The sequence below is a fragment of the Dromiciops gliroides genome, chromosome 4, assembly GCF_019393635.1.
Source record: "Dromiciops gliroides isolate mDroGli1 chromosome 4, mDroGli1.pri, whole genome shotgun sequence".
NCBI classification, from domain to species: Eukaryota; Metazoa; Chordata; class Mammalia; order Microbiotheria; family Microbiotheriidae; genus Dromiciops; species Dromiciops gliroides.
This window is the reverse complement of record NC_057864.1, coordinates 102,056,084-102,344,441: the sequence shown is the minus strand read 5'-3', so window position 1 is coordinate 102,344,441 and position 288,358 is coordinate 102,056,084. Positions and strand designations below refer to the sequence as shown.

At 41.7% G+C, this 288,358-nt stretch overlaps 4 protein-coding genes across 9 annotated transcripts; all 4 read right to left on the bottom strand.

The window, feature by feature from the left end:
- Nucleotides 1-37,478: 37,478 nt before the first annotated feature.
- On the bottom strand, nucleotides 37,479-43,315 carry SNRPE (small nuclear ribonucleoprotein polypeptide E). Its single transcript, XM_044004799.1, has 5 exons — nucleotides 43,156-43,315; nucleotides 42,745-42,771; nucleotides 40,564-40,626; nucleotides 38,803-38,881; nucleotides 37,479-37,685 (listed from the first exon to the last, which is right to left on the bottom strand). Exons 1-5 carry the CDS (start codon nucleotides 43,207-43,209, stop codon nucleotides 37,630-37,632), a joined length of 279 nt encoding a protein of 92 aa, XP_043860734.1. The 5' UTR covers nucleotides 43,210-43,315; the 3' UTR covers nucleotides 37,479-37,629.
- A 10,553-nt stretch (nucleotides 43,316-53,868) lies between these two features.
- ZC3H11A (zinc finger CCCH-type containing 11A) lies at nucleotides 53,869-90,438 on the bottom strand. Of its 6 annotated transcripts, none has more exons than XM_044001417.1 (19): nucleotides 89,183-90,438; nucleotides 84,113-84,166; nucleotides 82,805-83,222; nucleotides 78,848-79,044; nucleotides 74,217-74,336; nucleotides 71,343-71,466; nucleotides 67,078-67,281; nucleotides 66,832-66,948; nucleotides 66,398-66,478; nucleotides 64,968-65,078; nucleotides 63,796-63,855; nucleotides 62,420-62,518; nucleotides 61,817-61,885; nucleotides 60,826-61,332; nucleotides 60,615-60,694; nucleotides 59,853-60,195; nucleotides 57,157-57,323; nucleotides 56,729-56,796; nucleotides 53,869-55,954 (listed from the first exon to the last, which is right to left on the bottom strand). In XM_044001417.1, the coding sequence occupies exons 4-19, from the start codon at nucleotides 78,899-78,901 to the stop codon at nucleotides 55,696-55,698; spliced, it is 2,463 nt and encodes an 820-aa protein (XP_043857352.1). In that variant the 5' UTR covers nucleotides 78,902-79,044; nucleotides 82,805-83,222; nucleotides 84,113-84,166; nucleotides 89,183-90,438; the 3' UTR covers nucleotides 53,869-55,695. The 6 variants fall into 6 exon arrangements, with proteins under 6 accessions (XP_043857352.1, XP_043857356.1, XP_043857353.1 ...); XM_044001421.1 differs by having other exon boundaries at nucleotides 82,805-82,862; XM_044001418.1 differs by having other exon boundaries at nucleotides 90,256-90,438.
- Nucleotides 90,439-142,127: 51,689 nt separating this feature from the next.
- Nucleotides 142,128-158,608, bottom strand: LAX1 (lymphocyte transmembrane adaptor 1). The gene is made up of 6 exons (XM_044005619.1): nucleotides 158,508-158,608; nucleotides 150,059-150,168; nucleotides 149,192-149,302; nucleotides 146,211-146,296; nucleotides 144,133-144,973; nucleotides 142,128-142,560 (listed from the first exon to the last, which is right to left on the bottom strand). The coding sequence occupies exons 1-6, from the start codon at nucleotides 158,594-158,596 to the stop codon at nucleotides 142,361-142,363; spliced, it is 1,437 nt and encodes a 478-aa protein (XP_043861554.1). The 5' UTR covers nucleotides 158,597-158,608; the 3' UTR covers nucleotides 142,128-142,360.
- Nucleotides 158,609-177,075: 18,467 nt separating this feature from the next.
- ATP2B4 (ATPase plasma membrane Ca2+ transporting 4) lies at nucleotides 177,076-284,527 on the bottom strand. The gene is made up of 22 exons (XM_044003864.1): nucleotides 284,097-284,527; nucleotides 231,060-231,701; nucleotides 218,696-218,893; nucleotides 217,644-217,898; nucleotides 216,482-216,607; nucleotides 215,459-215,581; nucleotides 213,749-213,784; nucleotides 211,845-211,997; nucleotides 208,566-208,780; nucleotides 207,939-208,181; nucleotides 207,084-207,325; nucleotides 203,387-203,615; nucleotides 202,246-202,425; nucleotides 201,907-201,994; nucleotides 201,367-201,473; nucleotides 194,918-195,109; nucleotides 193,472-193,685; nucleotides 193,109-193,320; nucleotides 191,608-191,715; nucleotides 188,510-188,692; nucleotides 184,607-184,714; nucleotides 177,076-179,658 (listed from the first exon to the last, which is right to left on the bottom strand). Exons 2-22 carry the CDS (start codon nucleotides 231,238-231,240, stop codon nucleotides 179,335-179,337), a joined length of 3,717 nt encoding a protein of 1,238 aa, XP_043859799.1. The 5' UTR covers nucleotides 231,241-231,701; nucleotides 284,097-284,527; the 3' UTR covers nucleotides 177,076-179,334.
- Between the last annotated feature and the right edge of the window lie 3,831 nt (nucleotides 284,528-288,358).

Below are 288,358 nucleotides of genomic sequence, written 5' to 3'. Positions count from 1 at the left end.
TTTAGCAAGAGGTCAAAGCACATGTGTCACCAACAGTGACCAAAGTGTATGCTCAGTTCCCTCCCTGTTACATGTACAAATTGAATAGTTATTTCTCTGTGTGCCTCTATCAGTCTCTTCTGACAACTCCCATTTGTCTTCCTCATCAGATTTGTTTTCCTTTGTTCTCAAAAGAATTGTTAACTATTAACATCCACATTAAGGATTGTTCCAAATAACTAATAAGAGAAATGCAAAGCAAAACAACTCAGGTTTCACTTCATGCTTATAAAGTTGGCAAGGATGACAAAAGATGGTAACTTGGTGGAACTATAAATTGATCCAACCACTCTGAAAAGCAATTTGGAATTAGGCTAAGAATATTCATTTCCTTTAACATAGAAATACCATTGCTAGACTACACCGCCACTCCCAAGGCTGTCAATGATAAAAAAGTAAGGTACCATATACTCCAAAAAAATTATAGCAGCACTTTTTGCAGTAGCAAAGAACTGGAAACAAAATAGATTCCTATGAATCAGAGAATAACTAAATAAGTAGTGGTATAGGAAGGTAATATTAATGTGATATATGAAATGATGACAGGAACACTATATTTTGCCTGATACTTGGAGCACCAAAGAGGTCTTCTTCAAGCCCCTTAACCACTTCTAGAATAGAGACCAGTCCAAACTTGGAATAGAGAGTATACTTGACTATAGTATACAAATACTGATTATATTGCATGGTCAATGCAAGTTAGTGCAAAAATGTCCTGTTCTCCATACTGATTGAAACTTTCAGGGGCAGCACCAAGATGGCAAAGGAAAGGCATTAACTTTTTGGAGCTCCCCATGATTTGTCCACATACCTCCAAATAATGCCATAAGATAATTCCTGGAGCAGAAGAACCCACAAAAGGACAGAATGAGATCATTTTCCAGCCAAAGATAGCTTAAAAGGGCAGCAGGGAAGGTCTGTTGTACCCAGGTGAGAGGGGAACACAGCCACACCATACAGATCTAGTCCCAGGCAGGCTGCACCTCCAGAACCTTGGAACCATCAGCGGCAGCAGCAACTTGTGGAACTCAGCTCACAGACCAGTGAGGGGGTCTAGCAGTTGGCCAGGGGGAGATAGCAGGGGTCTCTGCTGGAGCTGAGGAGGAGTGCTGTTGTGTTGCCTGTGTTCAAAACCGGGAAACAGACTTGAGTGGCAGCAGCCCAGTGGGGGAGGGGCACAGACACGCCAAGCTTGCAACCACAGTGAACCAGATTTCTGTTTCCGGGTTAAAGAGCAAACAGGCCCATGGTTACTTACAGGCCATGCTAGCTGAGAATGAGCCTCTCCATAAATCATGCAACCTGGGACCCCCTGAATCTTGGGACAGTGTGCCCCACTTTAATAAGGAGTTAAAAGCCAAGGAATAGGCTAGGATAATGAGCAGGCAGAAAAAGATACAGATCATAGAAAATTTCTTTGGTGACAAAGTAGATCAAAATATACCCTCAGAAGAAGATAACAAAGTCAAAGCTCCTACATCCAAAGCTTCCAAGAAAAATATCAATTGGTCTCAAGTCATAGAAGCACTTAAAAAGGACTATGAAGATAAAGTAAGAGAAGTAGAGGAAAAAATGGAAGGAGAAATGACAATGATGCAGGGGAGTCATGAAAAAAAAGTCAACAGCTTGAAAAGAAAAATTGACCAAATGAAAAAGGAGGTACAAAAGCTCTCTGAAGAAAATCATTGCTTAAAAATTAGGATTGAGCAAATAGAAGCTAATGACTTTATGAGAAATCAAGACAAAATAAAGCAAATCCAAATGAATGAAAAAATTGAGGACAATATGAAATATCTCTTTGGAAAAACAGCTGACCTGGAAAATAGATCCAGGAGTTATAATATGAAAATTATTGGACTACCTGGAAACCATGATCAAAAAAAGAGCTTAGACATCATCTTCCAAGAAATTGTCTGGGGAAATTGCCCTGATATTCTAGAAGCAGAAGGTAAAATAGAAATTGAAACATCCACTGATCACTTCCTGAAAGAGATCCAAAGGTCAAAACTTCCAGGAATATTATAGCCACATTCCAGAGATGCCAGGTCAAGGAGAAAATATTGCAAGCAACTAGAAAGAAACAATTCAAGTACTGTGAAGCCACAGTCAGGATAACACAAGATCTAGCAGCTTCTACATTAAAGGACCGGAAGGCATGGAATATAATATTCCAGAGGGCAAAGGAACTGGGATTACAACTAAAAATCACCTACCCAGCAAAACTGAGTATAATATTTGAGGGGAAAAATAGGATTTCAATGAAAAAGAGGACTTTCATGCATTTGTGATGAAAAGACCTGAACTGAATTGACTTTCAAATACAAGACTTTAGAGAAGAATAAAAAGGTAAACAGGAAAAAGAAAGCATGAGGGATGTTAAAAGGTTAAACTGTTTACTTTCCTACATGGGAAGATGATACTTCTAACTCATAAGAACTTTCTCAGTATTAGGGCAGCTGAAGGGAATATACTTAGACAGAGGTTTGTAGGGGCCAAATTGTAATTGGAAAGTGTTAGTTAGGTGGCTCGCCACAATGTTAGGGCAAGGAAGGAAATTAACAGCTTCTTTCAAAAAATAGAATAGGGTTTATTAACAAGAATGAACTTAAAAACACAAGTAAGATTAGTAGAATTAAGGGAAAGGGGGAAAAAAGGAATGGGGGAAGGAAAACAATACAACCTGAATCATACCACCACCCAGGGCTCAGCAGAAAACATGGCTGCATCCTGTCTCTTTCCAGCTCCAAGGCCAGAATGGCGAAACTCCTCCTTTCTCCTTACCAGCAATCCCTGGGGCTCCCAGGAAACAGGATGGACAGACACACAGCCCCAAGCTAATTGGCCCTGATTGAAAGAATTAACAAGCCACTCTACAACTGCCAGCCCCCCTTCAGCTTCCAGATGCTGGAGGTCACCTGACTGCTCTCACCCGGCTTCTAGTCATGGCGGGGCTGCCCTCATTATTATTTGGCCAGGCCCATGCAGGTGCATGGGTGTGCACCAGAGAGAGGTCAGGGTGCACGGGGTTTCTAATTTTAGGTAAAGATGGGGTCATAGAAACCTCAAATCACAATTAATTCTTTACAAGTTACAGGTGTGAATTGAATATGAAGGGATGATATCTGTAAAGCATTTATTTTTTGTTTATCCTTTTTTTGTGTGGGGGGCAGTCAGGGTTGGGTGGCTTATATCTGGGGCCAGATTTGGGCTCAGGGTCTCCTGGGTCCAGGGCTGGTGCTTTGTCCATTGTGACACCTAGCTGTGTCACCATGATGACATCTTTAAAATAAAATTAAGGGGAGGGAGGAATGCACTGAAAAGAAGGGAAAAGGAGAGGTGGAATGGGGTAAAGTGGCTCACATAAAAGAAACAAGAAAATGCTTATGGAGTGGAGGTCAAGATGGGGAAGGAGCCAAGGAGTGAGTGAGCCTTACTCTCTTCAGAATTGGCTCAAAGAGGGAATAACATGCACAATCAAGTGGTTATAGTAATATATCTTTCCCTGCAGGGAGGTGGGAAGGGAGGGCAAATTGGGGGAGGGGGAAGTAAGAAACAAAACGCTTTTGAGGAGGGATAAGGTGAAAGAAGATAGAAAATAGAGTAAATATCAAGAAGAGGGAATAGGATGGAGGGTAATACAATTAGCAATAGTAACTGTGAAAGAAATGATGAGCAGGATGCTATTGGAAGGACTTATGAAAAATGCAATCCATCTAAAGAGAAAGAATTGATGGTATTAGAACACAGATTGAAGTATAATTTTTTTGCTAGTTCCTCTTTCTGAAGTTATTTTGTCTGTTTTCTTTTACAACCTGACCAATGTCAAGGTGTTTTGCATGATGGCACATGTATAACTTATATTGAATTGTTTGATTTCTTAGGGAGATGTGGGGAGGGAGGGAGGAAGAAAATTTGGAACACAAAGTTTTTAAAAATCATTGTGAAAATTTGTTTTTACATGCAAGTTGGGGAAAATTCTAAATAAATAAATGTATTATTAAAAAAAGAAACTTTCAGCCTTATTTATTTTTTTAAATTGTCTTCATATATTTTATTAATGTTACTTTGTTTTTACATCACAGTCATTTGCCACCCTCTCCCCAGATTGAAGTCTCTCTTGAGACAAAGAAAATAAACAAACACATCTGATGCACAGAACTGTGTCTGACAATGTCTAATACTTTGCCCCAGTAGTCTTCCCCACCTCTCTGCCATTAGGAAGGAAGTATGCTTCATTTTATATTTTTATTTAAAGTTCTGAGTTCCAAACTGATCCCTCCCTCCTCTCCCCCTCCCCAAGGCAGTAAGCCATCAGATATAGGTTATATATGTGCAATTATGTAAAACATCACCATATGAGTTATAAGAGGTACAATTCTGTTGACAAAGGGCTGAACAAATTATGGCATATGAATGTAAAATATGAATGAGCCAAAAGGTTAGGGTTAGGGTTAGGGTTAGGGAAGGGAACAGAACAATATAGTAGTAGGCCTCCACCAGTCACAGATGACTATGGATCAGTGCCTTAAAGAGCCACAGGCCACAGTGTGGCTGTGCAGTCCAATACGGGAGCCGCAGCTCCTGAGTGACTTATAACCGGTAACTGCCCCATCCCATGTTGTATCTACCCCATGAGGAGTAGCTGGTGTGTCCTCTACAGGGCGCTGGCCTGGGCAGATCAATACAGAAAACAAGCTGTTGCCCATGCAGCATGTTTTCCCTCTCCATGACATTGGTGGATCCAAAGGAGAGGCAGAGCCAATACAGTTTGGCACCAGTGCCATCGCAGGAGTTTCCAGAGGGATGTGATGTCCAACATCCAACTGCCTAAGGGACTCCGACTCCTGATTTTTCCTCGGGGTTAACTCCTGAAGCCTTTCCTATATATGGGTATAGCCACAAAACAGCGGAGGTTTAAAATCAGGGTTTCCTTCCCTTACGTGGCTTGCCTGCCAAGGCTAAGGAGCTCCACCTGCCCGAAGCGATTTGTTTTAAGGCACCAGTGACTCACCTTTGCCCCTTCTCCTGTTAGTGGAAACAGTTCCACCACGAGAAGGCCAGGAGTTGGGCTTCGGTTGTCAGAGGCTATTTGAGACTCACGCTATTGGAGCATTTTATAGAGAGTGGGAGAACAGAACAATATATACAATGACAAAACATTGTAAAGACAAATAACTTTGAAAGACTTTAGAATTCTGATTGATGTAATGAGCAATTATGACTCTAGAGGACTAAGGATGATGCATGTCACCCATATCCTGACTAAGAGGGGATGGATTCAAGACATAGAATAAGACTTACACTTTTGGACTTCACCATTGTAGACCTTGTTTTGGTGACTATGTATCTTTGCCATCAATGTTCTATATATATATTTTTTTCCCAATTGTGGGGCTTAGAGATACAGATCTAGTATCTGCAAATTATGGGAAGAATTAAGGAAAGGGCTCATGTGTCTGACCCTTTTCAGGGTAAGGGACTCATACCAAATGGAAAGTTAAAGAAGCATGGTATAAAAGGACTGGGGCAGCTAGGTGGCACAGTGGATAGAGCACTGGCCCTGGAGTCAGGAGTACCTGAGTTCAAATCCGGCCTCAGACACTTAACACTTACTAGCTGTGTGACCCTGGGCAAGTCACTTAACCCCAATTGCCTCACTAAAAAAAAAAAAAAAAAAAAAGGGCTGTTTTTCCTGCTGCTCACCAGCCCAGTGAGAGTTATAGTAGCTGAGTAGAGGGAGAAGGAAGAGAAAGGGTTATTTAAAAAACGGGTAACAGAAATATGTTTTAAATGCTTAGAAGAGAACATAAGGAAGACCAGAAGGAATCCTAGACCAGCATGACAGCTTTGAAAGTTACACATTGAATTGGTTATATGCTTAAAAAGAAAAACAAGCTGTTACATAATAGAGACTCACAGCATGTTCATGTACAATCCTCTTTTTCTGTTCGACCATGTGTAACATGGAACTGCTCGTTTTATTTGGCATTTGTTAAGTTCAGAATTCTAGAAAGAGAGGGTCACAGCAGTTACCAGCTTTGCCAACCCTAGTCTCTTGACCACTTGAGTCTCTGGACACAGGCTCCATCTGGGTCACTTTTGAATAGATGGACTCAGGAGAAGCTAGGTGGCGCAGTGGATAAAATACTGGCTCTGGATTCAGGAGGACCTGAGTCAAATCTCAGACACTTGACACTTACTATCTGTGTGACCCTGGGCAAGTCACTTAACCCTCATTTCCCTGCAAAAATTTTAAAAATAAATAAATAAATGAATGAATGAATAGATGGACTCAAGTCATCTCAGTCCCAGGCAGATAGAGTCTCAGACAGTTCCACAATCTCAACGGGATAACAGTATCCACCATCATCTCCCTATTGGTGGCATGGGAGCCAAGGAGTTTAATTTTGAAAATTAACTGCAAAGTGGGCAGAAAAACTCCAGTCAGGGGGCACTGGCTCTGTTTCCTATGCCTTGGAGGACTACCAGAAACTATCTCTAGAAGACAGAGATTCTTCATTTGGACCCATAAACTTGTCTTTTAAAATTGTATTTTGACAACTATATTTCAATACAACTGGTTTCTTTAAAATCCTGTGTATTTTATTTTATATATTTAGAAGCATTATTCTGAGAAGAGGACCATAGGCTTCCAAAAGGGGCTGTGATACACACACACAAAAAAAAAAAACCATGAGAGACACCAGCAGGAAGAGGAAAAGGCCAATTCTAGATGGGAATGACTAGATCTTATTGTACTGTCCCAGGGCATGTGATCACTACTAGGAGGTACTATTTCCATTCAATCAAATTGATCAATCCTTTATAGGACACACAATGGTTTATAAAGTGCTTTATGTGCATCATTTCATTTGATGGCCAAAACAACCCTATGAGGTAAGGTTGTTATTGTTACAGGCATTGTCAAGATTTTGCAGATGAAGAAACTAAGGCTGAGGAAAGCTAAGTGACTTGCCCAAGGTCATACAGTGAGAGTCTGAGGTTAAAAAGAAAGGAGAGTAAAAGGAAGATACTAGTGTAGAAAGGAAGATGAAGGGGGTGGGACTTATTATTTCTCATTATTGGGGCCTGTGAGAAGAAAAATATACACACATGAGCAAGTGATGGGAGGAGCTGACATCAGATGGAATCCACTCTTCTCTGAAGTGGACAAAGAAGAGCAGAATACACACATTTTGGTATAGAAATATAGCAAACTCAGTGGGAAACAAGCAGGGGTGGGGGGCATTGAGAGGATAATAATGGGGAGGGAATAATTAAAAACAACAAAATTTCTGATCCTGAAGAGGAGAATAAAAATGAAAAATAAAGAAAAACAAAGAACTAGAATCTAAGGGGTTGTTCATCAATTAGTAAAGGGATGAACAAATTGTAGTATATGAATGTAGCATAATATTATTGTTCCATAAGAAATGAAGATAGGAACAGTTCAGAGAAACCTGGGAAGACCTGTATCAGATGATGCAGAGTGATGTGAGCAGAACCAGAACAACTTCTAGAATAACAACATTGTAAAGAAAAATGTTTTAAAGAGTTAAGAATTCTGATGAATGCAACAGCCCACTATCATCTCCAGAGGGTGGATAATAAAATGTTAAGCATTGCCTTACAGAGGTGTGATAGACTCAAGATGCAGAAAGAGACATTCATTTTATGGACATAACCACTGTACAGATTCATTTTGCTTAACTGTTCTCAGTGGTTTCAAGGGTCCCTTCCCCCCCTTCCTTCTCTCAGTTCTTCAATGGAAGGGTTGTTGAGGGGGAGAGGGAAAGTCAGATATTGATGCCCCCCAAAAAAGGATCATTAAAATAATTTTCAAAGTGTGCAAAAGAAAATAGAAGTCAGAAGAAAGCACAAACAGATCAGCTTTGAAACTAACATATAAAATTCATTATAAACCTTTTAGAAAAGGAGACCACAATGGAGATTTCATGGTTCCAAATAATACAATACTTTTTTTGTGTTCCACAGTACATATGCAAATGTTCCCTTTTTGGGTGTTTAAATATAAAATAAAAAAGATAATTTTTAAAAATAGGAAAGATAGGGAATCATAAAATCATAAACTTAGAGCTGGAAGGAACCTTAGATCTCCCCTAGTCCAAAACTCTCACTCTAGACATGAAAAAACTGAGGCCCAGAGAGAGAAAGTACTTGTCCAAGGTTATAAAGTTAGTAAATTTAAACTCAAGTCCTTGGAATCCAGATCCTGGAGTCTGGACAAGATAGTGGGCGGGTTTTGTTGTTTGTTTGTTTGTTTGTTTGGTTTTTTTGGTGAGGCAATTGGGGTTAAGTGACTTGCCCAGGGTCACACAGCTAGTAAGTGTTAAGTGTCTGAGGCTGGATTTGAACTCAGGTCCTCCTGACTCCAGGGCCAGTGCTCTATCCACTGCGCCACCTAGCTGCCCCACATACAAAGTGTTCTGCAAAACTTAAAAGCATTATACAAATGTCAGGTGTCAGTTATTACAGATTCTGAGGGTGTGGTATAATGAAATGAATGGACGAAGTGGTAGGCAGTTAAACTAAGGAAAATTTCTTGGAAAAGGTTAGACTGTTATGAGGAAGAAAAGATTTAGGAAACATAAAAATATCTTGAAACTTTTAAATATGCAAAGTATTATTGTCATTACTTCTCTGTATGCCTTAGAGCTTCATGGATGAATGAATGAAAAAGGATTTATTTTATTTTTTTCCTCAATTACATGTAAAACAATTTTAATATTCTTTTTTTTTTTTTTTTTGGTGAGGCAATTGGGGTTAAGTGACTTGCCCAGGGTCACACAGCTAGTAAGTGTTAAGTGTCTGAGGTCAGATTTGAACTCAGGTACTCCTGACTCCAGGGCCGGTGTTCTATCCACTGCGCCATCTATCTGCCCCTTAACATTCATTTTTCTTTTTCTTTTTTTTTTCTTTCTTTTTTTTTTTTTAGTGAGGCAATTGGGGTTAAGTGACTTGCCCAAGGTCACACAGCTAGTAAGTGTTAAGTGTCTGAGGCCGGATTTGAACTCAGGTACTCCTGAATCCAGGGCCGGTGCTCTATCCACTGAGCCACCTAGCTGCCCCTTAACATTCATTTTTAATTTTTTGTGTGTGTTTATTTTTTTTTGGTGGGGCAATGAGGGTTAAGTGACTTGCCCAGGGTCACACAGCTAGTAAGTGTCAAGTGTCTGAGGCTAGATTTGAACTCAGGTCCTCCTGAATCCAGGGCCAGTGCTTTATCCACTGCGCCACCTAGCTGCCCCCCTTTTGGAAATTTTTAAGGCCCAGCCTCCCTAGCCAGAAAAGTGGGCATCTGATAGTCTCTGAACTACATTTCCAAGAGTCTTTGTCTTTTCTCAGCAGCTTTTAGCAGGCCCAGCTTGAAAGCAGGAAAGGACTATCACAACCAGGGGAGAAGTGGGCTGGAGGCCTGGGTGGCCTAGGCAGAGACAAAGGGCAGAAGATAATGGGAGCTGAATTTCACTCATGTGAGTGGTACTGCATAGGGCATGGCCTCTCAGCTTTGTCTAACTTACACTAATACTAGCAATCTAATTAGATGAAGTGAGAGAAGGGGCTTCCATAACCCTCTGTCTAACTCCTTCTAGAAGGACTCAGGAATCTTTGCAGAGTTTCAGTATTCAATGTTCATTTGGAGAGAAGCATCATCTTCCAGGTATTGAGGCTTTAGCATTCACAGGAGGGAAAGTCATTTAATATTCTTTCTAGTTCCCCAAACTGCTGGGCCATGGTAAGAAGCAGCTCAAGGGATGGAAAGGAATAGACTTTCCATCTTCAGTCTCTGGAAATTTGGAAGGTAGTGGCTTTGAGAAATGGGTGGTGGGAACATTATTTTATTTTATATTTTTTCCAGTTACACATAAAGATGGTTTTCAATGTTTGTTTTCAACAGATTTTTAGTTCCAAATTTTTCTCCCTCCCTCCCTCCCTTCCCTCCCCACCTCCCCAAGACAGAAAACAATCTGATATAGGTTATATATGTACAATCACATTAAACATATTTCCACATTAGTCATGTTGTGAAAGAAGAATCAGAACAAAGGGGGGAAACCTCGAGAAAGAAAAAACAACAACACAAAAGTAGAAAGAGTATGGTTCAATCTGCATTCAGAATTCACACTTCTTTTTTCTGGATGTGGAGAACATTTTACATCATGAGTTCTTTGGAATTGTCTTAGATCATTGTATTGTTGAGAAGAGCTAATTCTATCACAGTTGATCACTGCCCAATGTTGCTGTTACTATGTACAATGTTCTCTTGGTTCTGCTCACTTCACTCAGCATCAGTCCACTTAAGTATTTCCAGGTTTTTCTGAAATCTGCCTGCTCATTATTTCTTACAGCACAATAGTGTTCCATTACATTTATATAACACAACTTGTTCATTGTAATTGGAACCCAATTCTGAAATGAGGAACTGGGAGATAATCCAAATCTGCAACATCAACATCCCGCAGGAGAACCATATACAAGCAGTGAATTGAAAGGAGAGAGAGAGAGAGAGAGAGAGAGAGAGAGAGAGAGAGAGAGAGAGAGAGAGAGAGAGAGAGAGAGAGAGATTCTGCTATTGTCTCAACTCCAGTCAGTAGTGCTGAGAATGGAAGTATCCAACAGGGTACAGGTAAAATTCACAAAATGGCTTGTATTCCCCTACTGAGGATGTACCTCCAAAGCTGTTGTCATGGCAAAAGCCCTTCAGTCTGTGTACAGAAACTGTACTACACTCACATCACTGCTGGGACAATTCTGATCAGCCTTAGTGGCTGCCACAGAAGCAATTGAATAGCTTTATTGGAGCCACAGGTTTAGTGGCTTGTTGCTTGTAACTAGACCCTCAGCTGGGTACAAAGAAATTTCTAGTAGCTCTCTTTGTGGTGGCAAAGAATTGGAAATCCAGGGGATGCCCATCAATTGGGGAATAGATAAACAAGCTGTTGTACATGATGGTGATGGGATATTATTGTGATATAAGAAATGACAAGCAGGATGATTTCAGAAAGGCCTGAAAAAATTTGTATGAACTGATGTATAGTGAAGTGAGCAGAACCAAGAGAACATTGTGCACAGAGACAGCAATATTGTTTGATTAACTGTGAATGACAATTTTTCTCAGCAATACGATGATCCAAGACAATCCCAAAGGACTACTGATGAAACATACTGTCCATCTCCAAAGAAAGAACTGATATTGATGGAACACAGACTGAAGCACGCTATTTTTCATTTTCTTTCATTTTTTTAATTCAAGTTTTCTTATACAAAATTACTAATATGGTAATGTTTTACATAATCTTACATGCATAACCCGTATCTGCTTACTGCTTCAGGGAGGGGGAAGGGGGGAAGGAAGGGATAAAAATTGAACTCAAAATTATAAATAAAAATGTTTATTACTTTAAAAATGGGGGGATGGGGGCAGCTAGGTGGTACAGTGGATAAGGCACTGCCCTTGGATTCCGGAGGACCTGAGTTCAAATCCAGCCTTAGACACTTGACACTTAACTAGCTGTGTGACCCTGGGCAAGTCACTTAACCCTCATTGCCCTGCAAAAAAACAAAAACAAAAACAAAAAAAATGGGGGGGGGACATGCTTTGGTGGAGAGGTAGGGGGAACATAGGGTTTAAATGAGGAAGAAGATGCTTGGAGCCAGCTGTTGTGTATCATCTTCAAAGCCTTCTCAGACACTGGAGTACTCTCGCCTCCTATTTCCTAGTAGGACATGGGGAAACTAGTGCCGTTGGCCAAGCACCCATCACCCAACTCTTCAGATCAGGATAGCAGAGGACAGGACACTATATCAGGGTTCGCCGTTATTATAGCGGTTATTTCTGTGCTGTCTTACACAGAGGCTTGATAGGAGAACCTCTTTCACCATATGTACAGGGACACTACAAACCAACCCAAGCAGCTGCCTGTGGTAGGAAGCAAGCCTTCCTTCCTACCAGAACTGGCCCTGTCCCCCTTCCTCAGTCACAGCCTGCCTGCACCTCGTGAGCTCAGCAGGAACTGCCCCTGATGGTATCTGCTTTCCTAGATTAGCGAGAACTCTCTCAACTGTAGATCCATGATAAATCAACTAAACTTCAAAGAGGCCCAGTTTGCATGTGGGGAGTGGGTAGCAGGAAGAGGTGAAGGGAGGGGTCTGGGCATCCTGAGAATAAGCAGCCACCATCTCCTGTAATAGTCTCCCCATAACCTCCCCTCCCAGTAGCTTAACCATCCCCCCATCCTCCAAACACACCAGGTGCTGCTGTGATTTCCCAGAGTGAAGCCTGCAGGTGTTTAATTAACAATCTTCCTTCCTACTTCCTTGCTCCCAATTTTCACTCCCATCCCTACCCCCTCAGGCTCTTGCTCTCCCAAAATAAGGAGGGGTCCTTCCCTAGCCAGATAGAGATGGGAGGAGAGAAAGGAGGAAGTAATTTCATTCGAACAGTTCCTGGCTGACACCCCCATCTAGGAAGCCTGCCCCTTTTTTTTAATCAGCTGACCTTCCCCCTTTCCCTTCCCCTTCCCCCCAGAAATGGCTCTGCCCTTCTTCCTGCCTTCTCATCCCTAAAATATACATAGTCCTGACCCATATGTGATACTGCTTGTTGTCACATGTTCATGTATAAGACATGCATGAACATATTGTCATATGTATAAGACATACACGAACATGTGACAACAAGCAGTATCACTTAGACTATAACCAAATAGAAGGCAGAAAACTGGTTACTGAATCATAGTTCTGGACGGGACCTTAGCAATTACCCTCATTTTACAGATGAGGAAACTGAGACCAACGGTGTTAAATAATTTGTTCAAGGTCATACAGTTAGAATGAGAGGCAGGATTTGAACCTAGATCCAAAGCCAGTGTTCTTTCCATTCAACCATGCTTTTTACTTTTTTCCCCCTCTCTTAATAGTATTTTTTTACAATTATATATAAAGATAGTTTTCAACATTCATTTTGTAAGATTTTGAGTTCTAAATTTTTCTCCCTCTCTCTTCCAAGACAGCAACAAATCTGATATAGGTTATACATGTACAGTGATGTTAAACATATTTCCACATTAGTCATGTTGTGAAAGAAGAACCAGAACAAAAGGGGGAAACCTTGAGAAAGAAAAAACAATAACAAAACCAAGTGAAAATAGCATGCTTCAATCTGCATTTAGATTCCACAGTTCTTTTTCTGGATGTGGAGAGCATTTTCCATCATGAGTCTTTTGGAATTGTCTTGAATCATTGTATTGCTGAGAAGAGCTAAGTCTATCATAGTTGATCAGCACACAATGTTGCTGTTACTATGTACAATGTTCTCCTGGTTCTGCTCCTCTCAGTCAGCATCAGTTCATGTAAATCTTTGCAGGGTTTTTTTTTTTTAATCTGCCTGCTCATCATTTCTTATAGCACTATGTTATTTGTTTTGGTTTTTTTTGGTTGGGCAATGAGGGTTAAGTGACTTGCCCAAGGTCACACAGCTAGTAAGTGTTAAGTGTCTGAAGCTGGATTTGAACTCAGGTCCTCCTGACTCCAGGGCTGGTGCTCTATCCACTGCAACACCTAGCTGCCCAGCACTATATTATTCCATTAAATTCATATACCACAACTTGTTCAGCCATTCCCCAATTGATGGGCATCCCCTCGATTTCTAATTCTTTTTCACCACAAAAAAAGCAGCTATAAATATTTTTGTACATGTGAGTCCTTTTCCCTTTTTTATGATCTCTTTGGGATACAGACCTAGGAGCAGTATTGCTGGGTCAAAGGGTATGCACAGTTTTATACATGCTGTTTACTTTTTTTTTTTTTTTTTTGCGGGGCAATGGGGGTTAAGTGACTTGCCCAGGGTCACACAGCCAGTAAGTGTCAAGTGTCTGAGGCTGGATTTGAACTCAGGAACTCCTGAATCCAGGGCCGGTGCTCTATCCACTGCGCCACCTAGCCGCCCCTCTGTTTACTTTTAAAGAAAGTTTTACTGATGCTTTTTACTCTTTACTGGGTCATTTTCCAACATACTCTGCTTCACCCCCAACTATATCCTCCCTTTTTTTTCTTTTAAATAGTACTCTTTCTAATGACATATAAAGACAATTTTTTTAAAACCCTCTCCTGTTAACAAAGGAAAACAGTACATCAAAAGTGATCAAGATAGCAAACTCATCTGATAGTACCTTTCTCCAGAGAGGAGGGAAGTGTGTTTAATGATCTATTTCCCAGAACAAAGGGTGGTCACTGAAATTAATCTGAGCTCCACCATTATTAGCATTGTTTTTATTTGAATCATTATAGTCATTGTGCTAATTGTTCTTCTCAATTTACATCCAGTTTCATTTCATACATGTGTTTCCATGTCCAAATCCTCGTATTTGTAATTTCTTACTGGGTAATGATATGTCATGTAACTCTATACAGTGACCAAATTCTTCTTGTTCATGAATCCATTTCACAAACAGGAAAACAAGGACTACAGTGGGAAAGTTTCTAATTATCAGACACCCTCTACTGTAAATTTCTCCTATGAGCCATCAGTTACTGGAGATGTTTGCGGGAGATGACAGTGGGGGAGTGGGGCGTCACCTTATTTTCCTCTTAGGGTTTGCTTCCTAAAATTAGTATTGGTTGGAATTAAGAAAATCCCAGCATTGCCCCCAACTCCCTGTGCTCAGGGCTGGGCAGTTCTTGAAAAGCTCTGAGCTCATGGTTCCAAAACAAAGAATTATTCTAATACAACACTTTGCTTTTCATGCTTTCCCTATATCCAAACATTAAAAAGGCCCCACCAACCCCTGGGCTTTCATACCCACCTCCCCCTTTCCCAGTTGGCATCCAGTCCTTCCACCCCTCTGGGTCAGCTTGGGCTGGCCCTGCCTGGAAAAAATTCTTGGCTGGGTTTCTCTGGCCTTTTCCTTGTCCATATCATTGGGGCTCAAGGTCCCTGGCAGCTTCATTCCTTAGTGTCTATGTTAGGCTGATCACCGACCAGGGAATTTATCTCTCAAAGCTGGGAAATAAAGGGCAGCCCTGGGGAAATCTTCCTTGTCCTTCCCAGAGGAAGGGAGTTGGGGGTGGGGGAAGACTGAAGCTGAACCTCACGTGCCTTTAAGCCCTCAAACAAAGGCAGTAGTCTGGGCAACTATCTCACAATACAACTCTACTGGAAACCTCAGAAATAACTCCTGTGCCAAGGGAGCCCATCACTGGCAGGAAGGGGGAGTTTTCCAACCAATCCTCTTTTCCCCAGGATACCAGGCAAATTCTCGAATGACTTCTGTGTGACAGCTAGGGTGGGAGAGTTGGGGGAGGAGAGAAAGGGATATGGTGGGCACCACCTGGCTTAGCCAGACACAGAGAGAAGAAGGCCCTTAGTGACACAAGCAGGGAGAGAAGCCCTGCTAATGACAATTTTGGAATGCAGCAGGTTGTAACCAAGACTCTGAATTGTTGGATTTAATTGTTGATCTAGTTCACACCTTCCCATCACAAATGAGACAGGAGAGCAAGCACAGACCTAAGTCCTCTGTGGCCGAAGCAATATACCAGGAGACCCTGAGGATTCCAACCTTCTTCCAATTCCTTAATAATAAGAGCTAACAAAATTTTTTAAATAAATAATAATAATAATAGCTAACATTTATGTAGTGCTTATGTGCCAGGCACTGTGCTAATAAGCACTTTACAATTATTATCTCATTTGATCCTCAAAACAACCCTGGGAGGTTGATGCTATTATCATCATCCTCACTTTACAGATGAGGAAACTGAGGCAAACAGTGGTTAAGTGACTTACATAGCTAGTATTTGAAGCCAGATTGAACCTAGGTTTTCCCGACTTCAAGTCTGGTCCTCTGTCCACTATATCACCCAGCTGCCCCTTATGCAAGATGACTTGATTTTCTGGTCTTTTATTTTCATCTAGGCTCAGTCTCCTATAAAGACAAGTGAGCAAGGGACTAGGAGACTTGCCTCCTGTGTGCCAGACAAGTTGTTTAATTGGGACATGCATCAACAGAATCACAGAGGAGTGGAAGGAATCTCAAAATTCATCTAATCCATTCTCTACCTGAAATATGACTATCTGCTACACAATCCTTGATAAAGCGATCATTCAGCATCCATCTGAAGGCTATCCGAGAGAAGTCACCGCCTCCAGAAGCAGCCCATTCTACTGTTACGAAGGTTATCCTAATACTGAGATGAAATAAAGGGAAGAACTTCCCAAGGCAATCTCTCCCAGTTCTACAACTGAAGAAGATAAATGCCTCAAGGGATCTGCTCTGAGCAACTTGGGAAGGGGCTACAAAGTCCATGGTGGGTGTCACTCTAAGAATCCCAGTTTTATAAGGCTGGAGAAGTATCCAAATCATAAAGGCAGAAACGTTGCTGAGTGAAAGTGTTACAGAGCAATAAATAGAACCATTCATGAATAGTGTGTGACTTCTCACTGCACAGCTCAAAGGGCTTTCCCATCAGTGAGCTGGCTCAGTGGTCCGCTCGGATTTTTGTTTAATTTTTTTTTTCTGAGACAGAAGGAAATTTTTAAAAATTCCCTAAAATGCTCAAATAATCTCCATTCTTACCTTTCAGTATCATTACTTTTTTTTTTAGTTTATTTTTTGCGGGGCAATGAGGGTTAAATTATTTGCCCAGGGTCACACAGCTAGTAAGTGTCAAATGTCTGAGGCTGGATTTGAACTCAAGTACCCCTGAATCCAGGGCTGGGTGCTTTATCTACTGCGCCACCTAGCCGCCCCAGTATCATTACCTCTTTTTTTTTTTTGCAGGGCAGTGAGGGTTAAGTGACTTGCCCAGGGTCACACAGCTAGTGTCAATTGTCTGAGGCTGGATTTGAACTCAGGTACTCCTGAATCCAGGGCCGGTGCTTTATCCACTGTGCCACCTAGCTGCCCCCATCATTACCTTTAAAAAAAAAAAATAAACATTTTTATTTATAGTTTTGAGTTCCAATTTTTATCCCTCCATTCCTCTCTCCCCTTTCCCCTGAGGGGATATGGGTTATGTATGTATGATTATATAAAACATTACCATATTAGTCATTTTGTACACAAAAACTCAAATAACAGAAAAAAATAAAAGAAAGTGAAAAATAGCATGCTTCGGTCTGTGTTCCATTAATATCAGTTCTTTCTTTGGAGGTGGATAGTATGTTTTCATCAATAGCCCTTTGGGATCAGGGGCAGCTAGGTGGCCCAATAGAGCACAGGACCTGGATTCAGAAGGAGCTGAGTTCAAATTCGACCTCAGACACTTGACACTTACTAGCTGTGTGACCCTGGGCAAGCCACTTAACCCCCACTGCCCAGCCCCACAAAAAACAAACAAACAAACAAATAGTCCTTGGGATTGTCTTGGATCATTGTATTGCTGAGAATAGTTGTCATTCACAGTTCTTCATCAAACAACATTGCTGTCACTGTGCACAGTGTTCTCTTGGTTCTGCTCACTTCACTATCAGTATCATTACCTTGAGCACATCTCCTCTTTGACTGAGTCAACAGGGTAGAGGAAAGAACTGAACTGAAAGGAGACCTGGGTTTTGGTTTGTTTGTTTGTTTGTTTTTATTTAGTGAGGCAAGTGGGGTTAAGTGACTTGCCCAGGGTCACACAGCTAGTAAGTGTTAAGTGTCTGAGGCCGGATTTGAACTCAGGTATTCCTGACTCCAGGGCCGGTGCTCTATCCACTGCGCCACCTAGCTGCCCCTTGGTTTGGTTTTGAAGCTCTACATCTCCCCCTATACTCACTCTGTGAGAGATCTGCTGGAGAAGACAGGTCTTCTCTGAACCCCAGTTTTATCAACTGTAAATAATCTTCATAACATTATGTGACTTTAGAGTAACAATATAAATGGAAGAGCTACAGGTAGGATAATAAATCTAAGGCTAGAAGGGACTCAGAGGACATCTATCCCAATGCTGCTACTTTTACAATTGAGGAAACAAGCCCAGGGAAGTGTATGATTTTTCTAAGGTCACCCAGGCACTGACTTGAAGAGGTAGCATTTGAACTCAAGTCCTCTGAATCCAAAGTCTGTATTCATTTCCACTGTACCATAACTAGAAACCCTTTCCTAGCTCTCATCTTTATAAGCCAAAGGAGTTTGCACTTACCTGGGATAGTGCAGAAGGCTTCCTAAATCTCAGGGGTTGAGTTGATTTTTGAACAAACACAGGGGTTTTGTTCAGTGGATAGGAAGAGGGAGAGCATTATGGGATGAGGAAGCAGTTTTGGCAGAAGTTCACAGGCATGTATGTTTAGGGGACAGAATGCAAACCGTATTGACTGATGAACAATAGAGAATAAAGGTCAAGGATATAAGAAGGAAATATTAGGGTCTTGAATGACAGGCTCAAATATTTAGATGAACTACCAAGGAAGAAGGTTACACTGTTTTTGAGGAGTGGCTATTGCCCACAGAGGAATAGTTTAGTCTGGTAGCAGTGTGTAGAATTGATTTGAGTGGGAAGAGAATGGGGGTGGGAGTCTAGACAAGTTCAGGTTTGAACAAGGGGACACCCCAGACTAGATCAGTAATGGTGAGTGTAAAAAAGGGGTGAATTAAGAAAATATGATAGAGTATCAAAAGGATTTAGAATCATATAATCTTCTAATTTAAAGGGAATCCTCAAAGCCACCTAATCTAAACTACCTAGAGCAATAGTCCTTTCTTTAATATCTCTGTCATCCAGCCTCCATTTGACCATTTTCAGTGATAGAAAACTTATCACTTCGTGAGCCAGTCCTATGCTGTTATTGGGATGTGAAGATAGAACAAGTCAAAAAAAGGGGGGAGCAGCTAGATGGCGCAGTGGATAAAGCACCAGCCCTAGAATCAAGTGGACCTGTGTTCAAATCTGGCCTCAGACACTTGACACTTACTAGCTGGTGACCCTGGGCAAGTCATTTAACCCTCATTGCCCCACCAAAATTAAAAAAAAAAAAAAAGATTCTGTAGCTTCAAGCCTAGGAGATTTGGGAGAACCAAGTTGTCATTAACAGATATAGGGAAGTGTGGAAGAAGACGCTGGATTGGGTAATAGTGGGACGCCAGAGTGAAAATGTCTAGTAGGTAGCTCAGCAGATTAGAGGTAATGGTGGAAATCTTTTGAATGGATGAGCTCTTTGAAGGAGACAATGTAGAGAAAAAAGAGTGGAGGACAGAGGATTAAGCCTTAGGACAAATTCCCATTTGAAAGCAGAAAAATAAAATTGAGCCAAAGAAGAAGGAGAGCCAGAGAGGTAAGGCAAAAAGAGGAGACAATTGAGAAAAAAACTAACATAATGATCTCACAAGAGGTTGGCATGCAATATTCCACATCTGTAACATTCTCCCAACCTCTTTATTTAATTTTTTAAAAAAGTCTATTTTGTCTTTCTCCTATCCCCCATCTCACTGAAAAAAAAAAAAAGAGAAAACCAAATTTTTTGTAGCAAATATTCGTAGTCAAGCAAAACAGATTTCCACATTGGCTGTATACAAAATGTGTGTGTGTGTGTGTGTGTGTGTGCGCGCACAAATGTGTGTATGTATGTCACATTCTGCACCCTAAATCTATCACTTCTCTCTCTGGAGGCAGAGAATATGTTTCATGATCAGTCCTTTGGAATCACTGGTGGTTATTATATCAATTACAGTTCTTATGCCTTTCAAAGTTGTTCGCCTTTACAGGGTTGTCGCATCACTTGTTCTTCTGATTCTGATCATTTCATTCTTCATCAGTTTATAAGTCTTCGAAATTATTCATTTTGATTTTATTGGATACATTCTTTTTCTGCTAATTTCTTTCTGTATCAGTTCACATCTTTCCATGTCTCTTTGAAACCGTCTATTTCCTCATTTCTTACAGCACAAGAGGATTCCTTCACATTTATCTACCACAACTCATTCAGCCATCTCTAAAAGATGCAAAAGCATTTTTTCCCCTGACCTTAAATCAGCAAAATCTATGCTAATGGATCATCTTCTTGCCCCTCCTCCTTAAGAAATCACAGGATCACAGAATTAGAGCCTTCTTAGCCCAGCTTTGCAGCTTAGAGACATCACAAACACCTTGTTGGAAGAGAGCCTTAAAGGTGACATTTTCCCCTCCCAAATCAAAGACGTTTTTAAAAATAGTTAATTCACGATAAGTACAATGACGCTCTATATCATTCAGTCCATTGCATAACGGTAAGGATGTGGTCAACTGTGGAATGTCACTTGTGAAAGTTTGCCTATTCTCTTCTAATACTGTCATCATGAAAACTCTTGATGCATGCATAGATTATTCTCATAAATGGGAAAGCAGATCTCTAGGTAAGTTGTTATTGATGTTCTTGGTCATTTTTTAAAAATAAAAAAGTTTTAGATTATTTCCATGTGTTTGGAGTTTTCCCATCCTTAATATACCTTTGAGACTCAATCTCTCAATGCCTTCAAAACCGTGTTGACTTCAGCACAGACATCTTCCATTTATGATATGATTATGAGTACTTTTGCCCCCTCTTCTGCCACTGCTACCATCTAAAGCTAAAGAGAACCACATAGGACTGAGCATCATTTGTATTTTACTTCATTTCATGGTCTGCCCTGGCAGAAGAATTCATCAACACATGTCCAGGCTGTTTGTTAATAAAAGAAAAAAGAGGAAGAAAAACATAGGAAGGCTTTGTGGCCTGGGTTGAGTCTCGAAGAAAGACAACAATTCTAAAAACAGAGATAAAGAGGAAATGCTTTCTAAGGATAGAGGAGGGCTGGTAGCAATGCAAAGAGAGGGAAAGAGAGTATTGTGTTTGGCAACAGCTAAAAGCCAAGTTAGGCTAGAATGTAGAATTCACAAAGAGTAGCATGAAATAAAGCTAGAAAGGTAGATCAGAGCCTGATTATGAAAGGCCTTAAATGCTAAGCTAAGGAGTTTGCATTGCTTGCTCAGAGGCAGCAGAGAGCCAATGACATTGTTTTTTAAAGCAAGGGAGTGACACTGTTAGACCTATGCCTTAGGAAAATTATTTTGGCAACTGCATGAAAGATGGATTACAGATGGGAGAGTCTAAAAGCAGGGAGACAAATTAGAAAGCCATTCTAGTCATCCAGGTGAGAGGTGATGAGGGCCTGAACTGGGGTTATAAATAAATGAGTGGAGAGATAGGGAAGAAATGAAGAACTGTGGAGGTAGAATTGACATGATTTAGTAGCTGACTGGATGTGGGAGATGAGAGAGAGGAAAGAGTCAGGGATCACAAAGACAGAAGGGAATTTTTCTCTCAATTAATATAAACTCCTTGACAGGCATTCTCTGCTAAATGCTTCTAGTGAGGGGGAGTTCACTTTTTTTATGATGAAGTCATATTTTATTGTTATAAAGTTATAAAGTTCCTCCTTATATTAAGGTGAAATTTGCCTCCCTATAACTTGTATTGATCAGTCCTGGTCCTGTTCTCTGAAGCAAGAGTGAACAATTCTATACCTTTTTCCACATGGAAGCCCTATAAAATATTTAAAGACAGGGATCATATCCTCGTTAAATATTCTCTTAACAGACTAACAATCTCTGGCTCCTTCAACCATTTAATTGGAGTAGTAACAACAGTGGTAAGAATTGTTTTTTTAAAAATCTGGGTTGGAGTCTCAGCTCTGACTCTCACTAGCTGTGTAATCCTGGGCAAATTACTTATACCCTCTCGGGCCCTAATCTGTTTGGGCCAATTTCCTCACCCATAAAATGGGGATGTTAAACCTTTACTTACTCCTCCTGGGAAAGTAGATCTCTAGGTCAGTTGTTATTGATGTTTTCTTGGTAATTTTTTTTTTTTTGGTGGGGCAATTGGGGTTAAGTGACTTGCCCAGGGTCACACAGCTAGTAAGTGTTAAGTGTCTGAGGTCGTATTTGAATGCAGGTCCTCCTGAATCCAGGGCCGGTGCTCTATCCACCGCACCACCTAAGTGCCCTGTCATTTTTTTTTTTAAATAAAGATTTAGATTATTTCCATGTGTTTGGAGTTTTCCCATCCTTAATATGCTTTTGAGACTCAATCTCAAAGGAATATTAAGTATAACATACTTTATTATTAAGTATGTTAATACTTAATATACTCCCTCCCTTCCTGAAGGATGAAGCTGAGGAAAACACTTTATAAACCTTTAGGCACCTACAGATGGAAGTTGTAATAATGTGACAGTATCTTGAGACCCCTCCCTGTACTTGGTTGCTGTTTTTTGGACCCATGCCATGCATGTCAACATCCCTTTTAAGTTGTAGGGTTCAGAACTGAACATGAGACTTCAGATATGAGTTGACCAGCAAAGTTCAATTTAATTATTACTTCCTTTGACCTAGACACTATACGTATAATCTAGGAAGTCTAGGCTATTTGGTACCTATATCACACCACTGCCTCCTCATACTTTAGTTTGCAGTTAACCAAAGCTTTGGACATTTTCACTCAAACAGCTGTTGAATAGTTGTTTTTCCATCCCATTTTTTTAAACTGTGTAGGACTTGATATTTATGATTGTTAAAATTAATCTCATTTTGATTCATCACTTTAGCCTGTAAAGATAGCTTTGAACCTTGATCTTTTTCATTTAGTAATATTTATATGTTCCTTTTAGATTTTTTTTTTAAGTGAGGCAATGCGGGTTAAGTGACTTATCCAGAGTCACACAGCTGGTGTCAAGTTTCTGAGGCCGTATTTGAACTCAGGTCCTCCTGAATCCAGGGCCAGTGCTTTATCCACTGCACCACCTAGCTGCCCCCTACTTTTAGATTTATAAAAGAATATATATGCATAAATCATGTGTATATATGCATATATATATAATTTGAGTCTCACAACAACCCTGTGAAGTAGGTTCCACTTTATTATTCCCATTTTACAGATAAGGAAAGTAAGGTTCAGAAATACATGCCTTCTTGACACTTACTAGCTGTGTGACCTTGGGCAAGTCACTAAACCCTCATTGCCCACCAAAACAAACAACACCAAAAAAATACATGCCTTGTGCATAGACATATCTTTTTTTAAACTTCATTGCTAACCCAAATTTATTTACTTATTTGTTTATTTATTTAACCAGAATATTGCATATCTTTATTTTATTTTTAAAATAATAAACATTTTTATTTAAAGTTTTGAGTTCCAAATTCCATCCTTCCTTCTCTCCCTCCCCTTCCTTCTCCCTGAGACAGTAAGCAACCATATATAGGTTATACATTTGCAATTATGTAAAACATTACCATATTAGTAATTTTTGTACAAGAAAACTTGAATAAAAGAAAAACAATGAAAGAAAGTGAAAAATAGCATGCTTCAGTCTGTATCAATATCAGTCTTCAATGTCAGTTCTTTCTTTGGAAGTGGCTAGTATGCTTCATTATTAGTCCTTTGGGATTGCATAGACACATATCTAATAAGTGTTAGAAGCAGAATTTTACCTCAGGTCTTCCTGACTACAAGTTCAAATATAAAAACTGAGGACCAGAAACATCATTGAAATCATAAAACATGACAAAAGTGGGAGTGAGACTAAATTCTCATGAATTCTAGCCTAGTAGTTTTAACCATCAGACTACACTGCTTAAATGCAAATAAAAATGCACAGCCCTGAGATGAAACAGGATACAAGAAGGTAGTGACAGCTAGGTGGTTCAGTGGATGGAGCACCAGGCCTGGAGTCAAGAAGATCTGAGTTAAAATCTGGCCTCAGACACTTACTACCTGTGTGACCCTGGGCAAGTCACCTAACCCCTATTTGCCTCAGTTCTGCATGTGTGAAATGGGGACACATTGGAGAAGGAAATGGCAAACCACTCCAGTATCTTTGCCAAGAAAATCCCATGGACCCTATCCATGGGGTCATGAAGAGTCAGACACAACTGAATGACTGGAGAACAAACAACAATAACAAGAAGGTAGGCCTTGAAGGTCTTTTTTGTTTTTCCCCCACTAGGAAAACAGAAACAAGAGGGAGGGAAAAAACCCAGCCTTTCCTGCTACTTAGTTTCTGGACACTGAATTCCACCCAAGGCTTTACCAAAACCAATTCAGGATAAAAGCTATGCAGGTAGGTTTTCTTTAGAGAACAGAATTATGATAGAACTCAGGGAGAGAGTTAAGATGACAAAAATACCTTCTTCCCCATACAGTGCATCCTAGGGAATAACCTCAGAACCAAGGGTTTATTGTATTAAAATATAAATGTGGCAACCTAAGTACTTTAAAATTTGTTAGTGTAAAATGATGGGACCTTTGTCATAAAGAGTACTGATCTGATAGTTAGAAAATATGGGTTCAAGGCTGTGCTCAATTATTGTGTGACTTTTCCTCACCAATAAAATGAAGAAAGCATCTTCCCAAACTACGTCATGCTGTTGATGTGAGGATCAGATGAGTTCTTTGCCAATTGTAAAGCATTATAGAAATGCAACTATTATTGCTTTTAATGTACTTGTCTGGTAGTACCCCCTTATGACAGAGACAATTTTATTGATTGAAAGGGGACAGAAACAAAGTCAGTTGAAAAAGCAATCCCTCAGAGTAAAAGTGCTTACTCGAGGCAAAGATGATCAGTGTCCTATTTCCTAGAATCTAAGTATGTATGACAAATATGAAGACTTTCTGGTTTATAACTAGAAAATCCTAGTACCTAGAACTTTTTGGTGACAAAAGGACACTTGTATATTGCCTGTCTGTGGCTTGGCTGACAGAAATGTGGATTTTAGTTTTTCCCCATAAAACAGAGGTGTCATTTCCCATAAGGGACTCTTGCTTTGGAGTAGTAGTGTCAAGAAAAGATCTAGCAGATTCTGAAAAAATTCAATTGGATCACAGCAAGATTTCAGGGCCTTCCTGTGTGACCCTGGGCAAGTCACTTAACCCCCATTGCTTCGCACCCCCCCCCCCAAAAAAAAAGATCTTAGGGCCTTCATTTGTCTGCTGTTTGAATAAAAACTTGAGAGCTTGGAAGACCTGACTAGATGGGAAATGTTCTGTTTTTACTTTTTCCTGCACTGCTATCTACTGCCTAAGAAGTAGAAACCCCTCAGATCCCACCATAGGAGTAGACCTGGAAAAGCTCTGTTGGTTCCCGAGCTTAGGGTTTCTCTTTTGGCCAAAAGAGCTCAACACTATCTTGTAAGCCCAGAAGTGGCCCCATCCAGCAGAAAATTAAAGGGGCCGAGAGGAAGAGCTGAGTCCATTAGAGACTCACTGTGTTCAAGAACATCATCTGATAGTCTAGAGTTGTGAGCTGCTCCAGGTCCCCATGTCTCCTGTTAATGTGCCTCTGTGCTATAGTTTTCCCTATGGACACTATAGACAATGGCAGGAAAATCTGTCCCAGGTTGGTGGACAGAATGTTCTACTTTAATTATTCTTGCTTTGCTTTCTGTTTAGTAAATATTCCTAATTAAGAGGGGCAGCTAGGTGGCGCAGTGGATAAAGCACTGGCCTTGGATTCAAGAGGACCTGAGTTCTAATCCAGCCTCAGACACTTGACACTTAACTAGCTGTGTGACCCTGGGCAAGTCACTTAACCTTCGTTGGCCTGCAAAAAACAAACAAACAAAAAAACAACCAAATATTCCTAATTAAGAGTTGAAGATGTCATTTTGGCTAATTTGTTAAATAGAAAGCACACCAGTGGAGGCTCGGGAAGTAGTTTGAGTATGAGTGTGTTCACCTTAGCATGATTGTCCCAGAACCCTGAGGGTGAGCTGTAGCAGTATGTCTGCCCCTCTAGGAATCCTGTTATCATGAATGGAATTTAGGTAAGTCAGCCAACCACAGCCTAGGGTGGGAAAAGACAATAAGAGAAAAGAGGAGGTAAGGGGGAAAGGGAGAGGGGAGAAAAGAGAGGCAAGAGAGGGGAGAGGGAAGAGAAAAAGAAAGAGGAAGGAAGGAAGGAAGGAAGGAAGGAAGGAAGGAAGGAAGGAAGGAAGGAAGGAAGGAAGGAAGGAAGGAAGGAAGGAAGGAAGGAAGGAAGGAAGGAAGGAGGGAAGGAAGTTCCTTGGATTGGATGCTATATAACCTTTTCTACATACAAATATACTATACAGATCACCCACCCCCAAAACCTCTTTTAAAAGAAAGACCATAGGCATAAAAGTAAAAATTATCGCCTAACTTTATTGTATTAAAATATCTATTTGAAGAAATATTTTTTCCAAAACCAAATATTCCTTATTTAAAATAATGACAACTCTGGTTAGCCATTATTTTGCAGTTCACATTTTCTAGCTTTGTCTACAGCCTCTAATACTTCTGTTCCTTCTCTCTGTTGGATTCCAAATATAACAGTGGTGAAACACTTTCCCACCTCCATCCCGTTCTTCCATTGCTTCAGCATTTCTTTAGCATCCTCCCAACCTGCTCTGCCAGTTTGCAACTCGCCATTTCTACCAAGGCTGACCAAATACCATATTGCCTGGGAATAAGTGTAAATTTGTTCTGTCCCCAGTTTTTCTGGCAGTGACACTAAGTTTCATAGACCCATCTCTGTAGATGACATAGAAATAATCTACAAATGCCTGAGAGGCAAGTTCAACTCAATACATTTAATCAAAGAAATATCAAGTGAAAACAAATATAATCTTTTTTAGGGGGTAGCCTCAACAACCCCCTCCCATCACCTCTCCAACCTTGCGGAAGCAGGGAGGTGATTGATGGGTTAAAATTCTGTCTCTAAAGTACTTGAGCAGGAATACAAGCAATGGCATCAAATCAATGATTAAGCACTTTTTATGTTCAAGGTACTATGCTAGGGGATAGATTTATCGATAAAAAGTAAAAGCAATCAATCCTTCCCTCAAGAAACTTACATCGAATGGGGGAGACAACATGTATATAAATAGTTGTCATTATGATGCTATTAAGTGGAAGTGAAGGAATTTGTCCTTATTTCTAAGTCTAGTGATCTTTCCAGTATATTACATGTTTTTTTAAAAAAATGTTAAGAACATCTCTTCTCAAAAATAAGCATGGCCTTGTAGATAGAGATGAACTTGGAGTCAGGAAGCTCTGGGTTCAAGTCTCATATCCAATTGTGTGACCCTGGGCAAGCAGCTTAACCTCACTGCTCCAAGTAACTGTCTAATGTAAAGAAGCTGTCTGCAACGCAGAGGAAGTTCCTCACCTGACCTTTCAACACTGATGATGAAATCACAGGATGGTTTTTTTTAAAAAGCAACATAGAATTTAGAAACAAAAAGTACCCATTGTTCAACACATTTTATCACATGGAAATTTCTTGTTGTTGTAGATGTATTTTTTATGCTGAATTTTAAATTTTCTATTTGCATTTTTGTCACCCACCATTATTGAGTGACATGTGAAGTGTGAGTGTGTGAGATATATAGCACTAATAAAATGTGTTATGGCTGAGAGGAGGTGGTTGTGAGAAGTCACTAGTCAGCTTGTCCTTACACTTGATGTGAACCCCAGCTAATGTGATATGGAGTGGGGTATGTTCATGTGAATTCAGTCATGCAGTGAAACTCCCTATCTCCATATATGTGTATCAGACTGTTTTGTCAGTTGTATGCCAGGCCTCATTTGATAAACATCATTATTGTTTCTAGTCCTGTTTTCTGGAGTGTTTGTATTTGGTAGATGTGGTGGGCATTACTTTAAATTCTTGTTGTAGTTGGTATGTATATCAGGTATCCTAATATTTTTGTTATGAGTACAGTGAGTTAGCTCAGAAACAAAATTTTATCCCCTAAGAAAACTTATATTGTTTTTGTTGCAAAATAAGTGATTAAAATAAGGATTTGGGCCTTCAACTGTGCTAAATCACCTGTTAAACTACTAACTGGTTAGATATATGGCTCTTGTCACATGCTATTGCAGTTCATAACATTGGACACCATTGAACAGATTTTGATTTTTGCTAAACAAACATATCAGTGATTATCTCCAAGTCTCAGTAGAGAGTGCAATATCCAAATCTATCATCAACTGTAAAATTGGTTTTACATATTAAGGAACCACATGTACCAAAGCAATAAAAAGGAATGTAGATGCCGATGAATCTGATGAGTCAGATTGTAATGAAGCTCAGCAGTAGAGTAGGTCGGCAAGGTGGTGATCACTTATTTGAAGTAATCTATCTTGGGATCCTCATTTAATAACTCAAGGAGAACTAAATGACCTTGTTAACTTATCCAAAAATATTAAAATTATTTTTTTACCTGCTAGGTTAAAAGGATGGAAAATAAATGCAAAACATTAAATTTTTCCTAGGAAGCATTATGACAAGTATCGTCAGTAGAGTATTCTTTTTTTTTTTTTTTTTAGTGAGGCAATTGGGGTTAAGTGACTTGCCCGAGGTCACACAGCTATTAAGTGTCAAGTGTCTGAGGCCGGATTTGAACTCAGGTCCTCCTGACTCCAGGGTTGGTGCTCTACCCACTGCGCCACCTAGCTGCCCCCCAGAGTATTCTTTTTACTAATATTACAGCTAGATACCGGTATACAAAATGCTGTTGCTTTGTTTGTGAATGGAATAGCAAAGAAAGAAAAAGACCAACATATTACAAAATATGGCTTCAAATGGAAAAACTGATTCCAGGAAAGAAAAATTCATTATATCAACTACTAGTTCGAGGGCTTTTCTCCTTTGTTGTATCATGGACTTCCTTTGGCAGTCTGGTGAAATCTAAGCACCTCTTCTCCAAATGATGGTTTTAAATAATTAAGATATATAGGATTACAGAGAAAACCAATTTTATAGAAATAGTTATCAAAATATATTGGACCCCAGGGCAGCTAGGTGGCACAGTGGATAGAGCACCAGCCCTGGAGTCAGGAGTACCTGAGTTCAAATCCGGCTGTGTGACCTTGGGCAAGTCACTTAACCCCAATTGCCTCACTTAAAAAAAAAAAGAAAGAAAAAAAATATATTGGACCCCAGCTTAACATGTGCACTAGTGGATTCTGAAAAGGGTTTTTTTTTTTAGATTCTACTTGATTTAATGAAAAAAATCTGTGAAGACAATGGATTGAAATAGTTCAGGTTTTATCTGAAAAATAAATTTCTAAGAATCAGTAGGACTAAAATCAAAGAAGGTATATTTGTGGGTCTTCAAATAAGTGATAGAAGACAAATAATTCAGCTGAATGAAGTGGAAGGAACTAAACTTTTTGGGAAAATACAAGGCAAAAAAAAAAAGCACAAACCAAGAAACTAGTAACACTCTCAAAGTCAATAGTGTGGTTTGGATATAGCATTCTTGTATTAACATTTGGACAACTTCTGGGAAAACCTAGGTTTTCACAGTGATGAGAACAAGGATTACTTCCACCAAGAAATCTGTTATTCAGTAAATATTAAGCAACCAGAAAACTAAGTACTGATGACTGAAAATGTGCTTGAGGAAGAAAATGAACTTTGCAAAGTAGGTCCTGTTCTGGAGATACAAAGGGAGAGAGAGAGAGGAGAGAGAGGAGGGAGATAGGAGAAAGAGACAGAGACAGAGAGAGAGACACACACACACACACACACAGAGGAAAGAGAAGAGAAGAGAGAGAATGAGAATAAGAACACCTAAGTTATGAAGGGCTTTGAAGAGCAGAGAGGATTTTATATTTGATCCTGGAGGCAGTTAGGGAGTCAGCAGAGTTTACTGAGAGGTGACGTGTTTGGATCTGTGTTTCAGGAAAATCACATCGGCAGCTGAGAGAGGAAGATAGACTGGAGTGGAAAGGATCGTGTGGCAGGCAGACCAACCAGGTCTATTCCAATAGTCCAGGAGTAAGGTAATAAGGGCCTGCACCAGGGTGGCGATGGTTATTGGAGGACAGAAGGGGGTAAGAGATGTTACAAAGGTAAAATTGAGAAGCCTTAGAAATAAATCTCAATGGGAAAGCTATACAAGTAGAATCCAAGTATGCTGACTACTGATAAATACTGAATAGAGCAAAAGGCAATGGGAAAAAATTGGCTGGTGTCATCTGCTACCTTCCTTTCTTCTAGAAATACAATTATCTTCCTTGCAGTGCCAGAATTTCCCTGCCTGGTGTCAAACATTTCTATTCCTTTGTGATGGCCATCTCCTTGGGCTACTGTTTCTGAGACTGGGTCAGGTTGGAGCCAGGGCCTCTCTATGTGTTTGAACGCTTTCATTTATTCATTAACAGGGACGTATTTCTGACTTTTGTAGCTTCGTGGTCTGGCCTTCAGCAACCTCTTATCTACAGGGTTCTTAGCTTCTTCACTGCTCACATAATTTGCTCCTATAAGACCATCAAGCAATACAAATGTGAAGGGGAGGCCCTGGGGAGGCAGCTTCAGGCTGACACAGTTCATTGTTAGTACAGACTCATCACAGGGACTACTTGAAGGAACATACATTATAGTCAACTTAAATGAGTGCAATTTTGTTTACTAAAACATTTTTTTTAAAGACTAAAACCATGAATTCCATGAAAAGGGTATGTGACACACAAAATCAGAAGCCGTATTTAAGTGTGTGCATTTGTGCTTTGTTTTTCAGAGGGTCTCAGAGATCATCTAGCCTAGCCCCCTTATTTGAAAACAAGTACTGAGGGCCAGAGAGATGAAGCCATGACAGACCTCCAGATAGTCAGACAAGAGTGATCTAAGATCGGGACTCTTGCTATTCTGAGTTCTTCCTATCATTGTTTCAAAGAGTATGCAAATAAAGGACTATCTCTGAATGTTGACTTAATAGTTATTCAGAAAAGAAGTGGTCCCTGCTCATATTCTAAAGTGGCAGAAAACCTTAGTGGCCTGGAGAGTCCTTATTTCTAGATACTTCAATGGATTTCTGATCTCATTCATGTGAGTAAACCCTTCCAAAAAAAGACAACCCATCCCTATCTACCTCCTCATCCTGTTCTCTTTATTCATATTCTCCTATAAATTCTCTCAGCATTTTAGGAACATACCTTGAAATCTCTTGACGCAGAATGGTTACCAATGAAGAACACGGGCTGTTCATGCATTATCATCAGTACCACCCGACAGGTCCGCCTTAATCATGCATCTGATGACACCCTTGATTATACTTCTCTTAATTCTTGATTGATAGTGTGTTTCGACCTACATACAGCAACACCAGAAGATGCTATAGCTAAAAAAATGGGCCTCTATTCCAAGAACAACTCTAGTTTCTCTTGATTTTTAATAACATTTCACCTTTTACCAATAAAAAACCAAAATTAAGTCCTCCACCTCTTCTGAACTTTCACTTGCTGTTACAGACCACCATCCTGCCTGCCATCCAGAATTTACCAACTCAGTGTTATCCTTGATTCTTTTCTCATGTATCTAGTTAGTTCTTAAACCTTGTAATTTCTTCTTCCACATCTTTCATTAGTATCTACTCTTTATTCACACAGCCACCACCCTAGTAGAGGTCCTTATCACCTCTTGTCTCCTAATTGGTCCCCTTCTTTTTTTTTGGTGGGGCAATGAGGGTTAAGTGACTTACCCATGGTCACACAGCTAGGAAGTGACGTGTCTGAATTCAGTTTTGAACTCAGGTCCTCCTGAATCCAGGGTCAGTGCTTTATCCACTGTGCCACCTAGCTGCCCCCAGTCCCCTTACTTTTAGTCTTTTCCAACTCTAATCCATCTAGCTGACAAAATGATTGTCCTGTACACCAATTTCAATGGTATCCCCACCTTCCTCATTCATTATACTCCAGTGTCCAAGATCAAATATTATCATGTTTGACATTTAATGTTCTTCACAACCTGACTCCTTCCTACGTTGGCAGTTTTTTTACATTCTGCTCCTCTTCCTACACTCTACAACCCAATTGCTATTTCTTGCACATAAAACTCCATTTCCCTTCTCTTCTGCCTTTGCACTGGCTTCCCACACCTGGAATGTTCTTCCATCCAACCTTATAACCCTTGGCTTCCTTTAGGATCAGTTCAAGCGCCATCTCCTGCAGGAAGGACCTGACTGGTCTCCCCCAGTGGCCAATCCTCTCTAAACTTCTCTTATGTGCTATGACTTAAATGCCATCTCCCCTGTTGGAATATAGACAGCTAGAAGATGGAGTTTTTTTCTTTGTATTCCCAGAGATTAGCACAGTGCCTGGCAAACTTTTTTTTTTGGGGGGGGGGGGGGGGTGAGACAATTGGGGTTAAGTGACTTGCCCAGGGTCACACAGCTATTAAGTGTCAAGTGTCTGAGGCTGGATTTGAACTCGGGTCCTCCTGAATCCAAGGCCAGTGCTTTATCCACTGCACCACCTAGCTGCCCTGCAAATATTTTTTTTTAAAAAAAGAGTGCTTAACTAATGCTTGCTGATTGAGAACCTGGCAGTTACTAAAGGCACAACCCCATTTCCCCAAAGCATTCCAGCTTACTCTCCACACACATCCCAATAAGATATTTGTACCAATGGACCAACTCTATGGTATGCAGTTGGAAGAATATCCAGTCTAGAAAAGAAGTATTTTTCATCCATTTGGCTTTTTCAGTTTGGATAATTAGGGCAAATGCTTAATTGATCACGGATTTCATTCAAGAGGTTCAGCAATGTTTCAGTACTTATAATCAGTGCACGGAGCAAAGGGAGCACCTTACTATCAAATTCCTTGTTTTGACTCTGCAGTAGATATCCACTATAGGAATGGCAAAAACAACTGTGACAAGCATGTTCATTTTATATCTTACTTGATATCAGCATATCAGAGATAATCAATTTTAAAGGGAATCTTGATTCTGACACATACATGGAAGATCTCTTGTTGGAGAAGTCTTTAAGGTGACTTTTCCCTACTTTATCTGATTGTTTTGTAAAAATAGTCCAACAACAGGGCAGCTAGGTGGCACAGTGGATAAAGCACCGGCCCTGGATTCAGGAGGACCTGAGTTCAAATCCAGCCTGAGACACTTGACACTTACTAACTGTGTGACCCTGGGCAAGTCACTTAATCCTCATTGTCCCACAAAAAACAAAACAAAAATAGGCCAACAACAAAAAAATAGGCCAACAAAATAACTTACAGTAGGATCTTTTATTTACCATAGCTTTTAGTGGCTCAATTGGGTGACTATAAAGATATACACTGTAGAATTTAAGTTTGTGAATGCCAGGTCCCTCCTCATACCTTTATCTAGGATTTCTTTAATGCATGTGTATATATGTGCTCAAAAAAGGTTGTGGAGATACTTTTTTTTTCTTGGGAGGGAAAGGAGTGCAACAATAATGTCTGAAATTTCTTCCAAGCCCTGGGCACATCTCCCTCTTCACATACCTTGAGAATTGATTCTTTAATGTCCTTAATATTGTCCATAGAGTCCTTTTGTATATGCTAGTCCAGCTACCCAAACATTTGTTTCATTCAGTACATCTACTTCCTTGTGCTCTTCATTGGGGCCTGTGAGGTTAAGATTAAATGAGGTGGCCCCACTGTCCTAACAGGACAAAGAATTTATTACAAAAATCTTATAGATCTTTTACATTTGATGTTCTTTGTTTTTCTCCTAGCTTCGTCTTTAAATGCCCTTGAGATGATTAAACTTAGCCGACTGTCCTGCCAAGCTTTCTATAAACTTATTTTCCCCCTCTATTGCTTTTTTGCTGTTTTATAAGGTGCTACTACTCCATCTTCTATAATCCTTTGAGCTCTCTAAAATGACTTTATATAAGCCAATGTTGATCTTGGCTACATTTTTCATCTTAGCAGAGAGACAAAGTGCACACTGGCTGAGTAGCTGCTATGCTGTTTTGGTCTCATTGTGCTAAGTGATTTACATCAGTTAAACAGCCTTAGGAAATGGTGGCAGTCTATGATAGTATCTGTTCTTTTATTCATTTCCCACTTCTCAAGACCAACAGCTTGTTTAAATTTTTCAGGCTGGAGTTTTTTTTCATTTTTGCTCTTTAGCCTAGTTTGATATTGATTTTTACCTTTAACAAGGTGGTGGTCATATTCTACAGACAGCTGACTCACAAATGATTCCCACATGGATAATAAGTCATTTTCTATTATTTTCAAATTTTTGTAATGTCATGTTGCTCACTATGTCCGAAGTTTCCCAAGTCTCTCCTTAACAAAAGTAGTATGTGCTAATAAATAGTTAAATGTATGCACAACATAATTTTATGTTAAACCTGCATTAACATTTCCCCCCATCATTTTCTTAGGTCTAGACAATCATCAAAACAATGAATCATACCCTAATTTATGTTGTTTGCCAATTTCCAAAGTGTAACTGGTCACACTGAAAATTTAACAATCGGCTGGTGAGCTGACACACCCCTAGAAAGGATTTAAGATTTATAGATGTGAGGCTTCTGGGTGGCCTATAAGCCTTCAAACTCTCATTTCTCACTCTGAATATCTTTGCCATCCTCTCCTATTCTCAACTTCATACTTGACTAAATGTTCCATGAAAGCGTTTTTTGTTATCCTTGGGCACAAAATAATACTAGCTCTGCCAGTCTCTGTTTGCTTCTCCAAAGAGATCCTGTGAGCTATTCCTTCATGTAACTACAACTTTCTTTGGTCTTCTTTCATTTGTGTTGAGAATTGTTAAGATGAACATAATTCAGTTTCCAGTAGCACATATATATGTTCACGGGTCACTGAATATGGATCTCAAATTTAAGAACCAAAAGCTAAATTAAAGTTTATGGATAGTTTAAATATCATGTGATCCGTAGCACCCTCAGCCCTCTTTTCCATCATTATCATTACTACAGAAGCAAGAGATTGCTTCTTTGTCCAAAAGAATTCATCACTGAGTGGTCAGTCTCTTAATAGCAAAATTTTATTTAGCTAAGGTTGTCCTAGAAAAGCAGTTTTTTCTAGAGAGTAGCTTGTGCTTCATTGATATAATTTTTAAAAACCCAGGATAATCTCTATGACATGGGGCAGCAGAGCATGACTTTGTGAAGGTTGCATTTAGCAATCATTCAGTAAATGTTGGACAATGGGTAACACTGAGCAAATAGTGACAACAAAAAATAAGCTTCCACATAAGTGCTCATGTCCAAAGGAGCTGGTTCAATTCAGTAGAAAGTCAGGCATTTGGTGTCTTGGTTGCAGTTGTCACTTTGATGTTCTGTGGGATCTTTTTAGGTTTCGGTTTCTCTGCCCTACCTGAAAAGTGGCATTTTGCAAATGCATGAGAATATAGGCATGCTGTTATATAGAGGTCTTGCTAGGGTGGTCTTAAATTGACAAGAACTTCTAAATGACACACGTAAAAAGATGCTGCTAAAGTAGCTTTCTAAGTGTCTAAAGCCATTTGTCTTCCAGAGTACGCCAAATATTCACTTTGAAACAGTTCTATCTAATTATTATATGCCATGCTAAAGTCTTTCATGTACTAAAAAGAAAAATTTCAGCCCCAATCATACCACATTACAAAGAACTTTAATTCCCCCCCCCCCACCCAGTTTAAAAGCACTGCAACAATGTCTTATGAGGTAGGTAGGGCAGTTATTACCTTTATATAAGTGAGAAAACAGAGGCACAAAGAGGTGAGTTAGTTTGCCCAAAGCTGGCAAATCAGTGACAGAGCTATGGCTAGACACCAAGAACACCAAATCACCATTCAGTTCTCTTGGGGATCCTCAATTTGTAGGATCTGAAAATTTGTTAAGGAATACAAGTGAGTTGTGCTGGGGTTTTAACATTGAGCCAAACCCTATTATCAATTTAGTTAGGAAGGATTCATGGAAAAGTGGCCATTCAGTTTCTGTGCCATCCATTAACCCTGTTAGCTGCAAAGCTGCCTATTATATCTGAGATTGCCCAAGGTCCCTTTTTCCTTCTCCTCAACCACAATCAAAAAACAGACTACAGCTCTGTTCACTTTTCCTTTTTGTCTGGGAGCACCACAAACATAACAGGTGGGTGGTTAAAAGAAAAGCATTTAGAAAGCAAGTGCAAAATAATTGTTCTTGTACCAGGGCTGAGCCCTACTTTCCCAGCAGCAAGTTTTAGTAACCTTAACACAGCCAAAGGCAACACCCCCTCCTACTGCATCTTCTGCTTGGGAGAAAAGAAAATCTACACGTTTGTGGAAAAGTACAACTTAGAAAGCAAACACAACAGGCTCCAGTGGAGCAGAAAAGCAAGCAAGGCGCTTTCTAAATACAGAGCCCAATTGTAAGCGTTCACTGTACCTTATTCCTCACTATCGTCATTTGCGCTGTCAAAAATAGAACCTTCTGTTCCTTGATCTATTCAGAATAAGCCACAGCAGGCACAGCTCTGCTTACAGAGGGCAGCTGGGTCAGTGAGGACGTAGGGGGAAGTAGAGAGCGCAGCCAGCAGGTTTTCTTAGGGATTATATTGCTTTAGCTTGTTATCATTCTTCCCAGCTATTTTGATGCCAAAAAAGCAGCAGGGAGGTCTGTGCTCTCAACAGAAAGAAGTTCAGTTCCTTTCACAACTAGGGGCTGGAGCTCAATCTAGGACAGCAGTGCCCTCTGCTGGCCAATGTCTCTGCACACCAACTAGTTCAGTGAGTCACAAACTTGAATGTAAAAGTTTCAGGAATAAAGAAAACCTTTACTTCCGACTAGATTGGATGGGCAGGTATGGAAGGGGCAAGAGACACAGAAGTCAACACAGTGAGGTGAGGGCTAGACAGACATCACCTGCTTCTATGAAGACATCTGTTGGAATCACAGGGTGATTTCATGTGCTATGTCTACAGCAAGGTTGTTTTTACCCTCCAAGCAGGTAGAGAAGGCTAGACTCTTTTTTCCTCCTTCATCTGGCCACAGAGCAAGGTTACACTGGAGTACAGAAAAGTAAGTGTCCAGTGTTAGGTTTGAATTAGGACACAAACAGTAACTAAGGATGGCAACAGAAGTACCTAAGAGTTAAGAGGTCTTGCTCTGACACTGGATTCTGTCTCATGTCTACCCACCTATGTGTAGTGTTCTGGAAAAGTTCCCAACTTTTGCCTCCAACATAATATGCTTTGGGTCTCCATTTCCTTTCCCCCATTCACCCCACTGGCTAACAAACCTGGTGATAAAAATCACATTAACATTAATGACCAGAAAATGAAATCATTTCTGACCATGTTACAGAGATACCTATGGGTCAAGCCTAATGCAGCCTCCATCTCTTCTTCACAAAGCTTTTAGATTTAGGGAAATAATGTCCAAGTTAGTAACAATGCCATGGGAATACTTGATTGTCAAGAGACTAGCTTCACTATATTGGCTTCAATGTTCCACTGTATGTTTGCAATATATTGCCCTTTGGTGGTTAAGGACACTGCCTCACTACATACACAAATCTCACCACTCCCACAAAATCTCTACCCTCTTTCTGCATCCCTCGAAAAGCAATACCTGGACAGCTACTGCTCTTCAGAAAGCTCTAAGGCCAGCACCGACAGCGCAGTCTCCAGGCTCTTACCAGGCATAATGGCACCACCACACGAAAAGTTCTTTCATGAACAAAAAACACAATGCAGAATATTTTTTAATAAAAACAATCCTTTGTACAGTCCATTTATTGCCATAATGCCATAAAAGACTGAAATAATATGGAAAAAGATGCACCAAAAACCAATCCAACAACACCAATTCCTGCGTATCCTCTAATTGACCACAGACTTCTAGTTAGAGACACTTTGTAGCAGAGTGATATTGTCTCCTTTTAGCATGATCCGACCTGCAACACAGATAAAAAAACCATTAGAAGCCATGAACCTTTACCACAAAACTGCCTTATACTTAATCAAAATTTCAAATCTATAGCAGGAGAGGCCCTGAAAATGCCCCCCCCGCCCAAGAAAAACCTAATTTCTCTTCCTCTCCCAAGACAAAACCCTTGTAACAAACATGCATAGTCAAGCAAAACAAATTCCCATAGTGGTAATGTGCAAAATCTATGCTTCATTCTGTAGCCAGAGACTATCACTTCTTTTACTAAAGTTTCTTATTTCTTCTTTATTTTTTAGCTTTCAATAATTTGGAAACATGATAGCACTCACATGAGCTAAAGGATTTTTAAGAAGTAATTTCAAATATGCGAGTAGATATTCCTTTATAAAAACAAATGGGGGCAGCTAGGTGGTGTCGTGGATAGAACACTGGCCTTGGAGTCAGGACCTGAGTTCAAATCCAGCATCAGACACCTGACAATTACCTCACCAAAAACAAACAACCCCCCAAAAAACCCAAATGCACCAGGTACTAACTGAATTGCTTGGTCCACTCCTAACTGCTTGAAAATTTTACATTTATAATATATAAAATTTAGTTTTAACTTAAATAAACTCAAGGATCCAAGGAAAACAAAGCAAGCAGTGAGAAGCATAGTTAAATCATCCTACTGCTTCTCAGAAACAATTCCTACACAACTGATGTATGCTGAAACCTAAAACATGAAATTCAAAGATGGGGGGGGGGGGAGGGCAATGAGGGTTAAGTGACTTGCCCAGAGTCACAAAGCTAGTATCAGGTGTCTGAGGCTGGATCTGAACTCAGGGCTGGTACTCTATCCACTGTGCCACCTAGCTACCCCTAAAGATTCATTTTTAGCAATGGACCATTTAATAAGAGATAAAATAGACATGAAACATTTGACAGGAGGGGAGGCCTGGATAATACTTAAAGGGGGATAACAACTCCGTGATTTAACTACACTTTATCAGTGGCTAAAATAAGATCATGAATCCTTATGGTTATTATTAAATGGGCTAAAGAATGGCTTAAAAAAGAAAAAAGGTACATTCTGCAGAATGGTCAAATCATCTGAAATTTAATAAGGCTGTGTATGATCTTACCAAGTTGTTTCCTTGACTTTGATTTAGAGTGAATCTCCTCTGCATCATCCAATACAAGATTCATATACTCATCGAAACCCTAGATAATAAAATTGTCATTTTAAAATTAATAGTTTTATTCAAATAAAACTTTTAAAATAATCTTCTTTAAGCAGAATTATACTCAAATCATCCCAGGTATATGAAACTATGTTATTTTGGGGGGGGAGGGTGGTGGTGGTGAGGCAATTGGGGTTAAGTGACTTGCCCAGGATCACACAGCTAATAAGTGTCAAGTGTCTAAGGTCAGATTTGAACTCAGGTCCTCCTGAATCCAGGACTGGATGCTTTATCCACTGTGCCACCTAGCTGCCCCAGAAACTATGTTATTTTTAAGACACCCAGTTACAACCCAACATAGTAACCCATCCCACCAATGGTTTTTAAAATGAAATAGGGAAGACCTAGAAACTTCAGTGACTGCTCTTCAGAAATCCAATCTAACTGTTACTCTTCCATATAAATTATCTTATGTTCTTTTCTCTAACTCAAGGATTCTTAACCTTTTTGTGTGTGTAATAGACCCTTTTTGGCAGTGTAACGATTGGAATGACGCCACCTGCTGGAGACTTACTGTAGAAGAGTTCCGCCCATGAAACGAAGGTCTTTGAGGGCAAGACCAGGAGTCTTTTCTTTGGCGTCAGAAGTGACGCGGACTAGTGGGAGGAGGAAGGAAGAGACTGGCGCTCGCTCTCGGGCGCTTTCCTTTGGACTCTGGTGGAGAGCAGAGCTAGAAATGTGCTCTCCCTTTAATAGATAGGAATCTAGGCCTTTCTCTCTCTCTTTACCAAATTCTTGTTTTCCTTAATAAATGCTTAAAAGCCTAACTCTTGCTAAAGTTTATAATTTATTGGCGACCACTCATTAGATATTTTAGACAGTTTAGCTAGAATTTTAGCCCTTAACAGCAGTCTGGTGAAGTCCATGGAATGCTTCTCAGAATTAATTTAGAAATTTTTCAGAAGTCTTTAAATATTTAAAATAAATAGGCTTGCAAAATCAGTTATATCAAAATAGCTATTTCTTAAAGCTTATGGATCCCAGGTTAAGAATACTTGTTCCCAACTAGTGTTTCCCAGTCTTTTTCAGACCTGCAAGTCTTCAGGATCCACCAGGAACACATTTTATCCCCTAACTTATCCATAATCTTCCCACCTCTAAAAGAATCTAGTGTGTATACATATACCAGTTACCCTACAGTCTTTCGCTACTCTCATCAAAGACTGGCAAACAGAAGTGGGGTTATTCAGGACATCAGAAAACCTCAAGGGTATATTTGTGGCACAGGAAAGAGTGTGTAACAGTAGAAAAACACCATTAAAAATATTATCACTTCTTTAAGGATGATCCATGGTCCACATTCATCAGGAGGCTTTCCTTATTAACTTTATCCAGTTCTGATCACTTAGTATTATTTCCATATCTCGTACTTAAATATTTTTTCTCCCCATATTTCTTCTGTACTCATTCTTCCCTACTAACTCCATATTTATATGCTCAAGGAAATCAAGGATGATGACATTTTCTTTCTTGTACACTCTATTCCCCATTCCACACCTCCCAAAAAAGCTAGGACAGTGCTATATAGACAGCTTGTCCTCAGCTTATGAACTTAAACACACCTCTCTCAAAGACACTTCCCTATGGTCTGACTTCTGATTCTTCTCAAGTCTTTTCCCATTATACACTGCTGAAAAAAGAGCATAAATCTCAGATACTTACAATTATGCAGCCCTCTATTCGCATATTTACTTGCTCATATAGCCACACTTGGATTCGGGACCGCTGCAATAAAGAGACAAATTTTTTAAAAACAGGAAAAGACACCAAAACCCATCACTACCATTTACACGTCTAGACTTGTGAAATATATGTAAGTGCATATGTATCCACACACATATATACATGCAAATGTGATTCACTGAAATATAACTTCCCCAAAGTAATTTTGTAAAATTATAAAAAAATAAATAAATAATTTAGTTGATACCAAGATGTAAGGCTAAAATTATTTCCAAAGAAATTTTCCATTTGACAAACACAATGTTGGGATTATATATGCTATTATAATTTCCTATGATCTTGGATCTTTGAGTCACAGCATTTTTTCATAATGCTTATAACATTTTAGGTATGGCATAACCTATTGTTCTGCCTTGTAAAGTATAAACAGTTATCTCAGAATTCTCTGGTATCTTGGAAAAACTCAGGTACCACACCACAGGGCATCATCAGGCCTATTGAGCAAAGAGACCAACAGCCTGAAACAAGTAAGTTTTCCCCAACACTATTAAAAAAAAAAAAGACAATAAAGGACTTACAACCTCAGACCAATGATCTTAGTTCAGTTACATCAAAGGGCTTAATAAAACTTTCCGAATCAATACAAAGTTTTATTGTTTATTGTGAGGAAACAAATCCAATAAAGCCATTAAATAGGGAAGTTCTTAATATGGGGTGTGTATGAATATTTTGATAAATTTCTTTCAATATGTCTGGTTTCCTCTGCAATCCTATTTTATGCATTCAACACTAGAATCTGGACCAGATGTGTCACCTGACACAAAAGTATTATGATTCTTGTTTATTGCTGTTCAGTCATTTTAATTGTGCCTGATTCTTTGTGACCCCATTTGGAATTGTGAGAAATCTTAGCTAATCTCTCCCCCACACTGGGTCAGGTCAGGCGACCACAAATTATATTTTAAACATCACAGAATTGTCTTCACAAAGATACTGAAGAGGTTTGCCATTTCCTTCTTCAACTCATTTTAAGGATGAGAAAACTGAGGCAAACAGGGTGAAGTGACTTGCCCAGGGCCAGACATCATGATGCTAAGTGTCTGAGGCTAGATTCCAGCTCATAAAGACCAGTCTTCCTGATTCTAAGTCCAGTATTCTATTTACCGCACCACCTATTTTGAAATAAAAATTTTCATCCTACTATTTTTTCCTTGCTTAGTTTTTTTTTAAAGGCATTTTGTCAATCGACACAGCTTGCTCTTTCAAAGAGTTCTTAAATTCCACTTCTCTTAGTGTTAAAACCAGTTAAAACAGTACAAAGTCGGGACACAGCAAAAGAGTAATGGGGTCATTAAAATGGGTGTCCTGCTTATTAGCTGAAACGGTTTTGTTCTAAAAAATAAGAAATAAGAAATTTTTTTGAAAAATAAAATAAAAGGTTTTGTTCTAAATATAAACTGAAAATAGTTTTACTAATGGTTAAAATGTTAAAGTTCGCAATCACGGCGTTATTTGAGGGTATACATTTGTAGTATGATTTGGATAGAAGAGTGAGTTTTCTATTCAAAATCGTTTACCTTTTGCACAGGGCAGTGGAAGCCTGAACTGAGGGTGGAATCCTCACCCCGATGGCACGATGACCACAGCACGGGATCCCTGTCCACGTTCCCTCCCTACCCCGCCTCTCCACCTGCCACCATGACCCACTGTGCTTACAAAGGAGCAAGGAGGCTTCGGTTCTTCTATCCCAGACAGTACAGCTTAGACTTGCTCCAAAGATGTATAAAGACCTGGTGTCGGCCCCTTCCTCTCTCCCTACTTAGCTTTATGTTTATGACATTTTTAATCATAAAAGTATTTTACTTTTTTCCAGTTACAGCTAAAGATAGTTTTGAACATACATTTTCATAAGATTTCTAGTTCCAAATTTTTCTCCCACGCTCCCTCCCTTCCCTCTCCCCTCCCCAAGACAGAAAACAATCGGATGTTATAGATGTTACGTTTAGGACTTTAGAGAAGCAGCCCCGCAAAGTCCGAAGGCAAGTTAGTGACCAAAATAGCCAGGCCCATCCACCCAGAGTCTCATTTCTTGGTCCCGTTAGGAAAGGAAACAAGCCGCTAAAGGACAAATGAAAGAAAGCGTCCAGGTGTTTCACTTACGTTTTGGAGATACCTGAAGATGAGGTTCTGTCCAGAATTCGTTAAGGGAAAACCTACTGAACCAACATTGCTTCGGCAAAGCCCCGGTGGCTTCTCTGGGAGGGGTCAGTAAGCGCACCACGGGCCCCTGGGCTCTCCCAAGGCTCGGCCAGGTGGGCGCGAGCGCAAGACGACCCATGCCCGCCCTCCACGCCCACGTTCTCCCCAGCCTCCCACCTGCACCCCGCCCACCCCCCACTCTCCACGGATCCCCGGCTCCCAGCCCAAGCAGGTGGCTCCTCACACCTGGCCGAGGTGCCTCATTGGAAGAGCCAGGGCCGGGGGGGAGGCTCCTCGCGTTCCCCGCCCCCGTGCCGGGCTCTCCGGCCTCCACCCTTCAGCTGCCCCGACCCCAACTCCAGCAGAGGATACGATGGGTTGCACCATCACCTTCTGCACCTTCTGGCCCTGGCCGCGGTACGCCATGGCGGGAACGTACAATGAGACCGCTAGCCGCACCGCGCCTCGGGGAAATCACGAACGGAACCGGAAATGTTGCCGCGCTGCACGCCGGGAGCCTCCTCTCCGCACCCATGATTTCCGCCTCCGCCTTCTCCTGGAGGAACGACTGCTCTAGGCCCTCGCTCAACTTCCCTTCCACATTTCAGGAAGCGGAAAGGGGAAGGGTAGGGGAAGGAGGAGGAGCCAAAGCGCCAAAGCGTCCTCACTGTGCCAACAGCGCCCCCTGCGGGTAAGGAGGAGAAAACAAGGCTCGGGCCCCTTCTCAACTCCCACTAGAAAGGCCTCGCCCCCCCCCTTCTCTAGTTTAACCTATCAGAACACTAGCCTGGCAGTCTAGCCTATCATGGGGCAAGGAAAGCAATTACCCTCCCCTTCTCATGCTTCATCCTAAAAATTGGGTAATCGATTGGTCGGCTCCTTTGCCAGTAGGTTACCCAGAGAGAATATTAATTTAAATTTATCTTGCCAGATTTACAATCAATTACTTAAGTACATGTGAGCGAGGTAAAAAGCAAGTGCCCATCTTGCAACTAAAGCTCAGATAGGTCAATCAATAAACATTTATTAAGCCCCGACTAAGGATCGGCCCAGGATCGCACAGCTTTTTAAATGTCAAGAACAGGGTTCAATTTCGGGTTGCCCTCACGCTTTCCAGTACACAATGATGCCTCTACACAAGACAGGAGAGGAGAAAAGGAGAACCCCAAGTTTTACCTCCATAAGAAACACATAGCCAAGTAGCAAAACAAAAACCAAACCAAACAAACAACCAAAAAAAAAAAAACCCGCTGGGTTTTTGAGCACAATAATTATTGGAGAATTGCAATATTTGTTTCTCAATCTCTATGAGGTTGGCCAATAAGATGTTTAGGATTTAAATTATATCAGATGCAGTAGGACTGTTGGGTCCCAATTGAAAACTATTCTATGAAGTTGTAATTGGTGAAATGGAGAGACCTTGTCTGATTTTGGAAGTGAAAGCAGAAGAGAGCAAGAAACAATTAAAACTACATAGAAGAGACAAAATAAAATGCTTGGGAGTCTACCTGCTAAGACAAATCAAGGAACTTTAAGAACACAATTACAAAATACTTTTCACACCAAAAAAGACAGATCTAAACAACTGAAGGAATATTAATTGCTCAAGGGTAGGCAGAGCCAACATAATAAAAATGACAATTCTACCTAAATTAATTTACTTATTCCATGACATACCAATCAAACCACCAAATAATTATCTTGTAGATTTAGAAAAAATAATTCATCTGGAAGAACAAAAGGTTAAGAATATCAAGGGAATTGATGTGGGATGGAATTTGAGGTCAAATTGATCTTGAGTCATCCCAAAAGAATTACAAGACTCAGTGACTCAGTTTCCCAAGTTTTATTGCAATGTTGTGAGTGATCACAGGGAGAGAACCAGAATAGTGGAAAGGTATCTCTCGAATAGTGAAAGAAAAGACAGTTATATTTATAGTACAGATAAATTGATTATCAGTCTCATTATAAGAATCTCCACCTTTGGGAGATACAGGGGAGGGCTTATCCTAATTTGGAGTTCCTGGGGTCCTAAGCCAACCCCTGAGGCCTGTACCTTTTTCAGTGGAAGTGTGTTTTTGGGGTTTATACATCATAAAGTGAATCTGGGGTCAAATTTGGCCTTTTCTGCACATGTCTCTTTCTGATTCCCATGGCTAGTTTCAAAATATCTCCATTTTTCATTAGAATTTCTATGCCTGGGGCAGCTAGGTGGTGCAGTGATTAAAGCACCTCCCCTGGATTCAGGAGGACCTGAGTTCAAATCCAGCCTCAGACATGACACTTACTAGCTGTGTGACCCTGGGCAAGTCACTTAACCCTCATTGCCCTGACCTCCCCCGTCAAAAAACCACCAATACCCTTGTCATTTTGTCTAAGGTCATCATGGCTTCTCTCCCTCTGTTCCTGTTATGGGTACTGATCACTGTGGGTACGATAACTTAGCATAAGTTATCCATTAATTGGGGTCTAATTCCCTTTTAGAGCTAATTTCTGAATTAGAGCTTGGATCTTAGGTTTTTCTATTAACCCCTTTTTGCCTTCTATATCAAACCTAGCATCCTGACTTGTAAGTTATCCATTAACTGGGGTCTGAATCCCTTTTAGAGCTAATATTTGAATTAGAGCTTGGGTCTTAGGTTTTTCTGTTAGCACCTTTTTGCCTCCTACATCAGGAATCAATAGGGGAAAAATGTGAAGAAAGGCAGCCTAGTAGTTCTAGATTTAAAAATTATATTACAAACCTAATCTATTCCACTAGATCAGTCTGATACTGACTAAGAAATAGAGTGGTGAATCAGGAATAGGTTAGGTATACAATATATAGTAGTAAATGGTGATACTAATCTAGTGTTTAATAAACTCAAAGAGCCAAGCTTTGGGGACAAGAACTCACTATATGACAAAAACTGATGGGAAAGCTGGAAAGCAAATTGGCAAAAAATAAAACATGGACCAACATTTCACACTGCATACTAACATAAATTCAAAATAGAAACATTATTTAAACATAAAATGTGATCTCATAAGCAAATTAGGGGAGCATAGGGGAAGACTTTATCATCAAACAAGAACTATCACAGGAAATATAGTGAATAATTTTGATTACATGAAATTAAAATGTTTTTGAACAAAGTCAATGCATCTAAAATTAGAAAGAAAGCAGGAAACTAGGAAAGAATTTTTACAGCAAGTTTCTCTGATAAAGGTCTCATTTCTCAAATAGATAGAGAACTGAGGCAAATTTGTAAAAAAATAAGAGAGTCATTCCTCAACTGAGAATGATCAAAGGTTATAAAGAGGCACTTTTCAGAAGAAGAAATCAAAGCTTTTTATAGTCATGTGGAAAAACTGCTCTAAATCATTATTAAAACAACTCTGAGGAACCTCAGATTAGCTAACATGAAGAGAAAAGGAAAGGAAGATGGCAAATGCTGGAGGGGATTTGGAAAAGTAAGGATACTAATGCACTGTTGGTGGAGTTGTGAACTGGTCCAACCATTCTGGAGAAAGATTTGGAACTATGCCCAAAGGGATATAAAACTATGCATACCTCTGAATCCAGCAATACCACTACTAGGTCTGTATCCTAAAGAGATCTAAGAAAAGGGAAAAGGACCTATATATACAAAAATATTTATAGCAGCTCCTTTTGTGATAGCAATATGATTAATATGGAAATATCTCTTGCATGATTTCAAATGTCTAATTGATATATTACTTGCCTTCTCAATGAATGGGGGAGGGGCTGAAGAGGGAGAAGATCTGGAATTTTAGGGGGCAGCTAGGTGGCACAGTGGATAGATAAGGCACCAGCCCTGGATTCAGGAGGACCCGAGTTCAAATCTAGCCTCACACACTTGACACCCACTAGCTCTGTGACCCTGGGCAAGTCACTTAATCCTCATTGCCCCACCAAAAAAAAAAAAATCTAAAAAGAAAGGAATTTTTTAAAAGATAATGTAAAAAATAATAATGAAAAAATTAAACTACATAGGTATACAGCATAATAGCCAATTAATATGGATGTATGTCTTTCAAGGGAGTCTAAATTGATTAGCCACTGCCAGGATTACTTTGGATTGGTCTCTCAAGTAAGAATCAAAGTCTTCTGATATTAACCTATAAGAGTCTATCAATGATGTGGGAATAAACTTCCAATATACAATGAGCTCTAACATGAGGGAAATTATGAATTGTAGATATAGCTCAATTATGATTATAGCTGTGTATATCCACATTTACATATATGTGTATATATTTGTGTGTACACACACATATACGTGCATATATAAGTATGTCTGTATATTAAAAAAATTTTTTTTAGTGAGGCAATTGGGGTTAAGTGACTTGCCCAGGGACACACAGCTAGTAAGTGTTAAGTGTCTGAGGCCGGATTTGAACTCAGGTACTCCTGACTCCAGGGCCAGTGCTCTATCCACTGTGCCACCTAGCTGCCCCTGTATATGTATTGTTAACCTGGAAATTAAGGAAACAATGAATATAGGAGAAATAAGGTCTTTAATCGGGGCAGAGGAACTATAGCTCCTGGTATCCAAAGCTCTGAAGCTAGGAATACCCAAAGATGGGAACTAAGGACAGGGGTTTTTATGGGGTAACAGAACAGAAGGGAACCAATGTAACAATGTAAATGAACCTTTCACAAAAGAAACAATAGAACTCCTCCTGAGTTAAGTATAGACTCTAATAACTCTAAATAGAAACTACTTAATGTAGGTGGACCTTTTACATAATAACATAAAGTCCAGGGAGCAAGGCAGGGATCATTTTGTTTGAGGTAAGGTCCATAAGTCCATCAAGAGTCTGGATTTGACAACCAGGCAATTCATTTGTCTGGGAAGGGGTGGGTGGGGATCAGTCAGTTCTCAGTAAATTTGTAGTTATCAGTATGTATGTATGTGTATAAACATACGCACATATAATTCCTCCCTCCCAGCAAGCAATATAAATTCATTTGCATTACCCAGATGTATGGCCCTTTAAGAAGGAAACATTTTTATACATAAGGCTCATAAAAACCACACTCCAGACACTATGAAATTAATTACAATACTCATACCAAGAGGGTGTGCATACATAAACACATTCCCTTGGTTGTATTTTGCTTTTTGTTTGTTTGTTTTTGTTTGGTTTGGTTTTGGTTTTTGGTTGGGCAATGAGGGTTAAGTGACTTGCCCATGGTCACACAGCTAGTAAGTGTTAAGTGTCTGAGGCCAGATTTGAACTCAGGTACTCCTGACTCCAGGGCTGGTGCTCTATCCACTGCACCACCTAGCTGCCCGAGTTGTATTTTGCTTTGCTTAATAAAAATATTCCAGAAAAGTTGCATAACCCGAATTTTAAATTTTGTTTTAAATTTAATTTTTTTCCCTCAGATTAATAAATTCTACTCAAAACGAACACATCCATATATATGTATATATACATACATATATACACACACACACATATATATGGATTATATATGAAACTGAATCTCTATTCCATACCTCTTGCTTTAAAAAATAAAAAAAACTATAATAAATTGGGCAGGGCAATGAGGGTTAAGTGACTTACCTAGGGTCACACAGCTGGTGTCAAGTGTTTGAGGCTGGATTTGAACTCTGGTCCTCCTGACTTCAGGGCTGGTGCTTTATCCACTGCGCACCTAGCTGCCCCCAATATGTTACTTTTAAAACTTATTTGTGCTTCCTTCCAAACTTCCTTCAGTTCCTTCTGTTAATCTTTGAAATAATTTCAAAGACTACTCCTTTTTCTTTTATTCTTTTTTGGTATTACTACTGCAACCCCCTTTGCCCTGCCTCTTTTTCACCTTCCTCCCACTTAAACACTGGAAAAATAAATCCTTGTAACAAATAAAGATGATCAAACAAAAATAAATCCATACAGTGGTAATTTCTAAAGATGTATGTTTCTTTCTAGGCCTGGGATCCATCACCTCCCTAGAAGGAAGTAAGTAACATGCTTCATCTTAGGTCCTCTAGACCAGGGTTTCTTAAATTTTTTCCAGTCATGACCCCTTTTCACCCAAGAAATTTTTACATGACCCCAGGTATGTAGGTATATAAACTAGTGTGAGGAAAAAAATCCATCCTCTTCTCAATAATTCTCAGGAACTCAGCAGCGAGGTGACAAAGGCTTTATTTTCTTCTCATGAGAAGGAGGCAACCTAGTGTGCAGCTAGTGGGTGCCCCGAAATGGGGCTCGCATGCCCTGTTTTATACCCTAGTCCCTAACGCGAATGGACCTTTCCCTTTTTCATCACTGGTCGGGGTTACAATCTACGTGCAAAAAACTAGCTAATTGGAATGCAGTATTTCCTCCCACCTTCCTTGTATGGGCATAACTCAGGAGTGGACCTTATACTTCCTTATATGGACAGAACTCTGGAGAGGACCTAATTGAGACCAGGGCTCCTTGAACCATGTGACCTTGCTAACCTGAGGGGGAGGAGGGGATCTGAGACCTTTGTCCTACAAACAGGTCAGGGGAGTATGACTGACTGTTATATCCACATTGAGAGGAGACAATTACCTATTTCTCACAACTAGGTATACATAATCTTTGTTGCCATTTTTTTGCAACACCCCCCCCCCCATATTCAGTTATATAACGGTACAAAAATTTCTTAGACAAAAAAGGGGTGGTGAGTGGAAAAAGTTTAAGAAGCCCTGCTCTAGATGTATAACTGGTGATTGCTTAAATCAGAGTTCTTAAGTCTTGCAAAGTTGTTTTACATGACAATGTTGCCTGTTTTACAATTTGTTCTCCTGGTTTTCCTTACATCACTACATGAGTTCCATACTTCCAGGTTTCTTTGAAATGGTCTTTCCTTATTTCTTGTGGAGCAAAAATTTTCTGTTACATTCATATGCCACAGTTGTTTAAAAATTCCACAACTGATATTTTGTCTTTTAATTGCCCCCTTCTGAATCAAAATATTTATTTTGCTTGAAATTACTCTTTCATCAGAGGTAGCTGGTGACTCAGTGGATAGAGCACTGGGCTAAGAGTAAGGAAGACTTGAGTTCAAATTCAGCCTCAGACACTTCCTACCTGTGTGGCCCTGGGCAAGTCACCTAATCCTGTTTGCTTCAATTTCCTCATCTGTAAAATGAGCTGGAGAAGGAAGTGGCAAACCACTCTAATATCTTTGCCAAGAAAACCCCAAATTGGGTCATGAAGAGTCAGACATGACTGAACAATAATTATCTCTTTCTTCTTAAACCCCCACATGAGGTCACAAAGAATCAGACATAACTGAACAACAAAAATTCTTTGACCATAATTATCTTATTACCACTTACTTCCCTGTTCTGTTTATGTATTTCTGCATCAAACTGTTCAAATGTTCTTAGATAACAATAAGGCTCATTTGATACTTGCTCCCCTCCTAGTACACCTCTCAAATACCTCTATTATGTGAAATAGTTGAGTTGCACCTCCTTTTTTATACTAATATATTCCTCTTACCCTCTTAAAAATCTCAGCACAGAACCCATCCCTTCATCAGCATCCCTTCCAATTGCTCAAATAAATTTTTCTTTAGCTTTCTCTTGACTCATGTTTGAAATTTGGAATTCCTACTCATCTTTGGTATTTTCGTTTGGAATGTTTAAAAGTCCTTTATATCATTAAAGATCCAATCCCCCCACCCCCCAGGATTGTATTTACTTTTATAGAATAAGTTACTCTCCCCCCCCTCCCCCCCCGCGGGGCAATGGGGGGTCAAGTGACTTGCCCAGGGTCACACAGCTAGTAAGTGTCAAGTGTCTGAGGCCGGATCTTTTTTTGCTTTTTGGATTACTGTATTATAAGATCTCTTGTTTAAAGGAGAAATTGCCGTGTCTTTTATGATCTTGCTCTGGTTCCTTTCTGACTGCTTGAAATATTTTTTCCTTTAATGCAGAAGCACTGGATTTTGGTTATAACATTACCAGAACTTTTTCTTTTAGTTTCAGGAAGCAATAAGCAGATTCTTTCTATTTTCACTTTGTCCTTTGGTTCATTTATGATTTTAAAAAGTGTCTGGCTTTTTTTTAAACATGATTTTAAGGAAGTCAAATGATTCTAAAATGATCTCTCCTCTATTTTCTAGGTAATTTTTTTTTTTTTTTAGTGAGGCAATTGGGGTTAAGTGACTTGCCCAGGGTCACACAGCTAGTAAGTGTTAAGTGTCTGAGGCTGGATTTGAACTCAGGTCCTCCTGACTCCAGGGCCGGTGCTCTATCCACTGCACCACCTAGCTGCCCTAGGTAATTTTTTTTGTGAGGCAATTGGGGTTAAGTGACTTGCCCAGGGTCACACAGCTAGTTAAGTATTAAGTGTCTGAGGCCAGATTTGAACTCAGGTACTCCTGACTCCAGGGCCGGTGCTCTATCCACTGCGCCATCTAGTTGCCCAGGTAATTTTTTTTAAAGCAGATACCTTCTATTTTTTCAATCTTTTAATTTTGTTCTATTTCTTGCTGTCTTGTGGAGTCCTTCGATTCTGTTTAGTCTATTCTACTGGTTCAAGAAAGTTAAGGTTTGACATGTTATAGGCTATTTATTTTCCTTCAAATTCTTTCCTCCAAAACTTTTATTTTTTTAAACTCTCGCTTCATTTCTTCTAGGAATTCATATAGTTCTTGTGAAAATCCATTTATTTCTCTGCTTATAATTCTCATGAAGCTACTCTTTAGTGTTGAAATTTGGGGTGTATCTGGATCTACAAAAATTCTTTATAGTGACTGATATTTTTCGTTTATTCAATCTCCAGCCTGAGTTCTTGAACTGGGGCATGTTCCAGGGCCAGGTTGCCCACTGTTGGTTGTACTTTTGGTTGGGCTAGTCAGCCTTGATTGGTTTTGAAGTTGTTGGGGCTGACCTCCATCTTCCTGGAATGTGAGCACAGGTAGGTTTCAGGCACTGCTGGATTTTGGGATGCTCAGAGCACTGGATCTTCAAGGGCCTTCTATAGCATCTCAGGATAGAGTGCTAAGGACCTCAGAGCCCCTGGTTTGAGGTATTCCAGTCTTAGACCCAGAGTGGTCACTGCCATACTGATACAATAGCTATCTTCATCAGACTGCATCTTTGTTAAATAACTTTTAATGCATAAGGAAAACTTTTTTAAAAAGAATCCTATATATACATGTATTTTTTAAAAATTTGTTTTGGCAGGGCAATGAGGGCTAAGTGACTTGCCCAGGGTCACACAACTAGTAAGTGTTAAGTGTCTGAGGCCAGACTTGAACTCAGGTCCTCCTGAATCCAGGGCCAGTGCTCTATTCACTGCACTACTTAGCTGTCCTATACTTCTTTAAAGCAAATAATTGCCCCCCCCCCACTTAGTTTTGTAAATCCTGATTTTGTTATACTATCTTTAAAATGAGGTACTATATGTGATATGTATATGTATATATGTATACATACACACATATATCTCTATACAAACATAAATAGTATATGTATACTATAGATATATAGTCAAGGTAAAGCACAAAGGGAGCTTAGAATTTAAAGTAGTGAAGCAAAACCCAATAAATTCATATTAAAAGTTCTGCCTAAGTTCTCTTGCAGAGAATAAGCTTTCCTTTGCCTTCAATTTAAATTCATTCAACATCCTATCTACTACAGTACAATAGTAGTACAGTCCTCACACAGGATCTCCTCTTCAAAGGCTTTACATTCTAATGGAGGTAAGACATATGGACATAACAATAGATAAAATTAGATGTGGTTACAAATTTCAATTGTGCAAAAGGAATTGAGAATCAGGCATTTGAGAAATATCAGTGTGGACTAGTCCTTTACATGCTACCTTTTCTCTTACCTGCTACATGTGAACCTATCATATGGCTCTGTCGTTAGCTTGTGCTTTTTAGGGGTCCAGATCTGTGATTTTATTCATGTAAGGAAATGCCAGTAAAGACACTCCCTCTCCACTAAAGTAGATCAGCAGTTGTTCTACAACTTATGTCAGAGCTGCTTGAGCATATTGAAAGACTGATTTGGCCAGAATCATAAAACCAGTACATCAGGAGGGACTTATATGTTGCCTCACTAGTTTTGTGCTATTGCAAAATTTTAAAGCTCATTTGGATCTTAAAGATCTTACAGTCGTTCATTCAACAAATAGACAAAACACCTACTATGTACAAGTCACTGTGTTAGGTGCTGTAGTAGATATAAAAATGATATAGCACAATCTTTCTTCTCAAGCTTATGGCAACTTTAAAGTGAGGGGGTTGAACTAAATGAACTCTAAGGTGTCTGACAGCTCTCTATATTAGAGAAAATAAGTACATATAACTATAATAAAAAGCAGTATGTAAGAAATGCTATAATTGAGGGAAAAACAAAGTAATGAAGCAGTTGAAAGGTTACTTTAGGCTAAAGGTATTGGGAAGACCTGAAATAGCATTTGAACCAGGACTCTAAAATTGGCTAGGATTTTGATATATAGAGATGGGGCAGATTTTCTGAGAAGTTAACAGGTGTTAGCCTAATCATTGAAAATATAATTCTTACTAGACATAGGATCTAGGCATCATTCAACCTGCTTCAGTTTCCTCATTGGTAAAATGGGGCTAACAGCTAGTATCTCCCAAGGTTGTTGGGAAGATAAAATGAGATATTTGCAAAGTGTTTTGCACATCTTAAAGAACTATATAAATGCCAGCTAACTATTAAGGAACTAGAGTTCATCTTTTTGTACAACAAATAATCTCTTCCTTATTTAGCTGCTTTTAAAGTTATGCTTTCTAAAGGTGCAGCACACCGACATTCATCCTAATGGCCATTCCTAACATATTATAATGGAAAAGCAGATGACATGCATATTATAATGATCAAGTCCCTTAAGTAATGCAGCTAAATTATAGCCATATTTGGACATTTAGTCATTTGCTTACGTGAAATCATTAAAAGATATTAGAGAACAAAATCAGGAAGTGAAAAATCAAGGTATTTAGAGTTATATAAAGAGAACAATAATTTGACTGGGGCATCTACCATATCAGATGCACTGATGTGATGTTAACCGGCTACATACAAGTCACACTGCCAAGAATTTCCTACACCAGTTTTATTTAAAACACAAATATGTCTTTCTCTGTAATGACTAATGGTTCAAATGATGCTGAACATGAATGATTCAGACACAGATTAATAATACAAGTGCTTTAAATAGGATACAAACAAAATCATAAAAAATGAAAAGAATAAAATGGTTATTTACAAAGGGCATGAGAGATCTCTGTGCAGATCTCAAGAATGAAATGGGGAAGGAGGAGGAGGCAATCAGTAATGGAGCCAGAACATTCCACGCTTGGCCTTGGGGAGGGGTCCTCATATGACAAATACTTTCAATTGCAGAGGGAGGGGTGGGGATTGTGTTTATTTTTTTTTTATGTCTGGATTTCTCAAGTCACTTTTGTTTGTGCATAACCATTCAGACCTCAACAAGGCCAAATGGGTAGTCCTGTGGCATTCTCCACCCTCCCATGAGATTACATGAAGTTCTCCTTTTGATGAGCCGCCTACAACAGCAGTTCCTTAGGAGCCAATATGACAGGTGGGTCAATTTTCCCTAGGGAACCAAGATACCACCTACAAGGAATTATAAAAATGGACAAGTTTTTTTTTCTTTCTTCAAAATACCATATGAACACAAATATTTACAATGCAATATATCTCATTCTGAGAACACAAGCCTGAAGAGGCTCATTCTAGCACAAGTCTAAAACCCTTGAGAGAATGTGGAGAGGACATCAAGAACAACGAAAAAAATCATTTCAGAAGTAGTAGGAAAAATCATCTACAAAAATGGAAGGTACACAATACACCTCCAAAGCATCTCAACATCCCTGTTACAGCGGGCTTCAGTGTATTGCTAGAGTTCACATATGAAAATCAGCAGCTGATTCGGTTTCCTTTCTAGGTGGTTAAGGGTAGAGCAATCCTGGGCAAGAGAATGTGCTGGAACTGCAGCAGTACATATTTAAAAAACAAAAAACCATAACCCTTCACACAACTCCTGGTGATTCAATGCCAGTGGTGGTGGAAAAGTACTGGGGAGGAATAGTTGGGGGAGGGGAAGAGAGAAACTTTCACGCTGAGAAGAGGGGTCTTCTAATCATGTCACTTCTTGTGAAGAAACCAGGGGATCCCAGCAACACCATAGTTCTTGGGACCACCGAGGCACTTTCAAGCAAAAAAGAAAAGTCCTTTTAAAATTACAGTAGTCATAAATAAGCTGTTGCTAGTTATAAACCTTCAGAGTAGCAGAAGCACCACGACTCGGGCCTAGAAGAATTGTCCATGTTATTCTGGTTTACTCCCTGTAGCTGCTTAGCCCTCTGTAAAGCTATGTTAACAGTTTAAATACATTATAAAAGGACAGACAATGTAACAATGGCTGAGTGTATGCTCAGTGGCAGCATGAAATTTGGTCCTTAAGAGTAGTAGCAGCTGTCTTCATCTTTTTCAAACTCCAAAACCTTTCATGTATCCATTCATACACACAACAAAGAAGACCCAAAGAAAAAAGCCAGAATTAAAACATAGACCTTAAAGCTCTAGGTTCCTTTATGCCCCACCAACTCAATCTCATCTCTACTCTCTCTCTCTTTTATTAAGTAGGAGAAGGAGGGGACTGGAGGTGGAGGGGTGAGACAAGGAACTTTATCTCAAAGCTAAACAATAATAGACAGGATGGCTGCCCAAAGGCCTTCTCTTTAATTTGACCCACAGGAGGCCCAAACAAGTGTAAATACTTTTGAGGTATGCTTCTGATTGGGGCAAATCCTGGTCTAGAGAAATAGTCACCTCAGGCAAATGTTATAATAGATGAAACAAAATCCAGGTTTTTTTGTGAGGTTTTTTTTAAGCGAACTCATCACCACTTTCAGCTATCAATCATTTCTGATAGCTCAAGTAGAAGGTCATCTTCATCCTTTCCAGGATCCAGATCAATTTCTGCTTCCAATTTGCCTCCTGAGATCTCCCAGATCAGTTTCTCAAAGTCATCCTCCACAGAAAGGGGGGTTTTCCCTGAAGAGGCAGAGCTGAGCCGGCGGCTTTTTGTTGCCACTTGGGATGAAGAAGGACTAGATATTTCTGGTGGTGGGGGTTCAGAAGAAGCTTGGTTTGGAGGCAGATTAAAACTATGAGAAGGAAAGAAAATTCATTATTACAAAGCTGTCTTTTCCCATCGGTTGCCTGAAATCACTCAGTACCTAGGATACCATATTAACAAGGGAATGTTTCTGAATCTGATAAATAGTTCATTAACAGGGAGCCAAACATCTTCTTATTTAGGACAATCAGGTGCTATCTTCTGAATACCATTGTAAGGGGCTAAAATTCTAGCTAGTCTGTCTAAAATATCTAATGAGTGGTCTCCAATAAATTATAAGATTTAGCAAGAGTTAGACTTTTAGGCATTTATTAAGGAGAATAAGAATTTGGTGAAGAGAGACCTAGATTCATCCATCTATCTCGGGGAAGCTACAGTTTACTCTACTCTCCATAGAGTACTGACAAAAGAGAGTGTGAGAGCCAGCCTTGCCCCCTCTTCCTCCCACAAGCAAACGTGATGCCAAAGAAAAGCCACATGTCTTGCCCTCAGGAACCTTCTCCTCATGGTGGAGCCCTCCTACAGTAAGTCTCCAGCAGGGGGCATCATTCCAATCGTTAACCATGAAGTGTAGAAAAAGCAATGTGTGAATACATACTATGACAATGAAACCTCAATCCTGTCTTTTACATTTTCTCACAATATTTTGGGGCTTACTAAGTAGTCTCATTCATAAATTATCTGAATTTGGAGTATCTGTAAGAATTGTTTGGTGACTAGGTTCTCCAGAGCTAAGAAGTAATGGGAGCACAGGTATTTACAGTGACAAAGTTTGACTAAAAGGAATAAAGAGAGGTTTTACCTGTTTGGGGGTCTTTCTGTCTCTGACACAGTGACTGGTTTGTCCTCAGAGAGAACTGGAACAGCAGCCTGCAAAAGTACATTGTATGTAAATGTCCACTTGCCTTTTCTGGAAAGATTAGCAGCCCTCTGATACCAGCCTCTACTCAATGCATGGGTCTTAAGGATAGGGGATAAAATCTTCCAATTCTGGGAAGATAACTAGCATCTGCTAACACAATCTTGTTCCTGCCATGGAACAAATCTTTGTTTTAAATGTTACTTCTTTTTATGAAAGTAAATAATTTATAATATAAACACCCAAAGTATTAAGAAATAGCAGGATATACTATGAAAGTTACAGATACAGTTACAGAGAAAGTTACTGAGACTTTCATCTATTCTGAAAGACAAAAAGCTCCCACAATGGATCAAAAACGATTTTCTTACCACAGCTGCTTTTTTGCTTGGGCTTTCCTGAAGAATGTTGCTGGAACTGAGCGGCTTTATAGCTGCAATGACAGCAGGGTGGACTTCAGCTGCCTTGCGTTTGGTGATCAATTTAGGGGTTGAAATGATTCTAACCACAGATGGCTTGGCATTAACCTTAGGCTTGGCTATAGGGTGAAGATGAGAGTTGGTTAGTATCTAAAGACTGTGCATACAGGAATTTAGTAGAAGACACTAGGGTAATGGTATTGAAAAACAGAGGGATGAACCATGTATAATCACACAATTGACATAATGCATGGATACTTACTTATCTCCTTAAATGACCTGTTTGGCATAAAGTTGTTGTTTTGGCATGGTTTTGTTTGGTGTTTTTTTTGGGGGGGGGATGGGCAGGGCAATGAGGGTTAAGTGACTTCCACAGGGTCACACAGCTAGCAAGTGTCAAGTGTCTGAAGCCAGATTTGAACTCAGGTCCTCCTGAATCCAGGGCTGGTGCTTTATCTACTGTGCCACCTAGCTGCCTCTTGGCATAGGGTTTTGATAAAGAAATTGCCACAAACTCCACAGATAACCCTCAATTTTATACACAACCATCACCTGCTACTAACTCCTAGTATTTACATTATTAGGCCTGTTGATCACTATCCACCTCTAATGATTCAAATGAAAAAGAGTGGAAAGAACACGAGTCAGAAGACCCGATTTCAAGGACCACTTCTACTACTATACTATCTATGGGACTTTGGCCAAGTTATTAAATTTGTATGAATCTCAGTTTCTTGGACTATAAAAAGGGGATAAACAACAATTTTAACTATTTTTACCTTCATGACTTGTGAAGATCAAAAGTAATACTGTATGTGAATTTACTCTATAAATGTAAACTACGTATGCTCAACATGTGGGTATGAATGATGGAAGAAGTCTAGAAAGACAGGTAGCAGAGTGGATAAAGTGCTGGACTTGTAATTACAAAGACCTGAGTTTGAATCCTGCCTCAGACACTTATTAGCTGTGTGGCCCTAGATAAGCAACTTAACCAGTGACTGTTTTCAAGACAGAATCAGTGTCCTCAGTTTTAAAATGATGATGATAGTAGCACCTACAAAGCAGGGTTGCTGTGAAGACACACACACAGACACACACAGACACACACAGACACACAGACACACACACACACACAGAGTTTACAAACCTCAAAATGACATATAAATCCTAACTATTATTATATTTAAATTCTATATAGAAGACTAAAAAATTTAATGGCAAAGAAGAGATTTTCTTTTTTTTCTTATAAAGGTTAGCACTTTTGAAGGTAAAAAAGAATATTGGAAGGAAATGGCCACCCGGACAGATGAAGTTAGACTACAATTTAGTTTTTGGCTGAAGATATTGAAATGATTGACTATTGGCTAGGAATAAAATGTATGGCATTAGGATTTAGAAGATCATGTTCACCTGAGCATTAATGACTTACTTGGAGGGTTTAAGGATTTGTTCAAGAAGACTAAACAGAAAATGAAGAGGGGCGGAGAAAAACATCTAAACTCTGATACCCAACTCATATGAAAACTGTTGCAAGAAAGAAAGAGCAGGGGCAGCTAGATGGCGCGGTGGATAAAGCACCGGCCCTGGAGTCAGGAGGACCTGAGTTCAAATCTGGCCTCAGACACTTAACACTTACTAGCTGTGTGACCCTGGGCAAGTCACTTAACCCCAATTGCCTCACTAAAAAAACAAAACAAAAAAACAAAGAAAGAAAGAGCAACAGTAGAGGTGACACTAAGTGGGGTGAGAACAATACTCATAGCCTTAGTTTAAATCATAACTAGAAAACAACATGAGTTCTGGCCCTGGACTAGAGGACTTGGCTTTATTTCTGCTCTGGTACTTATTTTCCTGGGTGACTTTTGGATAAGTCACATAATCTCCCTGGGTCTGATTTCTCATTTGTTTAAGAGGAAGTTGGAACATATGGTCTCTAAGGTTCCTTCCAATTATAAGTCTCAGATTCTATGAATTTGAGATTATAGGGCAAGGAGTTAAATATCATCTCCAGTTATCACCAAGACTTGGTGTAGGAGAAAAAATCCTGAACTTGGCCTAAGACCTGAGTGTCCGGCTGCTGTGAACTATCTGTATTACTCAGGTGAAGCTGCTTTCCCTCCATTTTCTCATCTATAAAACGAAGGGGTCTGTATTATATGTTCTCTAAGGTGCTTTTCCACTTCAAATGCTATGATCTGTATAGGTCATTGGGTGCCCAATAGATTTGTGGCTGACCCTGAAAGTGTGGACAAATATGGAGGGTCTAGGATACTATGATGTGTAATTCTATAGAAAAAAATAATTTTTCATTTTTTTCTTGAATTTCCTTTTTTTCTTTTTAAAAAATTTTAATTTTTTTGGTGAGGCAATTGGGGTTAAGTGACTTGCCTGAAGTCACACAGCTAGTAAGTGTTAAGTGTCTGAGGTCAGATTTGAACTCAGGTCCTCCTGAATCCAGGGCTGGTGCTCTATCCACTGCACCACCTAGCTGCCCCTTTTTCTTGAATTTCAAAACAGTTTTTCCTTCTTTCCACTGAGTTCAGAGAACAAATTAAATGCAACCTGTCAACTATTATTCCAAGTGAGCCAGTGATTCACTGTATGAAGAATCCCACTTGTCAGGACGTACTAAATAAAACACTCACCTTTACCCCTTTTTTCCAAGGGCTGTGCTGCACATTTCACATTCAGTATTGAATCCCCAATTCCTGAAGTTTCTACCTCTACTTGCTGGGCTTTTATTGGCATGCGCTTTGTTAGCTGCCGGGTGATTCCTGGCACAATATTCAGTTCTGATTTCTCTGCCACTTGGATGTTACTAGGTGCTGCTTCTTCCTGAAGGGGTGTCAAAACATTTTTCTCCTTCTGTAGAGTTTCCACCTCTTGCTGTTTCTGCATGCGCTTCTCTCTCATGATATCCTCAAATTTCTTGACTTGAATTTTGGAAATGCCATCTCCTGGAGTCTCATCAGAAGGCTGTGAGGAAACCTACAAAAGATCCAACAAATTTAACTCTAGCATTTTTAAACAAGACCACGGCCAAAAGAACTTCAATCAAGGACTGACTGATAGTATTGCTTCCAAAAAGCATGGAGAGCAAGGAGAATTCTGTAAGGACCACCATGGAATGCATGTTTATTTTTCTTCCTCAGCTTGATTGATATTTATACTCAAAAGCTTGGTGTATCTCCTAAAAAGACGATTAAAGGAGCTTAAAAACATCTCTCTAAATCCTACATTACCCAGAAGAAAAAAGTGTCCTTTTAAAAATGGAAAAAGGAGGTAGAAAAATGTGCACTTCTAATCACCAACAAGCAAAATACCACAGGGAGTAGTTATGCTACGAGAAGAAAAAGGCATTTACTAGGAAAGTAACTATTTGTAAATCATGTTGATAATGTTCTCACCTCAACAGCCTCTGTTCGGGTAACACCAATTCGAGATGTGGTTTCACCTACTTCACTAAGTTTCTTCTCTTCTTTTATACCTGTATTCAAATCAAATTCCAAATCATTAACCTTTAAATTCAGGCCAGTTTGTGCTGAATTAAATCTTTAGCTGAATGGATACCTTAGTAGCATAGCACAGACTAATTTGCAAACAAAATAATTTTGCTACCTGTTCTTTTGGTGATGCGGAGCAGTCGTCTTATGACTGGAATATTCTCAGGCTGCTGCTGGGAATTGGTGCTGTTCTCAGCACTCTGTTGTACCCTTAATGCCTTTTCCTGTTTGATCTCCTCCAAGGTTTTTATGTGTACTTCCTGCATGGGCTTTATTTTACTTGTAGGCTCTTCCAGTTGTCCTTTGCTGGCAGTGGTGGGAGGCAAGATTACTGGTTTCTTAAACTCACTGTCCATTCTAAGCTTAACAGAAGGGTTTTCCTTCTCTGCTTTCTGTCTCTCTTCTTCCTGCTGCCGGTGTTTCTTTTCAGCCAGGACTTCAGAAAATGTTTTGATTCGGATAGCAGAAGAGCTCCTCATCCCTAAACTGGAATCTTCAGTCTTATGGGTTCCTTCATTCTTGATTTTGGGTTGCAAGTCTCCTCGTTTTTGGCTAGCTCTCTCAAGACGGATTTCTTCTAATGTCTTCACATGGATTTCTCCGCCTTTAGCAGATCGTTCTGCTAACACAAGAATAATAACTTTGGACTTTATTATGCACTTTTGTGCTACCTGAGAGCTGTTTTCTAAATGGTACAATAGTACCACATTTGATATTATGAATCCTGTATTCAAAATAGTAGTAGTTATCTGCTACAGAATCTATAGATTAGCTGTACTTGCTGAAATAACAATAAATTCATGCTCATACCAAAGAACAATCATTTTTGGTAAAAACATAAAGAAATTAGATGCCTATGTACTAGAAATGAGATAGTAAGTGAAAAGTGTCTAACAAAGTGAAAGCAATAACTGGAAATGGGAGGGTGGGGGAATAGAGAAAAGGGAAAGAAAAACTGAATTATTTATTTATTAGTGAGTAAGGATGACTGTTGCTTCAAAATCTAACCTCTAACCTGGCTTGAGTGGCCAAATCAGAGAAAATATTTATGTGTTACTATTAGAAGTAGGAAATAATTATGGGAAACTGGTTTTAGGAGTAATTACCTGTTGTCTCCATACTGTTTAGATCAGCTGGCATTCCTAATCTCTCCTTTAGAGACTTAGAAACTTGAACTGAAAAATGAAAAGAATAAAACAATAAAAGACAAATCTGCTGGCAGTAGTACACAGAATCATTAAACTAAGAATTCTCTTTGGTATCTAACTGAATTTCATGTGTTCCTTTTCAATTTTCATAATGAAATGGACACTTTTCTCTTCCTGGCAGTACTCTTTAATTTCCCTTGGGCTTCGCTTTTTCCATTTATACATCTACTTCTTTTCTCTCAAATCTCTCCTTTCTAATCCTTGACCCTAAAAACCTGGTTCTGACAAAATGATTTCCACATCAATCACATGCCTCTAGAGTATTCTGGAAAATAAATTGGAAAAACTATTTCTGCACAACTGACAAAGCAAATAAACTGATGGGCTTTGAGAAATTCTTTTGTCATATTAAAAATCATGGAAAAGGAATGACATGGCCCTAAAAATCCATCATCTAGTTTGTTTGAACAGATAAAGAATCACAGAGAGCCTTAACTGTCAACAAAGCAAGTAGCAAATGTAAAGATGTGTAGTAATTTAAAAAATTTATGAAACTAGTACCTTTCTTTGGTGTTTTGTCAGTATTCATTTCTGGAGACTCAATTTTCTTCCCAAGCCTTTGAGCAAGGCTTCGTTTCAGTGGAGGGTCACTGTCAACACCTTTTAAATCAAAGGAATGACATGATTTAGTTGAAAGTTTTTGTTTTTGTTTTTTTTTAAAGAAAAAACATGAATAGGAATAAACAAACAAATGTATGGAGATTAGCGTCTTTTTTTCTGTTTATATGATAAATAGTCAAGTTTCCTTGGAACCTGACAACTCCCCCTCAGAGAAGGTAATGAAATATTCACAGAATAAGATGGTGAGACTGGGAAGAAAACAAGATATGAATAACCTTCAATATGGGAATCATAACAAGTGAACTAAAGTCAAGACTAAGAATGTGCAAAAAGTTCTAACTGGCTAACAGGTGAATTCCAGTAACCAAAGTAACACCACAAACAACCAAGAAGCTTATAGAATTTCAGAACTGGAATGAACTTTAAAAATTATCTGATATAAACCCTCTCCTTTTACAACCCAGGAAGAAAAGGCTCAGAGAAATAATGTGGTTTACCAAAGTTTAAAGAACTGGGAGGAGAAAGTCAGAACAAAAATGTAGGCCTTCTGATTCCTAGTCAGTATACTATGTTGCCTGGTGTAAGCTATTTAAATAGCAATTTCTAATATTTAAATTGTTTTCCAGATTGTCAAAGACCAAACTTTCCCAAAGATATGCTTGTAAGACTAAAGCTAGTAAAAGATAATGTAGATACTATAAACCCCTAAGAGCTTATATTAATTTCTGTTCTCTAGTTCTAGGCAGTATTTAGGTTGCAAAAGCATTTTATATACAGTTTGATATTTCTAATAGGAACTGGAAAACTTCAGTAAAATTACAATTATCTTTTCTTATCCTTTGGGAACTTGGCAGCTAAATATGTAATTTTAAATGGTAAAGGATTTTAGTAAAGATTTGGCCATAAAAATGCTACCACTACCACTCACACAGGCACTGTTAAATTGCCATGTCAACACTATTTAAAATGGTGTGAAGCGAACCTCTGAAATCAGGAGAGCTTTTTCAGAATTAGGTGTGTATCACCTTCACAGTAAGGTAGCTATAGAAAATATGTTCATGGTCTTTTTTTTTTTTTCAAAAAAGACAGGAAAAAAATACTTTAGTCTTATCCTTTAAATGAAAAACACAATGCTAAGAAAGTGAATTTACTCATTAATAAATGAGAAGTTGAAATTTTAAAACGTACTGTCTAAATTTTATCCTTTTTTTTTTGTTAGGGAAGTTCTGGGAAAGGTACACTGCTTGAGGTTTTTCTAATATATCACAGCTTGTTACATAAGCAAACAAAAGAATGTTTGCACAAAATGTGCTTACCTGAGAGCTTCCGCTTCCCTAGCCTTTCTGTAAGACTCAGTCGTACAAAGGGTTCTTCTCCTAAAATGGCAAACAATAAATAGCTTAAAGTTTATTATCCTTATTAACCACCATTAGTGCACCAAGTGCAGGGCACTTGGCAATAAACCAGAAAATACTAAGAATAGTGGTCTAATACCCAAAATGATAACAAAAGCTGACATTTATGTGGCCCTTGAAGGTTTTTTGAAGTGCTGACACAATTTCTCACTTAATATGCTCAAATCTGAGTTAGGCATTACAGTTATTATTAGTCTAATTTTCAGAGGAGAGAAACAGAAACTCAAGTTACATGAATAACCCATGGTCACACAGCTAATAAGTGCTAGAATAAGGAGTTGCACCTAAGTCTTTTCTGATTCCAAGTCTGGTATTCAATACTACTCTACAAGACAGATTTTTGTTATGTCTTTTGTTTTTATGTCATCTAGATTTCTCCCTGTACCTCTCCTTACCCTATTTCCCAGAGCTATCTCCTATAACAAAATAATTTCTAAAAGAAAAAGAAAAAAAAATCAGAAATCCAACAAACATATTGGGAAAAAAAATGACATCATATGCAATGTTCTTCCTCTTTGGATTCCCCACTTTTGCAAAGGGATAGGGGTAGGAGTTCAAGACAGAAGTATTTTGGCAGGCTCAAGTAAACAAAAACAATTCAGCAAATTAAATAACATGACATTAGAGGTCAACAAGTGGAAGACATGAAACAATACAGAAGTGTATTCTACAAAATACAGCATTAAGAGTCAAGTAATCCACCATCAGTTCATTTATGTCCTCTCCTCCACTGCAGCAAACCTGTCTTCAATTCAATAAATATTTATGGGAAGAATTCTATACTAGGTACTGGAAGAGATAGAAATTTATAGAAAATTTAGAAAAGGCATGTCCCTCAAGTGTGGCCCGGAAGAAGAGATGAGAAAACACATCCCCCTAACTACTTTGTAGAGGTGAAGGACAATGAGCATGTAACATACAAAGCTCAAAAAATACCAATATACTCAAAATCATCAACATCATTCTATCCGCAGACCCTTCAACATAGACAAAGGCGATAAATACCCATTATCTTTGCCCCACCAGTTGTATAAACAGGGCAGTGACAAACCCAAACCTTACTTATGCCTCACCTTGTTTGTTGGACAGGGTCACAGTCCTCACCACAGTTCTGACATTCTCTTTCTCAGGACCTGGAATTGGTTGAGGTTGAAGTAGGTGAGCAGATGCTCCTGAAGGCCCTTCTGAATACAACAAAAAACAAACAAACAAAACCCACCATTTATGGAAAACAATGAAACCATTTTTAAGATTTTAGACTTTAAGTATCTCCCAGTAGATCTTCAATTAAACAGTAATTCACTCTTGGGTTCCCAAAATGACTGGTTTTGTCTACAAAATCAAGTGTCTACAGAATTAAGAGAGTTATTTAGCAACGTATGATAAAAGGAAAATGGTGCAGTCTTTGGAATCAGAAGATCTGGATTTGAGTTCTATCCTATCACTTACTAGTTGTGTTACCCTGAGCAATTTATTTAAACTTTCAGGACCTCAGTTTTCTTATCTGCAAAGTGAGAGGGTTGAACTAGATAATCTATAAGGTCCCTTTCAGTGCTAAATCAACATTTCTATAATCCTACTAAAAAGTGTTATTTTTGCTAGTATAGGACAATTTGAAATTTACTGTTTATTTTCCTAAATTAAAAATCTAAATGTTTTCTGGGAGGACATATTGCTTACACAGAACCAACAATGGACTAAGATTTGGAAAATATGGGTTTTATTCCATAGCTGACGTCAACCTATCCTATGACAATGGACAGATTAATTCCCTTTCTATACTTTAATATTCCCTACGCAGTCAAATGAAGATAATTATCACAGCTTTCTTTTCCCAGGGATACTGTGAAAATAACTGAAAGAATATACAGTGTAAAAGACATTGATAAAATTCATAGTGTTACTGTAAAACTGATACACTATGGAAATAGGAAGAGGACCAAGTCTAAAGGCACTCCAATACTTACCTTTTTTTTTGGGGGGGTAGGGGGGAGGAGGGCAGGGCAATGGAGGTTAAGTGACTTGCCCAGGGTCACACAGCTAGTAAGTGTCAAGTGTCTGAGGCTGGATTTGAACTCAGGTCCTTCTGAATCCAGGACTGGTGCTTTATCCACTGCACCACCTACCTGCCCCCTTCTAATACTTACTTGACAAACAGTATAAACTCTACAGATAATCTCAGTTTTTCTTTGCTACCATGCTCATTCCTATATAGCTGAGTCTTCCTTATCTTCATACATGTATCAAATAAATTCTGCATATGAGTAGATCCATAAATGGTGAACAGGCTTTCTATTTAATCTTAGTTCCTATTATTTAGGGATTAATATAGAGCCAGAATAAATGTATGAGGCAATCCTTAACTTTAAAACAAACCTGACCTTTCCAGGAAAAAAAAAATGTCAAAAAAACAACTTATTCAGTTTAGTTCTTATGTTCAGAAAAATATTATTCTCCAAGATCAAGACAACTTTCTCTGTTAAAAAATTCTCACAAACTTTACCTCCTTGCTTCTTGGATTTTTCCTTCATTTTCTTTGACTTGATTTCTTCAAGAGTTTTTATTCCAAAATTCAAACTATCACCTACAAATCCAAAAGAGTATTTATGATGAGGAAATGAAAAAGAGGCATGGTCTATTGTCTAGGACATTTTTGCCAGGGTTTTTTTCCCACTGAGCCAATAACATATGCCAATGGGAACTTTATAAAAAGTGGTCAGGAATTAGTGAATATATCTGAAAGACTTATGGCTAATCAGAAGTTCATAACCAGAGGTCTAAGAACTTGATAACTGTATTTTAATAGGTGTTTCCCTTAATAATTGTATATATTATATTTTATCTACTTTAAAACATTATTTTGACAAGGGGTTCATAAAAGAAAAAAAGATTAAGAACCTCTGGGGTAAAGGATCATCATTTAAAACATATTCTTACCTTGCTTTAAGCTGACCCCAGGTTTCCGGGCACCAGTTATTCGTAATCCATTATGAACTTCAGGAGCTGGTTGAAGAATAGGTGTTTTAGTTTCATCTCCTTCCTCAGAAAACTGATCTAGAGGACAAAGTAAAACAAAATTTAAAATGATGAAGACAGTTTCTTTCCTGGTTCTACCTCTAATTCACTGAGTGACTTTTAGTTGAGTTCCTTTTTCTGAATCTCCAAAATAAGGTTGACACTTACCATCATCATCTTCATCATCATCTGCCGCATTAATTACAACTGGAGGATGTGTGGGACTGGGAACATTTTCTGAACTTTCCACTTTCATTACACCCCGAAGCTGGGGAGAGGGGTTGGACTGGACAGAAAGTTTGTTCTGCTGCATTGAGAGCTGACTAGCTTTCACCTCTTCATCTGGTGACTCAGGCACAATGGGTAAAATAGCTAAAAGTGAAAAGGTAGCAGTAAGTCAATAACAACTGAAAAATAGAGCTCCAAATCACCTTGTCTACACATACTAGATTCAGTAGTTTTAATAAAACTTTCTTATGTCCTTTTTAGTCTCTTGTTAGAACATATGCTCCTCAGGTGAATTAACTGTCTGCTATTTTGTAATTGCCATATTTTATAAGAAGAATAACAAATTTTGAGACATATAAAAGTCTCAATAATTATCTTTATTAATTCTTGTTTTTTTTGTGTGTGGGGGGGGCAATGAGGGTTAAGTGACTTGCCCAGGGTCACACAGCTAGTAAGTGTCAAGTGTCCGAGGCCGGATTTGAACTCAGGTCCTCCTGAATCCAGGGCCGGTGCTTTATCCACTGCGCCACCTAGCTGCCCCTATTAATTCTTAATAATCAAATTTATTAGTTCTAAAAATCAGAACCTTTATTAAGTAAGGAAACAGCAGGAAAATGTTAGATAACACTTCAAAATCTATATTACATTTAACTGCTAAGCAACAGATTCTTATTTACTTAATTTTTATTAAATAGATGGAAAATTCAAGTCAAATCACTTCAACAAATGTTTAATAAGTGCTTACTAATTAGTAGAACACACTGCTAAATGCTGGAAGAAATACATAACTTAGATAAAACATCATCCTAGTTTTTAGGGAGCTTATAGTCTAGGTAGGAAATCACTCACACAAATAATTATTTAAAAAATATGTTAGTACATAAATGAAGAAGCAAACAAGTGAAAGTGTTATGCTAAGTTGGGAGAGAGAGGAGAAAAGTAGCATAGAAAGGGGGAAATTGGGGAAGGTTTCATGGATGATGTAGCATCTGATTGAATTTTTTAAAAATTTTAATAAACATTTTGATTTAAAGTTTTGAGTTCCAAATTCTATCCCTCCTTCCCTCTCTCCCTGAAGCAGTAAACAATCAGATATTGGTTATACATGTGCATTACCATATTAGTCATTTTGTATAAGAAAACTCAAATAAAAGAAAAAAATAAAAGAAAGTGAAAAATAGCATGCTTCAGTCTGTGTTCTATCAATATCAGTTCTTTCTTTGGAGGTGGATAGTATGTTTCATCAATAGTCCTTTGGTATTGTCTTGGCTCACTGTATTGCTGAGAATAGTTAAGTCATTCACAGTTCTTCATCAAACAATATTGCTGTCTCTGTGCACAACGTTTTCTTGGTTCTGCTCACTTCACTATACATCAGTTCATACAAGTCTTTCCAGGCCTTTCTGAAATCATCCTGCTTGTCATTTCTTAAAGCACAATAATATTCCATCACCATCCTATACCACAGTTTGTTTAGCCATTGCTCAATTGATAGGCCTTCCTTTGATTTCCAATTCTTAGCCACCACAAAAAGAACTGCTAGAAATATTTTTGTACAAATAGGTCTTTTTCTCTTTTTTGGAATGTCTTTGGTATATAAACCTAGCAGTGGTATTGCTGGATCAAAGGGTATGCATAGTTTTTTATCCGTTTGGGCCTGACTGAATTTTTAAAGGTTAGGTGGATGGAAGGAAAGGGCATTATAAGAACAGAGAACAACACAAGTAAAAGCTTGGAGCATAGGACCTATATAGAGATAGTGAACAGTCCAGTTTTGGCTAGAGTATCATACATATAGAAGGGGCAGTTGAATGAGATAAGGGGATATGTGGGGTTGTGCCAGACCATGGAAAGTCTTGAAAATCAAGTTAAGGACTTTTAATTTGACAGGCAATAGGGAACAATTAATGGGGGTCTGAGGAGAGAAGGGACATGACCTGATATATGTACTAATAAGATAAATCTGACTGTGAGATAAAAGGATTGGCAGAAGACAGTGAAAATGAGGTCTATTAGGAGTCCAGCTGGGTGGCAATAAAGGTTCATATTAGACAAATCCTCCCTCAGAGTTCTCAAACCTGATGATCACTTGGTTGACTAATTCTGGTAGTATTTGACTAAATCTCACAGTATAAGAAGCATTTACAAAAAACGACTATGTGCCAGGTACTGTGCTAAGTATTGGGAATAAATCCTTGATCTAAGAAGCTTAGTTTTATTAGGAGGGCCAATGTGTACACATATAATTACATATGAAATGTGTACAAAATAAATGCAAGGTGATTTGGGGAGGAGGGAGTAAGCAGCTGGGGAGATCAGAAAAGGCCTCATGTAGGAGTTGGCATTTGAGCTGACCTTTGAAGGAAAGCTCTACTAAGGATTATGAAAATCCAAGTTAGGAAGTATTTTAATCCCTGTTGCAGAATGAAGATGGATCTTCGGAAAAGAAAGGCAGATAATGGAATGAAAAAGTTAATTAAGAAAGTAGTGATCTAAGAAAACAATTTGGATTTGGGAAAATAGCTTAAAATAAAGGAATGATAAATGCTTAGCCATAAATGGAATATATCATGTGAAGACTGATAAAAATATTTTTGCTTGGAGTTTTCTAAATCTCACCAAAAGGATTTTAAATGGAAAAGAGAGAAGGGTGAAAACTGCCTACACATATCTGCTGAATCACATGGAGTAGGAGCTCCAAAATAGGAAAAATTGTAGTAGACAAACCCAGAAACTCATAGGAAACAAAATGCGAAATTCAGTAGACAGCAAAGTAAACAACAAAACAAAAAAGCTGAGGTCTCAGATCCTTCATAAAATATGGGCAATAGAGTAAACTAAAGCAAGGAAACAAGTCACCTCAACGGTAACACCAAGATTTGGCAGGACAGGATCCATGACCATATTATGCATATGGAAGGTTAAATCTTATTTAAAAGGAAAAGAGAGCAAAGTGGAAACAAAATTACATTTGTAGATTAAGAGGTTATATTTGACAAAAAAAATGGCTCCATACACACCAAAGTATTTACAGCAGCACTTTTTGAAATTTAAAGGACTATAAAATGAAAATGCCCATCAACTGGGTAATGGCTGAACAAACTATGGTATATAAATGTAATAGCATATTACTGTGCATAATGAATCTGCTGAAGACAAGCAAGGAAAGACTTATGTGAGCTGATGCAAAGTGAAATAAGCAGAATTAAAAAAACAAACTATACAATGATTACAATGGAAATGGAAAGAACAATCACAAACCAATCACCACTGAGTTTTTCTAAATTATAAAAATCAAGTATGGCCCCAAGGTATAAAACGATACCCCATGTTCCTGCAGAGTAGGATATCAATGGTTGTGGCAGCTTCCTCCCACCCTCCCCAATATGATTAACTGGTTTTGATGAATTCATTTTCTCTTTTAAAAGAATTCTTTTGATCTATAAGGGATATTTTTGTGGAAGGGAAGAGGAAGAAGGATACAGGAGAAATTGTAGTTGATATCAAAACAAAAATTATCTATAAAATTTTTTTTTTAAAAAGATGTTCATTTGAGAAAATCCAGAAACTGGATAAGGAAACATGAATGCAAGTATTTGTATGAAGATCAATGGATGGAGAAGCAGAAATAACATTGGCATTGGTGTACTACAGACTTCCTAGAAAGAGCAAAGAGAAGGGGAGTTCAGATATGATATGTGAGGAGGGATTTCAAGGATCTTGACAACTGCTAGAGCTCTCTACTCAAAGCAGAGAAGTTGATAAATTTTTGGTTTGCTTAATTATAGTATTATTTTTTAAGAGACTGAACGAAGAAGGGAGGAATGAGAGAAATATAACTAGGTATGCAGGTGATATAAAAATGAACAATATTAATAACATTTTATTTTAAAAAAGAAGGTTGAGGAAGCTACACCTAGAATGGCTATTCTAAATCTAATTCTTCTCCTTTTTCCCCATGTTAGAATGTAAGTTTTTTATGGGAAGGGATTTCTTACTTTTGTCTTTGTGTCCCCAACACCTAGTATTGTGACTTGCATATAGCTGGTGTTTACTAAGTTTTTATTGGCTTGGCTTGGATTTAGGTTGGAACTGATAAATTCAAGTTTTTGAAGGTTTTTGTGGGTGTGATGAGAAATCAAGAACAGAAAACATCAGAATGACTAAAAATGTGTCAAATTATTTAAAATAAAAATAGAACTTACTTTTGCTTGGAGGTAGGAAAAGGCCTTCAACATAGCGTCCCCTGTTGTGATGAAATGCACAATTTAATTTTTGACATCCCATTGGTTGGTTTTCCCAGTAGCATGGAATCTCACTCCGTTTTTTCTGTAGAGAGGAAAAAAATTAAGAGATAAACCTAAATATGAAATGTGATTATTCTATCTTGCAAGGACAATTAAATACAGCTTTTTACCTGAAGACCTCCAAAGAAGGGGAACCTATCACCTTTCAAGGCAGTTAATTCCACTCTTAGGAAGCTCTAATTGTTCGTTTTTCCTGACACACAGCCTAAAATAGTCTTTGTAAAATTTCTACCAATTTCTCCTGGTTTTCACCCAAGGGGCCAAAGAGAACAAAGCTAATCCCTCCTCCATACAACTTCTCTTCAAATACTTCAAGCCAGCAAACATGTTCCCCTGAGTTTTCTCTTTTCCAGGCCAAACATCTCCAATTCCTTCAAATGATCTTCATGCAACATGGAGATAGGGGCCTTAACCATTCTGGTTATCATCCTTTGAACATTGTCCAGCTTATCAACATCTTTCTTAAACTATGACAGCCAGAACTGAATACAATAGTGCAGATGTAGTCTGACAAGGACAGCGTACAGGGGGCTCTCACCACCCTGTTTCTGGAAACTGTGCTTCTCTTAATGCAGCCCAAGGTCACAATAACTTTTTTAAGTGCCATATTAGACTGCTAGCTTCAGTAGCCTTGAAATCTACTAAAATCAGCAGATTTTTTCAGAACTGCTAGCTAACCATTCTCCCTCATCTTATATTTGTGAATTGTTTTTTTGTATCCAAGTGGATAAATTTATATTTTCATTCAATTCAGGCCAATGTTCTGGCCTGACAAGATCCTTCTGCATCCTGACTCTATCATGCAGTGTGTTAGCTACTCTTCTCCCAGATTCGTGTCATCTGTACATTTGATGAGAATGCTATCTATAGCTTTATCCATTTAGACACAGCAAAGGCATAGGACATAACATACATTCTTAGAGTACCCTGCTGGAGAATTCCTGCCATGTTAACATTGAATCCTTTACAACTACTCTGAGTTTGGCCATCAGACCAGTTCTGAATCCATCTGATTGGATTATGGTTTAATCCATAACATTCTATCTTCTCCCCAAGTCTATCCACAACATTCTCCATATCTAGTCTTCCTTCCCCTGAGTGAGGAAAGGCTGCATAGTGTATGTGAAAATAGTTTTACAACGAAGAAAGGCTGAACATGCTGTGGTATGTGAATGTGACAGAATGCTATTGTGATATAAAAAGGAAGATGGTTTCAGAACTGGGAAGAAACGTATTCACCAATACAAAGAGAAGCAAGGAGAACTGGGAGAATAACTTATAAAATAGCAAAAATATTGTAAAGATAATCAACCTTGAAAGACTAAGGAACTCTGATCAACACAATGACCCAACAGAGTACAAATGGTTCTTTTCCTTCTTCTTTTCTTTTTCTTTCTCTCTCTCTAGCTAATGCTGAGATATGTTTTGCATGACTATCCTTATCTGTAATGGGTTTTATTTTTCTTTCTCTTTTTTCCTCTTTCTTTTTTTTGGTGGGACAATAGGGGTTAAATGACTCGCCCAGGGTCACACAGCTAGTGTCAAGTGTCTGAGGCTGGGTTTGAACTCAGGTCTTCCTGAATCCAGGGAGAAAAGAGAAGAGAGATGTTGGAACTGAAAACAAAATTAAATTTTAAAAATAGTACTGAATTTGAAACTAAAGGATTGGGATTCAAATTCCAGTTCTGCCACTTGCTAGCTATATGGCCCTGGGCCATATTTAAGCTCTTAATTTTTAAGTTCTTAATGTAGTGGTCATCTCCCTAAAACTGTAAGTTTCAAGAGTTGTTGTTCTGCACTGATAGAAGAAAATTCTTCACTGGGTTTTCCCACAATGATACAATCACAGGTCTAGACAAAACAAATAAAAATAAAAAGTCCAAGATCTAAGTTTCTAAGAAATTATAGCAGTAGGAAAAACATTATCAGTAATAGTAATATGTATAATGTTAAAGGGGGAAAGAAAATTATGAAATACTGACTGGTATTTTTATGAAGAACCTCAGGGGCATTAAAAGGAGTATAGAGGGGCAGCTAGGTGGTGCAGTGGATAAAGCACCAGCCCTGGATTCAGGAGGACCTGAGTTCAAATCCAGCCTCAGACACCTGACACTTACTAGCTGTGTGACCCTGGGCAAGTCACTTAACCCTCATTGCACCCCCCCCCCCCAAAAGAGTATAGAATTTAGAGTATTTCAGAGCTTTTAATAAAGGTTCCCCTTCCCCTTCCCCTCCAAAACACACACACACACACACACACACACACACACACACACATCAAATATTTTTACCTGCAAAAGTCTGTAAAGACAATGAGCAATTATTCTTCTGAAATTCCCAAATGGGACTTATAATCATTGTTATTTCATAGATGATGATAATAGGAATTATTTAATTGCCTCTTTCTTCAAGGCAACAGAATTTCAGTGTCCCAATTCAGGGTCTGATGTTTATTTTCTTTGCTCCTGAGGTGTCTCTTTTAAGAGATTTTACCTCTCTCTTGGAAGTAAACTTTTACAACACAGGTTGACTCACTGTAGTGAATCCTGCTTTATGTTCTACAATTGTGACATTTAACTTGTTCAACCTTAGAAATAAGTACAGAAAGTTTACCTGCTCATAAAAAGGTATGCCAGTTTGTTCTAATCCCTCTCCTAATCCTCAAACTACACAAAGCAAAGAAATTAAAATTTTTAATTGTCCTACCACACAGTGTTTCTGGTCTCAGGCTGCTGATCATCAAATATCACTAAACTTAGACTAACTACTTACATCAATTTCCATGTGTCGGAACCTGCAGACCTGTCGAAAACAGCGCCCTTCCTGCCACAGTGTGCAGACAGTCTCATTTCCTAGGGCAGCTTCACAGTGCCGGAACGGGCAGCTATCCCCCTGTAACCAACGGGAAAGAAAGAAAATAATTATGATCTGAAAGATTCACATACATCCACAAACAAAACTATGCCACTCAGTGATAAGTACTTAATAAGGAAAAGAGACAAGTTAAAAACAGAAAAAATAAAAGTTCAAAGAAAGTAGAATTAATCTAAGGGAAATAAGTTCTACTTTGCAAAGATTTCTTACAGGTATTTCTTGCATGTATTACTATTTATTTTATCTGAGGCCAGAACATCTAATTATAGATTCAGAGTCAAAGAAAACGTTAGTAGTGAGAGTGTTGAAACCTGAAAAATAGGGGAAGCTAGATGATGCATTGGGTAGAACAGCAACCCTGAAATCAGGAGGACCTGAGTTCAAATCTGGCCTCCAATATTTGACACTTACTAGCCCTGTGACCCTGGGCAAGTCACTTAACCGCAGGCGTGTTGCCAAAAAACCCAACCTCAAAACAACCCCCACCAAAACCAACAACCTCAAAAAAATATATAATCTGTGGGTTAATTTCAATACATATCTTGAGTTCTACAAATAAAGCTATTTCCACATATAAAATAAAAACAACAAGGTGCTAGACAAGTAGGTAGGCCCAGTCAAGTATTCTGTAACAGAAAGCACACATTGTTATACTTTGAAATCAAGAACCATTTTGGTACAATTGGTTGGGTATATGTACTTAGAATCAACAAAATTGCCAAGGCTTTGCTCAAAACAGAAAACTACACACCTATTTGGGTGTTCTAAGCATGATATCACTAAAGGAACTCAGAGAAGTCTTTCATATGAAGACGCGTGTAAATTACAAGAGACAAGAAGTACATATATCCAAATGAAGGAGGCTAGAAAAGCTGTGTGTGTGTGTGCGCACGCGCGCGCGCATGTGCGCACGTATAGAATTGTCAGCAGGGAATTTCGACTCAGATTTTTTTTTTTCTGTTTTGCAGGGCAATGAGGATTAAGTGACTTGCCCAGGGTCACACAGCTAGTAAGTGTCAAGTGTCTGAGGCTGGATTTGAACTCAGGTACTCCTGAATCCAGGGCCGGTGCTTTATCCACTTCACCACCTAGCCACCCTTCCTTATCTCTTTTAATGCGATTTATTTTTGCCTGCGCTTTGTCTGAGATAAGGATTGCTACCCCTGCTTTTTTTACTTTAGCTGAAGCATAATATATTCTGCTCCAGCCTTTTACCTTTACTCTGTGTGTATCTCTCTGCTTCAAATGTGTTTCTTGTAAACAGCATATTGTAGGATTCTGGTTTTTAATCCACTCTGCAATTCGCTTCCGTTTTATAGCAGAGTTCATCCCATTCACATTCACAGTTATTATTACTGCCTATTCCCCTCCATTTTATTTACCCCCTTTGTACTTTCCCCCCTCTTCTTTCACCCTATTCCTCCTCACCAATGTTTTGCTTCTTACCCCTACCTCCCGCAATCTGCCCTCCCTTTTTATCACTCCCCTCCCTTTCCTCCCTTGTTTTTGCCCTCCCTTCTATCAGTTCCCCCCCTTCCCCTTTTACTTCCCTAAAGAATAAGCTAAGTTTCTTTACCCAAATGAATGTATATGTTATTCCCTTTGAATCAAATCTAATGAGAGTAGGGTTGAAACAATGTTCACCCCTCCCTTCTTTCCCTCTATTGTAATAGATTTTTTTTTGACCTCTTCATATGATGTAATTCACCCCATTCCACCTCCCCTTTCCTCTTCTCCCCATAGACTCCCTTTTTAACCCCTTAATTTTCTTTATATCATCACATCAAAGACAATTTATATTTATACCCTCTGTGTATAATCCTTCTGTCTGCCCAAATACATATACAGTTCTCAAAAGTTATAAGTATTATCTTCCTGTGTAGGGATGTAAAGTTTAACCTAATTGAGTAACTTTTTTTTCTCCTGTTTACCTTTTTAGACTTTCCTTGAGTCTTGTATGTTAAGATTGAATTTTCTATTCAGTTCTGGTCTTTTCATAAGGAAACATTGAAAGTCCCCAATGTCATTGAATGTCCATCTTTTCCCCTGAAAGAGAATGCTCAGTTTTGTTGGGTAATAGATTCTTGGCTGCAATCCAAGCTCCTTTGCCTTCTGGAATATCATATTCCAAGACTTGTGATCCTTTAATGTTGAAGCTGCCAGGTCCTGAGCAATCCTGACTGTAGCTCCATGATATTTAAATTGCTTCTTTCTGTCTGCTTGGAGTATTTTCTCCGTCACCTGATAATTCTGGAATTTGGCTACAATATTCCTTGGGGTTTTCCTTTTAGGGTCTCTCTCAGGAGGTGATCGGTGGATTCGTTCAATGAAAATTTTATCTTCTAATTCTATAATATCAGGGCAGTTCTTAATAATTTCCCATGTGAGGACCAATTTTTAATTGGGGAGTGTTAGCTAAGCGGCTCACCACAACATTGGGGCAAGGAAGGAGACAGACAGCCTCCCTCAAAACAGAGCAGGATTTATTTAATAAGAACGAACTTAAAAAAACACAAACAGGATCAGTAGGATCAAGGGAAAGGAGATAAAATGGGGAAAGGGAAATCATACAACCTGAACAACACCACTGCCCAGGAATCAGCTGAGAACACACAGCAGCATCCTGTCACCTTCCAGCTTCAAGTTAGAATGATGAAAAAAACTCCCTTCTTCCCAGCAGACCCCAGGCTGACCACACATAGCCCCCAGCCAATTGGGGGCCGCTCTGACAGTCACATGACTGCTCTCACTGGGCTTCCAATCATTATAATTTTGCCAGGCCCATCCCAGGCATCAGCGAGTGGTGATGACATGAGGTGCCAGTGCCATGTCGATGGCTACAACCAGTGGGTGGAGCACTATGCCATTTGCGGAGCCCCAGAGGCCAGTGCGCATACCAAGGTTTTTTTGGTTTTTGGTTTTTTTTTTTGGTGAGGCAACTGGGGTTAAGTGACTTGCCCAGGGGCACACAGCTAGTAAGTGTTAAGTGTCTTAGGCCAGATTTGAACTCAGGTCCTCCTGAATCGAGGGCTGGTGTTCTATCCACTGCGCCACCTAGCTGCCCCGCCGAAGTTTTTTAACAAAATTCTAGCCAAAATATGGGGTCATAAAAACCTCAAATAAGAATTAATTCTTTACACCTGGAATATGGCATATAGACTCTTTTTCTGATCATGGCTTTCAGGCAGTCCAATAATTTTCAAATCATCTTTCCTGGATCTGTTTTCCAGGTCAGTTGTCTTTCCAATGAAGTATTTCACATTTTCTTCTATTTTTTCATTTTTTTTTTTTTGGATTCTGTTTTGACTGATTCTTGGTGTCTCATGGAGACATTATCTTCCAGCTGTCCAATTTTAATATTTAAGGCATTGTTTTCTTCAGTGAGATTCCGCACCATTTTTTCCATTTGGCCAGATGACTTTTTTTAGGAATTGTTTTCTTCAGTCAATCTTTGTGTTTCCTTTTCCAAGCTGCTGATTCTTTTTTCATAATTTTCTTGTTTTGCTTTCATTTCTCTCCCCATTTTTTTTTCTACCTCTCTCAAGTGACTTTGGAAATCCTTTTTGAGCTCTTCTAAGAAGGCTTTTTGTTCTTGAGACCAATTCATCTTTCTCTCTTGAGGCTTCACATGTAGGCAATTGGGGAGTATTGTCCTCATCTGAGTTTGTGTTTGCCTCTTGCCTGTAGATACAGAAGCTCTCAATGGTGAGGGCTCTTTTTTGTTTCTTACTCATACTGCAGTTCGTTTATTTATTTATTTATTTTAAATCGAGGTCTGCTCTGGGGGCACCAGGGTCCTTGTTTCAAGCTTCTTGTGTTGGGGTATAAGGGCTGTGTTGCTGGCTTTCTACACTGAGGCCTATATGGCTTGTGGATTTTTCCTCACCCTAGACTTCCTGTCAGAGCACACTGGGATCAGTAGGCCTGGTTGCACCTGACCTGTGCGTGGCCCTCCAGCTGGCAACCTGCCCTCTCGGCTGGTGCAGGTGGGTTTTGCCACTGTCCTGCTGTGCCACCAGATTTTTGAGCCAGGTTCCAGGGGCCTCAGTTGCTTGGCTGTGGCCCACAGCTTCCTGCTGACTTGCCTGACCCTCTCAGCACTGTGCTGCCTCCCTGCGCTCTGCCTCCCTTTTGCCTGAGTCAGACCGACCTTTCCTGAAGTCTTCTAAATTATCTCTAGTTGGAAGACTGTCTCTCCTTCTCTTTGCAGGTTCTATAGTTTCAGAATCCGTCCAAAGCCTTGATTTAATGTTCTTTTTGAGGGAACAAAGGAAGAGCTCAGGCACTTTGCTGACTCCTCTCTGCCACGTTGGCCCCGTCACACATGCCTTTTAAAAGATCACCTTGGTAAAACTTTAAAAAAATGACAACTACAAAACTACCAGAAGAAGAAAAGGATTATAAAGAATGAACAAATTCCCCTATTGTGCACAAAAGACCTGATAAACAAACATTAAAATGATTAGAGTATTAAGGAAATCTCATCCAATGTATAAAATAAATTATAGGAAAGAGCTTTTAAGTTTTACCTTGGTACATGTAGAATAGAAATAAAAGTAGCAATCTTCTCCTTGATTAGACATGCTGGCCAGATCCTTAGATCAAATGCTGGGGCTTGAAAATAAGCCCCTACTTCTTTAGAAGAGAACCAGGTTCCAACTCTTTCTCAAATGGTCTCAATCTTCCACAGGCAATTCAACCACTGAAATCTTCTTTAATATGTTACCTTAGATAAAAGGGAATAAAAATCAAAGTATATGAGGTACATCTCCTATTTCCCAACTTCTAACCCTAAATGATTTTTATCACCTATGAGATGATTTATGAGATCATCTATGTTGGTATCTCATCCTTCCATTAGAGAATGACCTCAAAAATAGGAACGGCACCACATTTGGTATCCCCTCTCTGGTGCCTAGCACAATAGTTTGGACATGCTAGGGTTTCCATAAAAGTTTGTTACATTATTTCTCTATTTGTATTGGACCAATGATTTCATTAGTATAGGGAATTCCCTCTACTGATGCATACTGGCACCTTCACTGCAATCTATAGTCTTATGAGTCTCCTGTGTCAGTATGAAATTAAGGGATTTGCCCAGTCACAAAGTCAATATGTAATAGGGTTGGGACTTGAACCCAGGTTTTCCTGACACTAAGGCTTGCTCTCTATCCATGAAACTAAACCACACTGCTTCTCTATTCTAGTTGGATCCTAATATCCAAAGATGTGAATCTACTCTTTCCATTTATGTTGTTTTGTAAACATACTTTCATTTCATTTCTATGTGGATACATTGTATACAAGCATATTCTATACTTGTGATATTTCACTTGGACTATAAAATCTTTGCAAATAATAACCATACCTTTATTCTTTTCTTTCCTATTTCCTATGAGATCTAATATATTCCTCAGAAGAGTGTGAATGCCCAGTAAATGCTGCTAACTAAATGAGTGATCCAAATAATTTTTCTAATGCTTAGATGATTCCTCTGTTATCTATATGCTAGACTTGGCCAGGGCAGAAATAATCTAGATTTTGTTTTCACTTGAAAACTGCTACATAAGGATTCATAGGATCATGGACCTAGAAGAGGCCTTAGAGATTATCTAGTCCAGTGATTCATTCCACAGCTGAGGAAACTTGAGGATCAAAAAGCTTGTGACTTGCTTAAGATCAAAAAGCTAGTAAGTAGAAGAACTAAGATTCAAACAGATTGAATAATTCCAAATTCACCCTTTCCATTGTATCACACTACCTTCAATATTACATAAGCATCTGGTTCTAATTTCAAAATCAAATGCACAAGTGGATAGAGCACTGGCCCTGGATACAGGAGGACCTGAGTTCAAATCCAGCCTCAGACACTTAACACTTAACTAGCTATGTGACCCTGGGCAAATTACTTAACCCCAACTGCCTCACCAAAAAAAAAAAAAAAAAGCAAATGCACCTGATTTGGAAAAGTACAAATTATTTTACTGGAATAAAGTTAAAATCATTTGCCTTTGAATTTCCTTATACCAGATACATGCTTATATAATAATGAAAACGGCTACATTTCCATCCACATTCATTATGGGGGTGGGGGGTGGGGGAATGACATATTACAATCTAATATATTTTAAATTTAAATTGTCCTGTGAACTAAAAAGGCAGAATTCTTCTCACTGGGGGCCTTCTAGAGACAAAGCTCTGCCTTCTGTTGTCTGCTTTCTTCCTGCTCTACTGACTGAGGACAGATATACTGTCAGTCTGAAAGCAAGAAAGGGCCGCTTTTCACAGCCAAAACTGCTTCTTCAGAGGACAAATGAAAATAGCCGACATCTATGTACACAGTGCTTTAAGGTTTGCCAAATACTTCATATACATTCTTGTTTATCTTTCATTATATCACACTTTTATTATTACAAACTACTCTATCTATTTGTATTTGTTCACTTTATCCATATGCTGTATAGATTTTGTGTATTTGTCTCCACCATTAAAACGCAAGCTCCTTGCAAGTAAAGACTGTTTTTGTCATTGTTCTTTTGTACTTGTATCCCCAGCAACTGGCATAGCGCTGGACAGAGTATGTGCTTAATCAATACTTGTGATTGATGACTTCATCTTTCCAATAATCCTGGGAGATAACTACTACAAGTTTTATCACACCCACATCACCAATAAGGAAGCTGAGGTTTAAGAATATCTTGTGCTCTACACATTTTTCTCACAACAAATAACCTTTCTGTTTGAAACATAAAAAGATAGTGCAGGGAATGCTAGGTGACACAATGGATAAAGCACCAGCCCTGGATTCTGGAGGATCTGAGTTCAAATCCAGCCTCAGACACAACACTTACTAGCTGTGTGACCCTGGGCAAGTCACTTAACCCTCACTGCCCTGAAAAAAAAAAGTGCAGCTGTGTGCACACACATGTGGAAAGCATGATTTAGTGTGTATATGTAGACTCTGGTAAACTACCCATTAGAGTATTTTTTTGGTCATTTAAAAATATTTCTAAAAGTACTAAAACTCTTCCCTTTTAGCACACACACTTTTTTGGATTCTAAAGCCAAGATATGTGCTGATGCTAAGAAATGGGAGGGAATTTGTTTAGTTTTTCATTCCAAAACCAGGTCCATAAATTCAGTTATTTACATTTCATATATAACATAAATACCACAGTGAATAAGGCAAAGGCCTCTTCCCAGTAGCTATAGACATGCTTTCTGTAAGGCTCACAAGCCCTCAGGATGTTCCTCTTCTACTTCACCATGATGAGTTCAGACTTGTTTCACTTTGTAGCAGCCAGCCATTCAAACCCTCCACAAGGCAACTTACATACTTGAAAACATGGAACTTTCATTTTATGCATTCCTCAGCTTCGATCTTCAGTCAAGTGAAAGATAAAAATATTTTTGGCAGGGCAATGAGGGTTAAGTGCCTTGCCCAGGGTCACACAGCTAAGTAAGTGTGTCAAGTGTCTGAGACCGGATTTGAACTCAGGTCCTCCTGAATCCAGGGCCAGTGATTTATCTACTGTGCCACCAGCTGCCCCAAAAGTTGAAAATTTTAAGAAGCTTCACGTTAACTAAAAGTTAAATGTTCACAAAAATTCTTGAACTTGTCCTGTTGACCACTTCTCTGCAGTTCCTCCTTACTTTTCATCTCTTAGCATCATTAACATTTCGCAAGCCTCGGTTTAGGGGCCACTTCTGATTGTAAGCCTTTCCTAATTTACCAGTTCTTCTCTTGAATTACATTGTATATACTTTTCTGTGTACATATTGTATCCCATCTCCCTTGAAGTCAGAGGTTATTGTATTTTTGTCTTTGTAACTTTCCTGCCTACAGTACTTAGCACATAGTAAGGCTTGTTGAATTGATCTTGAAGGATGGAGATCTCTGAAAGGTGCTATCAGCAGGTAGTTCCACTTTTCACCCATTTGTGAGAAGTGTGTACTCAAATATTTCCACAGAAAAACTTTATTAAGTATCACAATTATTAATACTGAAAAATCACTTCTTTAGCTTTATTTAAGCCATTAGTTAAAAATAAAGTAATAGTTCAGTGATGTTGCTAAGTAACAGACAGTAGTGCCTTCAATATTTAATAATGTAGCTTCTATACCAGAAAACTACTTTTCTCTCAAAATAAAAGAGAAGAATCAAGACAATTCTGTGCAATTCTCTTGGTAAAAACAACATTTTAAAAGAAAAACAGAATAACAAATAAAAATTAAACCTAATTAGCCAATGAACTGTTTTTTGAAAAATCTAATTTCAGGGTTAACATAACTATTTTTAAAAAATTAAGTACAAATCTATCTTTTATAGACTATTTTGTAAAAGATGCTCATTTTTCTAAAAAAGCATAAAATGCTTGACTTGTGCTTCTGAAAATTATGTAGATAACCATAATCTTCTAGATAATTATAGTCTGAATGATAGAAATATCTTTTTTAAAAGGGAAATGATACATCTCTATACTTACATTAGCTGGGTGACCTCAATAGGATCGTCTGTCTTCAATGAATTCCAATTTATTACTCCTGTAGGTCGAACCAACACTCAATCCATGAATTAATAATAAAGGGGCAGAAAGAATTTTCCTCCTCACATTGCCAAGGAAACACCTCTCAGCCACAATTCAAACACAGGCTGTATTTTTTAAACATCTCCCAACTACTGGAAGAATAAGTCCATTCGAATAACCTCTGTCAGACTGGAGACAGCCAGGGTTAGTTATCTCTTCCAAAAAAAAAAAAATAGTTCATTTAAAGATGAACTTGAAATTCAAAGGGCTACAAAAAAAGATCCATCTTCCACAGCCGGACAATTTATTTTTTTTTTTAAAAAACAAAAGCAAAAAATTGAATAATATCCAATTCTGGTCTTCAAGATTTCTTCACCTATTAAGAAAAAACAGAAACCTTCCCCCATCTTTATTATCTGTGTACTGAAAATACATGTGTATGTAAAGGTAGAGGCATGTGTGTATCTATGTATATAAGCATATACATATATACAAATTGGTTTATACACACAAACACATATACACAAATGTGCAAAACCAAAGCATTTGAGTGATTTTTCATCTTTAAAATATATAATAAAAATCTTTAGATTTGACTGCATTTTAAAAAATAATGATTAAAACTCTGATTTAGGGTATCTTTTTTAAAAAGGCTGAAATCTTGCATCAGCCCACTAATGTTAAAGAAATAATATCCTTACACATATGAATGTGTATAGTATGGGTGCATGTATAACATTAATGTTTCCACATGATCTTTAACCAAAATAGATGGAAATGATCAGAGTAGTGACAACTGAATGGTACAGCAAATTACAGAAGGCAGAAGAGCAGAGAAGCCATCCTGAACACAATTATATAAAAGATATGGTGCTTAACATTTGAGAAAAGACATTTCCTTTAAATCAATATCAATTCTGCTAGAAAGGCATTAAGTATTAGACATGCAAAGGTTTGCCTGAGCAACTCTTTCAAATTTTTTAAGCTACTGACTACCAATAAGGAATTTATGATTGTCTATTCAGGTTAGTGAGGAGTTCAAACTCTTAATTTTGCAATGATGTCGACAAGTTACAACAAAAAGATAATGCTATACTTAAGTTTTACTCTAGATTTTTAAACAAACACCCAAAACTTAAAAGGGATTTTGGTTCTTACAAAAGCTGTACAATTTATAGGCTAAATCTTGCCAAATTCTACCCGACAAAAAGAAAAATTAAATATTACTTAGAATTTGAAAATAAAATGTGGACGCCTTTTACTCACACTTGACACTAGTCAATTTTCCAGGACTTTTTTGAGCAGGGAATATCCCCAAACCTAAAATGAAAAAGGAAAAAAATCAGATCTTGTATTCCTTAGTCAGAAACTTGCAAGAGAAAACTCTAAACCTTTCCCTTTTTAATGATTATCCAGTCCTACTTAAGAAGACTAAATTATGTCTTTATGTAAAAACTTTTACATTGTAAAGATCACCTAATCTAAGCTCATTTTACAGATTAACATTCCCAAAAGCAGACTGCTTATTCTTAGTCAAGATTAGGATATCCAAAATAATTTTTAGGACAAGCCAGAGAATGAGTTTCATGGGACATCCAGTTAATTTCAAGGTTTTGATTATTTTCTAACAGACTAATAAAAGTCTGAAGAAGCATTCTCTTTGGAAAATGAAAACCATCTTAGCCAAAATTGTTTCTGTGTGTCTTTCATTCCTATCTCCTGTACAAATCTTTTAATCACATCTTTCTAAATTATAATATATTTTGCCACTTTTAGTGCTTTCTATCCCATTTATCCAAAGGCACATATAATCCTTCAATTATCTTAAATTGGTCTTTCACCAAATTATTTAGATACTTATATATGCCTTTTAATTTTAAAAAATTGAGTAGTTATTGAATTCAATAAGCATAAATTGGGGGGGGCGGGGCAATGGGGGTTAAGTGACTTGCCCAGGGTCACACAGCTAGTAAGTGTCAAGTGTCTGAGGCCGGATTTGAACTCAAGTACTCCTGAATCCAGGGCTGGTGCTTTATCCACTATGCCTCCTAGCTTCCCCTAAGTATAAATTTTGAAAGTTGATCAATATTGTGGAAGTGATTAAGTTGTCAAAATGCTAACAATGAAGGAAGTTGGGTAATTATTGTGAGATCATCAACATGATTTTTTAAATGGCCTCAGCATATCTTTACTCTCCTTCCTGACCTCATATATCCAGACAAAAAAAAGAAAAACAAACACAAAAATACAATAAAGACCAATTCACTTGGTCACACAATTTTATCACAATCTTATATTTTTTAAAAGTATTTAAAACCAGTCACTTGCCTGGCTCTATTTCCCCCAACCCCACAGGCAGTAGCAATGGAATGGCTATCAGTGTTGTACTTCATTCTTACACAAAATAGGGGCAAAAGTGGGGGTGGGGAGAGAATTTCTTTTTGTTTGTTTTGTTTTTTTGTTAGGCAATTGGGGTTAAGTGACTTGCCCAGGGTCACACAGCTAGTAAGTTTCAAGTGTCTGAGGCCGGATTTGAACTCAAGTCCTCTTGACTCCTGCCCCTGGGGAGAGGATTTCTATGTCAACTAGTGCATTAGAATTTTTTCAACCAATATTCAGGTATATCTCTCAAGATAGTGAACCTTCCATTTTTATTTAGGATTCCCTAGAAAAGGCTATTGCTGATGAGGTATGTTTCAACCCTTTCTGTGGTTTTTTTTTTCCAAATATCCCTACCTCATTTTAAAAAGCAAAATAAAGTTTACATACACATACACACAAATAAATGTTAGCTATATTGTATTTATTAGTAGTGACTTAACACTACTACAACATGATATTGCCTTGTAACTATCCATCTTAAATGTACAAAAGAAACTCAACTCTTGGGCACTCTAAATTATGCCATCTGTATATAATATTCCAGCTAGAAGTCAATAAAGAATAATCATAGTTAAAATTTAAGTTCATTTTCAGGAAACCATAATTGTTCAATACTTTCAAAATTTTGGCTCATCCACTTTGAGATAAGACAGGTGTTTATAAGGAGACATTCAGATTGTAGACTACAGATGGGGCAGTTTAGTTACTCAACAGCAACTCTTGGGTTAAATGTGGCTATAAATTTCATATTCTGCAAATATATCAAGGGATCATTGCTCACTATAATTTTGAACACTTTTCAATCTAGTATTCAGCTGCTGCTGCTGCTGCTGCTGCTGCTGCTTCAGGGGTGATATAAGGCTTTTGCTTGTCACTGAAATACTATCTGTTGCTGAGCTAGCTATCAATGGGGCCTAAATAGGAGTGGGCTCTCCTTCTGGACAAGCTATAAACATATCAGTTCCTACTAGAGGGGATAAGGTCAGAAGCTTCTGGCAGTTCTCTGTCCATGTAATTGCAAACTTCTCCCACAAGGATCTGCTTGTTTCTAAATCATGTTACCCTGAAAAAGGCATTTAAATTTTCTTTAAAATGAGAAGCTATGCAAATCTTGAATTGCAATTCAGTAAGATGTCAATTTTAAATGTTTTATTTTGAAAAATACATTTTACTGATGCCTTTTGTCCTTTACATCAGTAATGTCACCATCAAATCCATGCCACTTTCCCTTGTGACAAGGAAAAACAATTAAACAAAAACACCCAATTTGTCTGAACTGCAGCAATAGCTTGTTCGGTCTGCCTGCTTCAAGTCTTTTCCTATTCCAGTCCATCCTTCACTATGTTGTCTAGTTGGTTTCCCTAAAGCACAAGTCTGACTTATGTCACTCCACTTACTTCAGTGGCTCTTTATTACCTCAAGGATCAAATACAAAATCCTCTGCCTGAATATTAAAGCCCTTCATAACCTAGCCCCTTCCTGCTCTACACCTTACTACTAGGATCCAGTGACACTGGCCTTCTTGCCCTTTCCTCACTGAAGACAGGACATCTCCCCACTTTGGGCATGTTCACTGGCTATCCTCTATTAGAATTCTTTCCCTCCTCATCTCTTGCTCCTGGCTTCCCTCAAGTCTCAGATATTAAGTCCTACCTTCTACAAGAAGGCATTTCCCAGTTCTCCTTAATCTTAGTACCTTCCACCTGAGATTTGCCTCCAATTTACCCTGTATGTATCCTTTTTGTATATTGTTGTTTGCATGATCTTCCCTTCGTTAGACTCTAAGCTCCTTGAGAGCAAGGGCTATTTTTTTTTTTTGCCTTTCTATCCTCAGAATTTAGCACAGTGTCTGTCAATTGTAAGTGATTAATAAATGTTTATTGACCTGACTTGATTACATCTGACAATGTATCCAATATTCTGTCCTAGCAGGCCTCCACCTTTCTGGCATGAAAGATGAGAGACATTTCATTACCTATCCTTTCAGCCCTTCATTTATTTTTCTATTACTCAAAATTTAATCTCCTTTAAGTGATCTTTTCAGTTACAGTGTTGTAGTTATTTCATGTGTTGCTCTTTGTTCTACTTATTTTTGTTTCTTTATATTTCTCATGTTACTGCACCTCAATATTTTGAATCTCTAACTTGGAAAGTAGGGCTGAAGTATGGACTGTTATGTTGTAAAATAATAAGTCTTATTTGCCTATACGTTTTTCCGAGTTGAGAGGTTAGCTCGATTGGTTATTTTTCTGATTCAGAAAAAAGTTCACAGCATCTGGTCTTATGGAGAAATCCTCAGCTTCTAACATTACTAGAAGCAACATTGCATTGGCAATGGTTTTCTAAGATAGGTGCCTGGTCAGCCCAGCTCATAGGTATATTAGGGTCAAAGCAGAAATTCCAAACAGCAAAGCTCTTGGGTTTTGTTCCAGGCATTAAAGTATGGTGTTGCTTTTAATGAAGACAAGGACCTTGGATTCCATGGTTGTTAAAGACTTGCTAGAGGCTACAGCTGGTTGAGCTACCATCTTTAACAAATTCTGTAAACAACCAAAATTTAACTGGAGAGGCATAACTCTATCTTTTAATCCTTCATTATCTTTTTACTACAAGATTTAGGATTGACAAAGTTTCTATTCTATCAATATTAAAGTTAAAAAAGTGGAGGCACATTCAAAGCTCCCACTTCTGTCCAAATTGTTACATTTATTTTAGTGGGAGTTATGAAAGGTATAATCTCCCTCCCCAAAGCTACTTCCACTGGCCAGTCCAACTTTATTAGAATTGCCTCAGGAGACTGAAAGCTTTGGCTAGCAATATTGCTGAAGTATGTAGGTGCCCAGGTGGATGTCTCCTTTTATATCATGGATACTTCTTTTAAAGCTGCTACAAATCATTCAACAGGTTTATCAAGGGATGATGTAGAAAAATTGCATCACAATGGAAATTTTGTACCAAGTAGCAGGATTCGTTTGGCTATACAGCATGCAATTAAAGATGTTCTTGATCCTGCTTGGGAGCACTGGCACACTTTATATCAGTAATAGTTGTGGCATTTGAAATCTTCCAGATCTCAAATCTTTTAATTATTTGGGGGGAACTGACCAGTTCTTAATCAGGTTTGACTTTCCTTTCTTGTATTGTTGGGAAATAATTCTGTTTTAAATCATCTCTATTGCTGCCATTTTTCCCTCTATGGGGGACGCAGAAGAGTTCTTAACTTGGAGTCTATGGATTTTTATCTTAAAATATCTTAATAACGGTCATTCAATAGAAATGGTTTCCTTTGTAATCTTATTCATTTTACTTTGTGCATTTAAAAACACTCTGAGAAGGGGTCCTTAGGATTCACTAGGCTGCCAACCCAATTGGTCTAGAATTCCTGCCCTTTTCACCTACATTAATAAGGGTACTTGAAATGTATTCCAATGTCACTAAAAATGCTGTGCATGCTGCCAGGAGAAACTGAAGAATACCAGCACAACAGAAGCATATTCCCTGTTTGTGAAGCTGTATCTTATAACAGGTTTATCATTGTAGTAATACAGCTGTTCCTCCCCACTTGAATCTTTTTTTTTCCCCTTTCACTTCAAGTTCCTTTTGGATATATAGTCCTACTTGAATGAGAAAACTGACAACTGAAAGAAAACATCTCCAAACTATTTTAGTTATGGAGATGGTAGGGATTCTAGCTACCACATTTTCCAATTCCCTCATTTTAGAGATCAAAAAAACGAAGGTCATTTAGAGCTTAGGGCAGAGTCGGCTAGAACCCAGGCCTCTTTCTACAACACCATACAATATGTTAATTTAGATATTTTTTAATGCTTTCAGATCTTTAACTCTTAAAGATTAGGAATAAATTTCTGGAGCACTCCATTTTTAAAGTAATGAAACCGCAGTTTTATTTAGTATCCAAGTCGCCAATAAGATACCAGATGCGACTCCACATACCAGTCAATCACAGCAAAAGCTTTTCCGTCCCCTTCTTCCTCGCCCCCGCCCCTTTTCACCTAAACCACGCATCAGAGAGAGCCGAGACGTTACATGTTTCCGAGAGTTACGCCGCAGATCTTGATTTGCAATTTGTATCAAGAACGAACCCAACTGTGGTCCTTACTCTCCTCGGAGGAATGGAGATACTTTACAATCTGTAAATAAGTAACGCGCGGGTTGCATTGCCAGACAACCTCAAGCCAGGAAAGTGAATTAACTTTGGCTTCACTTGGGTCAGCGCCGAACTCCGCCGACCGAGCCGGTCTTTGTGTCCCCCAGCACTGGGCGCCGTGCCTGGCGCGTAGTGGGCGCTTTACAAACTCGGACTGACCAAGCCTAGGGAAGCGCGTCCTCCTCCAGGTCCCGAAGTTAAGGCGGCTGGAAGCGGACGGCGGGCAGGAAGGCAGCGGAGTCCGCTCCCGGGGTGCCGCGCTAGAGGGGGGCTGTCGCCCTTCACCGACACTACGAAGAGGAGGGACCGTGGGGCGCCCGGAACTAGAGCGGAAAGGGGCCTCACGCGTCATCAGCTAGTCCAGCCTCCTCTTCTTCTTTTTCTTCTTTCTTTTTTCTTTTTTTTAAACAGAGGAGGGAAACTGGAGGCGCAACGAAGCCCAGAGCCCGGTCCAAGTCGGGATTCGAACACCGGGACCTCGGTCCACGAGCCGCGGGGACCCGGCCCCCGATTTCGGGGAGTTTCTCCGGCGGACCGAAGGGCTCGGCCTCGGAAGATGGGCTGAGGAGGCATCGTCACCTGGCCGCAGGCCCGAGCCGCGCGGGCCGGCGGGCTGCCGGGAGGAGGAGTCCGGACTGGGCTCGGCCGTGACTCGGGGGACGACCGGGGTGGGGGCGGGGAGGGGGTCCCCGCCGATCCGTGACTGGAGCGATGGGGGGCCGGGGAGTCTCGCCGGGCGGGGTCGTTACGGCGGGACTGACGAAGGGCCCGCCCGGGACTCCCTAGGCCGCTGTCCCCGGGGCTTCCCCACACCCCAGAACCTCGACCCGCTCCGAGGTCGAGAAGACGGTCTAGTTACCTGAAAGCGTAACTTGACCGGGCCGGAGTCGCTCTTCAACGCTTCCGCCGCGGCCTCGACTTTTCCTTCATCCGCTGCCAGGGTCTGTCGCCGCCGCTGCCGCCACTGCTTTTCGTTCCTCGGGCAGCAGCCACGGACCCTTCGGCTGCCAGCCTCAAAGATGGCGCCTGGCCGACTGGCCCAGCTCCGAGGCCCGGCCAGCAACCAAGATGGCTCCTGCCCACGCCCCGTGCCAGCACTACGCTCGTGACGCACGGAATTCTGGGAGTTGTAGTTTCCTTGGAGAGGCAAGGTTCAAGACGGGGTGGGGAGGGCAGAGAGTACTTGAAGGTGGGAAGTGTAAGCCATGGGCAGTGAAACTGGCTTCTCACTTGAGACTATACTTTGTACCTGCCCCACCCTCGTTTTTTCCTGCTGTTATCTGCTGCTTTTGAAGCAAGAAAAATAGAACAAGTATTAGAATCCACACTATTCGAAGTTATAATTATGTAAAATATAGTAACTGGTTCCAGCCCAATGGAATTATGCTGTGTAAATTCGAATACTTCGACCACTTAAAGGGAATTTCTTTTTAGCACTAATTAGGACCTCGTTGTATACACAGTGACTTCAACAATGTAAACGGAAAGAATGTCCGCAAAACAATCGGAACTGAATGTTGCAAAATTACAAAACAAAACAAATCCAAAAAAGAAAATATCAGAAGACCCCCCCCACACACACACACCCCTTTGTGGAGGTGGGAAATCCACAGTAAGTAGTTTTACGTTTCACATATTTTAAAACTTTTTCCATGTATTCATCAGTTTTGCTGATTCTTTTTCTGTTTTTTTTTCTTCTTTCAAATAAATGTTTGATATAGGGGAAAGCTTTGTGGGAAGAGGAGCTGAAATTTTTGGTGATGTAAAAAATGATATCAATAAAAATTTATTTTCAATAATGGCTTGGAGTATTGCTAGTAACTTCTAAGTCTTTCTATCACAGATGGAATTGTGGAGATATCGCTGGACTTGCAATCAAGAAACCCTGTGTTTAAATCCAGCCTGTGGCCCATACTTCTCTGAGAACTTCTCTGAGACTCCCTGCCTTCATGTGAAAATGGGGATAAACATGCTTTCCTGATGCTCAACTGCCTTTAATATATATGGTAGAAGGGGATTGATCAGGAAAGCAATTAATTACTAACAATTAATGTAATCACATAAAGTAAGGACGGATAAGAGACAATAATAATATTTATACCAAAGCTTTAAAGTGTTATGGTTTTAGACATGTTTTTTAAAAGATTTTCACTTGTTGTTATGCTCTTTATAAAGTATAAAGAAGCCTTAAATCAAGCTTCAAGCATTTAGAACACCTTGCCATTGACTTCCAAGAGGACTTTTAAAGGCTTGTTTGCCAGTTCAGAATACAGGAGACGTCCAATGAGTATAGCCTTAGGAAGTCCACCAGAGAACCCAGTGGGGAATGAATGATCTTTGCCTTTTAACTTGTACCCCTCCAGAGGGTGAGGGAGAGGGAATTTCTTGCTCCTACTCTTCTTTCCATCCCACTAATCGCCATCAATCCTGAATTGGAATGACCTGCCCAGTAAGTCAGTGGAGACAGCTCAGAGTAATTTATTTTTACACTATTCTATTCCCTCCCTTCAAACCATCCTCATGCATATTCTAATCATATAACTTCTCTGTAATTGCTCAAGTAACTCTTCAATGGTCCTCCTCAATCTGTTCCCCACCTTTCCAACTGACCAGCAAGCCTTCCGCCCCTAAGGGAGTAAGTGATTAACAGGCAGAGAGTCAACTACACCAAGGAGGAAAGAGGGGTATGGTGGGAGAGGGACTTTTAGTTGGAGGCTGTTCTCAGCCCAGGAATGAAAGCAACTGGTAACTAATTCAAAGCTCAAATGTAGAAATTCATGAATAAATACAGGTAAACAGGTAAGAAAGTAGTCCTAATTTAGGAGCAACAGGGCCAAAATCTGTGAGGGGTGAGAGAGAGAGACAGAGACAACAGTCTGCACAGGTGAGAGCCAAAAAAAATACATGTTTTAAGTTGTGACAATTTATTTCATGTAGAGAATTAACTTGCAGCAACATTATTATTTGGCAAAAATGAATCAAACTACTCCTTCTAGCCTGATCTGCCCCAAACAGCTATAGGCTTGACAACACCTACCTGGAATACTCTTCCATTTCCTCCTTTTTTTTTTCCTACTCAGAAATTTATTCACAGTTGTGAAGGGAGGGGCAGGCCTAGGTAAAAAGAAATAGGAAGCCATGCTTTGTCCATGTCCCCTGCAGCCATCTACAGAGCTGAGGCTGGATCACTGTGTACTGGAACATGTGTTGGTCTCTTGCTTCTATTGTCCAGGTCTGGATAATCCATTGAGTGGCTGGGTGGTCCATGGGGATGGGTGGCTGAATTGTAAAGCTGCCAATTTCAGCATCCTCACCATCATTGCTTCTTTGTGTCGTTGATTCTTCCTACAGGGTCCACCAATACAACTACCCCCAACAAGCAATGCTGCCAATGACCATCTGGAAGATGGTACCCAGGCTGGGGGCATAACCTAGCTTCAGGGGCTGCCACACAGTCCAGTACACATAGTCACCGGCCGCCTAGCAGCCCCATTCCCAATAAGAGGCATCACCATTTCCACCTTTTGAAATCCTACCCATCCTCTTAAGACCCAATTCAAATGCCACTTCCTTTAAACTTATGACTGACATTTGTGTGGTGATTTAGAGTTTTTGAAGCACTTTAAATAGGTTGTCTCATTTGACTCTCACAACAATCCTGTAAGGGAGGCTCTGCAGGTATTATAAGAACAGTAATTATGAATTTTTAAACCTGGGGCAGATAACTACAAACTACTTCTCCAGCAGGCAGGAGGAAAGACAAGATAAGTGGGGAGTAAAGGAGGAAGGGACATATGAACACCACTGCATACCCTGGAAGAAGCACATAGCACATAGAGGGGCATATGCTGCCCAGGGTGACTTGAGAACAAAGATGCTGAGACTGGACTTTGCCAGCCCAAGAGATGGTAGCAACTGGGGCACCTCTGAAAGAGTTCTACCAAAAACACATAGCAGAAGCTGTGGGTAATCCCAAAATCAAGAATTTCTAGAGTTGAGACCTAGGAATAGATTTCTTCTAGAACATACCTACTGGGGAAAAGAGAGCCTTACCTAGTGTGAGAAAATAATAATTATTTTTAAAAATTTTTGTGGGACAATGAGGGTTAAGTGACTTGCCCAGGGTCACACAGCTAGTAAGTGTCAAGTGTCAAATCCTCCTGAATCCAGGGCTGGTGTTTTATCCACTGCACCACATAGCTGCCCCGAAAATAATTATTAATAATGGATTTCTTGGGGGGACCCAGAGAACAATTTCAGCCCTTTCTCTTCCCCTCCCTTCCACTCCATAAAGTTCAGTTTCCTCAATTGTTAAAATGGAGGTAATCATAGTGTAAAGAATTAATTGTTATTTGAGGTTTTTATGCCTCCATCCGTGCACTGGCCTGGGGCTCTGCAAACCTCACAGTGCTCCACCCACTGGTTGTAGCCTTGGGCCTGGCAAAATTATAGTGATTGGAAGCCTAGTGAGGGCAGTCATGTGACTGTTAGAGCGGCCATCCCATTGTCTGGGACTGGGTGTTTCTAGGTTTGGGGGAGGAGAATTGGGCTTTCTAGGTGGAAGCTGGAAAGTGGCAGGCGTTCTGCTGCGTATTTTCAGCTGATTCCTGGGCGGTGGTATTTTTTCAGGTATTGTAATTTCCCTTTTCCCATTTTATTTCTTTTCCCTTGATCCTATTGATCCTGTTTGTGTGGGGTTTTTTTTAAGTTCGTTCTTGTTAAAATAAATTTTGTTCTGTTTTGAGGGCAGCTGCCGGTCTCCTTCTTTGCCCCAATATTGCAGCGAGCTGCTTAGCTAGCACTCCCCAGTTAAAAATTGGTCCCCACAATAGATAGATGTCTACCTCCCAGGGTTGTTGTATGGATCAAATGAGATAGTATTTGTAAAGCTCTTGGCACATTGTCCAGAGTGCTTGATAAATGCTTGTTCTCTTGCCCTGCCTACCTTCTCTCACCTGCAAGATTCCTAGAGTTCTTTTGCATCACATTTCTATGAAGGATGCAGGTACTCTTACTCTTCTCTTGTGAAATCTGTTAACAGAATTAAACTGAGGCAGGATGTAGGAATGCCTAGAGACACTACAACAAGGAGTGGGGAAAAGTCTTTATTAACTTATTAACAATAAAACTTCTGGGGCAGCTAGGTGTCACAGTGGATAGAGTACCGACCCTGGATTCAGGAGTACCTGAGTTCAAATCTGGCCTCAGACACTTGACACTTACCAGCTGTGTGACCCTGGGCAAGTCACTTAACCCCATTGTCCCCCCAAAAAACAAAAAAAAAAAACCACTTCTGCAACTTGGTCATTCCCCTCTGTATTCAAAGCAATTTATCTCACCATTACTGAGACCAATGTTTCCTTACATTATTTAAAATAATTTAAACCACTTAAAGATGAACTCATGCTATTTTTAAGGAGCATGATAAGGGAAAAAGGAAAAAGAACCAAATAGGTTTGTATCTTCTTGATCAGGCTAAACTGGGTGGGAACCCAGTTGTGGGGAAAGAGCCGTAATAACCACCAAAAACCCAGAGAAGAATTCCAAAAAGGGCATCCTCGGGCTTACAGGTAGAAAAATAGTCAGGCTACGGAGTACACTGGGACCAGACTATGGCCAGAGGAGGTATGATTTCAGTAGGAAAGATCTGTTTCATTTTGAATTAACTCTGCATGGTTCTCCCTTATTCCTGTTTGGTGTCTGATTTAGGTATAAACTAAAGATCTTACTAAGATTAAAATAACAAGGCCTGGATAGATCAAATAACTTGCCAAATGTAACACAAAACATGAGGAATAAAGATGAAAGAGAAGGGAAAGGGAGGGAAAGAAGGAAATGGGAAGAGAGAAAAAGAAAATAAAGGAAAATCTCTACAATGTGTTTCCTCTCTCCTTTTTTTTTGGGGGGGGTGAGGCAATTGGGGTTAAGTGACTTTCCCAGGGTCACACAGCTAGTAAGTGTCAAGTGTCTGAGGTTGGATCTGAACTCAGGTCCTCCTGAATCCAGGGCCAGTGCTCTATCCACTGTGCCACCTAGCTGCCCCTCCTCTCTCCTTTTTTCTTTTCTTATTTTCCTCATTCTCTAAATTTGCAAATATAAGAACACTTTTACTATTTTCTTTCCTTCTTCAATTCAAAAAGTATTTATTAAAGATGTACTATTAGATATAACCAAGATGGTGATGTAGCATCATGAAGTATCACAAGCTCCCTTTCTCCCCCCACCCCATTCCCCCTCCCCAAAAAAATCTTCTAAAAGATCTAGAAAATGTACTAGAATGATTACTGATTGGAAAATACAAGAAAAAAAATCACAGTGATTCATTTTTCCAAATGAGGTTGGTGTAGGGAAACAGAACCAGGTGAGAGTCCAGCCATAAGCATACCATGAAGAGCATTCCAACTCAGGGAGATGCTGTGCACTAGGAGAAGGTGGTGACTCAGATCCAGGAGAAGGCCCTAAACTTTTATAAGGGGCTAGAACAGGTATCAAAGGGCAGCTCTAGAAATTTCTCCTCTCTTCTAGGTCACAGATCCATGGAAGACCAAGAAGGGAACTTGACCCTAGGTGTGGCATTCCACAGGGTAGAGCATTCATGGGTCCTTGGCTGTGTATAGAGGCAAGAGCAGTTCAGAAGCAAGCAGTACCTGTATGGCTAAGACCCAAGGAGTAATGCATTCTCATTTCCAGCCTTCAGCCCAATCTGAAGCCTACAAAGCAATAGCCAGGGTAGGACTCCTATACCAAAGAGCAGCCTATAGTTCTATCACTCTGAACCAAGAGAACTTTCCAGCTGGTTGATAGTGTCTGAGTCCCACAGCAATCCACTGTAGCTCTAAATAGGCAAACCCAAAAGCATATTGCTCAGACTCAAAATCAGGTCAGCTTTCAGAGCTGAGATCAGTGGGACAGCAATCAGACTACTCTGGATCAGACAATATTGGGAGCACCGCAAGCTTGCAGGTATCCAAACAGCTCTTCTCTTCCTGGGGACAACACAGCATGCAATACACCCAGGAAAGAAATATCTCTCAAACATTTTGTGGTAAAAAAATATGAAAGTTTTTTAACAGTCGGTTAGGATAACTGAAAGACGCCAGTTTTTCTTTTAAGGACCACCCTTTCGGGGAGGAGACCAACGGCATGAGCTACGCACGCCAGTCTGCCTGCTGTGCACGTCAGACCGCCTGCTAGCACTCCACTTCCAGGGTTCAAGCTTAAAAGGCAAGGAGAGAACGGAAGTGGGAGTTTTTTCCTGCTCTGCTGGTCTCCTGACTGCGCTGCACAGACGGTCTCTCTCTCCCCAAAGGTGGCCTTCTCTTTTGGTGAGTTTTATACGGAATATAGACTAAGCTTAGACTTAAGACGATTTGTATTGTGTTTCTACTTTCCTATCCTAATCAACATCACCTTGTGACTACCATACAATAAATGGTCTATCTAGAAAACCAGAAGCTTCTTCCATTTACTAGTCTGGGAGATAAATTAAGGGAAAGGTTAAGTAGGGTAGATTTATGATCTAATATCCAATTTTAAATCTCACAATTTCATGCAGAAATGTGTATAGCTTGGCCCTAGCATCAAGTCTGAAGTTTAGAAGTTGGCTGGAAGAAGGAGAAAAAAAAAAGAATCCTACCATAAAAAGCTATTGTGGTGCCAGGGATATTCAAGACACAATTCCAGAAAAAGATCATGACTCCAAAACATCTACAAATGGAACCCCAAAGTAAAACAGAACTTGGGCTCAAATTTAACTAAAATTCATGGGAAAGATGAAGCAAAATTAAAAAAAATGTTTTAAAATGTTTTTTATAAACAAAATGAGAGAGAGCACTAGAGTAAACATTGGAAAAGAATTGAGAGTTATGAAATAAAGAATTGGAAAAGAAATTGACAGCTTGGCACAAGAAGAACAAAACCTTGACCAAGTAATAAACTCCTTGACAATTAGACTAGACAAAATAGAAATTAATGACTCCATCAGACAACAAGGGATATTAAAAACAAAGTCTAAACAATAGAAGAAACTATACGGTCTTGATGGAGGAGGCTAAAAAGGGGTTAACAGAGAAACCTAAGACCTGATCTCTAAAAAGGGTTAACAGATAACCTAAGACTTGAATTATCAATAGAACCTAAAAGGGTTAACAGGGTTATTTTGAGAAACTAAGGTGTCTGTTCTTATAGCAACCAAGAGGGTTTATCTGTATCTACCCTCACCATCAACAGAGACAGTAACTAGGGACTATTAACCATTAATAGCCATTAATATTCCTAGATGACAGGACACCTAGAAACCAGATTTTAAGTAAAGAGATATAAAAAATGCAGAGACCCTCTGGGTCTGACAATTTTAGGCATGTCTTTAGGAACATGTATAGAGAAGGTCAAATGTGTCCTTAGGTTCACTTTATGATGTGTAAACCCCCAAAACACACCTCCAAGATAAAAGGTTGTCTTAGGACCCCAGAAAGTCCAAATTAGGATAAGACCTCCTATGTATCTCCTTAAGCATGAGATTAAGATAATAAGAAGATAACCTACTTTTTTCTCATTACAAATATAACCATTTTCATCCCCCTATTTGAGACACTTATCTCCTTGGTGTCTCCCTGTGGTTATCACAGTATTTCAATAAAAATTGGGAAACTGACTCACCGAGTCTTGTAATTCTTTGGGATACCTCACAATCAATTTGATCAATTAAATCTACCCCCTACATCAGTCTCACAATAAATATGTAAGGAATTAATTGTGATTTGGGGTTTTCATAACCCTATCTTTGCTTCATTATGGTCAGACTGAAAAAAATAAACGTAAGCTTAAAAACCTTAGAGAAGGGGGTGGCTAGGTAGAGCAGTGGATAAAGCACCAGCCCTGGATTCAGGAGTACCTGAGTTCAAATCCGGCCTCAGACACTTGACACTTACTAGCTGTGTGACTCTGGGCAAGTCACTTAACCCCTATTGCCGCACGCGCACTCGCACAAAAAAGCCTAAGAGAAGATGGGTGTGTACTTTGGGAGGTAATTGAACAAACAAGAACTCTGACCACAGGGAACATTTATTGAAACTAAGTAACTAAACCTCCCCTAGTGGTTCCCCTATGCCCACATGGGCCTGGCCAGATTATAATGGGGACAGCTCATATGGGTGTGCTGAGCCAGTTGGAGACTCAGCATGACTGGGAACTGCCCTTTCCGGTGGGAGAGACAGTTAGAGGCAGTTAGATTAAGAGGAGAGGATTCTGAGAGAAACAGGGAATGAAGGTAGGGACAGTTAGAGGAGCTACTGGTGTTTTGACTGGACAAAAACAGAAGAGACTACAAAGCTAATTCTCCTTAAAGCTACAGATTTCAGGTGGTGGTGAATTTGAGTTTTTGAGGCAAGGCTAGCTCTTTGGGGCTGGCTGGGCTGGAGGCAGGTTCAGGGTGCCTGGGGCCTTTTTACCCCAGAGATTTAGATTCCCTAGCTCTATTAACCTCACTTGTGTTTTGAACTTGTTCCCATTAATTAACTTGTTCCCTGTTTTGTGTTTTTGAAAGAGGCTGTTTCCTTTCTTACCACAATACTACAGTGAGCTGCCCACTTAACTCTTCCCATACTAAATTTGGCCCTTACAAATACAACTTACCTGGAAAACAGATTGAGGAGAAAAAATTTTAAGAATTATTAGACTATTTAAAAGTCACCTACCCCATTCCACCTCACCCCACCTAAGAGCCTAGACTTCTTATTTTGAGAAATATTGAAAGAAAACTTTCCAAAGGGCAAAATGGAAATAATCTACTAGTTACCACATGAAAGAAACATGCCCCCCAAATCGAAATCCTCATAAACATTATAGTCAAAATATAGTTTCTATGATAAAGAAAATTACTGTTAGCAGCCAGAAGGGAAGAATTCAAGTACCAAGAAGCCAAATTCAGAATCACTGAAGAATTAGGAGATATGACTAAAAAGAAGGCAAAGCATATGGGCTTTTTTTTTTTTTGAGGCAATTGGGGTTAAGTGACTTGCCCAGGGTCACACAGCTAGTAAGTGTCAAGTGTCTGAGGCCGGATTTGAACTCAGGTCCTCCTGAATCAAGGGCTGGTGCTTTATCCACTGTGCCACCTAGCTGCCCCCAAGGACATTAGCTTTCAACCAAGAATTAATTTCCAGCAAAACTGAGCATAATCCTAAAGAAGAAAAATTATCCTTTAATGAAATAGATTTCTAAGCATTCCTGATAAAAGAACCAGAGCTATATAGAAACTTTGAAGTGTAAACAAAAGGGTCAAGCAAAACATAAAAATTATAAATATAAATGAACAACGATCAACTGCTTTCATTGTAATGTGGGGAGATGATGGGTGTCTCCTCTAAACCTTATTAATTTTTTTTTCAATCAGGAAAAATCCACTTCCTCTTCCTCATACACTCCTCTCTAATTGAAAAGAAAGGGGGGGCAGCTAGATGTCGCAGTGGTTAAAGCACCGGCCCTGAATTCAGGATTACCTGAGTTCAAATCCGGCCTCAGACACTTGACACTTACTAGCTGTGTGACCCTGGGAAAGTCACTTAACCCCCATTGCCTGAAAAAAAAAACAAAAAAAAAGAAAAGAAAGGAAGGAAGGAAAGAAAAAAGGAAAACAGAAGGAAGGAAGGAAAGAAAAAAAGAAAAGAAAGGAAGGAAGAAAAGAAGAAAAAAAGAAACCCTTCTTCACCATAATCTTATCTTTGTTAGGGCCAAATTCAGTATGGGGAGAATTAATTGGGCAGCTTGCTGTAATATTAGGGTTCAGAAAATAATGACAGACCTCTAGGTCCAGAATTTCCCCTTCTCCAAACTACCTCTTTTTTCAGTTATGTCTCCCAGACTGATAAGAAAGGAGATTAAGGGCAGCTAGGTGGCGAAGTGGATAGAGCACTGGCCCTGGAGTCAGGAGGACCTGAGTTCAAATCCGACCTCAGACACTTAACACTTACTAGCTGTGTGACTCTAGGCAAGTCACTTAACCCCAATTGCCTTGCCAAAAAAACAAAAAAAAAGGAGATTAACAGCCTCTTTTCCATGAACAAATCAGGTTTTATTAATGGGAATAATAATACGACACAAGTGGAATTAATAAAGCCAGGGACAATGAGAAAGGGGATAGAGAAAAGGAAAAATATGACCCTCTTCCCAGATGGTTAGAATCTAAATCTCTAGGGTAAAAAGGCCCCAGGTACCTCGAATAAGCTCTGCTTCTTTAGCTACTCAGAACAGCTTGGGTCTGGCAAAAACTAACTCAAACAGTAAACTTGTTTCCAGCTCAGCTAGGCTAACAAGTCAGCCTCCCTTCAATAACACAAACTCACAACCACTGGAATCTGTAGTTCTAATGAGAATCAGCTTTGTAGTGTCTCCTGGTTAGGCCCGAAGATCAAACACCATCAGCTCCCCTCTCTCTACCTTCCTTCTCTGTCCCTCTGAGAGCTTTCTCTTCCCCCCTTCCTGCTTTTATCACAGGCATGGTGGTTCTATAGCAATGCTGAGTCTCCAATTGGTTTAACATACCCCCTGGGCTATCCCTATTATAATTTGGCCAGGCCCATGTGGGCAGGGGGAAACTCCTAGGTGTAGGGGTTAGGTACTTTAGTTTGATACTTTGACTCAATAAATGTTCTTTGTGTTGTTTGTTCTATAATCTCTTAAAGTATACACCCATATTCTCTTAGGCTTTTCAAGTTTGCATCTTTTCAGCCTGACCATGATGAAGCAAAGATGGGGTTATAAAAACTCCAAATCACTATTAATTCCTTATATCTTTATGAGGGGTCAGAGAGGGAGTTTAATGAAGCACAAGGCCTAGTAGTAGTTCTGATATGTCCTGATAATCTTAAAAGAAGAATGAGGAAAAGGGGAAGAGGAATACACTAGTGGAAGAAAGGAGAGGAAAGTTAGGGGAAATTATCTTCTGTAATCAGGATGGGCAAGTAGAAGTCTACACAAACAAAGAGGATTGGAGAGCCTCTGATACTTGAACTTGACAAAGAAGGGAAGAATACACACACAATAACAGAGTTGGATACAAAAATATATTTCAGTCTCAATGGGGAAATAGGAGGAAAGGGAGAGAAAGGAGAATTAGAAGAAGGGTACATTAAAAGAGGAATCAGTCCTAAGTAAAACAAAAATATTTAAAGCTCTTTTCGTGGTAGCAAAGAACTGGAAAGTGTGTTGTTTAAAATTACATGTGGTTGCCTTATTTTTGCCCCAAGTTTTAGGGAAACTTAGCTGGGATTCCTAATATAGTGCTACATATAAATTAGAGGCTTTAGCACCAGTTTGGGGGGCATTAAGAATTTATTAAAGTATATTAAATATTAGTAAAGAGAGAGAGCACATGGCTCAGAAAGTTCAGAAGCCCTACGCACCTAGGATAGAAGAATGAGAGAGAGCAGGCCAAGTCTCAGGCCAAAAAAGAAGTCCCTATACCTTTCTGACTGGAAGCTTCCTGTGGGTCTGGACAAGAGGTGGCCCTTACACACTGCTTTAAGCTAATTGGCTAGCATCATTCAAATCTATTGGTTTATTGGACTTGAGAGTGGTCCATGAGTAGAATGTGCTAAGGTCAGTGTGCAGAGAACACACCCTCTGAGGGCCAGGCTTTCAGGTAGGTATGGTTTTAATTAAGTTAACTTTAAGTGAGTTAATCAGCAAAGTCAATCCAATCAATCTTAATATTATCACCTCAGGAGTGAGGCCTCTGGGCATCCCCAAACCCATTATTTTTTCACAAAAACGAAGTAGTGCCCATTATTGAGCAATGACTGAACAAGATATTTTTCAGAGATATTGCAGACTTGGTTCTAGACCATCACAATAAAGTTAATATCACTATAAAGCAAGTCACATCAATTTTTTGGTTTCCCAGTGCATATAAAAGTTATGTTTATCCTCTATAGTAGTCTTTTAAGTGGGTAATTGTATTGTGTCTTAAAAAATGTACATACCTTAATTAAAATTTTTTATTGCCCAAAATGTTAACCATCACCTAAGTCTTCAGCTTGTCATAATCTTTTTTCTTAGTGGAGAGTCTCGCCTTGATATTGATGGCTGTGATTGATCAGGTTGTGTTTACTGAAGGTTGGGGTGGATGTGGAAATTTCCTAAAATAAGACAACAATAAAGTTTGCCAAATTGACTTTGCCTTTCTCTTGAACACTTAGAGGCCATCATAGGGTTATTTGCTTAATTTCAATATTGTTGTGTTTCTGGAAATAGGGAAGCTAGAGGAGAGGGAGAGAGACAGGGAACAGTCGGTGGAGCTGTCAGAACAAACACGAACACACACATTTATTGGTTAAGTTCATCATTTTATATGGGTGTGGTTTCTGGTGTCCCAAGACAATGATGATAGATCACTGAGCACAGATCATGATAACATATATAACAATAATGAAAACGTTTGAAATATTGCAAGAATTACCAAAATATGACACAGAGAGGTGATGTGAGCACATGCATTTGGAAAAATGGTGCTAGTAGACTTGCTTGACACAGGATTGCCACAAACCTTTAATTTATAAAAAAAAAAACAAAAGAAAAAGAAAAAACCTTCAATATATGCAAAGTATAATAAAGGGAAGCACTGTTATGTATATCTAGGTGTACCTTTATGTAAATGTGATAGAATACAATTGTAAAATATAATGATTAGTTATACTAATTTTTTCCTTTTTTGTTTGTTGTCTTTAAAAAATACCATTTGTTATATGGAATGGATCCCCATGAGGGGAAAGCAGAGAAACCGTGAAGATATAAAAAACAAAACCATTAAAAAAAAATAAATAAGAGAATACTCTCATTCTGTAAGAAATTATAAAGGACATTATTTTAGAGAAACTTGGGAAAGCTTGTGTGAGCTGATGCAGAGTAAAATGAGCAGAACCAGAAGAATGCTTTATACAATTACAACAATGTTGTAAATACAAACAAATTTGAAAAACTTCAGAACTCTGATAAAAATAGTAACCAAACACAGTTCCAGAGGACCATGTTACCCACAAAATAGAGAGGTGAAACACTTAGAGTACAGAATGAGTTTGGCTTTACTAATCATGTTTATAATAGGAATTTTCTTTCTTTTTTTAATTGGAGAGGGGAGTAGGAAGGAGACAAAGTAGATTTGTGCTGGTTGAAAAAAATTAATAATTAAAAACCTACTGTGCCAGGCATTGTACTAGATTCTGGAGATAGAATATCAGAAACAAACCAGTTTCTAATCTCAAAGAGCAGGAGTCATCTTCTACTCTTTATGTTTGTTCACCTCAATGTTCAATTAGTTGCCAAGTGTTGTAGATTCCATCTCTTCAGCATTTTACTCTGTGATGTTTTATAGGTCCTGAGCAAAGGCGGTTCTTACACACTACTTCAAGCTGATTGGTTAGCATCATCCAAATCCACTGGTTCACTGGACTTGAAGGTGGTCTCCTATTGAGTTCAAAGTCCTTAACTTCTGAGAACAACACCTTCTTACATGCTGGCCAGGTGTGGTTACAATCTAATTAACTTTACGTGGGCTAATCAGCCACATCAACCACTCTCACTTAATTCAATCAGTTTAGATTAATCTCCAAGTGGGCCTTTGAGTATCTGCCAAATCCCATTATTTTCTCACAACTCATCTGGCTCTTTCACTCTATTCATACCCCCAACCACCCAACTTTAGACCCTAATCACCTTTCCCCTGGACTATTGAAATAGCCTCCCATTACAATATTAAATAATAGAGGTGATAATGGACATTCTTGTTTCACCCCTGATCTGATTGGGAATGCCTCTAACTTATCCCCATTACATATAATGTTTGCTGATGGTTTTAGGTAGATACTACTTTTTATTTTAAGGAAAGCTCCACCTATTCCTATGCTCTCTGGTGTTCTTAGTAGGAATGAGTGTTTTATTTTGTCAAACACTCTCTGCATCTATTGAGATAATCATGATTTTGGTTAGTTTTGTTATTAATGTGGCTGATTATGTTGATAGTTTTTCTAATGCTGAACTAGCCTTGCATTCCTGGTATAAATCCCACCTGGTCATAGTGTATTATCCTGGTGATGAATTGCTGTACTCTCCTTGCTAATATTTTATTTAAGATTTTTGCATCCATATTCATTAGGGAAATTGGTCTGTAATTTTCTCTGTTTTTGCTCTGCCTGGTGGAGAGTAAAACTACATGTGGTCACCTTATTTCTGTCCCAAGTTTGGGGAAAATTAGCTGGGGTTTCTACATATGTTACTTATAAATTAGAAGCTTTAGCACGAGTTTTAGGCATTAAGCATTTATTAAAGTATACCAAGTATTAGTAAAAAGAGAACACCTGGGTTAGAAAGTTAAGAAAAGGCCTATCTAGCCTAGAGGAGAGAATAGATCTCAGCCTGACCTTCTAGCCTAGAGTCAAAATAGAGCTCAGTCTGGCTTGCTTCTTCCTCCAAGTCCTCTGCCACCAAGAGGACCTCAGCGAGAGTCTAACTCGGAGTAACTGAGTGTGGAAGCTTTTTCTAGGTCTGGAGGAGAGGCGGTCCTTATACACTGCTTTAAGCTAATTGGCTAGCATCAACCAAATCCATTGGTTCACTGGACTTGAGGGTGGTCCTGTGTTGAGGTCAGAGTTCACACCCTCTGAGAACACACCCTCTTGAAGGCAAGGCAAGTGTGGTTTTAATTGAATTAATTTTAAGTGAGTTAATCAGTGAAGTAAGTCAATCCAATCAATATTAATCCAATCAATCTCCTCCAGGGGGCCTTTGGGGGTTCCCAAAACCCTATTATTTTCTCACAGTGTCATAAAAAGAATTTGATAGAACTCCTTCTTCACTTATTTTTCCAAATAGTTTGTACAGTATTGGAATTAATTGTTCTTTAATTTTTGGTAGAATTCACTTGTAAACCTGTCTGGCCCTGGAGATTTTTTCTTAGGGAGTTCATTGATGGCTTGTTCAATTTCTTTTTCTAAAACGGGCCTATTTAAGGATTTTATTTCCTCTTCAGTTAACTGGGGCAATTTGTATTTTTGTAAATATTCATCCTGTGGTAAAAATTATTTGTGATAAAATTATTATTGTAGTTTTTAGCTGACTCATTTGGGAGTGGCCACACCTGGCCTACTCTGAAGTTATGTATACTACTGAGGTCAGAAGGAGAGCTCTCCATAGGCAGTTTTTTGAAGGTCCTCCCCTTTTGGGGGAGGAAAGATTGAATGCCCCCTGAAGGGAAGTGGAGGGTTCTTCCAGAAGGCTAGGTTCTTCTGGAACTCGCTCTCTCTCTCTGGCATCTGCTGTCCCGGTGGCACTAGCAATTGTAGACTCTCCAGGTTTTGGTGAGTTAATTACAGAAAACCCTAAATTCCTTTGAACTAGCTTAATTGGAAATGATCTGGGGATTGCATAGGTTAAGTTTAAAGTTAAGAGTATTGATCTGTATTTCTTTTTTTCCTACTTCCTTATCTTTGATTTTTATTAGTTTTACTTTGTTGTTTAATTCCCAAGTAATAAAATCTAATCCTTTTGTGAATTAAAGCTTAAAGGCTCCTTTCTTATTGGCCTGGGAGAAATATCTAAAAAGGGCAGTTCAGAGGGGAGGGTGAACCTAAAAGTTCCCTCATTATTTCTGGGACCCCAATATTAAGGCGAGTCACCCAAATAATGCTCTGTATATCAAATTTTGGCCCTCACAATCCATTTCATTTAGATTGTCAAATTTATTGGCATATAGTTGGGCAAAATAGCTCCTAATTATTGCTTTAATTTCCACTTCATTGGTGGCGAATTCACCCCTTTCATTTTTGATGCTGGTAATTTGGTTTTCTTCTTTCTTTTTTAAATCAAATTAACCAAAGGTTTATATATTTTATTGTTTTTTTTCATAAAACCAGCTTAGTTTTATTGGTTAATTCTATAGTTTTCTTGCTTTCAATGTTATTAATTTCTCCTTTGATTTTTCAGGATTTCTAATTTGGTATTTAATTTGGCATTTTAAAATTTGTTCTTTTTCTAGTTTTTTTAGCTGCATGCCCAATTCATTGATCTCCTCTTTCTCTTTTTTATTCATGTAAGCATTTAGAGATATAAAATTTTCCCTAAGCACTACTTTGGATGCATCCTATAGGTTTTGGTATGTTGTCTCATTATTGTCATTCTCTTGGATGAAGTTACTGATTGTTTCTATGATTTGTTGTTTGACCCACTCATTCTTGGTTTTGGTTTTTGGGGTTTTTTTGGCAGGGCAATGGGGGTTAAGTGATTTGCCCAGGGTCACACAGCTAGTAAGTGTCAAGTGTCTGAGACCGGATTTGAACTCAGGTACTCCTGACTCCAGGGCCGATGCTCTATCCACTGTGCCATCTAGCTGCCCCCTGACCCACTCATTCTTTTTTTTTTTTTTTTTTTTTTTAGTGAGGCAATTGGGGTTAAGTGACTTGCCCAGGGTCACACAGCTAGTAAGTGTTAAGTGTCTGAGGCCGGATTTGAACTCAGGTACTCCTGACTCCAGGGCCGGTGCTCTATCCACTGTGCCATCTAGCTGCCCCTCCACTCATTCTTTAGGATGAGATTATTTAGTTTCCAAATTAATTTTCAGTCTACCTTTCTATGGCTCTTTATTAAATGTAATTTTTATTGCATCATGATCTGAGAAGGATGCATTTACTATTTCTGCCTTTCTACATTTGACTATGAGGTCTTTGTGCCCTAATACATGGTCAACTTTTGAGTATGTGCCATGTACCACTGAGAAAAGGTATATTCCTTTCTATCCCCATTCAATTTTCTCCAGATATCTATCATATCTAACTTTTCTAATATTCTATTCACCTCTAAAAATGTTAGTTATAGCAATAAGAGAAGAAAAAGGAATTGAAGGAATTAGAATAGGCAAGGAGGAAACAGAACTTTCACTCTTTGCAGATGATATGATGGTATACTTAGAGAATCCTAAAGAATTAACTAAAAATCTGCTTGAAACAATTAATAACTTTAGCGAAGTAGCAGGATATAAAATAAATCCACATAAATCATCAGCATTTCTATACATGACCAACAAATCTCAGCAGCAAGAAATAGAAAGAGAAATTCCATTTAAACTAACGGTAGACAATATAAAATGCTTGGGAGTTTACCTGCCAAGAGAAACCCAGGAACTCTATGAACACAGTTACAAAACACTTTTCACACAAATAAAATCAGATCTATGTAATTGGAAAATATCAATTGCTCATAGATAGGCTGAGCTAATATAATATAAATGACAATTCTACCTAAATTAATTTACTTATTCAGTGCCATACCAATCAGACAACCTAAAAATTATTTTATAGAGTTAGAAAATAAATAACAAAATTCATATGGATGAACAAAAAGTCAAGAATATCAGGGGAACTAATGAAAAAAAAATCCACAGGAAGGTGGGCTAGCCGTACCAAATTTGAAGCTGTACTATAAAGCAGCAGTCATCAAAACTATTTGGTACTGGCTAAGAAATAGAGTGGTGGATCAATGGAATAGGTTAGGCACAGGAGACAGCAGTAAATGACTATAGTAATGTACTGTTTGATAAACACAAAGACTCCAGCTCCTGGGTAGGAACTCAGTATTTGACAAAAACTGCTGGGAAAACTGAAAGATAGTATGGCAGAAACTAAGTACAGACCAACATTTTACAACTTATGCTAAAATAAGGTCAAAATGGGTACATGATTTAGACATAAAAGGTGATACCATAGGTAAATTAGGAGAGGAACGAATAGTTTACCTCTCAGATTTATGGAAAGGAAAACAGTTTATGACCAAATAAGAGATAGAGAATATTATGAAATGCAAAATGGATGATTTTGATTACATTAAATTAAAAAGGTTTTGTACAAACAAAAGTAATGCAGCCAAAATTAGAAGGGAGGCAGAAAGTTGGGAAACAATTTTTATAGCCAGTATTTCTGATAAAGGCCTCATTTCTAAAATATAGGGAACTAAATCAAATTTATAAGAATGTAAGTCATTCCCCAACTGAGAAATGGTCAAAGGACATGAACAGGCAGTTTTCTGATGAAGAAATCAAAGCTATCTATTGCCATATGAAAAAATGCTCTACATCACTATTGATTAGAGAAATGCAAATTAAAAGAACTCTGAGGTACTACCTGACACCTATCAGATTGGCTAATATGACAAAAAAAAAGGAAAATAATAAATGTTGGAGAAGCTGTGGAAAAATTGGAATACTAATGCATTGTTGGTTGAGTTGTGAACTGATCCAACCATTCTGGAGAGCAATTTGGAACTATGCCCAAAGGGCTATGGGACTGTTCATACCCTTTGACCCAGTGGTACAACTGCTAGGTCTGTATCCCAAAGAGATCATAGAAGAGGGGAAAGGACCCACATGTACAAAAATATTTATAGCAGCTCTTTTTGTGGTGGCAAAGAATTGGAAATTGAGGGAATGCCCATCAATTGGGGAATGGCTAAAGAAGTTGTGGTATATGAATGTAATAGAATACTATTGTGCTATAAGAAATGATGATCAGGAGGAGTTCTGAGAAATCTGGAAGGATTTACATGAACTGATGCTGAGTGAGATGAGCAGAACCAGGAGAACATTGTACACAGTAACAGCAACATTTTGTGATAAACAATGGGGATAGACTTGGCTCTTCTCAGCAGTGCAATGATCCAAGACAGTTTCAAAGAACTCATGGTAGAAAATGTTCTTAACATCCAGAAAAAAGAACTGTGAATTATGAATGCAGATTGAACCCTACTGTTTCTACTTTTGGGATGTTTTTCCCCTTCTTTTTTGAGGTTTTTCCCTTGAGCTCTGATTGTTCTTTCAGAAAATGACTAATGCAGAAATGTTTAATGTGATTGTACATATATAACCTATATCAGATTGTTTTCTATCTTGTGGAGGAGGAAGGGAAGGGGGAGTGGGAGAAATATTTGGAACTAAAAATCCTATGAAAACAAATGTTGAAAACTATCCTTATATGTAACTGGAAAGTAATAAAATACTTTTATTCATTTAAAAAAAAGAAAAAAAAAGAAATAGCTTCCCAATTTGCCTCTTTGTTTCCAGTCTCTCCTCTCTTCAACCTATGCTTTACAAAGCTGCCAGAATGATATGCCAAAAGTACAGGTGTGATCATGCCACTCCTATGTTCAAGAAACTTCACTGGCTCCCTATTTCCTCTATTATAAGATAGACTCCCAAACTCCTGTTTGGCTTTGTTTAAACCAATTCACAGACTATCTCTAGCCTATCTTTCCAGGGTGATTACAAATAAATTCATATTCACATACTCTACACTCTAGCCAAATAGCCTACTTGTTCTTTCCCATTACCTTTCTTACCTCCAGGCCTTTGTACAAGTTGTCCATGCCTGGGATATTTTGCCTCCTCACCTTAACCTTTTGGAACTCCTGGCTCACTTCAGGGTTCAGTTTAAGTGCCACTTCCTGCAAGAGCTAATTTCTGTTTTAATTTCTTTCCCACCCCTGTCAATGTGTATTTGATTTGTATATAGCATGTATTTACTTCTCTGAATATATTGCAATCCTCTTATATTAGAAGGTAATTAGAATATTAGAATATAAGCTTTTTGAGGGCAAAGATGGTCTCATTTTTGTGTTTGTATTTATTCCCAAAATTCAATGCAATGCCTGGAACTTAATAAATGTATGCTTGTTGATTGATTGAAAGGGCACATAGTCTACTAGGGGAAGCAACATGTATATGCAGATAAATAGATACAAAGCATATCCAAAATAAATATAAATCAAATTAAATCAGATAACATGGATAGCACTTTACTTATCTTATAAAGGACTATATAAATTAATAATAATTATGCAAAACCATGTTGGGAACATTAAAAATAATTGGGAGAATTGGAACAGGCTTTTTGTAGAGATAATACTGATGGTGAGCCTTTCCTCTCTTTTCAGAGAAAGAGTTCTTTGTATTGCCTATTCTCTCAACCTATACCCTTTATGCCATTTCTTCCTTCTTCCTCAAGGACTTTCCAGATATAAGTGACCTGTGTCTAGGGATTAGTGTTAATTTCCTCACAGACAACATTTCCCCAGAGTCCCTGGGGCAAAGAGCACCTAAGTCCTCAAATTAATGGGTTTGGGGGCAAAGAGGAGGGGGACAGATTGCTAAGCCATCACTGAGTTCATGGACTTTTTGAGATGAGACTAAGAGATAGAAAAGGGGAAGGTCACTACCATAGGCCCAATTTTGTTCCCTAGATCCAAAAGAAAGGCAGCAACCATTCTTTCTTATAGATTTAATGTTGAGCAGATGTGAGCCAGGCACTGTATGCACAGCAGTGGTTGCACTATAGCAAGTGCATTTCTATCTAATTTATCTGAGGGACAAACCATGTAGAAAGACACTGGATATTGGGTTCCACATTATGGAGCTCCATTTATAGGTACCATGATGTGTCATGATGTTAACTGTCATGGGTAGTTGATACCACCCTTCCCTAAATTTAGTGGGAATATGGAGATTTGCATTAAACACGTGAACCTTTACTCTGCAGGAAAAGCCAGCAGAAGTAAAGTTACACTCTCTAGAAATTGAGCAGGGGTGGTGGTGGGGGAGATTGGGAAGTATTCAACTTTTGAGATACATATTAGTTTGCTAACTTTTTTGTTTTGTTTCGTTTTGTTTTTGCAGGGCAATGAGGGTTAAGTGATTTGCCCAGGGTCACACAGCTAGTAAGTGTCAAGTGTCTGAGGCCAGATTTGAACTCCAGTCTTCTTGAATCCAGGGCCAGTGTTTTATCTACTGTTCCACCTAGCTGCCCCCTTACATTTTATTATACATCTATATACCTAATTTACTTAAACTGGTCTCTAAGACTGTGACCTTCGCATCAAGATTTTGATTGACAAGTATGTTGGGAAGGAATGAAAAGGAAATGACCACTGAACAAGGGCATGAGCTCTTAATTGAATGAGTTTACTCTGAGATAAGGACCTGAAGCTGACAGAGGAATGTGGGATGGGGTGTTTGGTTGGTTGACATCCATTCCTGTCTAGGGTTCTGGCTACTCCAGAGTGCATATAAACACAGTGCTCCAACACTTTCTTTAAGGCAATAATCTTCCCCTCTTTTTTGGTGTTCTAATCCTTCCTCCTTCTAGACACTCTCTTCTTTAGCTGCAGAAATACCACTTTCCTGCTTCTCTCCTTACATCTTTGACCATTCATTCTCTGTCTATTTTGCCAGTTCCTCTTCTTGACCCCTTAATGTTTTATCCTGTCCTCCTGTTCTATCTTTACCTTCTCTGTTTGGGTAATTTCATTAATTCATTCTAAGGCTTTTATTATCTCTATGGTAGAACTGTGTCATATACTATAGTTGAATTTCAATTACTTCTATTTAGATGACTCTTGCGAGTCAGGCATGGCTGAATGACTTAACAACAAATCTCCATTTCTAATCTTGAGTTCTTTTCTGAAGAAAAGACTCATATTTCCCATTGCCCATAAAACTTCTCTGTCTGGATATTTTCAAAGCACTTCAAACTAGAGGCATAACTAGAAATTCCAACACTTAGGAAACATTCAGTTGTGCTGAGGTAGGGATGGGGAAATATCTAATGAATGACCATTCCTGTGATTAATTGAGGTAAACTAGAGATAGAGATCAGAGGAACTGGGAGTGGCTGAAGGACTAAGTCAGGGTAATCAGAAAGGTAGGAGTTGAGGTGGAGAAGAAGGCTGGAAGCCAGGTCCTGGGTTTATTTGGGTGTAAGGAGAATGACATGGAGGCCCACAGATGATAATAACAAGAATCTAGAAAGGATGAGTGAACTTTAAAGGAGGACAAGGAGTTGTTAAATGATGACAGCAAAGGGAGGGTCTGAAAGTGGCAGTGGGGAGCCAGAAACAGCCACCCTCTCCTAACCTTGTGTGCCAAAGATTGTGACAGAAGGCATAGCAGGTCAGAGTGAGGGTGGTAGCTGGGAGATGAGGCACTTTAGGAGAAAGAGAGGTTTCAGTCACCATATCATAACTCTTGCCCCAGGAAAGGAAGATATCTCACATAAAGGGAAATTTGCTACAAGAGGAAGGTTCTAGAAGGGGGACTAGAAAGGACTGGAAGGAGAGGATAGGGACTAGCTAGGGTTAGGGTGGACTTTACTATTGCATCTTTTTTTTTTTTTTGTGGGGCAAAGGGGGTTAAGTGACTTGCCCAGGGTCACACAGCTAGTAAGTGTCAAGTGTCTGAGGCTGAATTTGAACTCAGGTACTCCTGACTCCAGAGCCAGTGCTTTATCCACTGCGCCACCTAGCTGCCCCCTACTATTGCATCTTAAAGGAGAACTTCAAGGAAGTTTCAGAAAGGACTCAACAGGCCAGTACATTTTATCTTACATATATGAGGAAACTTAAGGGGATGGGAATAAGAGCAGAGGCAACAAGGGAAGGATAGAGTCAAACTAGCTCACTGATACCTTCAAACCAGGGCCAGAGAATAGATTTAATCAGTATTGTTCAATGCCCCTGGCAAAGGTCATGAGTTTTAGGGGATATAGGAGAGGGCAGATCTTTGTTGATGCCTGGTACAATTTATTGGCACACCCTAGGCACTTAAGAAATGTTTGTTGATTGACTGATTGCTTGGGTGTGTCTGATTGTTTTCTCATCTCTGATTTCACAGTCCAGGAGGCAGCAGGGTTGAAGGACCAGCTATATAATGATGAGTCATGAAATTAAAAAAAAAATGCCTGTATTTGGGGAAGTGTTACCAGAGAGAAAGAGGGGGCATTTCTAGATGCTAGACCAAGTCAGCCTTTCCCCCCTCCCCCCAATGATTTTTTTTTGGATTACCAAGGACAGTGCACATAAAAAGCCTGGCTAATCTTCATTTGGGCAAATAATCCACACCCATAATCTTTGAGGATGGACTAGCTTCCTGCACTGCTCTGGAAACTATCTTTATATAATCTACATGGATTTATAATTTTCTCTTCCCAGATTCTTAGAGATAATCATTAAGTTCCTTTCTGGATCTAAATATCATATTTGATACACACATACATGTGTATGTATGTATGCATGCATGCATGCATGTATATGTGTGTATGTGTATTATGTATGTGTGTATATGACAGGGTCTAGGAACTGGCACAAACTTGAAACAAGATTTAGTTTGGCAAAGCTCTACTAGTCCTGAAACTGGTTTGTGTTTGGGGAGGTGTTAAGAGAATGATGCAAATAGATACTAATAATTACCAGACAACTAGGATGTACCAGTGGTGCAGTGGATTGAGTGCTGGGCCTGGAGTCAGGAGGACCTGAGTTAAAGTCTAGCCTTAGACATATACTGGTTGTGTGATACTGGGCAAGTCACTCAACCTTGTTTGTCTCAGTTTCCTCATCTGTCAAATGAGTTTGGTCTAGTAAAGAGGAACATTGAATAGATGTAAGTTGCAAAGCAAATTTAGACTTAATGGAAACTTCCTAACTGTTAAAGCTATCCAAAGCTGGAATGTGTTGGCTGCCTATAGAGTTAGTGAGTTTTCTTTCATTAAAGGTCTTCACAGAAAGACTAGGTGATCATTTTTTACGTTTTTTAATACATTTCCCCCCAGGTTTGAATTGGATAAATATGATAACTGAGTTCCCTCCAAACTCTGAAATTCTGGCTTTGTGATTCTACGACCCCAAACAAACCCAAAATTATGTGTGGTCTTTAGGGACATATGCTGAAGTGGAGGATGGAATGGGGTTAACTATATATATATATGGAACTACATTGGGCACTGGGGATTTAGAGAAAAAAAAACAACTTTCTCTGATCTCAAGCAACTTACTTTACTGGGAGGGAATGCAATAGGCACGCAGATAAATAAAAAACAAAATGATTTGCACATTTAATCCCATGAGATGATGGAGGAATGCTTGTTCCAGGGGAGGCTGGATATGGAATGACTCTTACCTTGAGTTCTCCAGAAGAGATCAAAACTAGAAACAGTACTCAGTAAATACTTCTTATATTGAACCTCTTCCAGAAACCTGTCCAAATTAGTGCCTTTTAGGTTGAGTGCTCTCCAAAATCAGAGCTAAGTATCACTTTCATGTAGAGACTAGAATGAGGCAGGGACCTGAATTCCTAGGGCCTAGGACCTGAGAGAGATGAAGTCCAGGAGAATAACAAGTACCACAAAGAGGTTATAGGAGAAGGAAGGCAGTAGGGCAGCATAGCCTATGGACAGGATTAGATCCTTCCTCACTTCAAAATTCTCAGAACTTCCAAGACTACTTCTTGGCATTGTGGACAGAGTACAGGCCCTGGATTCAGGAGGACCTGAGTTCAAATCCGACCTCAGACACTTGACACTTACTAGCTATGTGATCCGGGGCAAGTCACCTAACCCCAATTGCCTCACCAAAAAAAAAATAGTTAATAGTCCCTAGTTACTATCTCTGTTGATGGTGTTGGTTGAAAGGGACTTGAACCTTCTTGGTTACAGTACTGTAAGAACACAAACCTTAGTTTCTCTGTTAACCCTTTTAGGTACTATTAATAAGGACTCAAGTCTCAGTTTATCTGTTAACCTCTTTTTTGCCTCCTCCATCAAGAGTTTTAGGAGTTGAGAGGATGGAGGGATCATTGTGGCCTAAGGCAGCTAGGAAGGGCTTCACAAAGGACTTGACTGATTTGAGTATTAAGGTAGGTAAGAATTTAGATGAATAGAGAGGAAGGAAGAAAGCATCCTAGGCAGGAGGAATAATAAGACTTAGGGCATAAAGATGGGGATGCCCCAGGACTATTTGGGCAAACACTGAGTTGAACCAGTTTGGCTAGAGCTGTTCTTCTCTAGGGAGCAGGAGGATGCAAAGTTGAAAAGATAGGATAGCAACAAGTGAAAGTGATTTTTGCATGCCAAATTAAGTACTTTGAATTTTATTCACAATCTAAGGGGAATCCATTAAAGGATCTTGTAAAATGTGAGGTCACATGCAACATGTTACTTTCAGAAGATTGATTTAGATTAGCTGAGGTGTACAGAATATAGAGGAAATAAGGGAGAGAGACTTGGACTTAGTGAAACCATTAATGAGACTATTGCAATAAGCCAGGCTCTAAGTCTACAATGTAGAGAAAAGGACAGATTCTAGAGGAACATGTTAAAGAAAGATGAATAGAACTGGATGAGCGATTGGATAAGAGGGGAGAAGAAATCAAGGAATCCAAGATTTGAGTCTGACTGACCTGGGAGCATTGTGGTGTCATTCACACCCATAGAAAAGTCTGGAAGGATAGCTGATTTGGAGGTAAAGATGGTAAAGTCATGGAGGAACAGAAGGCAAAAAGTCATGGAAGGGGAGGGGCAGGGACTCCCCATTCTTTAAATTCATTCATTGACAAGAGTTTTGAAGCTAGAAGGAATGTTCAATATTAAATGATCTACCCATTTTACAGATGAGGAAACTGAGGTATGGAGAAAATAAGTAACTTCTTTTATGTCATATAGCTAGTAAGTAGCAGATCATGGTCTCAAGCATAGGACTCCTGAGTCCCAGTTCAGTGCTTCTATCTACTAGAAAAGCTTTTTTCTGTGCAAGTGCTCTGGAAACAATAATGTGTTGAAATAGACAAGCAGAATCAGGACAAAGTTGTTAGAATGCAGCTGGGTGCAGCAAGCCTAGAATGGAGCTACTTAAGAGAAAATGTCTGATTTCCATGCTCATGAAAAGACCCCCTTGGGCTTCATATGCATGAGGGATTTTCATCTTGACTATTGCCCAGGAGGACTACATGATTCTCATATGCAGGTAGATGGCGCTGTGGGTAAAAGAGCTTGGCATGGAGTCAGGACCATTTGAGTTTGAAGTCGGCCTCACACCCTTGCTGGATGTGTATCCTTGGGCAAGTCACTTGACCATTTTCAGCTTCTGTTTTCTTATCGGCAAAATGGGTAATAGGATAACATATATAATGTGCTTTGTAAACTTTAAGGTACTCTATAAATGCTAACTATCATTATTATTATCATTCTCACCTGTTGAGTGGCAAACTCCATATATGCATTGTATGCCTCCAATTTTAAATTTGCTGGTCTGTCACATAATCTGTTATCAGAGACACAGCTCAGGACACCAAGTTAAAACCTAAAGAAAATAATGCTAACTAAGATCTCAACAACAGGTGGCAGATACCAGAATACTGTAATTATGAAGATATAAAAAAAAGTATTGACCATCTTTTGTGCCTGCAACAAACTAGAAAAAAAGTAGATGCCCATCAATTGGGGAATAACTAAGCAAATTGTAGTACAAGATTGTAATGGAATATTGTTGCACTGGAAGATATGATAAACATGATGGATACAGAGAAACATGAAAAGACTTACATGAATTGATACAAAAATGAAGCAGAGCCAGGAAAGCAATATACACAATGTATGTTGACTATTACAATGTAAATGAAAAGAGCAAAAGAGCAATAATCATAAAATGATTGAAATGAAATGTTGCAAAATTATAAAGATTAACTTTAGCCCCATCAAAGAATTATGATAAGAATTGTCTCTTTACTCCTTTGAGGAGGTCAGGGTTCATAGTTACAGAACATTGCACAAAAATATATGTGTATATACATATACATATACATATATATTTACAGTTGATCAGTTTTGCTTATTCTTTCTGTTTTCCCTCTTTTTTTCCTTATTAAAAAAAAAAAAAACCAAACAAACCCTTTGTTATAAGTTAGGGCTCTCTAGGAAGAAGAGGAGGAGAGACACAGGGGAAAATCTAGGCAATATAAAAAGGTCCATACAATTAAAAAAAATAATGCTTAGTGGGGACTAGAGGTCTCTCAAAACTTCAAAGAAAAAGAACCAAAATGAGTTAAATTCAAAAAAGAACTGTTAAGCAATGGTAAGAAGATTGTTGCCTGTAAGTTTTTCCTAACAACTTATAATCAACCAACTACCATTTATTGTGTACTATTTGCCTAATACTGTGCTAGGTGCTGTAGCAGATTCAAGAAGTAGGGCCCCTTCCCTTAAGAAGCATACAGTCTAACCTGGAACACAAGATTGAAATACACAAAAGGACTGGAAAACAGTTAAATGGCAAATTGTGTGATATATTGTTATTTGCAAATAGCACTCACTCACACATGCCCCCTTGAAAGCCACTCCAAGTTCAAGGTAATCTATTGGTCAATCTCTAAACAAAGCCTTTTGCAGAAGCCACCACCCACATATTTACTCTAAATTACTTTTTTTGTTTGTTTTTGGTGAGGCAATTGGGGTTAAGTGACTTGCCCAGGGTCACACAGCTAGTAAGTGTCAACTGTCTGAGGCTGGATTTGAACTCAGGTACTCCTGAATCCAGGGCTGGTGCTCTATCCACTGCGCCACCTAGCTGCCCCCACATATTTACTGTAAAAGAAAAAATTGTTTTCAAACAGTGAAAATCAGTCTTCTCTCTCTCTCTCTCTCTCTCTCTCTCTCTCTCTCTCCCTCTCTCTCTCTCTCTCTCCCTCTCTTTCTCTTTCTCTCTCTCACTCTCACACTCACTCTCACCACAACTCCTCCCCCAAACTGAGAAAGAAAAACAAAAATGTAAGTCAAGCAAAACAAATGTCTATATTGGCTATGTTTAAATATGTGTGAATGTATGTATGTGTCTATATATTTGCTTAAGATATCCATATATGTTTCATTCTGTACTCCAAGTACTTCATCCCTCTATCAAGAGATGGGTAGCATGTTTCATCATTAGTTCTCTGGAAATGTGATTGGTCATTATCCTCATCAGAATTCCTTGCAGTAGTAGTACAATTTAAGATCTGGTACTACTAGGTCCCCTTCCTTCCCACCTAAATTATCTTCCTTGAGACTCGATGTTTTGTTCTTTCAGATTAAGGCCATCATTATTTATTCTTACTCTAAAAAGCAATCATCTTGTAGTTATTTCTATCTCTTCCTGCAGGGGTTGTTGGTAATATATAAAAATGTTGACTATATATATGCACACACACATATGGATTTATTTTATATCTTGGAACTTTGTTGAAGTTATTCATTATTTAATTTAATTTTAGTTGACTATGGTTCTCTAAGTAAAGCACCATGTGGGAGCGTATTAACCCTTCCCCTTTTAGTTCAATTGAAACATAAATAAATAATATTTATCACGCCTAAAACCTTTCCCAGATTTTTCATGTTTAAAAGTCAAGAAAAAGATTAAAGTCATAGGAATAGGGATCATGTAGTAACCAAATCTAACTCTTGTCTAATTAAGATTACCACCTTCCCCACCCTTTGAAATAACTAACCCATAATCCTTCACCAAGGAAGTGACTTCTCCATTCAGAAGGATTCAGATATTAATCACTGGGAATTCTCCAGGAAGTTTCTTGAAGGGAGTGATCACTGAAGGAATTGGATGGTTCTAGTTGAAGATTAAGTGCGCATCGCTCCAGAATACTGATTGCCAAAATGGTATTTTGACATACTGTGATCTTTTCCTTGTTCAATATTACAATAAGTGTTACCTCAAATTTTCTTGGGTAGGTATATATTCAGTTGCTTATGAATGGGGTAGGATCACGGAGACAATCTCAACTTGGACATGTCTCTTTTCTTTCCTTTTTCTTTTCTCTCTCTCTCTCTCTCTCTCTCTCTCTCTCTCTCTCTCTCTCTCTCTCTCTCTTTGCAGGGCAATGAGGGTTAAGTGACTTGCCCAGAGTCACACAGCTAGTAAGTGTCAAGTGTCTGAGGCCATATTTGAACTCAGGTCCTCCTGAATCCAGGGCTGGTGCTTTATCCACTGTGCCACCTAGCTGCCCTCTGGACATGTCTCTTTTCAAGCCAGCAATACTTGAATTTAGAAAAGTGTCTAAATTGGTTTTGGCAGATGTACCTAGCATTTCTAGCACTATATCAAATATTAGTGATGATAATCCTTGCTTTACACCATTGTTGGAAAAAAAGTTTCTTGTTTATCCCCATTACTTAGAATTCTGGCTTCTGTTTTTGTTGTCTGTTTTTGGTTTGGGTTTTTTTTTTTTTTTTAGTGAGGCAATTGGGGTTAAGTGACTTGCCCAGGGTCACACAGCTAGTAAGTGTCAAGTATCTAAGGCCACATTTGAACTTAGGTCCTTCTGACTCCAGGGCTGGTGCTTTTAGTTTTAAATAGATACTCTCTACCACATTAAAAAATGGTCCATTTGTTTTTATGAGTTTTCATATTTTTAATAGAAGTAAATGTCATATTTTGATTACATTGTATTTTCTGCATCTATAGATATAATCATATAATTTTTATTGATCTCATTATTAACATGGCATATTATGTTTATGGTTTTCCCATTATTGAACCATGTTATTATTTCTGGTATAAATCTAAGATAATGTTAGTATGAGGGTTTTTTTTTAATATGTTGCTGTAGCCTCTTTGCTAATATTTTATTTAAAAGTTTTGTATTATTATTCATTAGAAATATTGCTTTATAGGGACAGCTAGGTGGTGCAGTGAATAGAGCACCAGCCCTGGAGTCAGGAGTACCTGAGTTCAAATCCAGCCTTAGACACTTAACACTTACTAGCTGTGTGACTCTGGGCAAGTCACTTAACCCCAATTGCCTCACTAAAAAAAAAATATATTGCTTTATAGGTGGTGCGGTGTATAGAGTGAAGACCTGAGATCAAATCCAGCCTCAGATACTTCCTGGCTATGTGACCTTGGACAGGTCAATTACCTGTCAGCCTCAGTTTCCTCAACTCTAAATTGGGGATAATAATAGTTCCTATGTCCCAGGGTTATTCTAAGGATCACCAGAGATAATATTTGTAAAGTGCTTGGCACAGTGCCCGACACATAGTAAACACTAAATAACTTTGTTCTTTTCCCATTGCTTCTTTACTTTTTTTCTCCCTGATGTAGGAATGAAGAATATATTTGGATCATAGGAAGAATTAGGCAATATCCTTTCCTATGTTTGCAATAAAAGTTCATGTAATCTTGAAATTAATTATTCTTTTAATGCTTGATAGAATTTTCTTGTGAATCCATTTGGTCCTGTGGTGTCTTTTGTGAGCTCATTTATGGCTTGTTCAGTTGGTTTATTTAGATTCTTTACTTCTTATTCTGTTAATCTAGGCATTTTATGTATTTTGTAACTGTTATGTCCAATTCTTTTTGACTCCATTTGGGGTTCTCTTGACAAAGATACTGGAGTGGTTTGCCATTTCTTTCTCCACCTCATTTTACAGATGAGGTAAACAGTATTAAGTAACTTGTCCCAGTGTCACACAGCTAGTAAGTGTCAGAGGTCAGATATTACCTTAGGAAGATGAATCTTCCTGACTTCAGGCCTTGGGCTCTTTCCACTCTTCCACCTAGCTGCCCTAAGTGCTTTAATTTGATCCTCACAACAACCCTGGGAGATAGTTGCTATTATAATGCAATTTTATAGCTGAGGAAACTAAGGAAGGCAGAGATCAAGAGATTTCCCAGGCACGTCTAGTGTCCACTGGAATTTGAATGCAGCCTTTCCTGATTCCAAGCCCAGTATTCTATCCATTGCCTTACCTAGATGCTTATTTGGCACATTGCAAGGGTTTGACTCACTTGACTCCTTCCTTCCCTCCCTTGCTTCCTTTCTTCCTAGATTTCCCCCTCCCTACCTGTCTGATTGCTTCCTAAGTATGGTTGAAGTTGGGTCCTGGGTCCTATGCTCCTCTCTTGATACACTCTCTAGATATTATCAATTACTATGGCTTAAATTATCTCCACACATGTTTATCCCTAATCTTTATTTGCAGGTCTAATCTTTTTGTTTTGTTTTGTTTTGTTTTTTAGTGAGGCAATTGGGGTTAAGTGACTTGCCCTGGGTCACACAACTAGTAAGTGTTAAGTGTGTGAGGTCGGATTTGAACTCAGGTACTCCAGACTCCAGGGGCGGTGCTCTATCCACTGCACCATCTAGCTGCCCCAGGTCTAATCTTTTAATAGAATGCCAATCCTTCATTTTCAACTGCCTTTGGGACAGTTCAACCAAATGTCCTGTCAGTATCTTGATCTCAATACGGTTAAAACTAAACCAAACCTCTTCCACTCTAAACCATTCCTTCCTTCATGAAGTACCATTTCTATTAAAAACAAACAAACAGGGGCAGCTAGGTGGCGCAGTGGGTAGAGCACCAGCCCTGGATTCAGGAGGACCTGAGTTCAAATTCAGCCTCAGACACTTAACACTTACTAGCTGTGTGACCCTGGGCAAGTCACTTAACCCCAATTGCCCTGCAAAACAAAACAAAAAACAAAAACAAACAAACAAACAAACACAAGCACAATTGCTCCAGTAATCAACTTCAGATTTGGGGAAACAACATTGTGCTTTATGTATGTATTATGTGTGTGTATGTGTATGAGCTAGTAAGTGTCAGGTCCTCCTGAATCCAGGGCTGGTGCTTTATCCAATGCACCACCTAGCTGCCCCTAATTTAAGATCTTAATACATAGAATAATTTATTAATCTATAATGTGGTTTTGGCAATAGTATTAGAGGCATTTTTTTTTACATGTAAAAATTTGCCTTATTTTCATTCAACCTTGCTCATACCAAAAAAACTTTAAACACTACTAAATAAAATATGCCATGCTGTATCTGTCATGATATTCTGATGAAGGATCTTAGTAGGTTTCCAGATATAGCATCTAATAATCCAGTACCATTTATGGTAGGTGGAAAGAATGCTGAACTTAGAGTCAGAAGAGCAGGGCTCAAGGCTTGGCTCTAATACCAAGTAACCTTGGACAAATCCCTTAAACTTGTTGAATCTCAGTTTCCTCATTAAAACTAATGACTATATATAGTCATTGAATTGAACCATCTACTATGTGCAATTGAATGACATGTTGGGGAAACATACATATGTATGTATATGCATACATATGTGGGCATGTATACAGTACATATATACATACATGCACATACATATACACGCACACACATACTTGTACAAAGGCACATGCATACAATGCACATACATATGTATAATCCACACACACATATACATAATACATACATAATGTGCACACATGCATAATATGGGGCACATCCAAATAACACACATACTGTGCATACACATGAATAATGCACAATGCACTTACTATGAATAATGTGCATAATGCTCATGCACATTATGCATATATACATACCCATACACATACATTTTTTTCAGAGGGCAATCTTTCTTTTAAACGGGAAAAAAAAGGAAGATGGATAAAGAAATTGAAGGGGAGCTCTTCTCTCTCTCTTTTTTTTTTGGTGGGGCAATGAGGGTTAAGTGACTTGCCCAAGGTTACACAGCTAGTAAGTGTCTAAGGTCACATTTCAACTCAGGTCTTCCTGAATCCAGGGCCAGTGCTTTATCCACTGCGCCACCTAGCTGCCCTCTGGGGGAGCTCTTTATTAACACAAACAACTAAACTAGTTATTCATGAGAACAAGGAACTGAAACCGATGTAAGGACCACAGAGAGCAAGGGGAGCATGAAAGCACAAAGCACATGGGTAGATTAGATCCCAGATTACCCTAGAAAGGAAAGGAACACTTTAAATGATAAAATTATAGATTTAGAGCTAGTAGTGACCCCTGAGAACTGAGGAACAGAGTAGCTGTGAAGTGCCCAGGTTCACAGCTGGTACATATCTGAAGTAAGATTTCGAAGACCTGATTTCAAATTTGGCCTCAGACACTTACTAACTGTGTGATCGTGGGAAAATCACTTAATCTTTGTCTGACTCAGTTTCCTTAACCATAAAATGGGGGTAATAACAGCACCTACCTCACAGGGCTGTTATGAGGAGCAAATAAAATAATATTCATTTTGGGTTTTTTTAGGGGGAAGGCAGTGAGTGTTAAGTGACTTGCTTAGGGTCACACAGCTAGTGTCTGAGGTCAGATTTGAACTGAGGTCCTCTTGACTCCAGGGCTGGTGCTCTATCCACTGCACCACCTAGCTGCCTCTTTCAATTTCTTAAATCTCTAATCCTCACAATGTCTATTTTGGGATTTAATTAGGGATTTTTGCTTTTTTCAATTTTTTTTTTAAGTTGCACGTCCAATTCATTTGTTTCTCTCTCTCTCTCTCTCTCTCTCTCTCTCTCTCTTTCTCTCTCTTTTGTTTATGAAAATGTTTAAAGATGATTTTCCCCTATCACTTTGGTTATATCCCTGAATTTTGCTATGTTTTCTCATTGTTATCCTTTTCTTGGATAAAATTATCTGCTATTTCCTGTGGTTGTTCTTTCACTCAACAATTCCTTATAATCAAGTTATTTAGTCTTTTTTTTTTTTCAAATTTTTAATCTTTTCTCCAGTGGCCATTTATTAAAGATATATATTTTTATTATCCGAACTGCATTCACTAAGGAATGTGCTCAGTATTTCTGTTTTTCTGCATTTGTTTATGAGGTTGATGAAGAATATGCTCAGCACCATGGTCTATGCCTGATGCAATCTGCTTCTTCTCTCCTGCCCCTCTTCTATTCCCCTCATCCTAATCACAAGTTCTTTCCTTTCTTTTTCCCCCCATTGTTACCTTCATTTCAAAATATACCTTTTGATGTTGGAGTTTGCTTCCCTCTGTGAATCTATGTGTTCAGTGCTTAGCTCAGAGTTTTTCTTTCCTCCCCAACTCCTGCCCTCATACTGGAGAACACTCCTGCAAACATCCTAACCTCGCAGTTCCTCATCTTACTCATTTTCCGTGACTTACTTCTCTACCCCACCACAGCTACAAACAAGAGTTGGTCATAGCCTTGATCTTGCCACCCCCTACAAATGTTCCACTTTCATGCTTGTGAACTCTGAAATTTCCTGATTACAATCTGCTGTCATTATACCTTTCTCTCTGCCTTGAAACTTCAAACTCTACTCTTTCTTCCCACCGTGACCTCCAATGTCTCCACCCTTGAATTTTTTGAGGCCATCCTATTGCATTAGCTATAATCTCCTCCCTTTCCCATCTTGATTCCTTGATAAACCAATTTAAATCCTCTTCTCCCAAGTCATCCCTATCATCAGTCTTGATCATCTTCACCCTATCATCAATTTGATCTGTCAAGTCTCAGTTTTGGATTACTCCCAAGTCCCACTGTCCACTTTTCCAAATGGGCTGCTAAAAATTATAAAACCACGCTGAGTCCACTAAAAATTTATGTTACAAATCTTACCTGGGCCCTCACTACTGCCAGGAAAACCTTTTATAACCTCCTAATTGATTAATTATCCCTTTCACCACCTCCTGATTCTCTTCCTACATGCCTAACTGCTCCTTCTCAGTTTCCTTTGCTTGATTTCCCCCAAAAGCTCTATCTTGGGCTCTCTTTTCTCTCTATATGCCATTTTACTTGATGATCTTATCAACTTCCAGGGATTCAATTATCATCCCTATCTTGGTATTTCTCAAATTTCCTTCTCCAACCCTAACTTCTTTCCTAATCTCTAGACTCACATCTCCAGTTGCCTATTGGACATCTCTCATTTTTTTTTGTGTGTGTGAGGCAATTGGGGTTAAGTGACTTGCCCAGGGTCACACAGCCAGTAAGTGTCAAGTGTCTGAGGTCAGATTTGAACTCAGGTCCTCCTGACTCCAGGGCTGGTGCTCTATCCACTGCGCCATCTAGCTGCCCCTTTTTTCTTTCTTTTTTTTTTTTTTTTCCTATTGGACATCTCAAACTTGATGTCTGATAGAAGTATTCAACTCAAGATGTCCAAAATGGAATTTGCCATCTTTTCCTGAAGTTGTTCCCTCTTCCTAACTTACTATTACTTTCGGAGGGCACTACCATCCTCCCAATCACCCAGACTCCCTACCAATGTGTCATCCTGAACTCCTCACCCTGTATCACTCCTCATATCTAATCTATTGCCAAGTCTTGTTGATTCTACCTTCATATCATCTCTCTTATATGTCCCAGACCTTATTCTCTCTTCTTATATTACTAGCACCTTGGTATAGGCCCTTATCATTTCACACCTGGGCTATTATACTTGCCACATTCTGCTTCATCTTGTAGCTTTGATATCCTAGTAGTCCCAATGCCCATTAGGTCTGTCAGTTCCTTGAGGACAGGAACTATGTCATTTCCCACCTTTGTATCCCTAGTGCCCAGCATAGAGCCTTGCTCATGGCTGGTGTCTCGTAGATGTTTGTTAAATAGTGAAGTCCATGCATAAGTGCCAACTTCAGAAACCTGGGGCACTTAAGAAATACTTCCAGGTTGATTTACTAAATGGTAAATCCATACTTTCCCTCCACCCTCAACTTCCTGCCCACTTTTCTCCTTTGAATTAAGTAATAATTCAATTCAACAAGCATTGGGGCAGCTAGGTGGCGCAGTGGATAGAGCACCGGCCCTGGAGTCAGGAGTACCTGAGTTCAAATTCAGCCTCAGACACTTAACACTTACTAGCTGTGTGACCCTGGGCAAGTCACTTAACCCCAATTGCCTCACTAAAAAAAATAAAAACCAAACCAAACCAAACCAAAACAAAACAATTCAACAAGCATTTATTAAACACCCATGTGCAAGAAACTGTGCTGAATAGTGAGCAAACACAGACAAAAGTGAAATGCTCTGTAGAACATAAGGATGTTATGTTCTACAGGAAGGGTTAAAAATGCACATGGATAAGAAAATATAAAGTATATAGGAAGAGCTGGTCTTAGAGTTAGGAAGATCTGAATTTGAATCCTGCCTTTAACAGATACTGGATTTGGGACACTGGATATGTTACTCAATCTCTCAATATCTCAGTTTAACATTATATAGAAGAGAAGGTGCTAATCCATATTAGTGGAGGGGCTTTTTTTCCTGTAGGAGTTCCCTATGCCAGTGAAATCCCAGGTCTAAATGCTATCCCTATACAAATGAAAAACAAAGTAGTTTTGGGATAAGGAAGAGTACTAATAATGGAGGGAAAGGGAAAATAGGAAAGGCCTTGTGTAGGAAAGACAACTGAACTGACCTTTAAAGGGAAGTAGGGATTCTAAGAGATGAAGGTCAAGAAGAAGAGCATTCCAGTCATGGGACACAGCCTGTGAAAAGGTACAGAGACTGAAGATGCAACATAACAAATAGGGAAACAGAAAGTTGGTCAATTTTCTGGAACATAGAGTTTCTCTCTCTCTGTTTCTCTCTGCCTCTCTCTATATATATCTGTTTCTCTCTGTCTCTGTCTCTGTCTCTCTCCATGTCTCTCTGTCTCTGTCTCTTTTTCTCTCTCAAACATTGTGAAATAAGTCTGGAAAACAGGCTAGAGCCAGGTTATGATGTGCACATAATTTGTCAAGGACAAGGCTCCAAGCTCCCAAACAATTCTGTATCATGACCTTACGGGGCACCAAAATATGTGCTTCCTAAGAGTATTGGTGTTATTTCTTCAAGTGGTAGACTGGAAAAGCACAAAGGGGATAGAGAAGGATGAGGGTCAAGTAATGTAGTCCTGATAAAGACTTAAGACTAAGATGCTCATGCCTAAAGCTGATCTTCCTTCCCATAAAGGCTCCTGGGAAGCTATTATGAGTTAAATTAGTATTCTGATTCTTTTTTTTTTTTTAGTGAGGCAATTGGGGTTAAGTGACTTGCCCAGGGTCACACAGCTAGTAAGTGTTAAGTGTCTGAGGCTGGATTTGAACTCAGGTACTCCTGACTCCAGGGCCGGTGCTCTATCCACTGCGCCACCTAGCTGCCCCTAGTATTCTGATTCTAAGAACAGTGTGCAATGTGTGCTTGGGCAGTCTATCAGGCATGCATACACTACAATCTAAGGTTTCTTAAAGTACAGAAAACAGCAGAGAATAGAGATGAATTAATCATGAAGCCAAATGGTTGAGGCTAGCCTATAAAAAGAAAGCACATCTCAACATCCAACTGAAGCTCAAACTAAGAAGAAAAGCCTTCTATGTAGCCATGGGGCTAATAGATAGTGGCTCAATGAGAGCAGTTCCAGGAACCAGCTGAGGTGGCCAATGATGAGCTCCCTGGAGTGCTGGTTTAGAATAAAACAGGGGAGGGGCAGCTAGATGGCGCAGTGGATAAAGCACTGGCCCTGGAGTCAGGAGTACCTGAGTTCAAATCTGGTCTCAGACACTTGATACTTACTAGCTGTGTGACCCTGGGCAAGTCACTTAACCCCAATTGCCTCACCAAAAAAAAAAAAAGAATAAAACAGTGGAGTTGTAAAGGAACATGAAAAGATTCATCTCTTTTTTTTTCATCCAGTTGTTTCCTGAGCCAGCTGATGCCTCCTTCCATTATATTAGAAAATGTCATATAATCCAAACTGTGTTAAAAATAGGTTTTACTTTTCTAGACCATGTCTTAAGATACCAGAATGATGGGCTCTGTGGTGTGGAAAGGATTCCAACTATGGTTGTTATGAGTCAATGGAATGGGATTAACTTTGATTTTTTTCCTCAGGACCCCAGCCTCTAGGCCTTGATATACATTTGCTCCAGTCAGCTTGAAATCCAGCTGGTTAGTACCAACTCCCATCAAGTCAAAACAAATCAGCAAGTGTTTATTAGGTAACTACTCTGTGGCAGGCACTGTGTTAAACATGGAGACTACAAAGAAAGGCAAAAGTAGTCCCTGCCTTCAAGGAGCTCACAGTTAATTAACCAGGCAACATGGAAACATCTATATACAAACAAAATACATAAGGGTAAATTGGAGATAATCTTGGAGGAAAGCTACTAAACATTAAGAAGGAGGAAAAGCTTCCTGTAAAAGGTAACATTTTAGGGGCAGCTAGGTGGCGCAGTGGATAAAGCACAGGCCCTGGATTCAGGAGTACCTGAGTTCAAATCCGACCTCAGACACTTGACACTTACTAGCTGTGTGACCCTGGGCAAGTCACTTAACTCCCATTGCCCTGCAAAAAAACAAAAATTAAAAAAGGCAACATTTTAGCTGAAACCTGAAGGAAACTAAGGAAGCTGGCAGAGACGAGGAACAGCCAGTAAAAATGCATGGAGTTGGATGATAAAGTAACAGCAAGAGAAAAAAGACTTATTAGGAATATCATGTAGAAGGTGATATAAGATAAGATAAGACATGATGGGACCTTTACTAGGGTAGTGGCTATATGAGTTGAGAGAAGAGGAGGGAGATATTGTGAAGTCACAAATGACAAAATTTGGGAACTGATTAAATATAGAGAGTAAATGAGAGTGAGGAGTTGAGAATTATACAAAGATCGCAAAACCGAGTAACTAGGAAGAAGGTAGGAAGGATGTCCTTGACAGTAATAGGTAAATAGGTAGGTTTGGAATGGAGGTGAAATTTGGAAGAAAGATAATGAGTTTAGTTTTGGACATTTAAAGTTTGAGATGCTGATGGGACATCCTGAAACGTCTAATAAGGAGATTTGGGACTGGAATTCAAGAAACAGAGTAGGGATGGATATAGAGATCTGTTAACCTCCATTATAGAGATAATGACTGAACCCTTGGGAGCTGATAAGATCCCCACATAATTTAGGGAACAGAGAGAAAAGAATCAAACTCAAGATGAACCCTTAGGGGACCCCCATAGTTAGTGGTTATGACTCAAATTATGATCTAGCAAATGAAACTAAGAAAGAATAGGTAGGCAGGTAAGAGGAGATTTGAGAGAGCAGTACTGAGAACCCAGAGAAGATGAAGTGATCAACAGTGTTACATTTTGCAAAGAGATCAAGCAGGATAAGGACTGAGAAAAATTCATTAGATTTGGCAATTCAGAGATCATTTGCTAACTTTAGAGAGAACAGTTCTGGTTGAATTATGAGGCTGGAAGTCAGACTGCAGAGGACTTAGAAGAGAGGAAGAGGAGAGGAAGTAGAAACACCTACTATAGAAAAAAATTCCTTTTTCAAGGGATTTCACTGAGAGGGTAAGATAAAATAGATCCTGACATCCAGTAAGGATGGTAGGATTTAGTGGGAATTTTTTAAGGGTGGGGGGTGGGGGGCGTGAGGAAAGAGACATGGACATATTTGTAAGTAGTAGGGAAGAAGGCAGTAGACAGGGGAAGATCAAAGATTATAGAGGAGAGGGGATGATAGTAGGGGCAATCTGTTAGAAAATTCGAGAGGGGATGGGATCGAGGGTGCATGTATATGCAGGTAGGGAACGAAGTATGTGGGCAACAAGCATTTATTAAGCACTTACTATATGGGCAACTAGGTTTTTAGTGGATAGAACACCTTGCCTGAAGTCAGGAAGAATTCTTCCTGAGTTCAAATCTGGCCTCAGACACTTATTAGCTGTGTGACCCATGGTAAGTCACTTAACCTTGTTTGCCTCAGTTTCCTCATCTCTAAAATGAGCTAGAGAAGGAAATGGCAAACCACTTCAGTATCTTTGCCAAGGAAACCCTAAATGGGGTCACAAAGAGTGAAACACAGCTAAAAAACAACTGAACAACAACAACAACAAAAGTGTGTTGTGCACTTTGCTAAGTACTGAAGATACAAATAACAGTAAAAACAACAAAAAAAGATTGTCATCAAGGAACTTAATTTCTACTGGGAGAAGGCAATGCATAACAAAGAGTTGAAAAGTTGGGGAAAGGGGAAGAAAATCCTTGAGTGCAGGTATGATGGCAAAATCAAGAGAGTCAGAAGCAGAGCCTGGAAGGAGATAAAACATGGGGAGCCTGGGCTCCTTCCTGGAATGGAGGTCCCGTAAGGAACATACCAATGGGAGAAGAGAGGCCAGAGGGACAGAGAGATGTTCCAGGGTGAGAAGGCCACAGGTACTCAGGGGAAGTCCTGCGGTGATAAGGCAGCTGAGAGATGACAGTGAAATCTGGAAAGCTAGAAGCAAAACCAGGAGGGAAATGTAAAGGAGTTATCTTTGGCAAGGAGAAGGGCCACCTCCTCATCAGAGACAGGAGTGAAGGAGGAGATAGTGGAGAATGATGTCATATGGATGTGAGATGGTCAGAAGAGAAAAATGGAGAAACTCTTGGAAAGTAATTGCAGTTTTTTTCAGGTAAGCATGAGGCTTGGTTCTTGACTGAGAAGGCTGGGAAAGAGAATGTGGTAAACAGTCTGAAAAGAAAAGAGGAGATTTGGAAGACTTGCTGTGTTAAATGGGATAGCAAATCAAATTAGGGAAGAGTAGAAGGATTGCCTTGGTATAATAAGGAGGCAATGGAAATTAGAGAACATAAATTTGTAGTGGACCCAGTCTAGATCCGGGATTTCCTTCAGCTCCATCCAGTAATATGTGAAGTGAAAGAGGTAGATAATGGGAGTAATTCAGGGTTGAGGTTTAGCAAGGAGTGATTGATTATAAGACAAGGGGAAAAAGGACTGAAGAATAGAGGACAGCATAGTTTAACTGGTTCACCAAGAGTAGAAATTAATAAGGAAATAGGTGATAGACTGTGATGTCCTGAGAATATATTGAATAGGATATATTAAATCGGGATATATTGAAAAACTATTGGAGGTCATGGTGGTAATGAAGAATAGGGTTAGGGGGAATCATAAACTTAATAAAAGATGAATAAAAGTTTAATAAAAATAAATGAGGTAATAAAAAATTATGATAGGGTAAAGGAATTTTGGAGTTCAAGAACCAGGAAAGAGAATATTTGCGTGTGATGGCATGATCAATGATATAACTATCCCTGAGTGTAGCTGAGGTGGAGTGGAGTGGATCATTGGAGCTGAGTAAATTGAGGACAAGAAAAATTAAAGTGTTTTTGGAATATCAACATGTACATTGAAGTCCTCTCATTTGAAAGTAGGAAATAATGGATGGAGAGTCTGTGAGTCAGGTACTAAATTCATTTAAAGAAGAAGGAGAATGTTCTGGGCATCAGTAGATAATGATTCTCAGGATCTGGATTGGGTCACACATTGGTATATCATGAAACTTTAAATAGTAGAGGTTGCTGAGTGCTGGTAGTTGGAGGGAGTCTGGGAATGGCAATGAGGAGCAAGTAGTACATCTTGAATACCCGTGAATACCTATGAATATAGAAGTATGAGAGAAAGTATCACCAGTACTGGAAAGGATAACTGAGAATGTGGTATTATCAGGTTCTCATGTCTCAGTGAGTACTTGAAGATGGAGCAAGAGAATAAAAGGTTTGAAGAGAGGAAGTTCATTAATTATGGAGAAGGCATCCCAGCAAGTATACTGGAAAGAGTGGTTAGATTAGGAGTAAAATGTTGGGAAAAGGATAGGGTAGCTAGGAGGTTCAGTAGATAGAGCACTGGGCTGGCAGCCAGGAAGACCTCAATAGAAATCTGACCCTAGACACCCTGGGCAAGTCACTTCACTGTTTGCTTTTTTTCCTCATCTGTAAAATGAGCTGGAGAAAGGAATGGCAAAATGACTCCAGCATCTTTGCACCCTTGGAACCAATACGATTGAGACCCCTTCTCAGAAGAATTCTTGAACAATCAAAGTGGAAGGCTAGGTTTATATATCCCAAAGACTTCCCCCAAAAGAGAAAAAGACCTCTTTGTACAAAAATATTTATAGCAGCTCTTTTTGTGGTGGCTAAGAATTGGAAATTAAAGGAATGCCCATCAATTGGATAAACAAACTGTGGCATATGATGGTGATGGAATATTATTGTGCTATAAGAAATGACAAGCAGGGGGCAGCTAGGTGGCACAGTGGATAAAGCACCAGCCCTGGATTCAGAAGGACCTGAGTTCAAATGTGGCCTCAGACACTTGACACTAGCTGTGTGACCCTGGGCAAGTCACTTAACCCTCATTGCCCCCCCCCCCCATGACAAGCAGGATGACTTCAGAAAAGTCTGGAAAGACATGTATGAAATGATGTATAGTGAAGTGAGCAGAACCAAGAGAACAGAGACAGCAATATTGTTTGATGAAGAATTGTGAATGACTTGACTTCTCAACAATATAATGATCCAAGACAATCCCAAAGGACTATTGATGAAACATACTATCCACCTCCAAAGAAAAAACTGATCTTGATAGAACAGACTGAAGCATGCTATTTTTCACTTTCTTTCATTTTTTTCTTTTGATCAAGTTTTCTTGTACAAAATGTCAAATATGGTAATGTTTTACATAATCATACATGTATAATCCATATCTGATTGTTTGCCGCCTCAGGAAGCGGGGAGGAAAGGGAAGGAAAAAAAAATGGGAGGGAGGGAAAAAGAGATAAAAATTGGAATCCAAAACTATAAATGAAAATGTTTATTACAAAAAAAAGAAAAACAAAAATCAAGTGGATGATTTATGAGCACTTAAGGAGGGAAATAGAAATTACTATGAGCCAGCATGTGTTCATAAAGATTAAATCATACCAGGCTAACTTCATTTCCTTTTTTTGTCACAGTGACTAAAATGATAAATAAAGAGAACACTATCCATACAGTCTATCTGGATTTCAACAAGTTATTTTATGTTTCTACACAATCCTATTCTGATGACTTTTCATGGGATAGGGCCAGTGTTGTTTAACAACCAGTTCTCTGGGAAAAAAAAATTTGTACAAAACATATTTTGAAGCTTAATTTGCATTTTAACATTCTCCCTATCAATTTCTTGGGTCTAGATAATGAACAGAATAACGAATCACATCCTGGACTGTAATGTTTGCCCATTTCCAAGATGTAAATGCTCACGCTGAAAATTAACAATTAACAATTGAAAACCAGGTTGAGCTGGCTCCAGCACAGCTCTGGACATAGTACTAAGGTATGCTAGAAGGGTATATGCTCTAGGCAGTTCTGTCATCTTTGAAAAGCTCAAAGTGTGGCTGAGCAACAGATTGAATCTTGTTTTCTTAGCCTAACTAAGTATGAAGAAATCCCTCACCTGAAGTCTGGTCATGTGATGAAGAATCCTTTGTCTGTGGAAACACATGGAATAAAATATCAAAAGGCTGATGTGGATGGACATAGCTCCTTCTACTTCTGAAGTGATGGTGACAGAGTGAAGCATTAATGACTACTGGTTCAGAGGCATCACTGAGACTTGGTATGAAACCCTATTCAGGAAAATGACTCCGAATAGATGTATTATTATTATTATTATTTTTTTTAGTGAGGCAATTGGGGTTAAGTGACTTGCCCAGGGTCACACAGCTAGTAAGTGTTAATTGTCTGAGGCCGGATTTGAACTCAGGTACTCCTGACTCCAGGGCCGGTTCTCTATCCACTGAGCCACCTAGCTGCCCCCAGATGTATTATTTAAAAAGAGACAGGATAGGTAAAGGGAGAAGAGAGAGGAACATTGTATATTTAGAAAATATACTCAGGCAAGAAAATCCAGGAACCAGAGCAGGCAGACATGATGGAGAATGCTTGGGTGAAGGTCTATGGAGGGAGAAAAATAAGTGGTTTATCATTGTACTATGTACCAACTGTCCAGAAAAAGGAAATAGCAACATGATATCATAAAGGAACCTCAATAATTCAGACACCTGTTGCCATTTTCTCACTGACAAAAGAACAACTAATCACTTATTGACTTATCTTCATGATAATTTCATCTCGCAAAAGTTGGAGGCTGAACAAAGTGAGGAAAGGCATTGAATGAATCCATATCATACGTTGTTGTTCATCCTTTGTTTTTGAAGATAGTGATGTCCTGACCTGTGCATGAATTGGATTTAAATGAGGCAGAGCTGCACAAAGTTAATCAGCCTCACTCTTTCAGAGTCATCAAAGTCCAGTGGAAAGACAAAATTTAAGACGACTGGTGATGGTTTAGGATGCTGTCCAATTATTTCAAGGATTTTATGTGGAAGAATGATTAGACTGAATCGATTTGGTCCCAGAGGGGAGAACCAGGAATAATATGTAGATGCTGCAGAGATCAGTTTAGGTTTGATGCCAGGAAAAACTTCCAAGTAACTAGAAATGTCCCAAAATGGACTGAACTGCCTTGAGAGGGGATGAGCTCCCCACCTCCTTGAAGGTTTATGAGCAGAGGCTTGGAGATGACTTATTGGGCATGTAATAGTGATTGGTCTTTAGGGTCCCTAAAAAGGGGCAGAGAGTACTAAGAATCAAAATTTTTAGATTGTCTATAAACTTTAACTTGGCTGTTGATACTCTAAAGATGTTTGTCCCATCATCCCAATGAGTAGACATACTGCTGGAGGAATTGAATCATAATAATACTTTTGTTTTATACAAAACCAGTGTCACATATGCTCTGGTCCTCTCTCCCAGTTGCTACAGTTCCCCCAGAGATTCTAGGGACCCTGAGAGGTTTGTGGTATATTTCTTGTTTTTGCCATTGGAATTTCAAGTCCCTACCAGCTGTTTCCCCCATTCAAATGGCATCAGTGACCAGTACCATGATTGCATTTAACAACTTAACATTGATTGACTTTTGCAACGGGATCTTTACTTCAAAGATATAACAAGAACAACTGTACAAACATTCATCATTCCCCCAATAACTCTGGGGCATACTCTCACCTAACCCCCTCAGTTTCTGAGAGAGTAATCTCAAAACTTAGCTCAGTTCCCATACAAGTTCATATTCACATGTGGCTTGACTGCTATATGACTCCTGCTGGACTGTGGTTCTGAAGATCATTCCTGAAGGTTGGTCCTGTAGAACTACCTTATTTTCCAGAGGAACTATATGAAAACCTGGCCTAACATATCCAAAATCCTGAAGCCAATAAAAAGCACATACAGAACAGACTCAGAGACATTTAGGTATTTATAGACTACTTTCTTATCAGAGACATCTTGATCTGCAGCAGAGACTTTTCCTGAGACATTTTGGTGGTTTATAGTCCTTATCTGCTAGAAACTTTCTGTCTCACCTCCTTAACATTCCTGAGCCATTTGGGGTTTCATGGACCTTCCAAGAGATATACTTATTTTCAAGGACTCTCCCTATTTCACATCCTTCTGTCACATTGTTTGCTTTCCAGACTTGAGCTGTCAGGCTGATTTGGGCTGTGCAAATGGAAGGAAGAACAGATTGTTACAAATCAGGAAGCAGAGACTTTGTCAAGCCAGAACTAACTGACATATCAATAAATCATTAACTGTCCAGGGATTGTACAACCCTCCACCCTCCTTCCTCCTTCAGCTGTTTAAATATCTGCCTTCCCCAAGTTAGAGCAGGCTATTCTCTCTGAGAATAGCTCCCATACATGTATGTGTACAGGCTTTGTAGGAAGAATTAATTATAAAATGGGAGCTTGTATTACTGAGCTCTCCTTTACTCTGTTTTGTTGGGCCCTGTCTTGATTTTGCTTTGTTTTGTTTGACATTCCCCACTGTGGTTCATAAAGGGTATTTTTGTGGATAGAGTGCTCTATCCACTGTGCCACCTAGCTGCCCCAAGAGTGTAATTCTTTACAGAGGCATACCTAAGGACCTCCATCACCCTTCCCCTCCCTGACCCCCCCACATATTTCTGGAGCCCAATGTGGAGTACAGGATCTTCCTCTTTTCCTCTTGCCACAAAACCCTGAGTTAAGAACTCCTTTAGTTTATTCTCCCTAGCCTGCCTGACTCTATCCCTTGCCAGCACTCATGTTGGGGTAGAAGTGAAGTCAGCTTTTCCACATGATGGACAGAGACATCTCCCTCCCTTGTGAGAAGCTCAGCCTAACATCCGAACCATGTCCGGACCCTCTGGTGGGGCAGAGAGAGAATAGTCTTAGGAATTCCCCTTTGGATTCACTCTGAACAACTGGGCTAAAAGCCTTATATCCATGGAGCAGAGAGAGAACATTCTGAAGGATTCCCCTTTTAGTCAACTCTGAACAAATTGGGCTAAATTTGATCTTACAAACTGGAAAAGCAATTGGACTTGTTCTGTGCTAGAGAAAGCACTCATGGCCTTAAGCCCTACCACACTGGGAGTGGGCTCTTAGTTCATTGCATAGACAGGAGGAAGTTACCTGTAGTTATTTCACAGTTGTTTGTGGGTTTTATGTGTGTATCATGTACATTTATGTGTTTATCATGCACTGTACTTGTGTGTCTGGACAGAAAGTAGTTGCTTGTAGTTGATACATTGTGAACTACTCAGAATTTGAATCTGACACTGGAATGTTGTAACGATTGGAGTGATGCCATCTGCTGGGGAGTTACTGTAGGAAAGCTCCGTCATGAGGAGAAGGCATCTGAGGGCAAGCCATGAGGTCAGGTCCTTGTCCTCAGGAAGTGAGGCGTCCGGAAGTAACCTTTTCTTGTAGGTATTGTCTATCAAACCTACCAGCCAATCAACTTGAGGAACCTCCCATTTCTGGGAGGAGGATGCAAAGTAAGAAGCCAATGCTGGCGGAGGGTTTCTTCCTCTTTTGGTTGGAGACATCGGCTTGATGGAGGACTTCAGGTGGGAGTTTAGGAAAGCTAGGATTTCCATGCTATAAGAAATCTGTTCTCAATCTTTCTCTTTCTTTTACTATCTTTTAATAAACTCTTAAAAACCTAAACTTGTTTATCAGTGATTTTAGCCAGTTTCCCCCCCAAACTGGGGGGACAGATTAGAACCCACAGTTATAATTTTAAATTACACAATGTAAATTCTCTGCTAGGCATTCATAACCTTAAATGAACTCTGTAGAAGCTGTTTTTAAAAAGTAATTAATGTTGATGAAGGCTCTCAATCTGTAAATTAACCCTTCCAATCCCACAAGGTTAATTGCTGCAAGACCATGAGAAGGGTGAGTATGATGGATTAAAAAAAAAAAATTTCCAAAATAGTTACAGGAGGCTAGAATCAAAATGGAAGACACCACATGTCCTGAGCCCCTCTCTTTCCTCATGGTTGAAATCTGTTATATATTTTCACTTTTAATAACTTTTGTAGTGGAATAGTTTAAAATTAGGAATTATTTGTAATGTGTAAAAGTTGCAAAGAAAAAGATTTTTTAAAAAACGTCTAATCATTGAACCATACTGTCCTTAGGACAGCTTTTGGCTTTGATTTAATTATTTAACTCCGTTAAAACAGGCCATGCCCTGTCAGAGTTAAGACCTATGGGCCACAAGAGCCTTTAACAAAAGAAAAAGCCACTGCAACAGAAAGAAAGTGAAAAAAAAAAGTGGCCATTCTTTAACTCCAACTTGTTATCTGAGAAGTTTCCTTAGAGAAAAGGGGAAAAAATTTAACATAGCTAAGAAACTGTCCTCATGTTATGAAATTTACTATGTGGGGGGCAGCTAGGTGGTACAGTGGATAAAGCACCGGCCCTGGATTCAGGAGGATCTGAGTTCAAATATGGCCTCAGACACTTGATTATGTACTACGTGTGTGACCCTGGGCAAGTCACTTAACCCTCACTGCCCCCCCCCCCCAAAATTACTATGTGAATTTATGGATAATAGTCTTTTCTTTTAAAGTACTAAAAGTATTAGGCCTTAGAAAATTAAAATGGGGGCAGCTAGGTGGCGCAGTGGATAAGCACTGGCTCTGGATTCAAAAGGACCTGAGTTCAAATTCAGCCTCAGAAACTTGATACTTACTAGCTGTGTGACCCTGGGCAAGTCACTTAACCCCAATTGCCCTGCAAAAAAAAAAAAAGAAAGAAAATTAAAATGGTCCTTTATTGGGCACTAGAGAAAGTGACTGAGAGGGAAGTTGAAGACAGCTTCAAGGGGAGGAGATCCCTTAGAAACCTCTTTATTCCAGAACAGAAGGAAGGCCAAAGCTGTTTTTTTTTTTTTTGGTGGGGCAATGAGGGTTAAGTGACTTGCCCAGGGTCACACAGCTAGTAAGGGTCAAGTGTCTGAGGCTGTATTTGAACTCAGGTCCTCCTGAATCCAGGGCTCGTGCTTTATCCACTGCACCACCTAGCTGCCCTGGGCCAAAGCTTTTATAAAGGATAGATGGGGTGACCACCTGAAAATGGAAAGTTCCTTTTGGGTGTAGGATTGGGAAAGATTCCTGAGAGTCAGGGGGATTTTCTTTTTGGAATGATAATCCTGACCTCTGGAGTTCCCTCTGTCTCCTAGCTCAGGTAGCAGCCACGTCTTATTGACTTTCTTACTATAGAATTTTATCTCCCTTTACTTCTTCTTCTTCTTCTTCTTCTTCTTCTTCTTCTTCTTCTTCTTCTTCTTCTTCTTCTTCTTCTTCTTCTTCTTCTTCTTCTTCTTCTTCTTCTTCTTCTTCTTTCCATTGGGACACCTAGCTGCCCCAATTTGTTTTACTTTTTTTTTTTTTTTGCTTGTTTTAATGTGGGGCAATGAGGATTAAGTGACTTGCCCAGGGTCACACAACTAGTATAAAGTTTCTGAGGCTGGATTTGAACTCAGACCCTCCTGACTCCAGAGCCAGTGCTCTAATCCATTGCGCCACCTAGCTGCCCCCTCTCCCTTTACTTCTTTTTTTTTTTTTTTTACATATAAGGTATTTTATTTTTTCCGTTACATGTAAAGATAGTTCTCAACTTTTGTTTATACAAGCTTTACAATTCTCCCTTTACTTCTTAGGTGTGTTTGTCCCGATATCTAGTTGGCCAAGCTAAACTTTAATAGTTTCTTAATTCCTTTATATGTCCGTCCTGTTATCTGGTCACCTTTGGTTTTGCTTCTCAAAGGAGAAACTTCTTCTGAGTTATCCTAATGTCCTAATTGATCCTAATATCCTAATTTAGTCCCATGTCAGACCAAACCCAGGAGAGGGTGCTCGAGCTGCATTTTATAGAAATCTATAGGCATTTGCTGATTTCCCAATGAAATACTCACACAGAAAATTTAACAACCTGATCTCTTGAGTAGGTTCAAGCTGTCTTCATCACTTTTTTTTTTTTGTGGGGGGGTAATGAGGGTTAAGTGACTTGCTGCTCAGGGTCACACAGCTAGTAAGTGTCAAGTGTTTGAGGCCGGATTTGAACTCAGGTTCTTCTGAATCCAGGGCTTGTGCTTTATCCACTGTTCCAACTAGCTGCACCTGATGTGGGATAGAATTTGGGGTCATATTGATTGTGAGTCCTCCCAAAAGAATTACAAGACTCAGTGACTCAGTTTCCCAAGTTTTATTGCAATACTGTTGGTGACCACAGGGAGAGAACCAGAAAAGTGGAAAGGTATCTCTCGAATAGTGAAAGAAAAGACAGTTATATTTATAGTATAGATAAATTGATTATCAGTCTCATTATAATAATCTCCACCTTTGGGAGGTACAGGGGAGAGCTTATCCTAATTTGGAGTTCCTGGGGTCCTAAGCCAACCCCCGAGGTGGGTACCTTTTTCAGTGGAGGTGTGTTTTGGGGGTTTACACATCATAAGGTGAATCTGGGGACAAATTTGACCTTTTCTGCACATGTATCTTTCTGATTCCCATGCTTAGTTTCAAAAACATCTTCATTTTCATTAGAATTTCTATAGCCTGTCATTTTATTTAAGGTCTTCATGGCCTTGCTCCCCCTGTTCCTGTTATGGGCACTGATTTCTGTGGATAAGAGGACCTAGTATCCTGCCTTGTAAGTTATCCATTAACTAGGGTCTGAATTAGACCTTGGGTCTTAGGTTTTTCTGTTAACCCCTTTTTGCCTCCATCACACATCACACATCACACCCTCCATCACTTCTTTTTTTTTTTTCTTTTTTTTTTTTTTAAGTGAGGCAATTGGGGTTAAGTGACTTGCCCAGGGTCACACAGCTAGTAAGTGTTAAGTGTCTGGGGCCGGATTTGAACTCAGGTACTCCTGACTCCAGGGCTGGTGCTCTATCCACTGTGCCATCTAGCTGCCCCCCTCCATCACTTCTTAAGAGAGTTAAGTCCTCTGGTATAGCATCACTGAGTTCTGTCCTTGACCATGTTCATAAGATCACAGATTCAGAGTTAAAAGGGGCCGCAGAGATCATTGAATTCAATCCCCTCATTTTACAGGAAAAGAAAATGAGCTTTATAAAATAGTTATTTTACTTGTCCAAGGTCACACAGAGAAGTAGCAGAGCTGAGATTTGAATCCAAGTTGTAAGGCTCCAAATCTGGGGCTCTTTCCATTGCATCATGCTCATATATTCAAACAATAAGCTGTGACATTTCAAAAATATTGACTGACAGGAAACAAAAGAGCAGATAAGTTTTTGCTTTTGTAGCTGTGATGAGAGGTGTGAAAAGAAAAGAAACTGATTTTGAATGAGGTGAAAAAAGTAGAGAAGGCATTAAAGAATGTCTGAATTTATCAAGTTATAGATCTGGAGGAAGATAGACCAAGTATAGTATTGAGGTGGAGAGAGGTTCTAGAACAACTAGACTTTGAGTTTATCAATCTGGATTTTTCCAGCCAAAGATGGCTTAGAAGGTCGGCAGGAGGGGGCTGCTGTGCTGGGGCAGGAATGGAGCCCAAACCCAAGGTCACGCTGACACACATCCAGTTCCAGGCAGGCTGAGCCAAGGAAAGAGACCCCCAGAGCCTCTGAATCAGCTGCAGCACTAGTGTTGTCTGGAACTGAGCTTATCGATCTGGTCTTTGGTGATTTGAAGTGTGTCTAGAGGAAAGTGAATTGAAACGTCACATGAGATGGCAAGTGGATATAGTGGATATTAGAGATCCAACAGTGGATAATAGAGATCTGGACTTGAAGTCAAGATCTGGGTTCAAATATTCACCAGGAAACTTAGTAGCTATGTGATTCTGGGCAAGTCACTTAACTTCTACGAATCTCAATTTTCTTAACTATAAAACAGAAATAATATCTATATCTCTTATTTCATAGTATTGTTGTGAGGATAAAATGAGTATTTACGTGTGTGTATATATACACACATATATAAACATATAAATAAACATATACTCACATGTGATATATAGGTGTATACTCATATATGTATATATCTATGTATGTACATATAAACATATATTAAGTGTTTTGTTATGTAAATGCCATTTATCATTGTTGACAGCAGTATCATGGTCTGTTGAAGGACTGGAAGACAGTTACACTGGAGAAAAGAAGACTGATGTGGGACATGAGAGTTGTTTTCAGCTATCTGAAGGGCTGTCAAATGCAATAATTCTTAGACTTATTCTTCTTGTTTCCAGAGAGCAGAACTAGGAGCAATGAGTGGAGGTTAAAGGAAGGCTGATTTGGGCTCGATATATGGAAGAACTCATTAACAACTAGAGTTCTCTAAAAATAGAGGCTGTCTTTGTGAGGAAATCAGTCCTCTGTCACTGGGGGAGTTCAAGCAGAGAATAGGTGAATAATGGGAGACATTATTGAGTTACCCAACTGGCCTGAGTCTATGCCAACTCAAATAGTCTATTATTCCAATTCATTTTTAGAGCTGAGGCCCTGTGAAATGGGCCTGTGAAATTTACAGTGGGTGTAAATACCACTGGTGAATCTTAGCAGAAGGGCACTGACTTACCTTAGTTACAGGAGACAGAGGAACTCCACCCCTTGTCCCTCTAGTCTTCAGTTTCCCCCAAACCCTGAAGACAAATGTATTTCATCTGATCAATGATTAGACTTTGATGGCTGGATCAGCCATTTCACTTACACCAACTTGACTAACTACAGGCATCTAAGGTCTGAACAAACATTCTGGGAATATTCCACAAAATATGTTCTGGTACAAGAAGCACCTAAAGATATCTTTAAGTCACCTTTATTAGAAAAATTTGGCTAGGGTAAGAGAGGCCACAGAGAAACATTAGATCTCAGAGCATAAGTCTCATAGAGGAGGGATTCCAGAGCACTGCATCATGGTGAACAATACAAAGACCCCAGAATACTGAGAGTTCACTTCGGGAAGACCACTGAGGACTGGCCAGTCCCAGGAGGAGTTCACCTTAGGACTGATTGGCCATGGGGTAAGGGGAAGGGTAGCCTCCCATTTTAACGAATTCCTCTTGCTAACTATGTGTTAAAATCATCTTACTTGCTGACATTATCCAAGTGCTATAATGCTCTCTAAATTTAAGTGAACTTAGAAAATGCCCCAGTCACTCTGAGGTATCTGATTAGCATTTCCCAGAATGCAGAACACAGGCCCCTGGTATGGCTGCCGAGTTGGTTTCTTCTTCGGTGTTTTCTGTGACTTCCCGAAAAGGAAATGCCCGTGCTGTTTTAGTATGTGGTATCTGGGCCTTCGTCACAACTAGCAAGCATCCTCTTTCAACTTTAGCTCCCATATTTATCAGAAAGAAGCCTTTGCATGTGCCTATAAGACAATAAGGAGAGTCTTGTACAAATTTCTAGACTTGATTCGCATTAATAATTTATCACAAACTAGGAATGTTTGCTGTAAACACGTGAACAAAACACATATAATGTTTCCCTTATCAACAAACATTTACTGAATATTTAGTATGTATAAGGGACTGGGTTTGAATAGATAATACAAAAAAATCGTGAAAGGGTCCCAAACATCAATAAACTTATAATCCAGTTAGGGTGATGGAACATATATATGAAAAGGTATATACAAATGATGTCAATGCAATTACAAACACATGTCTTCTTTGTTATCCCCAACTTTACAGAGGAAGGGACTAAGGCACAGATTGACTCAAATTTGCTCAAGTCAATAGCAGAGATGGAATAGAATTCTGTACCCTTGATCTTGGTTCACCATATTGGGTCCTTGTCTAGCTCAGCTCCTTTCCAAGAAAAGCATACGATCATACAAATGCACCAAATGAAAACTTCCCCCTAGCTTAGTCCTTCTGACCTTGCCTAGACTTCTGCATGTAGGTAGACCCAACCCATATATATATATATATTTTTTGGCAGGACTATGGGGGGCTAAGTGACTTGCCCAGGGTCACATAGCTAGTAAGTGTCAAGTTTCTGAGGCCGGATTTGAACTCAGGTACTCCTGAATCCAGGGCCGGTGCTTCATCCACTGCGCCACCCAGCTGCCCCCCCAACCCATATTTTTTAACTAAGCTCATGAAAACCTAGCTTTAGGTGTAACGTAAAACTGGATCAGCCCTGGTGAGAACTGGAGATTAGGAGCCAGAGACTGAAAACATTATAATTGGGGCATTTTTATAATGGAATGTGCTTGCAATATCTTGACTGCTTCAAAATGTAGTTGTAGCAACACTGTTAATGGTGTATTTTGTGGGGTGGGCATTAGTAATGTCACTGGCTTGGAATGATCATTCCTTATATTTGCATTACCCCTTTATAAAGTGCTTTTCCATTATTAGAACATCCTCCCAGGAGGTTTGAGGGGCAGGAACTGGAAGTGGAACTGGAAGGGACTTTGGAAATCATCCAGCCCAACCCCTTTTTCTATAGATGAGGAAACTGAGGCCCTAAGAGGCCCAAGCCCACACATAAATATGGGTGTGATGAAATTAGACCAGGCTAGAACTTGGACATAAGTCCTTTGACTCCAAATATATGGCGATTTCTGCTGCACCGCACTGCCTTTTAGGTAGATGGGCCAGATAACATCATCATTATGCTTTGGCAGATAATGAAACTAAACTACAAGGAGGTAATTAACTTACAAATGACACAGGTACTTGGTAGAACCAGAACTCAACCCTGGTTCTCCAGACTTGCAGGTCTGTGCTCTTTTCACCAGGCTCTGTTGCTCAAGGGTGGTTCCTGTCTTGCTTTTGCCCACCCACCACCACCACCACCACTTTCACACAGTTCCTTTTCCCACTCACCACCTCTTTCCACCTTCTACCATATGGCTCATCTTGAAAGATTCTCAGTCCTTCACTGAGCTGTTACTGCTATGTGGTTACAGAAGTTAAAGTATGGAGGAACATACAGAAATCTCCATCCTGGTTAGTGGGCTTTTGTTCTGTAGTCAGTATCCTCTCCTCAGTCTCGTGCTCAATGTTGAGCTTCCCCTCTTCGACCAGAGCTGGAACATTGATATAGTCATTGGATTCTTCACTATCCATTTCTCCAGTTGTCTCTTGGCTGTTTTCATCCTGTGATAATGGCTCAATGTTCTCATAACCCCAGAAGTCAAGTGAGTTCTCTCTTGGCTCTTCACATTGGACATCAGAAGGGAGACTGGGGGTCCAACCCAGAATGCCTCCTATATTTGTTGATGTCAAGCCTCCCCCTGTATACAGCTTTTTCCTATTAGGCTCAGCCCATAGGACATTGTCATAAGCCCGGCAGTCTTGAAAGGTCACCCAGTGTTGTCTGCCCTGATCCTCCTCGTTATCAGCTGCTGGCACATTTACATAGTCATCAGAGGACTGAGAAGAGCCCTCTGCATCCCCATGATAGTCACTATCCTCAAGGCCTAGAACCCAAATACTGGTGCAGTCTTCAGCATCCCTAGAGCTGCTGTCTCTTTCTGCACTGAGTTCACCCTCCTCAGATGTTTGAGGGTCCTGGAGATTCCCAGATAAGGAGTTCATTATACTTGGATTCCGGGAAACCTCTTCAGCATTGGGCACATTGACATAATCCTGTGAATCCTCTGAAGAGGTGCTCATGCTTTCTATGGATGCTCCAACATTGACGTAGTCTACTGCAGGGACAAGGTTCTCACAGACCTGGGATAGAGCAGTGTTATCATAGATGCCAACCGCATATCCAATGGTAGGGACACTGGTTCTGTGTGACTGGAGGACATGTACTGTTGGTGAGAACTGGAAGGAGGTAGAGAAATGATTTAAACATTATTAGAAAGGGTTATGGGACATTAGCATAGTTTTTCTTTTTCTCACCTATATTGTGATGTGTAACTAACAGTCTTTAGTGTTTTCCTTCATGGAACTATTTCTAAGATCTTCTATAGCCTTTAAAAATCACTATGTTCTGGGCCAAAGAATGAGAAAAGGTTCATTTCCCCGCCCCCCCCCCTCTATTTTAGATATGTGGGAAATGAAATGAAATGTGGAGTAGGGGTAGAGGTGATTCCTATTCATGTATGGGTTGGATTATATGAGCTCTGTGGTCCTTCTTTTCCAATTGTGACTTTTTGTGATTATTGAATTGTGATACTATATGGAGACAGACAGCTGTGGCAAAATCAATAAAGGTAAACTGATGTACAAGCTTCTGAGCTTAATCAATTTATTCATAGTGACACATGTAACTGTTAACAAAGCAGGTCAGACTGGCAATCTTGGTAAAGCCAGTAACTCTAAAGTGAAGGAGGGGACCCTCCTTATTGACACACAACAAAGAAGGGATTTTGGTAGTTGTGGAGAAAATGTGATAGATTGTAGAATTGGAGCAGGAACATTATGATTGAGTATACAAAGAAAGGTGGGCTGGCATTCATGTAAAACTAATAACTGACCTTCTCTATCAATCAAGGAATGTTCATTGTTTTATGAAACCCATCTGCATCTCTGCTAAGGGATCAAAACCACCAGATTTGTTATCACCTCAGAACAGAAAAAAAACTCCCCCAATTGCATAAGGAAAGACATTTCCTTTGGGGATATTACCAAGTTAACATGTGGGACTTAAACATAAAAAACAGATGTTCTAGAAGTATCCCAGGAGCTTCTGGTATGACAGATAGTAACTTTTCTTTTAATTATAGCTTTAAACTGACTCAGAGGGAAAGCTAAATTCCTGAGCTCAACTCAAAGACTAAAAAGGTAACTTTAGGAAGCATAGTAGTATTAAATTTGGTTTTCTTAAGAGGTTATAAGCTGACTATAAGAGCACAAAAGCCAAGGATTCTTCATTACTGGGGAAAAATCATATATGTGTGTGTGCATTTCACATATACATAAGTATATATATATATATATATATATATATATATATATATATATTATATATATATATATATTATGTGTGTGTGTGGGCATGTAATCCAAGAATATGGAGATGTGTGTGTATGTTCATGTGCACATGCCTGGGTCTTACCACATGCTCAGAGTTAGGATTGTCCAAATTACAGGGAATGAGACTCTCAGTGCTGAAAATACGAATGTTTCTTGAGTGACACCGACCTTAAAGATATGGAAGAACAAGAATTAAAGAACAGGTCTGAGAAGAGAGGTAGGACAACTCATGATGGAAGTCCAATAAGTGATAGAAGCCCAAATGGATCCCACTTTTACAGGTCAATCTGGAATTGTGCAAGACTTCACATATTCATCTGTTCCACAATCAACAAATGTTTCTTAAGTGATATATGTATAAATCACTGTGTGTAGGGCCAGGGGAGATACCAATTTGGATAAGAAAATGTTCCTCTAATTTATGGTTTAGTGGGAAGATATGAAATAAATACATATAACAACAACAACAAAATAATGGCATTTATATAGTTTAGCAGCTAGGTGACTAATCCTGTAGTCATGAAGAACTGAGTTCAAATATGACTTCCGACACATACTAACTATGGGACCCCAAACAAGTCATTTAACTTCATTTGTCCCAATTCCTCATCTGTAAAATGAGCTGGGGAAGGAAATGGCAAACCACTCCCAAGAAAACCCCAAATGGGGTCACAAAGAGTTTGACACAATTGAAATGACTGAATAATAGCAACAACAAAAATTTATATAGTTCCTTACTGTTTGAAAACCACTTTATGAATATTATCTTCCTTTATCCTTACAACAGTCCTGGAAGGTAGGTATGTTTTAACAGCTGAGGAAACTGAGGCAAACAGAGGTTAAAAAATGATTTGTCCAGAACCTCATATCTAGTAAGCATCTTAGGCTGGGTTTGAATTCAGGTCTTCCTGCCTCCAGGTTCAATCTTCTGTCTACTGAGCCCTAACCCTAACCTAACATGATAAATTAAGTGTAGGAAAGGAATAATAACAAAGAACTTCTGTGAGGTCTGAAAGGAAAGGTTGCCATTGAGTGAAGAAATCAGAGAGACCTTCTTGAAGGTGACATTAAGTTGGGATACTCCTTTCTACATTCTTTCTCTTGGCAATTTCATTAGTGCCAATCTTTATGCAGATGACTCCAAGATCTACTTGTCTCACTCTCATCTTTCTCCTGAGCTCTAGTCCCACATCTCCAACTATCAGTTTGATAACTCTATCTCGATATTCCATAGGCACCTCAAATTCAACATATTTAAAACAAACTCATTTTCTTTCTTACTAAACTCACTTTTCTTGTAACTTTGTTATTTCTAGCAAGACCTTCATATTCCATGGAGAGTGGGAAACAACAGATAAAACTTTAGCTCTCACCCTCTGGTCCCAAGAGTACAAGGCTAACTACTACATACAGCAGTCTGTTTACAGTATGAGGCTTATTCTCAGTGTATCACTCTCACTCACCAAACCCTGCTTTCCATGTTCAATCAGTTGTCAAGTCTTTTCAATTCTACTTCCTCAACATCTCTTTAACTCGAACCCTTTTCTCTACCCACATTGCTGCCTCCCAATTTCAGGTCTCAGAGGCCAGATTATTCTATTAGCCTCCTAATTAGTCTCCCTGTATAGTTTGTCCCTCCCCTCTATGCCGCTGCTAAATTGGCATCTTTTCTTTTTTTGGAGATTGGGCCCCTTTATATCTCACAGGCAGTGTCCACTCCTGATCCCAGTACCAAGTAGTATAGAAGTTTTCACTTGCTTTCTTCTTCTGACCTATGCTAGTTAATCTCTCCTTAGACAATGTGGTGGCCCTCCATTCCCAGGGGCTTGCCAATAGACTACTACACAATAGACTACTACAGCTCAGAATTCACATTCTTAAGTTACCCACCAGCTGCAGCCTTCCCAGTAGCAGAAACTTCAGGTGAACCCTAGCATGCCTGGCCCAGGGGATGTGATCATCCCACTTCTCTGCTCTAGATACCTCAGTGTTCACCCAATGCATCTCGGCTAAAATACAAACTCTTTGGTGTGGGATCTATTTGTAATTTTTGTAATCTGGATTTGGCCCATCTTTCCAGGCTGATTACACATGACTGCCCCTCATGCACTTTATGTTTCAGCAAACTGACTTACTCACTATTCCCCATACTTGATCGTCCATCTCTCACCCCCAGGCAAGGCTGTCCATGGTACCTGACATACTTTCCATATTCATCTCTGCCTCTTGGAACACTGGTTCCATTCGAGGCTTTGCTTGAGTGCCATCTTCTTCAAGAGGTATTCCTGTTTCCCTCAGTTAATAGTCCTCTCTGCCCCCAACAATAACTATTTTTTCACATATATCCTGTATTGACTTATCTGTGAATATGTTCTATCTCCTCAATAGAATGTTACCTTCATGAAGGCAGGAACACTTTTGTATTTGCCCCCAGTAGAGCCTGGCACTGTGCAAGACACATAGTAGGTGCTTAATAAATGCTTGTTGATTGCTTGAACAGATGAATGAGTGATATAAACAGACTTCTGTTAGATAATCTGATAGATTATTCTGGTAGTTAACCTGATACTCTTGGGACCAGAGGGTGAGAGCTAAAGTTTTGTCTGTTGTTTCCCACTCTCCATCCCAAGTTGAGCTGGAAGATGATGGTCAGTGACTGGACCAAAGTGGACCATGTACACTTTTGCAGCTCATCTACTTCCTTCTCCTTAATTCCGGGGGTATTTCCCCTTCCTCACCCTGGCTGGGCTTTCCCACTTTTCCCTTGCACCCTTCCTGTAGCTCTCTAGGGCCATCTTATTGGTTTTCATTGGTCCCATTCTTTCCGTACCTTTCCAGAGTAACAGTAAAAGTGGAAAGAGCTCTGTACTAGGAGCCAGTGGAGCTGTTTCCAAATCCTGACTCTGCCATTTACTAGCTGTGTGATCCTGGACAAATGTTTGCATAATATATGAATTGAAGAAATTGGAATTAGTGACATCTAAGGTCCCTTTCAGTTCTAAAAGCTTAAGGAGATGTCAATTCATTCTTCTGTGGACCCAGGAACATGAGAGTAGAACCTACCAGGCCTTGCTTGACTTTGGGGCAGAAACCCATAGATGTTTTTCGCTCGTTCTCTGGATTGAGACAGCGTCACCAAGGGAACAACAGTGACACGGAAGTAAGATACTTGTTCTATAAGGCAATAGGGTGAGAGAGATGTCAGTAGTATCTGGGCTGTTGAGTTAGAAGGGGCCTCTTCTACTGGGCTTTCCTTTTGAGCATGGACTGTACTTGGGAGACTGTTCTGCTCTTACTAGAAGACTAGTCATTTTTCCAGATCTGGCCAATCCCATAAAACCCAGTAGAGACAGTAAGAGGTCTTGGGGAGGAGAAGGCATCCAGAATTAGCAGGTTTGATTCATTTTTTCATATTAATTGAACAACCCCAAAATACAAGCAAACATACAGTCAAACGATCATTGACACTTTTGAAATCAATGGTTGGAATTCTTTGCGAGGACTAAAACTCTACCTCTTGGGTGGGGTTTGTAAGTGTCACCACTAGCAGTTTTTGCTAGCCCAGACATGTGGCATGAAATCTAACCTTAATTCAGTTGGAAGTTTCTGGATGTGGTAGAGACCCCATGATCCCCTAAGGTTACTACTGGGGAAGCCACTGCCAGGGCTAGGGGAGGAACTCATTTTGGTTGAGGCAGTGAATGATGATATTTAGGAGTTAGGGGAGAGAAATTGCCATCTGGTAGCTTCCTATTTTAATTATTCATTCTTGCTAATTGTATGCTACCCAGTTGATCCTGTGCTCCCAAGTACTGTCAATGTGACCTTTAAATTTCCTCTCTTAAAGTTCCAGTTACCATGTCTTAGTTATAGCTCTTTAAATAACTAAGGGTAATTTTCATACATATTCCAAAGACACATATGACTCACGTTTTTTCCGTTTATTCCAGAACCAGAGAGTGAAGAGGAGAACAATGACGAAGAAGATGGCAAGAAGCCCCGAAACCACCGAAAACAGGACACTGGGATGGTTTTTGAATCTAGGAGAAGCCACAATTAGTCAAGGCTCCCTCTCCCCAGATTGGGTGGGGCTTTGTGTATTTGCTTGATATTTCAGAGTGCCCTCCTCGTTTACCAATCCATGGATCCCACCACTGACTATACCTCTCTTTCTTCTGTCTAATTACCCATTTTATTTGTCATTCTCCATCAGATCTTCTTACTCCAGCCTGGGCTGCTTTGTTTGCTATCAATACTACTACATACATGCCTTCCTCAGTCCTGCCTTTATGGACCACTTTACAGGTGCCTGATAGATACCTTAAAGATCATCTAGATGTAATGATGGAAAGACAGATAAGACACTTAGTAATAAGTGCTCAGGATACAAACATAAACAAGCAAGGCAGCCCCTCCCCTCAAAGAGTTTACATTTTAACTGGAGAAAACAACAAATTAAGGGGAACTGGAAAGGGCATCTGGGTGTAGAGATGGCTAAGAAGTGATATGGAGGTTGGGTTCTTGAAAAAATAAGGTAAAAGCTCCACGAGCTGTCTGAGCTGGCAGATCTGGGGAACTGTGCAGGGTTGTGGTGGGAGAATAGAAGAATGAAGGAGTGGGGTAGAAGAAGCATGGATTTTATAGATGAAGAGTGGGGCAACGAGGTGGCACAGTGGATAGCATGCCCACCCTGGAGGACCTGAGTTCAAATCTGGCCTCAGACACTTACTAGCTATAGGACCCCGAACCAGTCATTTAACTTCATTTGTTTTAAGTCCTCATTTGGAAAATGAGCTGGAGAAGGAAATGGCCAACCACTCCAGTATCTTTGCCAAGAAAACCCCAAATGGGGTCATGAGGAGTTGGACATGACTAAAATGACTGAACAAGTAGATGAGGAAAGAGGCCCAAAGAAGTAAGGAGACCAATCCAAGGACACAAGGCTAGTTAATGACAGAGCTAAAAAGGAAACAGCCAGATCTCTTGCCAGGGGCACTTTCCAAAGTACTTTGATTTCTCTTTCTTCCTCTTTCCTCTCCAATGAGATCTACAACCTTGCTCCCCTTGAAAACTTTCTCAATGCTCATCTCCAAAAAAGGTTGCTGTCATTCGTTTATTTAATAATAATTTAATTATGAAATAATAATAATTTAATAATAATTTATTAAGTGCCTACTATGTGCAAAAGACTTATCAGGAGGAAAGCATGGGAGATGCAAAGGTGAAAGAAAACAACACAAAAATCAGAATAGGCATTTATTAACTGCTTTCTATGGGGAAGGCACTGTTTTGGGTGCTAAGAGATACAAAGAAGAAGCAAATAGTAAAGGGGAACTAACACATGTATTCAGACCAGAGAAATCAAAGTATCTATAAAATAGTGCCAAAAACATTAAGAGGAAGAAGATGCCAACAACCCGACCCAGTGCATCAAAAAAGCCCTCCTGCAGGGGGTGGGATCTGAGCACTAAGCTCTAAAAGAAGCTGCTGAGTCCAAGGCAGAGCTGAAAAGGGAATAAAGGCAGGAAATGGGATTCCATGTTTGGAGAGCAGATGGCTGGACAGTCTGAATGGAAAGTGGAGATGAACCCAATTATGAAGGGTTTTAACCTACAGGCTGAGAACCTTCTCTTTTGACCCTAGAGGCAATAGGGAGCCACTGAAGAGTTTGGAGTAGGGGAGTGACATGGTCAGGTTGTTTTTGATTTTTTTGTAATATTCTTTTTTTTTTTGGTGGGGTTAAGTGACTTGCCCAGGGTCACACAGCTAGTAACTGTCAAGTGTCTGAGGCTGGATTTGAACTCAGGTCCTCCTGACTCCAGGTCCAGTGCTCTATCCACTGTGCCACCTAGCTGCCCCTGATTTTTAAAAAAGTAATATCAATGCATCAGCTAGGAGACAGGAAAGATTGCAAGCAGAGAAACCAATTCAGGGGATATTATAATAGTCCAGGTGAAAATTCTGAATCAGGTTATAAGACTTGTGAATGGAGAAGAGGGAACAAATGAAAAAGATGGTGCAAAGTTACTGTTTTGTTTTGATTTTTTTTTTTTTTTTGCGGGGCAATGGGGGTTAAATGACTTGCCCAGGGTCATACAGCTAGTAAGTGTCAAGTGTCTGAGGCCGGATTTGAACTCAGGTACTCCTGAATCCAGGGCCTGTCCTTTATCCACTGTGCCACCTAGCTGCCCCCAAAGTTACTGTTGACAAAATTTGACAAATGATAGGGTATGGGTTTGGGGGAAGGTGAGGAAGGAGGAGAAGCAGAGGAGGAGTCAAGCGTATTTCCAAGGTTGGAAATTGGGTGATTGGTAGGATGATGGTACTCTCAATAGAAATTTAGAAGTTTGAGGTAGGGAAGACCATGAGTTCCATCTTATACATACTTAGTTTGATGTTCCTATGGGACCTCAAAGTGAGATGCCCAATAAGAAACTGGTAATGTAGGTAAGTGGAGTTCAGCAGAGAGATTAGATCTGGACATTTATCTCTTTCTCTCTCTCTCTCTGTGTCTCTCTGTCTCTCTCTTATAAATATATATATATATATAAATAAGTATGTGTGGGTGTTTTGTTGTTGTTGTTTAGTCATTTCAATTGTGTCCGAGTAAGCATGATCTCATTTAGGATTTTCTTGGCAAAAGATTCTGGAGTGGTTTGCCATTTCCTTCTCTAGCTTATTTTACAGATGAGGAAACTGAGGCAAACAGGGTTAAGTGACTTGCCCAGGGTCGCACAGCTAGTAAGTGTTTGAGGTCAGATTTGAACTCAGGAAGATGACTTCCTGACTCCAGGCCTGGCACTCTACACACTGCACCACTTCTCCTCCTTCTCAGTCTCTGTCTCTGTTTCTCTCATTCTTTCCACATATATGTATATATAAATATATACATATGTTTGTGTATTTATATGTGTATATACACACATATATGGGAACACAATGAGTTCCATCTTGGAAACCAGTAATATTAGCAGCTAGGTAGCACAGTGGATGAGGCACTGGCCCTGGATTCAAATCTAGCCTCAGACACTTGACACTAGCTGTGTGACCTTGGGCAAGTCACTTAACCCTCATTGCCCTGCCAGAAAGAAAGAAAGAAAGAAAGAAAGAAAGAAAGAAAGAAAGAAAAAAAGAAAGAAAGAAAGAAAGAAAGAAAGAAAGAAAGAGAGAAAGAAAGGAAGGAAGGAAGGAAGGAAGGAAGGAAGGAAGGAAGGAAGGAAGGAAGGAAGAAAGAAAAAGAAAGAAAACAGTAATGTAAGAAAGGAATTGGCGTTCAGGAGAGAGATTAGGTCTGGAGATCTCTCTCTCAATCTCTCTCCTACTATATAAATATATATATGTGTGTTTATATATATGCATATATATATATATGGAGGCTACATATACACATGTAAGCATATACACAGACATATGTGTGTATCCATATCCATATATGCATATATACACACACACACATACCTATACAAATATAAATGTGACTCGTCTGCATAGAGATGATAATTAAATCAATGGGAACTGATTAAATGGACAAGGAGGAAAGTATATAGAGAGGAGAGAAGAGGTCCTAGTGTAGATAATAAGTAATAAATACAGTACTTATAAAGACAAAATAAAAACAAAAATCCTTACCCTTATGGAGCTTAAAATAAATTCTACCCACTTCTAGTACCTTCATTCATTACAACTTCACTTCCCTTCTCCTCCTACACATACCACTTTAGCATTATCTATGTAGTTGTAGATTTGGCTATATGGTAGGTCTACTGGAATGCATATTATGATGATGTATGTTATATAATATATAACATAGAATCATCAATATAACAACATATATCATATTGTATCTTATGTCATACTATATATGTCTTATGTGCTTATAAGTCTTTTTTCCATAAAAGTATTTTATTATTTTCCTGTTACATACAGAGATAGTTTTCATAGGATTTTTAGTTCCGAATTTTTCTCCCTCCCTCCCCCCTCCCCAAGACAGCAAGCAATCTGATAAAGGTTATGCATGTACAATCACATAAAACATATTTCTGCAATAGTCATGCTGTGAAAAAAGAATTAGAACAAAAAGGGAAAACCTCAAAAAAGAAAAACAAAAAAAAATAGAAATAGTATGGTTTAACCTGCATCTAGATTACATAGTTCTTTTTTTCTGGATTTGGAGAGTATTTTCCATCATGAATCCTTTGGAACTATCTTGGACCATTGTATTGCTGAGAAGAGTCAATTCTATCACAGTTGATCAACACATAGTGTTGTTGATACTGTGTACAATGTTCTCCTGGTTCTGCTCATCTCACTCAGCATCAGTTCATGTAAGTCCTTCCAGGTTTCCCTGAAATCTACCTGCTCATCGTTTCTTACAGCACAATAGTATTTAATTACATTCATATACCACAACTTGTTTAGCCATTCCCCAATTGATGGGCAGCCCCTCAATTTCCAATTCCTTGCCACCACAAAAAGAGCAGCTATAAATATTTTTGTACATGTGGGTCCTTTTCCCTTTTTTATGATCTCTGGGGAAAAGACCTAATCGTGGTATTGCTGGGTCAGAGGGTATGCACAGCTTTATAGCCCTTTGGACATAGTTCCAAATTGCTCTCCAGAATGGTTGGATTAGTTTACAGCTCCACCAATAATGTATTAGTGTTCCAATTTTTCCACAGCTTCTCTAGCATTTATTATTTTCCTTTTTTTGTCATTTAGCCAATCTTATAGGTGTCAGGTGGTGCCTCAGAGTTGTTTTAATTTGCATCTTTCTAATCAATAGTGATTCAGAGCATTTTTTCATATTGCAATAGATAGCTTTGATTTCTTCATCAGAAAGCTGCCTGTTCATATCCTTTGACCATTTCTCAATTGGGGAATGACTTGGATTCTTATAAATTTGATTTAGTTCCCTATATATTTTAGAAATGAGGTCTTTATCAGAAATATTGGATATAAAAATTGTTTCCCAGCTTTTTGCCTCCCTTCTAATTTTGGATACATTGCTTCTGTTTGTACAAAACCCTTTTAATTTAATATAATCAAAATCATCCATTTTGCATTTCATAATATTCTCTATCTCTTGTTTGGTCAAAAACTATTCTCTTTTCTGCTTATATGTCTTATACAAGGAAGCCATTCCTACATCTTGGTTATTTGTAACAGTGCTTTGCTAATATGATTAATTGAATTATTTAAAAAACAAAAAACAAAACTCTTCCAATTTGTGTCTGCTCCAGTTCTTGTTCCACACAATAGTGAATTTGAAAATGAGGATGCTGTTATGTTTAAGGAATGATTTTGCTTGCAATATGATTTCCTTTCGACTGTCTGAAGTGGGTAGTATGAGCATTATTATCCCTCACTTTCCATAAAAGAAAACAGGTTCAGAAAGGTCAAGCAAGTTGCTCAAGGTAACACTGTTAATAAATGATCATTCTGGGACAAGCTTAGGTCTATCTCTAAGTACAGTGTGGCTCCTAGCAAACCATACTGTCTCACCTAAGCTAAAATACTGAACTCTTAGAAAAGTCTGGACTAGTAGATTATTTGTTTTTCCTTGAGGGAGCAAAAGATTGGGACCAACTGATGATCAACACTTATTGAGTGCTTACATTGTGCTAAGTGATACATAGACTGAGAGATGATAGCTACAAAGTTGGTTGAGAGGAATGGTTTGCAAAGCTAGGAGATAAGTGGGAACAGCCCTAGAGCTGGCTAAGGGGTAAAAATGGTCCCTTCTGACTTTCTCACCTTCATTTATATTTGCTCCTCACTACTCTTCTCTCATGGCTTCCTTGGCTTTGGGGGATGAGGGAACAAGGAAAGTCTCACCAGGGTTGTCATAGGCTTTTTAGCAGTCACAACTGAGGAGCAGCTGAGTGGCTTCACCAAAGGCAATCCTAACCCCAAAGGGTAGGCCCTTAAGTGATGCCTTCTCTTCCCATGGAGCTCATCATCCAACATACTCTGAGACAGGGTTGCATCCCCTAAAACCTCTAAACACAACTGAGAAATGGCTTATCCTAGGTATGGTCCAAGGTCATGGTTAGACTAACCTCTGGGGCTGGTTTTGATGCTGAAATTTGAATTGAAATTCTCTCTGTCCGAACAAAACCCCTTGGTAGCCAAACTTCTCAGCTAGTCAGTCAGTCTGTCTTATCAGTCTAAGAACCTAATTTGTGCCTGGGGAACTGGGATACAAAAGAAGTAAAAGAGAGTCCCTGCCTTCAAGGGGTTCACAATCTAATGAGGGGAATGAGAACAAAACAAATATATAAAAAACAAGCTCTAATACAGGAAAAACAGGAAATAATTAAAAGAGGGGAGGCCCTAGAATGAAGAGGTGTTAGTCCTTCCTGGAGAAGGTGAGATTTGAGTTGGGACTTGAAGGGAGCCAGTAAGGCCACTGGATGGAGATGAGGAGGGAGAGCATTCCAAGACTGAGGGACAGCCAGGGAAAATACTTGAAACAAAAAGATGAAGTTTCTTGTTCAAAGAACAGGCAGGAGGCCAGTACTGCTGGATTGAAGGGTGCATGGCAGGGAGTGAGGTGTAAAAAGACTGGAAAAGCCAGGGGCTTGAGGGCTTTGAATGCTGAAGAGAGCATTTTGTATTTGATCTTGGAGGTAATAGGGAGTTTATTGAGGATGGAGGTGACATGGTTAGACTTTCACTTTAGGAAAATGACTTCACTGGCTAAATGGAGTGGGAGACACTTGAGGCAGGCTGACCCACCTGCAGGTTATTGCAATAGTCCAAACATGAGTTGATGAGGGCTGTCATCATGGTGGTGGCAGTATCAGAGGAGAGAAGAGGATATATTTGAAAAAGATATCACAACATGACTAATGTGGAAATATGTTTAACATGATTGTAATGTATAAACTATGTCAGATTACCTTCTGGCTTTGGGAAGGGGGAGGGAGAAAAATTTGGAACTCAAAATCTCACCAAAATGATTGTTGAAATGCTATCTTTACATGTGATTAGAAAAAAGAAAATAAAATACTATTTTAGAAAAGGGGAAAAAAAAGATAATACAGAGGTTAAAAAGCCTTGGCAACAGATTGGCTATGGGGGAGGGGATGAGAGCTAGTGAAGAGTTGAGTCTGACAACTTCATTGTAAACCTGAGAGATTAAGAGGATTGTGTTGCCTTCCATAGTAATAGGGAATTTAGCATGTGGGAAGGATGCTTAGGAGAAAGATAATGAGTTCCATTTTGGACTTGTAGAGCTTTAAAAAGCCTACTGGGTATCTAGTTCAAGATGTCTGAATGACAACTGCAATTGTGAAACTGGAGGTCAGTGAAGAGGTTAGGGCAGGATAGGAAAATTTGAGAATCATCAGCATAGAGAGGTTAATTAAGTCCATGGTTGCCGATGAGGCCACCAAATGAATGAAGTAGTATGGAGGAAAAAGAGAAGAGGGCCTAGGATGAACCTTGTGGGTCATCTATGGTTAGAAAGTGTGACATGGATAAGGATTCAGTGAAAGAAAGCAAGAAAGGAACAGTCTGATAGGTAGGAAGAGAACCAGGAGAGAGCGGTGTTCCAAAAACCTAGAGAAAAGAAAGGATCCTTTGAGTATTCCAGCTCTTCTGCCTTGACCAAGAGTGAGCCAAGGGGAATGATTGAAGCTGCCGTCAGTACAGGAAAGGATAACCAGGGAAGCTGTGTCTTTAAGAGGGAACTAGGTTTCAGTAATTGCTAGAAGATCAAATGAATGAGAATGGGAAAGATTTAAGATGAAGAGAAGCTTAATTGCCTGTGCAACAGGCATTCCAGAGGGCACAGTGGAAGGGGTCTGTAGCATTTGAGGGGGAGCATTAAGGAGGATGGGAATAAGCAATTGGGAGGTGGGAATGGGATTTGGATGATGGCCTCTCTAAACCAGAACCTTCCCAGCAAGGTTCCTGTAAGAAATGTGCAGCACCTTTTGAGGGACAGGAGAATGTAAGCTTTTCTTTTGTATCTCTGGTGACTAACACATTAGATGCCTTAACTGCTTGTTGAATTTACACCGCCCCCCCCCCCCCCCAGATTAAGTACTTTCTGTCATTCAACCTTCCAGCCTCTGGTCTACAAGCAGGAAAGAATTTGAATTGTGTCACAGAGCTTTTTTTTTTCAGGGAAAATCCCCCACTAAAGCTGCTGTCTAGTTTTTACAAAGACACCCACCATCCTTCCACTTTCTTCCTCCAACACAAACCACACAATAGATCCCATTAAGGGTGTCTACATAGTCTCAGTTTTTGTAGCAACAACCATGTCAAGATGAGGGCTTCCCAAAGGAAACCTTCAACCTCCATATAAACCCGGGGTGAGGAGAGTTCCATCTGCTAGCCCGTTAAAGTAAATCTTTAAGTGAACACTCACCCACTGGGGTTACCGACAGTCTGTGGGACCGTGGTGTATTCCATAATCTTCTCTTTGTTCCTGGGTGATTTAGGATTGGGCATTTCCATTGTGGGTGATTTTGCTAAAGGAACACCTGGGTTGGAGAAATAGATTATTTTTTTAGTTCTTTCTGTGTCTACTATCTTCTAAATCACCATAGTATTCTCTGCCATTGATTTCTCATAATAGCCAGCCCTCTTTAACACAGAAAGCCTTCTGAGTTGTTGATTCCCCAGAGCAAAAGTAAATTTGTCCATTATTTGCATCCAATTATGCTAAATCTAATTAGCTTGTTACCAGTTAATAGCAAAGTATATTGCAACCCTCCTGGTGTCTGTGGCCCTTTCTTTTAAGTGCTTCCCCAACTCCTTGTTTCTTTCCTTTTGGGATCCCCACAATTTGAATTAAAAAACAACAACCACCACCAAATTCACAGGATTAGATGATCTGGAGGGACCTTATGGATCATCTGGTTTAACTCCTTCATTTTGCAGACAGGTAAACTGAGACCCAGAGCAAAGAATCGACTTGCCCAAAGCTCCAGCATGGTTTACTGGAGAGGACAATGAACTTGGAATCAGGAAAACCTGGATTCAAAACAATGATATTTACAAGCTGTACGATGGGTAAATTATTTAGCTTCCTATGCCTCCTTTCCCTCATCTACAAAACAAAAGAGTTAGACTCAATGACCTTTAAGGTCCTTTCTAGCTCTAAAACTTTGATCCTGAGTTGAAGAGCCAAAATTCAAACCTACGTTCACTTTCCACAGTAATATGCTGTTTCTCCTACGAAGAGATCTCCCTTTTCTCCATTCCTTTCTTCCCAGTGTTCCTGATCCTACCCTCCCTCTTTCCTCAACAAACTCCTTTGGACTCTCCCAGTCTTTGCTATATCTGGCTTGGCCTGGTTGGTCTCACCTGCAAACACTACTAGCTGAACTCCTCTTAGGTGTATCCACACCCTTCACTGCAACCCATGACCTGCCTCTGGATCCAGAAGTGGTTTAGGGGACATTTTGTGATGTTTACTTCCTTGTGGGTGGGCCTGTGGGTGAGGAGTGTGGTATGTGAAGCAATGAATGAGGGGGAGATGGCCAAGTGATAGAGAGGAAGCTCTGCTAAGTAGAGCCTCCTTATGCTGTAAGAAGGTAGCTGGCAGCTTCACCGGAATGGAAACAGAGAGTCAGCCACAGGAAGCATCCGTTCCAATGTGCTGATGTAGCACAGGAAGCGCTGATCGGTGGTTAATATGATGGAAGAACAAATATTTTCAGTGCTTACTCTGTACTTAGCATTTACTATCTGTTCTGTAGCATGGAATCAGTTTATTTTGAATCGGGAGGGGGAATGAACCACTTTGAGCCCCTAGCATATGAAGGGGGCACCATTCTTCCTGGATTTCTTGGACACTGTGGGATCAGTTAACTCAGTGTTGGATTTCTGTTTTCTTGGGAATTAAGAAGATGGCAGAACTCAGGCAGGTGGTTTTGCCCATCTACTGTCTTCCATAAATAATTGGCCCCTTCTTTCTTTCCATTTACCTATTTTTCCTATAGAATGGCATCTCCCTGAAGGCAGGGACTATTTTATTTTTGTCTTTGTATCTCCAGCACAGAACGTGGTCCTGTGCTTCATAAATGCTTGTTGGTGGGTACTTGCTAAGGGATAAGGGAACTTTCCTGCTCTTAACAGTCTCCAAGGTGGTTAATACAGTTTCGCCCCTTGGGTATCATGCCCTACAAGTCTGAAAGTCAGGAAATTTTTGCATCTGATCTGAATGAAAACTCTCCTTGCCAGATGGTTAACCTTTATAGACATCTCCTCAAGGCAGTGTGACCCAAGGTCACTTGCTACATCTCTTGACTAACATAATCACTTTTGCTTTTGCCCTTTTCCTTCCTCTTCCTAAACCGACTTAACACCTCTTTTCTCTATTCCCTATGTTCTCCTCTGGCAGCCATTTTTATGTCATAGCCCATAGACAGTGTGGTATATGGTGGTGGATAGTGAGCTGGCCTCGAAGCCAGAAAGACCTGGGTCTAACATCTTGGCTGTGTGACCATTGGTCTCTAGATGACTTTCTATGGCTATAAGTGGCAGAGAAGTTGTTGCCTGCCATTGGTAGAGGGAATTTCTTTAACTAGGAAGTCTTCAATATCAATGAAGTCACAGTCATTAACCCTTATTTGACATCCTATTAACCTTAGAAGAACACCCCTAGACTCTGAAGAGTCCTAAGAAAAAAACTCTAAATGCATCTAATACATTTGCTTAGATCCATTTCACTCCATCATCCCTCCTTCCTTACTGGGAAAGGTCCTGGGGTACTGAGGTAGTGGTGGGAGTGGGGAGGTGGGGGTTGCCAGGGAGGCAGAAATGCTGGGTACTGGTACTAAATTTCACCATCTTCAGAGAGAATGGGCATCTTGCTGCCTGCAGCTAGATCCTGATGACTTCTGTTCACCCATTCCCCAAGATTCCTTTCTTTGCCTTCCCATAGAAATGAATGCAAACAGGATACACTGGTTCACTCACTATGATCTTCCTTCTTCACTGTGGGCAGTCAATTAAATCTTCCATTTATAAATTCAACCCTCAATTATTACATATCCTCCCTTTCATGGGGAGTTAAGCTGCTGCCTGTTTCAGTTCCATAAATCCCTTCTAACTCCCCCACTGTTCCATTTTGACAATGATGCCCACATGCTTGATTCTGGCCACCCCATCCATTTTCTCACTCCCCATACAGCAATCTTACCCAGTAGGAAGCAGAAAGGGAAGGTGAGCTTTCAAACTGGCAGGAATTCCATTCACCCAACGGACCAGTTCTGGGTCATAACCTGTCTCTTGGTTGGCTTCTTCCTCTGACCTGTCTCTCATCTGGAGTTCTAGCACCTCCCAAAGGAAAGCCCCCAAAGCACCTGGGTTGCTGGGGCAGGTGGGAGGAGACTTGATGAAGAAAGAAGGAGATTCCTTCAGCGCAGGCCTGATCCCTGAGCCCATCAAGTGAGGGTACGAAGAAGGAAAAGGGTACATGGGAGTCAGACTAGAAATAGAACATCGAAAGATCATTCACTTCATTGCATCCTCCTCACTTAAGAAGTGAGTCTGTTGTAGGCTTGTTTTTTAAGGCTTTCCGGGGGCTGGGGGTGGGGTATCTATATGCGTGGGTGTGAATCTTTCAGAGGCGTGCCCCTCCTGCTACTGTGTCTCCTATCTCCTACCTGCCTGCTCCCTCTATCTAATATGAACCATAGTCACTTTCTCCCTTCTAATTATTTTTCCTCCTTAGGAGCTCTGACTATATAACTTTCCCCCCCTTCCACTTGCGCACATATCACACTGTTTCTTATGTCATCCTCAACTAGATTCTGGGTATCATGAGGTATTCATCTTATCTCCTAGGTCCCATTGTGGTTTGCAGATAGTAGATAAGAGGGAGGATGGCATCATAGATAGGATGCTGGATTTAGAGTCAGAAAGAACTAGTTTGAATGTGGAAATATGTATAACATGATTGTGTGTGTATATATGTATATATGTGGTCATATATGTATATATGTATGTATACACACATATATAAAACTCATATCTGATTGCTTGCCATCTTGGGGAGGAGGGAGGGAGAAAAATTTGTAACTCAAAATCTTACAAAAATGAATGTTGAAAACAATCTTTACATGTAATTGGAAAATAAAATAAAATGCTACCAAGAAAAAAAAGACCTAGTTTAAATCCCCCTTCTTACACTTCCTGGCTGTGTGACTTTTTTGAGCCTCAGTTTTTTCATATGTAAAATGGGGTTAAGATTACCCATCTCACAAGATAGTTGCAAGGACCAATCAAGGAACTGTAAGTCGAGTGCCTTGCAAACTATATAAATATAAACTATTAATAAATAAATGTGCTATATAATTAATTAGTTAGTGAGAGTTGTAATTAATAAATAGTTGGTTTCCATTCTCCTACTTTTCCCACATATTTCTTAACTAAAATGGCATAACATTCCATCAGCCAGGCTACTGTGACTCTGTCTGTCCCCTCTTCTTTCACTTCCTCCTCCAATACAGACACACCCCACTTTACATCATTATTGTCTCTACAAAAATGACATTTTTGGCAGGATGATTTTGAAAGAAGCACTTCAATCCAAAAGGAATCATGTTGTAATTGGGTGATCAGCCAACCTACATCCCAGGGGTTTTTGCAACTTTATGGTAAGGATGGTTTGGTTAGAACATATTCATTATTTTATTGCAAAAGGATGTTTATTGGACCATCCTTTTATTGGGCATATTTTCCTTCCCTCTGTCTCCCAACCCCCGTCCAAATTCAGACTGCTGTTAGCAGAAACAGTGGAGTGAACATTCTTATATATAACAATGGAGAAAAATCACTATTTTCTGGAAGTCAGGGGATTATTGAATGTAATCATAGGATTTAGGGCTAGAAAGGAGCTTTGAGATTATCTAGTTTAACACACATATTTTATGCATGAGGAAACAAGGCCAGAGACCTGCCTCCAAATTCAGGGCTTTTTTCCATTGCACCGTGTATATCACAAGATGCTCTTCCTAAGGCTTATAGCTCATTCTCCCTACCTCCTCCTCCTCCTCCTCTTCCTCTTCCTACACTTATTTTCCTTCTGTATGCCTCTGTCAGTTCCTTCCTCCTCCCTCTAATAGGGGTTGTAGGAATTAGGAGGAACCCTACCGATGAACCAGGCAAGCTCATTTATGTACAGCTACATTTACTTTGACATATTCTGTGGGTACTACCCACAGTACTCTACCAGTGAATGTAAGGGGAGAGTTCAGAGCTAGGAGCTTCTAGCTCTGACCCTTACTGGCCATTTGACCTTGGTCAAGTTCTTTAAACCTCTCTGAGCCACAGCATCCTCATCTGTGAGGTGAAGATAATGACAACTCTCACATTGCCAATGTGCTTTAATATCTACAGAAATGTGAACTGTAGCTACTACTTCTACTGCCACTATAGCTGGCCTTGAGTACATACTGACAGCATGGCTACAACTGGCCCTGTACTCATGTGGGTACTGAACTCCCTTGAGTGTAATGACCTGGAGTTGAGCAATAAGCTCCAATTACAGGAAGTTAAAGATTGCCTGGTTTACTGGGCTTTATATAAGAGGGTGTTGAATACATGGTTTTACTGTAAGTCCTCCTTCTGACTCATTTTTTTTCTTCCACTACTTTGCTTATTGAAGCTTCTTTATGGTTTCCAAAGGCTATTACCTAGCCTCTCTAGAACTGGAGAACTCAGCTTCAGACAGGGGAGGAAAATCCCGGTCATCTGTATGCCCTTGGGCAAATTATGTCGAGTCTAATGGGCCTCACTTTCCTCACCTATAAAAGTGGGTTAAAAGAGATGATTTCTATGATCTGTTACAACTCTAACCTCTATGTAAGGTGTTACAATTAAATAAATAAATGGAGTATGATCCAGACAAATGATTATATTTAACAAGGCATGCAGTTGCAGAAACAAATCACAACCAAGATTCTCAGTGGCCAAGGACGCTAAAGCTTGATTTCTATAAACACACACACACACACACACACACACACACACACACACACACACAGAAGCACATACAATTATAGAGACTGAGACATCTGTTTTCTCATTAGTGAAGAGTATCAGGAGACACCAAGATAAGAAGGAGAGGGGGTAGTTTTGTGACATTCCTTAAGTGGGGTGACCTTTGTGGGGGAGAGAAATCATGTGACTTACAAGCAACTGAAACTTAGCTTCACAAAATGGTGGATAAAGAGCAAAATGGAGTCACTAATGCTATTTTAAAAATGTAATAAAGGAAAGCATTTGATAAACTTTAAAGTACCATTTAACTGGGCTAATTTTTTTATCATCATCATCCTTGACTAGTCAATCAATATTTACTAAGCACTTACTATGTTTCAGACACTGTTAGGTACTGGATTACCCACAGCTTTGCTTGTGAGAAATTTTTTCCTTGACCTGCTCTTTGAAAATTACATATAGTTCTTCTTTTAGGTGTTTTGCTACTAAGAATCACATAAAAACATATATAGCAAAAAGAAGAACATCGCAAAGTTCACGAAGATCTCTGTGGTCAGACCTAAGTTTCAGAAATGTAGATACTCTTCCTAAGGTCTATCATAGCTTAAAATCCTATGGTTTGGTTTGGCAAAGCTCAGCCCTTCTTGAGTTTGCGTCTTTAACCCTTAGCTCCAGTTGTAGGATTTCTAGGACTGTAGGTAAGTCCCTCCTTTTTATCCTCCTCCACACCCTTCCCACCCAGATGGATTCTTCTCCTATGCTTCTAGTTTGTTTAAAAAAAAACACCTTAGTCATTTCTTTCGCACTAGGCATTGTGAGTCATGGTTATGAAAAGATTTTGTCCTGGTTTCATGGTTGAGAATACACTTTATTCTCTGGCCTTTAGAAATGTGTTCTCTCAGATTTCAGGCCTTAAGATACTGGCAAATACTTCCTTTGACTTCTGGAGATCTCAAAGATCTACTGGAAGCACATTTTCCCTCTCCCTATTCTTTTCTCTCTCCTTCTCCTTCTGTCTCTGTCCCTCCCTCTAATTCTTCTTCCTCTCCCTTACTTCTTCCTCTTCCCTCTCTCTTTCCTTCTCCCTCTCCCCTCCCCTCTCTATTTCTTTGTATGTATATATGTACATATGTGTGATTACAAACACATGTACACAGACACATGAGTTTCTTCCCAGTGTATTGGAAAATAGGAATAGAACACTTCTAATGGACTCTACATGGGGATGAGACTGCAGGGATGATCCCAAATGGCATATGTAGAGATGTGCCCTGACCCCTTGTTAAAGGTGTGTACCAGGGCAGAGGATCCTGGTTGGTTTTTTGGTACCTGACTCTGTGTGTGTGTGTGTGTGTGTGTGTGTGTGTGTGTGTGTGTGTGTTGGGGTAGGGAGGAAGGGAACTTGTCAAGATTCAGCTGTGCCAAAGAAGATTGGTGACACAATCAGGAAGATTCTCCCATTCTACTGGATGTAATGAGAAGAGAGAGCTCCCTCCATCCACATCACTAGTGGTCCAAGGAAGAGCTGACATTGCTATATCCCAAAAAGAGGCCATTCTGAAAAAGAACTGAACCTCTTCTCTCCTTATGGTCTATGGAGTGGGAGAGCTCTGTAGATCTTCTGGTACAATGTCCTCATTTTTTCCAGTAAATAATCTTTGCTTAAGCTTTTTAAGATGTTGACTTTTTTCTCATGATTCTCCTGCATCATTCTCATTTCTCTTTCCATTCTTTCCTCCACCTCTCTAATTTGTCCTTCTATTTCTCCTACTTTCTCTTCAAAGTTCCTTGTGAGCACTTCCATGGTCTGAGACCAATTCATATTTTTCTTGGAAGCTTTGGATATAGGGGCCCTGAGGTTGTTATCCTCTTCTGAGGGTGCACCTCAATCTTCCTTGTTTCTGAAGAAACTTTCTATAGTTCTCAACTTTCTTTGCTTGCACATCTTGCCTTCTTTTACTTGATTTTTAACTCCCACTTATAGTTGGGCCCTACTTCCAAATTACACTGTCCCAAGCTTCAGAGGGTACCAGGTGTTTTGATTTGAGGGAGGACAGGTTGTTCTCTGCCTGGCCTGTTCTCTCATCGGAAGATAATCTCAAGCCAATTTGCTAATTAACCAGTCAGCAAAACTTTTTGTGCTGTGGTTCCTAGCTCTGATGAGCCTGCACCCTTCCCCCACTTGGGCCTCCCACAGCTCAAGATTTCTTCCTGGTTCCCTGCTGGGGTGGGATAGCAGAATTTCTCCTTGGGTCCCTCAGATACCCCTATATTCCCTCCCCGCCTCCCCCCCTCCCCCAGCCAGCTGTTCAGCCCTCTCACCTGACCATAAGTTTAGTTCCAGAAGACACTGGTGCTGCAGCTGATTCGGACGCTTGGGGGTAAATTTCTCTGGTGCAGCCTGTCTGGGGATTATGTTTGTGTGATCATGGGGTTGGACTCTTCTAGCAGCCTAGCACGGATCCTTTTAAGCTGTCCTTGGCTGGAAAAATAATCTCCACCCATCTTTTTGTGGGTTTTGCTGCTACAGGGTTTGTTTTATTGCTGCTTAGGGGGTAATTCTGCTTAAGCTTTAAAAAAAAATCAAAATACTTCCTAATAGACTATTCCCACCTTTAAGAGCTCCCACACTGAATTTTTCCTATAGAAATGAAAACTTCTTATGCCATTTACCAAGATAAGGTCAAAACGGTCATGTGACCTAGATATAAAGGGAGATAGTACAAGAAAATTTGAAGAACATGGATCATATTGCCTATCAGACTTATGGCTAGGTGAACAATTTATGAATAAACAAGAGATAGAGAATAGAGTGAGGTGTAAAATTGATAATTTTGATTATATTAAATTAAAAAAAAGTTTTGTACAAATAAAACAAATGTAGCCAAGATGAGAAGGAAAGCACAAAATCGGGGGTGGGGGTGGGGATTATAGTTTCTCAGATAAAGGTCTCATATCTCAAATATATGAAGAACTTTGTCAAATCTAAGAATATGAATCATTCTACAATTGATAAATGGTCAAAGGATATGAACAGGCAGTTTTCCAATGAAGAAATGAAAACAATATATAGTTATATGGAAAATGCTTTAAATAATTTTGGGGGGGCTGGCTAATGAGGGTTAAGTGACTTGCCCAGGGTCACACAGATAATAAGTGTCAAGTATCTGAGGCCGGATTTGAACTCAGGCCCACCTGAATCCAGGGCCAGTACTTTATCCACTTCTCTACCTGTCTGCCCCTCTAAATCATTTTTGATGGGAAAAATGCAAATTAAGACAATCTTGGATATCATTTTATACTTATCAGACTGGCTAAAGTGATGGAAGAGGAAAGTGACAAATGTTGGAAGTGATGTGGAAAATATGGTACAGTAATTTGCTATTGGTGGAACTGTGAACCAATCCAAATATTTTGGAGAGCAATATGGAATTATGCCCAAAGAATTATTATACCCTTTGATGCAACAATAGCACTACTAGGTCTATTTCTAAAGATGATTAGGAAAAAAGAAAAGAACCTATATGTTCTAAAACACTTATAGTAGCTCTTTTTGTGGTGTCAAGGAACTGGAAATTGAGGGGGTGTCCATCAACTGGGAAATGGCTAGTTGTGGTATACATGATGGAATTATGTATAGAACACTACTGTGCTATAAGAATGATGATCTTAGAAAAACATGGGAAGACTTGCACAAAATAATGAAGAGTGAAATGAGCAGAACCAAGAGAACATTGTATACAGTAACAGCAATATTGGGGGGGGGTTTGTTTGTTGTTTTGGTTTTTTGTGGGGCAATGAGGGTTAAATGACTGCCCAGAGTCACACAGCTATTAAGTGTCAAGTGTTTGAAATTGGATTCAAACTCCGATCCTCCTGAATCCAGAGCTAGTACCCCCAGCAATATTGTTTTAAGAACAATTTTGAGGGACTAAGTCATTTTGACTATTATAAATAACCAAATTAACTACAAAGGACCTATGAAGGAAGATACTATCTGCATCCAGAGAAAGAACAGATAAATAGCAGTATGTATAGAATGATTTAAATATATACATATATATATATATATACATATACATATTTGTGTCTAATAGTAGCTATCTCTAGGGCAGGGGAGGGAGGGAAGAAAAAAGGGGGAAAAAGAAAGTTACATGATAACTTTATTATATATTTAAAAGGAATAGCAAGTTGTACATAATAAATTTGTAGTTTTGTGTGCAATCATCTTTTTTTCCATATTCTACTAAGTTATAGAAATGTTTGTTTTATTTATTAAGTTCAGAATAATTTTTAAAAAAATGAAAACTGGAGCAAAAACCTAATGGTCAAAGCAACAGTGTGGCAGTGTGAGCATCTTTATCCTTCATCCCGGCCTCTGTGCCTCAAAACCTTTTCTACCATGGGGACAGAAGTGCATTTTCTCCTCTTTCTCTGGGCCTAAGATCCAACCCCTTCATTTTGTTTTAATTTTATTATTATTATTATTATTTTGGCGAGGCAATTGGGGTTAAGTGATTTGCCCAAGGTCACACAGTCAGTAAGTGTTAAGTGTCTGGACCGGATTTGAACTCAGGTCCTCCTGACTCCAGGGCCGGTGCTCTATCCACTGTGCCATCTAGCTGCCCCCAACCCCTTCATTTTAAAGAGGAGGAGACTGAGATTCTGAGAAGTAAGTGACTTCCTATGATCATATAATTTCCTGGAAAAATGATAGAAGAGAGAGCATTGGAAGGAAGAGCAGCTAATTCACTAAATAGCCCCTACCTTAGCATTAGATAATCTTTAATGTCCCTTATAATTTGAAATGTCAAGATCCTATGATCCTTTGCTTCTTCTTTCCAGAGGCAATTAGGTGACACAGTGGATACAGAACTGGGCCTGGATTCAGGAAGATCAGAGTTAAAATCTTGACCTCAGACACTTATTAGCTGGCTGATCCTGGCAAGTCACTTAACTGTTATCTGCCTCTGTTTCCTCAACTGTAAAATGGAGATAAATAATAACATTTACCTCCCAGAGTTGTCTTGAGGATCAAATGAGGTATTTATAAAGCATCTAGCATAGAGTAGGTGTTTAATAAACTCTTATTTCCTACCTCATATGTGGCACTTTCTCTTTTTATTTGTTTTGTTTTGTTTTTCTTGTTTTGTTTTGTGAGGCAGTTGGGGTTAAGTGACTTGCCCAGAGTCACACAGCTAGTAAGTGTCAAGTGTCTGAGGTCAGATCTGAACTCAGGTCCTCCTGAATCTAAGGCCAGTGCTTCTCTTTTCATTTGGGAACCACAAATTATTGGATTTGTTTTTCCTTTAATTCCCATGCTTGTCTCTTCAGTTGTCATGAATAAACTAGCACCATCACTTCCTGATCTACATCTGGAACACCAACCCAAAGACTGATGTCTCTGAAACAGTAACAGTCACTCAATTTTAATGAAAACTATTTCTTATGTTTGTGGTTACACATAACAACCGAGAACAATTGAATATGAGCCTATACAAGTTATGTATATGTGTTCACTTAACAAATATTTATTATTGTGGTTATTATGCACCCACTGTGTGCACTGTGTTTTGGGAGATAACATGATGTAGTGGATAAAGTGTTGGACTTGAAGTCAGGAAGCCATATATCAGAGCGGAAGAAAATAAGCATTCATTAAATGTCTTCTATATTCCAGGAAAACTTGAATTCAAAGTCAACCTTTTATACTTATTAGTTATGTGACCTTGGGTGAGTGAATCCCCAGATTCTTTTTGCCTCAACTAATTTCTTAATACTGATGTGGATTATTATTTATCATTTATTAATATTGTTTGAAATTAACTTTATGTGACAAAAGATTATTTGAACCCAGATTGTCATGTTGAGCTCAGTAACCCTCCAGAAATGCCAGAGATGGCTGGAATACATTTTGATTTTCCCCAGGTCCTGGATCTTTTTTTTGGTCCTCTTGTGTTTTGATTTCACCCACATTTTATTGAATGTTTACATTTACTGATATTCATTTCAATCTACTTTGCTTTTGAGTTGCTCTCTTGGCAAAATTGTTTAACTTCAAATGTTTGATCTGTGGATGAATTGTTGTGTTCAGTTGTTTTGAATCTCCAGTGCCTAGCACAATACCTGAATGAATGCTCATTGAATGATACTTGTATCCCCAGACATAACTTAATAGTATACAGTATAGAGTAGGCATTTAATAAAGGTCTGAATTAAATACAACTTGGCTCTAGGATCCTGTTTGCAGATCTGACCCAGAAATCGATTCCTTAGCAGCTAGGCTGATTCTAAAAAGCAAGAGCCTTGGAGTAGGATGGCGTTTAAACTGATAGCCTCCACCCTCCATCTGAAGGGATTCAGCTCACTTCTCACCTCTCACCTGGCCTAGCCTAAGAAGGGCTCAGAGGACTGAGAGGGTACTTAATTATTACCTTCTTTATTATTACCTCAAATTAGAAAACAAAAAAAAGATCCTGAGCCAACCACCCTCCACCAGAATTCCAGTGGGCACAACCCTATTTCGGTATCCTGAAGTAGAAGTCAGAAAACACGGGATATGTGCCCTTACCCTCCCCGCCCCCCCACCATCCCCAGACAATGTTATGAGAAGATATGGGATGGGGGACACACAGAGAAAACACCACAGAAGAGAGAGAGAAATATATTGGGGAAAAGAGAGAGAGTGACAAGGATAATTCCCAAAGAAGGGACACAGGCTCCTGAGACTCCCAGAGATTAGGGACTCACAGTTATGGCTCAGGACTTCTGACTTCTTGGGGAAGAAGGATGGAGAGGCACCTACCCTCTCCAGATGTATAGTATCCCCTCATTAATTCTACCCTCTCAGCTTGAGAAATAAGGGCTGGAAACAGACTCAGAGAAGAATCAGAACATAGGGTCAAGTCAAGAGCAAGACCCAAAAGAATTTCATTGGTCAGTCCAAAGCTGTTCCCTTCTAAAAACTTTTTGGATGACTTAACTGCCATCTCATGTGTGACTCAAAAAAACAAACAGGTTCATGCTGGACACAACAGGATACCAAAGACACCACAGAAAGAACTGGTGACATTTTAATTTATTTTTATTTATAACAGGATTTAAAAAATGTTTTTGTACAAAAAAGGACATGGTGGCCTTCCCTCCTGCAGTGAAACAGGGGGGTGGAAACATTGACTGATAGACCCAAGGACAAAGGTAGGTGTATATTCAGCAGTGGTATCTAATAGCTTTGCTACAGAGTAAGGCAGTGGATTGCTTGGGAGGGGGTATACATAGTAAACAACAACGGCAAAGCAAGGCCTGTGGAAAAGCCTTGAGTCATGCTATCTGGGATATGGTGGGAGAGGGCATAGAGAAGGCAACAGAAGACAGGTGAGGAAACCACATGGAGTTTGGCAGCTGTGATGAAATAATGGGATTTAGCAGATACTCAAAGACCAACCTGGAGATTAATCTATACTGATTGAATCAAGTGAGAGTGATTGACTGCTGATTAAGCCTACTTCAAATTAATTGGATTGTAATCACACATGGCTATCCCTTAAGAAGGTATTGTCCTCAGAAGCTAGACTGTGAATTCAACTTGAGAACACCTTCAAAACCAATGGATTTGGAGGATGCCAACCAATCAGCTTGAAGCAGTGTGTAGGGACAGCCTCTGCTCCAGACCTATAAAAAGCTTCCACGATCAGCTTGCTAGAGAGTTCCTGATTAAAGCAGGCTCCTGGAGGAGGACTTGAGGAAGAACCCAACCAGGCTGGAACTCTAGGCTAGGTAGGACTTCTTTTTCTTAACTTTCTGAACTCCTTGTGAATATCTGTATGCTTTAATAAATGTTTAATGCCCAAAGACTGGTGCTGAAGCTTTTTTTATTTAAGGCGATCACACAATATAGATTTTAAACATCACACAGCCAAGAGCTAGATTTCAGACCGGTCCACAGATGTCTGCTAAATGCAATTGCTCCTGGGATCAGGGGGGAAGATGGGAGAGAAGGAAACTTTAATTCCTGGCCACATTCCTCACCCAGGCTGGCTTTCCTACTTAACTAAATGGACTCCCAAAGGACAAGCTGGATCCTATAGAACTGAGGCGTGAAAATGCTTTGCTCTTTGGGGACCTTTTGCCACACTGGCTGAAGAAATGCTGATCCAGAGATCCTGGGTCAGCTTTGCACTTGATATTTCAGAGACAGATGTGGGACTGGCTGGAGTCTCAGCCCCAGTAGCAGGGCTTACTAAAAGAGGCTAGGAGACAAAAAGAGACGGATGCATTTATGGGGACCTGTTAGCACTGGGCTAGGAGAGAACCCCTAACAGTTTCAAAGAACCACAAGAGAAAGGGATGAGACTTAGAGAGAAAGAGCAGTGGGTCAAAACCTGCCTGTTGACATGAGCTGTGGCCCACATTCTTCAGGAGGATAAGTGGAGTTTGGAGAATACTTGTTACTTACTGCTCAGCTGGGGAGCAGAAGTTTTCAGGCTCCACCGAAGGCCCTTTGGATTTGGAGGCAGAGAGGCGAGATTTGGGTAAAAGAGAGATTATCAGGGGCAGCTAGGTGGTGCAGTGAATAAAGCACTGTCCCTGGATTCAGGAGGACCTGAGTTCAAATCTGGCCTCAGACACTAGGCACTTACTAGCTGTGTGACCCTGGGCAAGTCACTTAACCCTCATTGCCCTGCAAAACAAAACAAAAAAGAAAATTAGCATTAGGGGCAGCTAGATGGCGCAGTGGATAGAGCACCAGCCCTGGATTCAGGAGTACCTGAGTTCAAATCCGGCCTCAGACACTTAATACTTATTAGCTGTGTGACCCTGGGCAAGTCACTTAACCCCAATTGCCTCACTAAAAAAAAAAAAGAAGAGAGATTAGCTCTGGAATAGCTAAAGGCCTTAGTATCATCCTAGACAGGGGTGACACCCTGTAAAATTAAGTCATTGCAAACAGGACACCCTAAGGAAAGGAATGGGGATGGTAGGCCTGGACAAGCCTGCCTCTTCTTTTTATGTGGGGGTGGGCAATGAGGGTTAAGTGACTTGCCTAGGGTCACACAGCTAGTAAGTGTCAAGTGTCTGAGACCAGATTTGAACTCAGGTCCTCCTGAATCCAAGGCTGGTATTTTACCCACTGCACCATCTATCTAGCTGCCCCAAGCCTGCTTCTTCTTACATGTTGTTTTTTTTTTTGGTGAGGCAATTGGTGACTTGCCCAGGGTCACACAGCTAGTAAGTATTAAGTGTCTGAAGTTGAATTTGAACTCAGGTCCTCCTGACTCCAGAGTCAGTGCTCTATCCATTGTGCCACCTAGCTGCCCCTAAGCCTGCCTCTTTTTTTTTTTCTTTTTTTTTTAGTGAGGCAATGGGGGTTAAGTGACTCGCCCAGGGTCACACAGCTAGCAAGTGTTAAGTGTCTGAGGCCATATTCGAACTCAGGCACTCCTGAATCCAGGGCCAATGCTTTAACCACTTCGCCATCTAGCTGCCCCCAGCCTGCCTCTTCTTAACAGCCAAGATCTACATTTAGGATTTCTAGATGTGCTACTTGGGTTAGTACCAAGTCTTATATTGCTCTTCAAAATCATCCCCTTGTCTCAAGGACCTGTTGGCAGATGTAGGTTTCTCTTTGAGTTATAGGCAAAAAAAAAAAATAATAATAATTAAGGTAGTGAAAAGGGAAACATATATGCAGCAGAAGAGAAGGGGGAAGATGGAGACCTTCCCTGCTGCTGAAGGGAATAGTTACTCTCACGGGAAAGGGGGCTGCCTAAGAAGGTTCAAGGAACAGAAATAAAAGGCCAGTAAATGGAGCAATGAACTAAACCTGAACAATAGTGGGCTATGGTCTGGAAAGTTGCAGGCTGGCTGGCTCCACAGCAGGGAGGAAAGGACAGAGCAGATGCAGAAATCCTCAGCCAGCAGCAGCCTGGTGCCTTGCAGGGGAATCTTTTCCATATTACTCTCCAATCAAAAAGGATCTAAGAAGACGTATGCACTCGGTAAGCTGGTTTTTTCCCAACTCCCTCCAGATTCATCCACTTTAAGCAACCCCCAGGGGCAGTCCTCAGTCCTTCCCCCAGCTCCCTTCCCCCAGGCCCAAGCAAGGGAGTTGCCACCTATCAGGAGCTGTTGAGCTTTGGTAGCGATGTAGAAAAATGAAGTTATTTGAACAATCAGTGGTAAGAACCGAGAGGGAAGTATGTTTGAGCTGGGGACTGGTCAATTTAGAGCTACTTATTTCCTGGGAATGGGTCATTCTAAAGACTGTGGAAATGTGCCCAGTTCAGCTTTGGGAGACAATCAGGGATGATTCCACTCTGGAGGAGACACATTGAGAACATTACAGTTATAAGTGGGCATCAAGTTTTTTTTATTTTCAGCGTACAGTGGCATTGGTTTCTGCTCAACAGCAAAAAGCATTATGGGTTGCCCCAAAATAAAATCAAATTATCCCTTTATTTTTTTCCTTCTTTTAAAAAATGTCTCCTCTCAATCTTCTCATCTCAGTGAACTGACGTGTTTAAGTTTCAATGTTTCCAGAAGTGTTGACAGTTCTTTCCAATTTTTTTCTAAGAACCATATAAATACATGCAAAACATTGTACAGAGAGCTTAAATAATATCAGAGTGCAGGTACAGTACTGTTAAGCAGAACTGCAGAATATGGCAAAACACACCAGGGTACATATTGCTTTGAAACCACCATTTACTTTTTATGTCATGCACACCACAAATACTTAGTCTCCTGTTTTGTTTTTTCTTTTTATACAAAAATACCAGTGCTTGCTATGAGTTACTGGGGCAGGGGGGAGAAACTCAGAACTTTCAAAAGAAAGACCTAAGAGTTAGTTTCATTGGCACATATACACACATATATGGCATATCCACATGTGGCATATATATGTATACGTATATGTATGTATAGATATGGAAAATGTTTAACAATGCCAATTTAGTCATGGGAGGTTGACCTGAGCTCATCTTCATACATTTTCCTCTTGGGAAATTTGGACTAAAAGGGAAAATGGTGTGGTAGGGTTGACAAAGGGCAAACTTAAGAAAAGGATGGTATTGAGCTAAAAGCAAAGGGATTTCATCTGTTGAAAGGGAAAGAAGCTTGGAATGATTGGAGGATAAAGTTTACAGGAAACCCCTCTAGTTATGGGATAGCCCATAATAAGAAGTAGGGGGTGGGGGTGGGACCAAGGATATTGGGGAATGGTCCCACTGACTGGTTCAAGTGTAAGGTAAAGGAAGAGGAAATGAGACTCATGTAAGAGGTCTCATGGCACATGTCAGCTCTACTCCCCAAGGCCTTTTCTAGGTTTTAGTGGTTTGAAATTCTATTGTACAAACTTTCCCTTCTGGGACTTGGGGAGGGTGTAGATGGGGGGCAGGAATTGAAAAAGATTGAAGTTAAAAGGAGTCCACTAGGCTCCCCCAAGGGGTTCTGAGGTGAGGGCAGAGTTACCCAAAGCACAGGGGAAGAGTCCTGTCTGGACAGTTCCCCAAGACTGCCAACCATGGCTAGGACCACCAGCTTTTGCTTTTTTTTTTTTTTTTTTTAGCACTTTGGGTAGATTCTTCTTTCCTTGTTGAACACAAAACCTTTCTGGGGAAAAACATCCAGATCCTCATGTAAAAAAATAAATCCTCACTACATACTAATGTTAAACACCCAGGTAGACAATTAGTGAAAATACCATAGAAGTCATAAACTCTCAAAGAGATCACCCCAGAAGACTAGAAGAGATGTCTTTGGTACCAATCCACCAATTACTTCAAAGAAAACAAAAGCCAGCCAGAGGCCCCTAACTTGTGAAAATTCTGATGGGAGAGGATCTGGCAACCTGACTGGCTACGTGAGTGTAAGGCCATCTCCTGTCTGGCACAGCGTTTCTTGCTGAATATTTCCCCTTTCCATTAGCAGACTAACCCTCCTCCTTATCCTTCACAACCTATCTAGAGAGGAATCTAAAATGGGGACCTCACTCTCCCCCACCCCCTTCTACACTATCCATTTCAAGTCTAAAGCACCATTTTATTTTTTTGGAGGGGAGGGAGGGAATTCTCTTGAATAACTTAAGCCACATCTACCTGTTGCCAGTTATCACTGAAACTAAATAGAAATTTTTACATTGAAAAGTATGCACATAAATGCTTAAACTTATTCAATCAGCCATATCAATATAATTTATATAAAAAACACATCTCTACCACTCTACTAATTTTTTTCTCTTTTTTCTTAAGTGCAAAGATGGCTGTTTGCAGAAAGGAAGTAGCTTGTTGGCCTTTAGAACCAATCAAAGAATATCAAGTCACCTGTCACATCAAACAACTGCTTTGCATGAGCCCTTCAACTGGGCTACAGGACAGCTCTTTATTTTTAATCCTTTTAAACAAAATACATATGGCTGATTCAAAAATATCAGTTTCTGATCAAAAGAAAACTATATATATATTGCATATTTATATATTCTTTCTCTTACTATGGAAACTAGAATGCAAAAAAGCTTTGAATTTTAAAAATAGACAAGGCCCTCAAGTGTAACCTGTCAGGGACCTAGGGGGTCTTTAGGGAATGAACATGGTAAAAGGAGCCTTCAGAGTCATTGTTGTTTTTAAACGTATCTGAGGTATTAAAGATTTGACAGAACTAAATTAGTATCTTCCAAGGTATTTTTGTTTTGTTTTGTTTTGTTTGTTTTGTTTCAGGGCAATGAGAGTTAAGTGACTTGCTCAGGGTCACACATCTAGTAAGTGTCAAGTGTCTGAGGCCGGATTTAAACTCAGGTCCTCCTGAATCCAGGGCCAGTGCTCTATCCACTGTGCCACCTAGCTGCCCTCCCCCCAATGTATTTTTTTTTTTTAATTTTTTGCGGGGCAATGAGGGTTAAGTGACTTGCCCAGGGTCACACAGCTAGTAAGTGTCAAGTGTCTGAGGCCGGATTTGAACTCAGGAACTCCTGAATTCAGGGCCGGTGCTTTATCCACTGCACCACCTAGCTGCCCCCCCCCCCCGCAATGTATTTTTAATACAGATGTATATACATACATATATGTATCTATGTATATATACACACATACATGCAAGCTCCTAATACCACCTTGGGTGAGCTGAGCTTTTTCTCACCTCTACCCTGTTCCCCCCTCCCCCAGAGTATTTAATATAGGAAAAATGATCACCAAGGCATGTAACCTTTGAAAACCAAACCAAAATTCCTTTTTATTTCCTAGGCTGATGGATTATGTAGTATTGGGGGGTGTGGCCATGAGTAAGCAGTGTTTGATTTCCTTATTCCTCCCAAGTTAGACTGCTGGAGTGGAAACTGGTGGAGAGGTGCTCTGGAGCAGGAAGATTCTCCTCACAAGTAGAAAAGCGTTTGGTGATTTGAATTCTTGGCAATTTGGCAGTTTATTAGAGCTTTGAGATCCCCCCTCCCCTTCTTTCATCCCTCCTTCTGGGTGGAGTCTCCATCATCCAGTGAAGATGGAAAGTGGCAAATTCGAGTGATAGGCCTGACCCCACATACAGAAAAGAATCAGTCAATGTCAGCAGGGACAAAAATGGAGTTCCCAGAATGCACAGCTCCATCGCATCCTTGTCAAGGAACACTTAAAAAACATCTCTCAGTAAAGTCCCCAACTCCTGAGTGTCAGGCTGGAAGGGGAGGCTTTGGGCAGTGTTGGGGAGCGGTGGGGAGGGGGGAAAAGGCACAGGGCTTCACTGGGCAGCAGCTTAGAGCTCATCCCTAGAAAAGGTCTTGAAGAGGGGGTGACGGAGAACCAAGGGTGAGAGGGTGAGCTCCTCTCGCTGCCTTAATTAGCCAAATACTACTGCAGCACCTAGTTGATAATAGGTAGTTTTTAAACTAAGTTTTGGGGTGTGCTGGAGACCCCTTACAGGGCACAGACTTAGTAAATCAGAGGGGATCCAAAGGTGGTAACTGATCTTCTTAACCCTGTGAAGCAAGGCCTGCTCTGGCTCTGACCTGAACAACCTTCCTCAGTATTTCTGGAGAACTCCTCAAACACTTGACTCTCTTCCTCATCCCGACACCCTGAGTTGGCAGAGCCTTGGCAGACTGCTTTGCAAACACCAAGGATTGTGCTAGGTAGAAAACCCAATGTTAGTTACTCTAATGGCCTGTCTTACCCAAGATTCTGCTGGTTTCTGGTCCTTAATATGGGACCAGATGGAGGACAGTCAGATCTGGCTCACCCCTTCTGCTTAGACCCCAGGAAACACAACCTACCACTCAAAGGCATGACCCCCTCCCAAGTGGAGGCTTCTTCTCATGACATTTAAAAACTGGCCTCTCCCCTATCTGACCACATGGAGGTTTGGAGGAGAAGGCACAGTATACCCATAGGGCAAACACATACACACAACACACCCAAATTGCTTGGCTTACTTTACTGTTCAAATGGAATCCTTTCAGGACCAAAACTGGTTCCAAGAAGCATAACTGAAGCCTCCCTTGGTTCCAGAGGCAGAAGGGAGTTCAGTCAGACTGAGGCTTGGCAAACCAAGCTAGGACTTGGTCACTCAATTCCCTCAGTGTTTTCCTTACTCTCTTAATTATTACCACTGAGAATGAGAAAAGAGGGAGGGAAGAGGGGAAGAAAAGGGCTAAAAAGAACTGAGGAGAGATAGGGAAGGAAGGCCTGAAAGAGCTAAGGAGCTTACGTAGAAATTTTCAAAATGGAAGACTTGTTTAAAAGCAATCATTGTCTATAGACTGATTCTGCAAATCCCATTTCCCCCATCTCTTCCCACCCCTGATCCTATATTATTTCCTTTTAGAGATAGCTTTCTCCCTCTGCATCCTTGTTTAGCTAACAGCTCACATTGGCTCATAGGAGCCAAGAGGTTTTCTTGTGTTCTATGCCCACAAATACAGGAAATCATTTGAGGGCCGACAGGGGCTGTTGCCTTTCTTTAAAAAAAAAAAAGCTAACAAAAACACTATTGATTTACAGAGCCCAACATGAGGAGACCCCAGCACTGCTTGCATCAGCTATGAAGCCCCTGACTCCAAACACCAATGCAAAGTCATATAGGGGGTCCCTGAATGTGTCTGCTCTTGCTTCTAATGGCCGGATGGGAATCCATGCAGGGTGCACACAGAGGAGCAGTTGACATGACAATAAGAAGTCCCATTACCACATGGATATCACGTGAAAAGGGCAGATAAGGGGAGACATGGGAGAAATCCAGGATGGAAGCCAGAGTTCTGAGGGTCAAACGGATGTCTCCAGGCTATGTAAGGTGCTGTCTGAGTTGGAGATTGTGATATACACTGGGTTGGAGTCCAAAGCATTGTCGTTTTTGTTGTGGGACAGAAGGGAGGGGGGTTCTTTGCTCCCACTGGCCTTGGGGAATCTGTATGTCCCAGGCTCTTTGCTATCTTCATTCTCCTCGCTGCCATCCAGGAGTGGCGTTCTTGGCTCATCTTCTTCCAGGGTGAACTCGGGATGGGTCATGAAGTTATGGATAGAGCTTCGGGTTTCGGGTTTCTCAAGGCCTTCAAAGAGGGAGCTACGGAATGCTTTCACGACTTTGATCTACAGCAGGAAGGAAGGAAGAAAGGAGGAGAAAACAGGGAAGTAAGATGGAAGCTGTTGAGGAATTGGATGCTTGAAGGGAGAAACTAAATGAAAACCACAAGCTAAAACTGAACAAAAACTAAAAATGAACATAAAACAAGGACATCATGGAACACTAGAAATAAATATCACATGGTTCAAAATTCAAGCATGGGGGTGCAGTGGGGGAAAGATGGAGTGGTGGCAACCCAACTATGACATTGCATAAGCTTCATAAAAAAGGAGAAACCCAACACAAACATGACATTCCCAAACAAACTGCTCAGATGAAACAAAAGTAAAAAAAATTAATTTTTTTCTAAGTGTACATGGGAAAGAAGGGGAAAGCAAATACTTGAGAAATTATTTAAATCTGTGGATTGGTGCTATGGGCAAACATCTGGTGATGGGAGGATAGGAAACCTCCCACCATGGTTTAAATGAGACATGTCTCTATTTAGAGCCTACAAAGAACAGACCTACAGATCAGTATACATACATTTTGAGGTGACAACAGTGAACTCCACACAGACAAACCAGGCTTCATGGCTCTCAGAGGCATGCAGGCAATGAGAACTCTGGCAGCTCAGGGTCGGGGCACATGATACATCCACATCCGCACACTAGTCTGCCCCTGCCCCCACCCTCCACCCCAAGAAGAAGTGGGGCTCTACTGTCCAAGGAAGGACCCAGCCCAGCCCAGGGAGGAGGTGGGGCTGAGATGTGGGGATGTACACAACTGGGAAACCAATCCCTGGGAAGAACTGCTGCCTGCAGGAAGAAGGGAGGACAAAGAAAGTGACAGCATGTTGGGGGATACTAGAGAGGGAAGTGGAGGGGGAGGCAGAGGAGGAAAAGAAAGGAGGAAGAGGAACAAGAGAAGAAGAAGAGGAGTTAAGAAGGGAGTGAGAGGAAGAGGATGCAAAAAGGAGAGGAAGAGGAGGGGGAGGCAGAGGAGGAGAAAGGGGTAATAAGAAGAAGAGGCTCTTACTAGGGCCAGACCTGGACTGAGGGAGGGAGAGAGGAAGGGATGGGAAGAAGAGGGCTGATTCTGGCAGCCTTGCCCATCAGCAGAGGACCCTGGAGTGACCTCCCCCACCCAGAGCCAGTTCTTGGATCTCTTTTTGAGGTAGCAGGCCCAGGAGCAGAGATCAAGGAGAGGGGGGAGCGAGTCCTCCCCCTTTCCCTCCATGAGTGTCATGGGGTATAGGGAGCCCTGGCCCTGCTTGCCTGCCAGTCCCCCACCTTTATGAGCAGCTTGGAGGATGGTGGAGCACATGGCAGAACTTGGGGGGTGGGTAGGGCTGGAGAATCTCTATAACCTGTCACAGAGTTTGGGTCGGGGCTAGAACTCAGGGACTATTCTCCTGACTAGCTGCACAGGCTTCTTGGGCCTGCCTCCCTATTCTTCATCACATAAGCAGCTGCCTGGCATGGTTGATGTTGCCTGCTCAGTGGGCACTGCAGAAGACTGTGGGCTGAAGCTTTTACTAGTTCTATCCCAAGGGGCAGGTAATTCCAGATGTCGGGGTCCTACTGAATCTGTTCTGGATCCCTGGGGATTTCCCCTTATAAAGGCAAGACAAATGGTAGTTGGGTAGGGGGTGGGGAAGAGAGAAGCACAGGTATGGAGGAAGCTTTATTCTCTCCTGCCACCCCAGGCAAAGCTGAGGTCTCCAAGAGAAGGCAATAGATTTGGGAGGCTAGATGACAGCCAGCTGGGTGGATTAGTCTGTTAATAGGTCACCTGTCTTCTCTGCTCTTTTTCACATCTGCCCTCAAACAGAAATTGTCAGGAGGGGACATCATACGTTCTGCCTGGCCTCAGCAGAGAGGGCAGAAGGCAATTGATCAAGCACTCCCCTCCCCTTCCCCAAACAAGCTTGTAGGTCAGTCAGGGAAAAGGGATTTCTATAGCTCTGAAGGCTAAGGGGCTCCTTGCCATGCAATAAAACTAACTTAACACCCTGGCCCAGGAGAGCCAAAGGAACACACCGTATGGAAGGCTGAGGGGGAGGGCCCCTGACATCTTAACCTCTCCAACCCCACCCACTGAACCTCTAAAGGGATGTTTCTGTTCCCTTTGCCTCGGACCTGAGAGTTTAAGGTAGGTTAGAGTGCCGTCTTTTCCTGGGATGGATTTCTTGTACCAAAGCTTATAGAGAGTAAGGCATGATGGGTTAGACAGGACCCAACCCAAAGGCTTATTTCCCTGCTGCTGACATACACGGGTCATATGCAAGCCTCAGCACCCAGTAGATGTGTATCAAACCCACATATTCCTACCCATGCTCCCAAAGGAGGCAGGAGCAGCACAGGATGCATTTACTTATATGCCACAAGTCCAGCAGCCTTTGTATGATGGATGGCAGGAAATAGAGAGTGAGGGGGATAGAAGCTCTAAAATGGAAAGTGATTTCTTTGGGGGAATCACTCAGCCAGAATCCAGGCCTTCTGGAATCCAGGGGGATACCCACCACCTGCAAGGGAAGCTTAGGGAAGGAGTAAGCCCACAAAGAAGTTAGTGAGTCCTAGGTGGAGGCCCATCCCCAGAGCCCATCCTACAACCTAGCATACACTGTGCGGAACATGACAACTCTTACAACAACCACACATACAAGGACTGCCAGCTACAACCCAAACCATCCCCAAGCATTGCTTCCCTCCCATCTCCCACACCTGATGATGCACAGTGCCCCGGTGGGTGAGCAGCATGCGCGTGTGTGCAAGACCCAGCCAGTGAAGCAGGTGCTGTGGTAGCCAAAGGCACTTTCCACTTAGCCAATCATCCCTTTCTCCCCTTTCACACCCCATCCCGTACCCATGGGAGTTAAAGAGGAGGGTTTGCTTCTCTTGTCCGAATCCCACCTTCTTTAGATTGTTCCTTAGGGAGGGGGAGGGGGAACAGGCCTGTTGTAGGAATAGTCTTTTCTCCTTAAGCCCCAACTAGGATCAGCCTCTGCTGACTAGCAAGGAAGCAAGGCCCCGTTATTACTAATTGTGGAGGGAAGATTATCAGATCTGATGGCCTGTTCTTCCAGAGGCCTAGGGGAGAGATGACCATCACTATTTCCTCAGCTTCTGTTGTGGAGTTTTGTTTGCTTCTAGAAACTGAAATGGGATGGCAGAGGAAAGAGTGATGGGGAAGAGAGAAGACAAAAGCCTCCCTCATATTCCCTAATCTTGTGGAGGGAGGCCCTGGGAGTCTTTCCATATGGGGCTGGGGGGGGGGGGAAATGGGGATTCCTTGAATTGAGGCTCCCACGAAGGGTAGCGCTACTTTAAAAAAGAGAAGGGTAACTAAAATCCGAGACATCAGAACCCAAAGTGAGGACAGCTGGATAAATGTAGCCAGTACCAAGCATCCTCTAATCTCCCTTAATTGATTCTTAGGTCCCCAGGTCTACTCTTCCCATTAGACACCATAAGGTCTCACCACAGGCCCTGCCCAACAAGAGGCAGAGAGGAAGGACAGAGACCTAGGAGGGGGAGGGTCAGACCTGGGGAGGGAAAGATTGGAGCATAGGAGGAGGGAAGGTTCATCATGCTTGGGAGGTTAACAGTTTGACTTGGGTTTTTGTTGTTGTCGTTGTTTTTGTTTTTGGTGAGGCAATTGAGGTTAAGTGACTTGCCTCAGGGTCACACAACTAGTAAGTGTTAAGTGTTTGAGACCGGATTTGAACTCAGGTCCTCCTGACTCTAGGGCCAGTGCTCTATCCACTGTGCCACCTATCTGCCCCTCACTTGGTTTTTGACCTGACTGCTCCATTTGGTTCTGCTGCCCAGTCTTAGTGGGTCAAACAGAAATAAAGAACACACAGGAGTGCTTCCTGATGACTTCCCCCCACCCCCGCCAAAAAAAAAGAACTCCAGAGAACCCAGTGACCTGTGCTCACAATGGTAGTGATGGACAAAACAGGAAAAACACACAGATAACTCACAGAAGAAACCCTACCCCATTCTGTCATGCAGAATCTAAATGGCTTGATTTTCCTACCAGGACTGAGCCTACTTACGTTTCAGAAAAGCAAATGAGAAAAGCATGGTGGGTCCCCAGTAAAATTTGGCATCACTTAATGTTTTCCTATGTCAGGTGTACCTTTTAAACTGCTATTTCTACCTCAGGAGACAGTGATGGTTAAGAGGAGTCATTCTTAATGGTCACCAAACTCAATTACATCACCAAAATTTAGTAACAAATATAAGAACGACAGTACTCCCCCACCCGCTCCCTCAAGCTTCTCAAAACACTTTTTCCAGTGGACACAATAAAGTAAGGACCCCAAATGTCTTAATCTTGGGCCTCTTTCTTAGAGTGAGAATCATACTATTCCTTTCAGAGAGGTGGGAGTGGGGTGGGGTGGAGGGAGGTGAGGAGGGAAAAGGAAGAAAAACCCAAGAAAAGGAAGGAATAAGCGATGCAGAAGAACAATAAGAAAATAGGATCATTATCATTATGATTATTATTTTGTAAATGGTTAAGATGCAACCTTTTTTATTGTTTTTTTTTTTTTGTTTTTGGTGGGGCAATGAGGGTTAAGTGACTTGTCCAGGGTCACACAGCTTGTAAGTGTCAAGTGTCTCAGGCTGGATTTGAACTCAGGTCCTCCTGAATTCAGGGCCAGTGCTTCATCCACTGTGCCACCTAGCTGCCCCTCAACTTTTTTTTTTAAGTAAAAAATAAAATTCAAATGCTTTGGTTGGTTTGGGGGTGGGTGGGATTTTTCTTCCTTCCCTCTCTCAAGTCAAAAGATAAAGGGAAAAACCAAAAGGAAGAGAGAACTGAAGTTGGTTAAAGTGGCTACTACCAGCTCTCCGGTGGTCATTTTAGCAAATCATGCATTGTAATAGACTATAACTCACTGCCCAAAGAAGAAGATGCAGGAACAGAAGTGTTGAGAGTAGAATTGCCTGGAGAAAGATTTACAAGAGTTGGGGTAGAAACAGGTTTTATATCTTGCAGACTCAGGGTGTTCATTCTCCTCCGGCCCTGACGAGAGCTGGCTGCCATCTGGAATTGGTTAACTACCTCAATCTGCAAAGAATCAGAGAGTGAGATAGCTTTGCTCCACAGTCAGAGACAAGGGAGAAGGGGAAGGAGGCGATGGGGAGCTGGAGGGATCAGGAAGGGGACAAGGGGAAAAAAAGAGAGGGAAGCAGAAGACAGAAAGTGGTCTCAACCCCCACCCCAACACAGAACTGTCACAAGGGAGAGAGGGGAAAACTCATTGGGGATTATTAGACTTCATTTGAAATCTGGTTTGCCATCAAGTCCCAAGACCAAACTAAAGTTCCATCTTCCCCTCTCTTTAAGCTTAGGTAAGGACACAGCAGGCTTCCTTTGATTACTTGTCTCTTTAGTTGAAAGAGACCTTGGGCTGGATCAAAGAGTTACCCTGCAAGAAGAAGTGTGAGTGTGAGTGTGAATGTGAGTGTGAGTGTGGGGGGCCGGTGGTGAGCAGGGAAAGCCTGGATAGAATGGTGATATGGATTTGTCACCCAAATGCCCACAATTAAGGCACAACTTCAGAGTCAGGGGTAGTTTTCAGCTGAGTTCTGATGTTTGGGATAACTAAACAGTGCTTATTTTCATAGATTTTCCAGGAAAAACAGAAGGTTTTTTTTTTTTATCTCCAGTCGGCATACAGGTGGGTGGAAAGACCCCCTCATCAACAAGCTGAGCATAGGAGCATTGACTAGGGGCTCATCTCATCCCCTGATTTTACAGATGAGGAAACTGAGGGTTGGAAAAGGTACAGTAGACTAGGATTCAAAACCAGTGCAGATGGCATTGTTATGCTGCCTTTCTTTTCTTTTCTTAGGGGGTATGGGAGTTAAGTGACTTGCCCAGGGTCACACAGCTAGTAAGTGTCAAGTGTCTGAGGCCGGATTTGAACTCAGGTACTTCTGAATCCAGGGCCGGTGCTTTATCCACTGTGCCACCCAGCTGCCCACTATGCTGCCTTTCAATTGTTAGGTCCATCTCCTGGCACAGTGCTTTCTTCTCCCAGTCAGCCTTTTTTGGGGCTGAACTTGGAGGGAGGCACAACTAGCTCTGGAAAACAAGGGCCAGATCATTCTACAGAGGTCACCACAGCCGGGCGAGTGCCCCAAGGCAGGTGCTGGGAATAACTTGGGGGTTAGACTGAGAAAGGGGCAGGAGAGGAGGTGGTAGAGATGAGGTGGTAGAGGTGCTGGTGATGCTAAACTGCTGCTACTCTGGCCCTGTGGAAGGAGCACATTTGGTTTCCAGATTCCTTTGCCCCTTCGAAGCAGAGGGCATCAACACCATCACTTCTTCCATCCTTCTGGCACCACACATTGTCAGCCCAATGATAGGCAGTACTCAATACCCTCCTTTTTGGTCCCATTGAACCCTCCCCCCCACCGCCTCCGGCTATCCTACTGTTGGATAGAGGTAAAGACCAAAAACCAGCCAGTGCCATTTTCCTTCTGTGACGGTATGTCCAAACCGTGATGATCACAAAGCATGACTCCTTTTGGCTCACGTGGAGTAGAGGCTCAAAGTTTCCCAGTGCAGCTGGAGACTAGCTGCCTCCCCTACTTTCAAATCCTCTCCTCTGAGGCTCTGTTCCTCAGTGCTCAAGATAATCAGAGGAAAGGGTGGGGAGGGAGGAGTAACCTAGCCTAAGAGAATGTGGGAATCCAGACCAAAATCAGGATCATTTTTAGTAACTACCCCCTGCCCCGCCCCCCCAGCCTCCCCAGGGACCCTTACCCTCCTTAACTAAATGTTCCAGTCAGGATGGGGATAAGTGGCATATTCCGGCCAGAGGGTAGGAGCCATTGATAATACCCTGATGAAGCTAGAAGAAGCGATTGTATTGTGCTTCTGAGAAACCTTTGGCCATTATGAACAAAGGCAGACGTGCGGTTAAAAAACTGCTCTACACAGAAACCTCAGGACACATTGGAATAATATTTCCTGTATGATGAGTTTGATGTGTTGTACAAAAAGTCACAGAATCAATGAGTTAGACAACCTGAGATGGGAAACAGGACAGGGAGAGATGTCCTGGGACTTTGGCCTCTCTCTCTCTCTCTCTCTCTAGTTAAGTGATTTGTCCGAAGTCAAACAGCCTGCCTATGCTGGAGGGAGGAATGGAGAATCCAGAGCTTCCTGACTCTGAGATCAACTTTCAAGGCTACATATAATTTGTGTGTGTGTGTGTGTGTGTGTGTGTGTGTGTGTGTGTGTGTAGATAGGTAGATATAGATGGATATATAGAGAGATATAGATTATGTATCTATCTATCATCCATCATCTATTGTCCATCATCTATCTATCTATCTATCTATCTATCTATCTATCTATCTATCTATCTATCTATCTATCTATCTATCTATCTATCTATCTATCTATCATCCATCATCTATCTATCTGTCTATCTGTCTATCTATCATCTATCTATAGCTTTATATTCCCTTGCTACCCTCCCCCCTCAAAAGATGATGGGATAACTAGAGTCAGGTGGGTAGGTCACACCAAATACAAAAAAAGCCTGTATTGTGGCTTGGAGGGGAGTAGGGTGGAGAATAGGGGCAGAGAAGAAAACCTGGAAACCCTAGGCCCAAGAAGAGAAGGGTTGGTAGGAGTGAAAGAATACGGCAACAAAGGAATCTGGCTAGAAGAGGAGGCAGGAGACCCTGAAGGGAAGAAAAGCAAAAACATTGGTTATTTTGCAAAGAGCAGACCCAAAGGAAAGTATTGAATGCTTGAGGGGGAGGGACACCCAAGAGACCCAGGCACCAGTGTGTTGGCTCTGGAGACTGAAGACTCAAGGAAGGAAAGGGATCTTTGGGTCTGATAAAGGCCAGCTATATCACCAGCCTGGAAACCAAGTCAGGAGAGCAGTCTTTTCCCAAGCATAGTTTTAAAAAATGCCAATAGTATCAATTTTGTGTTCTGTAGGCAAGGCAGACCAGGGCATTTCTAAACTATAAGACTAATCGAAAGGTTGTTTAACTGCTTAGGTCTCATGAGCTAATTTGGAAAATAGTATGAACAGGGTCCCTCTAGAGAGACCACTTGCGTTCCCTTTATGGGCATTGCCAACTCCTAGGACTGGCTGAATGAAGCTAGGGAAACTGCCAGGTAAGTCCTAGATGATGTCCCTGCAAGGCTGAGGGAAGGAGCTAAGGCTGGAATGAGAATAGGGAGAAGAATATAGGTTGGAAGAAGCTAGCTTCTCTTCTTCCTGGTAGCAAGTTTGGGTCCTGCAAGAGACACTTAGTCACAAAGAGGCAGCTGTCTTTATTCACCTGCACCCAGTGCATCTCTCACTATAGGATTAAAATTAGCAAGGAAAAGACAGGGGCTGGAGCTGGGCTTTGGCCAAGCTGCCTATCCCTTTCCTCACCACGTTGTCATGGTGGGGAAAAGGGCAGCCATGGCGTAGAAAAAGGAGACTCAGTACAAATCTGATGGGAATCTTGTCATGGTGGACACACTCTATGAAAGTTCTTTTCTGGAGGGGAATGAACACTGCCCATCCTAGGACTACCCTCCTAGCTAAAAAAAAGAAATCTAGCAATGCTTGAGTATCCCAATCCTGACGCACCTTACCTGCTCAGCTGAAAGTGAACTTACATCCCAGATACTCAGTCCTGAGCACAGGGATGGAGGGCTTGCTTGCTATTAGCAAGTGAGACTTTTCATTTGGTGTGTGGATAGGGGTAGGGGTGGACTGGGAATACAGAGGTTTCAGCTGAAATGCTATCACCTTCCTTCCTCTCCCTCAACACCATGCTTGGTCTGGAAAGAATTCCTTCCATGTCAGTAATGAAAGGAAGGTTCCCAACATTGTACCTGAGTCTGGATGCGATTCAGGCCCCGGAACCAGAGGATCTGGCCACGGCGCAGCTCCATTTCTCCATGGTCAATTTCCTCCATCCCATCAGCCAGGTTTTTCTCAGAGATCTCTTCTTTGGTGGTGGCATGCCCGACCTCCTTCAAAAAAGCCAAGCTTGCAGTAGGCACTGTGTTGATTATCTGCAGGGGTGGGGACAACAAGAGAGGTGAAATCTCTTAAGTTAGGCAAAAGCGTGGGTTACAGATAAGTCTCAGCACTGGACACGGGAGGGCAGAGAGACAAGGCATAAGGCTTAATTGTCTAGTATTTCATGTTCAGTTATGTTCCTGGAGTTTCACCGCCAAGAAAGGGGAGTTTTCATTGCCATGATAAGTCAAAATCCCCTTTCTTCTTAAGTAGCTCCTAAGGCTGATGTTGCACAGAGATGGTCTTGGAATAAGGTACCTTGTAGAAAAAGGAATATTTATTGCTTTAATTCATTACTCCCTAGCTTCCTGTGGAAAGGGAAATAAATGTTCTTCTTCCCCCATTTGGTTCTTTAAAGCTTTCAAAACCATCTAATCTGGACTAATATTCAAAATACATGAAGGTGCAAACCTCTATTTATCTAATTTCTAATTGACTTTATTCTACACTTAAGCCTTGTATGTATCTGGCTATAAAATGTATTCATTGCTTCCCTCCAAAGTACCTCTGAAGTCCTCTCTTGGACCCATGTATGGCACCAATGATTCTTGGGGTTCCTCTTCTGTCTTCTTTCCCACAGCTTGCTTTAATGAGTGGGCTTACTGTCTGTCTGACCACCTCAGCTTAATCTTTCCTTTTCTGCTACTTGCTGCGGCTACTTTCCAAGGCCCCACTCCAAACCCCTTTCCAATGACACTGTCAATCTTGGATTCAAACCTCAAATTGAGGAAAATCACTCCAACAGGAATGTGGAGGAAAGGAGACCAATTAGAAGGCCACAATAATCATCCAGGCAAGAGGTGATGAAAGCCTGAACTAGGTGATGAATGGAGAGAAGGGGATGAACACAAGAGATATTGAGAAGATAGAAATGACAACACTTGGCAACTTATTGAATGATCAGTGAGGGAGAGTGGAAGGTCAAGGCTGACTTTGAGGTTGTGGATCTGAGTGACTGAAAACAGGGAAGTGAGGAAGAAGGGAGAGGAGAGTGAGAGTATTCTGTTCTAGACATGCTGAACTTGAGAAACCTTTGGGATATCCAAAAGGTACTTGGTGCTGCTATATGGAGTTCAGACTCACCTGCAGAGTTTAGACCTGAGTTTAGTGACTGGCTAGTGAATGCACTTCAGGAAAACCCAACAAAGAAATGGGTCAGGGGTGAGGCCACATCTTCCATGGCCCAGAACAAGGGACCTCTAGGAGGGTGGGGAAGGAGGCAACTGCTAAGTCAGTGGAAAAAAAATTCTACAGTTTAGTGGAAGAATCCCAAGTATCACATAGAGAAGCATTTCCCTCAGCTAGGTCTAGCAAGGACCTTAAAGAAAAAGGTAGAAGTCTAGTTTGGCTTGTAGCAGAGGTCATGATACAAGGTCTATAAGTGGAAAAAAGGACAGACATAGGGGAGGGGCCAAGAATCTCATCATACTTAGCAGCAAGGCCAACCTGAATATATCTTGGGCTAACGTATGATGCGTTTTTAAAAAATTTTAGTTTTATTTTCTCAAGGTTTGCAGAAAAAAGTTCTTTTTAAAGAAATCCAATCTTCACTCTGAATTGTAGGAAATAGAATTCCTTTATTCCTAGGCAGTATTGTAGAGTGCTTCCAATATTAGCTTTGGAGTTAGAGGAACTGAGTTTATATCTTGGCTCAGTCACATACTAGCTATGCAACCTTGGACAAGTCACAAGTACTCCAAGGCTCAGTTTTCCTTATTAGCTCAAAATTTTAGTATGGCAAGGGGGCAGTTGGGAGTGTCAACAGAATGGGGGGGACAGCATGTGGCTCCCGCACACATGAGTGTATGAAAAATAAAAGTATGAATTGATATCCCATGAGTTCCTATAGAAGAATTAATGCTAGGAAGAATAAATTGCTTGCCCAGGAGGCATGCTCTTGATACTCTTCAAAGTATTGGGGTGCTCACTCTTAGTTATTACCTTTTGGTACCCCCATCCAAAAGGACTTTCTGCTTCCATGCCTCACTCCTAGTTTTTTCCCCTCCAACCCCGTTTACCTCACTCTTTCTCTGGCCTGGCTCTTCCTACCTTCCAAGAGAACAATTAGCTAAGGAGGTTAATGCACTGAACTAATGTGTTAAGTAGGAGGAGGTTGAATGGGTACCTGAGGGCCCTGTCTCCATTTCCTTGTTCATCCACGTGCACCCGAATGAAGGACCTTCCGGACACAAAATGATTTAGTCTTTCTAATGTAATATATTTACTTACAGGATCAGAGATCTAAAGCTTGAACAAACCTCAAAGGTAATTTACTCCAACTCCCTCATTTTACAGATGGGGGAATCGCATCTAGGCAAATGATTTGCCCAAGGTCACACAGGTAGTATCAGAGGTAAGATGTGAAATCAGGTCTTCTGACTCCAGATTCAGTATTCTTTACACTGAACCACAGGGCTTCATTTTAGATAAAACAACAACAAAAGAGGATATAAACAGTGTAGATGAGGTTGGGGGTACATTCTAACATCAAATTAATTTCTCTGTCTTTTTTCTCTTCTCTTTCCTCTCTCTTCTCTCTTCTTCCTCCCCTCCCTCCCCCCCACTGTCTCTCTCTTCAAAAATAGTTGCATTACGAGAACACAATCACATTACTCTCTCCTCCAAAGATTCTAGGGGATGCCAAGGCATGGTAGTGGCAAACTTAGAATCCCAGGCCAAACTAAATGAAACCAGAGACAGATGATAGGAGTCATCCGAATGTGATCTCCTTGAGGACAGGGATCATGTTTCCTAGCACTTGTCACCATCCCTGGCACAATGAAAGTGCTTAATAAATCCCATAAAACTTGTTGATTGAATCTGAGGTACTAACCCCTTGTCAGTGTCTTCAAACTAGATGATCGTCTAGATAGCTAGGATAATGTGTGTGTGGGGAAAAGTGACTCACCTGGCCCCATACCAGCTCTCCAATCCCAATGAAAAGACACCAACACCACTGGCTCAAAGAAAGGCTCGTGCAGCTAAAGGGTTTGCCCCCACATTCCACTATCAAGACCTGTGAGAAAAGAGAGACATCCCCAAAGCAGAGATGAGTGGCTGGATCATGGCAGCTTTCACTTAGAGGATTTTTACAAAGCACTTTCCTCATGACAAACTTGTGAGGTAGGTCACCAAAGTATTTTCATCATTTTAGAGCTCAGGAAACTGAACCTTAAGAGAAGGTAAGTAATCTGCTGATGATTACATAGATAATAAGCCACAGAGCCAGGACTCTAAAAGGTTGAGAAATGAAATCAACTAGTCCAATGTCTTCCTTTTACAGATAAGTATAAACTGAGGCTCAGAGAGCAACTTGCCTGACTATGGTCACCCAGGCAGAGCCTGAGCATAGTTCTTTTGACCTGAAGTCAGTCCTATCATTGGTAAAAAGGGCACATGAGCTTAAAGTTAGAAGCCCTGGGTTCAAATCCCAGCTCTGATGCTCCCTGCCTTGTGTGACCATAGGCAAGTTACTTACCATTTGGGGTTCCACAAGATTAATGGGATCCTAGCTTTAGATCTGGAAAGGACCTGAGAAGGCCACTCAGTCCTTATCTGTAAGGTCACAAGTTATTGGTGAGCAAAGAGCTCAACTCAGTGTTCTACCCACCATACCAGCCCCATCTCTGCCTCAGTTTCCTCAAGTGTAAAAGGAAGGAGCTAGACTAGCTGATCTTTGAGCTTCCTTTACTTTATGTCCCCCTTCTTCACTAGGTCTACCACAGACACTTCAACCAAACACCCTATAACAAGCACACAAAGGCCTGTTTCATGCAGCCAGAGGAAAGGAGAAAGGTGAAAGAAAAGAGGAGGTCAGTGGGACAAGTGGAGAACCAGAAAAAAGGAGAACTTTGCCTTTTGGGAATTTCAGATGGAGTGAAGGAAAGACAGGACATATATCCCACCCCCTCCCCCTCTCCACACACACTCACGTGTGATACAGAGGAATGAAGATAGATCTAGCATCGGCCAGATGGGTGCTATGGAGACGCCAGAGATAATAGAACAGCTTCCCCCAGATTTTTTTTTTTTTTTTTGGTGAGGCAATTGGGGTTAAATGACTTGCCCAGGGTCACACAGCTAGTAAGTGTTAAGTGTCTGAGGCTGGATTTGAATTCAGGTACTCCTGAATCCAGGGCCGGTGCTCTATCCACTGCGCCACCTAGCTGCCCCTTCCCCCAGCTTTGAGTACTGTGCAAAGACAACCACAACATCAAGGAAACGCATGAGGTTTTTAACCTCCAGCCCAACCGCCATTCGCTGATCACATACTGTATTGGGTTCAGAGAGGATATGGAGTCCCAGATGAAGGATATCTAAACTTCCAGCTTTAACCCCACACCACCCGGAGTGGTCTCTTGCCCTTGCTGCTCTCCCAGGGACCCTGCTCATCCACGCTTTTGTCTTACCTGGGTGATAAACGTGCCCAACAGCACAGAACAGAAGATGGGGTTATGGTACATGCCTTCAAAGACATTCCTCTCACCATGGATTTTTCGGGCATTGATTTCATTGAAGAGCTGCATCAGCACGAAGGTATTGAACACAATGGTATAGTGTTCAGAGGGTGGGGCATTTAAGGGGGCTTTCCTCCCACTGTCAATGTCAAAGAGCTGTTCACCTATGTAGAGGAGACGGGACAAAGTTGTGAGGGGGGTTATGGGAAACCATGGGAAAAAAGAACCCCAATCCTCAAAAAGCAAAATGCCTTGCCCATTCCTTAAAAGCCTCTCTTTCTGGGGCCTCCTTTCCTCACCCCTGCCCTGGCTCACCAATAAAGAGAAGGATAAAGATGATGGCAAGCTGGAAGACTGCATGGCCCAGGATGTTTTTCATTATAGTCCTGGAGATCAGTGGCTTATCTCGGCCATAGGGTCGTCTCAACAGCAACTCCTCTGTGGGTGGTTCAGTAGCCAGGGCCAGAGAGGCAAAAGTATCCATGATCAGGTTCACCCACAACATCTGCACAGCTTTCAGTGGGGAATCCTAGCAGGAAGAAGAGGATTTTTTTCTTTGCACTTTTCCCCACATACTCTTCCCGTTTTTTTTTTTTTTTTGTTTTGTTTTGTTTTTTTGGTGAGGCAATTGGGGTTAAGTGACTTGCCCAGGGTCACACAGCTAGTAAATGTTAAGTGTCTGAGGCCAGATTTGAACTCAGGTCCTCCTGAATCCAGGGCCGGTGCCACCTAGCTGCCCCTCTTCAGCCCATTCTGCATGCCTATTCCCTTAAATAGAAGAAACACTGGACTTTGCCAGTAAGAGACCTCGAACCAAGCTCTAGTCCCAATACTTCCTAGCCAGAGGCCATAGTCAGGGCATCTGTGACTTTGCTGAATCTCCATTTGCCTTCACATGTAAGATAGGGTGGATGTTCTTCTGAATGCTTTCACTACATTGGCATGAACAAAGTGCTTTGTAAGCCATAAAGTGTTACACCATAGTAACTATGTTTATAATGACTGGAGCTCTTCACAAAGATACCTGAAGTATCACAGGGGTTTGTGGTGGTGGTCCTTAGGTATTTCTCAATAAAGAATTACACTCTTGCACACAGTCCAATTAGAATTAAATTGGTCTTTTATTTGGTGCTAGAGAAAGTGACCGAGTGGGAAGTCAAAGACTTCACCTCTGGGGAGGAGGGTTTAGAAATATTCTCCTCCTCAAACAGAGGGAAGGCAAAAGCTTTTATAGAGGATAGATGGGGTGTTCACTTGAAAACTGGAGAGTTCCCTTTTGGAGTGGGGTGGGGAAAGCTTGGATGCTTATTACATTCCTGAGGGGGGGAGGGGGCGGGTTGGGGTGGGGAGGGATTTAAAAAAAATGATGGTCCTGACCTTTGGGGTTATCTCTGTCTCCCAGCTTTGGTCAGATACAAGCCACATCTAATTAACTTTCCTGTGATAGAATTTTATCTCCCCTTACTTCTTAGGGATGTCTGTCCTGACATCTAGTTAGCCAATCTAAACTTTAATAGTCCCTTGATTCCTGTCTGTCCAGTTATCTGGTCATCTTTGGTTTTGCTTCCCACAGGAGAAACTTATTCCTATTTCTCCTAAGCCCCATGTCATGAAGTACAGCAGATGCCACAGAAATGACCTGGGCTTCTTATCTGCCCTAACTGCACGGTGCTTTCCTTATTCTTCTCAGCTGCCACACTTCCCATTCATTTCCCAGCCACCTTTTTGGCCCATCCTCCAGACTGGGCTCCCTCACTGCACCTGGGTAAAACAGGCCCCACTGAAGGCCACAATCACGGCCACCACATTGACAGTGAGCTGGAACTGCAGAAACTTGGAAATGCTATCATAGACATTTCGACCCCACATCACCGCCTTAACAATGCTGGTAAAGTTGTCATCTGTTAGAATAATGTCTGAAGCCTCCTTTGCCACATCTGTGCCCGCAATGCCCTGTGTGGGAAGAAGAAAGATAGAAGAAAAAGGGGACAGTGAGGGATTGGAACAGGACAACCTACCACAGGGCAGCCAGGGCCCTTGTGGTGGTCAAGAAAACACACCAGACTAGAAGTCAGGAGACTCGGCTTTAGGCAAGTCATCTTCATTCTAGGTCCTACTTTCCTTGTTGGTGTTGGGCTAGATGGAGCTTAGTTTCCTTTCATGATCTAACATTCTATAATTTTATGAATCTGTACTCACAGTCCAATGGATCCGAGGCAGTGCAACACAGTACAAAGAGTACTAGATTTGAAGGACCTAGGGTTTAAATTCCAACAAATACTTAGTAGCTGTGTGACTTTGTCACTTCATCTCTCTGGGCCTCAGTTTCCTCATCTGTAAAATGAGGGGGTTGGACTTTATGACCTCTAAGCTCCTTTTCCACCTATCATTCCAGCAAACCCTTCCTACCTTTAAGAGACTACAGAGGGGCAGCTAGGTGGCACAGTGGATAAAGCACTGGCCTTGGAGTCAGGAGGACCTGAGTTCAAATCCAGCCTCAGACACTTGACAATTACTAGCTGTGTGACCCTGGGCAAGTCACTTAACCCTCATTGCCTCTCCAAAAAAAAAAAAAAAAAAAGAGAGAGAGACTACAGGACCAAGCACTGACACCAGAGGGTGCTCAAGGCACACACATACTAGTAACTGAGCTAGAACAAGTAGAAAACTTGGTCTCTCCAAAAAGCTCTTGAGTTCTTCCATACTGGGAGACATCAGCCAATGGATCAGTGAGCATTCCCCAGCTGGGGATACAAATACAGAGAATGAAACAATCCCTACTCACAACAAGCTTCCATTTTAATAGAAAAATGGAAAGAAGTATTGTCCATTCTCCAAAGGTGAAGATCATAGACTAAATGGCCAATTTCACCCAAGACCATGTCCTTAGCCCCCATCTTTGGGTTTTCCTAGCATTCTTGCTTTGTGATACCATGTCATACCATGAGCAGGGTTCCTCTGCTCCAGTTAAAGACCTTATTTTTCCTATATTGATTGTTTCATTAATTTTCAGGTTAACATATGTGGGCTCTTTCTGGGATTTGAAGATTCCAGGTCCAGCCAGCCACAGTTTTTGACCTCCAGATGCTTGGCACTAGCAGGAATCTTTTGTGTTACAGTCTGGACTCAAAATTCGGAGGCTTGGCCTGGGTAAGGGTCTTTCAAATTCAGAAATGGGAATCCTTTTTGCTTGAGTTCCTAAAAGCTCTTTGATCAGGGGTCTGGTTATGTCCATGTATGACTTGGTAACTTGGGTCCATTCTGACAGGTTCCCCCCCCCCCAAAGAGGATGGCTATAGTTTGTGTTTATGGACCATATGTGGCTACTCCTACAGGTCCCGAAAGAGGATGGCTGCTGGGTTTTGTTTTCAAATCATGTACTACATGATTGCAAGTACTTGGAAAATTAGCTGAATTTAAGTCTGACTCATAACACTGATGGCCACAGTCTAGTCTCCTTTTTTGGATTCTTTGGATTCTTCCAGCCCCCAAATTAAAGGTCCTGAGTGGGACTTTTTTGTTCTTTTCTTTTTCTTTCTTTCTTTCTTTCTTTCTTTCTTTCTTCTTTCTTTCTTTCTTTCTTTCTTTCTTTCTTTCTTTCTTTCTTTCTTTCTTTCTTTCTTCTTCTGAGGCAATTGGGGTTAAGTGACTTGCCCAGGGTCACACAGCTGTAAGTATAAAATGTCTGAGGCCAAATTTGAACTCAGGTCCTCCTGAATCCATGGCAGGTGCTCTACTCACTACGCTGCCTAGCTGCCCCCCTTTTTTTTTCTTTCAATAGCATTTTGAATCAACTAAGTGAGAATTTGAATCTGAACCCTCCCTAAAAAAAAAAAAGAGGAAAATAGGACGTTTTGTCCCTTAGAAAAATATTTCTAAATTTATTATTATTTTTTTTAAAGGGAAAGAAAATAGAGATCAATTGATTTGGCTCAAATGAATGGGTCTTTGAGGATATAGAGGAGGGTTTAACTTGTGCATGCTAAATTATCTTAAGAATTTTTACCATTATTGTTTAATGTTGTGTCTGTACGTGTAGAGTGCTATTGGTGTTAAAATGTGTGTAGGTGTCTCTTATTATTCAAGCTAAGTCCCTTATCTTGCACTCAGTTGGCAATCCTCTCTGCCACTCAAAGCAGAATTGTTAGAAAGGTAATTTTACACAAAGAGGCAGTTAGAGAGTGACTATAGCTTGATTTTATTTTTTTTTACCTGTTTTAAAGAAATTTGTTAAAACTTTAATTGATAATTGATCTTCAATATTAGATATTTTAAATACAGGTTTTATGAACCCTGAAATTAAGGTTAATCATGTTCTATTTAAATTTGGGGAACTATCTGGCTTTTCATTCACCAGTGTTTATCAGGTATTTCAAACTTTCACACCCCTAGCAATTAAAATATTATGATGGCTTTGTATGTTTAATAACTTTTCATCCATAGATGCTTGAGTAAGTTTTATTTAAAAATAGGATATTCAACTGGAATTTGTTTTGCTGTCTTGTCTTTTTTTTTTTTAGTGAGGCAATTGGGGTTAAGTGACTTGCCCAGGGTCACACAGCTAGTAAGTGTTAGGTGTCTGAGGCCGGATTTGAACTCAGGTCCTCCTGACTCCAGGGCCAGTGCTTTATCCACTGTGCCACCTGGCTGCCCCAGTATCTTGTCTTTTTGTTAAAACATTTTTGCTGTTTTAATCTTTTTCTTTCCCTTAATATTCCATTTTATTGTCACAATTATAAACATCCATAGCATTCATCTACCTTTTAAATATTGTCCTAACTATTAATGGTATTTTTAGGCAAACTAAACTTTGACGCCAAGTATGACTTATCAGAGCCATGAGGTACTGTTCGTCTTTTTTTTCCTGAAAGGTATAATTACTGTTACAATTAATTTCTAATGAAAATGTAAAAAGATACACCTCCCCACCTTCTAGGTCGTGACTGTCACTGGATATACAGAACTATGATTTAGTTGTCTCCCCTTAATGATATCCAGCTCTCCCTCTTTTGGAAAAGCATCCTTTTTTCCCCATATTCTGACAGCCCCTGTCTTTTTCTGCTCTGCTCCATCCCTGGAAGAAGCCCCATCCCATTAACTCTTCTGATATTGACAAGGTTCTTAGGGCCTCTCCAGTCCAGATTCCATTGGACACTTTAAACCTCTTCCTTGAGTCTCACAGTATTTTCTTTCCAGAAGCAATTGAGGGCATTAGGCCTCTCGTTAAGGACTACTTTATCCTCTGGTCTTTTAGACTAATCCTTCCTGGTTGTTGGTGGGTCTTGTCCTAAAATCTGAGCAGTAAATTTGCTTGTGTGATTCCTAGAACATCTGTGGTTCCTAATCCCTATAATCTACTGAATTTAATTCCCTGTGATTCCACTGTTTTCACTTTTCATTTGTGTAGTGCCCTTTTCAGTGGGTCTTTGGGTGTGAATTGTTTTTACCTGGGAGGGCGTGCAGTGCACTTGGACTGTTCTGCCTCAGAGAGCCCCTCCTACTTTTCACAAATTATGAAAAAAGACCTTGCTGACCTTTGTTTCCTTTAGGCTCTGCCCTCTCCAGTAGGTGGATGATTACTCCTTTGCTCCCGTCTTCAGAAGCTGATTCCATTTTTCTCACCTCCTTCCTCAAATGCCATAAAGTATCTTGTTATCAGGTTTTAAGTTTTTAGGATGTCTGATAGCAGCCAATAGTCTCTGTCTTGCAGCATTAGAGATCTCTCTATTATCCAAACCTAATGTAACTATCTCCAGGTATAGAACCCTCAACCCAGCCACCTTCCTCCCTGACAGAGGATAAGAACCCTGACCACACTGAGGAAGGATCATGATTGTATTAAAATTATTGACTTTATTTTAATCCCCCAAGAAGATCTTCAAGAAACCGAGACAGAAAATTCCCGGTACACTGAAGCTTCCTGTCTCAAATGATGCTGGGTATGCTATCACCACCACAGAAGAGGTCACTGACTCCTTCCTTTGACTTCCTCAGCGCAACAGGCTGAATGTGAAGCCCTGATTCGAGCTTCTGAATTAGCAAAAGGAAAACTAGTGAACATTTACACGGATAGCAGGTACGTGTTTGGGGTGGCACATGATTTCTGGATATTATAGAAATATCAAGGGTTCCTGACATATTCTGGCAGTCCCACAAGTCTAGGGATTGCTTGACTCTCTTTTGTTGCTAGCAGCAGTGACTTATTAAAATGCTAGAACATTCCCATGAAGACTCTCCCCATGTCTGGGGTAATGCTCTTGCTGACCTGCATGCCAGGCAGGCTGCTCAGAAAACCCCAATCCCTATTAGTCTCTCTTCCCTTGCATTTGTTCAGCCTCACCCCAAATTAACATTAACCCCGACAGGACTTGCTGTAGTCCAAGAGACCATGTCCTATTCCATCCAAGACAGGCTAAGACTGGAAGGGTGCAAAAAAAGCATAAACTCTGGGTTCTGGTATGGGCCAAATGGACACTCAATCCTCCCCAACTCTTTCCATTGACCTGTGATGGAATACCTTCACTCTTTAAGTCACTGGAGTCCTGACAAGCTGTATAGTTTAGACAGCAAATATTCATGGGAAAATTAAGACGAGCTGACACATGACTGTAAGTGTTGAAGTGCTGGCCAGGAAGCTAACACCTGGGGAATTCTTAGTGATAAAGGTACTCCTTTTACTGGTTCAATTGTCTCCCAATTGTTAGCTTCCTGGCCAGCACTTCAACACTTACAGTGCTTACTACCCTCCTCTCCCCTTCCCCACCCCTCAACCCCAATCCTCAGGTCTGGGAAAATTTATCAATGGGATCATTAAGGTTTTTAGCTTGGCAAGTTTGGACGATTTGGGTCTGCCAAGGCCAAATAGCCCTTTCTTCATTCCAAGGTCAATGAAGTGCCTGGGGCTAACCAAAGTTTGTCAATTCCAGACTCTTGATTGTCTTAGGGATCTCCCCCAAACAAACTATCCCCTCCCAAAGATTCCCCAGCTTTCTCCCTGGATGTAGGTTATTATGTAAAAGGATCCATTTACATCAAGTAGTTTCTATTTGGAGTTAAGTACTTAACTCTAGGGCAGTCTTATAGTTCCTTTTGTTAAGGGTTCATTTACACTAAGTAGTTAAGTAGTTTCTATGCTTAACTAAAGGGCAGTCTCATATTTCCCTTTGTTCTGTTACCCTATATAAACCCTGTCCTCAGTCCCCATCTCTGGGTATTCCTAGCATTCTTGCTTTGTGATACTCAGAATTATAGCTCCTCTGCCCCAATTAAAGACCTTATTTCTCCTATATTGATTGTTTCATTAATTTTCAGGTTAACAGGACAAAAGAGATTCAGAATGCTTTAGGAACATTTGGAAGAGGGAGAAAATACTCAGCTAGGGGTGGAGGAGGAAAGCCTAGGTATGTAACCTTTGGCTGAGCCTTAGAAGCACTAGCAAGATTTTGAAAGGGAGTGCATTCTAGGGAGATACTTTTGCCCCCCCTATTTTTTTGCTTCTAACCAGACTGGGTTTTCAGATCGTTGGTCTCCTCAGGGGTTACACACAGGAATATGAAGGAATAAAGGAAGTTCCTGATCAGATGTATCATGTGTGGCCACTCAACCCTTCTTTCCCACCCCCAGTCTGGACTCTCATCACCTAACCCATCACAATCCTGCCTACATTGTTTCCCTCCAATCCATCCTGCACACCAGAGGTGTCAGACAGGCTGATCACATGAATCGTCAAAATATAATTGGGAAAACTGTTACAAAATAAGTGAAAATACAATAGAACATAGGTAAGGTTCATATTTGTTTGTCTAAGTCAATAAATGGCCCACAGAGATCCTTATGCTTTTATTTTCCCAATTAGAATGTAATGTTCCTAAGAACAGAGACTCTCTTATACTTGGTATTTACCATAATGGTTAGCTAGAGCAGAGCAGGCAATGTTTCTTAAAGGCTTGTGGGATGAATGAACCTGTGCACAGTGTCATCGTGCAGCAGGGCTTGCTCAAGTCAAAATGATTGTTTTTCTTCCCCAGGAGCTGGCCTTTCCCGGATTGCTCTCTAGTTTTCTCCACTCTACATCCCCCCTTGACACAACATATGGTAGAGGGAGACTTAGAGAAGGGTCCTAAAGGGTAGGGCGAGGAGACATAAAGTGGCAAGGGCACCAGAAACCTGTGTTGACTTCTAGTTTGGAGAATGCAGAGAGAACTGGTTACCATGGCAAAGCCGACGTCTGCTTTCTTCAAGGCTGGCCCATCGTTGGTCCCATCCCCAGTAACAGCCACCACCTGCCGTTGTTCCCCCACAGTGCTGTCAATGATACCTGTAACACACATGAGCTAAGTGCAATAGTCACAAGTATTCTACCTTCCCCCATCCACCGAATCTTTTTTTGGTGTCTTACCCCAGGCCCTCCTTTTTTGGTGTTCTCATTCCTTTCTTTCCCTTCTCCTCTCTCTGAGCCCTGGGCTTTTCTATGGCCATACCATGACCAGTGCTGCTACAGTAGCCCTCAGGACTGAAAAGTCAATGGGACCCTGGAGTGTGGCATTCTGTATTAATCTTCCCTTGTTTGAAGCCTATATATTCCCTAGTGGACTAAGAGCTTCCCAAAGGCACAGAGTGTGTTTTTTTTCTTACTGACTCTGCTCTTAGCACAGGAATCTGCCACCAAATGGTGCCTGGGTCAAAAGGCTGACTTCCTTCTGCAGCATGTACCTGCCACAATTTGAGTTGCCTGTATCAGCAGGTCTCACCTTTCACAAGTGTGTGCTTGTCAGTAGGGGATGATCGAGCCAGCACCCGGAGCCTGGGCCATATCTTGTCCAGCTGATTCTGCTGCACCTGTGAACAATGAACCACCCCAAGTGGAATTAGTCAGGGATGAAGGAAAGCCTCCTTCTCCTGCTCCCTGCCCCCCCCCCCCCCAAATCCCTTAACTGTAGAGCACTCAGTCTATTCCTGGCTAGAACCTGAGACTTCTAGTACACCCTGGGAACACACATTCCTTTGATTCAGAGTACTCTCGATTTCAAAAGCAAGAGTACAATCAGTCTGCTTGTTCTCTACACTCTGTGGAGGGTCCCAGTACCTACCTCACCCTTCTCATTTCGGATAAGTCGGTTGAACTCTTTGCCCTCTAAGCACAGGAAGTCGTCACCAGGAGTCAGGATGCCACACTTGGTGGCAATAGCTCGGGCTGTGTTGATGTTGTCTCCTGTCACCATCCGGACAGTGATGCCAGCCCCTTTGCACTTGTGGATGGCTGCAGGCACCTATGGGAATATATGGGGAAGAGGAATGAAGATAAAGAGAAGGTAGTGGTTACACCTAGTGAAGTCAGTTACTTCTGTTCAGGGGCAGGGTAGGGAGAAGAGGCCCCTGCAAAGAAGGAAGAAAGAAGGCTGGGACTTGTAACATGCCATGGACCTAACCCATTGTCCCCTTTCTTGTCTGGAAGTCACTTCTTCACCGCCCCCTCTGGCAGTTTTCTCACTACTGGTGGGTACCAGCTTTTTCCCTCTGCACAGCCAATATCATAGAACAGGTTTGTACTTAATCTTGCTTGTGATAAGTAACAACAACAATAATGGCGGGCATTTATACAGTGCTTTAAGGTTTTCAAAGAACTCTGAATATATTATTTCATTTGACCCTCACAACAATTCTGGGACACTGAATGGTACTATCACCCCCATTTTACAGATAAGGAAACTGAGGTTGACAGAGATGAAGCAGCTTGCTCAGGGTCACATAGCTAGTGAGTTTCAAAGGCCAGATTTGAACTCAGATTGGCCTGACTCCAACTTTCTATACTATTCTTTTTAGCTGCCTAAATGGAAGACTGATGTATTAAGGTGAACAAGGTAGGAGTGAAGCTGGCACCCAGTCTCACTAGCAGGATTCAGCTTAGCCTCTTTATTCCCCATTAGTCAGCTAGCAAAACCAATAAAAGCTAGCCTTCTTTATTGCTCAATACATACTATATAATCTTCAATATTCATTAGTACCTTCTTTGATAAGAGTGGGTGTAAGAGTACCTCCTCTTAAAGAATGGGGGAAAAGAGGCCAAGAAAGAGGTGAATGAGATGGTTAATTTGCCTAAGGTCACATGGTGAAAGTGAGAGCTAGAATCCAAGATGCAGTGACTCCCTGGGACCTTTGTCACTAGGTCATGCTAAATACAGAGGTCAATAGCTATGTGCCAGACTCCCTTAGCTAGGGCATAGCTCTTACCTCTGGGCGCACAGGGTCTTCAATGCCAACCACAGCAATGCCGATCAGGTTAGAGAGGATCTCATGCTCATTTTCCCAATCAGGCTCTTCTTCGAAGTCCCGGTAAGCGAGACAGATGGTCCGAAGCCCTTCACAGGCCATGTTCTCAATCACATGACGTGCCAAAGTATCCCGTTCTCTGGGATTGAACGTCTGTGCTTCCCCATTATTGTCCAGGATCCAAAGGCACCTAGGGAAAAGGTGGAGTCAGGTAGTAGCATCCCATAAAGTTTGGCTTTAGGGTTATTTATCCTCTGCAAAAAGTCTTATTCCAGTTTCCTTATTGGCACATGCAAGTCATCCTAGGTTCTCAAAGCTATTGCCAGGACAAGAGCCCAAGTTCTGACAGGTCCTATGGAGCTGGAAGGGCTCTGAGAAGAGTCCCCACAAGAGACTGTGTTCATTGTCTGCTGACCAGCTTAGGAAAGCTCAGAGGTCCCTATCGCTGGCAGTCTGGCTGTGAAGTGACAGTTGGTCACATACGGTGACCCACGATGGCCTGTTCACAATCTGCCCTGGAGGAGGGAGCAGCTGAGGTCACTGCTATTCAAGCATGGCCATCCATATCAATGTTTCCCTTCCTATATGAGTCCTACAGCAGAGCATCCTCACCTAGACCCCTTTGGCAGTCTGGGGAAGTCTATGGACCCTTTTTCAGAATTAAGTTTCTAAATCATTGAAGAAATGATCAATTTCAGTTAGAGTATTGTGAAAATCAAGATGTAATTGTTTTCTCCTCCAAATTCATGGATCCCCTGAAATTTATCCATTCATCTCCTTGGGGGCTCCATAGACCCCAGGGCAAGATCCCCTCACTCTATAGCCTCTAAGTAGATAGAAGCTGTCTGGGCAGTAAGTTGTAGACATATGGTTGTGGGGGTAAGGCATAGTCACAGAGGTGAGCACCCTTCTCTGTGTGTGTGCTCTTCAGTGTCTGTCTCTGTCTATCAAAGACAGTTTCTTTGGATTCATTTGCTGTTTTGAAGCCTCAGCTCGCTTTCTGATGAAATCAATCCCTGCTGAAAGGGCTATATGAACTAATTTGCTGCTAGTGTTGCAGTTACACAATCCATATTTAAAGACCTCTTTTGGGGCTGGGTGTTTTAGGAAGTGTGTCCAACAAATGTCCACAGAATTGTGAAATATCAGGACTGGAAGGGACCACTGAGGGCAACACCCCGTTTTACAGATGAGGGTACTGAGCTTGTAGAGAAAAGTGATTTGCCCAATGTTACACAAGTAGTAGGTTGCATAGTAGGTGGCAAAGCTTGGCTCTCAATACCTACAAGTTAAACTTTAGTCTTCAGACCCCTGATCCTGGGTTCTTTAAGTCTTCTGCTTTCCCCAATATGAATTTGAATGCCTCTAGGTATTAATTGGAGTGGCTCAGAGAGATTTTATAACCTGAGCCAGATAGTTAGGAAGAGAAACATGTTACCAAAAAGAAAAGAAATCACAATGAGTTCGAGAAAATGCTTCTTGGAGGTTTGGGCTAATCTGTACTCTTCTCCCTCCCTCCACCTTTTTTAGTATCAAAGAAAAGAAATATATTGGTGTGCCAGAAAGAACATTGGTTTTGAACTCAGATCTAAATTTGAGGCCAGGCCAAAAGCCTGATTAGCTCTGAGTAGCTTGTGACCCTGGGTGAGCCCCAACCTCTGAGTCTTAGTTTCTTAGTTTCTTTCTTTTTGCGGGGCAAGGAGGGTTAAGTGACTTGCCCAGGGTCACACAGCTAGTAAGTGTGTCAAGTGTCTGAGGCTGGATTTGAACTCAGGTGCTCCTGAATCCAGGGCTGGTGCTTTATTCACTGCACTACCTAGCTTCTCCCTTTAGTTTTTTAATATGTAAAATAGAGTAATATTTTATCTACTTACTTAACAGGGCCATTGTATGGAAACTCCCTTGTAAGTCTTTAAGCAATATATAAATGAGAGTGAGGGATTTTTCTTTTTTGGGGGGGAGGGGAGGAGAATATATGAAGAGGATCCAGACTTATGATTTCCTTGTCATAGGACACTTCTCATCTAGATATTCCTTCCTTAATGCAGACTGTCAACCTGTTTTTTTTTTTGTTTGTTTTTTTTTGTTTTGTTTTTTTTTAGTGAGGCAATTGGGGTTAAGTGACTTGCCCAAGGTCACACAGCTAGTAAGTGTTAAGTGTCTGAGGCTGGATTTGAACTCAGGTCCTCCTGACTCCAGGGCCAGTGCTCTATCCACTGCGCCACCTAGCTGCCCCCGTCAACCTGTTTTTGACTCAGTTTGAAAGAGTCATTATTATGGGGGTTTTCTCCTGGTCATTTTTCCTATCCTTTTCTAGTCCAATGCTCTGACCTGGGGCAGGAGAATTGAGATAGGTTAGGACAGAAAAGAACATTCCCGCTATCCCCCCAAGTAGGTGATATTTTTATCAATAACCATGCTCACTAGGGTAGACTCTCTGCTTTGTATAGAAGAGGGAGTGAGGCCAAGGAGAATTTCCCTCTAAGATTAAGCTTTTCTCATCAGTGAAGGGAAAGAATTCCTCCATACCAGATGACAATCGAATGCTACTCCTTTTAGAAGGGTCTTGATCCAGCCTCAGACACTTAACACTTACTAGCTGTGTGACCCTGGGCAAGTCACTTAACCCCAATTGCCTTACTAAAAAAAAAAACAACAAAACAAAAAAAAAAGAAGGGTCTTGGAAATCTAAGAGGAGGAGAGAGGGAAGGACTGCCGTTGATGGCCCCACCATTGTAGACAGCCCTACCTTTAACCCACTGCACTCTTAACCAGGGTTCAACTGTACCCAGTGTTGGAGAGTTTAGGATAAGAATGCTAAAAACAGGGGCAGCTAGGTGGCACAGTGGATAGAGTACAGGCCCTGGATTCAGGAAGACCTGAGTTCAAATCCAGCCTCAGACACTTGACACTTACTAGCTGTGTGACCCTGGGCAAGTCACTTAACCCCAATTGTATTAACCCCCCCTCCAAAAAAAAAGAAAGAAAAGAATGCTAAAAAGATTGGCTTCCCTCTAGCCCAGGGCTTGTTAACCTAGGTAGGATCTATGAAGAGATGTATGGGGGGAAAATGACACCTTTATTTCAGTCTAATTGATTTCCTTTGGAATCCTCTGTATTTTATTTTGTGATTTAAGAACATGATTATAGGGGTGGCTAGGTGGTGGAGTGGAGAGAGCACCGGCCCTGGATTCAGGAGTACCTGAGTTCAAATCCAGCCTCAGACACTTACCACTTACTAGCTGTGTGACCCTGGGCAAGTCACTTAACCCCAATTGCCTCACTAAAAAAAAAAAAAAAAAAAAAAAAAAAAAAAGAACATGATTATAACCAGAGGTCCGCAGGCTTCATCAGACTGCCAAAGGGGTCCATGACCCCTAAAAAGTCCTAAAGAGTCCCTATCTTTCACACCCTTGCAAGTTATCTTACTTTCTGTACCCTGATGGGGGTGGGTAGAACAGGAGGGAGGGCTCTCTCCATTGAACAGATGGGGAAAGGTGGGGCCTAGAGAGGCCCAGTGACTGGAGTGTGGCCACACACCACTTTGGCATGGAGAGAGTCAGGCTAGACTCCAGCTACCCAAAGGCCAGGAGAAAGAAAGCTCTATGGCAGTTTGTTAGAGGGAGAAACTTATGATGCGGACTATGGCATGGCTCACTTTTTCAGGATCATCTCTGAAGCCCCCTTGCTGTACATTCGAAAAGTCCCATCTGAGTTCTTAATAACTGTGCTCATTGACTTGCGTGCTGAGTTGAAGGTATAGACTTTGTAGAATTTCTCCTCTGGGACCTCATTCCTTATTGCCTGGTAGTCATAGTTCATGTCTTTGACAAAGCCCAGCAAGCCACACTCGGTTTTGTTTCCCACCTGTCGAGGAAGCCCTCCTTCCTTCTCTGGAGGCTGAAAAAGAAATTAGATGGAGGCTAAATGAGAAGCCCCAAACCAAGGGGGGCAAGGAAGGAGGTGCGGAGATAGCCAATGGTATCTGGAATAATTGCGACTCTCCTAACAGAGCAGCTGGCTGGTTACTTCCCAACTATGTACCATTCTACTTGTTTTTAGGGTAGTGAGGGATGGAGTGGAGGAAGAGAAATGGCCTGAGACCCTAGACATATTTCCTAGCCTGCTCTGGAAAAGATCTGTATACCCTCCCTTATTCTCTGGGCAAAGGGGAATATCTTTTGGCTGCTATTGAGACTTTCTCTGCTATAAGCTCAAGTATCTCTTCCCCAAAAGGTTGCTTCTGCATGGGAATCAATGGGTACCCAAAGGACCCAGGACTCCCCTCATGCATCCATGTTTCCTAATCCCATCCCCAAAGTCTATACATGCTATACTCAGGGATTTATTGTAGGGCAGAGGAATGAATGATGACTTTGAAGTCAGAGGATCTATGCTACTTCCTAGAAGTGTGGCCTCAGGAAAGTCACTTAACCTTTTCATGGCTTGCCTGAGGATTTAGAGATTCCCTTCTCTTATATACTCAAGACCTAGAGTCAGGGGGAGAGCATACCAAGATCTTGGATGTGTAGGCACTGTTGAGGGAGATGCCATTGACAATTAGGTCCAAGGTGTTGGGTGCAATGGCATCTGGGCTGGGGATCTCCTTGAAGTGAATGTTCCCTATGAAGGCCTGAACCACCGTCATGCGGTTCAAGGTCAGTGTGCCCGTCTTGTCTGAGCAGATGGCTGTCGCATTCCCCATAGTCTCACAGGCATCCAGGTGACGCACGAGGTTATTATCCTTCATCATTTTCTGCCAGAAGAAGAGAACTGTGAGAATCATCAGGATTTCTCTAAGGACAGAAATTGGGAGACAGATGACTTCCAGTTCAAACCCTATCCCCTCCTCTCCCATTCACTAACCTCTTCCTCTGAATTAAAAAAAAAATCCAAAATGAATTTTGTGGGTTCTATTAAAAATAAAAGCCTTTTTGGGGACGTTGAAACGATGACCAAATGGGATAGGGGTCCCTCCCTATCATGGATTGGATTTCATCTAATGCTCTGAGGGATAGTGAGGTAGGCATGTTCTCTCTCCCGAGGGAACACGACCTGTCTCCTGTGCTGGGGCATGCTGTTAGAAGCTTCCCTTCCCCTCAGTGTTCTACAAGAAGGAAGTATGAAGACCCTACTTCACCTTGACAGAATAGGCCAGTGAGATGGTGACGGCCAAAGGCAACCCTTCTGGTACAGCTACTACAAGCACAGTGATGCCAATGATGAAGAACTTGACAAAATACTGGATGTAGAGAGCGATGCAATCTTTCTTCCAACTCTGACCTTGCACCCCGAATGTGTCGATCACAAAGGACAGTACCAGGACAAGGACTGTGAGACAAGACATGAAAAGACCTGTCCCGGGAATACAAGCAACATTAGACTGGACTCAGAAAACCTATTGGGAAATGAGGGACCCTGATCTTGGAGGTTCCAAACCTTCTTCTCTAGAAAACTGCCTAAAACCCATTTCATCCACTCTGCAATACAGCGATCCATTCCCGGCCCAGCCCTTAGACATAGTCCTCTATTACTGCTGTAGCTCCCTATTTCTGTCAATTATGGGGTAGGGGGCTCATCCATTAGGACAAGTCCCCAGAGTGCAAAGACTAGCACCTAGCACAGTGCTCTGAATCCTTCAGGGTTTGATGAATGGTACTGAGTAAGGAGAAGGGCCTAATTCCTTACTCATCATAAACCTAACTGGCCTAGATAGAGCTAATCTGACTATGTTTCTCAACAGGAAAATGGCTAATTACAGCTCAAATAACCCTAGTACTCCCCAAGTAGGGATTGTGAATTGAAGAAGAAAATCCAAGATAGAATTAGTGGTAGATGAAATTTTAAGCACGGGTCTTATGTGGGCCAGGAAGAACTTTCTTAGAAAAAGATGGTAGCTGGTTTTACATGTTAATTTGTCATTTAATTAAGTGATGCCACAGGAAGGGGACATGGTATCAGTAAGTCCAAGAGTGAACTCTTTACAAAGGAAAGGGATGTGAGTTGGTAAAAAGCCCCTAAAAGAATCTGTTTAATATTTAATACTTATGTTAACTTATGAGGAATAATGAGATCTGTGTCCCCAACACCTGGTATAGTGCCCTGCACAGAGAAGGCCTTTAATAAAAGGTGAGATGGGAAACTGACAGTGTGGATTTAAGTTCAAATGTAATCAGGATTAACATAAAAAGTCTTACATCTGAGTTTAGAAAAAAAAATCCAGACTGGTAAGGTTATTTAAAACTATGCCATATAAGATCAGCCGCAGGAATAAAGATGTCTAACATGTAGAGAAAAAGGTTGGTGGGGAGAAATACTATCAGTTGCCCAAAAATATTTGGACAGGTTAAATTTGTTCTATTTGGCCCTAGGAGGTGGAACAAGTAACGAGGTGTAGAAGCTAGAGGGAAGCAGGTTTTGGCTCAATATAAAAAACCCAACTTTTTGACAACTAGAACTCTTTAAAAGTGGAACTGCCTACTTTGGGAGACAGTGAGCTCCCTATTACAGTGGGATTCTCACCTGGCAGTTGGAGGATCACTTGTTAAGGATGTCATAGATGGGATTCTGTTTAAGTACAGGTTGGACTAGATGCTTAAAGTCAATCAATCAATAAATGTTTGTGAAATTGGAGTCAGGAAGACCTGAGTTCAAATCCAGCCTCAGACTCTTCCTACCTGAATGACCTGGGCAAGTCACCAAACCTATCAGTTTCTCAGTTTCCTCATCTATAAAGATGGGGATAATAATAGTACTTACCTCTCAAGGTCGTTGTAAGGATCGAAATAGATATTTGAAAAGCACTTTGTAAGCCTTAAAATGTTATGGAAAGGCTAGCTACTATTACTATTAACAGCAACAATAATAAATATGAGATAACTTTCAGATGGAGAAATTAGTAGCTGGGAGAACAGGAAAGATGTCATGTGAAAGGGGGTCCCTGAAAGTGAGTGCTTTCCAAGCATGCGGTACAGCCGGTGCCCAGGCACAGAGCTAGATTCCTTCCATCTCTTAAGTTTTGTCGACTCTTTGACTGAACCACAGTGGATGAGGTAGAGAAAAGGAGTATGTTCAGAGAAGAAAGAAGAGAAATGAAGGAGGGAAGGAAGCAAATAAGTTTTTATTAAATATCTTCTATGTGTCAGGCACTGGGTTAAGTGCTTTACAAATATTATCTCATTTGATGCTTACAACAACCCTGGGAGGTAGGTGCTATTATTATCCACATTTGACAATAGGGGAAACTGAGGTAGACAAAGGTTAAAGGACTTGCCTAGGATCACTCACTAGGAAGTGTCTGAGGCTAGATTTGAACTCGTTTCTAACTCGTATTTTAGTGCTCTACCCACTGTACCACCTAAGCTCCCTTTAGGCAGAGAGAAAAGGGGGAGGAAAAATCATAAATCTAGGGTCAGGATTTTGAAGAAGGGTCCTTTTTTTTTTTGTTTGTTTTTTTAGTGAGGCAATTGGGGTTAAGTGACTTGCCCAGGGTCACACAGCTAGTAAGTGTTAAGTGTCGGAAGCCAGATTTGAACTCAGGTACTCCTGACTCCAGGGACGGTGCTTTATCCACTGCACCACCTAGCCGCCCCAGAAGGGTCCTTTTTTAACATGCATGGAGGGCGCAGCAGAAAGTCAACCAAGGTGATGGAGAGCTACCTGGAGAAACATTCTGCTTAGGTACTATCCTCAATTCTATTGCAGACAATCTATTTGGTAAAATGTCCTTTTAGAAAGTTCTCTCCAAGGTATCTCTCTCTATTCATGATCATGCAATAATCAAAAGGGCCAAATCTGCTAATTCTTCACTGACATGATTAGTATTTGCTAACTGAAGAGTGAACCTTTCCTTCAAGGAATTTATAAGCTAGATCCAATGGTCCTGACAAGATGATAATATTTTAAAAACTTCCTGTTAGCCTAAATCTCTCTGACTTCAGCTCATAATAGGGGAGATATTTCCTCACACATAGAAGTCTACCAGCACAGAATGGACTTCTTTGGGACATAATGACTTCTCTGTGACATGAGAATGTGAAGTCAAGGCTGGACAATTATTGGGGGGTTCTGTCAGCCTTCTTTGGGTGGAAGTTCTGTGAACTCTAACCTTTCTTCAGGAGCCATATTCTTTAGCTCTCAGGTTGGGCTCTGAGGATGCAGATGCATTTCAGAGCCTTCCTTATTGTTGAAGATTTCACCTTAGGGGAAGTGATGTCAATTCAAAAGGGAATTGGAGGTAAAGCCAGGATCTCATCTCCTTGTTCACACTAGACATTCAGGTTTCTGGTCTGAATTGGGCTGTATGTGGTAGGTGGGTACAGAGAGTGGTGGAAGAGAGACTTGTGGGATACCCTACTGTTTTCCTTTTCTCACCCTTCCCTTCCCCTCAAGCTGGTCCCAGGCAACTGGATCTACTCACCCAGCTTTCCAATCTGAACGGCCAAACGCGTCAGTTTGCCCTGTAGCACTGACTTTTCCTTGGGCACCCTCCTCCTCCTCCTATCTTCTTCCTCTAAGCTTTCTTGGCTCTTCAGGGGCTGCATTTCCAGAGGCACTCCATCTTCAGTCTTAGCTGGAGCACACATAAACAAGCATGTGAGCCAGAGGCTAAGGAATACATGTGCCTAAGCAGCTTAGAGCCAAGAAACGAAGCTGACTTTCTGCTCGTTTCACTGAAGCCCATGTTGGTGTTGGACAGCCAGCACCAGCTCAGGGACCTTCAACAATACTCTGAGCCCTCCTTGTCCCATCCCACCTGAGGGTTGGGCATTTGAGTTCAGCTCATATGTATTTCTGATTAGATCCTTTGGAGCAGAAAGAGGATGGGGTATTGTTTTCCCTACTGTTCAGCCTCCTAGCACTAGATCAGCATTGAGAACTGGATTCTATTGTAGCATGTTATTCTATTAACATTTTTTCTTTGAACATTTATCTATATATGTGTTATATATATGTATATATACATTTACACACAAATGCAAATATATATGTGTATATGATATGTGTATATGTATGTGCATATACACACACAATATATTTACACACAAACTGCAAAAGAAAATTTCAAAACCATCCTTCCAAGAAGCCAGTGTTTGGGCATGGACTGAAGTCTGGAAATACAGAATACGGCTGAGCTAGGAGCGAAGATAGGCAAACACGGCCAGGGGACATGGAATTCAGATTCTCTGCTTTGAACTGCCTCCTTCTCTCCCCAATACGTGATATCATTCAAAAAAAAACACCCCCCAAACCCAAGGCGGATCCTCACAGTTCGAGCATCTCTCAGCCCCTCCAACTTAAGCTGGAGGCAGGGACTTCTTGGGTAGCTACCCTGAGGGAAGGGAGACATAAAAGGAACCCCGGAACCAAGTCCTCACAAGGCAGTTGTATGAGGGTTCCACCGGAAAAGCATAAGAGAGACAAAGAGAGAGAAAAAAAGAAGACAGGACCAACTTGTTTATTAATCATTTTGAACAACAGTTTAAAATAAGCTTAAAATTAAATCAAATCCATTCCTTTGAGCAGCCCTGCATCAATACGCAATAAGACAGCTTGGACTTTAGAGATCAGTGTCATCTGGACTGGAACAGGAAGAGATCTTTGACAATTGTCTTGCCTTCCAGCAGAAGCATCCCCATAGTCCCTCCCTTACTTAAGGCTCTACCCCCACGCCCATGTACACTGTGACCTTGGGAAGGGCTGCTTCTGCCATCAGACGTTAGACAGGACCGAGAAGGAATGAAAACACAGCACCAAAAAAGGAGAAACCTGCAGATCGAGAAGAAAGACAAACTGTGGAGAGAGTGAGAGAGATGGGTAGAGAAGTGCAAAGATGGTGCTCTGTCACCACCTGAGCAGCCCAGATCAGGAAAGAGCACAGATGGAGAGGAACTGAGAAGAGGTAGGAGGGTGCAGTGAATGAGCAAATCCTGAAGGGATAAGGGGACTGCCTTTCCTGGCGAATGAAGCACTTCAGGCTGCAGGGCATGGAACACCCAATGTCAAACTCGGGAATAGGCCATTTCTTCCAGGGTAGTCAAAGAGATCAGTTTCTTGTGATCAAACAGATCAATCTCCACAGTATCCCAGAAGCAACTGGGTTCTGACATCCCTAAATTGACAGCAGAGGGTGCTATGGTCTCAGCTCAAGTTGGGACAGGGAAGAGGGTCCAAATAGTCATAGCAGCTGCATCCTCTGGATCCTCCACCAGCTCAGCAAAGGTACAGACTTTACAGGAAGGAAGAAGAAAGAAGTAATGGTGGACAGCCAGGGAGGTGTCTGGTATGGGGGGAGTTGGGTGAATGGTGGGAAGAGGAAGTTACCTTTGTTGCGATTTTCAGAGGCTCCTTGTTTTTTACCTGTTGGAACAAGAAGGAAAAAAAAGGGGGGGTGAAGACCCTCCAGATTGTGTCATTGAAGGACCAAAAGTGTCCTTGAGAGATCAGGTGGCCAATATGGTGAAGGCTCTGCCCAGGCCCAGGAGCACAGCAAGGGGTTGGGCAGAGCATCCTTCTCCAGGTTATCAGTCTTGGGGAAGAGAGCAGAGACCACAGGAAAAGACACACTTACACACACCGATGCTCAGTGGGATTCCTGGGATACAGAGCAGGAGCATGTGCTGGTTCATGCAGGCGCCTGCACGAACACACGTACATAAGCGAACACATGTACATAAGCACACTCGTGCATACACTCACACATGTACCACACGCACACACATACACCTTAGCCAATCCCTCTTCATTAATAAGGCTCTTGAGGGGCAGCTGAGTGGGGCAGTGGATAAAACACCGGCCCTGGATTCAGAAGGACCTGAGTTCAAATTTGGCCTCAGACACTTGACACTTACTAGTTGTGTGACCCTGGGCAAGTCACTTAACCCCAATTGCCTCTCACACAAAAAGGCTCTTGGTAATCAGAGATTCCTGGCATTCTAGTGGAAGAGCAGAACCAGCAGGTAGGTCCCCCTCCCCCCCAAAGGGGTACGATATTTCTGAGTTGGACCAAATGGCCTGGGAGGGCCTTCGAACTTGAGTTCTATTCTCTGATTTGCTTGGATGCTTTTGGCAAGAATCTTTGCTCAGGGCCCTGCATTCTTGCTCCCTTGCTCAACTGCAGTACCATTAAAAGGAAGCATGATGACTTCTTTCTGAAACATGCCACAGAGCAGAAGGCTGTTCCCCCTTCACACAGAAAGGTTCCCCTCAGAAAACAACCAGAAATGGCACCGAAACTGAGGACTCTCTCATTCCATATGAGCCTGGAGCCTTGCTCACTCTTCCTTTACACGTAGTCCTAAACCTCTCCTGGCAGAGCCTTTTCCAGTACATTGAGTGTGGATGGGATTTCTAAAAGAGGTCCCTTGAGATTTGGCTTCAGTGTATTTGGAAATGCCCTCCACTTCCCTGACTTATTCCCCTTTGGAGCTGAGTGAATTGAGAGAGAGAGAGAGAGAGAGAGAGAGAGAGAGAGAGAGAGAGAGAGAGAGAGAGAGAGAGAGAGAGGGATAAAGACCTCCTTGCCTCGGTGCTCTGCTTCTGATCTCTCCCATGAGCCTAGAGCTCTTGAGTGTCTGCAGTTCCTTTTCCCACTGAGTTTTCCCTTAGCCTGGACAGTTCCTGCTGAGGCCTGGGTAGGAAAGAGGGACAAAGGGAATGGGAAAGACGACAGGCCACTGGGGCCAGAGCCCCGAGCCAACCTTGTGTCTGGCAATCTTGAAGAGCATATTATTTCCACCCACCTGCAAGGGAAATCAAGGCCATAGAGCAACCTTATTTGGAAACCTGTAGGCATGATCTGGTTTTCATGAATGTTCTCTAGGGAGTCAGAACTGGCTGGAACAAAATGATTTCTTCTCTGCTTTTCCAAAGGGTTTGCAAACCTTATTTCAATAGGTTCCTTGTCCGGGGAATGCCCCTTGGTCACCAGCTGTCTACCAGTCTTCAAGTCCCTTGACTTATCTCACTAGAGATCCCTAGTCCAACCTAGGGAAGAGGCAATAAGGGGCTTGGGGGGACCTGGGTGGGGCTTACCTTCTTCCTCCTTTATCACTTCAGTCTCTGATGACCCCAAAAGGGCGAAAATGATTCCAGTTTGGGAATTCACACCCACCGCAGTCACTACCATCCGGCCTGACCCTTCCATCACATGGGTCCCTGGAGAGAGTGAGAAAAGGTGATATTTCTGTACCCCCAGCCTGACTCTGTGTAGCAATCTAGCATTGAGACTCCAGAGGACCCAGCTCCTTTCAATATTCTTGCCCTTAGAGGGCAAAAATAAGCTAATCCCAGCGTCTGTCTTTGAACTCCACAGGAATCTTTTCAGAAAGTGCTTAGGTCAGTCTCAGGGACTGGAGCTAAAGGGACAGCCCCTTCACCCTATAAAGGAGGGATCTGCAGGGCAGGGAAATTAAGTGACTTGCCAGCATTCACATGTGCAGTAAGCAGCAGCAGTGGGGTCTGAATCCAAGCACTCTACCTTCAGAGGGAGTGCTTTTCCATTGGGTCAGGAGACTACTTGGTAGCCATATTGTAGAAGGGAGTAATCCTCAGGGCAGTGGGTAGGAGAGATGACTAGATAACCTCTGCACACCCATTATAACTGAATCAAAGAAATGCTATCTAAGCTGATGGATTTTACTGAGAGTTGAGGCAGCTCAGGGGAGCAATGTATCGAGCACTGGGTCTGAACTCAGGAAGACCTAAGTTCAAATCCAGCCTCAGACACTTACTAACTGTGTGACCCTGGACAAGTCATTTAACCACTGTCTGCCTCAGTTTCCTCATCTGTAAAATGGGGACAATAATAGTCCCTCCCCCGCCCCAGTAGTTGTTGTCAGGATAAAATGAGATAATACTTGTAAAGAGCTTAACACAGAGCCTGGCACACAGTAAGCGCTATGTAAATATTAGCTATTATTATTACAAGCCCATCTGTGTGGTGCTATTAAAGCAGTCTGAAGAAGAGGTAGAGCCAGGCCAAGGGGGACATCTTCTATGATGAGGAAGAATGAGGAGGGGACTATGGGGGGAATGGGTAGAAAAGCAAAGCTTCACCTGAAAGTAGCATGGGATCCTTATCCGGACTCTTCTTGACATGGTCAGACTCTCCAGTTAGGGAACTCTCATCAGTTTTCAGATCATTCCCTTGGATCAGGACCCCATCTGCAGGCAACAAGTCACCTGGAGAAAAAGGAGGAGAAAATGGAGAATGAGAATAAGAGACAAAGAGAGAGTGTGGGAGGGCACGATCCCTCTTCTTTTCCAGTGATCCTCCCGTGGAGGTCCCCAGCAGGGGATTAGACAAGCAGGTACCACGTGGCTTTCTAGGGAAAAGTCTAGCCCTGATCACCAATGACAAAGTCTCTGTCAAACAGGGGACAACCTCCAAAGGCTCCGGGTATTACTATTCCTGATGATTCCCCCTAGGACCCAGAAAAGCATGCTGGTTATTCCATAGAGCGGCAAGGTTATATTCCATCGCACCACAGTAGGATCTCAGACTATTTCTTACAACTTACTTAAATTTGAATCCAGAAGCTGACAATGAAGACTATAATACACCCAGTTCCCTTCAATAGTTCTTAGACCCCTCCTCATACTATAAGACAAAGGAGAAAAGTATCTTGCCCAGCAAGCAATGAGACAGAAAAGACACAACAGAAATATAGAAGAACGAAACTATGACTAGGGTGAGGATTTTGTACCAGGGCATTAAAACAGTACTGAGAAGGGGCAGCTAGGCGGTGTAGTGGATAGAGCACTGGCCCTGGATTCAGGAGGACCTGAGTTCAAATCCGGCCTCAGACACTTAATACTTACTAGCTGTGTGACCCTGGGAAAGTCACTTAACCCCAATTGCCTCATCAAAAAAACAAAAACAAAACCCCCCCAAAACAGTACTGAGAATACTGTCAGTGTCCCACTGAAACAATTGAGCGTAGAACCTACATAATAAAGCAAAAATTTTAATTATTGAGATAATTTGAATAATTAAAATATAAAACTGCCACATGCTGGCTTTATTCCCCTTGTTGCTTCACCCCAAGTAAGGTGTTTAGACCCCCAGCTCCAGCTCTACAATTGTGGCAACCTCCCAAGCAGTATCGCAGGATTTCAACCTGCTTCCCAAACTGAAATGCAGTGCAAAAATGACTAGTGTGGCTATGGATAATAGAAATCTGTCCCCAAAGTAGGTAGGCTAGGAGGGGCAACTCACCATATTTGATCTGGGCAATGTCTCCCACCACAATGTCAACCACATGCAACTGGATGATTTGGCCCTTGCGAATAACAGAGAACTTCTGTTCCTGCTCGATCCGGTTCTGTAGGCCCCGGAACTGCTTTTCCTTGCTCCAGTCATTGAAGGCTGTCACCAGCACCACAATGATGACTGAGAACAGGATTGCTGCTCCTTCCATCCATCCAGTCTCTGCCTCTGTTTCATCTGTCGGAATGGTGGCTTGGCCACAATCTGTAGCATGAGGAGAGGGAAAGGAAATGGGGCACTTAAAAGACCCTCAGTGGCATGGTAAGTGGAGCTAATGCTTTCACTAACCCTCTCTGGGAGAGGTGGAATGGGGCAGGGTGGAAGGAGGTAGGCAGGCTCCCAGACAGAGGAACCACGACTGCTGAGAAAATCAGGCCTAGGTAACCACTCATCACATGTACCACCACAATGCTAACCTGAAAGGAGTCAGAGACTCAAGAGTTCAGACTGTGCCTATGCAAATGACCGGCAAGTCCCATGTAAATGACCACCTGAGTCCAAAGGGGCTGAGCAACTTCCCATGATGCCAAGTACTTGGGCTTGCACTTTGAGGGGCAGGGCTTTGGGGGATTGGCACTATTCTATTTGTCACTAGTCATAAAGGATGAGACATAGAGAGGAATGCTATGGTAGAAATGGACCTTACTGGCTACTGGACAAAATGTCCAAATACAGTCTGTTTTTTTGTTTTTTTGTTTGCTTGGTTTTTGTGAGGCAAAGGGGGTTAAGTGACTTGCCCAGGGTCACACAGCTAGTAAGTGTCAAGTGTCTGAGGCCGGATTTGAACTCGGGTACTCCTGAATCCACTGAGCCACCTAGCTGCTCCCAAATACAGTCTGAATTAATGAGCCTTGTTCCTCAACTAATCATTCTGGGTAATGGGAAAAATAATCTAAGTGGAGACAGTTTATTAACAATCAATATTAAATGCCTACTGCCAAGACTGAACTAGGATCTTGTCCAGTTCTTTTTTTTTTCCTGCCAAGTTCTAAGACACTCACGTTCACTGTCTTCACTAGGAGGTCTATAGAAGGATAGGCCCAGGGAGATGATTGCTGCAACCTCCAGAATGATGAGTGTGACATCTTGTAGAGCTTCCCACACTAACTCCAAAAAGGTCTTGGGCTTTTTAGGAGGGATGAAGTTTTTTCCAAACACCTTCTTGCGTCTCTCCAGATCTTCAGGGTCCCCAGACAGTCCTGAAGGGAGGAAAGGGGATGGTGAAAAAAAGAAATAAAGATGTGAGAAGGAACTTTATGAAAAAAAGGTTCTATCTTTCCCAAATACTCCCAACTACCTCTCTTCTTTCACCTATACAAGTTACAAATCCTCCGGGTTGGAAGATTCTTCGACAAGTCAGCTCATTTATGCCTTATTTCCACCCAGCCAATGGTGCCAAGAATAGGCAATGCCGACACTTTTTGACTTGGATAGAGTCAGCCTAAAATGAATAATGTCTTAAGAGTTTCATGAGCACTTTCCAGAGGTACATACTGTGTCAAGATAATGGAACTCAGGTGTTCACCTGGAGATTGATCTGGGCTGACTGAGTTGGGGAAGATCGACTGACTGGTGTACTAGATTGTAAGCACATCTGGCTGGTACTTAAGGGTACCTAATGAATTTGAATGACACTAGCCAATCAGCTTGAGGAGCCTCCTATTTCTGGGAGGGGAGCACGAAGCAGGAAGTGGACGCTGGGGGAGGGTTCTTCCTCTTTGGCTGCGAGACATCGGCGTGGTGGCAGAGAACTTCAGAAGTGGGAGATTAGGAAGGCTAGGATTGCCAGGTTATAGGAAATCTGTTCTCAATCTTTCTCTTTCTTTTACTATTTTTCAATAAACCCTTAAAAGACCTAAACTTGTTTATCAGTGATTTTAGTCAGTTTCCTCCCAAAACTGGGGGGACAGATTAGAACCCACATTTAGAATTTTAAATTACACAATACCCAAACTGAGAGGCACCATGACATCACAGAAAAGTGGCTGCAGAGTCAAATGTCTTAGGCTCCAGTCCCAAGTCTGGCCCATTCTGGCCATGTGACCCTAAACAAAATATTCACCTTCAGTGCCCCCAGCAACTCTCTGAGACCGGTTGCTGAGCAAGTGCTGATCTGCATTGGTAGAATGTGCTTACTTAATCCATGAAGTCACAGTCCCCAAACTCCAAATTATCCCTTGGTTGCATCTTCTCATACATCCTCCCTGACAACTCTTGGGGACACCCAACAGTCACAAGAAGCAGGGGGTAATATATCCTGATTCTCAGACTAAGGTTTCTTCCACTAGACTTCCAAGGTACAGGAGGATGTTAGATGTGTTCTGGGATCTCAGGTTTTAGTTCTGTTCTTTTCTCTCCTCCCAGTGGATCTTTATTTTTCTTTTAAAAATTTAATTTAATTCCCCCCCCCCCCCCCCCGCCCCACACACACCAGTGGATCTTTGAAGATTACTGGTATTATTTAGGCAGAAAGGGGGAAAAAAAAAAGAAGCAAAGGAAGGAAGAAGGGGTGGTTTGGAGTTGGAAGCATCTAGGCAATTTCCTGAGTCCAGGTAGCCAAAGACAGAAATTCTCAGTCACTCTTCCCAACATCGATAGCCCCACTGCCAAGATGTAAGGGGTATGGGGTGTCAGAATTTAACATGGCAATTAATGCCAGTTGGTGTTCATCAGTTTGTTTATATGCCATAGCAAATTAGCCATAGATTTGGCACTTAAGACCGCTAGATGCAGTACTTTATGGTGGGCCAAAAGTCACGATGTTTGAATAACTTTTGGAAAATTATTTTTCCTTCATTTTTCACCATTTGTGAGGTTTGATTTTCCACACATAATGTAAATTCATTCTATATACACTGTATATGATGCTATGGTATTGTAGATTAAAAACAAAAAATAAAGTAGTTATTAAATATTGAAATCCCTCCATGACTTTTGGGCCACCCTGTAGTTTCCCTGAAGCTAAGGGTTGAGGCAAGACAAGTCTCCAAGACAGCATGGAAGCACAGGAGAGAATAGCAACATGGGCTTAACTCTAAGTAACTGCCTCAGTTTCTTCATCTGCAAAATGGGGATGATAATAGAACGTACCTCACAGAGTTGTAAGGATCAAATGAAATAATACAGGAGAAGCACTATATAAATATTGGCTATCATTACTGTTATCATTACTTATCATAAACTAGATTAGATCCAGTTGGGCTCTATGACATTAAGAAACTAGTGCCAGGGCAGAGTGAGAAAAGTTAACCATAATTCATAATAATCACAGCAAGCTAGTATTTCCAGATCTTTAAGGTTTGCAGAAGTAATCACATTTTATTCTCACAACTCAATAGAAATGCTAGCTTTTATTATAAATTCTTTATTGCCTCAGGTCAAGAAACATGGGTACAGTAGGATTTGACTCACTGGGTAAGAAGAGAACTTGGGTGTTTCCCAGCAGGCTCCCTGTCTCCCTCAGCCTGAGGGGGTCCTGTTTCCAGTAGGAAAAGAAGAACCTGGGAAAATAATGTTCAAGGCAGAGCTTGTATTGTCAAGGGACAGAGCCCAGCTGGGTCTCTCCCTGGGGTTCCTGAGATGATAAGGCACCACCAAGTTGATTCAAGAATTTGGAGCCCTTCTGATGCGCTGAGATGCTCCCTGACACGCAAGGCTCACAGGATAAAGGGAAATGAGCAATGCTTGCAGATAAGGTTTAACAGACCATCAAGGATAATGCCAAGCACTGGAAGGTACTCTGGGGCATCCCCATCGCCCTAGAAGAAGGAAGTCCAGGGTCATCTACTGACGGAAGGGAGAACAAGAGATAAGGCCAACTGAGCTGGTCTTGGCTGTGAATGTGAAGCAAGAAGATAGCAAAAGAGAACCCAGCTACCCATAAAGTGGCCCCAGAAGAAACTTAAGAGAAGTTGAACCCATCTGAATTCCCCTTATAGGAGAAGAGACCAACATACTAATGTGCCGAGTTTTTCCCTAAGCAAATCACTACCTGTCCCTGGGACTCCCTCACTTTAAGACAAAAGTTAGTCAGTCCTACTGATGGTTCGTTCCCTGGCAGACTGGAGATGGTGAGATCAGAAGAAAAATGTGGAACTCTAGAACAAGGAGTTCTGTAAGACACTTAAGAGACAATTCAATCCAGCTCCTTCACTGTAGAAATGGAAAAAACTTAAGGCCCCCAAAGAGTCCTGTTGCATATTTTAGGAGAAGGGACAAAAGTCTCCATGAAAAACCTGAAACCAGATTTTGCCTGTGCTCCCCCGGAAGACGTAGGTGACCCCACTCCATCTCTAACTCTGACTTTATCATCTGCATACGAAGTCACCTAGGGTTTCTACCTTAGAGAACCTAAATGAATTTTCCAGTTCCCAGCATGCCCAGTAGCAGGGAGGGGAAAGTTAGAGCCTGTTGGGAATCCTCTCTCTCTGACGTGTGAAATAGGGAGGGGAGCCACATGGGACTAGGAGCTTGGCTAGTCTCTGACTCTGGACTTTCCATTTTAATTCTTCCTGCCTCAGAGAAGGTTTTCAGTCCCTCATCTCAACAGCTGTAATTTCACACGCATCCTATCCAGGAGCAGATTTTAGCCTCTGATCTCAGCAGCTGCAAAATAAATGTGTGTGTGTGCATGCACACGCATTTATGCTCCTAGAGAGAGTAAAGGAAGGGAGTTTTCCAGTGTCTTTTTCCATAGGGAAAGGATTTCCTCTGGAGGAACCCAGAAATAAGGAGAAAAGGAAAATCTCACTCCCAAGAACCTTTGGAGAATGAGCCCTAGGTCTGGATCAGAAATGCCACTGGCTCTGAGAGTCAGACTGAGCACATGGGCTGGGAGAGAAAAAACGAATGTGTCAGGCAATGAAGTCATCTCCCCCACCCCATGTTGGGGAGTCCACAGTCCTTGCCCAGGTTCCTGATGAGTTGGGAGAAGACAAAAGCATCCATGGAAAATCTGTGTCTACCTGGTCAGGACCTGAACACTAGAAGGAGAAGCTGGAGGCCATCCCAAAGTGGCTCATTCCCATCAGAGAAAGGCCCCTCTCCCTCCCTCCTTATAACTTCCAAGAACAAGCTGCAGAGATAACCCTCTAACACTGGCTGGATTGCCGGCAGAGGTGGTGTTAGCATATATATCATGAGGTACTTCCCGCTGTCCAAGTTAGAGCATATTTGACTGCCTTAGCGAGGGTGGCAAGGGCATCTCTTCCCCTGGGGATTTTAGAGAGGTCCTTGAGATGGTTTGACTTCAGCCTTATTTGGCAAGGTAGGGAAGACCAGATGTCAAGATCTATAAAGGACGCTTCAAACTCAGCGAAGCATATTCTGTGTGTGTGTGTGTGTGTGTGTGTGTGTGTGTTTTAATGGGCTTTTTGGGAAAGCAATCAGGCTTAAGTGACTTGCCTAGGATCACACAGCTAGTAAGCATCTGAGGCTAAATTTGAACTTGGGTCCTTCTGAATCCAGGGCCAGGACTCTATTCACTGTGCCACCTAACTACCTCTTGGCAAAATATATTCCAAACCCCAGAATAGATAATAATAGCCAGATGTTGTTCTAGTACCTCATTTGAAAGGTTCAAATGACCTTTTGCATGACGGCACCTCCATTTTTTTTTTTTAGTGAGGCAATTGGGGTTAAGTGACTTGCCCAGGGTCACACAGCTAGTAAGTGTTAAGTGTCTGAGGCCGGATTTGAACTCAGGTACTCCTGACTCCAGGGCCAGTGCTCTATCCACTGCACTACCTAGCTGCCCCACAGCACCTCCATTTTAATACTAATGATATGCAGTTCTAGGTTCGGCATCTGCCTTTGTCAGTTAAGATGCAGATAGGAGGTGATCTGTTTAAGGTCACATAGAAAAAAAAAAAAAGAGTGGAAGGGGGGTGGGGAAGAAGTAATCTTTCTTTTACACAGTGCCCAGAAACTGGGCCCTGGGAATTATAAAGGGCAGCTTACCCTGAGTTTGAAGCAGCAAACCTGTCTTTACTTCTTTCTAACACTGTTTCCTAAAAGCCCAAACAGTGCCTCAAGAAGGTGTTCACATAGAAGCCAGATGGATAGAACAGGTTGGGAAAGATTCTTGGTCAGGTGGTGAGTGGGAGGGTTGGACTAAGCAGAAGCGCCTTCCGGATCTGACATTCTGTGAATGTGTGGGGAAGCTTCTACAAGTTCACGGGCTCTGAGACTGGCCACGTTCTGTAAAGCTCTATGTTTACATGTATGTATACATGTGTGTACACATGTGCTCTCTGTGGTGCTCATGTATCCACAGACTTATTTGACTATAACATTCCCTAGTGCTGGAGCCGATAGCTTTGTAAAAAGCCTCATTTCCATGTTGGAAGACTTGCTAGTCTGGAGCTGTGGGCCCTTGACCATGACCCAAATGTCATGAAGTAGCAAGAGGATTTAAAAAAATCTGCAGAGCTTTCTGCTGGGCCTCAATGCAATGTAGTTTAAAACATTTCTAATTCTGGAGCTAGAGATTTAGAATTATGGTGGTCATTCCGGCAGGTAGGTAGGAATTCACAGCAGACTCAGGAAGGCCTTGGCACAGCCCCGTCTGTTCCTCCTTTTTTTTTTTTTGGTGAGGCAAATGGGGTTAAGTGACTTGCCCAGGGTCACACAGCTAGTAAGTGTTAAGTGTCTGAGGCCGGATTTGAACTCAGGTATTCCTGACTCCAGGGCCGGCGCTCTATCCACTGTGCCACCTAGCTGTGCCCCCCCCCCAATCTGTTCCTCAAGGTGATAGAACTTCTCTAACTCAGAGTCCTAACTGAACAGTTTGGGGAAGGAATGTTTGGGAAGTTTGGGGAAGGAATGGGAGGGAGAGTCTAGGAACAGATCATTCAGCACCCCAGGACAAGGAGGGAGAAACTGCTTATAATCATATTTTAGCTCCAAAGCTAATCATATTGGATCTTAGGAGTTTTGAAGCTATGATATGGCATCTCTTTCAAAGGAAAGGGAGGTTTGGAGTAACCAAGGAAAGAGGGGAAGGGCTGGCTGGCTTTCATTTAGGACCTTAACTGACCCTTCGTACCCTTCCCCTCCCACTTCTTCTCCAATCACCACTACAATGTCCATGCCAACTTCCCCCTTATGTTTCCCATGACAACCTCTAAGCCTGTTCAAGGTATCCCCTTTCTCATTCATACAACAGCCTAGCTCCTCATGTCGTTGGTACTGATCTGTCCTTTTCCATTCCCCCCCAGCCTAAGACATTCTTTTGGCCTGAGTCTCTTTTAACCGGCTTCAGCTCTAATCAATTTCTCATTGACCCAGCTGCCCCAAGACCCCAGAATTCTATTCTCTTCTCCTCCTGTACTGGGTGGAGGATAGCAGAGGCAGGATACTCATCTCCTGAAAATTCCTAGAGTAAAGCATCACCGTTGAGGGCCCTTGAGGAACCTGAGGGAGGAAGTGCTTAACCAATAGAGGGCATGATGAGGAAGGCCACAGGCAGCAAAGCTCCCGTGACTCTGGCTAATCTAAAAATCAGTAGGGTTCTCAGGAACCCCAAAGCTTTAGGAGATTAATAAGTCCTATCCAGTCTATCTTCACTTTCCCAGAACATTAGTTGTTTCTTATTTTGCATACTCTTCATCAAACAGTCATTCCCCTGGGGACTAGCCAGAGCAGAGACTCTAAATCTACACAATGATCAGAACCATGCTGTGCACCCAGGTTGGTGGTGTTCCCCCTCAGGGGTGTGGGAAGGGAAATAAGGCTGGGGAGCACAATGGGCAGATTTAGCACCAAGGACGTAAAAGAAGACAACGCCCCAGATCTCAAGATATGGGGCTTGAGTAAACTTTCTTACTTTCTGCGTGCTACTTCCAAAAGCAAAGTCCCTGACCCTTCAGAGGTGGGTATAAGGGCGGTGCCCAGATGTGTCAGATGCCCTCGGTCAGCAGGGTAGCAGACTTATTCCTGCTCCTTCTGCATCTTTGCCTCACCGGATGATAACTAACTCTCACCGATGTAACATGCCACAACTTTACAAAGTGCTTTTATTACAACTCGATGGGAGTAAAGTAGAAATAGAAGCATCCCTATTTAACGGAGGAAGGAACAGAGACTCGTTGTTGGGTGGCTTGCCTGGTGTTGCATAGCTAGTAAGCATCAGAGTCAGGTCTCAAGCCCAGGTCTTCTGACTCCCAGTCTAATGTCATTCCTTGAGGGCTGCCCAAGGCAAGCAACGAAGAAGAGATGGGGGTGCTGGGGAACACAAAGGAGAAACTCATCCCACAAATGGTCAACTCCAAATAAAATGGAAACATTCTTCTGTCTTCTGAGAGGAGGCCCAGCGCTACTGGATTACTCTGTTTATTAAAGGTTCCCCCTCTCCACCCTTTCTGGTCCAAGCCTAGGATTTACCCCGAGGGCCTGGCCCAGCTCCCACTCTGCAAACCCCATCCTTAACTCCTAAAGAGGTCACAGGCAGTACAGAAGGCTCACAACAGATGCAGGAAATTGGGGGAGGGGGGGTTGAGGGAGAGGGAAGAAAAGAGGGAGAGCAGAAGAGACAAGGAACAACAGGCCTGATGTTAGAGGCAAGCACATTTCTGACTCTATACATCCTGGATTTGGCCACTATTTCTACCCAAAGCAGGGTCAAAATGTACATGTACATGTGTGTCTCATGCGTGCTCTCTTGGTGTTCTGGATCCACAGACTTATTTGACTATAACATTAACTAGTGCTGGGGCTGACAGCTTTAAAGAAAACCCATTTCCACAGTGGAAGATTTGCTAGCCCTTGGCCATAACTCAAATGTCCCTGGTGTCCTTGCCCTTTATACCATGAGCCTTTTGTGAGCAACCGGAAAACTAGGAGAGAATTGAACTGAAGTCTTGGGCTGCTCTGGAAAAGCTTTGGACTTGGAATAATAAGCAAAGGATATACCTTTCAGTCCACTCGCTCCCTCTGTTAATTATTTCTTTTTATCCTGTATAAAGCTCCCTTTGTGTGTGTGTGTGTGATATGTGTATATATCTATATATATAATATATATATATATCTATATATATATATATATATAATATATAATTTGCTCGCTGTCTCCCTCATTGGTTTGGTGAGCTCCTTGAGGTCAGGGACTCTCTTTTGTCTCTTTTTGTATCCCTGGCACTTAGCACAATTCCTGGCACATAGTAGGAGCTTAGTAAACTTTTATTGACTGGAAAAAATAAAAAAATGGGTTTGGGGGATTTTCCTGTGTCACTGCACATGACGTTTGTAGTAGTGCTCAACACTTTGGCAGCTAGAACCTTTGGGGTCTTGGGGTGGATCTGAGAGCCAGAACTCTTATGTTATCTTGAACAAGTCCCCCTTCTCTGCTGGGGTTTCTTTCTCTGTAAAGCAAAGGGATTGAACTAGACGTTCTCCAAGGTCCCCTTCAACTCTGATGGTCTATGATCTTTCATTAAAGTTGCTTGGAATGTCTCTAACACTTTCGTGGTTCTACCAGCACCCGTCCTACAATGGAGCTCATGTATCTGCTGTGTCGTTACCCTAGAGGGGAATTTGCACAATAATTCTCATCAATCCATAAGTTTAGTGAGAGCAGAGATATAGGGAAAGGTGTGTGTGTGTGTGTGTGTGTGTGTGTGTGTGTGTGTGAGAACTATGGATTTTTCAAGACTCCCCAAGATTACCCTCTTCCTCCTTATCATATCCTAGCTCCCAAAAAGCTGACTTCAAACACCAGGTAGGTTTCTCTATTGTTATTATTTTTCTGCAATGGCCTTTCAGAGGTGACCAAGAGCTGTGCTAAACCATCAGACACCTCAGCTCCATCTTCTGTGAATGAGACAGGCTTTTTATAGCCTCATCTCATTGGAGCTCATGGATACTAATGTTCCCAACTCTGTCAGCCCAATAAACTAGCACAATGTTGCTTTTTTTTCTCTCATTCTAGTGAGAAGAGGTTTCTGCTGCCTGGTTTCTCTTTGCCTCCTAGATCTACTCCCATCTTTACTAATTAGAGGGCTTGTTGTTTGTCCGTCATTCTTGAAGAGGACCATGACATCAGGGTGATGTCATCACTTGTACTGAATTGGATTTAAGCAAGAAAGGGCTGTGCAAGGTCACCAACCTCACTCTTTCCTCTAGAGACATCTGGATCCATTGACAAGATATACATTAGAACGACTATTAGTACGACTGGAGATGGCCCCAGATGTTTGCTTTTTTTTTTTTTAAAGACAATTGCGATTAAGTGACTTGTCTAGAGTCACACAGCTATGAAGAATCTGAGGTGAGATTTGGACTCAGATCCTCTTGACCCTGGGGTCAGTGCTCTATCCACTGTATCACCTGCTGCTCCAATGAGAGGATGTAGGGATCTTCTAAAGAGACCTTTTCCATGGAATCTACAGAACCCCATCTTTCTAATGTGGACATCAGCTTTACTGTAGGCTCTACATTAAAGCAAAGAAAGGCAAACTCTTCTTTAAAAAAAAATTTTTTTTTTTTTAAGTGAGGCAATTGGGGTTAAGTGACTTGCCCAGGGACACACAGCTAGTAAGTGTTAAGTGTCTGAGGCCGGATTTGAACTCAGGTACTCCTGACTCCAGGGCCGGTGCTCTATCCACTGCGCCACCTAGCTGCCCCAAGGCAAACTCTTCTGAACCTAGTTAGGCTGAAGGCTGGTAATAAAACTCTTTTGAGGTGGAAGCCCTGTATGTCAGAGTTCTGTTGCACTGAGGGCACTGCCTGGTGGAAAGAGTAACTTTCAACAAGAAGGGTTAAAGGCAAGGTGAAGGAAAGTCACCCACAGGCTTTAACTTGGTTGTTAACTGGCTAACATCCAGTATCTTCTGGCTTTTGGAACAGGGATTCTTTGGGAATCAGATAACAGACAGTACCAGCAGTGAGCAAGGCTCTATAGAAGGTTGGAGACAGGGCACCTTGATGCTACTGGGAACGCAGGAGAATCTAGCCCATCTACTCTCATCCTTATCCCTTTTGCATTTGTCAAACTGGACTACTCTCTATTTTCCAACTGATCTCTGGGCTGTCTCACCTCCTGTCTCTTAATGGCGTCTCTGAGTCAACTCGAGTCATCTTATTCATCCTTCAAAGGCCAATTCAAACATCATAAGGCTTTTCTCTCCCTTAGCTGCAGATAGTCAGCCTGTCCCTCTCCTTTAACCTCCTATGGCACTTTGTTTATGTCTGAAAAGTAATTTTTAATCAAAATGTAACTATTAGCACATTCTACTACAATTAATTTATGGGCCTCAAATTTCCCCTACTAGACTAAATCCCTGGTGAGCAAGGACCAGGCCTAGCATGGCAGAAAGGAAAGAAGCCCGGATTTGGAGTCAGAGGAACTCGGTTCAAACGCGGACTCTGCTATTATCTATTGTCTGAGTAACTTAGGGCAAGTCATTTAACCTCCTCATCTATAAAATGAGGGGGGTTGGACCAGATAACCTTTAAGCTTCCTTCCAACTCTAATTCTCTGATCTTTTGTATTTCTCCACAGTATCTTGTGCAGTCAAATATTTGCTGAATGAAATGATCAAGACTCCCAGGTTCTTCTTTGTGGTGGAAGTAGCCGGTGGAAGGGTTCAAGAGTGGTGGAGACAAGACCATAGGCCAAACAAAAGCCCAAATCCTGGAGAGCTTTGCAGGGTTATTCCAACTTCTTGACAAAAGACAGGGGTGGTAGTGCAGTGGGGCGGTGGTGGGGGGGGTGAGGAGAAAGACTAGAAGCAAAGCTTTGCAGCTTTCAAAATAACACAAGCTAAGGAAAGTCAGTGAGGTAGGATGATGGTTGGGGAAGGGGAGAAGGAAGGTGGTGATGGTCATCTCTGCTAGACAAAGGAGGGTGAGGACAAAGAACAATGTCAAAGGTGAAAATGGTCCAAAAGCCCCATCAGATCTCTGCTGAATAAGACAAAAGATTTAAAAACTGGATAGTAACTGAGTTAACCTGATAACAGGGGACCTGTCCCATGCTTGCCAGGCTCGATCAACATCTTCCAAATGTTCCTTTGAGCCATTCAAACAGGCAACAGAAGGATAGGCATGAGCAAGTGGGGGTGGGGGTGGCACAAGGCAGCACAAGGGAAGGACCCAGCAAACTGTGTCCTAGAGAACAGGGGGCAGGATGTAAACTATATACGGGCTAGCAAAGAGGACGTTCACTTCGATTTCTGCCCCTCCATGGAGGTCTAACTCTGAAGTCAGTAACAGTGGCCTGGGATCCAAACTTCTCCCTATGGAATTTGTGGTCTCTCAGGAAGGCTCAAAAATGGTAAAGCATAGGAGAGGCAAGACCCCTGGAAAAGAAGAGGGAAAAGCTCTTGGCTCCTTTCTCCCCTAATCACCCAACTCTGCTATCCCCTGGACATCCAGGCCTAGATTACTTAAGCCCCAGTGGAGGATCCCCAAGGGGAGAGCTCCATTCTAGGAGGGGCCTTGCACTATCTCCCCTGTCTCAATCTCACAGGACTTCTTATAAGGCAAATGCTTCCTTGTTCTCAAGCTTTAGTGGGCATTGGGATGAGTTAGGCAAGAATAGACTGAAGTCTCTCCTCAGAGGAGTTTGAGAATTAAAACTACTTACAATGGAGCACAACAGACTGGCATCAAGAAAAACTTCCCACTGATCAAGGCTGGGAGACAATGCCCCCGCTGCATATATTATGGTAGGCTATTTTTTCAATTTGGGGCAGCGAGGTGGTACTGAAGCTTGAGAATAGGAAGAATGAGGAAGACCTGAGTTCAAATCTGACCTCAGACACTTACTATCTGTGTTATCCTGGAAAAGTCACTTTACTCTGTTTGCCTCAGTTTCCTCATCTGTAAAATTAGCTGGTGAAGAAAATGGCAAACCACCCCAGTATCTTTGCCCAGAAAACCCCAAATGGGGTCACAGAGAGTCAGACATGACTGAAACAACCAAACAACAACAATCCTTCAATTGCCTTTTCCTAATAATTTACTTAGAACACCTTACTTGTTAACTGTTTTGTCTCTCCTCAATTCTCCCCAACCAGGGCTCTAAGCTTTTTGTCATGGGGTAATGTTCTTTTGTGGCTTACAGCCAGGCCGCACACACAGCAGGTGCTTGAAGAGCACCCGGGAACCAATTTGGGAAGGGGCACAGAAACAGGAGGATGGAAAGGAACGAGCATTTATTAAGCACCTACTGTGGGCTGGTCATGCTCTGTGCTAAGTAAGTGTTTTACAATTATCTCATTCAATCCTCACAACCACCCCATGAGGTAATTAATAACAATGGCTAATATTCACATTGCACTTGCCACGTGCCCAGCACTGTGCTGAGCCCGACAAACCTGGGAGGGAGTTGGGGAAACCGAGGCAGGCTGAGAGGCAGGTCCTCACCTTCTATGGGTGAGGTTTGCAGCAACTTGCAGAGGTTCAGCACTCCCCCGTAGTGGTCATTGAGGAAGGTCACAGCCTCATGGCTGCGCAGCTCCATAAACTTCTTAAGCTCCTTCAAGGTGCAGCCAAATTCCTTGTCCATGGCTTCGGTGCCCACTGAGTTCAGGTGGCTCTTACTCATGTTTCTGGAGGGAATGGCCCCAACTAGGGGGCTGCGGCAGCCGGTGTGGGGTGGGGCTCAGGTTCACTCAGGACCTGCAGGCCTGCTTCCTAGAGGGGCAGCCTGGCCCTGGCCCCCTTCCTGGCTGTGGGGGGTTGGGGGCGGCTGTTGGCCGGGAAGATGAGGGGCCCCACAGGGAAGGGGGAAGAGAGAGGGTGCCAGACAGCCGGTGTTGTGGGAATTGGCGTCCCTAGGCCCTGGGCCCAGCTGACTCGACTTCCTAGGAGCCAGGTGGAGGCGGAATGTTCATGTTACCAGGGACTCGACTTCCTAATAGCCAGGTGGAGACAGAATGTTCATGTTACCGGGGAGGCATCCTTGGCAACCGAGGAGACCAGCTTGGGGGGGGGGCACAGGAGTAAGGAGGGAGGTCAAGATGAAGGCCAAGAAGAGGAGGGCCTGGAGACTGGAGGCACTTGGAGCTGCAGAGAGAGCAGAGAGACACAGCAATCAGCACAGGGGCTGCGAGCAAAGCCTGGCCCAAGATGGGGCCTCCAGCTACCTTGTGTCCTGGGGGAGGAGAACGGGCATCCTGGGGGGACAAGCACACAGGAAGCCCCTGCTATGGATGTGCTGGCCACCTTACAAATATTATCTCATCTGGGCCTCATGATGACCCGGGGGCATCAATTTCCTCCATCTTACAATTGAGGAAACTGAGGCAGAGGGAGGTTGCCGTGACTTGCCTAGGGTTCAAGACACATTTCAACTCGTGTCTTCTTGACTCCAGGCCCCAGCCGCTCTTGGGCACTTGGGGAAAAGTGATTCAGCCCTTCCTTCCTTTCCCACCCTCCTCCATCACTAAAATTCCCTGGGCATCCTAACAGCTCCTTCCTCTTATTTCTAAGAGGTGAGTAGGGGCATAGCATGGTAGGAAACTTCCACTATGGTTCTTGCCATACAGGCTCAGGGAGATAAACTCAGACAATCTAGCTGGCTTCTGCCCCTCCCTGAAAGCAAAAGCAAAAAGGAAAAAACAAAACAAAACAAAAGCAACTGTATGCCTTTAAACATCTTGAAAATAAATTAAAAAAAACCAAAAAAACCCCAAAAAACCACTACCAAGAACAAGTTACCTCCCCTGGGATACCATGGACCTTTTTGAAAGACTTGGAATGTTCAAACTCTATGGCTCCCCCTGCCTGTTGGGGTGACCTGTTCAGTTTTACATGCAACAAATAGGTTCCTTTTGGGGGGGTCTGTCTTCCAGAGGTTGGAGGGGCTTAGTAAAGGTGTCCAGGTTCATATCAGTCCTTGAATATGAAACTCACCTGTCTGCCTCGATTTCCCTCTACCCCCCACAACAAGGATGAGAGAGCCTGGCAGGTGATGCCCAAATCCTCAGGGGGCATTGGCATGCCTGACCCCCCACCTATGTGATGGCTCTTTAGCCCCCCACAGCTATTGCTCTTGTTAGGAGCTAAGCACAGGACTTTGAGGCCTAATCAGAGCTCTCTCCACTTGGTTGGTGGGTCAAAGGTTCTGGCAGTTAAAGATACAGGGTTTGTCTTTCTAGAGAGGTGATAGAAGAATCTCTGAGAAGGAGAGATAAATGAATGGAGACCCTTATGAGTCAGAGAGCGGTACTCTGGGGCAATGTGGATAAAATGTTTATCGATTTAAATATGCATGTGCAAAGGGGCAAACTCACATCAGCAGGGGGTGGGGTGGGGTGGAGTGGGATGGGGGGAGGCAGATGAGTTAGTCTTAACTGCTTTGGAATGAGCACACCCAGAGGTTCTCAACAAGTCAGCCCAGTAATTTGACCATAGGAAACACTGTGGTGTGTGTAGGGAAAGAGGGCATGAAAGTCAGGAGACCCAGGTAGTAGCTCCGTCCCAGTCCACGGTAAGCCATTTAAGCTCTGGGGCCACAGTCGATTAACTGTGTCCCCTCCCTCCCTCTTAAGGTTGTGGTGTAGAAAGTACTTTGTAAATTGGAGAGGCCTATAGAAATATAAGCTATTATAATAACAGGCAACAGAGGCAGAGTGGTAGTCCTCCCATAACACAGAAGCTAAAAGTTGGCTGTGGGGAGGAAGCCAAACCTCTTCAGCCTTACCCTCGAGGACAGTCAGTTGTAGTTTTCTGCCGGGGATGTTACCACACATCACTGGCTTAAAGGTGAAGCTGCTTCCCTCCGAAGAAGGGGAGCCCTGCCCCAATTAAGTGATTCCTGCTGATTAGAGTTCCCATACTGGGGAGGGAAACCTTGATTACTGCTTCCTCTAATAAGGAAATGATACCTTCGGAAGATGAACAAAGAGCACAGGAAGAGGCAGCCTAATTGAGATCATGATGGCAGAGTCCTTAATTTTAGCTCCTAAGAATTCGAGGGGACAAAGGACTATTCATAACACCTCCAACACCCAAATCCCGGTCATGGTCCCCCTGGGGGCAGGCAGGCATACCCCACCTCTCAACCAGACACCCTTTGTCTCCTTCTGTGTCCACAGAGTAAGTCTCTTATGGGAGCTCTACCCACACAAGGATCTTGGGGTTGCAAGAGGGTTTTTTTTCCACTCTCCTCTCCTAGCCAAATTGTTTCTTTTCTGGGATCCTCTATGTATCTACTATATTATTATTATTATTATTATTATTATTATTATTATTTTGCAGGGCAGTGAGGGTTAAGTGACTTGCCCAGGGTCACACAGCTAGTAAGTGTCAAGTGTCTGAGGCCAGATTTGAACTCAGGTCCTCCTGAACCCCATGTGTCTACTATAAGTCAGGAGTCCAGATCATTTCCTTCAGCAAAGACAACAAAGTCACATTTTATAGGGTAGCTTGAGGCTTTCTTTGCCTCATGAACAGTCCTACAGATGTAAGTTGCATAGGTGATATCCCCATTTTACAGATGTAGACACTGAGGCGCAGAGGGATGACCCATTGCTTACAAAAGTAAGTGTCTGATCTAGGATCGGAGCCACTCAGATCCGGCTGTTTTTACCTACCAGGGGCCTTCGAACCTCCCAAGGTGCTAGGATTATGTTAGCCTCAGATCTTTGATTTTGAAGGAGCCTTTCAGGGGACCTTGGTGCCTAATAAATGCTTGGGGAACTGGAATGTCTGAACTGAGCCTGAGCCTGGGCAGAAAACATCCTTTCCATAGACTATCATAAAGTAGGCCATGCCATGGGATCAGCTTCAGTTCAGCTTCTCTTCCAGGGCTGGTGGCAGATCATCATGCTAGCACTTAAATGGATCTCTGGAACCTTTAGAGGGGGTATTACCATCAGTGCTCCCCCTAGTGGACAGAACACCGGATTCTGGATTTAGAGGACACAGTGGTTCCTGTGTGCTCTGGCTCTGGGGATAGCCATCTCTATATCATCTTTGGTCCCCAGGTTACAAAGCTTGTTCTTTGAGTCCCATTTCTCTGCCCTTCATCCTTGGTCCCAAACCTCCTGGCGGAAAGGGGGAAGAAAAAAAGTTAATTTTGTCCTTAGAACTGTTCCCATCTGTTATCTGACCATCATCAGATACATTCCTGTGGCCTTCCATCTTTCCCTGCCAGGAGGATTACTGGGCTTCTAGCCCTACCCCTGCCACCACCCATCCATCCATCCACCACCCACCCAGCTAAAGGTGGGGGAAATTCCCAGACAATCTCCCTTATAATGGATAATCAATCACAAAGGAAATATGGCCCCGAAAGAAGAGAAACTGAGGCAGTAAAGGAGAGTAAAATCAGTTCAAATTCCAGACTCTATAACTTGAGGTTTTTCTTTCCTCAGAGAGTTCACACTATACATATGCTAGGGTTTTATCCCACTGGAACCAATTCCTTACTCTACCTCCTCTTTTTTCATGTGATAAGAGCAGGGGTCATAGTCCTTCCCATTCTCCAGAACAAAACCAAAAATAGACATACAAACACACAAGCATGAAAGCTTCAGTCTACACCTGAGGATTTTCTTTATTCCATCTACCTTGGAAATTGTAGAAAATGGCTCCCTCCATACTCCTGGAAGGATGCTATCCCCAAGTCCTAATACCTTCTGGGTCACCCAAGAAGGGTTTCAGGGAGAGGAGAGTGGAATAGGGAAGCCTGCCCAAGAGACTTGTCCTCTGATATTTGGGTACCTAGTGGAACATAGGTCAGAAGAGTTTGTAGACCCACCTGTCCATCTGTAGAAGCTTCTCTGTAGTCAGACTGTGGCAGCAGTGCCACCACTCCCTCAACTCACTCAGAGAATGATGGTCTATACAGCTATACAGAGTTCTATACAGATGCCCTAGCTGTCATGGCCTCTAACCTAATTAGGCAACTGCCAGAAGAGTACTTACTTTTCAAGTGTACACTGTCCTTGCCTCTAAGGAAGTTCCCAAACAAGCATATTATCTCTGGGCCCCTGGGAAGTGGAGGAGGAAGATACCCACCCCTCTCACCCAGCAAGGCTGCCGTTATATCATCTTCAGCCACGGCATTCTGAGAAAAGTACCCTCTCTGCCTCTATTTTTCTTCTTCTTCTTCTTCTTCTTCTTCTTCTTCGTCTTCTTCTTCTTCTTCTTCTTCTTCTTCTTCTTCTTCTTCTTCTTTGAAATGAGGGTTAAGTGACTCATCCAGGGTCACACAGCTAGTAAGTGTCAAGGGTTTGAAGCTGGATTTGAACTCAGGTCCTCCTGAATTCAGGGCTGGTACTTTATCCACTGCACCACCTAGCTGTCCCCTCTGCCTCTATTTCTGCCCCTACTCCCACCAGTTTGGAAAATACTTCATCTCTTCCTTTTAAACAATAACAGATTGAAAAGTATTAAACATTTGTATTTTGACAAATGCAAAGCGTTTTTCACATCTATGCTCACATACAACATCCCTAGGAAGAAGGCAGGATATTATTAGCCCAACTTTACAGAGAAGATAATAAAGACCAGAGAGATTAAGAGATTTTGGCCAAGGTTTGACCAAGGTCCCCAGTCTAATGTTCCTTCTACTGTGCTGGTTTCCTTCCTCAGTCTGACAAAACATCTAGTAATCTCTGTAAAAAAAATGCAGACACCTCCAGGGAATAGGGAGCATCCTCTCCCTTTTAGCAAAGATGTTCAACTCAATAAATTATTTTGAGCAAATAAAATGTAAAAACACGACAGTGAGCTAGTGCTATGGATACAAAGACAAAGTATGAAACAGGACCTGCCCTCAAGGACTTTACAGCCTTCCTTAAGATATTAAAGCTTTGGTGCTATCACTGGGCAGTAAGGGCAAGACCCACCCTTACACACACACATGCACATACACATGCACATTCTCTCTCTCTCTCTCTCTCTCTCTCTCACATACACACACACACACACACACACACACACACACACACACCCCTTCTCCTGATGACACAGCTTAGGATCATCTAAAATTAGAAGGGTCTTCAGAAGTCATTTAATAAAAACTCTTCATTTTACATAGGAAAGTGGGTCTTACCCAGGGTAAGCGATTTGCCTAAGGTCATACAGGTAGTAAGAGTCAGAAGGAAGACCAGAAGGCAGCTCTTCCCACTCCAGGGACTGTGTTCTCTCCAGAGTAACACTATGCTTTCTAAAATTTCCAATGCTAGGCCTATTACCGTATGCCAGAAATGAGGGGCAACCAGAGACCACTGTGTTTCATAGGGCTTGGAGATAGACAGGACTTTAGAGGGTCATCTAATCCAACCCTCTCAATTTACACATGAAGAGACTGAGACAGAGCAGGGAGTGAGTTAGTTGTCCAAGGTCACACAGCTAATAAGTAAAAAAGTTAGGATTTGAACTCTGGTCTTAGTGGTCCAATTTCAATGTTCTTACTACTAGACCCTGCTGCTATTTGAAGCAATTGAAACATTAAGCAGTGTCTCAGAGTCCTGGCCTGGACGAGCTGAATTCATCCATAATTTATGGGTTATCACTTTTTTTCCTCATTGAAAGGATTTTCCCAGACTAGAACAAGACAAATATAACTTCTCATTTTGGTGCACAGGCCTGTCCACCCCCTGCTGCCACCCCTGCTGCCCCCCTTTCCCTATTTCTTTATCCGATGTTCCCAAGTCTGCTTGGAATCAGGGAACGTTCTCATCTCTGGATGGTATCTCCCCCAACCCTGAAACCCCATATACCCCACTTTCCCTTCCAGAAGGTTATTGAGTTTGGTTAAGATCAGAGGTGGGAATGTGAGTAGATGTGGGGAGAGGGAGCATCAGGGTCCAGGGAGCTAGGACTCCAGGCTGATGCAGTGCTGCAGACAAACCTGCCTAGAATAATAAACAGCTACATTCCACCTCTGGCCTCCCAGCACCAGGCATTGGGGGGGTTGGTAGAAGGGGGGGTCATTAGGAACTGCAGGCTTCCCTACCCATTGCCCCTTTCATTCAACCTCTTTAGGGGCAAGTTGGACCTATCCCTGAAAAAGCTCCAAGTCATCAGGTGTCTGGTCTGGATATCAGCATCTCTGCCATGTTGAGCAGGAAGAAGGAAGCAAGAAAAGGCAGGAAGGGTAACAAGCCCAAGCCAGAGAGATGAAGCGTGACATCTGTATCTCCAGGACTGCCCTTAATCCCCATTCTCTGTCTCATTTGTGCCCACAGCCCGCAGCCATAGCTCTGCCCTCTGACAGGTGTGACCACTCATGATAATCCCTCAACACTTTTACCAACTGGTTTGGGCATGGCAAGGACAGGCACGGGGAGGAAAAGAGGGGGCCCTAGAGATTGAGTTCTTTTTTTTTTTTTTTTTTTGAGGGCAATGAGGGTTAAGTGACTTGCCCAGGGCCACACAGCTAGTAAGTGTCAAGTGTCTGAGGCTGGCTTTGAACTCAGGTCCTCCTGAATCCAGGGCCAGTGCTTTATCCACTGCGCCACCTAGCTGCCCCCGAGATTGAGTTCTTACAGTTTGATGGGAAGGAAGGTCCAAAGAAAAGCTTTCTTGTGTAAGATATTAGAAGACATACATAGTCCCCCCGAGGAGTATTTTAAAGGTTGTTGTCACAGCAAAACTTCTCCGTGCTCTTTCTGCAATTCCGAGAAAATGTAGCTTCTTCCGATGTCAGAAGGCACCCAGCCCTCCCTCCACAACCTCTGCAGGATGCCTAGGAGTGATTGACTTCGATGTTTTAATTTTACCCATTCTCAAAAGAGCTACCCATCACTCATCTCATCCTGGAAGATGCCATGGACATGGAGAACAAGGTCTCTTTTCCTTGACATTCAACAAGGTAACTTGGGAAATTGCAACCTGGATCATCTCTACCATGTTGCATTACTGGTGGTATTTCCTAAGCAGTTACTTGGAGATTCCAGAGGATCATTCTTGTGGACAGTCTTACATTTCAAAAAAGAAGTCTTTCCTGAACACAGGAAGCTTATAACCTAGAGGTAGGGGTGCTTATCTCATATGCTGGTCCTGTCTCATTACTCCAACCTAAATTGTCTCCTTGCTCTAAAAAGACAACTGCTTCTGTTCCTTTGCCTGCTCTGCTACTTTCCTACTTGTGTGTGACCCTGGGGAGATAATGTCTATCATTTCATCTCTTGGGCTCATTTTCCTACGTAAAATTTTCCATGAAGGGTAGGGTGGAGGAAGAGGAGAGAAGATAGAGGTAGGCTCTTCCTGATTTACAAAGCAGCCCATGTCCCTTCTAGACTACTTTCAAGCTGTGGAGGTACATGGGAAGGCCTTGGGATCATTCTGTGGTCAGGTAACACAATTTAAAAGTAAAAGCAAGAGTTTAGCCATGAAAGAGGTTATTAAAATTGAGTATGGTGGTTGAGAACTGACTCTTCCCAGACACAGTAGTGAGAGGTTTTTTCCCTAGTTCTGGAGAATGCCAAGTCCTAGATATTTCCTAATCCATGGATCCAATGATGCTTCTCAAATCTACTATCCTGCCCTAACTTCTCTGCTGACCTCCAATCTCACATCTCCACTAACCTATTGGACATCTCAACATGGATGTCCCATAGACATCTTTAACTAGGTTCAAAGTTGAACTTAAAAGCTTTCTCTCCAAATCCTCCAGTCTTCCTAACTTACCTATTATTTTTGTTTGTTTGTTTGTTTTGGTGAGGTGATTGGGGTTAAGTGACTTGCCCAGGATCACACAGCTAGTAAGTATCAAGTGTCTGTGGCCAGATTTGAACTCAGGTCCTCCTGAATCCAGGGCCGGTGCTCTATCTACTGTGCCACCTAGCTGTCCCCTAACTTACCTATTATTGTTGAGGGTACCACCATCCTTCAGCCCCCCAGGCTCAAAACCTGGGTATCACCCTCAACTCCTCACTCTTTCTGACCACCCCGCCCCCATCCAATCCATTGACAAAGCCTGTTGACTTTTACCTTCTTAGCATCTCTAGCATATGCCTCTTCCTCCTTTCCTCTGACACTGCCACCACCTTGGTGCAAGGCCTAATTCCCTGATGGATGGACTATTTCAAAAGCCTGATGATTGGCTTCCCTGCCTCAGATCTCTCCCCACTCCAGTCCATTTTCCGTCTGTCAAGGTGATCTTAAAGTACAAATCTGACCATGGTACCCCTTTTCCCTCTCTCAATAAGCTCCCTATCACCTCCAGGACCAAACATAAAATCCTCTCTTTGGCTTTCAAACCCTTCATAACATGCTCTGCCCCCCAACCTCCAACCTTCCTAGTCTTTTTACATCTTCTGTAGCCGCTTCATCACCCCTCCATGTGCTTTGCAGTCCTGTGAGTAGCGAGGCCTCCTTGCTGCTCCTCAAATGAGACACTTCACTTTCTGATTTCTGGGCATCTTTACTGGCTCGTCCCAATGCTTGGGATGCTCTCTTGCCTCATTTCTGCCTCTTGGATTCCCTGGCTTTCTTCAAGTCCCAACTAAAACTCCATTTTCTATAGGAAGCCTTTTGAATCTCCCTTTATTCTAGTGCCTCCCCTCTATTGATTTCTCCATTTTTCCTGTACAGAGCTTGTTTGTGCATGGTTGTCTGCATGTTGTCTCCCGCAGTGGACTGTGAGCTTCCTGAGAGCAGGGACCATCTTTTTTTTTGTATCACCAGCACATAGCCCGGTGCCTGGAACCCAATTGATGCTCAAGAGACATTGATTGACCGGCTGATCCTTCCACAATCCCTGACGTGTGTGCTGGCCTCTCGCTCCATTGTCCAGATCCTTACACTTACCAAAGGAACTTAGGAAAAGGCATGGACTGGAAGCAGCCTGCTCCCCTTATACATTGAGGCTGGTCAGACAGTCTCTCTTACAAATACTTCTTTATTAGAGTGGGAGGGGTGTGGAGAGGAGAGGAGAGGGAAAGACATTTAGGCGTAAAGAAAAATTAGTATGCATGACCTATTACTGATGAGACATATTGGCTTTTTGTATCTCGGCTAAGCCTTTCCAAATGCTTGACAACCATCTCTTTAATAATCCACCTGAAGAATTTTTTCAGGAATCTAAGTCTAGCTTACTGGCCTCTAGTTTTCCAACTGTTATTCTTTCCCCTTTTTTTTTTTTTTTGAAACATCTGCCTCTTCTCCAATCTTGTGGTACCTCTCCTATTTGTCATGATCTTTTTTCCCCAGGGCAATGAGGGTTAAGCGACTTGCCCAGGGGTCACATAACTAGTAAGTGTCAAGTGTCTGAGGCCGGATTTGAACTCAGGCCTCCCGAATCCAGGGCCGGTTACTCTATCCACTGCACCACCTAGCTGCCCCCTTGTCATGATCTTTCAAACAAACTGACAAAGAGGCCAATAATCACATGTGCCAGTTCAATGTTTTCCCCTATTCTAAGTGGGGGAAAACTGAGACTCAAGGCTCCAAAAAAGTGATTTTCCAAAGACCACCCTGGCAGTAAGCAACAGGGCCAGGATTTCAAACCAGCCCCTCCAATCCAATCCATTTTTCCTCTGATGTCATACCTCCAGAACCCATCATCCCAGTATTCCTATTAATACCAAGGTGACCAAAAGGAACATGGTAGAGTAGGTACTGAATATACTTCTCTTCTTCCAGACTAACCTCAGCCTACTCAATCTATATCATCCTGGCAGAAAAGACATTCCTTCTAACATTCTAGAAGATACTAACAGGTGTAGAGATTGGGGGTGGGGTGGGGTAGAGGGACAGGGGGGAACTTTCTGGTCCCCTGGGTAAGTTGCAAGGTCAGAGTGGTATTAGCAGCCCACCCCCTGCCTTACATGAGACTCTGTGTTTACACTAAGGATAGCCTCCTTACCAGAACTAGTACAGGAGACAGACAGGGCATAGGCCTCGAACCAAAAATATTAAGGACCCAGTCTCTACAGTTTTACATTCACATAGAAATTCCCTTTCTTGGGGCCATTGAAGTTCTTCTAGGTTTTGGCTGCAAGGGAACAAAGGGGCTTTTTAGTAGCCAGATTGGTTCCAGGATTATTTTTAGAAACAAATTTCAGCAGAGACATGCCATGCTAGGGAGGAAATGGAGGGATTGGGGTTCACTGCTGGCCTGCTGGAGTCATGACTGCTACAATGAGCTCCTGGACACAGTGAAGGCTCCAGTAGGACTAATGCTCCAAGAAGACAAGATCTATCTTTTCTTTTCTTTTTTTGTGGGGCAATGAGGGTTAAGTGACTTGCCCAGGGTCCACAGCTACTAAGTGTCAAGTGTCTGAGGTTAGATTTAAACTCAAGTCCTGCTGAATCCAGGGCCAATGCTTTATCCACTGTGCCACCTAGCTGCCCCTCTCTATCTTTTCTTTTATCTTTTTATCCCCAGTACCTAGCTGGGTACAGTTTGCTGATTGGTTGATTTAACTGAGTTAGTTCACAAACCCCACCACCATAGAGTGCACCTCTCTCTTGTTTAAAGTAATGGACAGTGACTTCATCTATATAGGACTCTCCAGGGTAGAGGAAACAAATGGCATCCATAGGCAAAAAAGTTCATTGGGCATCTGGAGCAAAGGAGAGCTTTTTCTAAATAACTCTCTAGCTTTCCCAGCCCCCAGACTATTTTTCCTTGAGATGTATCATAGTGTAATGGAAAAAGAAGGTTGGATTTGGAGTTAAAAAGGCCTGCATTCAAATATCAATGCTTACTTGTATGACTTTGGGGCAAGTCCCACGACCTCTCTGGGGGTGCCTCAGCTTCCTGGAAAGTGTCAAATGGGTGGGTTGGGATAGATAGCTTCCAAAGGTCCCTACTGCTCTACATCTATGATCTTATGACTGTCTCCAGATTTTTTCTATTCCCGGCCCCAGTTCTTGGAAATCCTAGGCAAATGGGAGAAAGGCAGGAGGCCTCCTAGTCATGTGCTGAGCAGACTGAGTGAGAACATCTGCTCTCCACGTAATGTCACCCTCAATCTTTTTGCATATCAGTTTTTCCAGTGTTCTCCATAGCTCTCTATTCCATAACAAGCAGAAGATCAGGAACAGGAATATGGAGTTAACTGTAGAACTGAGGACAATTGCTTATGTTCTTTTTTTTTTTTTTTTTAGTGAGGCAATTGGGGTTAAGTGACTTGCCCAGGGTCACACAGCTAGTAAGTATTAAGTATCTGAGGCTGGATTTGAACGCCTATGTTCTTTTGAGGTCCCTCAGCTCTACCTCTGGGAAAGGGTGGGATTCTCTTCTACCACCTTCAATCTCACTATAAAAGGAGGTAGTGGAGGTCAGCTTTCTGGATTGAATTACCTCTCCCCTATCCCCCACCTCAAACTCTTCTCTTAAGTAAACAGATCTGGGAGGACTTAAAACATAACAGGCTACCACAGAGGCCAAAGTTGAGTCCCAGAAAGTAAACAAAAGCTACTTCATCAGGTTAGGATGCCGGGGCCTTAGGGCCCAGAGTCAGCAGGAACCATGTTTCCCCTCATCCCCATTCCCTTTCTCCTCAGGAGACTCCAGGAGACAGGGACAAGAGAGACACAGACCAGAAACAAAACAAATAAAGAATACTTTTCTGATCACATCTGGCTTCTGAGATGCCACAATTGCTGTTCACATCTGGGGCCCAGGCTCCTTTTTCCTTCCCTTGCCTGCCAAAAACCCCACCCTTGCTTAACTAACGGTCCCAGCAGAAGGGCTGGGCCCACTGTGCCCGCAACACCTCCCTGGGAGCAATCACAATGGGCTCTGGAAGGGCCTGCACATCCGGCACCAGTGTGCCACAGCAGGAGAAGCAGCTGCTGTTTTTCCAGTACAAGGGACAGTCTGTTATAAACACTCTCTTTAGGTTGCTATGGCAAAGAGAGTGTACGGCCTGGCTACGGTGATGCTATTTATGTGTCTGTAGCAGCAAAGTGGCCTGTTTGTATTATTTTATTGTCAAAGTTTCCCCTTACCCACCCCCACCTGCTAACAGTCCTTTAAAAGAAAAGTTTCGACCTTCTCAGGGTCAAGAGAAAAAGTCGACAATCAAAATTCACAATTTAAACAGGAGAAGGAAAAGAGAGTCAGTTATATAGAGGAGTCCCATTAAGTTACAGATCTGAGATAAGGGACCCTTTTTCCCTCTCTCTTCACCCATTCACCAAACTGAAACCACTTGATGAAAAAAATCCAAACCCTGCTTCATGCTTAGGACAGTGAGGAGGCAGCCAAGTGGTTGAAATCACTTCACCTCTGCACTAATTCAAGTGGTTTTGTCTCCTCGGGCCAAAAATATGCTTCCAAAGCAGTCAGCAGTCAACCCCATTCCCCATGCCTTCTTCTCTCCTACCACAGAGAAGGTAAAGATCCCAGATGTTGCCCAAAGACATGCCAACCTATCCAACACCTGCCACACAAGTACAGACACGAGCTCCTCTCTTTCTAGCAAGACCACAGGCACCAGCCTTTGGGAAGGCCCAAAGTGGCATATTCAAACATTTATTAAGTGCTCCCCTTTTCCTGCAAGTGAAGTGTCTATCCTGTCATCCAAGTCTCATTGTACAGGAACTCTGGAGGTGAGAGATGGTTCTAGCTCAAAGGATAAGCTTTGAGCCCCAATGGAAAGTTCAAACTTTGAGTAGGTTATGAAATTAGCAACTTTCTAGAAGCGTGAGTGGGCTAAAGAGATCGTCTCTCCTGATGTTCATATTGATAGCTGACCAACCCTAGACTAAGTAAAGGATTACAATTGCTAGTCACTGACCCAAGGAAATAGCATGAGTAGCCTGCTGTCATGACTTATAAACAAGAGTAGTCACTGGTCCTTGGTATGTAGAATCATTGGTTGTCAAACCTTGCATTGTACTCAGGTGAGGCCAAAGAGACCCTCTTCTCCAAACTTCTGAAACCAGTTGGCTAGAATACTGAAGAGCTTAATTAATACAAGTATCATGAACATTATGAACTGTGTTAAGATAATGGATTTAGCAGATACTCAGGGACCAACCCCTTACTAGATTGTAAGCACATCTGGCTGATACTTAAGGGTACTTAAGAAAGTAATTGTTCTCAGAAGCTAACAACTTTGAACTTTGACCACCTTCAGGCCCAGGGAACCAATCAACTTGAAGAACCTCCCATTTCTGGGAGGGGAACAGGAAGGAGGTAGCAGAGGCTGAGTAGAGAGCTCAATCTCTTTTGGCTGGAGAGATAGGAGTGGTGGCAGAGGACTTCAGAAGTGGAATCTAGGGAAGTTTAGGGTCGCCAGGTTATAGGAACTCTGTTCTCAATCTTTCTCTTTCTTTTCCTATCTTTCAATAAACCCTTAAAAAACCTAAATTCGTTTATCAGTGATTTTAGTCAGTTTCCCCCAAACTGGGGGGACAGATTAGAACCCACATGTAGAATTTTAAATTACACACAACTCAATTTCCTTTAGCCTAGCCACATTCTCATTAACAGAATAAAATACTCCTCCCCAAACTGAGAAGAAAACTGGAACCGTGTTGGGTGGAGAAAGGGAAACAACAGAGGCTCTGATCCCTTTCTCATCTTACCATTAATTATCCCCTCAGATGCCTCTATCAATCAGTGGGGTAAGTAAGGGCACTCCAGTATTTTTGCCATTGTTGTTCAGTCGTTTTATTTGTGTCTGACTCTTTGTGACCCATTTGGGGTTTTCTTGGCAGGGATACTGGAGTGGTTTGCCCTTTCCTTCTCCAGCTCCTTTTACAGATGGAGGGGACTGAGGCAAATAAGGTTAAGTGATTTACCGAGGTTCACATAGTTACTGAGAGTCCGACCAGTTTTGGACTCAGGAAGGTGAGTCTTTCGAACTCCAGGCCCAGTACTCTATCGACAGCACCAAAATGGGGTCATGAAGAGTCAGACATGACTGAAACAACTGAACAGCAGCAACGAAAAGTACTTTGCAGACCTTAAACTGCTATATCAGTTATTTTGCAGATAAAGTAGCTAAGACTCAGAGTGGCTAAGAGATCTAAGTGGCAGAATAGGGATTCCAACCTAGGTCCCCTGACTTCAGATTCAACAATGCCTGGGGAAGAAGGCAACAATCTTTGTTACTTGATGGAGGCTTGGTAGAAGAAATCAGATCTTTGGAAAGAAATCAATCTTGGCAGGACCTTAAGGGTCAAAAGAACAGGGAAATTCAAGCCTCCAAGTCTTTGCAACTAACCACGGCCAGCAGCATCTGGATCCTTTGGGTAGGGATGACCACAAATACTCCTGGCATGATTATAATAGGTCCAAAGGTTTTGAGAGTATTGTGCTACCCGGCCCCATCCATCTATTCATGGTTTGTATCTCCAGGGTCTAGGGGGAGTAAACCAAGGCAGAATAGTCTGGACTTCAGAATGGATGCCAAAAAAGCAGAAGAGCTCACTTATATGGACAAATCACAGGATGCATTTATTCACCCCTCCCTTCCCCCAACCCCTGTTCTATGGCTAAGCATCTCTATGCGCCCCCACCCTAAAACCATTGCCAAAAGGAACATCTAATCATAAGAGCTCAGTGCCCTGGTTTCTGACACAGTACCCATTGTTGGGGCAGACAATGGGAGAGCTTGGAGGTAACTCAGACTTGGGCTAGCCTTGGCTGGGGTGAGAGTCCCTTACTTAATGATCTTAGAGCTAGTGGAGCTATGGACTACATACAAGGCTTCTCTTAATAGTATGCATGTAGATGTAAACATCCTTCCCCTGCCTAAAGGACAGCCCCATTGCTATATTCTAGCCTGCAGCCATGGACAATGGAAAGATAAGGGCTACTAGATCTAAAGGCCAATACAAGAAACAGTAAAACACTTCCCTTCTCTTGGGAGGGAGATGAGGGTCTCTGGGTGCAGAAAGTCACATGTGATGCCAAATGCTGTCCTTGTATAGTTTTGCTTAAAAGGTTTTCTTTGTGGCAAGGGAAGGTGGTGTGTCTCGTTGTAGCATAAAATAAAGAAGGCATTAATGAAAAAAATAAGAGAAAAAAGAAATAGATGAGTGAATCATGTATGCTTGCTTCTACTTTCTTTTTTATTCTGTAAAAAAAGATGGCTCTTGGGATAAGAGAGGGGGGGAAATATATTTGCAAACAAAGATATCAAAACAAAAGATACCAATAAAAATGCCAGAGGGGAAAATATTTCCAGAGGGAAAAAAGAGAACCCAAGAGATGATCTAGTTTACTCCTCTCTGGGATACATGAATCCTTGACAAATGATCCATTCTGTGCCTGAATACCTCCAGCATCTGGAGCTCACCACCTCCTTGGAGAGCACCTACTTTTCAGAATTTGCTCTTATTGGTCAACTCTCAAAGATCTTTCTCCCTGAGCATTTTATCCCATTTTCTCTTACTAGTTCCCATGCCCTAAAGTCAGCAGGGCAGTTATAGAGTTTTTCTTCTTAGGGTAGAAAGAAAATGTCCTCAGATTGATGGTCAGAGGAACAGCCAATGATTGCTAGAGCCCACCTACTCTCAGGGAAGATGGAGTGACTCACAAGGAAATGAAATTCTATCACCCTAGTGGCTCCAGACTCCCACACACTGATCAGTTACTATAGCACTTCCAAGGGAGAATGAAATTTTTTTGGGGGGGATAGCAGTGAGAAGAGATGGGGAGGATAGCAACACAAGATGTTTTGTTTTATTTAGAAAGAAAAAGGGCAAATGATGAGTATCAGAAGTCCTAGGAATACTCCCTAGCTTTATTTTTTTTTCCTTTTTTTTTCCTGGGGCAATGAGGGTTAAGTGACTTGCCCAGGGTCACACAGCTAGTAAGTGTCAAGTGTCTGAGGCCAAATTTGAACTCAGGTCCTCCTGAATCCAGGGCCAGTGCTTTATGCACTGCACCACCTAGTTGTTTTCTTTCTTTTTTTTTTCTCCTGGGTCCCTAGCATCATTAAACTCAACTCCATCCCTTTAAGTCTTCTAGTTCTTCCCTTCCAGGCCAAGGGGGAATCTTAGTTATCCTTTAAAGTCCACTTCAAATGTTACTTGCTATATGAAGATCTTCCACATCCATCTTCCAACTCTGAGCTCACCAGACACTTTGTTCTATACCTCTAAGGTTCTGAGGTATGAATTATTTTGTAACATGCTCCTTTTTGTATTTTAATCCCTACTAGACTAAGCTTGCAGCTATGTGGTGCAGTGGATAGAGCGCTGGGCCTGAAGTCAGGAAGACTCATCTTCCTAAGTTCAAATCCAGCCTCAGACACTTACTAGCTGTGTGACCCTGGGAAAGTCACTTCACCTTGTTTGCCTCAGTTTCCTCATCTGTAAAATGAGTTGAAGAAAAAAAATGGTAAACCACTCCAGCATCTTGCTGAGAAAACCCTAAATGGGGTCGTGAACACATGGACACAACTGAAAATGATGGAACAGAAAAACCAGACTAAGCTTATTTTTGTTTGCATCTTGTCTCCTCCATTAGACTATAAGCTCCTTGAGGGCAGGGACTGTCATTTGTCTCTTTTTGTACCTGGCACGTAATAGGCATTTAATAAAAGTTTACTGAATTGAATTCATGGGGGCAGGGGCCTTTCAGTCATGTCATGATGCTCTGCACACAAGAGGCAATTAATAAGCATTTATTAAATAAATATATTAGTGAACAAATCTCGAACTTCATCTTCTTTCTAGGGATAGGTAAGATAGCTAGGAGGGACACCATGGAGAAGTGGAAAGAATATGGAGTCAGGGGGCTTGGATTCAGATCCTGGCTCCTCTGCTTGCTACCTCTGTGGGCGTCGGGAAGTCACTCCATTTCTCTAGGTTTCAGCATCATCTGTAAAATGAGGGAGTTGGATGAGATGACTTTTAAGGTTTCTTCCAACTATCAAATCTGTTTCCTCTCTAACTCCTCCTTCCTTTAGGCACAGCTCCACAATCCCTTCCTGTCCGTGTGTCATCCATCCACATGTCACAGTATCCTCTCAGGGGTGGTTCCCGAGGCCAAAAGGTGCAGTAGGATATATGTCAAGATTGGAAACAGCCCCAGCCCCTGTGGCACCATCCATGAGTCACTCTGGGCCTCTCTCAGGGAATCCACAGTGACTGTGGAACCTATTTCATTGCTCCCTAGGATGTGCCAAGAATGTATCAGAGGCTCTAGGCTAGTCAGTCTATGGCTTGCATGGAATCCAGCTGTACCTTGTCAAGTCAATGGAATATTGTTATTGTGGTTTAAAGGAACAAAAACCGAAATCCAAACCCTACGACTTTTATGTCAGAAGCGGAAGTCGTTCTCAGGCTAGGACAATCGTGAATAGAGAAGGTTAGTAGACAGCACTGGCTAAACCTCCAAAGACATATAAAAACCCCAACAAACTACATATACTTAATGCCAGACTGGCCCAAGGTTCCAAAATCCCATCTCAGTCAGTTTTATATCCCTGAAGAGATTAGACTATGAGGAGGACAAGATCGGAGAACTTGTAGATTATAGAGACCTAATACCTAATTTCCTGATCTCATCTAATATCATTATGTGATTGCTGTTATTCAGTCATTTCTAGTCATGTCCGGTCATGACCCATTTGGGGTTTTCTTGGCAAAGATACTGGAGTGGTTTGCCATTTCCTTCTCCAGCTCATTTTCCAGATGAGGAAACTGAGGCAAGCAGGGTTGAGTGACTTGCCCAGGGTCACTCAGCTAAGTGTCTGAGGCCGGATTTGAATTGATGTCTTCCTGACTCCAGGCCTAGTGCCCTATCTACTGCACCTTCTAGCTGCCTTATGTATATGTGGAGGAAGGGGCATTAGCATCCCCAATATCATTGTGTGAGTGCTCAGTAGAGCTAGTAGTACTAGAGAAGGGTATCCCTAACAGAATTAGAACCAAACACAGCTGGAAGACTTTAAATTTTGTTTTGGAGTGAGGACAAAACAGCTTGGACAGTTGAACCTTTTTTTTTGGTAGGGCAATGAGGGTTAAGTGACTTGCACAGGGTCACACAGCTAGTAAGGTTCAAGTGTCTGATGTTGGATTTGAACTCAGGTCCTCCTGTTGGACAGGTGAACTTTAAAGAATTTCCCCATTAGTGTAAACTTCTTCAGCTTGTTTTATTAACATATTCCTCCCTGCCTCACTCAGGTCAACTGCCTCTGGTCAAAAAGAAAGCAAGAGTGTTTTAGTCCTAGTCTGTCCAGTGTTGCAGCCCCATATGCCAGAGCTGCCCTTGGGCATCAAGGAAGCACAGGCTTTCCTCACCAGAACCCTAACAAGTACCTCCTCCTCCTCCTCCTCCCTCCTTCCAGCTAAACATGAGAAGAGACTCAAGAACAGAGGAGTCTCATCTAGGAGGGGGAAGTCCCAGGGCAGTGAGGCCATGGAAACTTTGCCGTCTAAGGCTGTGGAATTCTCCTCCCTCACTCCGGTAGTTAGTTAATCATCCCATCTCCCTTGGATTTCCAGCTTGGGCCTTTAAAAGGTAGCCCTAGAATAGGAAGGACAAACACGTCAAAGAAGAGCAGGAGGGGGTGGTGGTGGTTGGGGACAAAGGCAGAAAGTAACAGTTGAACACGGCCACCTCCAATTTCTGGTTCTGGGAAATGATAAAAAGGAAAGAAAGGGGGGGAAAAAGACCACCCAAGGAATAAAGGCTCCTGAACCCCCCCCCCCCAACTTTTGGCCATTGAGCCTTTAAATACAATATCTTTTTTTAAAAATACTGTTGTTTTGTTCTTATCCCCCAAACTGGAATTTGAGTCCTAATTGGAATAACTGCCACTGAATCCAGCCACCTCGTTTTACACATGAGGAAACTGAAGCCCAGAGAGGTTCAATGACTCCCACATATGTGTTGGGCAGTGGGAGGTGGAGGGGACTGAAAGGGTGTTTGAAATGTTTTCCTCTTAGAATATTCACAGTTTCAGGCCTAACCACCATGGAGAAAGAAATGAAAAAACAAAAACAAAAACAAAAACAACCCAACCCAGAGGCTACTGAGCTCATGACTTTTACTACAAGGCCTCAGAATGTCCACTTCCAAGATGGTGTAGATGTCCTGTCTAGGCCAGCTTTCCATAGTGACCAGGAAAAACGTAACAAGGTTGGACCTAGTGAAACCAGGAAAGAGAGTTAAGAAAGAGAAGGGAGAGAGAGAAGAGAATGGTAAAAGGGATAAACGGGAGAAACAGCTTAAATCAAGCTCCCCACTTCTCAATGTGCATGAAAATACAAATCCAGGATTTCTTGGTCATGCCTCCCTTCTGGATGCTCCCTGATAATTATATCTGAGATGACAGAGGTAAAGCGCTTTGTGATCTTCAAGTGGTGCATAAACACCAGCTGTTTGTGTTAAACTAACATGATAACCACAGGAAGGAGCCAAACACATGGAGAGAGTCGTGAATTTAAAAGCATCTCTAGCACAACCGCTTCCTACTACCTTAGCCCCACCACAGCTGAAGCCTGAGAAGCAGCAAACTTCATTCCAGACAAGCTGAACAGCCTTAGAGAAAGCAAGATGGGAGGGGGAAAAGCCTAAAAAGGATCAGGTGATCTCAGCATCTGCGGCCACTGGGAGGTTGGGAAAGAGGTTCAGAGTTTGGTTGAGGAAAGTATTTCCCTCCCCACCCCCAATCCCCCCCCCGCCCGAGGCCAAGACAGCCCCATATCCTCCCTACAAACTGTCATCAAGGCATAGCTGGCAAGAGGATCCTGGGTTGGCTCTTTCTGGCTCAGATTCAAAGAGGGATAGACAGACAGACAGACAGACAGACAGACACACACACACACACACACACAGCTGAGAAGGAATGGTGTCAAGTGCCGAAATGCTTTAGTGTCCTCCCTGCAGGAGCTGACAGCTGAATACAGCCAACTGGCCAAGGCGTTCCCTTCTCCTTAGACACAAGGGCAACTAGCTCTCTAGGGAATCTTGAAGGGAAACACACAGTCACAGGATTTTACAGTTGTAAAGGACCTCAGCAGCTATCTAGTCCAACCATGATATGACAGGAATCCCCACTATTACATACCCAGTGAGTGGACATCCAGCTTCTGCTCAAGGGGAGCCCACCCCAACTCTAGGCAGCCACTTCTACTTTTCTTTTTTCTTTTCCTTCCTTCCTTCCTTCCTTCCTTCCTTCCTTCCTTCCTTCCTTCCTTCCTTCCTTCCTTCCTTCCTTCCTTCCTTCCTTCCTTCCTTCCTTCCTTCCTACCTTCCTTCCTTCCCCCCCCCTTTTTTTTTGGTGGATCAACAAGGGTTAAGTGACTTGCCCAGGGTCAAACAGCTAATAAGGGTCAAGTGTCTGAGGTTGGATTTGAACTCAGGTCCTCCTGAATCCAGGGCCAGTGCTTTATACACTATGCCACCTAGCTGGCCCCAGCCACTTCCACTTTTGGACATTTCTCATGGTTAAGAAGTTGTAGTGGTCCCCCTCATCCCCACCCACCCCCAGCCTAAATGGTCTCCTTGAAAATCTCTCCCACCCCATTGCTTCTGCAAAGGTTTTGTCCTCTGGGGTCAAACCGAACAAGTCAAGTCTGTCTCCCACAGGACAGTACTTCAAATATTTGAAGATAGCTATCATGATTTATCCTCATGCTTAATAAATGCTTGTTGACGGATATATCTTTCAGTTAATATCAGATCTCTGAACTAAATATTTCTGGCCCCTCCCCCAAAGACTCTCCATCAAGGCATTCTGCTCTGCTCAAGATAGGAAAGAATAGTGAATTTGTAGTCAGAAGACTACTTTGAATCCCAGTTCTGCCATTTCTATTTGTGTAGAGAGGCCACTAGGTGGTACAGTGGATTTAATGACAGAGGTGGAGTCCGCAAAACCCGAGTTCAAATCCAGCCTCAAATACTTACTAGCAATGTGACCTATGGTAGGTCACTTAACCTTGGCCTGCCTCAGTTTCCTCAACTGTCAAATAGGGATAGTAATAGCACCTATACTTACAAAGTGCTTAGCATAGTGCCTAGCACATGTTGTTTTTGTTGTTGTTGAGTTGTATTTGACTCCTCATGACCCCATTTGGGGTTTTCTTGGCAAAGATACTAGAGTGGTTTGTCATTTCCTTCTCCAGCTCATTTTTCAGATGAGGAAACTGAGGCAAACAGGGTTAAGTGACTTGCCCAGGGTCACACAGCTAGTAAATGTCTGAGGTCCATTTCAACTCAGAAAGATGAATTTTCCTGACTCCAGGCCTGGTACTCTATCCACTACACTACCTAGCCACCCTTCTGTCACATAGTAGGCATTTAATAAATGTTTGTTTCCTTCCTTCTAGCTCTTTCCCTTCTAGAGTCCTCTTTTTCTTTATCTGAAAAATGTAAGGGGTAGAGGTTGGATCAGGTCAACAGTTCCCACCTGATAGGTCACCCTTCCATTAAGCTGAGAAGGGATCCAAGGATTCACATGCATGGATCCAGTCCAAGCATCCTGGGTTCAACCCTGCCTCAGTGACCAAGTGCAAATGGCTTAACCTCTTGGAGCGTCTGGGAACTCTCTGACCTGAAATCTGATTTGAAGGGGGAGGGACATGGTCTGAGAAATTAATATTAGATAGGAGTTCTCCATCAGCCAAAGGTCATTTCCAACTCTAAATCCCATGATTTTCCTTCTGATTCCAGGCAGTGAGTGCAGTAGAAAGAAGGATTTGGGTGAAGTCAGAGAATTCAAGTTAGCATCTCAGCTACCTTTGTGACCTTGGGCAAGTCACTGTTCTCTGGCCTTCAGTTTCTTCAACTATAAAAAGATATGCTTCGACAAGACCTCTGCTGTCTCTTCTTCTTCTAACTCTAGGATGACTTTTCTCCTAGCTCTGCACTCCTTACCAGAAGAGGAGAAAAGGAAATAGCTGTAGGGCCTATTGCAACCACCAAACTTCCAAGACATCCTAGTTGTCAGTCTAGTCTTCTGGGATCTCTGTACCTTTGGTACAGAGGGCCTGGAAAGTATCCAAGGGAAGAAAATCCAGACATGGGACCAGAAGGGACACACCCAGAAACAAAGCTGAAGATGCCAAAACAGCCCTGGGGAACCAGAGGGGTGAGTTTGTCTAGAACGTAAGAGATGAGAGGGAAACAACGGCCCTGGGTTCTCAAGACTGTATCACAGTACATTAGAAAGGTCACAGTATCAGAAGTCTAAAATAGAAGGGTTTTTCAGAAGAAACAGGCCAACGCCTTCATTTTACAGATAAGAAAACTGAGGCCTAGGAAGGCTAAGCATATTGTCCAAAATAACACAGGTAGTAAGGTTGCAGAAGCAGGATTTGAATTCAGGTCCTCTGACTCCAAATCTGGCCTCCCACTTCTCACTACCTCCCTACCTTTAGACCATCACTGAAGCTAACTCTAAATGGTATCTGACCTGCTTTTTCTTGTCTCTGTCATGCTCATTACTCTCCCCTTCCCAACATTTCCATCATGGAGTTTCAGGAAAATGGCCCATCCCCTTCATGTAATACTCATCTACAAAGGCAGGTCAGTCAGGCACAGATGGGAAACACTTCTGCCCCTTTTATCCATAGCTTCTGTGTTTCTGGGACTTCTTCCTGTTGGCTCACTAAAACCCTATTGCTATTCAGGACCCCTTGGGCTTTGGACCCAGCACCACTAAGAAGAAAGATACCAGTCTGCCCACTTCCTTTTCTAGTGATTTGACTAAAGATACCTGGGCAGCCAGGCAGCCAGGAGATAGAGAGAGACTGAGACAGAGAGACAGAGATAGAGACAGATACAGATACAGAGATACAGAGAGAGAGACAGAGACAGAGAGGAGAGACTGAGGAGAGAGACAGAGACAGAAAGAGAGAAGAGGGAGAGGAGAGAGAAACAGACATAGAAAGAGATAGATGAAGAGGGAGGAGGAAGATGGAGAAGGGGGGAGAGAGAGAGAGAGAGAGAGAGAGAGAGAGAGAGAGAGAGAGAGAGAGAGAGAGAGAGAGAGAGAGAGAGAGGAAAAGGAAGTAGGGGAGAGGGAGAGGGAGACAGACAGAGACAGAAATAGAGCAGTAGAGGGAGTCACTGGAGGAAGTAGTTAAGATAAGGAAGGGAAATGAGCACAATGGAGAAAAGGTGGGAGCTGAGGTTAGGGATAACCTGGGCAGGAAAGAGTAGAAAACTTAAGGAGAGGGCTCCTTTACAATGAGGTCAGCAGTCAGGTTTAGGGACCAGTCGCCAGAGCTTGGGGATTCCTGCTCTGATGTGTTCAGTGGGAGATTAATAGTGAGTCTTCTCACTTCCTCTCAGAGCTGGCTAGGAGACACCAGGTTGTACCCATGATGTGTGTGTCATGATCCAGTCACATTCTGGATTGAGGCTCCAGTGTGTGTGTGTGGGAGAGGGTTGTGTGGGGGGAGTGCGGTGAGGGGGGGGGGAGATCAGAGCCCAGGGCAGGGTCTGGGCTGTTTTTCAATATTTAATAACTCCTTAATTTTGTTTTTATAATACCATAGCATCATATACTGTATATATAGGAAATGAATTTATATTACATGTGAAAAATAAAGAAAAAATAATTTCCAAAAAGTTATTGAGACATCGTGACTTTGGGCCCACCCTGTAACTATTGGGTGGGAACCAGAATAAGGCATCCCCAGTCTGGGCATTCCACTGGCTGTGCCCCATGCTCTTCTCCCTCCCCCCCTCCTCATCACCATCTCTGTCTCCTGACTTTCTTCAAGGCCCAGCTAAACACACCACCAACTACAAGAAGCCTTTCTCCATCCCCCTTAGTTTTTGTGTCTTCCCTCCATCGATTATTCCAATTTGCCTTGTTTGTATCCATCTTATTTGCATACAGTTGTTATGTTATCTCTTCCTTCAGACTCTCTGACAACAAGAACCATCTTTCGCTTTTCTTTGTATCTCCAGTGCTTAGTAAGTTGTTTGGCACATGGTAGGTGCTTAACAAATGCCTGATGACTGATTGGGTGGTCAGTGCCAAAGGTGGCGGCACCCAGGAGACTTCACAGAATAGGGCCCCAGAGCCCTCACTTTCTGTATGGGTCAGTGGCCCCCTCTCAGCTACCTCCTACAAGGCTTTTCCATTTATAACTGCTTGATATCATGAAGAGCTTAATTAAAAGGAGGGGAGTACATGGAAGAAGCATTATTTAAGGGGGTGGAGTGGAGAGGAGAAAGAAACTTGGCTCGCTATGTTCCAAATTAGACCCTTGTCGACTGTGCTGGGTGATGTCACTAAGAGCCGGGGCCCATCATGGATGGCAGCTCACAGAGAGTCACAGCCCAGCTGCATTCAACTCAGTCATCCCAGCAAGTAGCCCCCAGCATGCCCAGGACTGGGAGAGAACAGGGCCGGGACAATGTCTAGCAGGGCATCTAATGGTTGACTAGGCAACCAAAGAAAGCTGGATGGCAAAGGGCAAGGGGAGTAACTTTTCTCTCTGGATGCAGGTCAGCCCACAACTTGGACAATGTTAGCTATGGAAATCATTTAAGAAGTTAGTCTCGCCCATCCCATCCTACCCCCAGAGGGCACAAAGACCTGTCCATACCAGAATCCCATGGAAACCAAGCACAAAGGGATAAGAAAGACAAAGAAGATAGTTTTTCCTAGGCTTGTTGCCTAGTTCTGTGACGCTGCAGAGGGATGGATGGGAATAGCACTATTTTTTTTCATAAGCATACAGAACAACAACTCAGATGGGGAGGGACAGAGCTAATGTCACACCCAGCCAACCTCATCTGATGGATCAGATTCCCCAAGGATTTGCTCACCAAAGGGGATGGGATATTTCAACCATTTCCTTTGAAACCTACATAAGGAAAGAATTAAAATACTAAGTCTTATCGTCTGAATAGATCCTGGCAGTTTCCTAATGCGATCTATAACCAAATGTAGCCATCCCTTCCCCAGAACCCTTGATGATCAATCTTTCCTTGGATTCTTCCAGTGACAGGGAGTTCACTCTTTGGAGAGGCAGCCTACAATTCTGTTGAGGGTCAACTCTAAGTCATTAAAAAGTGCTCTTCTGGGGCAGCTAGGTGGCGCAGTGGATAGAGCACCGGCCCTGGAGTCAGGAGTACCTGAGTTCAAATCCGGCCTCAGACACTTAACACTTACTAGCTGTGTGACCCTGGGCAAGTCACTTAACCCAAATTGCCTCACTAAAAAAAAAGTGCTCTTCTGTGGACTGAATTCCTCCCTGCAAAAGACAGTGGTTCTATTATCTGCCTTGATTTGGACACTAGATGAGACTTTTATTAATGCAGGCTAAAATTACCTGAGTTTCTTAGTAGCCACATTATATACACTGTTGGTTCATGTTGAATTTTTGGTCAGCCCTAAAGCTCCCTGATTCTTTTAACACATGAGATGCTGCCAAAGGCAGGTCCCTGCCACAGTAGCCCTGTACAATTGATTGTTTTTTCAACCTCAATTCAGGGCTTGAAATTTTAGGGATAAATATAATCTTGATTTTAGCTCAGAGTTTTAGCCTGTCTAGCTTTGAGTCTTGTTGCTAATCATATTTGCTTTCCCTCCCAGTTTTATTTCAGCTACAGATCTGATAAGAATGATTTCTATGTCTCAGGAAAGTCACTGATTTTTAGAAAAGGCCCAAAATGGGGGCAGCTAGGTGGCGCAGTGGATAAAACACTGGCCCTGGATTCAGGGCGACCTGAGTTCAAATTCAGCCTCAGACACTTCACACTTACTAGCTGTGTGACCCTGGGCAAGTCACTTAACCTTCATTGCCCCACCAAAAAAAAAAGGCCAAAACCAGTCATTTGGTTTGGTACAAAGACTACTTCCCAGATTCAAACAATCAACCAGTTGTTAACTTTAAATTTAGGTTAAAAATCCAACAATAACTAGGTGCTTAGCAAGATGCAATTTAAATAAGGCATAGTTTCTAATCTCATGGGATTTATAGTCTAATAGGGAGCAAATACTAATATTAATTAATAGTTCAATAATATTTTATATGAGAGGTACAAAGTATAGAAGCATCCCCAAAATCTTAGTGCACCTTAAAACTACACCAAAACACACTATACTTTATAAAACCTGAGGGGGTGAACTTTCATTACTGAGGATAGATATTAAGGAAGACTTCCTGGAGTGGTGGGGAGAGTGGATGAATGATAAGAGTGAAAGAAATTTTAAAATTATAGGAGGAACATACTAAGGGAGAAAAGATAAGTTTTGTTTGCACACAGCATACATTTAGAACTGGAAGGGACCTTAGAGGTCAAGTCCATCACCTTTTAAGTCTCCCTTCCAGTTCTAAATCTATGATCCTATCACTCTTTTTATTTATTTATTTATTTTGGTGGGGAAATGGGGGTTAAGTGACTTGCCCAGGGTCACACAGCTAGTAAGTGTCAAGTGTCTGAGGCTGGATTTGAACTCAGGTCCTCCGGAATCCAGGGCCGGTGCTTTATCCACTGTGCCACCTAGCTGCCCCCATCACTGTGTGCCCCACCCACTTTAGTGTTTTAAAGTTTCAAAAGCACTTTACAAATATGAACTCATTTGATCTTTACAACATCCCTGGAAGGTAGGTGCTATTATTTCCATTTTGCAGGTGAGGAAACTGAGGCAGGCAGTGATGAAACTGAACAGATGCTTGCTAATCATAGTGTATGGGTTCAAAAAAACTTCAAATTGACCCTGATCCACAAAATTGACCTAATCGACAAAGGTCTAAGAGTTTATTTGCTTAAAATCAAAGTATACTTTGTCTTAGTCATACTTTATTCCAAAACCAAATAGAGGTGACTTTGGTTAGCCTCAATTGGGGAGGTAAATCTTTTCAGGCAACAGGTAACTACTCATTTTGTTTTTCTTGAATGTATAGGAGCCATCTCCTTAAGAAATGCATTCTCATTATTGTGCTATAAGAAATGACAAGCAGGATGATTTCAGAAAGGCCTGGAGAGACTTGTATGAACTTATGTAGAGTGAAGTGAGCAGCATCAAGAGAGCATAGTGCAGAGACAGCAATGTTGTTTGATGAAGAATTGTGAATGACTTAACTATTCTCAACAATACAATGATCCAAGACGATCTCAAAGGACTATTGAGGAAACATCTCCAAAGAAAGACCTGATATTGATGGAACAGACTGAAGCATGTTGTTTTTGGCTTTCTTTCATTTTTTTCTTTTATTCAAGTTTTTTTTTGGGGGGTACAAAATGACTAATATGATAATGTTTTACATAATTGCACATGTATAACCTATAGCTGATTGCTTACTGCCTCAGGGAGGGGGGAGGGAGGAGAGGAGGGATAAAAATTGGAACTCAAAACTATAAATAAAAATATTTATTATTATTTTTTTAAAAGACATGCATTCTCCAATGTATATCTCCTCAAAGGGCATCAGTTTTTAAATGGTGGGCTAGACCTTCCCCCATGTCCTATCCATTTCTGCCCTTAAAAATCCTCCGGGGCTCAGTTCATATGAAGCATTTCTTACCTCTCTCCTCCTAAAGCATCTCTCCCTCCTTAGAGCACTCAGAGCATTTGAAGAGTACCTCTTCTTACAGACACCTTTCACACTGTTCCCTGCAGCATCACAGTTCTCTATGCGTATACATACATACACACACACACACACACACACACACACACACACACACACAGGGAGAGAAACAAAGATACAGAGACAGAGACATATATAGTGTGATAGGCATGATAAGGCAGAGAGGTCTGGGAGTCCTCCGGCAGGGTGTGATGCCACGAGGCAGAGGGTCCTGGGGAAGTCCTTTCCATTTGTCTTGACAATGACTGAAACAGCACAAGCCTTGGGCAAATAAGTTGTTCAGAAAGTATTTCTCGAATAAATGAAGTCCCCAATCAGACATCATCTTTGCCTTCCTTAGAATCTTATAATGGAGGGCAGGAAGTAAGATGGCCTGGGGGCATGGGCACAAGGGAGGGAGAGTACAGTGAGTATACATAGGAGACCCTAAATGAATGTATTTTCCGTGAAAAACTGGGATCTCTATGATTCTCTTCTTTAGCATCTTTCTAGGTGGAATAATTTAGGATAGAATAATGAGTCCACAAAAATTAGTAAGCAAAGTACATGGCTATATCATTACAGAGAATGGAGTGTGTGCTAAGTTCATAAATAGATGCTCAAAGCCCTATTAGTACAGTCTAGAGTGGAAGGGAATTTTCTATTGGTAAAGAAGTGGCCGCTTCATTTCCTTTCCCTCAATTTCCTGATCTGCAAAAGCTTGGAGCCTTAGGGATTGTCCAGGCCCTCACTTTATGGGGATGAGGAAAGTGGGCAAGTGTACGGAGAACCGGGAGACACTGGGAGGAGGTATGATGTTCTAGCCTGGAGAACTCCCTAGGAAAACTCCTCTCATGTTTCCCCCTTCCCCCCCCCCCCCCCACGTCCCCGACCTAATGCCACATTGCCTACATCACTATTTTGCCAACAGGGAACTTGGCCATCCCTAGGGAGACCCAGGGCCATGTGTCCGGGCTATTGCCTGTTCTCGCAGCTGCATTCCCACATGTTATCAATTAACTTGGCTTGTCTCTCCAGCCAGCCCAGGCACACCCAGAGCCTTTGCCTCAGTGGGCCAGATAGGACAACCCTTGCACAAGCAGGCCTCCCAGACACTCCAGGAGGGACAGCCCAGGCCAGGCCCCACCTCTACAATCTACTCCTTCCACTCCTCTACCACACCCAAAGCCCCAGGGAGAGCTGAGTTCTGACCTGCAAATCTCCGCCCACGAGCTCCAGTCCGCCGGTCCAAGGAGGAGCCAGAGAGAGAAAGGACTCAATCCCACAGAGGCCCGCCACAGCTGCTCAGAAACCCAAATAGGTTTGACCCTGACCACACCCTGGCTGCCCCATAGGAATCAGAGATTGGCGGGTCATCTCCCGCCCCTCCTCCCCCCAGCTCATCTGAGGCCAGTGACTCACATTGATACCCAACCTTCCCCAGACACCTGTGCCTCATAGCACCACACCTGGAGAACTCTGACACCTCTGCCCGAGTAGGAGAGCTAGCTAACCCAACCCTATTTAGTTCTCTCTGAGCCCATCATTCCAGGAGGCAAGTATCCCCAAACCTAGCCTTTTACCCTGCTTCCCACCATTCTCTGTGACTCTGGAGCCACATGTGCAATCAGATCCCATCTCCAACACTCAAATCCAGTCTCAGAGCTTATTAGATCCAATGCTGTTGTCCGAAGGCAGGGCATTATGGGGATGGATATCACTTAATTCTGACTGTCTCGGTTTCCTCAGCACCTACCAGCCAGGGTTGGTATCAGGATAAAATCAGATCCTGCTTTCAAAGCACTGTATGAATGCTAGTTATTTATTAAATACACATTTCTTTTCTCAGAATGTGAATTGCCCTGGAACAGACATTACCTTATAGTATATATCACTATATGTGTGTATGTGGGCAGCTAGGTGGCACAGTGGATTAGTGCTGGACCTGAAATCAGAAAGTTAGTTCAAATTCATCCTCAAACACTCTCTAGCAGTGTGACCCTGGGCAAGTCACTTCACCCTGTTTAACTCAGTTTCCTCACCTGGAAAATGAGCTGGAGAAGGAAATGGTAAACTACTCCAGCGTCTTTGCCAAGAAAACCCCAAATGGGGTCACAGAGTCAGACACAACTGAAACAACTGAACACTACCACCACTGCCACTAACAAAAACCCTTCGACACTCAAGGAATGATGTGTTGTAAGTCTTAGGGCATGGACAAGACCTAGGTTTTTTGACCCTTAGTCTAGTGCTTCTTCTATCTCCACCAATGACCACATTTCCCCTATCAAAATCTCCAAGAAAAATGGCAGTTGGGGATGTAGAAAGAACAGAGCTTGAAGCCAGAAGGTCTTGGTTCAAATACCAACACAGTCACTTTTGTGTGTGTGTGTGTGTGTGTGCGCGCGCGTGCACGCGCACGCGCAGGGCAATGAGGATTAAGTGACTTACCCAGGCTCACACAACTAGTAGGTGTTAAGTGTTTGAAGCTGGATTTGAACTCAGGTCCTCCTGAATCCAGGGCCGGGGCTTTATCCACTGTGCCCCCAACACAGTCACTTTTAAGTCTTGGGCAAATAGCTTCAGTTCTTGAGGCCTTAGTTTTCCTAAATGGAGAATGGGAATCATTCCTTATCCTGCAATTTCCTCACAAGGCTATTGAAAAGAAATTATTTTGTAAAGTGCCATAAAACATGAACTACTGTTTATTATCTGTAAGATGAGATCATAAGCATAATTGACTGAAGGACATAGAAAATATATGATCCTAATTGGTTTTTTTGTCTATTCTTTTTTTTTCCAATAAATTGACCTGACAGAACAAAATGTCACCTTAAAAAGGCCCTCATTTAAACTGTGTCTCCCATTTTTATGTTAAATTCCTACAACTCCTTGATAGATGTAACCAAAGAGATATTTATTCAACAGATATCAGAATATCAATATGGAGCAAGGGACACAACAGGGAGATGGTTGCTCACTGAACTGTTTGTCACTTTCATGGGGGAGTAAGGATAGGGAGTTCCTGGCAGAATCCAAATGAAAAAAGGATTCTCTAAAGATGGTGAACTTTGTCCACATAATGAGATGGGACCCATTAGAAAAGACCTTGATATTGGGAAAGATTAAAGGCAAAAGGAAAAGGGGATGGCAGAGGATGAGATGGATGGATAGTGTTCTACAAACAGTGAATGTGAACTTGGACAGACTTCGAGAGATAATGAAGAATAGAAGGGCCTGACATGCTATGGTCCACCTAGCTGCCCCTCTAATTTATTCTGTATAGATACAAGTGTATAGCTATCTATTTCTAGCTATATAAACATAGATAGATACATAGATACACAGACAGATACACAGATACATAAATATACTGATGTCTATCTATATGTGTCTAAAGGATAAATTGCAGGTAATCTTAGAAGAAAGGCATTAACTTAATTAAAGCAGATTAGAAAAGCCTTCCTGTAGATGGTAGGATTTTAGCTGGGAAGCCAGAGAAACTAGGAGGCAGAGATGAGAAGGGAGAATATTGTGGGTATATGGGACACGGCCAGTGAAAATGCCCAGACCTGAGATGGAGCATCTTGTGAGAGGAACAATAAGGAAGTTGTCCTGATTAGGACAGTAATCAGGGGGGAAGCCCACTGTGTTAGCCTATCACTACACATATTCTGGATAGGTTCTGCAAGTGGACAATGAATCAAGCCCCAAATTGAACAGGTGGGAGAGCAAAGGCTAAAATGGCATTGGGGAAACTGTTCAGGGATTTTGATTAACCCAGATTACTTCCTTATGTAAAAACTCATTTAAAAAAACAAAACGTTACTATCCTTCCAACTCTTTCTTCCACGAAGAGGCCTTAAAGATAAACCACGTTGAGATGGAGGTGGGATACTATATGGCTGTGAATCATAAACTCTACAATCTTGGAAGAATCACAATTGCACATGACAAAAAATAAGGCAGTGGGGAGACATACGGAGGGTGGAAGCTGACTACGGTTTACTTCCAAAGATGACTTCTGTGTGACAAATAGCTCAGAAGACACCAACCAGGAAACATGGTGCTCAGAAAAGGAGGTAGGTCAGTCATGGAGTGAAAGCAAAAGAAAATAGATGGACAGATTGAGTTCCACACGGGTACCATGGTAACGTTAAAAGACCTAGAGGGAGGTCTCTAACAAATTGAGTGAAATCTCTACGGAGGCAAGGGCAGTGCACCCTGGGATGGCTTGTATGGACTGTCATGGAAAAAATATCCACCTTAGTGAGATCACATTGGAGCATATGCAAAATGGGAGTGTTGCACATCCACAAATCTGCACTGTTTTTAAAATTATGATTATTCCCATGTGACAGTGGGGAAAACATGAACACAGAGTGGCCAATGGACCTCCCTAGGGTCACAAAGCATGGCTATGGCAGTAAAAGGATGAAGCGGAGGACCAATGCCCTAGCCCTTCATGCTGTAACAGAGTATCTGTCTACATTCCTAAGTCAAATCTGCATCTGTCACAGGACCCTCTGGCAATTTGCTCTCCCTCTCCAGATGATGACCTTTCCCTGCTTCTGATACTCTTGAGTATCCTCCTCATGCCCAAGGTGGACCACTGCTCTTAAATACTCAGAATGCATTGAGCTGGTGCCCAACATTCCAGAGGCAGTGTAGCCTTCCATCATTCCAGGAGGTTTTTTCTCATCTCCAACACCAACCATGCCAATTACCAAACAGCTGATAGCAGCTACTTGGCCTCTCCAACTCCTATCTTTCTCTCTGCTCCCCCACCCCCACCCCACACTATTCTTAGATGCTTTCTGAAAAGAATTTTTTAAAAATCACACACATAGAAAACACTTTCTGACACAGACACAGACCCAAACTTGGGAGAACAAAGGCATGAGAACTTTGCAAAGATCTCTGCTACCAAAGAGAAGTTCAAGAGAGGAAAACAATGATGAGGAATCACACACAGGCTTATATAGAGGGCTTTATGTAGGGTGTTCCTTGCTTCCAGGCAACTGAAAAAAATCTCTCTGTTGGACAATGGCGCCTTTTACAAAGCCATTTTGTATTTTTAAAGTCGTCTTCAAACAAAAATTAACCTGCTTAACCTCTTTCCTCTCCACTATGAATTAGCTCCATGTATCAGAAAGAAAAACTAAGGCACAGGGAAAAGAAGGGATTTATTTGTCCAAAGATTTTCAATTCAATTCAATTTCATGGCATCTCCTGAGTTCAGGACAATGTGCTAGATAGGTAAGACAGGGTTCCTGTTTTCATTATTGTTTTCTGGCATGGACAACCATAATTCACACTGAATAATATATATGCCCAAAGAGGTGCAAAGCTATATGTGGAATCTGAGAAGAAAAAACATTACTGACTATGGGCATGGGGACAGTTTCCTGAAGGAAGAGGCATTTGAGTTGGATTTTAAAGGATGGCTAAGAATTCAGTAGAAAAAGGGAGACAGGCAGCCCAGTCATAAGAAACAGCCTGGATAAAGGCTCAGAAGAAGGAAAAGTGAGGCATCTGTAAGGATGCCAAGGCAAATAGTTCAGTTTGGAACATAGATTACACAGAGAAGAGTATCATAAAAATGTAAGTGGTGTCCTATTGTGGAGGGTATCAAATATGTTTGAAATTTATCCATTGGATGGACAGTAGGGAGCCATCATGGGAATTAACCTGAGTAGGTGACCGTATCTTTTCTTCTTTCTTTCTCTTCCTTCCTTCCTTCCTTCCTTCCTTCCTTCCTTCCTTTCTTTCTTTCTTTCTTTCTTTCTTTCTTTCTTTCTTTCTTTCTTTCTTTCTTTCTTTCTTGGCAGGACAATAAGGGTTAAGTGACTTGCCCAAGGTCACACAGCTAGTACGTATCAAGTGTTTGAGGCTGGATTTGAACTCAGGTCCTCCTGAATCCAGGGCCAGTGCTTTATCCACTGTGCACCTAGCTGACCTGGACCATACTTTTCAAGAGGAAGATTCTTATCACTAATGCAGAAGACAGATTAGAGGAGGGGAGAATGGAGTTCAGTACCCAAGGGCCTTTGATGAGGTCCTTTGTTAGGGTGGTGGTCATGACAGTTAAGAGAAGAATGGAGAAAATACTGCACTGGAGTTGGTAACTGATTGAATAAAAGGAGGGAGGAAGAAGAAAGACTCAAAGGGACCACTAAGGTTTTGGACATGGGACACACTGTTGAATTTTGGCTCCCCCTACAACAGAAGAGTTAGAAGGAAGAACAGTATTTGGGAGAGAGATCCCATTTGAAGTTACCAGGATGTAGTTGAGCTCCAGAGCCTGGAGGAGGTGTCCTGTAGGCAGGTCTGTGCATTGGTAGTCTATAGATCACAAGAAAGGTCAAGCATGGTGATGGAGATTTGGCAGTCATTTGTAAGGAGTAGGTGGTCGGAGCTGGGAAAATGAATGAGACTGCTGAGTACAGAGGATGAGCATGGGAGGAATACTTACCTTAATGATTTGGGAAGAAGAGGAAGAAGGGGTGGGGGTGGAAGATGAATCATAATAATAGTAGCTCACAAAATCTCACAGACCTCTGGAGGTCTCCAGGTCCAACGTGCTTATTTTGCAAGAGGCATTAAATAAAGCCCAGAGAAAACAAGTGACTTGCCCAAGGTGTGTTGGTTACTACCTGAGTGACGTTGGGAGATAGTACTGAGCTAGGATTCAAAGCACAGGTCCTCTGACTCCAAAGTCCAGTCTTTCTACCATAGTACGAAGTGTTTTAAGCTAAATGGAATGTTCATCCTTCATTTTCTTTCTTTCTTTTTCTTTTTTTTTTTTTTTTTGCAGGGCAATGAGGGTTAAGTGACTTGCCCAGGGTCACACAGCTAGTAAGTGTCAAGTGTCTGAGGCCGGATTTGAACTCAGGTCCTCCTGAATCCAGGGCCGGTGCTTTATTCACTGCACCACCTAGCTGCCCCCAATTCCTTCATTTTCAAAGAGGACCAATGTGTCAGGCTAAATGGAATATTTTTTTTTTTTTTTGGCAACACCCTTGTGAGGTACTGTAGGAGGACAAGAGCCATGTTTGACCTCAACTTTGTTTCTGTGAATTATGTTTTGTTACTGAAATACTCTGAAGTAGTATATTTTTATGCCCATTCTATAGATGTGGAGACTGAGGCTCAATGAGTGACTTCCCTAACATCATGTGGCATATTCAAAGTAATATGTCTCATGATTTCAAGCCCAGGGCTCTCTCCATTATAGGAGAACACAATGTGCCTCAGAATCCAGGGAAGAAAAGGGTGTTCAAAATAGTGGTCAGCAATGTCAAAGACTGCAAAGAATTCGAGGAGAATGGGTACTGGAAAAAAGTCACTGGATTTGGTATTTAGACATAACTGGTGACCTTTTAGAGTATGAGGTATGGCATTTAATAAATGTTTTATTGATTGGTTTCTGGCAGTTTCCATTTATCTTTCGGCAAGACCCTTCAAATTTCTTTCTTAAATCCTGGCTCCAGACCACCAGCTGAAAACCGAGGACATCTCTTATCTGCTAGAATCATACCCACTTCCCCTGCCCCTGCCCCCACCTCCTCCATTTGCTCATCCTTGCCTGACAGACACACTGACAAGATTGAAATGGGGAGATGGGCTGTTGGTTTCAGGTCTTGCTACCACTGCATGCCAAACAATCAGCTGCATGGAATAAAGGTCACTGTTGCAAACCTGGATTAGTGACCTGGGTTTGGGAAATTCTAATGCTTGGGGGGTCAGCTAGGTGGCACAGTGGATAGAGTACCTGGCCTGAGTTAGGAAGACTCATCTTCCTAAGTTCAAATCCAGCATCAGACACTTACTAGCTTTGTGACCCAGGACAAGTCACTTAACCCTGTTTGTCTTAGTTTCCTTGTCTGGAAAATTAGCTGGGGAAAGAAAAGGCAGACCACTCCAGTATCTCTGCCAAGCAAATACCAAATGGGGTCATTAACAATTGATGTTTTTGGTTTTTTTGTTTTTTGTTTTCTGTGGGGCAATGAGGGTTAAGTGACTTGCCTAGGGTCACACAGCTAGTAAGTATCAAGTGTCTGAGATTGGATTTGAACTCAGGTCCTCCTGAATCCAGGGCTGGTGCTTTATCCACTGTGCCACCTAGCTGCCCCCAAGACTCCTTTATTCTTCTTTTTCTTTTTTTTTTTTGTGGGGCAATGAGGGTTAAGTGACTTGCCCAGGGTCACACACCTAGTAAGTGTCAAGTATCTGAGGCCAGATTTGAACCCAGGTTCTCCTGAATCCAGGACCCATGCTTTATCCACTGTACTACATAGTTGCCCCCAGCACTCCTTTATTCTTGAGGGGCAGCAGGATGTAGTGAGAAAAGCACACTGGATCCAGAGTCAGTCTGAGATCATGGGTTTAAGTCATGGCTCCACTCTTTGCTACCTGTAGGACCTTGGATGAAGCACTTATGAGCCTTGGTTTCCCCAACTGTAAAATGGGGGGATTAGACTAGACAGTATCTCAGGGCTATCCTAGGTCTAAACTGACTATGTACTAAGCAGAAGACACAGAGCTTCTCTTACATGATGTCATTTTCTCCTCACAACAACCCTAGGAGGGAGGTGCTGTTATCATTGCCATTTTACAAATAAGGAAACTGTGGCAGACAAAAATGGCTTGCCCAGGGTCACACAGCTACCAGGTATCTGAGGTCACATTTGAACTGTCTCCAGGTGAAACACCCCATCTCCCACACCATCCAGCTGTCCAATATAAGAAATCAACTCTTGTATGGAAGTAATCTAATAAGTAGATACAAACATGTATATATGCCCATATGTGTATACACACACACAAAGTAGCCAGCGTGCCTCTTCCTAATACCTATCCTGGGGCACCGTCTTGGGGACACTGGTCTCCAGCTCAATAGCAGTCAGTCTGACTTATCCCAATGGCAGCTAGCGGCTGGGTCCAGGGGCACAATGGCAGGATGGCACCCCTGGGCAACAGCTTTGACAAGAAAATGATGTATCACCGCCCTGCCCAGCTCACCCCATCAACAGGAGATTTCCCGGCAGTGCTATTAGCATCAGCACTCCAGGGAGAGAGCTCGGGCATGAGAAAACAAGGTGACGAGATAGTTTCTCTCCTCCCTCCCCCTTCCTTTCCTCATCCTCCCCATCCTCCCGACCTCCCCACAATTGCTATCCCTTCCCCATCTTCCCCCAACCTCTCTCTCCTCCTTCTTTTGTTGCTAAATCTGATCCTCCAGCAGCAAATCAGCAGGATCTTGGGAGGTGGCACTGAGGGAGTAACTTGGCGCCAGGAAAAGATAGATCCTGGACGGCTGGGCCCTTGCTGGCTGATGTAGTGAGAAAAACAGCAGGAAGGTGAGGGTGGGGGAGGGGAAGAGGAGGAGGAGGAGGCGAGGCCTCTCGTCTTTCCGGTTGCTGTGGAATGAGATGAGGAAAGGCTCTGAGCCCCAAAGGCAAGCCAGTCAGGCGGCTAGCACCCTGGTAACTACATTGGAGAAGATTGGTCCCATCTACACTGGGCGTCTGCAATGTTGGGATTGGCAATCAAGGCCCTCAGCCCTCAGGGCTCCAAACCCAAATGAAGTCCATCCCTGCTTGTCTTGTAGCAGAAGACTCAGGAGTCCTTACCTCCCCAGCCCAGTGCATCCTTATTCATTAGGAAGAAATTCCCTTTGTTTTCCTTACTATCTAGACAAATGGACCACTATTCCCTGGGCCAGTGTGGTTTCCCACACTCCTTACCTTTCAGGAGAATGGGAACTCTCTGAGGTCAGGGACTTAAATTACTTTTATTTGTATCCCTAGTATCCGGCACAGTAACAGACCCAATGTAGGTGGATAATAAACGCTTGTGGAATTGAGTAGAGTTTGTCCACCCAGTTCTCCCCACCGGAAATGGCCGTCCCTCACCCTTTTGGTACCACCTAGCTGCTCCAGGAGATAGACTATATAAGGTCAAATCAATTAAGGACAGGCTTAAAGTGGGGGAGGTAGCTGGAGCAGGGATTTTAAAAGCTAACAATGGACAAAATTTAGGGATTAGGAAATTGGACTAGGGTTAAATCATGATGATTTCTGGACTGGGGGTCCATGGGGACAGGAGCTTCACCACAGAGACCTCTGGGTTTGATTTCTGACTGCCAAGAGACAAGGGTCCAGGCCTAGAATCATAGCAGTTTTACTTTTGTCTTTGCATTCCTGGTCCTTAACCCAGTGACTGGCACACTCTAGGTGCTTAATTAATGATGGTTACTGACTGGTTGATAGAACTTAGAACTGCAAGGGACTACCTAGCCTAGCCTCATTTTACAAATAAAGGAAGTAAGGCCCATATAGGGCAGTGACTTGCCTGCAATCACACAGGCTGTAAGTAATAGAGAAGCACCTAGGTTCTCTGACTCCAAGGAAGTCCCCTTTCTGTTATTCTAGGCAAGCCCCTGAATGATTTTAGTTATCAAGCTTATTAGATCCCTAGACCACTTTAACTTATTAGGGCTCAGTTTCCTGGGCTCTAAAATGGGGATAATATCCTCTTCTCAAGGTTGCTGTGAAGATCAAATAAGATGATACGAGTGCTTTGCAAACTTTAAAAGGCTATATAAGGGTTAGTTATTATAATTAGTGTACATTTCATAAATTGGAGCAGTGGTCAGATGTTTTTTCTGCACTGTGATTCCTTGTACCCATTTGTATTGCTTATGTATGGAAGTAGTTTAATAAGATATTTTTTCTTCTTGTCAATAAACCTATTCACAAAAATATACTTGGATTAGGGAATATGTAACAGTGAGCAGATGGGAAGCTGGTGGTTCAGGATGCTGGAACGCCAGAGGGCAAACTCTGATGCTCAAGATTAGTCAGCACCCCTGACTAAGTAGTCTAGGATAGCATATGGAACCAACCCAAAGTCAGGAACTGGGACATGAGGCTGTGGTTGGCCAGCTAGAGTTAAGATATTAATAAGCTGATACCCACACCCTATGTGGTTCTTTAATGTTTATAGAGCACTTTACAAAATGTGTCTCTTTACAGCAAGCCTGACAACACAGGGACTAGAAGGGTTACTGTGGTCATATTGCTATGCCATAAGAAATGATGACTATGAAGAATACAGAGAAACACAAGAAGACCTGGATGAACTGATGCAAAGTAAAGTAAGCAGCAGCAGAAAAACAATATACATGACTACAACACTGTAAGTAAAAAACACAATAAAATGAAATTGAATGCAATATAATTATAATGACAGAGTTTGGCTTCAAAAGAAAACTAAACACCTTTCTTCTTAGCAGTAGTGAGAGACTACGTGTGTGTATCACTCATAAACCATCAGTTGTGTTTGATGTGTTTGTTTTGATGAACTGTTTTTCTCTTTCTTTTCTCATTATTTGTAGAAAAAATTAAAAATTAATAATAATAATGTAAATAGTTTGGTAGAAATAGGGAATGAGGGCAACCTCAACCATATATAATATGAGTTGGATATTCTTGGAATAACATGATATTATAAGATGATATGGCATCACATAAAATATAACAAATATAAACTATAACATAATAACTAGCAATTATATAACACAAAGGATTTTATAAGAAATATTACCTCATTTAATCCTAAAAGGTCAGTACTGTTATCATGCTTATTTTATAGATGAAGAAACTGTGACAGGGAAGTTAACTGACTTGGCCAAGGTCACACAGCTCATAAGGGTCTGAAACAGGATTTAAACTGGGGTCTTCCTGACTCCAATGCACTCTATGCACTGTACCATTGAGCTGCCTCTGTTATTAGGGGATGGGAAATATTGGTAAATGAAAAGGATGTAAAACCAGAAGTTCTCAATAAATAATTTTAAAGTATTATTACTCCTATTTTACAGATTAGTAAACTGAGGCATGAGTAAAATTGACTTGGTCTCACATCTATCTAGTAGACAGCAGGGCTAGGTCTGGAACTTTACCCCAAGTTCTGACTCTCCAGGTGTATTGTTCTTTGCCTGGAACTACATGGCCTTCCTAGGCTTAGGAAGTCCCCTTGGGTGGGTTTCCTCAAGCCTTTCCTTGCTTCAGGGTATTACTAACTCCTGCTTTTACCAAGGCTTCAGGGTTTCTGAAGCATTCTCCTCACAACAGTCTCCTGAAGTGGGAAATGCAAGCATTATTGAGCCTTGGGAGAAGTTAAATATAAAAAGCAAGGCCAGCTTGCAAATCTCAGTCCCCTGACCCAAAATCACGTGCCCTTCACCCACCTCCTTGTGGTAAGGAAAGCACTTTTTAAATCTTAAAGGGTAAATAGTTAATGATTATGATGATAATTATCCGGACTGAGAGTAACATGTACTTTTAGAGCAAAAGAGTGGATTCAGCCGCAGACTAAGAAAACAGACACTATCCAGTGACTTAGCATCAGGGGAAATTACTCAGCTGCCCCTTTGGAGGTCATTTAACCTCATTCCTCAGGTACCAGGCTCAGGCTCAGACATGATGCAGCATGACGTGATGGAGAGAGTGGAGGATGGGAAGTTGGGAGACCCAGGCTCCTGCCCTGATGCTGCCACAATCAAGCCAGGTGATTTGGGACCAGCCACTTGTCCTCCCTTTCAGTTGCTTCATCTGTAAAATTAAATCATTGAACTAACTGATCTCTTAGGTCATTTCCAACTGCCAGACTGTGCTCACTATCCCTTCTAGGACTTTGCATTCTGACAAACTACAATTCCCAAATTGCCCAAAGCCATCTTACTTACCGTTGGGGCTGCCCTCATTCCCTACTTCTACCAAAGCAAGGTGGCCTCCCCTGGGTCGAGGTCAGAAAATTTTTTGATGCTTTGGTGACCACTAGGCCTGGGCTAGAATCTTAACGGGTGTCCTGTTAGTGCCCCCAAAGAGCAGACAGCCTTGACAGCCCAGACGACAGGAAAGAAACACTCAAAGATCACATGAAAGGTCTGTGAATGCCAATGGGCAGAGGGCAGTCAGCAGGCTGACAGATGAGGAACAGGCCACCAAGGCAAAGCAAGGGGAGATGCCATCATGCTCTCCATCCCAAGACACCAACTCAGGCAAGAACCAGAGGCTTTCCGGCAGGCATGAGTACACAGAACCATCCCTACCTGCTCAGAATCCCTTCAATGGGGTAGGATTCTACATTCTTTCCAGCTGAGCACTGTCCCTTCCTTCCTTCCTTCCTTCCTTCCTTCCTTCCTTCCTTCCTTCCTTCCTTCCTTCCTTCCTTCCTTCCTTCCTTGCTCAACACTCATCCCCTCCAGGAAGCCTTCTCAGCCTAATTCCACCTACTTGGGTTTCCCTAATAAATACAACTTTATGGTTAGAACACATTTTACACCTATCATCTACATGTGTCCTTTTAGGAAGGAGATTGACAAATTGGTCCAGAAGATGCCAATCAGGATGGAGTCCATGCTATCTGAGGGCAGGCTGAAGGAAATGGGAATATTTAGTCATTGTTGGAGAAGAGAATACTTGGAGGCAATGCAGTGGCTATCTTCAACTACCTAAGGAAGTATCAAAGAGGAGAGTAATGGATTAGATTTGTCCCACTTGCCTCCCAAGGGCCAAATCAGGAGCAAAGGACAGTAAAGAGAGACACATTTAGGGCGGCTAGGTGGCACAGTGGATAGAGCACCGGCCCTAGAGTCAGGAGTACCTGAGTTCAAATCCGGCCTCAGACACTTAACACTTACTAGCTGTGTGACCCTGACCAAGTCACTTAACCCCAATTGCCTCACTAAAAAAAAAAAAAAAAGAGAGAGAGACACATTTAGATAGGAGTAAGGGAAGATTCCCTGACAACTGGAGCTGTCCACTGCCTTCACCCTCACCACTGGAAATCTTCAGAAGCTGACCACTGTGGGGAATGCCAATTCAATTGAGTTTAACAAAGATTTATTGGGAAGGCAAAGACAAAAAGACAAGAGTCCCCACCCTCAGGAAGCTTACATTCTACATTGGGAAGAGGGGATTCCTGTAGAGGAAATTCCAGTTTACATACCAATTGGACTGATCTCTTCTAGCTGTCATTCTGTGATCTCATTTGATCCTCATGACCCACCCAGTATGGGGCAGAAAGGCACAAATAAAATAATCTTGGCCATTTCACTGATAAAACACTGAGCTTAAGAGATACCAGATTTGGGGGCAGCTAGGTGGTGCAGTGGATAAAGGACTGGCCCTGGATTCTGAAGGACCTGAGTTCAAATCCGGCCCCAGACACTTGACACTTACTAGCTGTGTGACTCTGGGCAAATTACTTAACCCTCATTGCCTCACCAAAAAAAAAAAAAAAAAGATATCAGATTGGCCCAAAGTGAGTGGCCAGATTCGGACACAAATCCAGGTCTGTCCCTTGTCTGACTTCTCCTGCTCCTTTGTATTGCTATTTTTTCTTCTTCAGGGCAATGAGGGTTAAGCGACTTGCCCAGGGTCACACAGCTAGTAAGTGTCAAGTGTCTGGGGCCGGATTTGAACTCAGGTCCTCCTGAATCCAGGGCTGGTGCTTTATCTACTTCAATACCTAGCTGCCCCAATGTTATTTTTAAGCTATGGATTTGGTAGGATGTTGCTATGGGCACTTGCCATGTATATTTTCATCAATGTCATTTCACCCCAATAGATTTGAAGTTCCTTGAGGGCAGGGTCTTTGTCTATTCCTTCGTCAATGTCTCTTTACTCTCAGTAGCCATGAGGCTCTGTCCACAGGACACCCTCAGTGCTCAGGGACAGCAAAGTGACTTAAGTACTCCTGGGACCTAGATCTCATTTGAACCTTATTCCACACCTGAGAAAAGAAAGGATTACCCCCCATTGTGCAAATGCAGAAAGTGAAGCCCAGATTGAATTAGAATCATAAAATATTAGAGCCAATAACGAGTTATTTTGACTAGTCCTAAGGAGGTTTGGGACAGAATCCCTAACCAAGACAATGGCAAGGGCTAGTCAATCAACCAACAATTATTAAGCAACAACTCAGTTCCAGGGACTTTCATTAGGTGCTAGAAAAACATCGAAGACAAAAATGGATTCCCTTAAGGGATTATTCATTCTATCAGGAGAAACAACATGTATATTAGCATATAAAAATATAAACAGGGGGGCAGCTAGTTGGCGCAGTGGATGAAGCACTGGCCCTGGATTCAGGAGGACCTGAGTTCAAATCTGGCCCTCAGACACTTGACACTTACCTGCTGTGTGACCCTGGGCAAGTCACTTAATCCCCCATTGCCCTGCAAATATATATATATATAAACAAAAATAACTCGAGGAGGAGGGAATCCATCCAGCAGACTTACCACCTGAGATAAATACCCAGGGAGAGGAGAGGGACTTGGCTCTGAATGTGTGCAAGAGTTTCTAGCTGACCGTCTCAAGCTCCTCTGAAAAAGATGGGTTCAAAAACCTGTAACTTATTGCCTCTGTGATCTTGAACAAGTCTTCTCTTTGAGCCTCCTTTTCCCCATCTGAAAAATGAAGGGAATGGGCTAGTGATCTCAGATGTCCCTTTAGCTCTAAATTCTATGATCTCATTATTTTTCAATAGTTGTGGGATACTCAAATTCAGCCCTACTTCCTGACACTCAGTGACTGCTGGCCACTTCCCTCTGCCCAAACCATCTTCTCAGTACCTACCTCTTCCTTTCCTACCAGCCATTCTGCTGAAATCTCACCCCTGACTGTGGTGGCAGAGTGGATGGGCAATGACTGATGCCAGCTTCGTAGCCTCCCCATCACAGCCAGATCTATCCCTGTCTGCACAGTTGGGTCAGTGGAAGGAATGCTCTTAGCTGCCTGTGAGATGAAAATAGTTTGGGCTTGAGAAGGAGGCTGAGTTTTAAGAGACAGAGAAGAGTCTGGGTTTGGAGGTAGGAGACCAGGATTGAAAATCAGGCTCTGCCTTGAGCAAGTCCTGGAACATCTCTGAGCCTCAGTTTCCTCATCAGTAAAATGCCCATAACTTACTATCAGTCTACCTCAGAGAGTTGATAGCTCTATGATACTTAAAGCTTTGTATAAGTTATTAACCCTCTGTGTTGGGGGGGGGCATGGTGGGGGAGGCAGGAGGGAAAGGGAAGGAAGTGGAGCAGAGAGTAGAATCAAAAGTCTACCTACCTAATCTTTTCTCTGTTTTATAAAGGACACAGGTCCAAGCAGGTTGTCTCTTGTCCAAGATCAAGAGAGCATTCCCAGCCTTCCTATTCCCAAAGCAACTCTGGACAGACTTCAGGTGGCCCCTACCTCCTCCTCATATTAGAGAAAGATTCGGTTCCCTCTTTCATGGCTCCCCACTCTGCTGAGCCTCCCTAGGAAGCCATTCGGGGGATTGACTAAGTGATCAGTAGCCATGTTCATAATGAAAAGAGCCTTGAGTCATGTAGGGCCCAGTGTATTTTTCGAGATGGGTAAAAAAAGAGAGAGATGGAGATGGAGAAACACAGAGATAAAGGAAGAGACCTAGGAACTTAATCTGAAGCGAACAATCTGAGGAAGGCTTGAACCAGGGCCATTGCCCAGGAGGGACAGAGAACAAGTTGGGGATTTGCTTTGAGTCACAGGCAGGCAGTCTATGTATGTTGGCCCTGTCAAGAAGGTGTCTGGGCTACCATTTTTAGCTTCCAAGCACGGGGTTGTTCATCGTTGGCACTCATCCTTGTCTTTGAGACCAGGAATGTATCTGGTTGCCTGGCTTCTCTCTAACAGTCTGCATTTACACCTTAAGAAGACTCCCAGGGTTTGGTGGTTTTAAACACCCTCAGGCAATGTCAGTCTCTTCCTATGTCCCTCCTTATCCTTCCCTCTCTAAATCCCCCTCCCCAGTGCCTCCATCTCATGAGCTGTCCTCCACTCCACGGTATGATGCCTTTGAACAGTTCCGGCTGCTCACTGCTCTCAAAGGATGAATGGCAATGGGGTGGGGAGGAAGCAAGTCCCTGGGACAGGAAGGTTTCTTTTCTCCCTCCCCCATCAAACACTTAGGAGCTGAGCTAGAAGGCTCTTGGAGAGCGTGGGAGAATGGTCAAGGGAAGTGGTAGGACTCTTCCCCCAATAAGGTTTCAGGAGCTGCTTGTTGTGTGTTGGGAAGAGTGTCACTCAGATGAAGAAGAATGGGCTAGATGACTGATCTTTATGGGTCCTTCCAATACCACCACTACCCAGGAGCCTAAAAATTCCCTACTTGGCATTCCTCCACAGACCAGGCTAGGAGGGAAGGCATGAGAAGGGAAGATTATGAAGCACCTACTATGCACCAAGCACTGTGCTAAGTGCTTTACAAATATTCTATTACAATAAAGCAAACCTTATTGTGTCTCAGTTTGGCCTGGGACTGAAAGTCACCTTTCTTCTGTTTGGGGGTCACACTCCAGAATTCCTAAGCTCCCCATCTGTAATCCCCTTACTTTGTCACTCACTCCAAGCTTCACCAGTGACCCAGCAGAGAGCAAAGAATGCTGGGGATCCTTCTGAGCCCAGTCCAGTCAGACTTCTCCAAACACTCCTAGGGCTGTGTCCCAAACACAGGAAACCAGAGCAAAGAAGCGATCGGAGAGAGGGGGCCTGGGCCAGAGAGAAAAAGGAGAATAGAGACAGAGGTGTAGGGGACACCTCAATTGTTCCTCCTCCAAACTATGGCAGAACCCAAAAGGGAGCACCAGGATTCCCAGGGCCAGTTCAATGCTGGCTAAAACAGGCTGGCTCCCCACCTGCTCCTTCCCATGTTCAGCCCTTGTTCTGACTGGATCCTTCTCTTCATCAGCCCTTCATATAAGCTAGCAGGGCTCTACAGGCTGGGTTGAAATGAGGCAAATGGGGAGGAAGTTCCTGCAATTTCTGCTGCAACACATGAAGAGGAAATAAGTCAATGGAACAAGATTGCTTCACAGGAGGAAAAAAGGAAAGAGGAGACAAAGGGGAGAGGAAGCTGAATGGGAAACATTCATGGACTAGCACGGTCTCAGAGTTGGAAATGGACAACAGAGGCCTCCTGGTCCAGGTTTTTTTTGGCCATCAGCCCCAAGGCCTTATTCCACCATTGTGATCCCCTTTGTGGGTTAAGAGGGCTTCATTCCAGCTTGGTCGGACTCAGGATAGAGGCCTGGCATCCAGCTTTCCTTAAAGTTATAGAGCTGGAAGGCACCTCAGTCCATCCTTCTCATTTTAGAGGTCACAGAATCAGTCAACAAGCATTTATTAAATGCCTACTATGTACATTGAGTATATAAAGGTAAAAATGAAGTCAGCTGTCCCTATCAAATTTGAGACTGGGGGGTTGAACCCATCTCTTCCCACTCTTGAACTAGTGTCCTTTCCACTGGACCACAGACCTGCCATCATCTTTTCTATGGTTTGCTTTGGTGGTATGCCTCCCTTGAAAATGACTGGGTTCAGGAGAGACAATGTCTTAAGTCCTTTTATTCCTAATACTGTATGATTGAAAGGGCCCTGGACGTGAAGTCAAAGACTGGGCAGGGGGGTGATTTCTCTATTTGGCTTAGCTGTGCTTTCCCCTACCTGCATGGCCTTCAGCCTCTCCGAATCTCAGGTAGCTGTTTGAAAATGAGAATAACACCAGGTCTATCACCTGGGAGTGGGGGTGGGAGTTGGGAGTTATTGTTAGGATAGCCAAATGTGATTCTCTACATTAAAACACTTTGTAGATTATTAAAGTGGCCTGTAAATATTCTCTATTATTCTTGGCCTCCTTTCCCACTTCCCTACCCCCAAATTGGAGACTTAGACCACTTGGGTAGAGGCTGGCAGAGCCCTGCTGAAAGTCTTGGTCCTCAAAGCAGTATGGGAAGACAGTCTGATTTGAGTAGAGGGGAAATGAGGAACAACATGTAAAGACGAGGGGTTCATGCTGCTTGGTTCATTCTTCACAGGAGATTCAGGCCTTAGGTACAGAGGCCTACAGGCAAAGGGGAGTGGGTAACTAGAGCAAAACTTCTTAAACTGTGAGTCTTGACCAGAATGGGGGTGGGGGAAGAAAAATTTGGCAACAGTAAGAGGTTATGTATACTTATTTTATATAGCTATATACCCCGGGGTGTAAAAATTTCTCAGGAGAAAAGGAGCTATAAGTGGAAAAAAGTTTAAGAAGCCCTGTACTAGAGCACCTTTGTCTTCTAAAAAGCTTGCCTGGATTTAAATAACACTGAACTAGATGGGCTGGGCTGCTCAGGAGAGAAATAAAGAGCCTACCAGAGGAATGTGGGAACAGGATATAAATTCAGGAATAAGAGGCATATCCTGTGGAATTCTTGTTATATTGTAAATTGTTCTCCTGATTCTATTCACTTCACTCATCATCAATTCATACATCTTTTCATGTCTCTTTGAAATCATCTGTTTCCTCATTTCTTTTTTCTTCTTTTTTCTTTTTTTTTTTTGCAGGGCAATGAGGGTTAAGTGACTTGCCCAGGGTCAAACAGCTAGTATGTGTCAAGTGTCTGAGACTGGATTTGAACTCAGGTCCTCCTAAATCCTGGGTTGGTGCTTTATCCACTGTTCCACCTAGCTGCCCATATCCTGTGGAATTCTTTTTTTTTTCTTTCTTTTCTTTTCTTTTCTTTTTTTTTTTTGGTGAGGCAATTGGGGCTAAGTGACTTGTCCAAGGTCACACAGCTAGTATGTGTCAAGTGGCTGAGACTGGATTTGAACTCAGGTCCTCTTGAATCCAGGGCCAGTGCTTTATCCACTGCGCCACCTAGCTGCCCATATCCTGTGGAATTCTTAAAGTTCCCTGACAGGTGACTGCCTGGGAAGAGCTGAGCCGAGCTGAGCCAAATTGAGCAACTGGACAAAGACATCTTCCCTTTATTCCCATCCCTAGACATCGGGAAGGGGGAGGAAAGGATATTCAACCTCCTTTTCTCAGGGACCTCAGAGAGATAATGTGGTTTAATGGAAAGAGTAATGGACTGAGGATTAAGAGGCCTTAGTTCTAACACCAGCTCTGTTATTAGGTTAGATGATCTCTAACAGCATTTCTAGCTTGACCATTCTGGTTCCGGTCACCTTATCGCCTCATGGCCTCTACAACCACATTTAGTATCGTCCTAGTCTAGTGCCTCACTTTTCCAACCTACACCTTGGCAAAGAAAATCTAGCCTTTGTTAACCTTGCCCTCCTTGGATTGTGTTCTGATTGTCTCTCATATCTGATTCAGCCAGCCCTTCCCATCATTGCTCTCCTTATTTTGTAGAAGATGAAAGATAGAACCCAGAAGCAGGCTAGAATTGAGGTCTTCATCCAGAAAGTAAAGGGTTACTCTAGACCAGCAGCTAGGTAGTGCAGTGGATAAAGAACTGGTCACAGAGTCAGGAGGGCCTGAGTTCAAATCTCACTTCAGACACTTACTAGCTATGTAACCCTGAACAAGTCACTTAACCCTTTTTGCCTCAAACATCCTGGGCCAACTCCAGTCGTCCTTGATATATATCTTGCCACTGGACCCAGACAGCTCTGGAGGAGAAAGTGATGTTGGTGACCTTGCACAGCCCCCTTACTTAAATCCAATTCAGTGCAAGTTATGACATCACCCCAACGTCTAGGACAAAAGACACGACAAAACAACAACAAGGGGTTACTCTGGGATAAACAGCCTCTTAGTATCACCCACTAAATTTTTCACTGGATTATATGATCCTAAAGCTCATTATATAGTTGCAAGGGGTCTTGTAGGTGATCCATTCCAACCCCTTTCATTTTACAGATGAGGGAACTGAGGCCCAGAACCTTTAAGTTACTTGCTTAAGGTCACACAGGTAGTAAAAAGCAGAATTGGGATTTGATCCCAAGTACTAGGTAATGCAATGGATATAGTACTGGGCCTGGAGTCAGGAAGACTCTCATTCCTGAGTTCAAATCCAGCCACGGACACTTCCTAACTGTGCAATCCTTGGTAAGTCATTTAACCTTGTTGGCCTCAGTTTCTCATCTGTAAAATGAACTAGAGAAGGAAATGGCAAACCACTCCAGTATCTTTGCCAAGAAAACCCTAAATGGTGTAAACAAGAGTTGGACACAACTGAAAAATGTCTAAACTCTGTGACTTTGTCTTGTACCACAGTGCTTTTCCATTCATTAGGGGCTCAGAACATTGCACCCTACAATCTAACCTTGACACCAGGGGTAGAGATGGGAAATAGCAAAGGAAATACATGAAGCTCAGCCAGTCCAAGTTGCCAAGATCTTGGGAAACCAGCGAGGCTCGTGGCATAGGGGAAAGGAAGGCAGCCAGAGCGTCTATCCCCTCGTACCTCCATGCCCAGCTATTAACACCCGCTTTGCCAGCACTCAGATTAAAGGCACGGTGGGAGCAGAGGCAATAGGGGAGGACGAGCTACTAGGCTGGACAAGCCACTCAGCTTGGCTGTTGTCACCCAACTTTCCCAGTTTAGGACTCAGAATGAGGGGAATGTGGGCTGAGATGAATGGGCACTAGGAAATTTCCTGATCATCCTTACCCCACCCAGACCTACTTCACAGAACACAATGGAGATGTCTATGATCCTTCTATCCTCTTACTTGAACGCTCCCTAGGCCTCCCTCTACCTTTTCTTCAGCTTGGCTCAGCCCAGCCCAGCTCTGCCCAGACAGCTACCTGTCAGGGAACTCAAGAATCCCTCAAGATATGCTTCTTGTTGAAGAATTTCTCACCTGTCCCTCCAGCCTCTCTAAGAGGGATTTCTATTTTTCTCTTCTCCTGAGGCCAAGGTCAACAACTGGCTTCCAGTCAGCTGGAATGCAAGCTCAGGGACTTACTTGTAGGTCTGCCCTCCCACATCCCTGACTCTTCCCTCAGATGCTTTTCCCCATTCCAGGAGGGTCTTGCTCCCAGTGAGAGTCACAACTACCCCTGAGGTACTGAAGACAGAAATTCCTTCAAGCCTCTCAAGGTGAAATTTCAGGCCTCTGTGACAGAAGGAGGGAAAGGGGTTTGGGTTTTTTTTTTTTAAGGTAGGTACTGCATGGTACCTCTCAAATTACTCACATGAAAGTCTGGCCTTCCTCCCGGGACTAGCTGTGATCCCTCAACTCTTTCAGCTGATTACAGAGCTACTGAGGAATGAACTGGTGGGTTTGGCCTTGACACTTCAGTTGGGGCCACTGGGCAATAGAGGTGAGAAAAAAAAACCCACAGTGTTTCCCCAGTTGTCTTCAGAAGGAAGATGATTTTTTATTTAGATAGACAGAGAGATAGAGGGAGAGAGCATTTCATTAAGCATTTACTATGTGCCAAGAAGGGACAGCTAGGTGGCACAATAGATAGAGCAACAGACCTAGAGTCAAGAAGACTTGAGTTCAAATCAATGAACTGGAGCAGGAAAGGGCAAACCACTCCAGTATCTCTGCCAAGAAAACCCCAAATGGGGTCACAAAGAGCCAGACACGACTGAAAGAATGAACAACAACAAAATATGCCCTGCACTGCCTGCCTTCCCAGTCTCCCATAACCCCTCTATTCCTTCCCACAGAGATCAAATGTTGGGGAGTTATCTAAAAAACAAATTACCCTTCTTTTCCTGAAATAAAGCTTCACTGAGGCAGAAGGGACCTTTAGCAACCTCCTAATTTTACAGATGAGGACATTGAGGCCAGAGAAGGATATCATCTATTTGTCCGAGGTCACAGAGTAGTAAAGGTAGGATTCAGACCCAGAACTTCCATCTCCCAATACAATACACTCTTTCCACTGTGTGTGTAAAACATAAGAGGAAGGTTCTTTTTTTTTTTCTCCCTCTGCTCTTCCAGTGAATCAGATCCTATACACATCCTAAACCCCTTTATCCAACCCAAGGACTCCCCTCAATAACATTTTAACTTGTCCCCTCTCTCTCTCCCGTCCTCAGCTACCTCACACCAGGGTAGCATCAGACTGCTTCTCACATAAACCAAGCTTCACCAGAAGTGGGAGGGGCAACTTTTTCAGTCTCCCTCCTCCAAGCTTGCGGCAGAAACCTCATCGGAAGAGGCACCAGATCGCCTCTGCCCATCCACACCTGCACCTTAGTAGCTCATTTTACTTAGGCCCCCCTCTCCCCCAACACACACACGTACACCTCTGACTCTTCTGCCATGACATCCTTATTCAGTACGTGCCTAGAGTCCTCCCCTCACCAACCACAGCGGAATCCCACCCTCCAAACCTGCATGCCCCCTTCTTTCAGCTTCCCCAGAGCCATGGCATTCCACACCTCACAACCAGCTCTAACGTATTCTTTTTCCTCTGCTAGGTGGGCATCACAGTCTCTCTTGCTATTTCCCCCACAGACTCCCTCTTGCCATCCAGTGCTCAATGCCCTTCCTAACCAACATCCCAGGTCCAAATGCCCTTCCCCACACCAGACTCCTCAGCCCAGCTTAGACAACCCGCTAGCTTCTCCCCGTCTACCCAAAAGGGGATGATCTGGTATGTGTGGTGGGAGGGGGAGAGGGAGGGGGCCCGGATTGGCGTAGAAGCGGCGCAGGAGAAGGGCATTGGGGAGGGGTTGGGGGACATGTTTCTTGGAGACTCCCTCTTCTACCCACCAGATGATGCGTAACTGAATGGGATTTTATATTCCCTCCTTGGACTCCTTGCCTGTGTCTATTGGGAAAACTGTCTATCTCACCATCTGATAACTGTCCTTTCCTCCACAGCAATTCCCATCCACCCCCGCCCCCCGCCAGCATCTTGCCTGCGAGTTACTGACGGTCCTGCCCTTAATCTGCGGGAGGGAGACACATCAAGCTTGCCCAGTACATATTTCCCTCTTCGTAGCAGTGGTCAGCACTATCGTCTGCTCTTTTCACTATCAGAGCCTCTGAAAGAGATTGGGGGAATTCTACAGAGGGATGAGAAAGCTACCCAAAAGATTCATTCTCCGCGGGGAGAAGGCGGGAGGGGGCGTCTAAAACTCTTCAATGTGAGCTCCTGAGCAAGTGAAAAATACTGCAGCCCCTGAGGCTGTTCTCGCTTCAGGGGCCCTTCCCTAGGATCCTGGTAGCCAGAACCGAGTGGACTCACCAGCTTCACTCCCCATCAGCCTTAGGATCTATCTATCCCTGAGAAATCGCAAACTTTCCAACTTCAACAGAATATGCATACATTCCACATTTCCATTCCGGAGCAGAACTGTGGGGTCCCCCCCCCCCTTACACTCCTACAGTTGGTTTTCAACAACACACACACTCACGGGCGCGCGCGTGCACACAACACACCACACACACACACACACACACACACACACACACACACAACGGTACAAGGGAACTCCCTGCTTTTTCCACAGCTAATTATAGACTTGAAAGTCTGAAGGGCTCTGAGACTGTTTTGCAAGAAGGCGAGAGAAAACTGCTGAGGTTTCTAGGCAAAGCCAAAGAAATTCAATTTGCACCTCCCCTCTGACCCCTTAAGTCCCCCAGCTGCCTCTCCCGTCCACCCCCTCCGCACCCCTTTTTCAGTCCCCACTGCGGCTCCTCCTCCCTGCTGAAGATTTCTCACCGGGTTATTTTTTTCCATCTCTCTCTCTCTTTGGGGCTTTCAAGAAAAGGAACAGACGCGGAAAATATTTTTGCAACAGTTTTCCATTCTGCGTCTCATTCCCGAGCCAAAGGGGAGGTCGTGCGTGTGTGGGGAGGAATATGTGCGTTTTCCAAAGAGCTTCACTCCCCACCCTTACCCCCACCAGCTCAGGACCGCTAAGATAGAGACATTTACCCCAGCCCCTCAACCTCACCCCGATCCTCCTCCTCCCCCTTTGGCCCAGCCCTGACCAAAACTGAAAGGGACTAAGAAGACAAACAAGCCAATCATTTGGTGTCTCCGAACTCAGCCTGGGAAAAGAAGCCTGGACAAATCTTTGCACCCCAAATCAAACGGCTCCCCCTCCCCCCCAACCCCGAACCAAACAATCTCACAAACCCTGACCCACCCAAGGCATGAGAAGCAGGCAAAGTCTGGGGTGTGTCAGGAGGGATGGGAAGAGAAAAGAAGCGAGCAAAGTTTGAAAAGCCCGAGTCAATTCATTCTCCACGAGCCTACCTCTCCTGCTAGCAAGAATCCAGACTTCTTCAAGCGGGAATCTCCCTGCGGGTTTCCATAGAGTGGAGCGGGGTGGGGTGGGCAGGACCACCCACCGGCCCTCCTAATATAGTAATAGTTGCTAAAGATGCCTGTGTGCTTGCTCGCTTTCCCGCTTTGGGTTTGAGAGTGGGCTGGGTCTCCTATTCTGGCCCTCCAAGGGAGAAGGTCCTTGGGAACCCTGGAAGAAAGCGAATGGAAGGGAGGCTGGGGTGCCTTTCCTTGGCCCTTACTCTTTCCAGAGGGAAGTCCTGGGAAGTTAGTGGCCCCCCCAGCTCTGGACCGTCTTAACGGTAGATCTTTCTTCAGAAAAGGCTTGTCATGGCAACAGCTAGTGCCAACCCCTGCCAGACTTGCTCTGGCTCGCTCTCTCGCTCTCTCTCTCTCTCACTCTCTCCCAGCGCAGGGAGGAGGAGGTGGAGCGGGAGAAGGAGAGGTGGGACTAGGCTGCCAGCCCAGCGATTACTCTCCTATTAAGGTGGTCTGATTCCTTGGCTGCTTCCTGGCATCTTTTTAAGGGGGAATGAGGGGAAAGAAAGGGGAGGAATCCTTTCTGGTGTTTGGTGTCCTCCCGCCCTCAACGTGATGAGCCGAGGGAGAAGGTCGGTAGGGACTAGGGAAATTGGAGGGGTGGAGAGGGTTGGGGAGAGGTGTGTGTGGGGGGGAAGAGATGTTCAGCCTTTGCATCTCTAGAAAGGAGAAAAAAAATGGGGGGCTGTTTAAAGATTGTGAGCTTTCTGTTCATTTTCTACCAGGTCTTTCACTCTCTGGACTTGGAAACATTTAGTGTAGGTTCGAAAACTCCCCGCTGGTTCTAACAGCCAGTAGCTCACTCTCTGTGAATAGAAGAACGAATTACTCAGAGGTACACACACATCCACATTCATCCTCAGTAAGATTTCATACATCCATCCTGCCATCTACAGTCTCTTCCCCATCCTCATGTACCCTACTACACACATCCACACATATGGACTGAGAGAAACAGAAGCACAAGTGTGCAAAAGCTCCTTGGCCCACACACACCCAGACACGTTTATTAGTAATAACACCATACTTAGTAATAACACACATTTGCACACACACACACACACACAAATTGCTCTCACCATTTTACCCAGTTTCCTCCACATGCTTTCCCAGAGACACCCACTATTTATTTACAGCTGAACATATTCCCTCACTGATACATTCATATATGCTCCCCATTAACTCACACACATATTTAAATGCTGACAGAAGACAGCTTTAACGCATAGGCTATTTATGGCAAGGAAAAAAATAATCCATCACTTTCTCTTCCTAACCACAGAATCATAGAATAATAGACCTGAAAAGGATTTTTATAATTACCTATTTCAATCCTTTCATTTTATAGAAGGGGAAACTGTGGCTCTGAAAGTGACTTGCCTATGGTCACAAAGCTATTTCTAACTCCAAAGCCAATGTTAGTTCCTCCATACCACCCCTTCATTTCTTTTTTGTTCAGTTGTGTTCCTCTCTTTGTGACCCCATTTGAGGTTTTCTTGATAAATATACTAAAGTAGTTTTGCCATTTCCTTCTCCAGTTCATTTTACAGATAAGGAAACTGAGGCAAACAGGGTTTAAGGGATTTGCCCAGGGTCACAATACTAGCAAGTGTCTGAGGCCTGGTTTGTACTCAAGTCCGGGCTAAATATTCTATCCACATATCTGCTCACATTTCTAGTGGTCACCTTTATCCCTAATTGATTGTTAGTTCTCCGAGGGCATGAATTATTTAATTTGGTTTTGTCTCTGCATGCCAAAGGCCTGGCACATATACTTATCAATATTTATCATCATTATGATCATCATCAAGCAGGGCCTGCTTAACATATTCTTGGTGAAGGAAGGAATGGAGTAAAATGTGTGGCAACCACTCAGTTTTAAGAAAAGCCTTTATTACTTATAAACCGAGTATAACTCTAATTGAAAAGAAAGAGCCAGTGAACCACCAGAGCTGCCTCTACTTACCCAACCTCCATGTCTTCTTTATTTCTACCCATTCAATTCCCAAAGGTCCAACCTACTACTTCAGGAAATCTTCCCATGCCAGAATGACCTAGCAAACCCCATAAGCAGAAGACCAGATCCAGAGAAATTTGGCCTTAGAGCCCTGAAGTTCTGGGAAAGGAGACCTGTCATCACTGTCAATCCATGATGCCCCTCTTCTCCATTTTTCTTTTCTTTTGTTTTTAGGGGGTATATTCTGTGAGATAAAGAAAGTAAGCAGAGTCTGCTTTTCTCAAGGAGTTTCTCTCTCTCTCTCTCTCTCTCTCTCTCTCTCTCTCTCTCTCTCTCTCTCTCTCTCTCTCTCTCTCTCCTTGCGGGTCAATGAGGGTTAAGTGATTTGCCCAGGATCACACAGCTAGTAAATGTCAAGTATCTAAGGCAGATTTGAACTCAGGTCCTCCTGAATCCAGAGCCAGTGCTTTACCCACTGGGCCACCTAGCTGCCCCTTCTCGAGGAGTTCTAAAAGGAAATATATGGCTAAGCATCTCTGTCTTGGTATAATTAAGTTAGACCTGTCTCCCCTGTGTGTGTGCCCCAAATAGCTCAGGGGCCCTGGTTAAAGTTTTAATGGGATGAGCAATGGATAGAATTGATACTTAAGTTTTATTTCCTGCTCTGCCACCAATTTGATGTATGACTTCCAGCAAGTCACTTCACCTCTGGGCATGTTTTCTCATCTGTAAAAAATAAAAATGAGGTTGGATTAGATGATCTTCAAAGTCCCTTCCAGCTCCAAGTTCTTGTGATATACACACCATTTTAAACCTGAGAAAAGTGAAGAGAGATGGAAGGACTTGCTTTTAGTTGTTAAGCCAGTCTTAGAACTTGAAGTCCCTCATTTTGGACTCCTGACTTCATCTGTCCTGGGAATATCCAAAATAGCCCCCTGTGCTTATTTCTCCCATCCCAAATACAGCACGGTTGATAGAAGAGAGAAGGGGGGGAGAAGTACACCTAAAACTTTGCTAGTACAATGTCCATGGGCACACTCCATGCATTATTTTCCAAGGAATTTTTTCTTTCCAATTTTTTTTTTTGGTGAGGCAATTGGGGTTAAGTGACTTGCCCAGGGTCACACAGCTAGTAAGTGTCAAATGTCCAAGGCTGGATTTGAACTCAGGTCCTCTAGACTCCAGGGCCAGTGCTCTATCCATTGTGATATCTAGCTGCTACCCTCCCCCTCCACCCCCCTCAGAATCTTAATGTTCATGCTCCTCACTCTCCTGGAGGAAGCCAAAACTATTATTTCTTCTGACATGGCTTTTGGCTACATATCATTTCCCCTTCCCCCAAGTAAGCACCTCTGTTTTTTGCCCATATAGGCTTTCATTTCAACAGGGTTGGAGGGATTTGTTTTAGCTGGATCTATCCTTTGGTATTTGAAGCCTGATCTCCTTATGTGTAGGCTTCCTTTATTAGAATATAGGGTCCCTGAAGGCAGGAACCATCTTGTTTATCTTTGGAGCCTCAGAGCTTAACATAGTGCTTGGCACCTAGTAAGCATTTAATAAACACTTAAATGTATCTAGCTATTTATCTATCAGAATTCTCTCTCTCTCTCTCTCTCTCTCTCTCTCTCTCTCTCTCTCTCTCTCTCTCTCTCTCTGGCTCCCAACAAAAACGAATCATTCCTATTTTATATGTGGAAAAAACAAGGCTTAGAAAAGTGAGATTTGTCCACTAGTGCAAGTCAGAGAGTGTGGCTTAATGAAAAGCCACAAAATCTGGTTTCCTATCGCTTAACTGGCTGTGATCTTGAGTTACTTACTGACCCCTCTCTGAATCTCAGTTTCTCTTTCTATAAAATGAAAATAAAAACACTTGAGCTCCATGTGATCCATTGTGGTGATTGAAAGTACTTTCTAAAACTCAGATCATAGACTATTAGAACTGGAAATAGAGCTTAGCGATCATGCTAGCCCAACCAATACTTGTACATGAATTCCTTATATAAGAATCCTGAGAAATGAATCCCTGGGACTTTTTTGAATACCTCCAAGGGGATGATTTCTTCAGAAACTTATTACAATGATTGAGGTGAATGATGACCAGGGCCTGAGCATGAGTCAGTTAGCCCTGGGAAGGAAAAGAAGGAAATTGAGATGACCCAAAGGTATGAAGAATATATGAATGAAAAGAACTTTGTTTAAGAGAATTCCATATTTTACCTATTTTCAGATTCCCAGG

Bases quoted from the DNA above. Each gene is read 5' to 3' on its own strand.
- ZC3H11A (XM_044001417.1), bottom strand. From the start codon at position 78,901: ATGTCTAATCAAGGAGAAGATTGCTACTTTTATTTCTATTCTACATGT. The intron at 66,479-66,831 runs GTAAGAATATGT...TTGGATTTGTAG, and splicing joins TGGGGTCAGCTTAAAGCAAG to GTGATAGTTTGAATTTTGGA. The intron at 55,955-56,728 runs GTAAAACCTCTC...TCCTTCTCATAG, and splicing joins ACAGAAAGACCCCCAAACAG to TTTTAATCTGCCTCCAAACC.
- ATP2B4 (XM_044003864.1), bottom strand. From the start codon at position 231,240: ATGAGTAAGAGCCACCTGAACTCAGTGGGCACCGAAGCCATGGACAAG. The intron at 211,998-213,748 runs GTAACTTCCTCT...TGTGTGCTCCAG, and splicing joins CTCTGAAAATCGCAACAAAG to CTAAGACTGAAGATGGAGTG. The intron at 193,321-193,471 runs GTGAGCCAGGGC...TCCTCTACATAG, and splicing joins CTTTATCCTTCTCTTTATTG to GTGAACAGCTCTTTGACATT.
- SNRPE (XM_044004799.1), bottom strand. From the start codon at position 43,209: ATGGCGTACCGCGGCCAGGGCCAGAAGGTGCAGAAGGTGATGGTGCAA. The intron at 42,772-43,155 runs GTATCCTCTGCT...AATTCTGGACAG, and splicing joins AGGTGATGGTGCAACCCATC to AACCTCATCTTCAGGTATCT. The intron at 40,627-42,744 runs GTAAGTGAAACA...TCTTTATTGCAG, and splicing joins TCTTCAGGTATCTCCAAAAC to CGGTCCCGAATCCAAGTGTG.
- LAX1 (XM_044005619.1), bottom strand. From the start codon at position 158,596: ATGGAAATGCCCAATCCTAAATCACCCAGGAACAAAGAGAAGATTATG. The intron at 146,297-149,191 runs GTAGGTTCTACT...CATATCTTTAAG, and splicing joins CCAAAGTCAAGCAAGGCCTG to GTCGGTGTCACTCAAGAAAC. The intron at 144,974-146,210 runs GTAAGACCCAGG...ACCTCCTTCCAG, and splicing joins ATCCTAACTCTGAGCATGTG to TTCTCACCAACAGTACATGT.